This window comes from Trachemys scripta, chromosome 1 (genome assembly GCF_013100865.1).
Source record: "Trachemys scripta elegans isolate TJP31775 chromosome 1, CAS_Tse_1.0, whole genome shotgun sequence".
Lineage (NCBI taxonomy): Eukaryota > Metazoa > Chordata > Testudines > Emydidae > Trachemys > Trachemys scripta.
In genome coordinates, this window is record NC_048298.1 from 9,798,154 (window position 1) to 10,086,511 (window position 288,358).

The 288,358-nt window shown below is 46.6% G+C and overlaps 2 protein-coding genes, 1 long non-coding RNA gene and 1 pseudogene across 9 annotated transcripts; 3 read left to right on the forward strand and 1 right to left on the reverse strand.

The window, feature by feature from the left end:
- Window positions 1-6,600: 6,600 nt before the first annotated feature.
- RBM17 (RNA binding motif protein 17) lies at window positions 6,601-27,380 on the forward strand. Of its 2 annotated transcripts, none has more exons than XM_034764359.1 (12): window positions 6,601-6,775; window positions 9,716-9,857; window positions 12,562-12,678; window positions 14,064-14,230; window positions 16,573-16,670; window positions 17,795-17,851; window positions 21,348-21,489; window positions 23,696-23,847; window positions 25,683-25,759; window positions 26,321-26,419; window positions 26,782-26,854; window positions 27,002-27,380. In XM_034764359.1, exons 2-12 carry the CDS (start codon window positions 9,735-9,737, stop codon window positions 27,103-27,105), a joined length of 1,209 nt encoding a protein of 402 aa, XP_034620250.1. In that variant the 5' UTR covers window positions 6,601-6,775; window positions 9,716-9,734; the 3' UTR covers window positions 27,106-27,380. The 2 variants fall into 2 exon arrangements, with proteins under 2 accessions (XP_034620250.1, XP_034620239.1); XM_034764348.1 differs by lacking the exon at window positions 6,601-6,775 and adding an exon at window positions 8,274-8,509.
- Window positions 8,459-8,612, forward strand: LOC117871419 (annotated as a pseudogene).
- Window positions 27,381-36,567: 9,187 nt separating the features above from the next.
- Window positions 36,568-41,317, reverse strand: LOC117874373. The gene is made up of 3 exons (XR_004644962.1): window positions 41,205-41,317; window positions 39,067-39,163; window positions 36,568-38,009 (listed from the first exon to the last, which is right to left on the reverse strand). It is a non-coding gene; the product is annotated as an uncharacterized LOC117874373 (long non-coding RNA).
- Window positions 41,318-41,358: 41 nt separating this feature from the next.
- Window positions 41,359-158,211, forward strand: PFKFB3 (6-phosphofructo-2-kinase/fructose-2,6-biphosphatase 3). Of its 6 annotated transcripts, XM_034764392.1 has the most exons (17): window positions 83,307-83,849; window positions 91,297-91,422; window positions 92,276-92,372; window positions 93,218-93,284; window positions 93,904-93,978; window positions 94,522-94,578; window positions 98,333-98,457; window positions 99,474-99,681; window positions 99,938-100,084; window positions 100,679-100,783; window positions 102,380-102,509; window positions 103,201-103,263; window positions 103,504-103,568; window positions 105,000-105,173; window positions 106,533-106,555; window positions 110,394-110,444; window positions 111,598-114,513. In XM_034764392.1, the coding sequence occupies exons 1-17, from the start codon at window positions 83,771-83,773 to the stop codon at window positions 111,602-111,604; spliced, it is 1,599 nt and encodes a 532-aa protein (XP_034620283.1). In that variant the 5' UTR covers window positions 83,307-83,770; the 3' UTR covers window positions 111,605-114,513. The 6 variants fall into 6 exon arrangements, with proteins under 6 accessions (XP_034620274.1, XP_034620264.1, XP_034620283.1 ...); XM_034764373.1 differs by lacking the exons at window positions 106,533-106,555; window positions 110,394-110,444; window positions 111,598-114,513 and adding exons at window positions 41,416-41,526; window positions 157,705-158,211 and having other exon boundaries at window positions 83,735-83,849; XM_034764408.1 differs by lacking the exon at window positions 110,394-110,444 and having other exon boundaries at window positions 83,308-83,849.
- Window positions 158,212-288,358: the final 130,147 nt, after the last annotated feature.

A 288,358-nucleotide genomic window follows, 5' to 3' on the forward strand; every position in this document is an offset into this window, starting at 1 on the left:
AAAGAAGTCTCACTCAGGATCCATTGTATTAGGTACAAACATATACTCAGAGACATCCCTGCCCCAAAGAGCTTACAATGTAATTAGACAAGACTAGGTTTGCTTCTACACTGCAAAGTTGTCAAGTTAGCAACTCAAGTGTTGCTATTCTCTGGATGGGACAGCTAGTTCAGGTGCAAACCACCATCACACTCAAGCAAGAGTTAGACTCATAGACTCATAGACTTTAAGGTCAGAAGGGACCATTATGATCATCTGGTCTGACCTCCCGCATGACGCAGGCCACAAAGCCGTCCCAACCCTTTCCCTTGACTCTGCTGTTGAAGTCCCCAAATCCTGTGGTTTACAGACTTCAATTAGCAGAGAACCCTCCTGCTAGCGATCCCTGCCCCATGCTGCGGAGGAAGGCGAAAAACCTCCAGGGCCTCTGCCAATCTACCCTGGAGAAAAATTCCTTCCCGACCCCAAATATGGCGATCAGTAGAACCCCGAGCATGTAGGCAAGATTCTCCAGCCAGACTCTCATTGGCCATTATACTATTTACCAGCGATGGCACGCTGTTCCTTTGACTAAAATCATGTTCCCATTAAACCATCCCCTCCAAGAACTTATCTAGCTTAATCTTAAAACCAGACAGGTCCTTTGCCCCCACCGTTTCCCTCGGAAGGCTGTTCCAATATTTCACCCCTCTGACGGTCAGAAACCTTCGTCTAATTTCAAGCCTAAACTTCCCCACGGCCAGTTTATATCCATTCGTTCTCGTGTCCACATTAGTACTGAGCTGGAATAATTCCTCTCCCTCCCTGGTATTTATCCCTCTGATATATTTAAAGAGAGCAATCATATCCCCCCTCAGCCTTCGTTTGGTCAGGCTAAACAACCCGAGCTCCTCGAGTCTCCTTTCATACGACAGGTTTTCCATGCCTCTGATCATCCTAGTGGCCCTTCTCTGTACCCGTTCCAGTTTGAGTTCATCTTTTTTAAACATGGGAGACCAGAACTGCACACAGTACTCCAAATGAGGTCTCACCAGTGCCTTGTACAACGGAAGCAGCACCTCCTTATCCCTACTAGATATACCTCGCCTAATGCATCCCAAGACCGCATTGGCTTTTTTCACCGCCACGTCACATTGTCGACTCATAGTCATCCTGAGTTGTTTGTGTATGGCCGGGACTTGGGTTAGGGGCAACACTTGAGATAGAATCCAAGTTAACCTCGCAGTGAAGACAAGCCCACAAAACAGCCAGCATACAAGAAAAGCCTCCAAAGGGTATGTATGTCTTTGTAGTTACGTTGTTTTTATCTAACTGCCTCCTCACTTCCCCCATACCTTCCTACTCTTCTGCACAGTTTGCAATAAATGTGGAGGCAATCAGGACACAACGCAATGATGCCTGGTACAAGGGGTGTGGTATCATGTTTGAAATAAAAAGCATCATCTGGCAGCAGAGAGTCACTCTTACCACAAACTGCAAAGAAACACAGAAGCAAAATACACTGATGAACAATGATCCAGCCAGAGGGTGAAGCAAGGTTCAAAACAAGATTGATTTGTGACACTGGTGATAAATGGACAAAAAATGAATGTAGCTCCCTCCCTGATGTTTGGCTTAAGTTTCCTCCCCTTTCTCTCCCAGGTGCTTGTTATTGCCAGTATTTGGAGTAGCTTCTCCTCTCTCCTTGCATGGTCCTTTCTTAGTATCTGGTGCCTTGACTCAGAGTGACTCCTCACTGGGTCAGATACACAGGGGAGCTATGCCTTGAGAAATCCATGATCATACTACAAACTGGAAAAGAGCATGATACCCAGGACAGAGGGGACTATAAGGTTAATAAAATACACAACAGTAAAGGAATGCTACACCCAAACTAGCAGCATAACAAAGGAGGTGACTTTACTGGGAACAGGAAAATAAAATCTGAGGAAGGAGTGGGTTAAGGTTAACGAATAATTAATAAACATTCATAATTATGCAATTTATGCTGATTCCCCACCTCCTAACACTGCACCAACTCTCCAAACCCCAGCTCCCTCCCTGCACTGTCCCAAAGGAAAGGGTACAGTAGAGGTTGCATCTCCTGAGATGGAGTGTTGCTGGGTCATTGGCTGGCTTAAACAAAAGTCACCTTATTTTTTCTCCACCTCTGAGTGGGGCAGGTTCCTCTCCTGACTCCAACCAAGCTCACTGGTTCCCTGGTCGGAGATTCTTCAGGTATCTCGGATGGTTCTTAGTAGCCAGTACGGGATTGGATCTCTCTCTCTCTGCCACATACTTACTGGTCACTGCAGTGCTGGAGCTGCGTGGTCCCTGCAGCTAGAGGCTCAGAGCAGTGCAAATTCTCTTTGTGGGGAAGGGAATTAGCAGGAACTCTCTGAGCCATGCTGTGTCTCTCCCAGCTTCCAAACTGAAGCTGTCTTCTTCAACAATCTGTTGTCACGCCTTCCCCAGTTAACTTGCTGGGCTGTTCATCCAACTGCTCACCCCATGCAGAAGTTTCCCTTAGTTGCTCCAGAAGGGGGTTTCTAGTCTCTTCTGGCCCCAGCCCTTCCTCCAAGTATGCTGGGAAGGGAGCCAGGGGGCTTGGGTACCCCTCTTAGCTCTACTTTTATTGGTCAGGCCATCTAGAGCACCAGTCCCCAAACTTTTGAGGGTCACCCCCCCCATCCCTGTCTGTGCCATTCCCAGAGCTGGGTCAGGAGCAGGACTGCAGTTTCAATGGAGGGAGGGGTGCAGACAGAGGTAAGGGGGCTGATGCTGGGAGCAGGGTCATGGCCAGGGGCCGTGGCTGGGGGCAGGAGCAGAGCCGCAGCTGGGCTGTGGTGGGGGCTCGCACCCAGGACCATGGCCAGGTGCAGCTCTGCTAGGGTAACCAGACAGCAAATGTGAAAATCGAGATGGGGGTGGCGGGTAATCGGAGGCTATATAAGAAAAAGACCCCCAAATCGGGACTGTCCCTATAAAATCGGGACATCTGGTCACCCTAGGCTCTAATTCTGGCCTCACCCTCAGCCTTGGCCCTGGGCCAGGAACAGAGCCATGGCTAGCAGCCGAGGCTGGGGGTAGGAGCAGGACTGGAGCAGAGCTTGGGGCAGGGAGGGGCTGGGAGGCGCTTGATCCCCACCCCCATGGCAGCACCCCTGTCTTTGTAACAGAACACATGAAACCACCCATATTTGATTGTGCTTTCACCACCCCCATGGGGGCTGGCCCAGGCCCCGCCACATCCCCCTGGATGTTCCTCCATTTCCCCCCTAGGCGGGTGCACCCCTGATCTAGAGGCTCAAACCAGAGCTCTAGAATCTTGAAAAACCCAAGTGGGTGTTACATGAATTTCAGAATAGATACTGTAACTGTAGGATCGCTAGTGTTAATATCCAGGGTTGGTATTATAATTTGATACTGTTTCATATAACACACACCTAGGGCATGATCCGGTGCTCATCTGAGTTAGTGGGAAGATTCCAATTGAGTCCAGTGGGTTTGAGATCAGGCCCAAAATAAGGCCATGTGGCAAAGTTACACAAGTATGTCGGTATAAGGACAAAATCCATTCAATATAGTTTAAAATAGTGACTATTTCACTATTACTGTATTGCAACAGGTGTTCCTATGTGTACTTGGGCTCAAAAGTAGGCTGAAGAACTAGATGTTGTTTAATAGAAGTATAAACCTGGTGAAAGCACAATCAAATATGGGTGGTTTCATGTGTTCTATATTACAAAGACAGGGGTGCTGCCAGGGAGCAGGGGCTTCCAACTACAGGTGGAAGGGGTGGGGCAGGGCTCTCACTTGCTCTGGCACAGGGCCCCACAAACCCTTAATCCGCCTCTGTACAAGATATTCTGGGCTCAGTTTCTCTCTCTCAGGACCCAGAGAATTCTTCTTAAATGAGTTTGAAGAAGCTGCGTCATTTAGCGTGTCATTTCATTTTTCAAGCATCCCTGAGCTGAGCTGGCGGATATTGTATTACAATCAAATATTATTTAAAAAAAAAACAAGAGAAACCAAGAAACAGAATTTATTTTGTTTTTATTCATTCCGGTGATTAAAAAAAACTGTTTTTGTTCCTGTCTCAAAGATCGAAGCTATTTTCCCCTCACTGTCTGGCTGAAGGAGTCAAAGGCTAGGTCTATACTACCCGCCTGAATCGGCGGGTAGAAATCGACCTCTCGGGGATCGATTCGATCCCCGAATCGGCACTCTTACTCCACCAGCGGAGGTGGTAGTAAGCGCCGCTGACAGAAAGCCGCAGAAGTCGATTTTGCCGCCGTCCTCACAACAGGGTAAGTCGGCTGCAATACGTCGAATTCAGCTACGCTATTCACGTAGCTGAATTTGCGTATCTTAAATCGACTTCCCCCTGTAGTGTAGATGTACACTGCTGGAGGCAGACACTGTACAAGAGTGCCCCCTCTCTGTCATCTCTTTCCGACACCCTCTTCCTCCCAGGCGGTTAATGGGGTAATATTATGCAAGGTGTATCTGTGATCTCCAAGAGTTGTGCAATATGCATCTATTAAAGAAACTGGATGGAAGCTTGTAACTAATTCACCTGTAGCAAGAACCACCACACCAGTACAAGACAACTTACACACACCGGTGGAGCTGGATAAAGTCCAAGGTCATTCTCCAAAGATAGATGCCTCTCTACTCAAGGACATCTCCCCTTGCTAGCTGTCCTTTGTCCTACCTGTGGGCCAGCCATTAGTGGGTGACATAACACTCGTGCTTTACACGCACAAAGGGCTTGATTTCCCCCACACACAGTGCAGGTGCAGAATGTTGCACAAGGTAAAAAAGGAGGAGCAGGATAGGAGCACAGGGAAACACGGTCCTATATCGTTGTGTTGCTGCTGAGGTCCCCAAGCTACTCCTGCCTCCCAGAGTTGCAAAGTGAAAACCAGGACATCTGCCATGGGGCATGAATGAGGGGGTGGTTTTGGTCAGTCTCAAGGAGGTGTGCATCAGAGGGTGAAAAGCGGGAGCCCACTCCTCCTTCACAGCCAGGCAGCCCCCACCCTTTGCTAGTGTCCTGTGGGACTAGCTATGTGTGTGGGATAGGGATGGTTCAAGCAGTTGATTGCAGAGCATTGGGGGTTTGGAAGTGGAGCTGGTAGGATGTCCACACATGAGAAGCCTAGTGGAAGGGCTCTTATGCAACTCTCGCTAGCCCAGCTGCTAACTTCAGGTGGCCAGTTCGCCAGGGGGTGGTTACAAAAATCAGGACAAAACAACCAACAGGGCCTGGGGGGAAAAAAGGAATGTTTGCAGTATTGTCAACATCAAGGAATCAAAAATCATGATCTGTCCAGGACTCAGCAGCACTTCCGCAGCCCCCCTCTCACTGTCCTGAGACTTCTCTGCCCCCTTCTTTCCTTCTGCTGTCCTGGGACTTGGCAATACTTCCCTGACTCTCCCCTTCCTCCTGCTGCTCCAGGACTTCTCTGTTACCGGACCCCCAGCAGTGCTGTCCTGGGAAGTGTGACCAAAGTGGGTCCTGGGCAGAGGACAATCCCCAGGCAGCAGGAGGCAGGAGAGAGGAGTCAGAGAAAAGCCGCTGTTGCTGCTGTGTGGGGGCAGCCCTGATCGTTGCGGGATCAGAGGAGCTTCTTGCATCATTGCGACAGTGGAGTCCCAAGATTCGCGAGCCAGTCATGAGAGTTGGCAATGCTGCCTTTGTGATTTCCTGGGACCCAGGGTTATGGTGGCAAGGCCTGTATGGCAGCGCTGGGTGATGTGATCCCTGTGTTTAGTGTAGGTAAGGTTTGGGAAGCCTGTTCCCTTTCGCTCTCACATGGGCTTCTCTTGCAGGGACATTAGCGAGACAAGGTGGGTGAGGTAATATCTTTTATTGCAGGGGTTCTCAACTTTTTTTTTCTGAGCCCCCTTCTCCCCCATGCTATAAAAACCCTACAGGGAGGGATAGCTCAGGGTTTGAGCATTGGTCTGTTAAACCCAGGGTTGTGAGTTCCATCCTCAAGAGGGCTACTTAGGGATCTAGGGCAAAATCAGTACTTGGTCCTGCTAATGAAGGCAGGGGGCTGGACTCAGTGACCTTTCAAGGTCCCTTCTAGTTCTAGGAGATAGGCTATCTCCATTATATATATATTACCACAAAAGTCAGGGCCAGTGTTAAGGGGTAGCAAGCAGGGAAATTGCCCGGCGCCCCACGGGGCACCGTGAAGCTGAGTTGCTCAGGCTTCAGCGCCAGCTCCAGGTGGTGGGGTTCAGGGCCCAGGCTGCAGTCCTGCGCAGCTGGGCTTCAGCTTTCTGCTCTGGGCCCTAGCGAGTCTAATGCCGGCTATGCTTGGCGGCCCCCCTAAAACCTGCTCGCGGCCCCCCAGGGGACCCGAGACCCCTGGTTGAGAACCACTGTGTCATTGGATCAACTTCTCGCTGCAGGTGTGGGTTCCCCTCTGCATGCAATATCAGGTTGCTGACTCTAGGGGTCAGCAGTGGGCCGGGGCCTTAGGCTGCGCTCTCTATGGCCATGCTACGTCATTTGTAGAACCCCGCCCCTAAGATACGAAGTTTGCGCAGGACTCTCCTCCTGCCCGGTTCTCGCAGAGTTGTCCGGCCGCCAGCTTTCCCCTTACGGAGTTTGCGTAACTCTTCCCTCGCTCCCCTGATGTCCGGCCGTACTGAGTTTACGCAGCTTGCGTACAGGGTGCGCGCAGTGGCCGAGTACGGTGCGGCCCGGGGCGCCGCACACTGCCAGCGCCTTTCCCTGCCTCCGCGGCGGCGCTTCGCGGGCGGGGCTCTGCCTGGGGTGAGCGATCCCCGCGGCCCGGCGCGACGCGAGGCCCGGGCGTTAGGCCGCGCCGGGAGGCCCCATTTCCGGGGGTGGGGGGCAGGGCGTGAGCCCGGCCGGCGGGAGTCCGGGAGGGGCGCGGGGGTGGGGGGGAGGTTCGGGGCTTCGTGGCGGGGGCATGGGGTAATTCCGGGGTTGCTGAGGGGTAGATTGGGGGGCTCATGGGGGGGCTGGGCCAGCCATGGGGCTGTCGGGGGTTGGGGGGAGGTTCATGGGGGGGTAATTCGGGGGTTATGGGGTAGTTTAGGGGGCTCATGGGGCAGATTGGGCGGTGCATGGGGGGCTGGGGCTGGCCAGCCATGGGGCTGTCGGGGATAGGGTGGGAGGTTCATGGGGGGGATGGGATAATTCAGGGGTTATGGGGTAGCTTAGGGGGCTCATGGGGGGGCGGGCCAGCATGTGGGTTGTTGGGGGTAGATCGGGGGGGTTGGGCTATATATGGGGGGAGCACTGGGCCCAGCCAGCTGGGGGGCTACATAGGAGGCTTGGAAGGGGGCTCTGCCAGCAGCTCCCAGGGCCAGGCTGTTCTAGGACCAGGGGGCTGGCCAGATCCAGGCGGGGGGGGGGGGGGGTTGGCTGTGGGGGGGTGATGATTTGGGTGATGGCTGGGGTGGAACTGAATGGCAGAGTCACTGTAAGCTCATGCCACAGACTCAGGCATCGACCCAGGCCTCACCCCTCATGCATCTTACGCTATGAGGGCCCTTTATATAAGACTTCAGGGACTGGGACATTCTCAGCTCTGTTCAGGGGCTAGTGCCTATGGCCCTTTCCATCTAGGGTGACCAGATAGCAAGTATGAAAAAATCAGGACAGAGTGTGGGGAATAATAGGCACCTATATAAGAAAAATCCCCAAATATCAGGACTGTCCCTATAAAATCAGGACATCTGGTCACCCTATTCCCATCAGAACTGGGGTTTGTCACTCTCACTACTGGTGTTAAGTGTTATAGACTCCTCAGGCAGGGGTCACCCCTGGTTGTGTGTTTACATGTGGCCAAGTGATCCTGATAGTGGCTTTGGGGGGGGAGGGAGGAGGCTACTGCAATATAAACAATAACAATAGCCCCAGCAAAATTCACATCTGTTTCTATGCAGTGTGCTCTACCCCAGTTGACCATCTTATTTCTGTCCCAATGCAAGATTAAATCAGTTTTCTACATGCAGTGAACTTTGTTACATGATCTTCGATTTACTGTATAATCACTGGTTTATTTGTTAAGTATCAGAGGGGTAGCCGTGTTAGTCTGAATCTGTAAAAAGCAACAGAGGGTCCTGTGGCACCTTTGAGACTAACAGAAGTACTGGGAGCATAAGCTTTCATCTGAAGAAGTGAGGTTCTTACCCACGAAAGCTTATGCTCCCAGTACTTCTGTTAGTCTCAAAGGTGCCACAGGACCCTCTGTTGGTTTATTTGTTATATATTTCAAAGTGTTCATGCATCGCCTCTAAGAGCACAGCGTTAAACATAAATTATGCTAATTATGCTTACAGTGAGTTGTATAACAATACCATCCCAATGTATTTGAATGATCAGATTGCTAGGAACAATGCATCAAAATTAACATGATGCTGAATAATGTTGGATGATGGTCAGTCCTGACCATCATTCAGTGAAGTTAATAAAGTTTTTGCACACATACTTACCTGGCAGAGGAGATACCATGGTCATGAAGGTGGTTTTCTCAGGGTGAGGCTCATTCATTGAACTGCGGGTCTGCTGACCTCTGTGATTTCCCCAAATATAATTTATAATTTGTAGTAGTGGGGGACTGCATTCACACTTTCCGCTGGCTTTTTTGGGGACTTCGATAGGTGTAACATGTCTTGAGGCAATATCTTGTTTTCCTTTCCTTTACAGTACTGCTCTGGGCCCTCCTCCTACCGTCAGTCATCACATGGCATAAATGTCACTTTGGTTTCAATCCTGCAGTTGGTTCCACATTGGAAAATCCTTGCTCCTGTGTCATTAGGGGTCCACTGCGTGGATCTGATTGCAGGATCAAGGCCTTAATAGTGAGAGGCCCATGACCAGAAGGTGTTACTGATGACAGTAGGCTGAGATCTCTTAATGCAGCGGGGGGTGATTGGCTGCAGGCCTGGGGGTGATGACTTTTGCCTGAATCCTTTTCAAATTCAGGTGTAATGTCACATGGAGAGTGTTTTTTTCCTACGCTGTTAATGTTATGCAGTTTTATTGTCTATAATTTAAAAGCATTTGGGGGGCCTTTGTGTGCTACGGAAATATCAGGTGATATTTTGGCAAACATAATTAGTGTAGAAGGATGATGCAAAAAAGTTCTCAGGTGTAGCAGGAAGAGTTAAATTTAAAAATCTACATATATGCATAGATTTTAAGACATTATGATCATCTAGTGTGACCTGCATGATGCCCCGGGAACTCACCCAGTAGTTTCAGCATTAACCCCAGAGCTTCGCTTTCAACTGTGGTGAACATTTTAAAAATACAGCTAGTCTTAATTTAAAAGTTTTATGTGATGGTGAATCCACCGCATCTGACACCACATACGTAATATTAGAAAATATCTAATATCACTTGATGCCTGGGTGACGTTTATGGAAGCACTACACAGCTTTTTGAATGGTAGCTTGTTTTATTGCCCTATGGTCTTTATGAGAAAGACAGACAGACACAAGTACCACTGTCTGAGAAAAAAAATTAGGGACTAATATGTTGCTATTTCTTCAGAATTTGCTCTTGTTTTGGAAAGGAAATTGTAGGTCTGTTGATGATCTTTGATATTTCTTTAAAAAAAAAAAACTCCTCCCCCAACACCTTGGAGTCCAAATGTGTCCAAAATAATATTTAGTTAATTTTATAAATATTAGACATAAATAGTTATTAATTCAGCCTAACTTTTCTTTTGTCTTTTAGTTTTAAACAGAAGGGGAAAATGTCACTTTATGATGACCTGGGAGTGGAAACCAGCGATTCGAAAACAGAAGGCTGGTCCAAAAATTTCAAACTACTGCAGTCTCAGTTGCAGGTGAAGAAGGCGGCTCTCACTCAAGCAAAGGTACAGATATTGCTGCTCCTGATGGCTCAAGGTTGCTGGCCATTGGGAATGCTGTCTTTTTCAATTTTTCACCTGAAATGCTGGTCTCAGTAGGGTTTTGTTTGTACTGAGCACACTGCGGAGTGTACATTTCCCTAGCTGTACAGACTTTTGGATGCATTGTCAGGCTTTGTCCTTCTGTTGGTAGTGGGCGGCACTAATAGAATACTCTTGGGGGAATTCTGCGCCAAAAAATTAAAAATTCTGCGCACAATATTTTAAAACTCTGCATATTTTTTGTCAAAATACCGCAACATAATCAATCTGGCTTCAATATTTTGGTAACTTATTTAAACTGCAATACAGTGGGTGGAGAATGGGAGTGGGGAGCATTGGAGGAAATCACCAAACCCCTTCTGTCTAATAGTAATGTAGCTAGTATTGACCCTTTGCTTTTAGTTATTAGTCAACAAATATATGCAGCCATATGCTCAGTGTTACATCATAGGCAACTGAAGTGCAAGTGAGGACCGAGGACTCAAACTCACAATTTATACTGGCTACTGACCATCTCCAAAAAGGTCAGTAGCAAATAGTTCATGGAGCACATTTTGATAGGAAATTTTTTCAGTCCAAAAATTTAGACCAGTTCTAACCACTAAAGCACCATAAGTATTTATAAGGTCATACTGTCCTTTACAGTCAGACTCCTTTACATCACTCTGGCAATGTATAGGAGCCTTAAAATTTTTATACTCCTGGGGAAATTTACTAAGAACAATGGGAACAATTCACTAAGCAGACAGGCTGCTATGTTCTGCTCTGCCTGAGGGAACAGAGCCTGCCTCGCACCTGCCTCTTCGAAAATACCCCAAAGCCCTGCCCCTCCACGCCGAGCATGCCGCAATAGTGAGTGAGAGGGACAGTGTCTCTCTCTCTCTCTCTCTTTCAGGCACAGCTGCCCACTCCTCCCCCCATGGTGATTTACATCTCTACCTGCTGCTATGGGTGCCCAAACTGACCTGCCTGCACTGCATGACTGCTCTTGTGGCTTCCCTTTCCTTCCCCGTCAGAAGTCATTTTTCTGCAGGGAAGCAAAGAAATCTGCGGGGGCCATGAATTCTGCGCACATGCAGTGACATGGAATTCCCCCAGGAGTACACCGTAGAAGCAAGAACAAAGAGGTATAAGTTCTCTGAGACCCTTCGTGTAGAGTATAGCATAATCAGTATATGCACAGCATTTTCTGTGGGAGCTGCTCTAATTTCTTAAATAAATAATGGAGTTAAAGTGTTGACATGGAGCCCAAATTTAACCCTGAAGACATTAAATTAGGCACTTAAGAATTTTAAAAATAAGTGAATAGGCAAGACTGCTTCAGCCTGTGATGGGAAATTGGAGATGTTCAATATTTTGTGCTTCTTGGTATTTGGTAACTGTTGCTGTTGATCAACTTGCATCATTTCTTGCTTATCATTTTAAAAGCCTCCAGAGGCTGTGGTGTGATTCCCGGTATTGCCAGTCAGGTCAGAAATTGCTGCTGAGAATATTTCCAGTCACTTAGAAGGTTGAAAGGGAGGCAGAGAAGGTATAAACTAATTCCTTCAGGGAAAACTAAGAAGCAAGTTTGTACCGAGCTGTCTTCTCTCTTAATATATTGCAACATGACATCATCATTGTCCTATTTCTTTTGTTGATGATGAATGAATGTATTTTTCATGTGCTTCAATCACAGGCTGCTGCTGCTGTCAAAGTCTCCATAGTTTCTGGTGCAAAGAAGATCAATTAGAAGAAGGAAAATTATAGTTAAACTTTTAAATAGTAAAATCCTTTGTTGGGGCTAAATCCTGTTTTCAGTTATCCTCGTGGAAATCAGTGCAATTACTGCAGATTTATGCAGCTGTAATTGAGAGCAGAATTTAGTCCTTAATTTACAATGAGTTCTGTACAAATGAAACCTTAAATAAGTCTACAACTGATAGATGTGTTCTTTTAAAGCACCCCCCTTCTGTGTGGTTCTGAATCATGATGCAGCAATCTCAGTCTGTCTTTCCTTGGATTCCCATCCTGCTATATATATCTATAATAATGTATTAATCCTGTTTTTAGAAAGTTCTATTTTTCTCATGGTGAAATGTGAAAAGCAACAGGACTTTCGTGTAAGAAAAAAACCTATTCTGCTGGTCTTATTCAGACAAAACTCTTCACTAAGGAGATCTTCTCAATTTGAAAGATATATTTTCAGTTCTAGACTTAGAAAACCAAACTCACTTCCGGTCTGATCCTGTTCCCATTGAAGTTAATGGCAGAACTCCCATTGACTTCAGCGGGGTAGGATCAAGCCCTTTAAGAATAGTCATGGTTTATGCAGGATCTGTGTTCCTGTATAAGCTTTGCAGCGGTAGTCAACAAACTCTAGCCATAGAGCTGTATTGTTACCCGTGGTGCTGGTGCATAAATAACATATGAAATGAACAATCACAACATCAAGAACTGTTAGAAATGCTGAGGAAGAACTATATGTTGGTAAAATGAAAATGGAAGTGGTATGGTGAGTTTTGCATGGGGCAGAGAGGCAGGATTGAGGCCTGAGACAATATTCATCCGTTTTTAAGCTTTCTTGAAATCAAGAAACATCTAGTTTAGGAATATGAAGTGAATACCCCTTTTTTAAAAAATGAACGTGTTGTCTTCTCCTGCTTTTTTTGTATTTTGATGCTTTCAGAGTCAGAGGACAAAACAAACGACAGTCCTTGCTCCAGTGATTGACCTGAAGCGAGGGAGCTCTTCTGATGACAGACAGATTGTAGACACACCACCTCATGTAGCTGCTGGCTTAAAGGTAAGGCTAGATCAGCTTGAAAACACAGCAGATTACATCTGATTCTGAATTCTCGTTTTCTTTCCCTGCCTTCTGTAGTAGTCTGCATTTTACTTATTAATTTACTTGTCCTACTGCTCTAAGCTGTTCTCCTTGCTTTTAGCCTCTCTTCTGTTCAGACTTATTTTCACTCATGAACATTCCAAATGTATGCAAACTTCTCCTGGTGCTACAGTCTGTAAATCTATAGATCACTGAGGGCTGGTCTACATGGGGGGGCTGGGGGAGGTTATGTGCTCTATAGGGGTGTGATTTCTAAAGTTCACTGATATGTTGCACAACAACTGGCCCATGTAAACCCTGTTGGTGCGCTTTAACATAGTACTGTTTGAAACAGTATAATGTTAAACCACAGTAAGGAACCTTTAGTGTGCACCAGGAGAGTATACACAGGCCAATTAATGTGTAACTCATCAGTGCGCTTTAGAAATCATAGAGCGCATTACCTCACTGTGTAGACAAGCTCTTTGTGTTCTTAATTGAACTAAAAAGTATGTGTTTACGTAGCACCTTTCTTCTGAGGAGCTCAGGGCACTTTGCAAGCAACCCTGTGAGATAGGTAGGTTGAAAAAAAAATTTAAATTGTGACCCTACCATGCTTGGAAGTGGTCTTTTATAACAAACAGAAGAAATCTAATGTTTGACCATTAAGTAAGAAAAACTATTAAGTGCTTGGTAATGGGTCAAGACAAACTTTCTTAATGAAGCTTTTTTGAAAGTTACCTGCTGCAAAGCAGATATTCCTTCCAGATGGAATAAGAATGGTTGAGGATGTCAGTCCATAATATACATCTCTACCCTGATATAACGCTGTCCTCGGGAGCCAAAAAACCTTACCGTGTTATACGTGAAACCGCATTATATTGAACTTGCTTTGATCCGCCAGAGTGCGCAGCCCCGCCCCCCCGGAGCACTGCTTTACCGTGTTATATCCGAATTCGTGTTCTATCAGGTCACGTTATATCGAGGTAGAGGTGTAGTAGCAGACAGATGAAAGAAACCTGTGAGCTTGTATCCAAGCATCCCTCACAGCCCTACGCATGCAGGTTATAGTTTCGGATAGAGAACTTATTGGGTATTAATGTGACCTTAGCTATGCTTGTTTGGCATCTCTTTGTGTTTGGAAGGGAGGGGGTGGGTTAGTTGTTGTCTGCATACAAAAACTTGAGAGGAAAATGACATAGGGTAAAATCTGGGCCCCATTGAAGTCAATGGCAAAACTCCCATTGACTTCAATCGTACTAGGATTTCACCTTCTTGTTGGTAGTGGTAAAAACAGCTGGCTGATTCCAACTGCTGCTCTCAGGTGGCTGATCACATTGATATTTATGCTTTCTCTGTGTAAGGATCCCGTACCTAGTGGGTTTTCTGCAGGAGATGTGCTGATTCCTTTGGCTGATGAATATGATCCTGTGTTTCCCAATGATTATGAGAAAGTAGTAAAACGCCAGAGGGAGGAACGACAAAGACAGCGTGAGCTGGAGAGGCAAAAAGAGATTGAAGAAAGAGAAAAGTAAGACTTGAGTTTGGGTTTCTGCGATGGGACACTTTTTTATTCAGCCTTCAGTTAAAAGAAGTGAATTGCATATTGTTATTCATGGCTTCTCAAAGCATGAGAGAAAACATTCCTCAAGCCGGGTAAAAGCATTGGTGTCATTAAAAAAAGCATTTACTCTACAGCTCTTTGGTTCCTGTAGGATAGTGTATTTTAAATTAGTAACTGATTAATCTTATTGGATAGCTGGCAGATGTTTCCCTTGCTATTTCAATACAAATTGAAAACATGTCCAGCTTTATTAGTAGGATTAATGGGCCAAATTCCTCCATGATGTGTGTCCTCTGTCATCCATGAAGTTACAAGAGGGATAACCTAGGTCCTACTTCTGCCAATTCCCTCCGCCTTTCTGGTCAAGTAGACCGCTTCCTTTTCTTTTAGTCGTGATCACCACCCTGCCAGTAAAAGAGGACTACCTGGGACTCTCTCTGAGGCCCTTTCATGCTGTTCCTTATTTGGCACAAAGGGTCACTGAAATCTGAATGAACCCTAAGGTAACTCTACACTCAGGCTGGAGGGGTAGTTTCCAGCTTGGTTAGATGTGCGCACACTAGCTTGGAGTGAGCTAGCATGCTAAAGGCAGGTGTGGCTGGACAGGTTAGCTGTCGGAGTAAGTACTGAGGGTCCTGGGCAGGTTTGTACTCAGGGTAACTGGCTGCCCCTGCCTGTGCTGCCACGGCGATACTGTTATTTTTAGATACTATCTTGATCAAAGCTAGCACATGTTCATCTACCCAAGCTGGAAATTATACCTCCAGCTGCAGCGTTAGATGTACCCTTACCTACAGCTTCGCCATGGATTGCCAGGGCTCCTTTTTATTTTTCTGTAAACCCAACAAAAGAGAGGGAAAAAATACATAATCAATGTTGATGGCTCTACAACAGTGGTGGGCAACCTGCGGGCCACATGCAGCCTGTCAGGGTAATCCGCTGGCGGACCGTGAGACAGTGTTTACATTGGCTGCCTGCAGCTCCCAGTGGCCGCGGTTCGCCATTCCCGGCCAGTGGGAGCTGCGGGAAGCGGCGCAGGCCCCAGGGACGTGCTGGCCGCCGCTTCCCGCAGTTCCCATTGGCCAGGAACGGTGAACCATGGCCACTGGGCACTGCAGGCGGCCATGCCTGCAGACGGTCAATGTAAACACCGTCTCGGGAGCCGCACGTGGCCTATCAGGTTAATCTGCTGGCGGGCCGTGCGCAGCTGGCGGGCCATGTGCGGCTGGCTGGCTGCAGGTTGCCCACCACAGCTCTACAACCTCAGGAAACAAACCATCTTCAAAAAATGATTTGATGTCATGAGATTTGAACATGAGATTACTCCTATAATGTGTTTCAATAACCAAATCTGCACTAAGCATGTATGCATTGTTGCGGCAACACAAATATTTGTATGGTGCAGTCTCTAGAAAATATATTTGGGGATATTTGCTTTTTAATACAGTGAGTCTCTTGAGAGTATTGTTTGTCAGGTGCCTCAATGATACCTAACTGTGGGACCTCTATTCTTAACTAATCCTCTGTTAGCACAACTTTCATGGCTAGTGCTGGGGATGGGGCTTTTTTCCCCTTTGTATTTGAGGCTTGTCATGTCTTACAAATACCTACTTTTTTCTTTCTTAAAAGAACACAATCAGGGCTGTCATGATCCCCATTTTAAGATTGTATTAAAGTACATGCAGATATTACATGACTTAAAACATGACCCTAAGGTCAAAACAAATATTTTTATTTTACTAATCTACGTTTTCACCAATTTGAGATTTATACATGGTGAATGTTTTGGTTCATTGAACCATTTTAATCTTCTTAATCTTTGACGTTCTTAATCTTTGTAGCAGAAAGCCAGTAATGCTGTAGGCATACTGTTCAAAACCAGACAATCAGCTATGGTCTTCTGTTACCTTCCTGGTAATTACATCCTGCATTTCTTCCATTGCAACCATCTAAATTTGAGGTTTGGTCTGCAAACAGATCCACCTGTGCGGATCTTCATTTCTGTGCATTCTCAATGACTAGAGTTCAGTGTGAAAGTAAGTGTGAATATCTATCTGTTGGAGGATTGGACCACATCTAATGTTTAAAAAATGATTTTTCTATAAAGGATGAAAGCAGAAAATGTGAAAACCGGAAAGAATCAATCAAAACAGGCAGTGTGCTTACAAGAGACATCTTAGCTGATAAAGCATCATATGAAATGCAGATTAGGAGCTAGTAATGTAATTCACACTGCAAATGTTTCTCTGAAACATTAGTTCTTTTTTCACTTGATAGTTTCTTACCATAATTCCTATTCTAATTATTAGGAGACGTAAAGACCGGCATGAAGCCAGCGGGTTTTCAAGAAGACCAGATCCAGATTCTGATGAAGATGAAGATTATGAGAGAGAGAGGAGGAAAAGAAGTAAGAGGAGAATTGTCTAACTTTATGTCCTTGGGCAAATCAAATATTCTGCAGTCAGGTTCTTTCTGTTTTGCTGTAAACTATTCCTCCCTTCTCACCCAAAGAATCTAGTGACCATTGGCCTCCTATAATACATTTATTACGGAGTAGCTGTTGTAGAGTAGGCAACCACATTATTTTTTAGGGGTAAAAGAGACCTTTTTTGCATGTGAAATTCCCTTTTAACATTAGTTTTTAGATACATGCATTAGAGATTTCTGAATGATGTAGGCTCCAGTGAACAGAGAAGCTTAAGCTCATTCTTGTAGTTTGATTTTAAAAGATTGAGCTTTGGCTGCTCTTAATGTGTGCAATCACTGCACCTCTCCTTATTTGAAAGCCCTTGGAGCCAAATAATAAAATGTGGCTCTGTGTGGATGGATATCTCTCTCAGTTCAGAGAAACCAAAAATCTGCTCTGAATTTCAGTAGCAGATTCACCGTTGGTAATACAGACCCACTTCTTTAGACCTTCATTTTTGAAACAGGGTTATGTTTAATAAAATGCTTTATGTTCTGTAATGTATGTTTAGAACTACTTTGCCATTCACACTTCCCTGACTGGAAAAGGCCCTCTGTTTCTCACTCTTGTATTAATGTAATTGTCCTTGAGTACAGTATAATTTTTTAGTTGGCTTGATGAGCAAACAATCTTTGAGTTGAAGCTCCATTTTCATGCAGTCTTCCCTGCTACATTCTTCTGAAATCACGAGTATTGATTTTAAGGCAATTGTATTGCATAATGTGTATTGTTCACATCCCCGTAGCACATCGGCTTGGTACGATATGGTACCCTTTGATATATTAGAAATCTTAAGTTTGCAACAGTTTAACTATCATCACTAAGATTTCCAGAGTCAGACACGTTTTCCACCCCTTTGATGCTTGTTATTGGCAGCAAGCTATATAAAAATGTGGATGCAAAGGCCTTCAGTGAGCACCATGATTTCTTGTAGGAGTCCTGGGGATGAATGTTTGCACTTGGATTAATGTGTCCGGAAGAGTTTTGTTATCTCAAATGACAAAACACTTCATCTGCATGAATGTCTTACATTTCAATTATGTGACTTATAATTTCATTCACAGGCATGGGAGGTGCTGCCATCGCACCACCGACGTCTCTTGTTGAGAAGGACAAAGAACGTATGTATACCAAAATCAGTGTTTTGACCTTTACATTCTCTAAGCTTGGCAAAACAGTTTAAGTCCCTACTTCAACTTTCTGCTCAGCGAGGGACAGATCCTGCACAGGCCTGGCGGTCCCTGGCTGCAGTGGAACTGCTGCAGAGGTTAGGGGGACAGGATGCTAGGAACTTGAGCAGGGGATTTGCACCACCTGCATGCTTCAGAGCTGCAGTTCACAGGGGTTTCTTCTGTGAGGAGTGGGATAACTCTCTGATCCATGATGGCATGGATTGTGACAGCCATTCACATGCTAGATAAAGGAGGAAGTGCAGCAGGTAGACCAGCCATGCAGCTGCAGAGCTGTTTTGCTCCATACTGGTGGGCAGGGGAGGATTTCTCCACCCTCTCCACACCCCTGAGTACTCTTGTACTTGTTCTGTTTCAAGGGTCTGTGTGTGGGGATGGGAGTTTATCCCTTGGGAGGTGAGGACTGGGTAGTTCTCAGTGAGATTCGTTTTAAAGAAAAGATTGTAATGTGTGTATCAGGACACTTAAATCAAGACGATTTAAATCACTAAGTGGAAAGCCTCAGTTTAAATCATCAATTTAAATCAACTTTTCCATTTTTATTTCAATTATTTTCTAAAGAGAGGTGCATTTTCGTTGGCTGATATAACCAGTAAAGCCTGTTGCTTTTCAATTAAATGGAGCCTTTGCATTACTTTTTGCTACCTGGGAAGATGCATTATAACGATATATCTTTATTTAAGCAATTATATAGCTTAATATTTTCTGATTCTTATTGTGTTAGAAAATAGGGAATGATACATTTCTTGTTTACTAGATAATTAACTCTTTGCTCCTGATTTACATCAAGCTGCATTAGGATGGTAACTAGAATTTAATTAAACGCACAAAATAGCGCATAAAATTTACTTTTATTAAACCGTACAAGTCCTAAATATGGTACGTGACCTTTTGTGCCATATTTATAAAGCTTGACCTCACAGGTTAGAATCAATGGAAAAACGTTTTTCTTTCTATAGAAAAGCAGCCTTTAACTCAGAATTTTTTATAGAAGCTTATGGATTCAGCCTATTCATTTTTATTTAAATGTTTTAAGAGATTCTGATAAGTTTAGGCCTTAACATATTTTGTACTAAATTCAGATTTCATTTCAAACAGGTTAATTTTTAAAAAGAAAAACTTATCATTTAAATAAAACAAAAAGCACACTCAAACTTTTTGACATTTGTTTTGTAGTTTTAGCTTTTAATTTAAAATCATTAACATCTCATTATGCATGTACAAGTATAAATATGTTTATTTGTGAATATTTTATACATAAAGAACTCTTTCCCTTGGGAGTCCTGAAATGATTTATCAGAATAAGGTGATGGCGGAGGGGAGGGAATTGAGATGTGTAAAGGTTGACAAAACTGAGGGCTTGTCTACACTACCTGCCGGATCGGCGGGCAGCGATCGATCCAGCAGGGGTTGATTTATCGCATCTAGTATAGACACGATAAATCGACTGCTGAGCGCGCTCCTGTTGACTCCAGTACTCCACCAGAACGAGAAGTGCAAACAGAGTTGACGGGAGAGTGTCAGCTGTCAACTTACCGCAGTGAAGACAACGCTGTAAATAGATCTAAGTATGTCGACTTCAGCTATGCTATTCACGTAGCCGAAGTTGTGTATCTTAGATCGACCCCACGCGGTAGTGTAGACAAGCCCTAAGACTAAGTGGGGACATAACTGTCTGCAAATATTTTAAGGTTGTAAACACCAAAAACAAAGAGGAATTGTTTAGTTAAGAATTGTATAGTTAAGAGCAATTGGAGGCAGTCCAGGAAAGTTAAATATAGGCTGGAACTCAGAAAAAATAACCTAAGAGTGTGATCTCTTAAAGTGTGAAATGATCTCATAAGGGAATCAATGTAAGCCTTATTTCCTTATATCTAGACAGGACAAACGGTAAAAAAAAATTACTACAGGGAACGGTCTTGCATTTGGACAGTAGCTGGACTGGATTATCTGAGTGAGGTCTCTTCTGTCTCAGCTTCTATGATTTCCCCGAACTGAAGTCTAACTTTTTGTTTGGGTACAATTAGTAATTAACAGAAGTAATCACTCTGAAATGAAATCGTAGTATTAAATATGCAAACAAACTCTCAAATTCACACTTGTCTGCCACTTTCCTTAGCACCACCCCAGTGTGACTTGATTTGTGAGACGGATCTGCTCATCTCACTTGGGAATCTGTTATTCCAAAGCTATCAACAGAAAAAGAGCCTTTCAACACACAGTTTTAAAGTTGCATCAGTTCTGTCTTAAGGAGTCATTCTTCCTATGCATAAGAGTACAGAGCACTCCTTTTAAGCCTCTTGTTACCAAATTGTGCATAACCCAGTCGTTCCATAATTCAGTTTGTGATTAAAGAACATTTAAGTTTGGGATCCCTCTTTCCAGAGAATTTACTGTTGAGGAGACAAATCGCCTTAAGATGCAGTGGAGAATTGAAACAAACTAACAAAGGGCAGCTAAGTAGAGATAATAGAGCCCTTATTACCTGTAGAAACAAAGGGTACGTCCAGACTACCCGCCGTATCGGCGGGTAGCGATTGATTTATCGGGGATCGCTATATCGCGTCTCATCGTGACGCGATATAGCGATCCCCGAACGCGCTCCCTGTCGACTCCAGAACTCCACCGGAGCGAGCGGCGGTAGCGGAGTCGACGGGGGAGCCGTGGCCGTCGATCCCGTGCCATGAGGACGGGAGGTAAGTCGGAATAAGATACGTCGACTTCAGCTACAGTATTCCTGTAGCTGAAGTTGCGTATCTTACATCGACACCCCCCACAGTGTAGACCAGGCCAAAAAATCAGTGTAAGATGCCATACAAATATATCCCCAAACACTTCAGAGGTTAAACCTAGTTACAGAGAAAATTAATAGTGGAGAGGAGACATAGTAAGTTGTATGAGGCCTTGGCTACGCTTACCCGGTAGTTCGGCGGCGATCGATCAAACTTCTGGGTTCGACTTATCGCGTCTAGTCTGGACGCGATAAGTCGAACCCGGAAGTGCTCGCCGTCGACTGCGGTACTTCAGCTCGGCGAGAGGAGTACCGCGGAGTCGACGGGGGAGCCTGCCTGCCGAGTGTGGACCAAGGTAAGTTCGAACTAAGGTACTTCGAACTTCAGCTACGTTATTCACGTAGCTGAAGTTGCGTACCTTAGTTCGAATTAGGGTGGTAGTGTAGACCTGGCCTGAGCAAGGAAAACAAAGGGCCTGATTCTCCTTTACGCTAAGACTGCGTTGTCTTACTCTGGCAGTATAAAGGACCTTAGAGGTAGTGTAAATATAATTTGCCTGTTAAGAGGCCTCAGTGTACATGAGAGAGAGGCCCATGATGCTATTAGATGAGATTTGAAAATGGTGGAAGGTGGTGACATATATAGTTCATCAAATGTATTTTGACCAACCAGTAAATGTTTCATGTTTCTTCCAGCTGTACCATCTTTTCCATTTGAAGAGGAGTCAAGACCTCGTGCACCATCTGCCAAAGCAGCTATTCCTCCCCCGGTATATGATGAGCCAGAAAGACCGCGGTCCCCAACCGGGCCTAGTAATTCTTTCCTTGCTAACATGGGGTAAATATCATTCACAAGTTAACATTTCATGAGAAGTGCCTCGCGGGGGGAGAGGATGAAAGTTAAAAATGTTGTGTCGGTATGGAGAAGAACACACAGTCTTTGCATGTATATTCTTCACTGTAATAACTTAATCTGAATGCCTACATGCCCACCCAGCAGGAAGTGGAGTACACAATGGTTTTGTGTGAATTGGGCCAATGAGTTTGAGGAGGAATGGCCAGTTTTTAGTGAGTTCTGGAGCCCTCTCCCGTATAAAGGTGTATGGTTTGTCCATGCCATGCTGGTGTGGCCAATTTGTAAGTACGTATGGCTAGTTCAAGACCCCGAATGCTTTTTCCTGCTTTTGTCAGAGGTGTGTTGTGTGTAACCTTGAGCAAATCACTGACTTGTTTTCAGAGGCATTGAGCATCTCAACTCTGTTTAAAGTTAGTGGCAGCTGTGGGTGCCACACCCTTACCCACTCTGTGTTTCCCTTTACTCTTCTGTAAAAATGCTTATAATTCCACCTAGGGGAATATAGCAAGGCTTAATTAATGTTTATAAAGTGCTTGGAGACCTCAGCTGAAAGGTGTAATATTTATTTGTGATAACTATGGTTATATTAAACTCTACACACATTAATTTTTATGTAACTGCAGGATAATTACAGTACTAGCACTCACAAGAGTCACAGCCAAGAAAGTGTACAAGTATTTTATAGGTTTCAGAGTGTTAGTCTATATCAGCAAAAACAAAGAGGAGTCCTTATGGCACCTTAGAGACTAACAAATTTATTTGGGCATAAGCTTTCGTGGGCTAAAACCCCTTGGGCTTATGCCCAGATAAATTTGTTAGTCTCTAAGGTGTCACAGGTATTTTATAGAATACTAATAGATCACTTTTTCTATATTTATATACTTTGTTTCTTATGCAGTTTTTCCTAATAAGGTTTTTTCATACCATCTGAAAAAGGATTTCCCCAATCTATTGAGTCAGACCTACTTATTTTATCTGGTTAGGATTGTCTGGAGACCTTATCTTGAATCAGTGATCCGGAGCTACCAAGTACTTTTAATGTACTATATTGGTATTTGACTGTATTGTGTATTTGAGAAATAGCTAAATGGTCACTGATCTTTCATTTCTCTTTATAATCTTTCATTCCTATCAAGAAGTAAAAAAAAAAAAAATCTTTTCAGAGAGTGGGATCTTTATACTACGGTACAGTATAAACTTCTGTAGTCTTGTAAGGCCTGTCACATCTTGACCCATCCATTCATGATCTGCAAATGAAATGTTTTAAAGACATAACACAAGTTGTGTTTTGAAAAGGCCCATACTTGTTTGGTTGTGTAGCGAACTGTTGACTCACAATTTCTTTCATGGAAAATTAAAAGGTGGGAAAAATCAAGACCAAATACAAGGAAATACTTTTTCATACAACATGTAATTAAACAGTGGAACTCATTGCCACAGGATGTCATTAAGACAAAGAACAAGATTCAGAAAGGGGTTGGACATTAATGGGTATTGAGAATATCCTGAGTTGTCCTTATGATAATAGTTTTGTGAAAAGGATATTGAGCTTCAGGACCTAAGCCTATCTGTGACCTAATATGGGGGACAGATTGCCCCACATCTGCTACTGTGGAGTTCTTATGTTTTCCTCTGAAGCGTCTCATGGTGGGCACTGTCAGAGACAAGATACTGGAGTAGCTAGTCCTTGAGTCTGATCCATGCTGGCAGTTCTTGTGGTCCTATGGAATCTGTGACACTGATGTTCGTTGCTAATGAAAATCATGCTATACCTAACAAACGTGAGCAGCTTTATTCAGTGATTGAAGTGTCTGTGTCCCTATCTGTAATACGGGGATGATAATAATTAGTCAGCTTTGTAAAGTGCTGTCAATTTGTAGGTGTTATAAGCTCCTATATAAGTTCTTATAGTCGATCTGCATGTAATAAGATTTTAGGGGTTAGACTATTTTCTATGTTCCCTTAAATATTATGGCAACACTAAACTAAGACATGGGTTGTAAGCTCCTTGGCAGAGCAGCTGTAGATACCATCTGCACACAACAGTTGGTATTGCGTGGCGGTTTCTGGAACTTGCTTATCGCAAGGGCCTATGCTGAGTTCCTTGAGCACTAAGATGAAATGTGTTGACAGTGCTGCTTAAGAAATGAAATGAGTGGTTGACAACCAGTCCTTTCTCTCTCAACAGAGGCACCGTCGCTCATAAAATCATGCAGAAGTATGGTTTCCGAGAGGGCCAAGGGCTGGGGAAGCACGAACAAGGGCTAAGCACAGCACTGTCAGTAGAGAAAACAAGCAAGAGAGGTGGAAAGATCATTGTTGGTGATGCTGCAGATAAAGGTAACTGGATTCCATTCCGTTGGAAGTGGGAAGCTGTTCACCTTGACGGTTTCTGAGAAGGGAACAGGAGTGGAATTAGGGGTCGGTCTCAGTGGTGGCTTTTCTTGTTTTGTTTACCCTGTATCTTTGTACACAACGTCGACGAGTTGTGGAACATTGACGACTGGTGACAGTTTTCTTTGTGGACTTTGAAGAATTTAAGTGTTAACAATTGCGCTGGGCCCTACTGCTTTAAATGTTCAGCTCTTCGTCGTCTTCCCCACCACCCTCTCCAGCTCCATCCTGTGCCTTTCCTCGGTGTAGTCAGGCACCTCCCCTTCCCCCATTTCATCTCCCTGTTAAAATGTGCTCCCTGCACAAGCAGGTTTCCTTCTCAGCAGGCACCTTTGATGCAGCCCTCTTTTTCGCTGCTGCTTTCCAGCCCAAAGCTCAGGTCAAGAGGGGAGCTCCCTGTGAGCACAGCCCAAGCATGGAGGAGGGGTGCCAGGGGTGGAGTGAGTTGGGACACAATCCATGTAAAAGTCATCCTCCTCTCTACTGTAATACCCTCACTTAATGGCCCTTCAAACCAGCCATCTTCCAGGTTATCACCACTGGGAAATTAAGAGGTAAATGTAATGTGCAAAAGCTACTGCACATTTGTAAATGCTGATTTTTGTTCTGATTTCCTTCTCCTTCAGTTGTTTCCTGGTAACACTTTATAGCAGGGGTGGGCAAACTTTTTGGCCTGAGTGCCACATCGGGGTTCTGAAACTGTAGGGAGGGATGGGTAGGGAAGGCTGTGCCTCCCCAAACAGCCTGGCCCCTGCCCCCTATCCGCCCCCTCCCACTTCCTGCCCCCCTCAGAATCCCTGACCCATCCAACTCCCCCTCCTTGTCCCCTGACTGACGCCTCCTGGAACCCCTGCCTCCAACTGCCCCCCGGGACCCTACCCCCTTTTCAAGCCCCCCGCCCCTGATCCCTGTCCCCTCCCGGGATCCCCCGCATCTAACTGCCCCCCCGGACTCCACCCCCTATCCATCCCCCCCCTGTTCCTTGTTCCCTGACAGCCCCCTCCAGGGACCCCATGCCCTGCCCCCCCCCGGACCCCACCCTCTATCCAACCCCCCGTGCTCCGTGTCCCCTGATGCCCCAACCCCTATCCACACCCCCGCCCCCTGGGACTCCCATGCCTATCCAACCCCCACTGTTCCCCATCCCCTGACTGCCCCCTGGAACCTCCTGCCCCTTACCCAACCCCCCACTCCCTGCCCCTTTACCATGCCACTCAGAGCAGCAAGACTGGCAGCCACACTGCCCGGCCGGAGCCGGCCATGCTGCCGCGCTGCTCAGCAGGAACTTGCAGCCCCACTGCCCAGAGTGCTGGTGGCACGACGAGCTGAGGCTGCGGGGGACAGGCTGGGGGCGAGCCTCCCCGGCCAGGAGCTCAAGGGCCGGGCAGGACGGTCCCGCGAGTATGCCCACCTCTGCTTTATAGTCATGGTTGAAATCATGTTTTTCGAGCAGAGTCCCCTGATCTGAAGTCTGGTGAACCTTAGAAAATCTGGTATCTGTTAAAATTGACTGAGGATTATTGGCAAATATATTGCCTGTATTTCAGCTTGGTATTCGTGCTGTCATAGTGATCATAGTGATAGCCTGTAAAAACAGAGCCAATTGTTCTAGTAATTCCAAGTAGCCATGAAGTGACTTGGTTCAGTGAAAGGCTGTTACTCCGAGACTACATTTAGTGGTTTGTAACTGAATGCGGCTATTGGAACAGTTCAATGTAGGCCCCCCACTGAACATGTTGTAAATTTTTTTTAACATGTACCATGACTTACTCTCTTTATAGTCGATGCATCCAAGAAATCCGATTCGAATCCATTAACAGAGATACTAAAGTGCCCAACGAAAGTGGTCTTACTAAGGGTGAGTCAGGAGGACATTTAACTTCACATCTTGTAATATATACTGTGTGTTTCAATTTTAGTGCTCAAACCCCTTTCTCCTGTTATAAAAGCTCCATGAGATGCAAACTTCTTCCCCCTCCCCCCCCCATGGTGCACTCTGGTATCATTCTTGTCCTGTTGTGTTGTTGGAAAACACCTGACAGTTGCCATAATACCTGTGATTATTAGTCTTGATGTGTCTAGCGTGGGGACTGAAGAGAAGTTTTGATTTTTTGCCGTTTCAGAGTACATTGAAAGTACAAAGTTTTGTTCAATAACTTGTGATAACGCAGTTGATCTGTGCTGTATTAACTAGTTAACGTGACTTTGGGCCATACAAAGGAAACAGTAACTCAAGGATAGCGTATTAGTGCCAGGGAGTTGACTGGCACCATATGATGCTAGAATGGGTGGCCTATGATTTGATGAACTGACACTTAAAACTCATTCATAGTTTCACTATAATGCTCCCCCTGGTGGCAGGATGCACCCTTTGTGTAGCATCCATCTGTTGAATTGGTTTTCCTCCGTTTACTTGCAGAACATGGTAGGTGCTGGAGAGGTTGATGAAGATCTAGAAGGTGAAACTAAAGAAGAATGTGAAAAATATGGCAAGGTTGGGAAATGTGTCATCTTTGAGGTAGGAATTAATTTACCTCTTTCTCCACCACATCTATAAAGGCGTAACTTTTCAGATCAGGGAGTAGGCAAAAACTCTGAGCTGGGAGTGCTCGGGGCTGTTTGGTTCTTGCTGCGATAGCCACGCCTTGTACATCAAGTTATTGTAAAGTTTGGCATCTAGCAGTGTATGGCTATAGACCTGTTCCAGTGAACAGCCTTTCCCCATAGAGAAGTGGGACTCAGCCTTGGTAGCTCTGAGCACCACACTCGATGGGACCACACCTGGTGGCTGTATGTTTTTAATCCTATCTGCTTTTCCTATAAAGCCCAACAGTTCATAGCTGTATTTTGACCATTCTGATCAACTGTCTCTTTTGTCAGATTCCTGGTGCCCCTGATGATGAAGCAGTGAGAATATTTTTAGAGTTTGAGAGGGTCGAATCAGCAATTAAAGGTCAGAGATTGCACTATAATTCCCTGTTAATTTCCAAAAGTTGATTTTTAAAAATAGTTGTATATTTTTTTAAGCAGAACTGTGTTTAGCTTGAGAATTGCTTACCTTACTCGGTGTTTCATGACCTGTTTTTGGCTTGGATTCCAGCTGTGGTGGATCTGAATGGAAGATACTTTGGTGGACGAGTGGTGAAGGCTTGTTTCTACAACCTGGATAAGTTCAGAGTACTGGACCTGGCAGAGCTAGTCTGATTTAAGGACCTAGGTCAGGTTGTCACCGTGCCAGCGATTGTGTTTTCAGCTGGAGGCTGGGAGTAGAGAGAACACGGCAGCATTCCTAGCAAACTGGAAACAAGCCCCCTCGAATGGATTTTTTACATTCATTGTGACTGACGCTTATTTTGTTCTGTTTTTTAAGTATAAATCCTTTGAAAGATTCACATCTGTGTGTTTTGATTGCACAAGTTCTGTTTACTGGGCTGGAATCCTGTGTTTTGTAGCTTTCAATGAATCGCACTCTCTTGAAACCCACCGCTGCGAAGCTGTTTTCTTTTTCTGGTTTCCTTGTTCTAGTGCTGCAGTATGGAGCGCATCATGTGACATCTGCTATGAGCAGCAGGCTTTGGAAAAGAACTGTGGGCTGGGATATTTTTCTTTTCTGGTGCTTCATGGCAGAATCTCTACTCAGCTCATAAACCTCTAGTTTCCCCAATCCAAAGTAATTTGGGGACTCCGGACAGGCAGCAGCTTCTCTGTTCTCTTCTGACTCATTAAGGATTTGTTTTAGGGGAAATCTTTTGCATACCAGAATGCAGAGAAAAGTACCAAGAAAAGAATTGAAATTCTTATTCCTCCCCCGAACCTAGACAAAACACATAAATTAAACCCATGAGAACCGGGAGAGAGAACTTTATGCAACTAGCCATCCAGAGCTGGAGACCTATGTATGAACCCCAGTTTACATTTGGTTTGAAGGTCTCCAAGTGGACACTTCATCAAATCGCCATGCTATCAGGTATTGTTGGCTGTCTTTGCTTGACAGGTCCAGGACTGATATATTAGGAGAGTTACAGGTCAGTAGTGAGGGGCGTGTAAAGCTAGGGGGAGCTGTCGTCTTCATGCTTGGTTCTAGCCAGAGTCATCTGTGTTTTCACTTCCGCTGAACACCAAATCTGTCCACTAATTGTCTTTTTTAAAGTGGCATGGTTATGGCACTTGTAGCTCTGTTTAAGTCTCAGTAGATCTATTCAACATTTTTTAAGGGCCGAGCATTTGAACTCCTCTTGAAATATTGCGTGAGCTGTACTAGTATGTTGAAAAAAATCCATGTATAAGAATCCAAAAGACTGTGAAGAGTTGGATACAAAGAACCCTAAAACTGTTCTGTCTCACATTGACTTGTACATAACAGCTTACTCCAGTGTTTTGTGAAATAACTAATGCCTTGGGCTTGGGGCACTGTGTGTGAGTGTGAGTGGGGGGGGGAAGAGGGCGCCTTGGTTCACAGTAAAAGTGCCACAGGAATCATACAAAGATTTAAAATGGATACCAGCCTCAAGAGCCTTTTAGCTTGCTGGATGGTGAGATACTTGGATATCTTTTCCCCCATATATAAATGTATTTTTATGGGTGTAGGCCAGTAGTTGATCAGTGCAGTGAATATCTTATGTCACTGCATTTTTATCAGCTGATCCCTTAAAAACCAAACACCTTGATCTTGCTGGGTTTTGCTTATGATATTTTTGTCTATTTACTTTCCAGCAATTTCTGTATGACCCTTTGTGTCCTGATTTACAAGCTTTAAAAAAAAAAAAAAAACAACTTGTAGTCTACCTAGTGTGTCTGCTTCTTCGCTGTTTTAAATGCAGCTTTTTCTGTCCTTCACGACCTAACCTCCAAATCAGTTACCTGCACATTGTGTTTTGGACTGTTAAGCACACCGTCTCTTGGTGGCGATGGTTGGGATCTGCTCTTACAAAACCTTGACTACAGACATTAAGGAATTATTCCTGAATGAGCAGCAGCATGGCCTATGGATAAAGCACAGGATTGGGGGCACGGGATCCAGGTTCTATTTTCAGCTCTGCGATCGATTTGCTTTGTGACCTAGAACAACCTCTTTGGGTTTTAGGTTTCCCATGTTTAAGATGAGGAAATGCCTGTAATTAGGATGAGGCTTAACTTGTTTGTAAAAGTCAGATCATTCGAACGAAGGCACTGTTGAAATACCCTGCTCTGAGCATCCCAATCTACTGAAGCCTGCCCTAAAATGTCCTTTAAGCTGTGTCACTTATTAATGGCACTTGCTTCATCAAATATGGATGCCCTAATTTACTGCCTTTAAACATTTCCTGAGTGAAGGGGTGCGGCCGGTGTTTGTGACCAAGAAACAAAACTTTAAAATTACTCTTCCCGTGAGTGTCAGAATGACCATCCACTGGTCAGGGCACCCACCTGGGAAATGGAAGACCCCAGCTGCGGTCCCCCCTGCTCCAGTCACTCATTATTGATCCACAGTGGAACAGGTTCAACAGGAGAAAGCGAGAGAGCGCCACATCAGACTATCCCACAGCTCAGTGGTTAGAGCACAGTCCTGAGAGGTGGGTGGTCTCTGTCCAAATCCTTTAGGGGAATTGAACCTGGGTCTCCCACATCCCAGGTGAGTGCGCTAACCACTGGGCTAAAAGTTATAAGGTGGACACTGACACCTCGTTCTCCTGTTTTGTGTGGAGTGAGACAGGTGATTAATTCATTCCTTGGGTGCTGGAGCCAGCTGGCTCCAGGTAGCAGGTGCCCATTCATGGATTGCTTAACAGAGACAGGCACCTCCCTGCAGCCTGGACCTAGACCCTTATTTCTGAGAGAGGCCTGGGTTAGTGCACACACCACTCCTGAGCATCTCCCACTGGCTAGCTTAGGTGGCTCTCCGCCTAGGGTCGTGGCTTTTGTGGATCGCATTCTGAAGCACCTCTCTCGCCCCATTCATTGTACAGGAAGCCTGGGCACCTAACTTTGTGGATTCCAGTGTTCCTAGATTTTCTAGGTGTCTAAAGTTAGGTGCTTCAATGCTCAGTGTTGCAATGCCTAAGTCCCGTGGTGGATCTCGCCCCCCCGAGTAATTTGTGCAACCACCTCACTTTAATTATCTGCATTTTTTTCCCCTTACAACATTATTGCGAGTGCCTGCTTATGTTCCCATTAACTCCTGAAATTCCTTTCCACACCTACACCTTAAACCGCTACTCTCTCAAATCTATCATTTCTTATTCTCTCAGCTGTTCATCACCTTCTGCAAATGCACATGGCCCACAGGATCCAATCCTCCCTCGCTCTTTTTTAAAAGTTTTACTTATCTTCAAGTAAACAGTGACAAGTGAGTGACACATTCCACACACACACACACACACACACACACACACACACACACACACACATCTCTCTGTGTGTCTTAAATAATCTGATTAGTGTGGGGCTTGAATGTGTTACTTTGTTTCTTTAACACTCCTGATACCTTAAATGGGCAACTGTTAAAACCAGAGAGGAAAGTAGCATTAATTAAGAAGAAAATGAACATGTTTATATTATGTATCCACTTGCCAAGGAAGAGTTTAGGTTTTATAGCATGAAGTGTTAAGGCCTGCATTTTCAATCTTGGCTGCCCAAAGTTAGGCATTTAACTCTGTATTTAAGGGGCCTGATTTTCAGAGGTGCTGGACAGTTTTAGCTCCCGTCAGTCCGTAGAAGCTTCGGCTGTTTGGTACCTCTGGGAATGGGGCTTTGATGCTTAACTTTAGCAAGACATGGTTGGAGATAGTTTAAAGCCAGGCTAAGATATGCATGGCTGTGATGTGGTAGCCAGGCCGGAAAAGAAAAATACTCCAGGCTCAATATCAATCTTGCAAACCAACATCCAGACCAAACAGGCAAGCAAAAATGTTTTGCATTATTTGTATTGATAGCACCCAGAGGTCCAAACTGCTTAGGCCACCATTGTGCAAATAGGAAGAAACAGTCCCCATCTCAAAGAACTAAATCTAAATAGGCATAACAGACAAAGAGAAAGAGAGGTACAGAGACAGGAAGTAAATTGCCTAAGGTCTCCAAACAGACCAGTGGCAGAGCTGGGATTGTAACCTAGTGCCCTGGGGTAAAAATGTTGAAATTCAATAGAAACAAAAGAACCCACTGCTGGGAGAGGTTTTGTTTTTTAATAACTGCCAAAAATGTCAGATTCTCTGCATAATCTTCTAAAATAAGAAAGAGGTGGGTGCGATTTTTGTGCTGCGCGCTGCATGAACGTTAGTCGTGCCTGACTCACTTATAACTTAAAATCAAACTCCTATGTTTGCTCTGGGTGTGAGTGTTTCCATAAGGCTAATGTGCACCTTCACGAAGGCTTCCATGTTCTCTTTCTTTCAAAAGCTTTATGGAAATGAAATCAATGCTTTAGTGTTCAATGTGGTTCTGGAATCGAATGAATTCTCCCAAGCAAGAGAACCACAAGGGGTTTCTTTCTTTCTTTTTTTCTGTTTGTTTGTTCAGCAGCTAGCTCATTTGAAATCTTGGTCCTACTTGAGGCCTCTGGATGCTGCCAGATGGTAAATTAGGAGCAGTAAAACAAGATGATGCTGCAACTCTAAAACCCACTGAGAGGGAAATAAAAAAAAAGTCCAATTTTTAATTAATCCCTTTTTTATTTCCTTTTTTTAGTTCATCAAAGTAACACTTCGTACTGCTGTAGAGCCTTCCTCCTTTACTCAGGGGGGGTATGTAGGAGCTGATTTTACAGTGGGGACAACAGGCAGAGAAGTTAAGTGACGTGCCCATAGACTCTTGGCAGTTAGGACTGGAATCTGTATCTTAGGGCTCCCTGGGGTCTAGCCCCTGGCTTCCACCTTGAGACAAAGTTCATGCCATTAATAATGCTCCTGCGGCTGTACGAATGCTCAGAGTTCATGCTATTTTGATCATCTGGTTCAGCGATCTGTGGGAATGGATGAGTGGCTCTTTACGCCAAGTACACCTCTACCCGATATAACGCTGTCCTCGGGAGCCAAAAAATCTTACCGCGTTACAGGTGAAACCGCGTTATATCAAACTTGCTTTGATCCGCCGGAGTGCGCAGCCCCGCCCCCCCGGAGCACTGTTTTACCGCGTTATATCCGAATTCGTGTTCTATTGGGTCATGTTATAGCGGGGTAGAGGTGTATATGTAGAAGGTGGGGGAGGGGGAATAGTTTTGCTGCCTCTTTCCCCATTTGTACAGTGGACCTAAAGGCCCACTGTTGCCAGTGAAGATCTACTAATATATTGGGCTGACATTCATAATCCACATCACTTAAAATGGCCTCACAATTGGCTCCCTTATTGGAAGGCTGAGGGTTGAGTGGACCACGGAGGCCAAACTGGCTTCTTCACCCTAGAGAGTCAGCTTCCTCCAGGTCAGGGTTGTGGGGCAATGTGGGGAAGTATACACAGTCCATGCTCTACCTAATAGAGGACTTGCTGTCAAACCAGCACTTTTCTCGTACACTTAATTCACATAAACATTACAAACAAATGAATGAGGTTTGATAATATATTGGAAGAAAGTGAAATATAAATATTAATAAATGTCAGAGCAGATGCTTATCAGAGTGCATTAGTGGATTGGACTCTTACGAGAAAGTCTGTTTCTCGCGTGATGCCGTGCCTTTGGCTTTTTCTACATGAGCCTTGCAGACTGACACGAGTAGAGTATATACTCATGACATTAATTTGACATTGTCCAAGGCCTGTACCTACAGCCTATTTCTGTCTGAGGGTTTTATTGATGTACTATTTTTGCTTTGAAAATTCCTGCAGTTTGTCATGCAATGTTTAGATTTATAAACCATCTGTCTGCAATTTCACATAAAATTGCAGTCTTCTGCAGGCCAGGCAGGCAGTGCCACAGATTAGCTGAGTGACCGGGGTTCTCTACTGATACAGTCAATCTCCGTTTTCCTGCTTGGCAGCTGTCAGCATCAAAATTAGGGGTTTTCCACTGTGCCAAAGCAAATGCCTTCTATTTTCTAAACACTTTAATTACCCATGTTACAGCTTCTGGAAAGGGGACTTGGTTTTGCCTGATGCTGGCAGGACATTAGATGAGCCTGTGTAAGATGGATTCCCCACAGCTGGGATGGAGAATAGTAATCCCCTCTTTTTGCTGATTCATGTAGCCAAGAGCTGGTGATAAAATTACTCCTTGTTTAGAAACCGCTTTGGTGGTTGTGGCTGTGATAGAACAATCCTGAAAATAACACTAGCCACCGTGTTGATCAGTGATGCTAAAGATATGATTCTAGTCACCTACTCATGAATGGTTCAAAACCAGAGTCAGAAATGGTATGTTCAGAACCCTTTACCGTCTGATCAGCTTTGTGGCTTATGTGAAATGACATTGGTTTCAGTTCAGTACTTTGGTCGCTGAATCTGTGTCACGGAAACTACACCTCCATTGACACCCTGGCTAGAAATCTCAGCCGAGAGGCCCAGGACAGGAAGAATATGGAGAATCCACTTCATCATTATGCCTAGAGGTGGTCACTCCAGATCAGTTTGGTGGCAGTAACAGGGAAGCTTGTACTAAGGCCTTGGCTATATTTGCAAGTTACAGCGCAATAAAGCCTCCCAGAGCACAGTACCTCACTCCCCGTCCACACTGGCAAGGCACGTACAGCGCTGTGTCTCCGCGGCTACAGCGCTGCTGGTACTCCACCTCCCCGAGAGAAATAACAGCTGTTGCGTATTGGCTGAGACGCTGCTGCTCCGGTGTAAACGCACTGATTGACCTCCGGAAACCCCATAATCCTTTTAACTGAAGCATGCTCTCTTGTTTTGTTGTGAACTCCGGACGAGGAAGTGCCCTTTCAAAGCTCCGTTTTGGGAGCTGCTTATCAAAAAAAAACAAACACAGCTACTGTTTGCTTTGAATGAGTGAGAGGCAGGCAGGGGAGCTCCGTTTGGAGGGCCGACAGCTAAAGTTTGCTTGAAAAGGGAGGCGGTGCAGGGTTGGGGTCTGTTTCGGCAAGCGGCTGCTTGTCTGGTCAATGAGAAAAAAAGAAACAGCTGCTGTTTGCTTTCAGTGAGCAACTTACAAGACAGCATGCTGAGACACTCCCAGCACTCCAAAAACCCACTCTTTCTCCTCCCACGCTCCCTGTCACACTCCACCCCACCCCATTTGAAAAGCACGTTGCAGCCACTTGAATGCTGGGATAGCTGCCCATAATGCACTACTCCCAATGCAGCTGCAAATGCTGCAGATGTGGCCACGACAGTGCGCTGGCAGCTGTCAGTGTGGACAGACTGCAGCACTTTCCCTACTCACCTGTACGAAGGCTGGTTTAACTCTCAGCACTCTACATCTGCAAGTGTAGCCAAGACCTACGCTTCCTGAGCTGTAGCTGGTCTGTGGAGAGAAGATTTAACCTGCTAGGCTGGCACCAGTACTGAATTCACTGTGAACATTCTGTAACTACAGTATTATGGGAAGTTAGTGCACTAAACCCATGCTCCGTTTGGCCCACAAATCTTGGCTCATTGCTTTCCAGTGTAAATATTTATTATTTGTATGCAGTAGCATCTAGGAGTCATGGACCAGTCCCCCATTGTACTAGGTGCTGTACAAACACACAACACAAAGACAGTCTCTGCCCCAAAGTGCTCACACACCAACAGAGACTTTGGTAATCAATTTACTTTGAAAGACAATATGGCCGTTGAATTAAAGAGAATCCAGCATTAAACCAACTTAAGTCAGGTTGTAGTTTCTATCAAAAGGTTGCACAGATACTGGAGGAAATCCACCTCTATTCTCCCCCTCAGCAGAAGAGTGAATTTCACCTTTGGAATATTGAATGTCTTCAAGGGGTGGTTGTTTCCTGTTCCTCTCACTTGCAAAGCAATTTATTTGATAAATACATTTGCTTTCCCAGTTTTCTGATGTTGGCCTGGGAAGAACTGGTGCATTATTTTGCAAGGGACAACTGGATGGCTGGGGGGTATCTCCTAACATGGGGAGGGAGTGTGGGGTTCAGTGCTTAGAGCTGTGGGTAGGGAGGCAGGACTCCTGGGTTCTATTCCTGGCTCTGTTACTGACCTGCTGTGAGCACATAATCTCTGGGAAATCTTTTTACTTCGCTGAAGCTCCATTTATGCATCTGTAAAATGAGCTTAAACATTGACCTCAAAGGAGTTTGTGCTTCTTAGATGAACGATGTTAGAGATGGGCAAATTGTGTGTAATTATAATAGTTTGTTATAACAATCTACTGCCATGGTGCTGAAAATTTTAGCCCTTTTGGGGACTTTTGTACACACACACACGCACATCTATTTATTTATCAGGTAGTCAGGAAAATATTTTTATCCTAAAGATTAATTCTACCTCCCCTCTTTTTTCCCCCCACCAAAGTCTCCATGAACTCTGAAATTCTCTCTAATCAAAAACTAACTCTTGTAAGGTCACCTTCCTCTTTCTCTTTCCACAGTCCCCCCTTCCTGCTGGACTAGATAAAATGTTTTTGCCTTTATTATTCATTTTAATGAGATGATTTTATACACCATTTATCGAGTCTTTGAGTCACTATAATCACAGCTCTGGGAGCAAGATAATGTGAGGGAAATTCATGAAAGTTGGGCAGGGCTTTTTGCTCTATTGAAAAATGTGGGTGAATCTGACAGCGCTTAGCTCTCCACAGATATACCTGATTGCAGCCTTCGCTCTCCATAGAAACAGCCTTTATGGATTCTCCCAGCTCACAGTGGCAAGCGCTTATAACAAACTTGATCGTGCCAGTCAGTGCTGCAGACAGCTTACTGCGGTGAGTCATGTGCATTAGCATACCTAAGCTAATCCTGATCTTACTTTCTTACCGACTCCACATCAGGTCGGAGTATCTCGCAATTAGAATGTGGGCGATGCTCAGAGGAGTTCAAGTCTTGCATCTTTTAGCATGCAGGAGCTAAAATGCTAACAGCCCTTCTAAACCAGTGAGCAAGGTTTTACGTGGATAAGGAGAACAAAGAATGGGTACAAAGACTGGACGACTGAAATAGAAACTTAGAGAGGGTGAACACCAAAGGAACCAAAGAACACTGTTAATTGGAGGGTGTGATACCAGGATAAATTAATGGAGGATAGGTGTATCAATGGCTATTAGCTAAGAGGATTAGGGTTGCAATCCCATGCTCTCGGAGTTCCTAAACCTCTGACTGCCGGAAGCTGGGCCTGGATGATGGGATGGATCGCTTGATAATTGCCCTCTTCTGTTCATTCCCTCTGAAACATCTGGCACCAGTCGTGGTCAGAAGGCAGGATACTGGGCTAGAAGGGCTATTGGTCTGACCCAGCATGGCCATTCTTTTACTCATGGTGCAGTATAGCCTAGTGTCAAGTATCAGGGGGTAGCCGTGTTAGTCTGTATCTACAAAAACAACAAGGAGTCTGGTGGCACCTTAAAGACTAACAGATTTATTTGGGCATAAGCTTTCGTGAGTAAAAACCTCACTTCTTCGGATGCATAGAGTGAAAGTGCACTTTCACTCTATGCATCCGAAGAAGTGAGGTTTTTACTCACGAAAGCTTATGCCCAAATAAATCTGTTAGTCTTTAAGGTGCCACCAGACTCCTTGTTGTTTTTATAGCCTAGTGGACAGCACACTGGGCTGAGATTCAGGAGCTGTGCGTTCTAATCCTGGCTCTACTATGGCCTTCTGGGTGGGCTTGGTCAAGTCATTTCCCTTCCCCTGTTCCTCATTTTCCTCTATCTGTAAAATGGGGCTAATGATTCTGACCTCCGTTGTAGAGCTTGACTGATGAACAGTATTATTTTCTTCAGTACAAACACATCTGCTTTCTCTGCTCCTCAGTGTTGTAGCTTTACTGTGGGTGAGATTTTCAAAGCACAATGATCAAGAAATCCAAAGCTATGGGTCAGCTCTCCCCAACTCCTTTATTTACCTCTTTAAACTTTTTAGTACTCATCTTGCACCCTAGGTTCTTTCCATGGATTAAAATAACAGTATTCAATATATAAAAAATGAAGATGTGTCTATTCCCCAAGCCAGCGAAGTGATCAGAATGTAATGAGACTGCTCCAGCACATCAACCTGCTCAATGCCTGGGGGAAAGGTGGGTTTTACAGTCTCCTGGAAGATTAACAAATCTGGGCTCTGGTGGGCTAAGGAGGGAAGTGAGTTTCAGACTTTGATTTACAATTGCACCTTAGATCTCACACAAAGGCAATGCTTATAGCCAAGCCTACAATCAAGTATCTAAAGATTTATTAAATAGGAAAAGGAAATGAGAGTTATTTACCGAGTTAAAGCAGATAAACATATACACACAAATGAGGTACAATCTTAGTTTTCAAAAGGTAATAGAAACTTCTATAATAAGGAAGTTCATATGCCCTTTCGGGCTAACCCAGGCTAAGCAGCTGGGAATCTCATGCTTATGCCTAGTAAACCTTGTCCCCCTCCCCAGAGTGCAAGCAGCATAAAGATCCTGTTTCTTCTATTTGGTGTTTTTATCCCCCTCCTGCCATGTGCTCTGAGCTGCAAATTCAACTGATGGGAGGAATCCGCTTTGCATGACTCATCTTTATGGGGGCGGAGGGCAGAACAACCAACATCTTTTGTCCTCTTTAACATCCCACAATAGTCCAGTGTGTGACAATGGACCTTTCCTGGTGTGTGTCAATGGACCTTTCCTGGTGTGATCAGCACTTCATGCTGGTTAATGCCACTCTCCTGTCCGGTGATTTACACAGTCCCTGAGGCTGAAATACAACCACTCAAACATTATCTTGCAATACGGATACAGATGTTATAAGTGAGATTAATGCATCCAGCAACTCACAAGCATTCAATAAAGTCTAAACACATTCTTATAATTCTAATATCATTGTAACAATACTAACACAGAGATAAACCAGACTTATTCCAGGTACGTATTTGTCAGTGTTCAATAGACACATGGGAACTTTGGCATAAGCTGGCACTTGTCTGCTGGCATCACAGAGAGTACAATTATAACATTTGCAGAAGACAGCAAACTGGGAGGGGTTGCAAGCACTTTGGAGGAAAGGATTGGAATTCAAAATGATCTTGAAAAACAGGAAAAATGATCTGAAAGAAATAGAATGAAATTCAGTAAAGACAAATGCAAAGTACTCCACTTGGGAAGGAATAATCAATTGCACAAATACAAAATGGGAAATGAAATGACTGCCTAGGAAGGAGTACTGCAGAAAAGGATCTAGGGATTATAGTGGATCACAAACTAAATACATCAACGCTGCAATAGCGTTGCAAAAAACCCCAAACATCATTCTGGGATGTATTAGCCAGTGTTGTAAGCAAGACACGAGAAATAATTCTTCCATTCTACTCAACGCTTACAAGGCCTCAACTAGAGTATTGTGGTTGGTTCTGGGAAGACATGGACAAATTGCAGAAGGTTCAGAGGAGAGGAACAAAAACGATCGAAGATCTAGAAAATATGACCTGTGAGGAAAGATTGAAAACACTGGGTTTGTTTAGTCTGGAGAAGAGAAGACTGAGGTGGGACATAAGTCTTCAAGTACATAAAAGGTTGTTAAAAAGAGGAGGTGTTTTCCTTATCCACTGAGGATAGGACAAGAAATAATGGGCTTAAATTGCAGCAAGGGAGATTTAGCTAAAACATTGGGGAAAACTTCCTTTCGGGGTAATCAAGCAGTTAAACAAATTACCTAGGAAGGTTGTGGAATCACCATCACGGGAGGTTTTTAAGAGCAGACTAGACAAACATCTGTCAGGGATGGTCTAGATAATACTTATTCCCACTTCAGTGCAAGGGACTGGACTATGTGACCTATCAAGGTCCCTTCCAATCCTAGACTTATAATTCTCGACCTCTGTGGTGATAGAGAATCTAAGGAAGTATTTTCAATATAGATAAATAACTCCTTATATTTTCAAGTATCAGAGGGGTAGCCGTGTTAGTCTGAATCTGTAAAAAGCAACAGAGGGTCCTGTGGCACATTTAAGACTAAGGGTTAGTCTTAAAGATGCCACAGGACTCTCTGTTGCTCCTTATATTTTATCTGTATGTACATTTCACAATGATATTAATGACCAGTGTGACCCTGACTTTCATTTAAGACCTCACATGACGTTCTTTGGTGAGCCAGAATGTACATACCTGCATCAGGGTATTCTTGTATCCCCCGTGCCAGTTGGCCTGGAGAGGTCCATGGGTAACGGTTTCTCTTTACATGCCCCTATTAAGTTCTGTTGGCCTATGATGAGGATATGGTGTGAGAAATTAATTGCTCATATTCACCCTTCCTGGTGCATGCACCTGTTTCGATGTATACACAGAGAGCTGGATTTAGATACCCTTCATCCCACTGAGTAGCATCTTATTTCATGAGTGGCCTCCCTGATGGAAACTGGGCTAATTGTGGAATAAGGTGCTACTCAGAATCTGGCCCAGAGTGAATTAAACACGTGAAGATATTGGGGCCGGGGGGAGAATGAACAATAACACTACTCCTAATCTTTCAATGGATGGTGTATGATGAAAATCCCTGCTAAAGGGAATTTAAAATAGAGATGCAGGTCTATAGCCATGAATAACATCCTTTCCCCTCTGGGTCCAGTTATGGAGAAAGTGGTCTCAGGCTCCTAGCTCATGGAAAGCCCTAGATTAGGTCAAATAAATAATCTTTATCCCAAAGCATCCCCAAATGCTTTGCAACTCTTCCTCTTTGAGTTGGGCTGGGGTTGCTGTCTTCACAGCCTGCAGAAAGGTTGCAAGGTTTAGGGCCGGAAGGTAAGCAGCATGTAACCAACTGAACCCACAGAGGAAATTTCGGCAGGATGTAAGCATTCAGATAGGGAATTTGAGCACTGGGGTTGACACACCCTCTCCAAAACTGCCGTGACACTTGTAACAACATATTGCTTCCTAGCACCATGCTCAGTTATTGGCTCATTACTGACTTGGGCCCTGATCTTGTAATGAGTGCCATCCAGGCGGACCCACCCTGGCATCTGTGCTGAGACCCATCCACTGCAGTGCCCACAGCAAGTCAGGATTAGAATCTGGAGTTCCTGGCTCCTATTATGTGTTATGTATATGAGTGGTTTTCAAACTTTTTTTCTGGCAACCCAGTTGAAGAAAATTGTTGATGAGGGGTTTGGGGTGTGGGAGGGGCTCAGGGCTGGGGCAGAGGGTTAGGGTGCGGGGGTGAGGGCTGCAGGGTGGGGCTGGGAATGAGGGGTGCAGGGTGTGGGAGGGGGCTCTGGGCTGCGGGTTGGGGTGTGGGAGGGGGTCAGAGCTCTGGGCTGGGGGTGCAGGCTCTGGGGTGGGGCCGGGGATGAAGAGTTTGGGGTTCAGAAAGGGGCTCCAGGTTTGGGGGGGCTCGGGGCAGGGGATTGGGGCATGGGCTTACCTCCGGTGGCTCCTGGTCAGCAGCACACCGCGGACTGCGCTGCACCCTGGAAGTGGCCAGCAGCAGGTCCGGCTCCTAGGCAGAGGCATGCAAGTGGCTCCACAGGGCTCTCCCCACAGCTCCTGGCCAATGGGATTGCGGAGACAGTGCTAGGGGTACAGGCAGCGCGCGGAGCCCGTACCCCCCCACCCCACCTAGGAGCTGGACCTGCTGGCCACTTCCAGGGTGCAGCGCAGTGTCGGAACAGGAAGGGACTAACCTGCCTTAGCTCTACAGCCCCTGGACCGTGTCCCCTTCCCCCAGGGCACATCACCAGGGCAGGTGGCGTGTCGGGGCTCCCACAGGGACCAGGCTGGGTGGCTCTTACTGCGGCCTGGCTCCAGCTTCCGGCCTGGCCAGCGGGTGGGGCCTTGGGGGGAAGAGGTCGAGGAGAAGCAGGTAGTGGGGCCCTGTGGTGAGAGGGAGGGGCTAAGGCCCCCACTGGGAAGAGGCTGGCGCCCCTAGCAGGGGCTTTGTGCCTGCCTAAGGCTACGACGCCCATGTTAAAAAGTGGGCAGCAGGCATGGCCCTCCCTCGTTTAAAAGTGGGGAGCATGGCTCCTGACTCCCCCAGTTCTTGGGCCCCTGGGGAGCAGGGGGCCCAACTGTTCTCCGTGCCCGGGGTAAATCGATCAATCTAAACCCACCTCTGCCTCGGTGCTGAAGCCAGGCAAATATTAAATAATAAGGAGACTGTGTCCCCTCTCTCGTGGATCTTCCACAGCCTCCGTTTGTGCTCCCCCGCCTGTTTCACGGTAAATATCGCCTGCCCCAGCACCGCCGTGGGAAGATGCCCGCCCTGCACCCCCGTGCAATTGTCCCCACCGCTGCAGCGAGCTCAGCACCTGCCAACACCCCTCCCTGCCCTCCGGATCTCCGCAGCCCGAGCTCCCGCGGCCCCGTGCAGCTGCGAGCTCCGCCGGGCGGCTCAGGGCTGCGGGGAGAGACGGGTTAAGGCTCCCAGTCCCGAAAGTGCCGCCAGCTCTTAACTTCCTCCTTTGTACAGTTCCTGCCTCGCTCGAGTGACGCCGATGTGCGCCGGGAATTGACCAAGTATGTCACTTTCCTTCTGAGACAGACAGACAGACAGGGGGAGGCTGCGGAACCCAGGCGTCCGGCTCCAAGCGAGCCCTGCTGCCGCGCGGCTCATCATGCCCTTCCGAAAAGGTAAGGGGCGCTCCTGCCCCCCTGCGGGCACGCTGCTGCCCCCGGGGTGGGTTGGCAGGCGAGGCGTGGCTGCCCCTGTCCCGAGCCAGCACCGGGCCCGGGGGCAGCGGCTGGGCTGCAGGGGGGTTGAATGGCAAAGAGGAGGACGGTGGGTTTGGGGCTGACCCCACTCCCCTTCCCATTCCCCTTCCCAGCTCAAGGCCGGGGCTGCGGGAACAGTGGGTGCCTGGTGGGTGGTTTCCGCGTTGTGCTTGGAGGATGGTTTATTATCATTGGGGCGTTTGAAAAGCTGATTGGCTTCCTGTTTGCTTGGGCTCGGATTTGACTGCCTGCCTTGCCCTGGGCTCTGCTGCGTGTAGGTGCGGTGTGTGTTACTCACACACACCCCGTCCGCTAATAATAGGTACCTAAACCGATCAAGGTTTTAATGGAGTTAGAACAAGGACGTGGGATTTTTGTTTCGCTTCTTTGAAAGGCACATGTTTTACTGCATTGGTGGCCTTGATTAACGTAACTGCGGTTGTACGGGTGAAGTACCTCTCCCACTGAAATGGGTGAGGGAGTCATTTGAAAATGGTACAGACTGGACAAAGCACTGGAAAAATATACAGTAGGGACCAGTCCTGCGTTGTTGTGGGATGGACTTCGGCCACTGAGGCTGAGAGGACCTGGCTAATGTGTGTGTGGTCGTTGCTCTCTGCTGGATAGAATCGGAAGGGCTCAACTGTGTGTCATAGGACCTAGACTGCTAACAGAGATTCTCCTCTAGCTGCAGATGTAGGGGACTGGGCTTTTGGAGCCGGAGGAGCTGAGTTCTATCCCAGAAGCCCCAGTGAAATTGTCATAATGCGGCAGCCTGGAATTCCTAGGTAGTCATGGATTTATTACAGGGTTGAATCCATCTCTCATTTCTGTGAGGTTCCACTTCAGTGATTGACTGAGGTCAGTCCCGTCCGCTTGGCCAGCATGGGGTGAAAGTGCTACAGGGCAACGCACACAGCTTACAGGGGACAAAGGCACCTACTAGCTGTCTTGTGAGCTACCCGCAGATAAGTGTAGGAGTGGTGAGTGCTGCCCAGGGAGTAGATTCTCATCCTCCTCGGGCTGCTGCGATGCAGTGCCTTTACTTTAAGGGAAGCAGACTGGGACTCTGGAGACCTGCATTCAGTTTCTGGCTCCGCCAATGGCCTGCTAAGTGACCTTGGGCAAGTCACGTCACTGCCCTGTGCCTCAGTTTCCCCACCATAAAACGAGAAAAATGACTACTGACCTCCTTTGCAAAGTGCTTTGAGATCTAGCAATGAAGAGGGTTATATAAAAGCTAGATATTATTGTTAGTAAATTCCCTTCCCATGTACACACATGTTGGTTCCGTGTGCCTGCAAGGCTCTGTGACAGCTGTGACATCTCAGCATGGTGCGTGCCGGGATGCAGAATGGGAATCGGACAGGACATCTGTGGGAAACCAAAAGGAAGAAAACCCCTGTACATTTCAAATGAACATTGTGTACTGCCCCTCTCTGAGCAGACTCAGCGTGGCATATAACCCCACAATGGCTTCATCTTTCCAGTTACCGTCCTTTTAAAAATAAAGGGCCACGTTCTCCTTTCACTTAAACTGGTGTACATCAGTGAAGTGAGTGGTGTGAAACTGGTGTGAGAGGAGAACTGGTTTCACTGTTTCAAGGAAGTAGGATTAGCCTGTGGCTATGAATAATGCACATGCTCATTTAAAGGATTAGTACATCAAAACACTTATGGCATAAGCTTCTCTGGGAGGAGAGGGCTCTTTTCTGGTATCCCTGCTGGGACAAAACAGCGTGCTGGTTACATCGGCATGCAGAGTTCACCCAAAACGATCGAGGGGGCTGCAGGGGTTGACTGATAAAGAAAGGTTGAGTTGAATACATGAAGTTTGGTTGAGTGATAGCCACGGGGGAAATAGTCCCTTCAAGCATGTGTATGTTATTCCCTGATAACCAGAAACTTCTATGCTCAAACTCTGTTCACTATTTTTTTTTTTAACATCATCTTAATAACATTTTTAAATCTAACCCTGCAGCTTTGCTCAGAGAAGGGACTGTTTAAGGTGATGTAAGTAGGAATTAAGGGATGAAATTGAGAGAGGAGAGTTTCAGGCTGAATGGTGTGGGGGGAGAGTGGGGGGGAGATGGGACTTCCTGAAAGTGAGACAGATCTGTTCAAATGTGAAACAGCCTCTCACAACTTTGGACATTTAAAACTAGGTTGGACAAAGCACCATAAAATGGACTGTGTGGAACAAACTGTTTGAGTGGAAGGATAGACTGGATGATCTCGTAGGTCTTCCCCCCCCCCCTCTAGATTCTGCGGTGAACAATATGCCAGCTCCAGCTCCAGGAATGACGTGTGGGGAGGGCATGTGGGGTCATGTGCCCCCCCAGATTTGCTGTGTGGCTTGTACTGAGCATGTTCAGTAACACTGCTGAAGCCGGCTGCCCTCACTCTGCCCCCCGCTATCAGCAGGCATGGGTCGTCCAAATCTTATCAAGAAAGCGGATGGAGTAAAGGTCTGCCCCAGCTGAGAAGCTCTCTGTAGTTCTCCTTCTCTTGTCCGGGAATGTGGGCATGAGAATCCTGCCGCTTTGCTGGCTTGCACACTTCCTTTAAATCCAGTAGGTGATCTAGGGTGTGAAAAGACAGCAGGGCTGGGGTATAGGATTTAAAGTTTATGAGCCTCCATCCTATTCTGCTGTGATCTCTCTCCTCCCCAACCTTCTAAGCAGCTGGTCTCTTTCTCACTCCACCAGCTCAGCACAGCTGGGCTGTTTGACAGGAGGCGCATTGAACAGAGATGATGACGTAGTGTGGTAAGAGTGAGACAAGGCAGGACAACTACTGGCGGCAGAGGAGAGGCGTGGAAAACTGCAGTAAAATACTGAGATCAAACATGTGTGGGGAAGACCAGGGGAGGCCTGAGGAAAGATGAGGGTGATCCAGCAGGAATGGGAAACGTTGGGAGAAGAGAATGGTTCTAAGTGTCAGGGTGATCAGGGTGTGTACAGGCTTGTCTGCAGGCTCGTTTATATAGAACGCGATCCCAGCCTAGGAACGTACTTCTGTTCCTTTCTGAGACTCGGAGCAGCCTGTCCTGGTTTATATCTTTGCGGCTGGATTGGGCAGCCAATTTCAGATTTGTATCTGTATTGTCAGGTGAAGGACGGAACCATTTGTAACAGACTGAGAAACACATGAGCGTGCGGGGAGGAAAGACCAATGGGTCAGAGACTGGAGGCCGGACTTTCAAAAGTGCTCAGCACCCAGCGGCTCCCATGGAGAATGACGGGGCTTGAGCACTTGTGTTAATCTGGGCTTTTCGGTCAGGTGCCTAAATGGGGGCTGAACTCTATGACAATCAGGGTGCTGGTGGGGGTGGGGGTGGGGGCTTTGATCAGAGAGAGGCTGCTGTACAAAGGGACCTTGGCCCAAGGATCAGCCAGTCTTGCAATCTCCTGTATTGGAACTGGGAACGAGTACAAACCTTGATTGTGTTTTATAAGAAACCTACTTCCACGCCCATATTTAAGCCTGGCATGCACAGTCCTCGACAAACCCAACCCTGTGAGGGAGGAACTGCTGCAGGTTAGTTGCCTCGCTGCAGAAAAACAACCAAAACTCCTCCCAACCAACCCCTTCTTCCTCTTAGCATACGTGCAACATAAGTGTCAATACCTGACACTCAGCATGTGCCTCAGGTGGCATGTGACCAGGATTCATCACCGAATTTGGTCCACTGGTTGGATCATTAGCTTCCCTGGCCCGGGGAGCAGGACATGAATGCTGATCCGTGCCCTCCACCACCCTATGAAGTTGCACAGCTTTGCCAGAGTACAGTCAAAAGAAAGCATGCCACAACATTGCTGACTTTTTGTCTCTCACCTTGACTGGGTTTAATTGGACTTTTTGCAAATGTTATGTGCCAGGCCAAGCTTGTGTGTCACAGCAGTGGAATATCAACACTGTCTCCTGCGGGAAGCGGGGGATTATATTCTGGTTTTGCAGGATAATGATGATTGGTGGCACAGGGCTCCGTGATCATCTCTGCAGTGTTTAGGGCCCAATAGGAGCCTTCCTGCCTTTTTTTCTTTTTGTTGCAGAGGGAGATGGGAGGAAAGTCACAGCCACTCTCTTAAGAAGAGGGCTAGAGCTTTGTAACATGGCCTCCTAGCTGCCAGGATGTATCTCTAAGGTAGATCAACTTTTAAGAGTCAGGACATAAGCCAGCTGCTAAGTGCCCTGGGTTGGTACGATGTTTCCCCTGTGGCCATGTTATTGCACAATCCTCCATTACGAAGGCATTAGTCACTGCGGGATGCAGGATGCATGTCTGCTCCAGTAAGGAAGTTCCAACAAGAGGAAGACGGTGAAACCTGCAAGCTTGGAACAGAGCAATAAGCCCTTTCTTCCTTCAGCGACAGGGCAGGGAAGCTGGCTCCAGTATCCTCCCCTGGCAGCAGAGTGCCTGCCCAGCCTTTTTAGACAGGGGTTTTCTGGCAAGATGTTGATGTAGTTTTCAGCATGGGTGCAGAGAGCTGCCTGCGAGGGATATGGATCAGTCAGAGGTCTTCCCCCAAGTTTCCTTTTGCCATCAGAGAAAAATACTGGCATCCAATAAAATGCGTACAAAAATAATGTCATTTCCCCCCTTCCCCCACAGACACACCCCTAGACAGTAGTGAGGTTCAAGTTGTCTGCTTTGTAGCAGGTGTGGTCCCTCCCTCCTCCTCCCCACAGCCCAGCCTGTCTATCTATGGTGGTGATACCTGTCCATGCTTATGTGCCATATCCATATGAGATCAGATATACCTACAGCACCCACAGCTCTGGCATCACAAAAATCGGGAGATTTTTGAGGCAGCTCTGGAAGCTTATGAAATTTCTTCCTTCCACCCATGTCTGAGGCTACGGGAGTATGAGTCTTGGGTCATAATTGGGATTACGCCTCCCTTCTCAGCTTCTGGCATTGAGCAAAAGGGGTTTTGGGTGAGCTGTGGAAATGGAAAAAGGGATAAAAGGAATTTGAATGCAGACCTTCTTAGTTTTGTGGATTAGAACAAGAGTCAGGCTAACTCTAATAACGCGAGACTTTAAGGCAAGGCCTGGGTGAGTGGGAAGCGAATGGGAAAAACTGTAAGAGATGTTGTTTTGACCTTGTGTAGATAAGAATGGAATGCAGACTGTAGCAGGAACTGCGGAGAAAAGTAAGATATCACGAAGGAATATGTATAAACAAGACGTGGTTGTTGATCATTACTGTATGCAACAAAAGGTATAAATGCTTGCCCTAATTGTTTATCTGGTGGAGACCTGCCTAGGAAGGGGGAACCCCTGTCCGTGTGCACTCTCCCCCTTGCAACTGCTTGAGAATAAACTGTCTCTGAATTGTTGCAAACAACCTAAGAGTGAAGTCTGTGTTTTCTTCCACAGAGCCAATGCAGGGGATCCAGTTGGCTGCATGCTTTTTAAGACCCCTAGCCAATTCCCATTGTGGTCAATGGAAAGTCTCCTGTTGAACTCAGTAGGAGTTGGATCAGGTCCTACAGAAGGGAAACCTGTACCAGTCAATGTCCGGAATGTGAGCTCTCCAGGTTCTTCAACACGCAGGCCTTCTGGCTGCCAGAGGAATAGACTGTGAATGAGCTCCCTTTCTACTTACATGTTAGGGATTGTCCCTAAACTTCTCCTGATCTCAGTAAGTCCAGACTGACTTCAGTGGAGCTACTCCAGAATTACATGTGGGTGACAGGTCCGAACCTGGCCCTTTAAAAACACTGAATTGGAACCGATCTGGCCCATCCAGGCCTGAGCTCTGTGCGCTTGTTGAGTTAACATTCTAGTGACCTCTGTGGAATGGAAGCTGCTGAAGTATTTCAATAGGACCTCACTTTGCTTTGGGCTCTGATCCGGCAGCTGAAGCAGGGTTGGGCATGAATATTGTTCAGGTCTACAAGGAAAACCCAAAGCACTCCCAAAAATGTTATGCTGTTTGGATCTCTTCTCTGAGTTACTTCTGATCCAGCACCCCAGCACAGTGCTTGGGGACGCTGTACTACCGAAGGTAACATCATTTCCATGAAAAGCGACAAAGTGTCCTGTGGCACCTTATAGGCTAACAGATGTATTCAAGCATAAGCTTTCGTGGGTGAATACCCACTTTGTCAGACGCACGTAGTGGAAATTTCCAGAGGCAGGTATAAATATGCAGGCAAGAATCAGTCTAGAGATAACGAGGTTAGTTCAATCAGGGAGGATGAGGCCCTCTTCTAGCAGCTGAGGTGTGAACACCAAAGGAGAAGAAACTGCTTTTGTAGTTGGCTAGCCATTCGCAGTCTTTGTTTAATCCTGAGCTGATGGTATCAAATTTGCAAATGAACTGAAGCTCAGCAGTTTCTCTTTGAAGTCTGGTCCTGAAGTTTTTTTTGCTGCAGGATGGCTACCTTTAAATCTGCTATTGTGTGTCCAGGGAGGTTGAAGTGTTCTCCTACAGGTTTTTGTATATTGCCATTCCTGATATCTGACTTGTGTCCATTTATCCTTTTACATAGGGATTGTCCAGTTTGGCTGATGTACATCATTTCCACGGGATGGAAAGACCTGAACAGTTGAAAACAAAATACAAGCAAACAAAACCGGAGAGTAGTGAGGGGGGATAGAGTGTAGCCAGGATACTAAGGTATCAGGCTTTATATTGGCTGTGCTCACCACCATACTATCTGAGAGCCCCTAATTACTCATTTGAGCTGATCTAAGCTTTGTCCATCCCTTGAAGTCTTTCAAGACTGGCTGGGTGTCTAACAGAGAAGTTATGGGCTTGATGCAGGAGTCCCTGTGTGAGGTTTTTCTGGCCTGTGTTGTGCAGAAGGTCACACTAGTTGATTGCAATGATCCCTTCCGGCCTTGAAGCCTAGGATAATTCCCCTTGCAGTTTAAACTGGAGAAGTTATATTTAGCCCCTCTTCTGTGTAATGTGGCAGGTGCAAAACTGGTGCCATGTTTTCACTGTTGAGATGGCTCCTTTTTAGTGCTGGGCAAGGTGATGCCTTTAGCTATTGCTCAAGCATGTAGGGGTCTGTCTCATCCGATGAAAGATGCTAAATGCACATACAATATCATAGTTGCTTGTACGTTTTCTGGGATGCCCACAAGTCGGTGCATGCTGTGCTACACCGAACGACCACTGTATGTCATCACAGTTCCGCACAGGGAGCCAAGCAAGCTTATACCGAGCAGCAAAGTGTGTTTCCTTAGGAAGACAAATGGAATGGTTTCAATTTCTGTGGCATTTCTTTACTGTGTAGTGGCTAAAGCACAGGACAGGGAATCAGGAGGGCTGGGTTCTGTTCCCAGCTCTGCTAGTGAGTTGATGTGTATCCTCGGATAAGTCACTTAGGGTGGTATTTTCAGGAGCCTAAAGAAGCCGGGTATCCAACTCCGACTGAAAGACAAGGGGTTCCTAACTCCCTTAAGGCCACTGAAAGTCCCAGACTCGGTTTTCTCATGTCAAAGGCAGTGATAATATCTACCTTCTGGGGGGTGCTGTAAAGGTTGATTCATTAGTTTGCAAATCGTTTTGAGATCTTTGCACAGAAGGTGTAATAGGGGCTCAGGTACTACAGAGATGAGCAGAAAAGAAAATCCTAGATAGAGGCACACACAACTATTAGAGCTCTACACAATGAGCGGATAAGCCACTTTGCAAACCAAAATTTCCCTGGCTCCCTCCCTCCGCTCTGCCTCAGGTGCTGTTACTTTGCTCCCAGAGGGTTGCCCTCAGGGAAGCATCTCCCAAAAAGCTGCCTGTGTATTAACAAAAAGTTGCTTCTGCTAAATTGGACCAAACCCTTGTTCTCTTAGAGGTTCTCCCCTTCCCTGCCCCCCACAGCTACCCTCCCAAAATGTCTAGGGAATAGTGCGTAATGTTGCAGGGGTGATTTCTGGGATGGTTCAGGCCCCGATTTAAAGGTGTTTGCGGGGAAGGGCAGGAAGATGGATTCGCCTTTACAACAATGCTCCTGTTGCTAGAACGTCTTGTCCTGTGGTGTCAGAGAGCCGAATGCTCGTTAGCCCAAATTCTGCTCTCCGAAATGCACGTGTACCCCCGGCTGCGGGAACGTGCCGGGTGCTGTGGGTGAGCGTGAAGCAGCGTGGCCAATGGGGCTGGAACGTGAGATGACCCAGGCCCTTAGTGATTTGGAGCCCTCTGATTGGCTGCCCACCCCCTTTGCCCACCTCCTGGGGCAGAACAACCAATCAGAGCTGCCGCTGGCAGAGCGGGTTCTCGCTCACCCTCACCCCATGGCAACCTGAAGCCGTCCTCACAGGAGGGGAGCAGGGAGCTAAAGAGCCCACCAGAGCAGGGTGGCTCTGGCCCTCGTCCCCCCTCCTGTGAGCAGCAGGGAGAGGACAGTGCCTCTGCTCCCCCTCCCCCTAGGAAGGGTGGGGGGAGGGGTGAAGAGTCTTTGGAGCTGCCCCCCAGCTTAGAAGGCGGGGAGGGGGCCCCACTGCAGCCCCCCCAGGCCTGGAGAGTGGGGTGAAGAGCCCCTGGAGGAGCAGAGGTGAGACTAGGGGGGATGAATTGTGAGGGTGTGGGCTGAGGGGGGGCAAAACCAGCTGGTGGGATTTGAACTGGTGGGGGCAGAATTAATAGCTGGAGAGGGGAGAGACGGATGTTGGGGTGAGAGCTCCTGCAGCGGGGGCCAATTTCCCCTTGCCCCATACAAGTGAGAGGGTGGGCGGCACCCACCGTGGTGATAGGCCCAAATCAACTGACAGACCAAAGAAACACGGTATTAGCTTTGTAAAAAAAAAAAAAAAAAAAAAAAAAAGATCTCATGATTTTGGAGGCCTGACTCCGGGCTTTTGATCTCTTCATAGAGTCCAAGGCCAGAAGGAGCCACTGTAGTCATCGAGTCTCACCTCCTGTGTAACTCGGGCCAGAGAACTGCCCCAAATTCCTAGAGCAGGTTTTGGTAGGAAAACATCCCGTCTTGAGCCAATGTGTTGAGGTTGGCAATGCTGATAAAGGGACAGGGCCAACCAGTGCAACACTCAGGTCCTTCCTCCACCTACGCTGTCCTCTCTCATCAAGCCACTTACTCTCCAAGGTCTTAGACAGAATTGTGCTATAGCACCCCTGTTGGGAAACTGTGTATTGTAGCAAGGTGATGAAGTCTGAGGGTAGAATTTGCCCTTCTTTAGATCTTCATTACTACAATGGCCAGATGTGTCTTTGGCTATATTCCAGTTTGATGTTTTGTTTGGTTGTAAAGCTCCGCGGGACACAACCCTGTGCAGATTCTTATGCCATTGTGTTAAATATCCTTTGCTTCGGATGTCATAATAATATTTTTTTAATAATATTTTGCATTTTCCATCGAGGGAGCTCAAAGGGGTGTATGAAAGCCAATGAATTAAGCTCCTAACACCCCTGGGAGGCCAGTGTCTTACAGATGGGGAAACTGAGTCCCATAAGGGCAGAATCCTGGGAGGTGACCATGCCATGAGTGGCACCCTCCCAGGAGTGGGATGGGCGGTGCCTGCTGAGCATCCCACAGGATGCAGGAAACCCATGGCAAAGCCAGACATGGCTCCCAGCTCTCCTAAGTCACCCCAGCATCATCTTGCCTTCAATCAATACGTATCCTGAAAGATTATCCACCGAACTCAGTGATTGCAGGCTGGAAAGTCCCCTTTCCTCCCACCGCGATTGTGCCACTTACTTCCTTGCAGCTGTTTGCTTGGTGACAGGGAGCGAGTAACACCCTGCCTATCCTCACCCCTTTCAGGGGAGGCCTTATCTTTCCCAGTGTGGAAGCATGACTAAGTGGGCAGTCCAGGGAGGAGGGGTAGGGCACCAGTTATTCAGGGCCTGACCTCAATATGCTGAGCGCTGCTAACTTCCATAGGCTTCCTGCCTTGCTGTAGTAAGAGGGGACTCAGCCTACGCTGGTTACATTCATCAGTGTCATGAGCCATGAGATGTTAAGGAAACATGGGGAAGGGGCTGGATAACTCAGGGTCTTGGTAGCACGACACAGGTCCGTTAGGTCGCTTGTCCAAAGGCAGTACCATGCAGTGGCCGTTAGCAGGCCCTTGCAGATTGTTGTGCGGTGCTACTGTGTTCCATCACAGACGTGGCTGCATTTCAGTAACTGCTGAAGCGATGGCTGTGTGTATACGTACCCCTAGAAGGGCGTTGGGAAGACACCATGAGCTAAAGGGACACCATCCAATGGAAAGCAAGTCCGTTAAAAAAAAAAAAAGAGTTAAAAGTAGCAGTCACCCTTTATATCAAGGGTGGCTATAAAGGGTAAATGAATTATTAGGATGTTTTAATAGACTCTCACAGAGCAATAGGTTGCTTCTATCCATCTTCTATAGCACCTTCCATAACCATGTATTACACGTATAATATTTCTAACTATTAATGAACCGCTTAGAAGCTATTCACAAATTAACCTTTAACGTAAAGTGTGGCCAAAGCAGTTTTATGTCCCATGCCTGCCCCTGCCCTCCCTACCCTCTGCTGAACTTTATGGACCATTAAAAATCTGATGTTTCTTGGCTGTGCCTTGTGCTGTCTTGGAATCTGGTCATCACTGAAGGGAAAGGTGAGCTGAGCGTTTACAAGACATGCTTGTTTTTTCCTAGCCTGGCCCCTGTGGGGGAGTCCTGTGCAGTTGTGAGCAGCCTGTCTGAAGGAGTCCCCCAGTAAACAGCTCAGTAGCTACTGTCCCCAAGGTAGCTTTCCTCTCGCTAGCTCTGGTAAGGAGCAGTGACGGGGGCAGCACAGGTTAGCCCTATGAGTAATTATCCCAGGTTCTGGGCGGGTTTGTACAGCTCGTGCTGAAGCGCATGCTGTCATGGCTTCACCGCTCCACAACCAGAGCCAGTGTGATGAAAGCAAGCTGAGGGATGCCTACCCGAGCTGCAATTACCCTGTGATTCCAGGGTAGACGTAGGCTTTGTGGCTTGATAGCTGGATTGTGATTTACTTCCATGAATTCATGTGGAAGATGAAATATCATGTTGAAATATATCTGGTTTTCAACCTATATCAAACCACACCGCAGGTCCAGAGATAAGAGGCTTCTCCCTTAGCATTTGCTGCTGCCGCAGAGAGGGGGCTGGAAATCGGGCACAAGTCCCTAAAGGCAGATGGTTGTCATGTAAACATTTGGGCTCTGATTCATCCTTGCCTCATGAGCAGATATGCAGATATGCAGCGAGCCTTTAAAGGAGCCTGACAAAGGGAAAGCTCCCACGCCTCTTCACCTGCAGCATGCCTCCAGAGGTGGATTAGCATAAGAGAAAAGGAGCACATGACTTTAGAGGGAGTATGGGGGAGGATTTCAAAGATAGCAGCTGTCAGTGCTTGATCATGTCGCTGGTGCCCCTGCTGTATCACATTCGGGTGACGCACGCTCCCTTGGCATTCAGATCCTCCTTCATGCCTTGGAGGTTCTCAGACAGGCCACATTTTGCTCCCTCGTTTGGGGTTTATTTGGGGGGTTCTATGTAAGGTCTTTGCAACTGGGCTTCATTGAGATATTTGGGGTAAAACTCTGGCCTACCTGGCTCAGGTGAGCTACAGGAAGAAGGCGACTCAGGGAGCTGCTTCCTCCCCATCCCACCAAAGCAGGAAGAGGGCTGGAGAGTCTGGGGGAATCCCTGGAGTGCTAGGATTCAGGTCCAGCACCACTCTGCCCTCCCAGAGTGAGGGAGGCCAGATCTCAGCTGCTGTTGGCAGCAGTCACTAGGGGGCAGCACAGACTGGAACAGTGGTGATGAGGAGTGCATTGAGCCAGCCTGCTGTGTGGGTCAAGCACCTTTCCTGGGCTGGTCCTGCTCTGCTGGCCTCCCCCTTCCAGCCCCAGCATGCCTCACAAGAGGGAGGTCAGAAAGCCTCTGGCTGAATCTCGCTCATTTAAACAGTGCCATCTTGAGAGCCCTGAGCTTGACCCACCCCACTGAATCTCAGTCACTAACGCCTCTCAGAATAGTTTGTTGCCTTGTCTAATCCCATGCTAGCCTTACTGAATGTGCTGTTGGCCATGGGACACTTGTGGGTGGCTTACTTAGAAAGGCAGTGTGGTGTAGTGGGTAGAGCACTGGATTGGGACCCAGAGACCCTGGATTCTGTTCATGGCTGTGCCATGTAACCTTGGGCATGTTCCTTTCCCCTCCAGGCCTCACTTTCTCCTCCCACCCTTTGGTTGTTTGCCTTGTCTGTCTAGACTGTAAGCTTGCCAGGCCAGGACTGTCACTAACAATGTGTGTGTACAGCCCCTAGCACAATGGGACCCCAATCCTGGCTGGAGCGTCTAGCTGCCATAGCTGTACTACTAATAATCAGTAAAGGTGACACTGATTCCAGTGTGCGCTGTCGAACAGGGAACATTACTGAAGTTACAGAATCTGGGCGCCTCAGTTCTTTGTGCTACAAACACTGGGAACATCTGCAGGGTTGTACCTGCTGCTTCGTCATAGCCGTCTTTGTTTTTCCAGCAAAGCTATTGGATGTGAAGTTCAGGACAAGCCAAGATGAGTAGGGGACATGTTTGATTCTGAGCAGATAGTTATTTACAGGGATGTCAAATCCCATTCAGCACCCCTAAGAGGTACGATTTGAATTGCTTGAGGCCTCAGTGAGCTTATTCATTTATGGAATGAATGATCAGAATATACAGGAAAGATGGTGATTGCACCAAGGAGTGCATAATCTACCTAGACAGACAATACAGCTCTATTTTAGCTATCTATGGTATTTCTATCACTATGGCATCTGTCCGACATGCACCAGCTGACCAGACTGTGGGTTTATCACAAAACAGTGGGTAGTTTTGGTCGTTCCCCCCGTTTTGTCTTTTTCCTTCTCTCCCTCCCCACTCAGGAGTGCTAGGCACTCAGTCTAGCAGATCAGCATTGGTAGATTTCATAGATGGTATGTTTGAGTTGCTAAGTCCCTGGACAGTAATTTTTAATATGTAATAGTACTTTGCATTTCTCATCTTCACATTTTTTACAAACATTAGTTCAATTAGTCTTATAAATCCCCTGTGAGGAAGGGAAGGATTATTAGCCTGAGTTTACAGATGAGGGAAACCTGAGGCACAGAGAGCTTAAGTGACTTGCCCAAGGCCACAGAAGTCAGTAACATCCAGGATCAGGACTCGGGAGTTCCTGGCTCCCAGTCCCCTATTCTAACCACTAGACCATAGTTACTAAATTCTGTTGCCTTTTTTTCTCTGTCTATCCCGTTATGTTCGGTGTGTGCAATCTGATAGGTCTGGCGTCTGTATTTCAGAAATTGCTGGCACTGAAGAGCTGGATCTTAACTATTGGGCTGTTTTTTTTTCAGTGTTGTTGGGTCTAAGATGGATGATGAAGATGCAAATGCTATTCTGGCCTTCCCAGTGCTGCTCACTTGGGAGCAATAAACCTCTTCTCCTTTCTGACCCTGAAGGGTTTTTTAAATTATCTTCTTTTCTCACTTTCCTTTGGTTTTCCCCATGAGAATTTAGATGTGACACTCTAGACTCTAAAACTTCTGTTTATGCTCAGATGGGGCAGCGCAGATAAACTCCCCCCACTACTCCCTGCAGCCCAATTATTGGGCCCCATTGTCCTTGGTCCATTCCATCCTAAACTTCTCTGAGACTGCCGAGAAGGGGGCCGAGGTGGTATGTTTCTGTGGCAGAGAGATGGATGGATGTGTCTCCCTGTGGAACTGCATTGGGGCTCCCTCTAGTGATTGTCTCCCTTTAGTGGTGGTTTCCCTTTCTCCCTTCACCACATCTTTGAGTTCTTTTCCTCCTCCTTTCCTTTGTCACCCTCTCTACCGCCTTTAGATTTCTTCTTTCTCAGGGCAGTTCATGTCCATTCCCTCTCCCTCTCTTGGCTTCCTTTCCTTTGTGTCCCTCTGTGGATTTACCACTCTTCTCCTGAATCTCCAGCTGCTGCTTCTGAAGCCAAGGGTGGAAATTTAGCCTGGCAGTTCCTACCAATGGGTGTGTCGGACCCACAGTCCATCTTGTCCAGTGTCTCTGACAGTGGCCAATCCCAGCTGCTTCAGAAGAAGGTGCAAGCAACCCCACAGTTGGAGATGTGGGATAATCTGCCCTCCACGAAGGTCTCATCCTAATCTCTAACAGAGTTTGGTTTGAACCCGAAAGCATGAGATTTTCTCTTCCTCTCTTTGTTAGCAATAGCTATTATAACGCTGGATATTCTGGCTATCCATGTAAACATCCAGTCCCTCTTTTCACCTTCACAATTGTCCCTTGTTTTCTGCAGCTTCTCCCTCCCTGCTACCCGTCAGCAACAAGTGCTGCTGGTTGTTGCTCTGTTTATTTCCCGCTGCTGCTGTTGGTGCCTCTTGCTGGTTGGGTTTCCTGCTGCTGACAGGAATGGAGTGAGCCGCTGATGGATGAGATTGCTCTGTCACGCCTCTGATCCAGGCTTCCCGCAGACCCACACACATTCCAGACCTGGTGAACACACTCCCATGTGCAGACAGGGCACAAACAGGGGGATTTGATACTGCATGTCAATACGTCGCTGTCCCGTCAGACTCACTTTACCTTGCTGATTGCTGTCCTTTTGTAGCAGACGTACAGTACCTCTGCACATGCCGTCCAGGTCGGCTCCGGAGTCCCCTCCTTGCCTTACTTCAGCTGGGAAGTGGGAGCCAGTTGGAAGATGCTGTTGTTCAGTGTGGCCGCTGGGTGTCTTAATCTGGCAGAAAATAACCACACAGGTGGCATGGAAATTCACAGCGACCTTGGCTGGGAGAAACCAGCTACTCACACAGTGGCTGCTTCCCCAGTGCTGGCTGAGGTGGTGGGTGAATTGCCTGCAGGGGGTGCCAGTTCACTTCAGTCCCCTGGTTTTCCATCACCATTCAGTCCCTCCCCTCCCGGATAACTCCATGAGGCTCCAGCCTCACACTCCCCCTTCTGCTCACGCCCACTGGGGAAGCTCCATCTTGCTCCCCAGCTCCAGCATCTCCCATTGCCTTGTCTCACCTCCCCTCGCCATAAGGCCCCGGCTGCCTAACTCCCCATGACAGGTCTGTGGCGCTGGACAGTGGAGTTCACGGTTGCCTGCCTGAGTCAGGGAGCAGGGCTGCTTTCTGGGCGTCATCTCCTTTGCACCATGCGTTGCACTGACTGGCCATGTGGTGGTGACGCCATGTGCGCTGAGCTGCCATATCCCTATAATAATTAATACTTAGCTCTTCCATCATGCTTTTCATTAGCAGAGCTCAAAACACATTATAAAGGAGGCTGGTATCAAGATCCCCTCCCCCCCATCTGTAAAATGGGGAAACTGAGGGACAGAGAAGGGACGTGACGTGATCAAGGTCACCCAGCAGGCCAGAGCTGCAAATAGCACCCAGGTCACCTGAGTCCCTGCCCAGTGCTAGGCCACACTGCCTCTACATGGTTCTGGTCTCGTCTGCACAACCTTTCGGCTGGTTATTTTGAGAAGCAGATGGGCTTTGGGAAGCGGGAGGGAGGGGAGCATAAAACCCAGCTTGTGGTAGATTGGCCATAACTGGGGCAGAGTTCATGATAACGCCGTGAGTCCCATCATCAATGTTAACTTCCTCTCCATCCCCCATTACTTTGTCTCACTCTGAGCCATCGATTCTTTAGGAGGCACAAACGCAGAAACTGGCTCTAAACCTGAGAGACTGGAGCTGCCGAGTTACTCAGCAAGTGCATTTGAGGTTTTGCTGTTGAAAGCGGCCTGCTGAGGGGCACGTGAGGAGGTGCTTATAAGGTCTTTTACGTTGTATAAAGAAGGCCTGACTGTGAGGTGGGTTTTATTACTGGTATGACGGTAGCTCGTAGAGGCCCCACCTGAGATTAGGATGACATTGTGCTGGGTGCTGTACGGACATGTAGTGAGACACAGCGCTGGCTTCAATGAGCTTCCAGTCTGAATAGCCAAGGCAGGCAACAGGTGGGTGGGGAAACGGAGAGACACAGAGAGGAAGTGACTTGCCCACGGTCGCACAGCAGGTCAGTGGCACAGCCAGGACCAGAAGCCAGGGCCCCCTTTGGCATCCCTGGCCATTAGACTCTGCTCCCCCTTGCTGCTTGTTTCTTCACTGAAACCTCAAATGCCAAGTCTTCGTTTTTTGTGTGTGGCATCTTGCTTTTCAGAGGCCTTTGTGGCTGATGCGGGGATGAGCGCTGTTAACTCTCTCCCACCTTCGTTCAGAGGCTCTACTGACTTTTTCACAAGGAGAGCTTTGCGTCGGGGTGATAGTGGAACTGGTGAAAACAAGCAAATGGAATCCAAGCACTTCAAGCAGTTTGACTCCAAATCTCCTCCCCCGCACTGAATGCCGTTTCACTTCCATGGCATATGTCAGGGATCGGCAACCTTTGGCACGCGGCCCGTCAGCGAAATCCGCTGGCGGGCCAGGCCGGTTTCTTTACCTGCCACATCCGCAGGTTTGGCTGATCACAGCTCCCACTGCCCACGGTTCCCCGTCCCGGGCCAATGGGGGCTGCGGGAAGCGGCGTGGGCTGAGGGATGTGCTGGCCACCGCTTCCCGCAGCCCCCATTGGCTTGGGACGGTGAACTGTGGCCAGTGGGAGCTGCGATCAGCTGAACCTGTGGATGCAGCAGGTAAACAAACCGGCCTGGCCCGCCAGGGGCTTTCCCTGGCGGGCCACATGCCAAAGGCTGCCCATCCCTGACATATGTACTGGTAGTTTCCTCATTCTACTGCTCTTACATGAGATCCTTCCAGGGATGGGCAACTCTGAACTTCTAGGGTATGTCTCCACTGCACTGTAAACCTGGCCTCAGACTCAGGTTTGAGCCCCCAAACCCCTTCTGTCCACCCAGAAATCAGTCTGATTCGGGCCAGGAACCCCTCTGGACTCAGGCCTGTGGACCCTACTGGGGTGGGGGGGGGGGTGAGAGCCCAAGTCATGCTTAGATCTAGTCCAAGCGGTGTCACTTTGCAGTGTGGACACAGGTCATGCCGCAGACCTGTGTCAGAAGATCTGCTTACTACAGGATGGACGTTAGCACAGTTGTGAGGGCCGGGTCCAGCAATTGTAAACCTGGGTTTACAATGCAGTGTGGCCGACCGAGCATGGGCTTGGAAATGCCTGAGACCACAAGCCCGTCCCACAGACCCATCTTTACAATGCAGTGGAGACATACCCCTAATGTCAAGACAAGAGGGGGAAAAAAAAACACTTTCTTGTTCGTGTGAGATGGGAAATGTACAGACCAAGCACCCTACTGAAGTTCCCACAGCACTTCAGCCATGTGGAGAGCCCAGACCTGGGGCTTGCAGTCCCCTGCCCAAACCACAACCCCATACAGCCTGTCGATACTAATGAATACTGCAATGCAGAGCTTCAAAAATCAAACCTCTGCTAGAAACCAGGGCCAGGTATGGTTTGCTCAGGTGAACTCTGACCCTTGGCATAACCAGGCCTTTTAAAGGTGAGCGTGGGGCAGGCTCCCTGGGTACAGGGCCCTATCTGGGCTGCAGCATGCCCTGGAGGCAGCACTGAAGGGGTTAAGAGGTTCCTATATACCACTGGAAGGCCATTCAGCAGCAGAAATGTGAAACCCACTCTTTAGTCAACACTTTTCTCAGTGCCGCCCCATGCCCTGGGTAGCTTGTTGTAAATTTGTTTATCAAACTGGAACCGGAGTGAACCCTTAACAGGGGATTTTTGCAGCAGCGAGGCAGGTGAATGCCTCACAGTTCTGGGAAAGTTCCTCTGCTTGGCACCTGGCAGGACCCTGCATCTGCATCCCGAGAAACACAATCGCTGGAGTATGTAGGTAAACAGCCGAGGCTGTTTGGGGAGCTCGCCTCCCCCTCGGCCATGTGAGCGCTCCAACCGCAGCACTGGCTGTGCATGCCCTCTTCACATGTGCAACGCTGGAGGAAGTGCTGTTGGGCTCATCTCCCTCCCACCCCCGGCTCTGTTAATAGCTATTCTCCTCCCTGGACATGTGAAAGGGGCATGAACAGTTACTGTTGCTGCTTCCCTGCCTCTTCTGCTTGAAAACGGATTTCCAAGAAACCTTGGGAACAGCTGAGGATGGTAAACAAGAGGAGAATGAACTCCCTGGTGCATTAATGTTTTGCTGAGCACTGGAGGGAGAAAACATACATATATTTTTCAAGCTTCCAGGCTTCGGCAGCGATTTTCTAAACTCTTGCTGTCCTTCGAGTGTTGCACAGTACATCCAAAAATGGCATTTTCAGGGCTTGGAAATAGGCCCCATTCAGCAATGTGAAGATTTGCCTTGACTGAGCTCATCAGGGCTTTACCTCTGTTCGAAGCAGGGGTAAGGCCTGATTCGTTCAGCTGGTGCAAACTCTGGCTTGCCATTTTCTGTGCTTCAAGGAAGGATTGCCAAGGGGTTAGAGCACTAACTTGCAACTCGGGAGAGCTGGGTTTAATTCCCTTCTCCGTGGGCAAGTCACTTCGCTTCTCTGGGCCCCAGTTGCCCATCTGGGCAATGGGGGTAACAGCTTTGAATTGCCTTTCAGGGGTGTTGTGAGGACAAATTCATTGAAGATGGTGAGACAGGGGCCATATAAGTACAGTATCTAAAATAAGCTGTCAGCATGGGTGTAGCTGCACCAATAGCTGACCGCTGATTGCTGAATTGGAGCTATTGCCGGGCACACACAAAACCTTGGAGAGTAAAGACTATATCAGCCCTGGTTTTTTCTTGCTGATCCTGCATAGCCGCGGCTGCTGTGGCTGTCTTAACTTCCTGGATCTTGTATAAGCAACAGTTATAACTAATAGTTTCAATCTCTTGGTTGCCAGTTTGAATCCAGCCCTGGTGCTGGTAGTGACAGATGGTCATTCTGCATCACAGAGGCCTATGTGAAATGAGTTGCCGGTCAGTCCAGTTCCTCAGATGAAGCATGACACGAGTTGGCAGCCTTGTCTAGGGTTACCATACGTCCGGATGTCCCCGGACATGTCCGGCTTTTTGGTTGTTAAATGGCCGTCCAGGAGGAATTTTTAAATATCTAAAAAACGTCCGGGTTTTCCGATATTTAAAAATCCCTTCCGGCCAGCCGGCACATGGACGTATGGTAACCCTGCTGGAGAAGCCCCTGAGCGCCCGTCCAAGGGACTGCAGGGCTCGGAGAGGTTCTTCGCCGAGGAGCCGCTAGGGGTTCTGTTGAGCTCGGCGCCACGTTCACAGCTGGGCGCTCCTTGAGCCCGGACCCATCCAGGGCCCCCCGGCCCCAGCCCCAGGTGGTGAGTGCCAACGCCCTGACGCGCTGCCCTGCCCGAGCTGCGGCCACACTGGGGGGAGCATCCGAGGGCTGCAGGCAGCGCTGGAGCCGACGGGGCTGCTGGAGGATGAGTTGGAGCCGGCCCCGCACCAGCGGGCTGAGCGGGGAGTTGTCCTGGGAGAAGTTTCCCTGGGCACCCAAGTCTGTAACCTCCCTCCGTGTGGCGCCCAAGCCCGTAACCTCCCTCCCTGCGGCACCGCCAGCACAGGTGCCCTCGGGCTGCCGGCTGGAGCGGAGCCTGCAGGGAAACTTCTCCCGGGACAACTCCCCGCTCAGCCTGCTGGTGCAGGGCCGGCTCCAACTCATCCTCCGGCAGCTCCAGCGCTGCCTGCAGCCTTCGGACGCTCTCCAGCGCGGCTGCAGCGCGGGCAGGGCAGCGCGTCAGGGCTGAGCCCTCACAAAGGAGGCTGCCTGGTGAGGGTGGGGGAATGGGGGGTTTCCTCCCCTCCCCTCTGGCTGCCGCATCGCGCCCGCCAAGGCTGCGAGTGGGCCACGGCAGGAGGGAGGGAGATTCCGGGAGTGGCGGACCCTGCAGCCCCTAGGGCCAGGTGCAGCTCCCCAGCTGGAGTGGGAGGGGTTGCACCAGTGACTTCAGGCGGGGTCGGGGCTTCCACTCCCTGGTACCCCACACAAGTCAAGAGCAAGTCTCCCCTCCCCCCTTCAGTGAAGCAAGGGCAGGGGGTAAATTTAAAACTGGATCCTGCCACATCTTGTGTGGTGTGGGACCAACCCTCTGCCCCTCTGCTGTCTGGACAGAGAACATGGTGGGGACAGTTAGGGTGGGGGGGTCTCAGGAGGGGGCAGTCAGGGGGCAAGGAGCAGGGAGACTTAGATAGGGGGTGGGATCCTGGGGGGCAATTAGGGGCAGGGGTCCCAGGAGGGGGCAGTCAGGGGACCAGGAGCGGGGGGGTGGGGTTGGGAGTTCTGAGGGGGGCAGTCCGGGGGCGGGAAGTGGGAGGGAGTGGATGGGGGGTGGGGCTAGGACAGGGCTCCCCCCCGTCCTCTTTTTTGATTGTTGAAATATGGTAACCCTAGCTTGTCAAAAGAGTCAAGGACTGGTTTGGGCTGTGGACGCTGATTATCCTCTCCCCTCTGGAGGTGCTCCCACTGGAGCAGGGGTCAGACATGCATCAGGAGGAGATAGGCCAGATTCTGTTGCCGCCGGCTGGGTCTAATTCTGGAGCTGAGTTGAGGATGTCAGGTCAGCACTTTGCACCAGCGCAAAATTCATTTCAGAAAAGACTGCCATACCATTGGCGGTAAAGTGTTCCTTCAAGGTGCCCCTCCTTTCCGTCTTGGGTTTGATGCTAGTGAAAATCTTCCATGATCTTGGCTGTGCTTTAGAGGATGCAGTAGAGAGATTTTTGATTCTTACAACTACTACTGTTTACTCAGTGCTCCTTAGCACAAGTGTTCGATATATTGAAATGGAAATCTGTTTCAGTCACACGATTCCCTGAATCCTAGGCTGATTTGTTGTTGCAGGGTCCTCATGAGGGCTGGATGGACAATGCTGCGGGGCACCCGCCCAGACACCAGCATCCCCCTCCCCACAGAGCCCAACCACTGGGCAGCCCCCGGCCCAGACACCAGCCCTCCTCTCCTCCCCCAAGCCTTTACTCTCCCCAACTCTTTTACTGTCCCACCGGGGGACATGATGTGGTGTGGCCCTGCCCGCCTTCATCCTTTGCCAGAGCTCCGTCTCCCAGGCCCTGTCCCGTCTCCGGGAGAATGAGGATCAAAGACTGTGCAGCCTCCAGCCCTGCCAGGCTGGACGCCCTGCTCACTGCAAGCTGGGCTCTGCAGAGTCCAGTGGCCCCTACTGATAGCCAGAAATTCTGCAAGGGAAACAGGGAATTCTGCAAAATTCTGCATTGCGCAGTGGCGTAGAATTCCCCCAGGAGTTGCACATGAGCCTTTATAACGTGTGAGTCCTGGCAAATGAGACCTCAGGCTCTGCTAGCCTTACCCCATTTCTTTTGCAAACGCTGTGGCATGTGTGTGACTCAGATGCATGTATGACAGCCCCTGCAAGAGTCCGGCTACACCATTTGTGAGCTTCTCCTTCTCACATATGAAGACAAATGTCCTTGCTGAGATCAGCTTTCACACAGGGGCTAGGGGAAGAGAATGGGGTCTGGCTGTAGTCATTAAGTTCAATGAACCCACCCTGAGCTGCATTGCTAGTAGCATGACGCATGCCCATGTTCCAGGAGTCCACCCCCAGAGTCCTGGCGGCAAGAGCAGGGGGAAAGCTGCCATCTCTACCCTGCCACCCAGACTCTGGGCATGGGCCCTCGGGGGTAATGTTGGAACAGTGGTATTGGGATGACATCACAGCGCCACGTCTGCTGAAGCTGAATTCATAGAACATCCAATGTGGCTCAGGTGTCAATCTGAACAACACCCTCCACCCCGCTGCCGTGTAGCGTGCAGCTCTGCCTAGAAACTCTGAGCTCAGGCAAAGTCCTAACTCTGTGTTAGCAGGAAATGCTCCATGCTTTGCTCAGTAAAATCGCTATGGAATAGAGTCTGGCGGAGATTTTCCAAGGTACCTAAAGGAGATAGGCGGCAACCCCCACTGGCTCTCAGTGGAAATTAAATGCCCAACTCCCGTCCCTGAGGTGCCTTGGAAAATCTTTGCCCTAGAACGGATCGCCACACTGATCAAGCTAAGGAATGTCCTGCCCTGGGTCTGACCCTGGGAATTGTTTATTAGGGAATTGCCGGCAGACACTGAGTGGGGCACTGTGTAAGGCTCTTCAGATCTCCTGTTGACTCAGACGGTTCTGTAACAGTTGTTTTGATCAGCAAGTGTTCCAGGCAAATCGCAGGGCTCTGAAATGTGAAACAGTTGCTCTTGCGATGGAATCCATGGGAGCAAAGCCATGAGACCAAAACTAGTAAACGGCAACTGTGACATCAGTGTTCATGGAAATGAAGGTGCAGACTGTGCTGTACCCTCTGAAATCTAAAGTTTTGTTTTGAGGGATGGGGAAGAGAAACTTTCAGCCTTCCTGGGTGCAATCAGTATATCAATGCATGATATAGCAATGCAAGTGCTTTGGAAGATAGGATTAAAATTCGAAACGAACTGGAGAAATGGTCTGAAATAAATAGGGTGAAATTCAATAAGGACAAATGCAAAGTACTCCACTTAGGAAGGAACAATCAGTTGCAGACATACAACATGGGAAATGACTGCCTAGGAAGGAGTACTGCGGAAAGGGATCTGGGGGTCAGAGTGGATCACAAGCTGAATATGAGGCAACAATGTAAAGCTGTTGCAAAAAAAGCAAACATCATTCTGGGATGTATTAGCAGGAGTATTGTAAGCAAGACATGACAAGTAATTCTTCTGCTCTACTCCGCGCTGATTAGGCCTCAACTGGAGCATTGCGTCCCATTCTGGGCGCCACATTTCAGGAAAGATGTGGACAAATTGGAGAAAGTCCAGAGAAGAGCAACAAAAATATGTAAACGTCTAGAAAACATGATCTATGAGGGAAGATTGAAAAAATTGGGTTTTTTAGTCTGGAGAAGAGAAGACTGAGAGGGGACATGATAACAGTTTTCAAGTACATAAAAGATTGTTACAAGGAGGAGGGAGAAAAATTGCTCTTCTTAATCTCTGAGGCTAGGACAAGAAGCAATGGACTTAAATTGCAGCAAGGGCGGTTTAGGTTGGACATTAGGAAAAACTTCCTAACTGTCAGAGTGGTTAAGCATTGAATAAATTGTCTAGGGGAGTGGTGGAATCTCCATCATTGGGGATTTTTAACAGCAGGTTGGACAAACACCTGTCAGGGATGGTCTAGAAAATACTTAGTCCTGCCTTGAGTGCAAGGGACTGGACTAGATGACCTCTCGAGGTCCCTTCCAGTTCTATGATTTACTTGGTCAGTTTTATAGTCAGCAAGGCTGGAACCATAGCAATAAAAATGGTGTGAATTTTCCCAGTCCATCTTAACAGGATATCAGTAAATATTGTAATGAACTGAGCAGCATGTGAATGCACCACGGCCATATATGTTATGGAATCTGCTCTGCTCAACTACATGTTATAGACCCAACACTGCTAATCTTTTAAAAAGGACGCGTCTTTAGCTCAAATGACAGGGGCCTTTGCTTTTGGAGCAAGGGAACGGGAGTTCTATCCCCTCTATTGCTCTGAAATGCCACGTAATATAATGTGCAGCATACTGACAACAACTGAAGTTTCAAAGTAGGGTACTCAAGGTTCTGACTCACTGTTACATAATAAACCCCAGAACGTAGTTGGTAAACATCCAAATGAATTTTTTTCCCAAATAGCTATTAAGTATGTCATTGTGGGATGGGCAATGTAAATGCCTTTGGAAAAATATGTTAACACAAAGCACTAAATATTGTTTATCTTGTCTCATAATTTCAGAGAAATTTTCCTGTTAACGTTAATTAGGGCGGGTTGGAAAATGTGAAAGTGGAAATAAAATTGTATGAATATTTTTGTACAGTTTTCTCCCCATTTTCCAGCCAGCTCTCCCCTTAGTGAATGGAGTAAATTCATTAAATGAAATATACAAATTAAAAACAGCTGGTTCAGTTGGAGTTTAAATTAGATTACTTTAAATCCTTGCCCTATATTAAGGAAAATTCAAGCAGCCACTGGTGGGGGAAACAGACTTCATAGCTATGTTAACATCCAATGGCATTTTATCTAGATTCAATCCCATCTTCACTTCTAAAAGAGGTTGGTTGGGATTTCAATTGCATGAGAGATACTGGCATATGGACCTTTTCATTTCTAGCTTATTGATACATCTAGCCCTAGACAGTAGTATCCAAAAGTCATTGCCATCTGATAAGGAGAGCGGGAGTATGATCAAGCGGTAATGACAGTCAGGACTCTTGGATTTTATGCCCAGCTCTGATATTCACTTGCTCTTTGGACTTGGGCAGGTTGGTTCACTTCTCTGTACAGGGGCAGCATAAATTCCTTAAAAGTGGGGAGGGACCCCACAGGTGCTTGGACTGTGGCCCTGCCCCCTGCTCGACCCCTTCACCCTGAGGCCCTGCCTCTTCCGCAAGGTCCCTCTCTCGCATCACCTCTTCCCCCAAACTTCTGCCCCCTGCTCGCTCCTCTCCCCGCTATCATTGGCCTGGCAAAAAGTGTGTGTGGTGGGGTGGGCCTGGCCTCATACCTGCCCATCTGAAAAAAGGGAATAGTAACTCTAAGCTGTTGTGAGGCGTAATTAATGAATGTTACCTGCTTGGAGAACATGGCATGACAGGGGCCCTTGGGGAGACTAGGAAGGTTGAGGGCTGTTAGGAATCCTTGTAAAACGAGCTCTCTGTCTCAGTCCAGTTCCCGGTGAACACAGCTCACAAAAGAGAGGCCAAGGATTGAATTGGACGGTGGAAATGGACTTCCCCTTTCGTGTCTGGAAGTGGTGCCCCCAGGTCAGGGCTGAGGCACATTGGACTGGGGTGGGGGAAGCCAACCCTGCTGCTGCCTGGGCTGTACCTGTTCTGGGGGGTAAGCTCAGGAGATGAGGCTCTGGCATTATTAATGTGGTACCAGGGCTTTTCCTCTGTGAATACAAGGGGCTGGGGAGTAACTGGTTGCCAGGAGATCAGCGATCTCTTGACAGCACCTACTTTGTTTTGAAATGCAAATGGTGAGAAATGATTAACTTTGCCTCCCTAAATGCACCTGCATTTTGGAGAATGAAATGGCACAGGATGGTTAGAGCCAATTCAGAGACACAAGGTGCTGTGTATGATCTCTGATTATTTGGACTTGTGTTTCCAGGCCCGGTGCTACCATTAAGGCAAACTAGGCGGTTGCCTAGGGCACCATGGTTTGGGGGCGCCAAAAAGCGGTGCCCCCAATTATTATTTTTTTACAGCGTTCCTATGCCCCCTCCCTGAGCGCGCGGTCCTCCCAGGCTTGCAGCGCCAATCAGCTGTTTGGCACCGCAAGCCTGGGAGGGGAGGAGAATTAGAGCAGGGGTGGTGTGCTTGGGGATGAGGCGGAGCAGAGGTGAACTGGGGTGGGGAGCTGCCTCATGGCTCCCCGGAGGGGGGGAGCTGCTGTGGGGGGGGCACCTCAGGGCAGGGGTGGGGGAGCTATCACGGGGGGGGCGCCTCACCGGGGGAGGGAGGGGCGGGGAGCTGCCGCAGGGCGGCGGGGGGTGCGCAGGTTGGAAGTTTCGCCTAGGGCGTGAAATTTCCTTGCACCAGCCCTGTGTGTTCCCCTCTGACAGTCTGCTCTTAAGAACACTCTGCCATTCCGGAAGAGTCTGTCATTTCTAGCAGACGTCACCATTACAGAGTTAGGGACTATTGCTTGGAGAGAGCCAATCAGACTTCAATCAGAAGTGATGGGCTCCAGGCAGGAATCACTGGGTGAGATCTATGGCTTGCATTATGCAAGTCAGAACCGTTGATCAAAACAGTCCCTTCTGGCCTTAAAGTCTAGGAATAAAGAGTTTAGTCTGATCCTTCAAAGTGATAGGAGTTTTCAGTGCAAAGGTATATTGTAGAATTACACACTGTTCTAAGGTCCCATCAGCACAGCAGCTTTGTAATCACTAGCACTTATGTAGTGCTTTGTATTTCAAGTTTCAGAGTAGCAGCCGTGTTACTCTGTATCCGCAAAAAGACCAGGAGTACTTGTGGCACCTTAGAGACTAACAAATGCTCTAATAAATTTGTTAGTCTCTAAGGTGCCACAAGTACTCCTGTTCTTTTTTGTATTTCAAAGCGTTGTGCAAACACTGATTTTAACTGAGTGATTCCATTAGCTAAGTATTACACCCATTTTATGAATAGGGAAACTGAGGCACACATCTGCTTCGCCAGTATGTTGCACCCTCGGGTGTAATCTCACCATTCCAGTTCAATGGAAAATCAGGCCCAGAGAGTTTAAGTAACTTGCCCAAGGTTATGCATACACAGCCAGAGGTGATGCTGGAGTTAGAACTTGGGAATTCCTGGTTTCTAGACTTACGATTGGTTTGAGGTACTGTGCTGCCTAAAAGCCGAGCATCACCACTCAGTAATAATAAACAAACACCACTTTGTCTTCCTCTTTTGTTTGCTTCATTGCTTAAACCAGCTGCTTGCAGGCAAACTTTAAACCACAGCTGATTTTACTAAAAATATCTATTTCCTTTTGCATCTTTGTTGATTATTGAAGTGGTTTCAGTCTAAAGAGAAGCTCCTGCCTCTGTAACTTTGCTACTCTATGAAGTCCCCAAGTTGTGTTCATGTATGGGGATCAATATTAGTTCCCATGGTAGCAGTGGGGCTGTCACTGCCATTGGCTTGTGACATCACTGGATACATTAGGCCCAAGAAGGTGGCTGGGTTGCAAAAGACAGCCTCAGCTTTCCCACATGGCAGAGATGGGATTACCCGGGCAATGGCACCTGAGCTAAATGAAAGGTAAATGTAAATGAGAGAGCAGAAATGCTTCCTACCAGTGAGGACCATTGGATAATAGAGTAACTTGCTTTCTAAGGGTACGTCTATATTTACCTCCGGGTCTGGCGGTAAGCAATCGATCTTCTGGGATCGATTTATCGTGTCTTGTCTAGACACGATAAATCAATCCCGGAAGTGCTCGCCGTCGATGCCGGTACTCCTGCTCCGCGAGAGGAGTACGTGCAGTCAACGGGGGAGCCTGCCTGCCGCGTGTGGACCCGCAGTAAGTTCGAACTAAGATACTTCGACTTCAGCTACGTGAATAGTTGCGTATCTTAGTTCGAAGTTGGGGGTTAGTGTGGACCAGCCCTAAGGGTAAGATTCTGCCACTCTTTCTAAGGCTGAGTAGCACAATTAGCCGCATTAAAATGAATGGGACTAATAACAGCGTGAGGTAGTCCACTAACAATAACAATACCCTGCTCTTAAAGGGCCAGGTTCTTAGCTGATGTAAATCTGAGTAGCACCCTTGACTTGAGTGGTCATTTTCACCAGCTGTGAATCTGGATCATCACATCTGAGATCTCAGATTGCGTTACAAACTCTAATTCTCCAAATGTACCCGTGTGAGGTAAAGGATTATTGTTCCCATTGTTCCAGTGAAGAAGATGCAAATCTAATAGTGATTAAGTGACCTGGCTACGGTCACAGTGAGTGAATGGCAGACCTGAGAATAGAATCTAGTTACAAAATCTTGAAGGCTCAATCCATGCTGGTACAGATACAGGAGTCGGAGAACCGCAGGTGTAAGACCGTGTCTATCAGAGATTGAGATGAATGCCTCCTGAATATTGATGTTTGGATCCAGACTTGAACTTTGCATCCAGCTTCTATTTCTATAAAGGACTGGATCAAATTCCCCAGCTTGAAACATGCTGAGGCCCCATCGTTACCTTCTACGCATGTGAGACTGAAGAACTATGCTTGCGGGTTAGAAAGCCACAGTCAGTTACTTCATGACGTAGCAGTTTGTTATATGGCCTCCCATGCTTTGGTTTTGCCCAGTGTTAGATTTGAGCATGCAGGAACTTTGAGAGTACGTTGCATAAGCCTCTTGCATATACTTCCTAGCGGCCTTTTGGTGTTGAGAAATGTTCCTGTTCTAATACTCTAAATGCTGGCTTCAGATGGATGCGTGCAGCTGACCCTGCATCATTTAAGACCTTATCCACAGAAATTGAGGCAAGACTCAGTGTGTACCTTTAAACGACTTAACTGGTGCCAGGGGCTCACTCTATCCAGGGAAACACATTTGTCAGATGGCCAAATGGGCCAGTGATGTCCCAGCATTCCACTGATTTCTATGGAATTATGGCAGCTTGGAGGACCAGTAGTCAATGGGTTAAATCTGTGGTTCATAAGCCTGCTATCTGGAAGGCTTCCATAGAGCAGCGGTGGAGTACCTCAGACTGAGTCATTTCTTTTAAAAACAATGACAAATGCATATTCTCTTCACAACTGTCGACAATCATGTTTCTTAAATGGAAAGATGCCTCTAAAATTCTCTAGTGGGTTTAGCAAAGTGCTGAGACCCAACAACTCCTGAGTTCTTCGCCTGGTGCTGGTTTGCTTTGTGGCCTTGGACAACTCACTGAGCCCTTCATTTTCAAATAGAGGTGCCTCAAGTTAAGCACATAAATAAACGGCCTGACTTTGAGCCCTACAGCTCCCATGGACATCTGGCCAGCAGCATGATATCACTGGGACCTCTGCAAATTGGGCCTTGTAGTTTGGTGCCTAAAATATGGACGAAGATGCCCGTTTTAGGCTCTCCATCTTGAAAATGTTGGCTTCTACTGCAGGCCACCAGGTAAGCTTGTATTACTAAACAAACCCTCAGGCTGGAAAAGATACTCCGATATTTAGTCCCCAGTGTTAAATATTTTACCCAGACATAGATTTTAATCCTGTGTACAGTAGGTTTAGACTTCTGCCGTGTAGGCTGCTTCGGTTACTATTTGACTGGGTTCTTAAATAATCAAATCTCCTATCTTTGTTCAGGTGCCTTATTGATTGTTTGTGATAGTTTTTCTGCACTGTTCATACATACCTCCCTTCCCCCATATTTGTAAAAAAATTTCTACTTCCTTTTCTGACTGGCCTTTAATTATATCTCTTGGTTAAGTGCGTTAATTGGAACCAAATACATTTAGTTAAGTCACAGATCAGAAAGGACGCAATAGCTTATTTTAAAAAGCGTCTTTGTACTATTTGTTTGACTCTCCGTTAGTAACCGTCCCGTAGAAGCTCATAAATGATGTTCTCCACACCCTGGATGTTGATCTTTCCTTTGTCCCAAACACCACTTTGCCCTTCCATGCTGTATGTCTTTTCATGGCGCTGAAGTCACCATGCCTCTTTGTCTGCCTTGGTTATTCCTCAGTACCGTTGGTGTCCCAGTATTACCAACTCCCGCCAGTTTCTCTCAAGTAACGGGATTTCAGAGGATGCTGGAGCTCAGCTGGTGAGGATGCGAGAAGCTCCAGTCCCCTTGTGAAGTTCAGCTTTGCCGCAAGCCGGCAGTATCCCTCCCCTTCACTCGCTGTCCTTACAAGAGGGGAGCGGGAGGGGAAGGGGGGGCAGGGGGGAAGCAGCAAAGAGCCCTGCAGCTCAGCTGGGCTCTGTTCCCTCCTCGGCCCTCCCCTCCTGTGAGCAATGGGACAGAATGGTGCATCTGTTCCTCCCCCTGCAGCACACGGCCTGGAAGGGGCCCCGCTGCAGCCCCCCCACCCAGGTGTGAGAGAGGAAGATAAAGAACCCCAGGAGGAGCAGAAGTGAGTGTGTGGGGGGCGCTGAGAGTTGATGGGGAGCTGAACTGGCAGGACAGGGGACAGAACAGATGGGACGACTGGAAGACAGGATAATTTCTGGGGAGGGGATGGGCAGATATCGGGGTGAGAGTGTCTGTAGTGAGAGTCTGGCCTTAAAATCTGTGAAGGATGGTGACTGGGCAACACTGACTGTCACACACACTGGGGTTGGGCAGAGGGAGTTCAAAAATCAAAAGAGAGACTGAAAAAACACAAGATAATCTTTTTTTGTTAAAAAAAAAAATTTTTTTGTTAAAAAAAAGGGTTTTTGGGGGGGTCTGACTCGTGATTTTTGATTTCTTGAGGCTGGCAGCACTGGCGTTGGTGTAGCTCTGGGGACTACCATGATCTTCATCTAGCCCCTTTCATCCCAAGGGATCCCGAAGTGCTTAACAAAGTACTTTGTAATAAATCGACGGCCAGCTAACAATTCAAACCCAAATCCTCCTGCTTCAGGAGCCCTTGAGCTAAAGGAAATTTGCTCTTAGTGAGTATAAAGTTGATGCCATAGAGTTGAATAGCACTGACTCCATCCAGTAGTCCTCAGTGGTACACATAGCAGCAGTTACTTTCAGTACACAGCCAGTGCCACTGAAATACAGCTGCTCTTAGCAGTGGCGGATTAGCCACTGGGCCAATGGGGCCCATGCCCAGGTGCCCTGGCCAACTGGGGGGCCCCTGGAAAAATGGGCGCCCCTGCGCCCCGACCTGCTCCTCCCATCCGCCCAGCATTCCTGCTGGGGAGCGGGGTCTGGGCACAAGTGCTTGCCCTTCTCCCCCAGCGCTCCTGCTGGAGAGCAGGGGAAGCCCCCGCGCCCTGACCCCACTCCATGGCAGGAGGGTGGGGGGAGGAGGGAGAGGGACTGCAGGCAGAAGTGGTGGGGAGGGACCCTCACTTGCTCTGGCCCAGGGCCCCACAAACCCCTAATCTGCCTCTGGCTCTTAGTATGGAGGACAGTGGCTAGCTACACGCTATTCATCAGTGCAGGGAGTAGGGACGGTGGAAGTTTTGGTTAAAGACACTGGTGCGAACTCCCGTGCTTACAAAATAGACCATGGGATTTAATGTACAGGCAGGGCCCCTGTTTTTGAGCATCTCATCTGAAAACTACACCCAGAATAAACTGCAGGGAGCTCAACTTCTCGATCACTGAATGATGTAGGGCTGAGCTGCTCTTGCCAGGAACAGAACCTGCAGTTCCAGATGAGATTAGATACTCCAGGCCTGATTCTCAGGCCCCCAAGCTATCCCCTGGAGAGAGGCAGCGATTAGCTGCTGCTTACAGAGTTGGTAGGAAAAATTCATACCCCAGTTTTTGTGGGTCCTGTGCAGTTAGTGACTTTTCCCTGTTTCTCAGCAGTGAAGTGGCAGATTTGGACTATTTAAAAATTGGAGGAGGCAGTGTTTGAACCGAGCTGCTTGTACTGTTATGACAACCACTAGTGCACAGGGACTTCCCTTAGCAGCAGAAGTTACTCTGCCTCTGAGCCCAATAAATCGGACTCCATCAAACTGCTCCACCGGTAGCAGTTTTAAGGAAGGCTAAAGGTTGACTCCGAATGTATTGCTCAGCAGTGGGCCAACTTCTCGGCTGCTATTTTAGTGTCTCATCGTTTCTCATAACGGGTAGAATTTTTTTTTTTTAATGGGGAAGGAAGGAGTTTCACTTGGTCAGATTTGTCATTCAATCTGATGTGCACTCCAAAACTGGAACAGCGAGTGCTTTGGTGCTGCAATCGTGTGTTTCAGCAGGGTGTCCTTCTTTGCCTCTCTCAGGGCCCCAAATCGGTCACCCTTTGAGTATAGCACCTTCATCCTCAAGCAGTCCCACTGAAATCCATAGAACCCCTCCCAGAGTCCAGCACAGCCTGGCCTAGGGAAGATCACACCAGTGCAAGGGCATAGATCCAAACCAGAGGCTTGTATGTCTTCGCTCATCCAGCGCAGAGTGGAGGAAGGAGGCACTGCTGTGAAGGGGGAAGCGTGGTTTTCAGGCCCATGTGGCAGTTAAAGGCCAGTCCATCCCTTGAGCTCCTGTATCACAGTACACAGGGGATGACATGCACAGAGCACCAGGGTCAGGACCACGGGGAGGTTTAGGCTAGCTTTTGCACAACACCCACTGTGTGCATTTTGGCCATAACCAAGGATCTGGCTTGTGATCTTTGTTTGCAGTTTGCTTTCACCTATACACACTCATACTTGGTAAGATTGCAATGGTTGGACTGCAGCACCATGAAAACAGACCCTAAGTATTGTAGAGTTGGAAATATTCCTTGTATATTAAGTATCAATCTATTTCCTGACTTTAAACATCAGGGGTAGTGTAATGGCAGTGCTTATTTAGAGTGACCTATCAAGTGACAGCACTCATCTGCATAGACCCCTGGCAGGAGGACATAATTTGACTCTGATTTTGTGGCTGGGCTCCGTCAGGCTCAACTGTATGCTCTTATTTAGTATTTATTTTAAAATAGTTTGTATTCGGTCTGGGGAAATTCTGCCAGATGTGGGGTCAGGAAGGAATTTTCCTATAAGCCAGATTGACAGAGATCTTGGGGGGGGTTTCACCTTCTTCTATTGCATGGGGAGCAGGTGGTTTGCTAGAATCGTCTGAGCATATCTGACCTAAGCAATTTCCCTGCCCCTGCAGGGGCCTCTGGCATTGGTGGAAACTCAGAAGACCAGCCATACTGGATCAGACCAATGGTCCATCTAGCCCAGTAGCCTGTCTTCCAACAGCAGCCAGTGCCAGATGGAAATGAACAGAACGGGGCAATTATCAAGATCCATCCCTTGTTATCCAGTCTCAGCTTCTGACAGTCAGAGGTTTAGGGACACCCAGAGCATTGGGTTACAGCCCTAATCATCCTGGCTAATAGCCATTGATGGACCTATCCTCCATGAACTTACCTAATTCTCTTTTAACCCAGTTATACTGTTGGCCTTCACAACATCCTCTGGCAATGAGTTCCACGCATTGACTGTGCGTTGTGTGAGGAAGTACTTTCTTATATTTGTTTTAAACCTGCTGCCTATTCATTTCATTGGGTGACCCCCTGGTTCTTGTGTTATGAGAAAAGGTAAATAACACTTCCTTATTCACTTTCTCCACACCAGTCATGATTTTATCGACCTCTATCATATTCCCCCTTAGTCCTCTCTTTTCTAAGATGAACAGTCCCAGTCTTTTTAATCTCATGGTACAGAGGCTGATTTAAGCGATAAGTTACATACCACAGTTAGTTTTGCAATTTCGTATTTGAGTTTCTGCAGAACTCTTGGTGAACACCATCTGGTCCTGGTGATTTTACGGTTTCATTTATCAATTTATTTCAAAACCTCCTCTACTGACACCTTAGATTTGTCACCTAAAAAGAATAGCTCAGGTGTGGGAATCTCCCTCACATCCTCTGCAGTGAAGATTGATACAAAGAATTAATTGATTTAGCTTCTCTTCAATAGTCTTGCCTTCCTTGAGCGTTCCTTTAGCACCTCAATCGTCTAGCGGCCCCACTGACTGCCTGGCAGTCTTCCTGCTTCTGATGTACTTTAAAAAAAAAAAAAAAAAGCTGTTAGTTTTTGTGTCTTTTAATAGTTGCTCTTCAGGGGTTTTTTTTGGCCTGGTTAATTAGAATTTTGTCATCCCTTTTAAATAACTGACACTATTGGTCTCTGTGTTCTGTGTGTGTGGCACACAACAATTCAGTCTCCTGCGGACTGAAATGCTTTAGTCTAACCCCAGTTATTGGGCTCAACACAGAGGTAATTAGGTAAGTTGAGTGGCCTGTGATATGCAGGAGGTCAGACTGGATGATCTATAGTCCCTTCTGGCCTTAAACTCCATGAAATCTATGAGAAATCATTTTTGTCTGATTTTGTTTGTGCCAACTTAAGCTTGGTGGGTTTGACTGCAGTTCAAAAATTAATGGGTTCAACATCTATTTAATAGAGCCTGGGCTAAAAAGAGCAAAGGCTGAGAGGGGGAAGGTGAGGAGAGAGAGAAATCCAGTCGAAATAATAGGGTTAAAAATGGAGAAGAGGACAGAACAATTACCTCCACTGTAGGAATCATTGGGTGAATTTCTCTGGCCAGTGTGATGGATGAGGTCAGACTGGATGATCTAACAGTCCCTTCTGGCCTTAAAATCTGTGAAGGATGGAGAGACAAACAAGACAGAGAAACATGAAGGTGTGGCAGGGAAAGAGAAGGAATCTAAGAGGAGACCATTTATATCTCCTATACATGCCATCCACTTATGCCAGCCTGGCTTGTGGGATGGGGTATGATTCGCTAATGCAGAGTGCTGGTTTCCTGGTGGATTTCCACTACTTTTTCAAACCCTAATGCAAATATTTCCCAATGTTCGCAAAACCTCCCACTCCACCAACTTTTCCCTTCAGTGATTTTTCACATGTTTTTCCAAAGTCTAGCAAGAGAGAATTGGCAGTTGGCAGTGAAAATAGCTTCATAGCCAGGTCCCAAGAGATTGAAATGGCCATAGTCTCTCATTGTGCTTTTGAAAGTCCCAGGTTCTCCCAGGAAGTGGCAGACAAGTTCTGGGTTTCCAAAGGGTCTGGCTTTTTATTTTTTTAAAGAAACCGAGCCATGCATACATGTAAGTAAGTACTGGAAACACTGGTCCATTTGTTATAAAAATGGAACAAAAGACACCTTTATTACTTATTGTGATATAAAACATTTAGCACCTCGATGGTTATTTATGAACTTTAGCTGATAGGGAAACTGAGGCACACTCAACCCACATCCTCTTCCCATTGCGATCAGTGGCAAAACTCCCATTGACGTCAGTGGACTCAGGCCCTACAGAGGATAGGTGACTCTCCAAAGCCACACAGTGAGTTGTTATTGGAGCTCAGGAATTTGGGGCCAGATCTTCAAAAATATTTAAGTACCTAAATAGCTTTGAGGAGCTGGGCCTTGGACACCAATTCAGCCAAGCGCCTAAGCAGCTGCTTAAGACTTCAGTAGTACATAAGTGTGTGCTTAAAATTAAGCACACGCTTAAGTACTTTGTTGAATCTAGACCTCAGGTCCTGGCTCCGTGGCCTGTATTCAGATCATGCCTTTGTCATCAACTTTAAAAAACTGAAACCCTGCCTTCTTTTCCTGCAACCTCATTACATTGCTTTCAGTCATTTCCCGTGTGTCCCCGGGGGAAAGTACAGTGGTTTTAGGTACAGTATTTTGTAACAGCCTCTGACATAATTCCCAATAAGAACAACGTAAGAACGGCCATACTGGGTCAGACCAAAGGTCCATCTGGCCCAGTATCCTGTCTGCTGACAGTGGCCAATGCCAGGTGCTTCAGCGGGAATGAACAGAACAGGTAACCATCAAATGATCCGTGTACTGAATCTGTAGTTATATCCCAGCGTCGCTACCAGTGAATGCCCACTATTTTTCTTGTAACTCTCCTCATTGGCCTGGAAGTAGTTCTCTTTGGAGTGTGATATGGGCCATTCGAGCCAAAGCTTTGGGCAACTTTTGCATAATAATCTCAGTACACACTGACATCATCTGGCATGCATGCTAAGTCCAGAGACATTGTAATGATAAATATATAAAGTCCCGCTCTGAGTCAGTGAGATTTTGCATATTATCATCAGTTTGCTCTGACAGACCCAGTCTGTTCCTTTGCAGTCTACGCTGCACTTTTTGTGCCACATCATGGAGAAGTGAATCTGGTTTCCTCTCCAAACTTCAGACCATGAAACATGGAAGTGACATAAACTTTCCACTTAAGCTTCCTTGGGAATAAGAATAGGAATCATGTCCTTTGGGAGTCAGCATTCTCAAAAATAAATCTCTGTTAATCTTTATTTCTGTACAGTGGATATTAATAGGAGAGATTTTACTGAAGATGCACCCAAGCTGCCAAATTCAGGTCCAGGTTCTTCCAAAAGGCCGGAGCATTTAGCTCTGGGGTTTTGGGTTGACCCATCAGAGACAAAAGGCCCAGCAGTTGCTATGTTTAGAGCCTGACTCAAGCCTCCAGAAGGCTTGGGGCACACACACATGTGGGGATAGGTGTCAGACGCTCATGTTTCTAACAGCAGAGAAACAAACAAACAAACAAAAAATTAAACACATAGACCAAGACTTTGAAATCACAAGCCTCAGTTTTTAAAGGAGCCCAGGGGACTGAAATTCAGTGGGAGTTTGGCACCTAAATCAAAGCCATCTAAAACCATATTTAGGCACCTAAATAAGTGGCTTGATTATCAAAAGTGCTGAGCAGTCAAGTTGCTCTTACCGATTTTGTTGAGATCTTCAAAATGGCCAAAAGGGCATTTGACATTCAGTTCCCATTAATTTTAACGTGAATTGTTGTCCAGAGCTGCCATAGGGATTGAAAAAATCTCAAGCCCAGAGCATTTTACTGTGTGTTATTTAAGGACAATAAATAAAAATAAAAAAGAGATAAATAAAAAGAGAAAGAAGGAGAGAGATTATTACTGAGGAGATCAGAACTGAAAGGTTACTGGCCCAGAGCTATTTAAAGGCATTTCCAATTCCCTCTCTCTCCAACAGGGCTAGAAGCCCTGGTTTATCCAGGGTCTAATTCTGCCATGCTTAACTGTGCCAATTTCATTGGGGCTATTTGAAGGAGATGGTATTACTCAATGTGAGTAGAATCTGATAGTAACTAAAAAGCATCTGAAATCCACCAAAATATCATGCACAGAATTCCCCCCCCCTTAAGTGAAAATGGACCAAAATGACCCCTCCCCCTCCCCAATAACACCGGAAGTTCTCCCATGTAGACTTTGCAGCCAAAAAGCCAATTTCAAATGCTGACTTTTAAATTCCTGAAGCCAGCAAAGGGAGGCGTATAATGGAAATGGTAGTGTACTGTATTTCCAGGTCCTGCTGTCTATGGTTGACAAGAGGTCCTTGTTTTTCTCTTAAATTCCACACATTTTCTTCCTTTTGATTCTTGCCTTGTTTAGGCTACTTTTTAAATGCAAATGTGCTTGTTTAATTTTAAAAGTAGGTACATTTGGTTCTCCTGATGGCAAGCAAGGAACTAGCATACACTAGACTAGAGCGAGTTGTGCTATATAAGTATCTATCTCATAGAGCTGGAAGGAACCCTGAAAGGTCATTGAGTCTAGCCCCCCTGCCTTTACTGACAGGACCAAGTACTGATTTTTCCCCCAGATCCCTAAGTGGCCCCCTCAAGGATTGAACTCACAACCCTGGCTTTAGTAGGTCAATGCTCAAACCACTGAGCTATCCCTCCCCCATCCACACCCCAAACTCTGCCAATGCACATACATCCTCACCTGCAACACCCCCTGCTACTCCAATTTTGGACCACAGCTCTGCCCATGTACCTCTAGTCCTGATCTTGGAAGCACTCAGTGCTTTCGTGATGAAGGCTATGTAAACCCCTGGATGGCTAAATGGAATTTCCAAGCTACAGGGCCTTAGCTGCTGCAGTACAAAAGGGGCTGTAGTGTTGTAGATGAACGGAAGAAGAATAAGAACCCTGTGCAGGGTAAGTTTATTTCTGCAGCAGCAGCATGGCAAATCCTAAAGGGACGTAGCCTCCTTGCAGATAATGCACCACCTAGATCAATCTCTAGCTAGATCCTTTAGTAGCACCATTTTTTAAATGGTGGGATGTGGCTGACCAATGGACAGGAAGCCTTTTGGGTCCAAATCACAGGATTCTTTCTTTCCTGAATATTCCATAATGACTTTTGTTATTTGTATTCCTTCCTCTGCATCTTTCTTCACAGCCAGATCCTGTCCATTCCCTCTGGCTCTGCGGTCCACAGAGAACTGGCTTTTTTCCTTTTTGTTTGATGGAGGCGTCCCTCACCTTGGGTGACATGCAGGGAACGCTGCGTGATGGGCCGCCTGACACGCAGTCCTGAGTAATACACAGATGGCCACTGCTAAGTGACTTCCAGTCTCGCGCCCTCATAAAGGGGAATTAACTAAACAACTCATGGCCCCGGAATTGAGGAAGCAGCGTGTGAAGTTTACTTACAAGTGTGATAAGCATGTTGGTGTATGAGAAGCTGTGCTTTTTACCACTGCACTTTAGACGGAAGCTGTTTTACAGCACCTAGTGCTTTTCTTGATGTTCTGTTTACTTGGATGACCCCACCATCGTAGCATCTGAATGCTGCACGAACACCAATGAACATATCCTCAATTTGACTCAGCGGGTGTAGCTGGGTGCTCACACCTTTGAAAATCAGGTCACGTAGGTGCCTAAGGATTAACCTAACTTTAGCTCCCGTTTTGGGGAATCTTGGCCAATAATTATTATGTAGCCTAATTGAAAGAGGATCTGATTTTAATTCAATCAGGTTTCACTTCCTTGGTACTTGTGATGTCACTACCCTACCAGTTCTCCAGTCATCCACAAGTCTCCCAGGATAAACAGGATATACAAGTGTCACAGTGTTCTCTGCTCACCACTGGGGTGCCTGCTTGTAATGTGGCTACATCTGGGAAATAGCTTTGCCTGGTCTGAGACCCCTTTTCCATCTCTCGTGGGCTGCGGCCCTGTTCACGCTCCAGGAGTTGTGATACTTCCTCTATGTGACTCAGCCCTGCAGCCAGGTCACTATATGGTTTCTCCCTTCCGAAGTCTCTCAGGATTGGCTGACTGGGTATTATTCCCAGTAGTCCTCCAGTTCAAGCTTATGCCACTTCCCTAGTGGCAGGTAGGGAACCTGGGCCCATCCACTACTCCAGGTTTCTGTCTAGGGACCCTACAATCAGCAGCCAAGGTCAGCTCCATCCCAAAATCCTGCTGTTGTTTACCTGGACTGCTTCCTATTCCATCTCTGTCAGACTTCCTCCTCCATCACCCCTCTGCATGGGCCCTTCCCCTCAGGCCCAGGAGTCCAAAACTTCTACTCCCTCCCTGAGTTTCCTCCTTTTCCCTCTCTAAGCCCAGAGAGTGACTGCAGGCTTCCACACTGCAGCCTCCTTCTGCCCTCTCTTCCTGGCCTTATACCAGTCCTTCTCCTGCCCAGCTGGACTCCCATCTTCAGTAGGTGCTTGCCTATCAAGCTTAACTATCCTTTAGGTGTGGACAGTCAGGTTACTTAACACCTCCCTCTCTCCAGCATCCACCTTAATCCTTTTCCAGGGTAGTGTGGCATCACAAGATCTGAATTTTTCATGCAAAGAAACAAGCAGGAGGAAAAAGTTTATACATCATCGGATAAGGACATGACAACATTTTCCTGCCTTCTCAGGTCACCTTTAAATCAGGAGCGAAATTACAGACTTTAGTGGACCTGGTGTTGCTGTACGTTAGCAGCAGCATCTCAGCCCATTGCAATTCAGACACAACTAAACTCTTCCTTGAAACTCATTGTGACTCCTTGGAGAAAGTTGACATGAGAAATTCTTTCACTGATGGAATGGGGAAAACGGAATGCCTTTGCCTCTATGGATACAACCAAATCAGAGGCTGTACAACGGTACTGTATCTTGGAAGGGGGGGTAGACTGACCCTTGTGGTCCCTTCTAAACCTATGATTCTATAATTCTACCTGTATCCTGTGGCTATAGCAAGGATGGTTGGTACGTAAATTGTATATTGTAGTGTCTAACTGTTTGATCTACGGGGTCCCCCACTTCCTGATTTTGTAACAACTCTCTCTGCTCTTGACATACACTTTTGTTTTTTACCCTTGTGGATTTTTCCCCCAACTCCCTTACTAGATTCCCTCCCGCCATCCCCACCGAGTGTTTTTTGGGACCTTGCATTTTAATCTCCTCAATCAAGGCTACATTTACATGGGTGATTGTATATTTATTGCAAAGTAAAATTGTGGCCAATTATACGTTCTCACTATATATTTGTAACAAAAATATATAGATTTACTTCCAGAAATCAACAGTGCACTATACGGTCTAAATGTTGTTGTGCCAGTTTGTTGGAATGGCTTAGTTTTCCCGCATGATAGGTATGTTAAAAATGATTAAAGCAGACTCATGACTCCCAATATTGCATAAGGGCCTATAATGTAGCATCTAACACCTGTGGTGTGTTCGCCTGTCGCTGTGTTTACATCATGCTCATCACCGCTTCTAAACTTTCTACATAAATGAAGTAGCTGCCTGGGGGCAGACCCTCACCTGGTGTAAGTTGTCATAGCTCCATTGAAGTTAATAGAGTTATGACACTTTACTTCAGCTAAGGATCTGCCCCATCATATTTAAACGAAGCAGCTTTGGGAATGCTGGGGACATGACCTGTACAAGCTTGGGGTATATTTTTCTGGCTCTTCCATAATTTGATCTTCACATCTTTATTTGCTATGCTAATTTATTTCAGCCACCCTGGGATTGATTTCATTAAGGCAGTTCCGCTAGCCTGCAAGCATTGTTTTAAACTGAAAAGGTAGCTGGCCATCAGATAAAAATCTGGTCAATTTAAAAATTCAACCTTAACCAGTCTGGTGCATTGCCTTTCCTGTGAAATAATGACCGGGCAGCACCAAGCTAATGGGCCCTATAGGTCATTCCCTGGAATCTAACCATAATCAGTCATTAATCCTGCAGGGAATTAACTTTGCCAAGGACAATATTAAGCATTTATCCTTCCCCTTCCCTCCTCAACCTCATGATTTATTCTTGTGCACAAGAGCTCTCTCTTGCCTTTGTCATTCTGGGCCTGATCCAATGTCCATAGAAGGACCCCCTTCCATAGGCTTTGGAGTAAGCCATTTGGAGAGAGACCCCAAACTTCTGCTGACTTCAGTGAGTATGAAGGGTGCTGAGCACTTCACAGGGCACTAATACCTGGATATTAGAGATTAGTGACTTCCCCCCATTAATCTTACTATTGGATTGTGTAAATTACTATGCTTGGTAATAAAAGCATCAGGTCAGTAGGTTATGCTGTTAATACAGGGCTGCTGGACCAGCAGGAGTACGTGCCTAGCATCCGCGCTGCTCCTCCTGTAATAACCCAGCTGAACTAAATCTTGGGTGCTGGAGTTTCCTAGCCGCCTGCCAGGCAGCAAGCCCCTCTCTGAAGAACTGCAGGAGAAGGGAGCGATCAGCGCCCACGGGAGGGCTGGAGAGCGAACCGGTCGCAGCGCCAGGCGCCGGCTCCTTCCAAGGGCTGCATCTCCCTGCCGCAGCAAGTGCATCCAGCTGCGATGAAAGGAGCGTCTGTAGCAAGGGCTGAGGCTTCCCCGCAGAGTCATGCGGAACGTGCGGGACGTGCCTGCCCCCGGCAGCCCACACCCCTGTCTGCGTTTTGCCTTTTGTGTCGCGTGCGTGTGTGTGTGTGTGCGCGCGCGCTGAAATGCAGCATAGCTTTCAATGAGGAGGTGGATATTAAATCTAAAATATAATTGGACTATCAAAATAAACCCCTGATCTCCGCTCGGTTGCATAAAGGTGACAGGAGCCTGAGTGGGGGCAGACAGCAAAAGGATAGAGCCAGGGATTTTTCTTTGTTGGTTTACATACAAAAACTTTGCATTTATATTTCACCCCTTTAATGGGGAGGAGATCATCCCCGTGCATTGTGTAAACACAATATACCGGGAAATAATCCATTGATATTTGCTGTATATCTCAGGGAAATAATCCATTTGGAGTTTAGTGTATTCACAATAGAGTTCAGTGAAAATACTTATGTGTCTATATTTTAGAGCTACTCTACAGTACATAATTTCCCCTTATGCATATGAGGACTATACCCTTATAGTTTCAAGATTTTGATATCTGACTGTGCAATAAATGTGTGTATAGATTATACACTTAGTGTGTGTATAAAATATGCATGCACCGGTATTTACCAGCGGGTGTTGCACCCAGACTAGTATATAATGCTAGATAGAGAATGTATACCACATGCATACATGGGAGCGATACTTTGCGCTCTTAAAATTAGTCTAGAGTCGCGTAGGTTATCCATGGATGTGTTGCAAGCTTGTCTCGCTAATGTGAGTCCTTTGTTTAAAAAAAAAGTGGATCGCCAAGCCCCCAGGGTGGCTGCAAACCCGGCTAGCCGCCACGCGGGGGCAGCACGGGTGGCTTCTCCTGATGCCGGCTGCTCCCTGCACAGAATTTCCCCCGCCCTTGCCTGCTAGGGGCGGGCTGTGGGTGACGCAGGGTTTGCCGGCCGGTCTTTTGCTGCAGAAATAGCTGCGGCGAGGTGGGAGTCGGGGCATTCACACACGAGCGAGGCAGGAGGTGGAGGAAGACTCCCGGGAACCCGTGGCACTAGCATTCCCCGACCGGCTCCTGCAGAGGGAAGCCCCCGGGGGAATTCCGCCCGCGGAGCAGCGTTGCAGGGGCGTGAGGCTGACGGGTCGGTGAGAATCGAGCCCCCTTGTCCCGGGGAACACGTGCAGCTGGTTTTGACTCGGTCGCTGCTGGGCTCCCCTCCCCTCAGGGCAGTGTCCCGGCCTTACTTTGCAATCACTGCGTGAGCAGAAGCCTTAAGACTAGCGTGTAAAGACATCAGGTGCTGCCGCGTCCGGGCCCGCTTGTAAAAAGAAAAAAAAAAAAAAAAAAGCCCCATTTTTATTCTCTTTCCCGTGCATCTCTCCACCAAGCCGGACACGGAGCGCAAACCGACCTGGGTTGTAAAAATGCCCATGGAGCTGACGCAAAGCCGGATCCAGAAGATTTGGCTCCCCCATGATAACCACCCTGCGCTGCCCCGCAGATGTGAGTATAGTACAGCGGGGGCGGGGGGCGGAGGGAGGACAGATGTGTGGGAATAGGGCGGGGGGGGATAATAAGCCTCAGCGGTGCCCGCACCTACGCAGAGCAGTGCCAGTCTCTATGCGCGCTAATGCTCCGGCAGGGGGGACCATGGTCTATTTCACTTGCGGTGCATTTACGGGAACTGCCGGTCCTGGCGCTTGATGGGCGTGGGGTGCTGCGAGTGGGGGGGGAGCTGTGTGTCCCTACAAGATGTGAGTGGGATGCTGGGGTGGGTGGGGGGCTACCCCTCCCTTGTTCCAAGGCGCCGCCCCTTGTGTCATGGATTTATCCCTTCGGGTGAGCATCGCCCCGTATTATCGCTGCCCGGTCGTTATTTCGCAGGCAAGGCAAGGCGCCAGACTGGTTAAGGTTTAATTTTTCAATACATTTCACTAAAACGGATCATGGGCGCTGTTGGCCACATAACCTGGACACGTAGGACGATTGCACCGGAGAGCAGTGGGAATGTACCCCGGAGAGGAGGATACCGGGCAGGCTCGGGGAAATGGTGTTTCCCTAGAAATCAAGCGTTGTCCCGTGTGTCCCTCCAGCGGAGTCGGTGGGAGGAAGATGCTCCCACGTCTACCTTGAGCAGAGCTTCCGTGTGAGGCGGAGCGGGGAGGTGCAGCTGCCGGGCCGGCGGGGGAGGGAAGGGGGGAGGGTTGCTGCAAGCGGTGGGCCGATGCCCCTGGCGAGCTGTGCGCCCAAATGGCCGTATAACCGGCCCGTAGCTCCGCGTCTGCGTGCCCTTACTGCTGCCGGCCGGCATGGGCGGGCGAGTGACCTGAAATGCTCCCTAGCCGCGGTCTAGCCGCAGCACGCCCCCTCCGGCTGCACGCATGGCTGGAGGCAGGGACTGCTGCTGGCGCGTGTGACTCCTCCGTGCGGGTGGGAAGGCGGGGGGGTGGCCATAGGCTGGAAATGGCGATGGCTTTGCCGCATCCGACAGTGTGCCTTGCTCCTCGGCTGGGCGGGCAGGGTCCAGACCCGCCGCCTTCCCGTTCTTTGACCCTGGGGCTGCTGGAGGGACGGGACCAGGGATCTGTCGTGCTGGGAGATGGCTGGTGTGGCTTCCCCACGTGTAGCGTTGCTGGATTGGGTGGGAGAGGGGAGGGGGAAAGCATGGATGCTGCATTTTCCCTGCTGCATGGTTCCCAGGGCCCCTTTCTTCCCCCGTAAGGGAGATCTGAGCTCGGGGCAGTCCCACCTCCCTCCAAAAGAAATCCCTGCACCTAATTCTCCTCTTTGCTAAGGAGCTGCAGAAGATGCAGTGCCACACCGCATCTCTATAGCCTCTTGCACCCAGGGATCTCCACTTTCAGAACCATGGCCTGGCAAACGCGTCCTAATTTTGTAAAGTTACATCACTCACGTTTTATGCTGGGATTGTCAAAAGCCTGATTCTGCTTGGGGTTTTACCATTGACTTCGCGTTGGGAAGTCCCTCACCCTTTGCTTCCATGTGCAAAATGAGTTGCATAAGTGACTTGATTTTGGTTGTGATCCCGTAGGAGGGAGGTGAAAGGGGTAAGCGGTGTGAATAATAAAGCAGAAACAGTAGCTTCATAATTGGATTTTTTTTTAAACTGGCATGAATAGAAAGCCTCATAGTCAAAAAGTGGAACCATTCAATGAAAACAAAAACGCAAACACCGGGATCCTATAGGTGCTACTGCAGTACAAAGCATCACAACGGGAGTCGGTCAATTTATATGTAAGCAAAGCTGTAAAGATGCAAGTCACATAACTTTGACCGCTCCTAAATAAGCAGTCTAGAAACCTTTGCACAAACACTGCTGTTGTGAGGTGAGGATTGCTTGTACTCTGCACGCAGGGAATATACAGAAGTAATTGGGCAGTCAGCGATACTAGTCTTGTCTTTTAGCTAAGCTTTATTCTTTTAAAGTAGCTTGTATATTTGTGTCCCGCGACCAGAAACACTGCCCCTTTAAACAGCTGAGGTTAAAATATTGTGCTGGGGTGTGTGTGTGTGTTTTGAATGCCATCTGGTCCTATAGAGAAAACTATACGATATTTTCCTAATGGATTTGCCAGTCAAATTAAATGAGTTTTTATTGGCTGGAGAAACTATACAAGTGTTGTCAAAGCGTAAGAAGAAGACCGACCCCTGGGGTTTCTGTCCGAGATAGCCCTGTTCTGGGCAGATTGTGCTACATGTGGGATTTGATACCCCCTGCGTTCCTTTGTCAGTCAGCTGGGTAGAGTAACTGAGTCGGAAATAGCTTTATGGAGAAGGCTGCATATCTGTGTGGCAGCAGGACCTTGATTTCTACAGGATAACAGGTCTCCTGTCTGGGGAAATTAGCTATATAGTTAGCAGATAGAGGACTTTTACAGGGTACTCCACGTAGGTGTTTGGCTTTTTAAAGAAATCCTTATACAACCGATATGGCCCTATCCTCGGTACTCCACAGTCATCAACGTAAATCGCTGAGGGGGAGAGAGCTTGTGACGTATTTTTGGTTTATCAAGACTTCTGTGGAAGTGCTAGTTGATGTGATAATGGAGCTTGTAATTACTCTCTCCCTTAACACGGAATGGGACCCCTCGGGGGTGAGTCCTAATAATCTGTTGGATATATTTCTTTAATGTTATTCATTTGGGCATCAAGGACACCCCCTCCACCCCCCGCCGCCCGCAGCCGCTCCATCCAAATAAAACAAGGAGCACAAACATCACTCCAGACTGCAGAGCAAATACTGAGCTACAATAGAGATTCGTATCTAATGCACTTAGCGTGAAATCCCAGGGAAAGCAGGGAGCGATAGTGTCTCTTTTAAGCATCATCAAAAAGCTTCCCGGGCCAACAGCATGAATTTTTCTGCGTGTGTGCATGTGAAATAATTAGTCTGATGGGCTGACTTCTTGTTAGGGGAGACTGAATGGATGTGAAACGATGCCTCCCTCCCGCCTTTGGATGGTGATCCATTAAATTTCTGTCAAGTTGCACGTCTCTCACGTAGTCTGTGAAGCCAAGTTATTGCAGACGGCTTAATGGGCAGAGCCACTCACTTTACAAGAGGGAGGGTGTGTGTGTGCATGGAATATTTGAGGATGCATAGCTGGTACTTTTCTCTTCCTTCATCCTTGCTCAACTTGCATGTGTACCATTTTGTGTGTATACAATTATATACCTCATTTATATGTATCCTGTGTGTGTTGTGTGCACGCAAGCAAGTCTGTGGAGTCAACTACCAGAGTGCATACCCACACACAAGAGCACCATAGAAATGCTTTATGCACTAATTTACCAAAGTGTTTTTATCTCTCTATACAAATGTGTATGTGCACATGTGCATGTATATTTTTATAAAGTATATATGCATTGTAGAAAAGTCTAGACAGGTATATTACACACATCTGTTTTGCAGCCCCTCCTAACCCAGTGTCATTCTGTTGTTTGTTGTGATCTTGCAGCTTTGTATTCTTGCTGTCTGTTTGGCATAAACTAACAGTCTTTATTTAGATAGTAAAAATGGATTGGGAGGCTTTTCTATTTTAAACTCAGGTTGGTAGGAGCAGGAAATCCCCCTCACACACGCTTTGATGAATATCGTGGCACATGGGGAAATGTTTGCACTGATTTTTGTGCTTCTAAAGATCCTAGCTGAATCCTCTTTTCAGTTGGAACTTGTTTTGGTTACACTGAAATCTGTATTATGTTTAGTGGAGGCTAGAAAGGATTAACCGAATCTTTGGTTCATTTTATGTGCTCCGCGCTTTGCACCTTTCCAAGTTTTTCATTTAGTTCCTGTAAACAAGACGCCCACTGACTTTGGTGGGCTTTAGGTCAGGTTCTTAACAAGGAAGTGCACATACAATCCCCACCTGCTACTTCTCTTTAGGAGGTACTTTTATTCCAATGACTCTCCCCAACCCCAAGTGTATGGACCTTCCTTAAAATGCATCTGATGGAAAAATTTCCAAATGAAGATGCTCAACTCCTGCAACTCCCATTAAAGTCAGTGGGAGCAGTGTGTGTGCTCGGCACCTCTGAGGATCAGACCCTACGTTTTGCAGATTTGCCTGTGTGTATGTGCATGCTCATCCTTGCAGGGTCAGATTTAATTAACTGGAGCACAAGAATAATGAAATATTCAGTGGCGCGAACAGTCCAATTCCCTTCTCTGTTCAAGTATCTATTTATTTTTAATGTCGAGCACATTTGGCAAAATTCCTCTTGGCTCAGTGTTGTGGATCTTTTTTCTGCTGTGGGGGAAGGGAGCAAATTAAGTTTCTTCTTTCATCTCTCACCCTCCCTGGCCAATGGTGAGACTTCAGCAGTGCTGGTGTGAGTGTAGAGATGGGGAAACACCTGCAATGCTGCCCTGAGGTCTGGGATTGGGGATCTCTTGTGGTAGCTGCAGCTCAGCTCTGATTTGGTGAGCTCAAGTGGGAAAGTTGGAGGAACTCTCCTTTAATCCTGCCCTGCAGAGCCGGGAGGCGAGATGGTAATTCAGGAGAGCAAGGCTGAACAGACCCGCCAATTAATTTTTTTTTTTTTAGATTTGCTTTGGTCTTTTACTGGACTGTTTCAAGACCGGCTTCATTTTTTTTTCTTAGTGCAAGAAAAACTTGTGTGCATTTTTTTTTAAGTTAACCATTCTATCATTCTTTGATTTTTTCAGTGTTGATCCCCCCCCCATATTGGCTAAGATCCAATACTCTGTTAGTCAGCTTTATCAGGCACTGGCAAGAGGAATGACTCGAGGATCTAATCAGTTTTTTTCTCTGTTGCTATAATTTTGTACCAGGCTGTCCTTTTTCCAATAGCTTTAGGGGTTCTCTTTGGATGCAAGGCGGTAGAAATCTGTCCTGATCTAGATGCACAGGAATTTACATAGACATTGAAAGGAATCTACACCCCTTAAATTTGACTGCAACTCCCAAATCTAGTTTGAGAAAAGTCCCATCCCCTTCCCCTTCCAGCAATCTGTCTCTTGCTTGCACCATTCAAAAATATTGGCGGAGCTCAGCAAGTCACATGATCCAGATTGATCTGATGGAGCCAAATGAGATTGGAGTCCTGTTTATTGTGTGCACAAAACTCAGCTTCATTCTGTGTGGTTATTATGTTTATTTTTCTTGCTATAATAACAAAAGACATTCGTTCCTTGCATGCCATTCTGATGAGGCTGACAAACTAGACAGAACTATCTGTGTGTAAGGAATGGAGGGAAAATGCCCTTGAAAGGCTTGTGGGTAAAAATGAGGACTGCAGATAACTTCACTCTGAGTTGTCCATAGGTGACTCTTATTTAAGGCTCTTTTTATGCTTAGCATGAAGGCCAGGAGGTTTTGCATATGGGATGCCAAGTAGCATTAAGGAACTCAACTATAATCCAGATTCTGTTATGCCATCAATGACAGCTGTCATCCTTTCTTGCATTTTTCTATACTTGGAGTAAGTGCCAGTCCTTTCCCTTGAGGTTCAGGAGCATGTCCTATGGCTTTTTCTTCCCTTGTGCAGCAGTGGGACTCTTCCTAGAGACCTTGTTGGGGGTGGAGATGTCTAAATACAAGAGAAATTTGGCTCAGAAATCTTGCTACTTTTTGGTCATGTAATTAGGTTAAATGAGGAGGGATCTTTATTTTAACAAATATTTTAACTGCCGCCATGTTAGATAGTGCTTTTTCTACTATCCTCTCTGAACTGAATTTCAATCCATTGACACAGATCGGGCTTTAAATTTTAAAAAGTACCTGCATCAAAGTAGCTTTATATACATGTGGTAAGTGGTGGAGGCTGTAATGGACCATTTCACTCTTAAATGTCACTTCCGGAATGGCCACAGCTCTGCAGCTAATGTGTATTATACTATTTCTGTCCTTTTTCAAGCTCAAGGGGATGGTCAGTTGCATGTTTCTGTTTACTTAAAAGCTGTTACTCATTCTAAGAAAGCTGGTTGGAAGGGACAGTCCTGTGAGTTTATAGCCGTCTCTTTCAGGGCTTTAGAGGCCTGCAGTCGTGTCTGCAAGTTTAAGTGCAGCGCTCACATCTTAGTCTTTCATGGATTTTTTTCCCCCGCATCATAAATCCAGTACCTAATTTGAATCTCTTCCTGGGCACAGACAGACAGGACTAGAATGGGCAGGGCCGTTCTGCAGGACCCAGTGGAGGTGTATTTCCTGAGTGGGGAAAGAAGTCTGAACAAGGCCTGCCCTATGCCTAGGTCTGGCTAGCGTTGCTGTGGCTTGCGGTTGTGAGCCCCAGTTTTGCACTTTGTGACAGGAGCGAAGTAACTAAAGGCCGTTTCAGTGAGAAGTCACTTGCAGTGATGCACTTCCCGTGCCCCTGGGATGTTCAGGACACTGTGCTCTCAAGCACCTTGTTGCGAAAGGACTTCAAGAACACTTGAGTCTTCCGGGAGTGGTGTAAGAGGATGCAAAGTCACAAAGTGGGGACTGGGCGTGGTTTAACTTGACCTCATCTGCCTGCAAGTTGATGCTGTAATGATCCAACTCCAGAATGCCCTCGCCGGTGCACAATGCTATCTCGGCAGTGGCAGCAGCAGAGAGCATTAGCCAGGAGCCAGTTCTGCGGGGCATGTGTGATCCGTGAACGCCTGGCTGCTAAGGCAGGCCTAGAAACGAAGCTGGCACCAGTTGGAGCTTCAGTCAGTGCCTTTTGAATCCCAGTGAACTACCCACTTGTATGGAAGAAGGTCTAGGTCGCTGGGAAGTCATATGCAGGAGGCGGCCCGTTAAAGTTCCAAAGAGCTTGGATACTGAGTAACTCTTCTGGGAACCAAGTTCTGAGGAGAAGTATCTTGTGTTTCAAACCAGCAAACCAAACATAATGAATCATACCATTGTCGCCTGCATTACACTAGCTCTTTATTGAAGCAGTCCACCGGTTTCCCGGTGAGGTGGGGACGGTATTATTGTCCTCATTTTATAAATGGGGAAACCGAGGCACAGAGGGGTGATGTGACTTGCCCAAGGTCATGCAGGAAGTCTGTGGTAGAGTTGGATGTAGAACCATGTCTCCTAATTCTGAGCTTCAGCTGTAAGACTGTCTGCCTTCCCTCCTGGTACATCAGTGCTTAGGAGAAGAGGTATTGCTTGGTTTCGTCAGGCATTGCATGGGGCTTTGTTACCCGGCAACCCCAGAGCTGTCTGCTGCCCGTCTCTGCTCAGTCTGACACGGGATCATTCAGCAGATCCTGTTGCAAAAATGAGTCAGCAGATTTGCAGACTAGAGGCTTCAGTGCCTGGCGCCAGTTGTTTGATGGGGAGAGGGAAGTCTAAAGAGGGAGATATTAGATTTCCTCTTGCTGTCGATGCACTGAGGGGATAAGCGCCCTGATGCCTGCTTTGTCAAACCTCGCAGGGATGATGCTGAGGGATTATAATGGCTGCTTGTGTGTTTTCTCTCTTCATTGTAGCCTGCGGGCCGCAGCTTACCAATTCCCCCACTGTGATCGTTATGGTTGGCCTTCCAGCTCGGGGGAAGACTTACATCTCCAAGAAGCTGACTCGCTACCTCAATTGGATTGGTGTCCCAACAAAAGGTGAGGCCCCAGCCAGCCGTTCCTGCTAGAAGTGCCTGGTCCACTGGGGAGGCGCCTGTGGAGTTAAACACTCCAATGGATCGAGCTTGGCAGGATCTCCCTCTTCCGCATCCAGGGCCGGCTCCAGGCACCAGCCGACCAAGCACGTGCTTGGGGCAGCACCTTGTAAGGGGCGGCCAATCTTGGGGTGGCAGAGCGGCGCTCGGGGTTTTTGTTTGTTTGTTTGTTTTGTTTTGTTTCGGCGGGCCGGCGCTGGGGGGGGTGTTACGGCGGGGCGGTTTTTTTGTTTTGTTTTTTTTTTTTTGCTTGGGGCGGCAAAAAAGTTAGAGCCGGCCCTGTCCGCATCCATCGGGGAGAGAGATCCTTGAGAGAGGATCCTGACTACTTGGTGGCTTCTGCCTGCCCCCTGACCCTTCCATTGATGTTCCTTTTTCGCCGAGGGGGCCAAGCCCATTTGGTTCGTTTATCGAAAGGGCTTCTTGCAGCGGAGTTCAGTGTATGAGAGATTTCCCAAAGCCTTTTGCTCCACCTCCTCCCAGGGTGAATCTGGCTCTCGGATCTGTCCAGAGCGTGTGGGCACTTGCCAGAAACTCCTTGCAGTGGAGCAGTGGGTTGCTGAGCCCAGTCGTGTTTGACACCCTTGCAGCTGGGATCCCTGGAGAATATCTGCTGGAGATGCTAGTTTCGTAGTGGGGGTGTTGCGAGAGAGAGAGAGGGTTAACCCTTTTCCTGCCAATCTCTGGATGGGTTTCCGTACATACTGTCGTGCTCCTGGAGCCTGCTGAGCTGTGTATGGGACATACTAGCTGGCCCCTTTCCAATGCTGTACTCACTGCCTGCCTTCACCTTGCAGTTTTCAACGTGGGAGAGTATCGCCGGGAGGCGGTGAAGCATTACAGCTCCTATGACTTCTTCCGCCCTGACAATGAGGAGGGCATGAATGTCCGGAAGTAAGTTTGCTGTTGCCTTGTTCTGTTAACCCGCCCGCTCTCTTTGAGCCAAAATCTCTGTAAATTGGAGGTAACCCTTCCCCCTGATTTCAAGGGAATTACTCTGGAGTTAGAACAGTGTAACTGGAAACATGGTCCTACCCGGTCTCTTAAGATTTCCCCTGCTGCCTGAATGCCATTCAGGGCTTAGGCCCAGATCCTGAAAGGGATTTAGGCACCAATTCCCTTTGAGGATCTAAGCCTTAGGGCCTGATTTTTCAGAAATGTTGAGCACCTGCAGCTCCCATTGACGTTAGCTGAACTTTTGAGGGGTCTCAGCATTTCTGAAAAGCGAGCCCTAAGAATATCGTCCCTGGAGCCCAGGGACTCCCCAGGTCCAGGCCAGGCTATTGACATTCCTGGTTTGGGGTTCTGTGGTGAGAAAGTGGAGTGCAGCTCCCTTTTAGCTTGTCAGAGCCACCAGAAGATGCAAGGCCGGCCGCTGTCCGTTGAGGTGTTGAATAACATTTAGCCTGCAGAGTGGCTTCACGTTCACAGAGCGTTATAGCTGTTATCTAATCAGTCGCGCACAGGAAGTCAGGATTGGGATTCCCATCTGCAAAGCGGGCAAACCTCATGGATGCGAAGCCAGTGGCCTCGCGGTAAATGCTAGAACGGGGGCTTTTGGCCGCACAGCTCCGGACCGTCGATCAGGGATATCAGTCCTTGCATGTACCAGGAATCGTGGGTTGTGGGAAGGTTAGGAGGAGTTGGAACTTTAAGGCTGCTTCATCAGGGAACAAGCCACTGGCTCTTATATGCATCTCTAGTTACTTAAGAAACATCTGTTTCTTCCTCTGCTGCAGACAATGTGCCTTAGCTGCCTTGAGAGACGTCAAATTGTACCTGTCGGCGGAAGGTGGCCAGATCGCGGTAAGTTCAGATGGGGGGCTGCTAGTTGAAACAAGAGGCCTCTTTCCATCCTCAAAATACTGTCAGTGTGTGCTGAGACAGTCCCCCAGTGAAACTGCATCCTGCAGCCTGTGTTCTACACACTGGAACAGCGCCTTGGGGAAGAGGCCGTTCCCATCATTATAGGACTTCAGATTGGTCCCATCACCACAGTACCTCACAAACATGAACGAAGCCTTCCTCACAGCCTCCCTATGAGTATTCTACCTGCTGCTTGCAGGGCTGAAAAGAGGCTGAAGAATTAAGTGACTTCCCCAAGGCTACAAAGGAAGCTTGTGGTGGGAGAGCCAGGAACTGAACCCACAACTTCAGTGCCTTAAGACCATCCTTCCTTGCACATGCCATTAAATCCACGGGATCCCTTTTGCTCCCTTACTTGCCTTCTGGAGGTTTTTACTGCCAGGTTTTTGTTCTAAGAATCAAAGGCTTATAACTGAAAACTGCCTTAAGTGATGAATTTATTACTTCCTTTTTCTGATTCTAAACCTCAGCAAATATATTGTCAAACAATTCTCCCCCTCCCCTGAGAGCTATTTAAATGTCCCCTGAAGGTGACCTCCCTGGCATTTTTATTGTATAGGTTTTTGATGCTACCAATACAACAAGGGAGAGAAGAGGAATGGTCTTAAACTTTGCCAAAGAAAATGGGTTCAAGGTCAGTATACACCAGACTTTTATCTATCTAAGGTACTTATATGGCCTGCGTTACCATAGTCTCTGAGTATCTCTCAGGCCTCACAACACCCCTTTTGAGGTGGGGAAGTGCTGTTTTAGAGATGGGAAAACAGAGGCACAGAGAGACTTAGGCCCAGGTCCTCAAAGGTATTTAGTTGCCTAACTTGGGAGTGAGGAGTCTCAATACCTTTGAGGATCTGGGCCTACGTGACATGCCCAAGGTCACACAGGAAGTCTGTGGCGAAGCAGGGAATTGACCTTGGGTTTCCAAAGCCCAGGTTAGTGGGAACCAAACATAAAGAACATTTCCACCCAACTCCCCACTAAGATCTCCAAGCCAAGGAGAATAAAATAGATGAGCTGGTGAGAGGGGAAACTTTCTGCCATAGGGTGGATTAGGAAATAGTTTTGAAACATTCTACTCAGAATTGCATGGAGTGGTTAGAGTAGACATCAGGCTGGATGTAATAAACTCCCTATGTTTCACTGCCAGTCTTCAACCGGTGTTTGCTTTGTCTTCCAGGTGTTCTTCATTGAATCTGTTTGCAATGACCCATCCGTGGTTGCCACCAATGTTATGGTGAGAATGGAAAGCTATTATCTATTTCTAAATCCTGCATTTGCACAGATTGTTTCTGACCCTAGCTGGTGATCAGCTTATTGTACTTCAGCGGCAGCTGAGGATTTTTAGTTTTTACCTCTCTCCGGGCAGAAAGTGTGTAAAGACTGTCTGGCACCAGCCCCTTCAGGACTAGGCCAAAGCATTTGAATACAGCCATCACTTGCAATCTTTTCTGAGCTCCCTAGTCCCCGTTCATTTAATATGTAACTGCCATGGATCCACAGGATCTGTGCCACACCCCAGCTTTTGAACAGTCTCTTGGAGGAAGCCCTGCAGTGTGCCAGGACACCTCCCTCCCCACCATGGGGGTCTCACTCTTCCTTCAGGGTAGGCCACGCTGCTTCACGGCCTCCTAGACTGAGCTGCTGGGCTCCAGCAGCCCTGCGCTGCTCAGCAAGTCCAACTGAGGTAGACTCCTGGTAGAGACGTGTGTTCTCTTCAAGGACTACCGCACCCCAACCGGTATTTGCAGTGTCACACCCAAACAGCATTTTCAAAACAGAGTAGAGTTTATTGGTCAAGTGGAACACAGCATTGGAAGTCCTCAGGTTAGCACAGAGAAACGAAGGTTAAAGCGTAGTCCATTCTGGTCAAGACACAATTCACCAGCCAAGCTGTGGGGAACTCCATTTTCAAGCTCTGTCTCTCCCTGACTTCCTTCCTTAGTCCATTCCAAGGTGAGAGAGCCCCGAGCCTCTTCCAGAAGCCATCTCTTATTCCCTGTTGGTCATGTCTGTCCTTTGTTCTCCAGGCAGGACCATCCTGAGTTCACAACCCCCTGGCTGGAGCTTCCTGCTGGTGAGACTCAAGTTATGAGTCACTGGAGCTTGCATTATGTCTCTGGACCCCTTGTTGATCTGAGCTAGTTTCAGCCAGTTTCTTAATGACGCTAATTGTTCCACCCAGACAGGGGTGACATACATCTGTATTTTGTAGTCTGCCCTGAGAGCAAACGTAAAATCTTTTTCCCACCACTTGGTAGCAATCCAAAGTATGGGGGAAACCGAGGCTCACATGACTCATACAAAATATTACAAAATATTCCCACTTTGTCACAATATAACTTCATAATGAGGGGCAATTTTTTCAAAAGGGCTTAAGTGGCTGGAGTATAAATCCCGTTTTCAAAAATGACCTTGAAGCCTAAATCTCAGTGCAAGTCTATGGGACTTAGGCTCCTAAGTCACTTCTGTGCTTTTTGAAAACTTTACTCAAGGTCTGCTATTAAACAGATGCACAAGAAAAGACAGTAACCGGGCCTCACTACACACTTTTTTCCCTGCTAAATGAAGCCTTAGCTAGGGAAGAAACATTAATGGCATGCAACTTCCTACTTGAGAAGCTGTCTTTTTGGTGCCCTGCCCTGCCTGTGCATGTGTCAGAAGAGGTAACCCCCTGCCTTAGGGTTGGCCAGAGCAGAGAGGGGCTTTTTTTATTTCTTTAATGAAAATTCACTTTCCCTGCTAACCTGTTACCAGACACTCTTCCAACCGCCAATCTTATCTCCAGTTCTACATCACAACATTCCAAGTCATTTTACAGCACCTCAAACTCCATTGGCTCGATGCCCAGAGTTCAAATGATGCTTGTCCCTAGGTGACAAGGTTTTATGGCACGGGTTTGTCTTGTATTGCTGTCTGGTGTTATCACATAGGAAGCTGACTCATTCTTCCCCTTTCCATAGAATTCCCTTAATGATACTAGCAACTACACAGCTTTGAGTTACATTCAGACAGATAAGGGTGCACCTGGGAACATCCTACACTTGAATGGGGTCCATCTTGTCACCCTTATACAAGCACAGTTCCTGTGAAGTTAAATGGGAGTTTGGCCTCCATGGGCAGGCCCCCAAAAGAACTGAAAGAAAAACCTTGGCGCTGACCAGATTTCTCTCTGTCTAGCCTTGATTTGGTTCTTTCCCTTCTTATCTCTGTGGATAGCTCACACCTTATTTTACACAAATCAATAACTTCCCTTCAAGTTAGTTAATGCCTAAGTACGTGCTTGGAGATAAAATTGTGTGTAAGTTTCTGCTTCACCGGACGTTACAGATTAACAGTGTGTTAGTGCTCAGATGCAATATAAGGCCTGGTCCCCACTAAGCCCCCACTTCGGACTAAGGTACGCAAATTCAGCTACGTTAAGAACGTAGCTGAATTCGAAGTATCTTAGTCCGAATTTACCGCGGGTCCAGACGCGGCAGGAAGACTCCCCCGTCGATGCCGCGTACTCCTCTCGGTGAGCTGGAGTACCGGCGTCGACGGCGAGCACTTCCGGGATCGATCTGGGATCGATTTATTGCGTCTTAACCAGACGCGATAAATCGATCCCAGAACATCGATTACTTACCGCCGGACCCTCCGGTAAGTGAAGACGTACCCTAAGAAAATAAACTATAATAATAATATCAATGACAAAAGGCCCTGATTCTGCAAACAGTTCTGCTCACACTTGACTCGCATGAGTTGTTGCATTGGTGTCCATATTACTGACATGTGTAAGCCATTGTAGGGTCAGCGTGTTGAGGTAATTGCAACACCAACACTGTTAGCTGCAATGCCTAAGCTTGGTGCTGCAGTATCAGAAACTTAGAGTAAATGTTGGATGATAACATTGTGGCCTTACAGCATGTGTCATCTAGGGATCCTAAAGCAATTCACAGATGCTAATTAATGATGCCAGTGGGCAGAAGTAAAGTACTATTACCTCCATTACACAGATGGGGAAACCGAGGCACAAAACATTTAAATTACACCTCTACCCCGATATAACGTGGTCCTCAGGAGCCGAAAAATCTCACCGCCTTATAGGTGAGACTGTGTTATATCGGGTACGGTCTGGTACGGCCTACTGGCAAGAGCCAGTACACCGTGCCGGACTGGACCGGCTTCCCCGGCGGTGATTTAAAGGGCCCAGTGCTCTAGCCGCTGCGGGGAGCCCCGGTCCCTTTAAATCACTGCCAGAGCTCCAGCAGCCGGGCTCGGGTGGGGATTTAAAGGGCCTGGGGCTCCACACGAATTCGGCTATAACGTGGTAAAGCAGCAGGGCTTGGGTGGCGCTTAAAAGGGCCGGGGCTCCCTGCTACTTTCCCGCGTTATATCCGAATTCGTGTTATACTGGGTCGCGTTCTATCGGGGTAGAGGTGTATTTCTAATGCAGTAGGTATTCATGGACAAGATCCCCATTCTGCTACGTGCTGTACAACTATCTTGCCTAAGGTCACTTGCTTCCCATGTTCCACTCTAACCACGTAGACATCACTGGTTCTCTTTACAAGTAGTTGGATGGTGTATTTTTTTTCCCATGTTGTGGGTGTGCTCAGCTGACTCGTTAGGGAGCTGAGACTGTCACTGGACTAACTTCTCTTTTCTTGGCAACCAAATGTTGAGGCTAAATCCCTGAGAAACCCTTGAGCTAGGTAACCTTTGATTCGGAGAGGAAATGGTAACCCAAGCTACGCGTTGCAGCCATGTGTTTACCCATCTTACACTTACCATTCGTTCTTACTTTACTTCTTTTATAACTTCAGAATTCCACCTGTAGGTGGACTCTTTGTACCTGACTCTTGGAAGAGCTTTGACACCTGATATTAGACCAGCCTGACTGTTCCAAGACACATCGTGTTTGCACTGTCATTGACTTGACGCGCTAGCTTTTGTCTGCCCAGAAAGCTTTCTGATGATGTATTGATTTGCTTTCTGTGTTGCTGCAGGAAGTTAAATTGTCCAGCCCGGATTATAGGGACTGCAACTCAACCGATGCCATGGAAGACTTTATGAAGAGAATCAATTGTTACCAGGCCAGCTACCAGCCGCTTGACCCAGATAACTATGACAGGTAAGGGGTTTTGCTTTGAAATAGCTTGGCGTGAAGGTGTTTTGTCTTGGAAGAAAAGGGTAATAAAATATAGATCTGTATTTCAGTTTCTGTTTGAAAAAGTGAATTTATTAGAATAAAATAAGAGTGAGTCCCAAACTCTCATTAAACTCAAGCATCTATTGGAGGGCCAAAAAGATCTGGCTTTTTCACCGTCCTTTATGCCTTGTGGCTCCAGCCTGGAGCCAGAGTACCGGAGCATCCTGCGGTAACTTTTACATGTGATTTCTGGGCCGACCAGAAGCAGCGTGCGCTGATTTCTTGAGGCTTTCAGGCTGGTTTCCAGACCCAAGAACTTTGGAGGGGCAGCTGAGATTTGGGGTGCTTCTCTGAACCTTTTGACATCATCCCATCAAAGCTCTGTAACGTTGCGAGCCCTGGGAGGGAGCCGGCCCCTACCGTAATCAACTCTCCAGCCAGAGCAGACACCCAGGAGGCCCTGGCCACCCTAAGTAACTCTGGATAGAGCCAGTTTTAGTCTGCAGTGCTGCATATTTATCTCCTCTGCTTCTCCATTTGGGAACACTTTTTTACCATGAGTAACTCCTCCATCATCCCGTGACTTTCTGCACCTGGCATGGGTGTGGGGCAGCAGGTGGCTTTCTCTGGGCCTTCAGGGTTTCAGTGTAGTCAGTCATTCAATGAGTGGTGTCAATCCCAACTGTCCTGAGGTGTGAAAGCCACATGGGGGACGCTGCCTCATCCCAGATCTCTCCTACAATGGAGGCTTGTGCTAGCTACCAGCCGTGGGCCTGGAGTCAGAAGAATATTATTTAATCTTTTTTTAACGGAACAAGGAAAATGGAGATTATCTGGCCAGTCTCAATGTAGCAGTGATTTCAAAGAAAAGCCTTAAAGCTACCATGAAATACCCCTGCAGAAAATCCTTTTAACATGGGGATTATATCCCTTGACATTTATTCTCGACAGTTGCCTTTGCTTCATGTTTCCACTGCTCCTTGCCATGGTTTCCACAGGGACGTGTCTCTGATCAAAGTGATCGATGTTGGCCGGAGGTTCCTGGTGAACAGGGTCCAGGATCACATCCAGAGCAGGATTGTCTATTACCTAATGAACATCCATGTCCAGCCCCGCACCATTTATCTGTGTCGACACGGCGAGAGCGAATTCAACCTCAAAGGGAAGATTGGAGGCGACTCTGGTCTCTCCAATAGGGGCAAGAAGGTAGGGGAACAATATCCCTCTTGTATTTGGGCAGGGGGGAGCAAGTCCCTGGTTGTGTAATATGCCGTGTATGAGACAAGGTGGCATCAGATATATATACTTGGTGTTGGCCTGAATGTGTCTTCTGAATTGGCAACATTTCAGTGCACTACTGGCACCTAAATGAGCACCTCTGAAATCCGGGGTAAGCAGGACCATCTGGAAGCCCTGGGTAGCGGAGGTTCAATAACCACACTCTTTGTTTTATCTCCTTTAGTTTGCCATTGCATTGAACAAATTTGTTGAGGAGCAGAACCTGAAGGACCTCAAAATCTGGACCAGCCAACTCAAGAGGACAATCCAAACGGCAGAAGCCCTCAAGCTGCCCTATGAACAGTGGAAGGCGCTCAACGAAATCGATGCCGTAAGCATCTTAACTGGGTTACTAATTGCTGACTCTCACTGTCTGGGTGAGCAGAGCGGTGAGGGCACTGGCCTTCCACCTCTGCCCAAATGTCACAGTGGAAGCAAGGTTTGCCCACTCCAACACACTGTGACCTGGTCAGCGCGGCTGTGTTTTGTCCAGGAGAGGCCTGGCGCTGTAATAGCGAGCATGGGAAGGGGAGGGCCAGGACTGAGGTGCTGTGGAAGTGTTGAGTGGGTGTGGGGAAGCTGACTCAGTGCCTTGCTCTGACGGCCAGTGCTGACGTTTCCCAAGCAGTGACGTCAAACCTCTCCAGAGACGTAAAGAGGCAATATTGTTTGCCGGCCTGTTTTTGGTAGCACATGCGGTGCTGCCAAATTGCTTGTTAGCTTTTGTCTCTAACCGACTGGTTTAAAATTGCAGCCACGTAGGGCCACTGCACAGCTGAATTCTGAGGGGCTCAAGTGCAGGTTATTCTCTATGTGCAGGAAAAGGGTTTGCTGTAAGGCTTCCTGGTACCTGCATTGGTTGGCACCTGCAGCTCTGTTGTCTGGAGCCCAGTAAATAACCTCGAGGGATGTCTTGTTCCCGCAGGGTGTATGCGAAGAGATGACTTACGAAGAGATCAAGGAGAAGCACCCGGAGGAGTTTGCTTTACGCGATCAGGACAAATACTATTACCGCTACCCTTCTGGAGAGGTATGTCTGCAGAGAAACCCTCTGGGACGTGACTGGTCTAAAACGCCACATACTTTCCTATCATCCCCATATACCCTTCTGCTCTGCATCCAGCCTAGAGGGCAGAAAAGAAATGGGTCAGTCTAGGATCTCTGAGTACTTTGAGTCAAAGTGGTAACTAGATGTGAGTGCTGACCCCTTTTGGGCACTTGTCAAATTATTACGGGCTGGTTCTGATACCTTAGTCAAATTGATGGATGGTCCCATTGATTTCATGAAGACCGCTCGAGGCATAAGATGCTACTTAACCTGAGTAAAGGTATCTGAATCTGGCCCTATATTTAATGTAAAATAGCATCTTTCATCCCAAAGGAGTTCTCTTTACTCCCCTGCCCTCAGGCACCCTCCTGAGGCTGATGGTAGCATCTCTCCAGCGCTCTCTGCTGGCTGGGGGAGTGAGCTGATGGTGCATTTTTAGGGGGTGATGAAGTGATGTGTGTCCATTGACATGGGAGTTTAGTTCAGTGCTATGGAATAAACACAAAGATGTCTGAGGAATATCCACCAGCTCCTGGAAAAATACAGGCTTGTGGATTTCAAAGTTATGGAATAGTGATGTGCGTAATATTGACCGTAGGGGCTAAAATTCCCACCAGCTACCACTCTTGTTTCTGTACATTGGTGTTTCTGTAGGCCAGTCCTCCAGAGTTTATGGCTCTTCTAGAAAAACGAGCTTCTGAAACAGATATTATTATCCTCAAAAACTCCATGTAGCTTAATAAACCCTGAGGTTCTTTCTCCTCCCAGTACCAGAGCAGAGAAGTGACTTTGTGTTTAGTGTTCTATCATGAGTTGTGGTGTGTTCATTTTAGAGAACTGCTGAAATTACTTGGAAGGGTTGGCTAATGGGCCATAGAGCCTTTTGCCACAAGTTCAAATCCCATGTTACTTGTGACTTAGTCAATTCCTAGGGGGTAGATGGCCACCATGGTTGGCACCCTTGCTGGCAGTCTCTGCGGAGAAGCCAAGGGCCAGATGTTCCCCTGAGCCAAAAGTACCTCCTGATTTGTAGAGGGTGGTCCCTATCATTCAGAGTTAAAAACAGGTTGGCGGTGTGGGAGATCTCGCATTGCCTCTGCCTCCTGTACTCTGACTAGATGGAAGACCTCAGTCTGTAAGGCTGATTGATTTAGAACCTTTCACCAACGCTAAATTCATTTTTGAGCTGAGAGATGTGCATGGTTCAGAACAGATCTGCTTCAGCAGAAGGGCACACCCTCCAGGCAAAGTCTCGCTGGCATTGTGGAAAGGTTGGGTGGATCTCAAATGGTGGCGGTGATTCTTCTGTGTAGTAGGAGAGGGGGTTTGTGAATATATGTCCAGTTTAAAGGAATCCAGTAGGAGAAGGAAACTCCTCTTGTTACCGACCCCACGTAAAGCATCACTTCAACAGTGTTCCAGCTTGTCCTGTAAGTCATGGATACAGTTCCAAACTCCAGGAGTTTTGTGGGTTTCACTTGGTTTAAAGATGGACCAAAACGGTGGCTCTGCTTTTTGACTCCCTGTAACTCCTTACTGTGCTCTGTGAATTTATCTCTCGCTCTGTTTATTTTGCAGTCGTACCAAGATCTGGTGCAGCGCCTGGAGCCAGTCATCATGGAGCTGGAGAGGCAGGAGAACGTCCTTGTGATCTGTCACCAGGCTGCGATGCGGTGCCTTCTGGCTTATTTCCTAGACAAGAGCGCGGGTATGTGACGCCCACTCCGGCAGACTTAGCGGGAGGCAGTTGCGGCCCATGTTGTTTCCGGCTGTTCTACATTGGGTTGCAAGGGGAAGGCGGATGGGGGTATTTTACAGAAGCTCAGAGAGAAAGGGACTCCTTGCACACTCATCCAAGGAGTTCTCAAAGTTGGCTGGTGTTGGGGGTGCTGCTGTGTCTGCATAGTTCTGTGTCTGCAAAGAGTGGGCCAGTATTATGACGCTCGCAGTATTTTAAGTGGAATTGCACCAGCCTGAGCCGCTGCTGTATCATGAGGTGGGCTAGTCACTGAGAGTGTAGGTCCTCTCCTATGCTTCTGGGCTGCTGCAGTGTCATTCCTCTGAACACCTGTTGGAACGCTGGCACCACCAAGTGAGCTCCAGGGTTGGCCTGAGGAGTTACCGAGGAGGGGGCATTTAGTCTCCCAGTCCGATCCTGCTGCTGAAGTGGGAGATTGGAACTAGCCAGGGGTGTTGGGCCAGCTGTAGAGTGGAGCCCTGGGTGGACACTTGTTTTGCCTGTGCTTTGGGTGACCTCGGCAGTGTGCTAAGTTATACACGGGGAGGGGAGCTCCCGCCGGCCTCTACAGAAGGGTAGAGTCAGTCCATACATATGCAAATGGATTCTGCCACCTGTGCTGTCACTAACCTCCCTCCCCCCTTGTTTGCTGTTCTTCCAGCTGAAATGCCCTACCTGAAATGCCCCCTTCACACGGTGCTGAAGCTGACACCTGTGGCCTATGGTAAGTGGAACGTTTTTCCTTGACGTGCTGGCTCGCGCGGTTGGGTGAAGTGTTTGCTGATGGTTACACCTCGGTTCAGGATAGATTTTAGGCTCTTGTGGGCAGGACTGGGGCTCTCTTCCTGTGTGTCTGTGCACTGCCTAGCACAGTGGGTCCCTGAGCCTGACTGAAGCCTTTGGGCTCTACCCTAAAGTAATGAGGAACCATAAATTGCTGACAGTCTCTCGCTCCTCACTGCAGGTTGCCGAGTGGAGTCCATCTGTCTGAACGTCGAAGCGGTGAACACTCACAGAGACCAGACAGAGGTGAGTTGTGCTTTGCTTTAGATCTTTCAGTCACTCTCTCTCCTTCCTCCTAATGTTAGCCGGCAACAAGGACTTCAAGATCGGGTGGGGGGTCGCTTGGCTGGGCACCATGAGCAGCCATTTTAGAACCAGCTCCAGGTATTGCAGGCAGATGAGGAGGCTTCAGAAATTAAAGACCCTGACCCCCTCCCCCCCACCTGCCTTCAGGTGCTTCCCCTACAGGCTAGGGGCTTGATCCCAAGCCCACCGAAGTCAATGGACAGACTTTCATCGGGGTTTGGATCAGCCCCTCTGACAGCCAATGAGCCTAGACTGATAAATGCCTGAGGAGGAGGCAGTTAGGGACAGAGCCATCAGGCCACATTCCTTGTTAAGCAGAAGGGGTGAGTGCGCTCTATGCTTGTGGAGAGGAAGGGAAAATGTTGGCAGTCTCCTTTGGGGAGTGAGATGAATGTGCTGTCGTGTAACAGCTGGTGCTGTGGGCTTGTAAGCTAAGCAGAGTTAAGCCTGGTCAGTACATGGATAGGAACACGTAGGTGCTACGAGCAGTGGTGCTGCTGATTTAGGAGATGGCATACTTCCACGGTGTGGGCACTGAAGCTATGCTCCAGCACAGTGTTCGGGGGTGCTGTGCTCATAGATCCAATTTAAACTGTCCCCCTTTCAGGTGGCTATTTCTTTCTTCTTCACTTCCTGTCCTAAACTGCATCGTAGTGTTGCCAGAAGTCAGGCTTTCCCGCCTAGAGGTGGCTGCTTGATCGGCGATGGGTGAAGCAATTCCTGGCTGGGTAGCGTAGATCAAGAGCTTTTGAATCCTTTGACAGCTGCTGTATTGTAGCAATGGGTTCTGCAGCAATAACAAGAGCTAGGCTGTGGTGAGAAAATAAAGCTAGACAAGCACAAATTGCTCTGGTTGTTCTCCTAATATGCTGCATGGGTAACTGTCACTCCCTTTCACCCGGGAATTGTGGGCAGTTCCAGGAAGCAGGTGAGCATAAGCCCTTTGCAGTGGAACTTCCCTGGCTGCTCTGTCCAATTGCCGAATCAGTCGCTCTCATCGGCTAGCTAGACTAGCTCCCTCCTGTGCTTCTTGCTTTTGTGCTCTCCTCTTGCCTATCTGTTTGGGTCTGCGGGAAAGATCTTGAGAAGGAGACTGAAGAACCTTCCTGTTCTAGTTAGCTATCACTGCAAGTCGTGGCCTTTTCTGTGTGCGTAGAACCAGAACGGTTCAGAACGTAGGGTTTTTTCCCTTGGAACGGCTCTCCTGACCTTTGTGTTGCACTTGGTGATCAGGGACATTAATGCATCAAACACACACCATATATGTAGATGGGGTTTTTTTGGGGTGGGGAAATAGAGGAGAATTTAAAATTGCTTTTTTTTCATAACTTTCGCCTTCTTCCTTTTTGTCTTTGTCTCGCTCTAATTTAGGAAGCAAAGAAGGGACCTAACCCGCTCATGAGACGTAATAGTGTTACCCCTCTAGCAAGCCCAGAGCCCACCAAAAAACCTCGCATCAACAGCTTTGACGAGCATGTGGCTTCTTCTTCTGCTGTCCTGCCAGTCTGTATGCCCCAAGAGGTGCCCACGCAGCTGCCTGGACAAGTTAGTCGAATTCTTCTTCTTCTCTTTATTGTTGTTCGCTTCTTGTCGCTTATTAATCCAGGGAGCAACCTTTGATTATTTTAATTATGCTGCTGTCTTTGAGCTAAACTTAGTTACAGTTTACTACCAGCGCCCTCCCTTCTATTAAAAGCACCTAAAATTAACTCGCTGTTCAGTCTCTTGCTTCTTGGGACCCTTGGAAGCCCAGGAAAATCCCAAATCCAGACTGAACTAAGCAACTGTGTTGTTGAAATTTAATATTTCTCTCTGGCCCCATTCGAGTGCCTCTGAACTCCTCTACTGTGCAAGCTTCTAAATGGGTGCATGGTGCTGGTTTGCCCTCTCTCATTCCAGATCATTCATTGGCATCTCCACTCCTTCCTCCTTTGGGATCTAGCTGTCCTTTACTAGACTGGAGTTTAGTTCTAGGTGCTGCAATAAGGGAATCATTCTTGACATGATCTTAATAATGACCTCTGGGAACCTATGCCCTGGCCGCACCTGCTTCCCTTCCCATCACTCTCCCAAGAACTCCAACCTAGCCAGACGTGGGGCAGGAGAACAGCCTATGTTGCCTTTTTGAACGGCAACCCTAATGACCAGCTGTCACGGAGCTGATAAACTGGCTTTGACTCTATTGGCCGTGACTTGATTCGCAGCCTGGCAGGAACCATCTGCTGTGTATGGTTGCACAAATCCCAGGGGGACGCATGGGCTTTCTTGTTCTGTCCATTATAGAGGAAGGAGCTCCTCCAGGAGCACTGTTTCGTGCTTACTTCTCCCCATGATTGCTTGTCTGATATTTAATAGAGTAGTATAGTAAAACTCCTTCCTCCCAGTCAGTTCCCCCCACAATCAAAGATCTGGGGTGCTGGCTACACAAGCACCCATAAAAGTGGGTCTCTTCAGGCCTTAGAAGCAACCTTGGTTATAGAGGAACTCCGTGCCCCCATTAGGGGGTAATAAGAGCATGCTGCCTGGTCTGTCCGCTCTTCCTGTGCCCTGTGGTCCATGTTAATTCCCTGTTGCCCTCTCCACTGTCTTGTAGGCCAGTCCCAAAAAGTAAGGTGGCAAGTTCAAACACTGCCGGGCTGGGATGAATTGCTGGAGGTTCTGGTTGGTGGCTGCTTTGCACTGACATCTGGTTCCCAATTAGCACTAAAGGGGATGGTTAAGGAGGCCTCCAGTTTTGGTGTCCTTCATGCTAGCGCTCCTCCCAATTAACCCTCTGCCCAGATTCGACCTGGAATTGCTCTTTGGTTGGTTGCCTCTTGCTGATTTCAAATGACTCCCTTCCTACGTGCCCTCTGTTACTGACGCCTCTCTTTCCATTTTCTCTATCTCTTTGTCTCTTTGCAGCCTTTGCTAGGGAAGGCGTGTCTGTAAGTATCTTCTTGTGAGTTTTTCCTTTGCGTGTCTCTTACCTTCCAGCTGGCTGTGTTGTTATCTTCTTTGTTGTTGCTGCTGTGAAACTAGATTGAGTTCCGGATTTTAATTCTGTGGCTCCCAAGTCTTCCTTCATTAGGGGGGAATTCATGCATCTTTATGGGGGGGGAAGAGGGGCCATCAGTGGTATTCAAACACTCAAGGGTCTTGGCTCTGCTACTGCTAAACCCCAATCTCTCTTCTTCTAGTCCCCCTCCTGCTCCCTTTCCAACCATTTGGTCAAGGACATTGGAATCTGTTAAGGATACTCATCTGTGCTTGTACCCTCTAATCTGGTTTGTCGTTCTGGTTTGTCCTTCCTTCCTGCCTGGGTGCTGGCTTAATTTCCTGTTAGCTGTGACACTCCTACTTCAGCAGATGTGGTTTAGCAGTGTCTGATTAGAAGGTGGAGAGAGGGACTGCTTTGCCTCTGGTGCAATCAGCCTCCGCCCTCCCCAACCCATGTCTAGTTCGTGCTATTCCCTTCTGGCCAGGGATGGCTTGCATCTCTGGCTCACGGAGAGACTTCCACACAACAATTTTTCCACCTCCTTAGAATGCAACAAGTGGGAGCAACGTTCCCTCTAATTTTTTCCTTCCATGTGCGGAATGAATTTTGGTTTGTGCAACACCAATATCGAGGTGATGTGCGGTTGCGTGCCACCAGTGCGAACAAAAAACCTGAATTGCTGATAAGACATAAGCAGCTTTCTGTACCCTTCTACTAAAGGGTTGCTGAAGCTTCATCTGCAGTTGACCTTGCTATGTATTCATTTTCATAAGCTATATATTATGTATTACTTTTTGCTAAAAAGTAATGCAAGGCCTTGTATCGTTTTCTGTTACAAGAGCTATGTAGATAACTGCCATTTAGCATTTGAATGGTCAGTTTTCTAATTTGAAAGATTATATTATAACACTTTCTGGCTAGGGAATCAGATCATGGCTTTGTCAGGAATTGAATAGGACAACATTGAATCTTTTCCTATGCATCTAGATATAGTGAAGATGTCAAGGCACCAAATCCTGCTACCCTTCTGTATAACCCAGCCAAACGGGGGTGGGCCTATTGCAGAAAGAGTGGGCAGGCAGCAGTGGAGAGAGGCGTCTCTCCCTGCCCTAGCCCTGCATGCCCCATGCTCCCCACCTCACCCATTTACCCCCCACCTCACCTTACACATCCTCTTTGGGGTCCAGGCCCACCTCTGGTTGCGTGGTTCCACTAAGTAATTGCACGGCCCTTGATGCCCTCTTGTGCGCAGCTGCACACCTTAGAGGGAACACAGAGTGGGAGGTTGCACCAAACGAGCTTCCTGGGGAGGATCCTGCTTCAAGTTGCTCCCCTCACCCTAGAAGGATTTTATCTCCTGTCTCAAGGGAGACTGTTTAAACTTGGGCTGAGAGCTGTCGAGTCATGGTATCCATCTACCTGCAAAACTGTGACAAGCCAATCAGGATTTGAGGCTTCTTGGGAGTAGTGTATCCATGTTGGCTTGGTGATGGTAGACAGTAAAGGAGACACCTCCAGCTATGGCCAAGATTATAATTCTTTTATATAGATAGATATAGAGAGAGATTGATCTATCTCATAGAGCTGGAAGGGACCTTGAAAGGTCATTGAGTCCAGTCCCCTGCCTTCATTAGTATGACCAAGTACTGTCCCTGACAGTTTTTTTTTTTATTTTTTTTGCCCCAGGTCCCTAAATGGCCCTCCCTCAAGGATTGAACTCACAACCCTGGATTTAGTAGGCCAGTGCTCACACCACTGAGCTAGCCCTCCCCCCTTCTTGCCACTGTTGTATCTGAGCTTTGAATGAATGGCCCTAACCCCTGCTGCTTTTGTACTCCATACTGTGTGGCTTTCTACGGATCAGTTGCAGAATAACAGAATGTTAGTTCGAGGGAGCCTAATTGGCACATACTGGTGCTCTGTAGTCTGCCAGGGGACAGGTACAGCGTAATGGTGAGAAGGCATCAGTTCATCTTACGCACTATCTGAACAGCCTGAGTCATAGTTAATGTTGCATCTCTGTCCTTGTTTGTTTCAAGATGCTGGGATTTGCTGTTAACTAAAATGAGCAGTATTCGGTAAAATCAGGCAGAATTCAGTTGTGCTTGAACGCAGCAGCTGGAACACAGTGATGAACCTCATTAATTCTTATCATCTCCCTCTCATCTTGTGCTAGTCTAGCTGCAATATCCAATCTAACAGCCTCTGTGTTGTTGGGAAATGGAATGGGTCATGTTAGCAAACCTGGGCACGACATTTTGAAAGATTTTCGTTTGTGGGGAGCTCAGCTCTTGTATGTTGAAGGACAAATGCAGGCTTGTCTTGATTTATGTTTTTGATTTGTCTAGCATGGCATGCACGGCTTCTTTTTCCTTTCCTTACTGCTTGTGAGGGCGCTTCTTAATATTGTCCACGTTGTAATCAAAAGGCACTGAACAGCTTGATGCTGATTGTGCCACTGAAAATGCCCCTTCTGAAGCAGAGGTTCAAAACCTTTTTGGGAGAGTTATCTCAGTTTGCCAGGCCAAGAACTCTGCTGAACCAGCCGGTGCTCTCCAAGTTCTGACAGTAGTTGCAAGAGTAAAGCTTAGGGCAGGCCAGACTCCATTATGGCTTGGAGCTTGCCTTGCTGACTGATTGGTGGCACCTTCATGCTTAGCTCCTTTAAGGTAGGGAAGAGGAACCTAAGGCATTAGGGCCAAATTCAGAGGTGATGTGTAACTGGCATGTTCTTCCAACCCCCTGACTGTATGTTATCTCACCTTAGGCTGACTTAGACACATGTTTATCATCGTACACCCTCCTCCCTGATCCAAATCTCTATCAGCATCTAAGTGACCTCCTTAGCAGCTAGAAGAGAGAGCAACTTGCACCAATCGTAGTCAACCCTGACTTTTACCCCTATTTGGGGATAGATGTTACACTAATGTACACTCCCTGACTCATTTTGTTCATGGGTGTAAATAGGTCTACGGTGGGGCTAATGGCAGGTGCTCAGCTGTTGTCAGTTTGTCGTAGCGCCATTGAAGTCAATGGAACTCTGACCACTTACAACAGCTGAGGATCTTGGAGTGCCTAATGTCCCGTCCTTCTAATTCTAGCTCCCAGAGCCTGAAGCATCAGTGGCTGGGAACCACCATCCTAGTATGGATTGGATTCTTTGTTGTTAATAGGATTGTATACAATATAGCGGGTAATCTAGAAAGCAGGCAAGAAATAAGATCACAGACCAGCAGCCTAGCACCTTTGCTGGGAAGAGACTATAGTAAGTGTTCATCACTGTAGGATCTAGGCCAGGGGTAGGCAACCTATGGCACGTGTGCCGAAGCTGGCATGTGAGCTGGTCTTCAGTGGCACTCTCACACGCCACTGGTCCGGGGGGCTCTGCATTTTAATTAAATTTTAAATGAAACTTCTAAAAACATTTTAAAAACCTTATTTACTTTACATACAACAATAGTTTAGTTATATATTATAGACTTATAGAAAGAGACCTTCTAAAAACGTTAAAATGTATTACTGGCACGCGAAACCTTAAATCAGAGTGAATAAATGAAGACTCGGCACACCACTTCTGAAAGGTTGCCGACTCCTGATCTAGGCACTGGGGAGCAAGTGGGGAGGACAGCTGTTGCCTTTTGACTATAATGTTGCGTGTGTGTGTGTGTGTGTGTGTGTGTGTGTGTGTGGTCTTTTTATTTGTTTTGATCCTGAATGAACTTTTATTAAATCAAATTTAAAGTCTCTCCCCTTCTTTCTTTCCCCTTCACTCTTCACGCTTAAAGACGAACTGTGTATCACTTCCTTAAAGTTTTCTCTTTACTAATATTTCCAAGGTAAATGGCTCAATGCATGCTCTGGCTTCCCTAACCTGACCCTGTCTCTTTGGATAGCAGTGAGAGCATCTCAACCCACTTCTGTATCTTGGTCCATGTTATAAACCCAGCCAGGACCAAGATTTCTGTTGAGAAACTGGTCTCTTTCCCCTTTTCCCTTCCCTGGGATGTTGTGATGTGGAAAACTTGCCAATCACAACAAACCTTCATAGCCCATAACTAGTGGGAGCTGCTCAGTGTTGTGACCACTGCAGAGGGTGTCAGTCTTGCATTGTGACTAGTGTGTGTTTAGCTGTTGAGACTTGCATCCTTTTCACCTCTTTGGCATGGATTAGAAAATGCTTTTCTAGTTGACATTGGGTGTTTACTGGATGTCTTTGCAACAGCAATTCTGAAGAGCTGCAGTTGAGGTCCATAGCTGGATGGTGTCTAGACTTGAGCAGCAATGGAAAACCCTAGTGCTTTTTAGAGACCGTATTGGGGCAAGTGAAAAGTCTGGAGAACTTAATCTATAGTTCACGGTGAGGCAGACTACGGGAAGCCGAGCTCCCTTGCTCCGTTGGAGCAGCCAGTGTGTGCATGTCTCATTCAGCCATCGTGCAGGATAGCACTTCGCATAGGGTTGCTGAAATGAGAACTGGTGGTTCAACTTTACTAGTGCAAATTACTTGGGGTTCAAATATGTGCCAGGAGGTCTGCAGAAACAAAGGAAGACCCAGATCCCGAGTCTCCACCTTCTTGGGCCTTGTGTACCTGTGCAAAATGGGTAGCATTTCACATCCACGCTGCACTGGTGTTGATTACTGTGCTGTATAGAATCTGGCAAGGAACTTACTGTCTAAATACAGACATGACACAAGCGAGGGCCACGAACACAAACAGTAGAGAGCAGAGGGTGAGAGGCAGGCGGCATGCTGATGAAAATCTCCTCTGTTGCTTTTTTGTTTTTTAATCATGGCTGTTCCCTCAGTGGGCACTGTCTGACCTGCCTCCCTAGTAAATGCTTTTTGCAGTGATCCCTACGGTGGCTGTATGTTAGCCTTCCCTTCCCCATGTCCCATCTGCATGTACAGGATGCTGGTGTGTTTCTTGCTGTTTGGTTTCCGAGTTACAGGGCAAATCCAACCCTTGCTTTGCTTTCTTTCTTTGCAAGAACATGAACAGCTCCCAGAAGCAATCATGATTTCTTCAGGGCCGTTGGAAGCCTACAGATGACGCCGATTCCATTTCATCGTCATTTCTGATGTTTGCTTGTATCGTACTCCTCCATTCGACTCGAGGTCGACCCTTGGCTGCTTCTACCATAGCTGTTTGTCTGCCGACTGGACTGTATTGAGTTGGGGGGAGAGAGAGAGAGAGAAGAGCTCATCAACCTGGAAAAAGTGGATTCAACAACCAATCCATAGGCCATCTCTTTTTGTGTCTCCTTGGGTGTTCGATATATCCTAGCAAGCTGTAAAGTGCTTTTAGTGCACTGAGTTGCTGGACTTTATTTTTGTGTGTAAGCGACATGACCTTGTAGAGATGGCTGGTACTGCCCGTCTCCTCCCGTTCGTGTGTATATATGTGGAGGAGACCGGGTGTGCAGAGAAGTCCAAAAGTGGAAGGGTGTCTTTAATTCCTCCGTGCACTGGGCACTCCTTATTGGTACCGGCGATGTCCTGTGACACGCACGCAGCCAGTCTCTTCGCGGCACGTGACCTGACGGCAGAGGCAGTTGGGTGACAGCTTTGGCTGTTCAAGCAGAACTCTACAGCTGCGTTTAACAAAACAACCATTCTATAGCTCTGTAAATATCAAAGGGATCTGCCGGGTGTGTACATCTGCTTCTGAGACAAATGGAATCTGCTTTTAGCCTCGACCTGAGATGCCCTGGCTGAGGGGAGATGGTTTGAGCTACTTGCTGACTTGACGTGGCAGGAAGGCTTGGATTGGGGGGAAGCCCCACCTTCCTGTTGTTTGGATGAGGGTGGGGGAGGGGAGGAGCACAGGCCTATGTGCTCCAAGAGGCGTTTCCTTGTAATTAATCTCCGCACCCTCCACTTCCCAGAGGTTTTTACCCTGCACTTGAGCAGGATTTACTGTTCTAAAGTAGGTGTCTGTGCTAGGCCAGGTGGGTTTGGCAGACACACAACTCTCTTGGGGATGCATGGAGGTCTGACTGTCCGTGAAGAGCAAGTTCTTTTGTGTGTGTGGAAAAATCCACATTCAGAGGCATTTAAACAATAGTTTCTTTTTATAAACTGCTTGTTTTTGCACTTTACATGTGGCAGGGGTGTGACTTCCCCCTTCCCCCCCTCCAATCCTGCCTCTTACAGAAGAAGCCTAGATACTTGGATTCTGTACTGCGTGAGCTGAAAGATTAAGACTGCAAAGCAGTGGGTAGTTACAGTATTAGCGGTGGGGAGGGGAAGAGGGTGGGTGTGAGGTACTAATTTATGGACTAGTCGTAGGGACTGGCCAACTTCCAGTTGTTCTGTATGTGAGTCTCTTCTTGACCGTCCGTTCTGTGTTTGAAGTTAAGGGGTTTAAGCCCAAGAATAACCACTACTGTGTCATTTGTGCAGAAGTTTGTGTGCGCTTGTGTTATCCTTGTACAGGATTTTCTCCCACCCGGCCTCACTCCAGAAGTGGGGAGAGGAGGAGAAGAATATTGAAGTAGTGTCTCGTTTTTCCTTGGCCTGCCAAGCCCTAAATCTTGGCTAGTACCCGTGCTCTCTTTTGACCCCGCCGCATGGTCTCTCCGGTGCGCAAGCGCTGAGCCAAAAAGCAGAGTGGAGCTCAAGCAATACATTATTGTCTTAACGGTTTAAAGTGCAGCTGAATCGTATGCTGAAAGGATGTACCCTCTACAGTCCATTAGCAAAGCGGGCGGGGGTCCGGAGCTGTCAGCGTTGTGCTGGGAGTTCTCCACTCTTGTTCGTTTTATTTCTTCGTATTCGCTCTTGCTTCAGGTAACGGTTAGCAGGTGAGGTTCCTGCAGAGGGGAGCAGAAAGCTCTGGTGAAATGTGGTTACTTCTTTGGAAAGGTGAACCGCAGTGCCTAGTGCTTTAGTCTTGCACAGTGAAAATGCTTTGTACATTTGTACGTTTTAAAGCAGCACCAGGGAAGGGCCGGTAGCGGCTCTCTCAGCCCATATCTGACCATTGAAGATATTTTTCTTGGTGACCTGCCAACGTGAGGTTTGTTTATATACCGCTATTCTTGTAAAGATGAAGTGGAAGAATTTTTTTGTTTTTTGAATAGCTGTGATAAATGCAGAGTTCCCTTTTTGCCTGTGTGTTTTATGTCTGCCATTTAGTTCCTTCGTTTTAGAGAGACTAATTTGTAGAGAGTGAGTGACCTATCTTTTGGACTGCTTCCTGAGGAGTTCAAGTTTCTCCCCCTGCTACGGAAAGATAACGCAGCAAATGCAAACATTTAGGGCCCGTGATCCATTTGACACACACCCAAACTTCAAAACAAACTTTATCTCCCGTTCCGAAAATAACTTCATATTGGTGGGGCCTACAAAAAATGTGAATCTGTCCGAAAAGGAGTGTGTTTAGTTGAAAGGGAAAGTGGTGGAATATCGCTTCAAACCAATCCCCCGAGGCAAAGAGGTGGTGGCTTGGAGGAGGAGTTAGGCAAGCAAAGGGGCTTGCTGGGATTGGTTCTGTCCATCGTGTTCCCCTGGAAACTTGACACCCATTCTCCTATTTCTATAAACAGCAAATACTGGGCATGGACCGTGCCATTATAACACAGGGTGGGTGGGCAGAAGGGGCTAACTGAACCACACCAATGACTTTTTGTTTGTTTGTTTTTGTGATACTTGAATTTATTTTTTTATAATTTTATAGCGAAGTGCTGTTTATTTATTTAATGTATGCTGCAGAGCTTGGAGAGAAGGGTAGGTCTTTTGGGGTTTATTTGATTTTGACTTACGATATGTTACTTGTATTCTGTATATATGTCTGGAATAATTGCCTGAGATGAAAGCTGTGCCAGTTTAAGAACAGGGTATGCCTTTCAGAAATTTGTATATTTTGCAGCTGCTGGACCAATAAAATACCTTGTTGAAATAGACACTGGGCGTGATCCTTCATTTGGCAACGGTATTCTTCTCATTCATGGTTTCCCTGCTGTGCCTAATGCACCGACAAGCACCCCTTGAATACAAATAAAGTTTGACTTACTGTACACGGGCAGATCAACTCCGTGCCTTATGACGTGTGAGCTGCACAGGGGCGACCCGTACAGCGCCCCCTTGTGGTTAGCGAGGTTGTACACCGGCACAAGGGTGTTGTCCATACAAGCTCTGGTGGCGATTGTCACTGAGGGGTATGTCTACACAACAAAGAAAAACCCGTGGCTGGCCCATGCCAGCCAACTCGGGCTGTGAGGCTGTTTCATTGCTGTGTAGTTGTGGGACCCTATGAGGTGGAAGAGTCTCCCAAGCCCAGAAGTCTACACAGAAATGAAACAGCCCTGCAGTCCAAGCCCCGCAAGCCTGAGTCGGCTGTCAAGGGCCACGTGCAGCTTTTTCTTTGCTGTGTAGACGTGCCCTGAGTCACAGTCACTTGGAGAGTGGCAGGCAACCAGCATACTGCAGAATGGTGGGGGCAGTGGACACAGCCAGGGGGCAAATCCAGCCCAGGTGGAAAGCTACTGTGGAATCCTTAGCACCCACGCTGCTCAGAACTTTCAAAGGTGGGCGTCTAAAGTTAGACAGATCCAGACAGATCTTAAAAATCAGACCACTTCTATTTCGGAGTCTAAGGCCTTTTTAAACAGTGGCAACTTCCAGTGGAGTTGACGGAAGCTACTGATGCACAGCACCTTTGTAAATCAGCCCACTTTTATTCAGCTTAAAGTGCAATAGAAACTCCCTGTAAAACAAACAGGAGTGGTCTTGCTATTAGGGTGTGCTTGGTGCTGTATGAGATAAAAATACACAGCCTTCCCCTAAAAATATCACAGTCTGGATGGACATCCCTATGCACTGGGAGAGCAGGAAGAAAGTTCAGTCATGCAGCTTTCCTAGTGGGGTATAGTACATGCTGACTCTGGGTTTAAGAGACTGTCAGACCTATTGGGTTTATTTCTCAGTTGAATAACTAGGACTCACGGCTTAATGGCCCCAGCCTCTTTAAAGAGGTGTCACTAAGACCAATCGCACCCCATGCGCTGCAGGTTTGAATGTGAAATGGATGAATAGTTGCCATCGAGCATGTGTTCAAAGGTGGCTGACGTTTTTGAACTCAAGCCCTCTTTTCTCTTTCTGCGCTAAAAGAAGACAGAGGACGGTCACGCAGTTTTCTTTGGAGACCATCGGCCAAAACAAAAGATAACAGGAACACCGCGGGAGAGAGTTGTTGGTTAACTCCCCTGCAAGGGCTTTTCCTGGTTCAGCAGAACAGTAACCAAAGAATACTTTGTTTCACTTAGGGTGACCAGACAGCAAGTGTGAAAAATCAGGACAGGGGGTGGGGGAGCAATAGGAGCCTATATAAGAAAAAGACCCAAAAATCGGGACATCTGGTCACCCTAGTTTCACTGAGGAGATCCCTCCCCATCTGGGGCTTCGTTCTGTTTCCTTTGACGTGGGTTGGCAAACCTCCTGTTACTTTGAACAGGAGAGGTTCAAGTCCTTAGCTGTGCTGTTACAGAGAGGCCTGAGCAGCCAAGTTCTGGTTCCAGCTTCCCCACAATGTGGGGGCATCGGGTTGGGCCTTTGGGCAGACGGGAGCCAGTTGCAAAGGTTGGATGTGGCTATGAATGTCTCCACAGTCCAGAAGGGTTTAAACCCAGTTGGTTCGGGCTCATCTCTGTTAATTAACCCTTTGGCTGACGCAGCACAGGCCCCTGCTATACCTACGAGCTGCTGCACCCCATAAATAGGCTTTGCAGAATGGGTCAGTCCAAGTCAGGCTTCAGCCTCCGCCCCTCCTAACTGGGCTGGTTTAGAGCAGCTCTAACCTCGCTTTTTGAGACGGGCCAAACGGCAGCATGTTAATGCTTTGGTTGTAGTCTAAATCTCTGAACTTTTGGAGGGTTCTGCATTTTATAAACCCCCACTCCAGAACACACCACATCCACACTCCTGGATTAAAGCAATCCAGGGTCCTAGGCATACTGCAACACAGATCCGCCTGGGGCTTCACTCCTGCATTGCGGCCTTCCCCCCCACTTGGAGTGGTGGTGGTGGTAGGGCCAGTAGCATGGGAGGGAGGGATCCTCCCTGTGGGGTAGCAGGAAGGTCCCCACTCAGAAGCAGAGGAAGCAGCAACCTGTCTGCTTGGCTGGGGTGGGCTGGGTCTCCTGCAAAACATCCCAGCAGAAGATTGTGCATGGTGGTTTGTGTCATGTTTTCTAAGATCCTTGGTGTCCTACTAGCCTGCTCCTGTGAGTGGGGGAAGCAAATGGGTGATTGCTTCTCTTTCCCACTTTCTGTTGGCAGGTGGGGTGGGTTGGCAGGGACTAGTTCCCAAAATTCCCCTTCAAAAGAGGGTTAACGAGCTGTTCTCCGTGAATTTTTGTTTGCTTGTTGAGGAGCCAGTTGACAGGCCTACTTCCTACTCCAACTCTCCTGGCAGGCAGGTGACTTGTCCAGCCCCTGATCCCAACCTTACGACTGTAGCAACAGCGTCCAGAAACTCACTGGACAAGACTTCCGAGAGTGCACTGCCGCAGGACAAAACCCTTAAAATCAGAGCCCCACAGGGCACTGGGCCATTCAAAGATCCTCAACCGGGATAAACTGAAGGCAATAGAGTTGTGTCAGTGGAGCTACGTGGATTCACACGAGCTGAGGATCTGGGACCCAGTTTCTGCTGAAGAACTCTGGGTCACTAGGTCTCGTAGCCAGCCCCCAAACCAATGCAAGGAGGGAGCAGGCCAGTCAGTCACCTTTGGAAGAAGCCAGAAGGAGGAGGTCTAGAGGGGGTCTGCTCCTGAAGCTGAGGAGGGAATGGGGGAGGAGATGGTGAGTCAGCCAAGTAAAAACCCAGAAGTCGTGAAAAAGAGGAAATCCCAGTGTTCCCGCTCCATGAGGGTCCACAGCCCGGTAGGGGATGCCCGGGTGGCTCTGGGCCATGGGAAAGGGGGTTCCTCCTGGTTGGATAAGTATCCAAACTTTGGACTGTTCCTACAAAGCTAACCCTGAACCTTGCTCATTTATTCATGGTCCCGGGCCACAGCATTCCAGGTGGAGTTTACAATCCAGGCATAGTTTCCTTGTTTTCTTTAATCAATGCAGTTTTCATCCAGAGGTTGTGGACCCCCTTGGGGAGGGAACATCGGGGCACTGCAGAAACCACCATCCCAAGGGCTAAACTGTGCTCTGTTACCTCCATTAAACTCAGGGGAGCTGCTGTGGATTTACTCTGAGGTAATGGAGGGCAAAATCTGCCCTCAAGTGATAAACTCCTTGGGCCAGATTGTCAGCTGGTGTAAATCAGTGTAGCACCATTGAAGTTAATGAAGCTAAGCCAGTTTTCACCAGCTGAGGAGCTGGCCTCTTGCATAGAAGCTTAAACGGGCCCAGAGACCAAACTCCCCAATAGACACCAACTCTCCATGCACGTTTGAAGCACCCTGGCAGAAGGTGATGTGGGGATGGCAGGGAACTTGCCCCTGTTACCTGTTCTGTGCCTAAATAGGACCATGGTCTCCAGCTTGGGACACCAGTGGAGGGAGGGAGGGAGGGAGGGAGGGAGCTGTCCTGAAAAAAAAAAATTTTCGCTCGTATGTGTTACCTAAAGCTAATAATAGCCATTAGCCATAACATATGAACACGCTGCCTCCCCTGTTTACCAGACAAGCAGGAGCTGTGCAGAAAGTCCAGATAGCATTGGCCTTGCTCTGCTTACCCAGATAAGAAGCTTGCTTGCATAAGCATAACTTGGATCAGGGTATTTTCAAGGCTATCAGGAAATTTCTGCTGCAGTGAAGTCTCTGGTACATCGGTCTCCGTGTTATACCGGTCACTGCCTGTCATGCATGTTAAGGTTCATGAGACATGTGTGACAGCATCGACAACCAATTTCTGCCTTTGCCAATGGGCTTACTCCAACAGTGCCCAACTCATGAGGAAGCCACCATAGAAAGGTCTATGTGTTAACCCCATGGTGGCTGGAGATTCCAGTGCCAGCCAGGGATCTAGTTTTGCTACTGGAGGATACATGCCCTGTTGGCTCTAAAGCAAGTCATCTACTCGGGAAGGAGAAGAGGCCACCGGAGCTTCTCATCTCAAAAGAGACCTCTTACCAAGGTGCTTTGGTCTGGCCTGAGAGCCCTCAGCTCCTGCACATGTGCAGCACACGGGTGTGTTACGAAGCATCCACCCCCCCACCCCCCCGACTCAGTTCTTTGTGCGGTACATTTTGTACCTTTGCAAAGAGGAGATGTTCCTCCAGGCAGGGCAGGTTTAAAGGTTACTCCTGACAGGAGGCTCTTTTCTCTGCTCTTACCATCTAATCCTCGCCCGTTCACCAGTCTCTGCAAGCTACTCCAGGAGTAGCAAAGCCACGGAACTTGTGGGTGCGGCTACAACAGAGATCCCAGCTGAGCCAGTTCTGCAAGGCGTCACAGCAAGTAGAGCTACGTTTGTATAACAAGGAAAGGATGAAATCAAAGGAGTGAACCTTTATGGTGCAACAAGCGAGCCCTCCAGAAGTACGTATTGCTTAGACTGAACACAGGCACTCAAACCCCTCACACTTTAAGAAATTGGAGAGAGGCCCAAGGAGAGCAACACAAATGAGAAAAGGTTTGGAAAACGGGGCATGTTTAGTCTTGAGAAAAGAAGAATGATGGAAAACCTGGTGGGAGGGATAGCTCAGTGGTTTGGCCATTGGCCTGCTAAACCCAGGGTTGTGAGTTTAATCCTTGAGCAGGCCATTTAGGGAACTGGGGCAAAAATCTGTCTGGGGATTGGTCCTGTTTTGAGCAGGGGGTTAGATTAGATGACCTCCTGAGGGCCCTTCCAACCCTGATAATCTATGATTCTATAACAGTCTTCACATATGTTAAGGGCTGTTATAAAGAGGATGCTGACCAATTGTTCTCCATGTTCACTGCGGGTAGGACAAGATATAATAGGCTGAATCTGTAGCAAGGGAGGTTTAGGTTAGATCTTTAAAAAAAAACTTTTTAACTATGAGGGTCGTTAAGCTCTGGAACAGGCTTCCAAGGGAGGTTGTGGAATCCCTGGCACTAGTGAGTTTAAAGAACGGGATAGATAAACAGCTGTCAGGGATACTTAGTCCTGTCTCAATGCAGGGGGCTGGACTAGATGACCTCTTGTGGTCCCATCCAGCCCCACGGTTCTAGATTCTATGCACCTCTCGGCTGAGGGCGTGGAACAAGTTTTTGGGGTTTGACTTCTATGGCAAGGAAAAAAGGTAAACTTGGCTAAATTTTTTGGCTAGTAAAGGAGCAAAAAAATTAGCCATCAACATGGACATTACCATCAGGTGGTTCCTGCAACCTAGTGCAGGGAGGAGCTAGTCCCTCTCTGCTATGCAGCTCTGGTGAGACTGTGCTTGGAATCTGGCTTTCAGTTCTGGCCACCCAAATACCAGCAAGATGTAGACAAACAGGAGGAGGGAGTGACAAGAGCTCCAGTCAGCGTTGCTGAGGGCCCGAAGGGATTGATTTCTGAGGGAAGAGCAAAAACGTTCCAGGAGATGGCTAGAGCTTAGCTAAGCATCGCACTAAGATAGGCTGTGATTAAACAAGCTGCAGTTTCCAGTCACACCTGGTGTTTTAACCACCCAAAGTTCAGGACTGATTTGATCTTAGATCTTAGAGCTTGGAGACACCAGCCACACAATCCGGATCCAAGTTTGGATCCCAGATGAAACCCCCTTCAGCAACGTCAGGGCCATGGTGTTGAGATCCAGTGTGTGTGTGTGGGGGGGGGCGGTGAGAGAGAGAGAGAGCGCAGCAAGGAGTTATTTAGTGTGCACCGAGGGGATATAATTGGAAATTAAGGAAAGGAAAAATGTATTATTTGAATTGTGATTGGCCCTAGCAACCATAGTTATGGCCTGGGACCCCATAGTCCAAGATGCTGAACAGAAAGACTGTCCCTGCCCCAAGGAGTTTGCAATCTAAGTGTAAGACAAGTGACAACGGATGGCTACAGACAGACAGACTGGAGAGCACAGGGAAAGCCTGAATAGCAGGAAAACGCTCTCCTGGCATGAGATGTCTTAGCCTGTAAAACAGCCTCTCAAGGGAGTGGTTGAAGACCCATGAGTTTTGGACATTTAAAACTAGGTTGGACAAAGCCCTGGGGAATTAACTGTTGGACACAATGTTGCATTGGCCCAGTGGGATGGATGAGAAGAGCCAGTCTCTAATTTCTATGCTGTTTTGCAAAGGAATGATCCCTGGAAGAGCCTTGTAAACACAATCAGCTGTTTCCTGAAGCCCGGCACTGATGCAGCAAGTTGTCGGTGACTGAACTTGCGGGCAATAAACTATATCAGCCACTTGGCTGCTTTCCCTTTGTGCCTCTGAAATATTGTATGGCGCAGGGGCTGGCCTGCTCTCTGTTGAAAGCAATTAGCCATGAGGTAAGGGATGATGGCTTATGTCAGCTATGGAGACGCATTTCATGGCAAATCCCTAGCCGTGCTCTGTCTGACTTATACTGTAAGCTCCTGGGGGCAGGGGATCTACCCATTTCTTTCGCTGTTAATCAGTGAACGCTATTGGCACTGTGAGAAAATCACTGCCAGTACAATAAATGCAACTGCTTTGCTGGTGGTATCCTGCTGTTGTTATGATGCCTTCTCCCTCCATGCAGCGTGGGACGATTTATCGAACATATAGGAGCGGATCCTGAGCTGGTGTAAATCAGTATAGCTCATAAGACCATCGGAACGGCCATACTGGGTCAGACCAAAGGTCCATCTAGCCCAGTATCCTGTCTTCCGACAGTGGCCAGTGCCAGGTGTCACAGAGGGAATGAACAAAACAGGTAATCATTAAGTGATCAGTCCCCTGTTGCCCATTCCAAGCTTCTAGCAAACAGAGCCTAGAGACACCATCCCGGTCCATAGGCGCTGACTTTGTGGGTGCTCTGGGGCTCTGCACCCACTGGCAGCCAAGCTCCCCGCCCTGCCCCGCCTCACCTCCTCCGCCTCCTTCCCTGAGTGTGCCACGTTCCTGCTCCTCCATCTACCTTCCAGCACTTGCCGCGCCAAACAGCTGTTGCAAGCTCCAGGAGGGAGAGGGGAGGAGTGGGAATGTGGTGCGCTCAGGGAGGAGGTGGGGAAGAGGTAGGGCCGAGACGGGGATTTGGGGAAGGGGGTTGGAATGGGGATGGGAGGGGGTGGGATAGAGGTGGAGTCAGGGCGGGGCCGGGGGCGAAGTGGGGTTGAGCACTCACCAGTGCCAGAAGAAGTCGGCGCCTATGACCCGGCCCATTGTGGCTAATAACCATTGATGGACTTATCCTCCATGAATGTATCTAGTTCTTTTTAAAACTCTGTTATAGTCTTGGCCTTCACAACATCCTTTGGCAAGGAGTTCCACAGGTTGACTGTGCGTTGTATGAAGAAATACTTCCTTTTGTTTGTTTTAAACCTGCTGCCTTTGGTGACCCTAGTTCTATTGTTATGAGAAGGAGTAAATAACACTTCCTTATTTACTTTCTCCACAGCAGTCATGATTTTATAGACATCTATCCTATCCCCCCTTAGTCATCTCTTTTCCAAGCTGAAAAGTCCTATCTTATTAATCTCTCCTCGTATGGAAACCGTCCCATAGCCCTAATCATTTTTGTGGCTCTTTTCTGAACCTTTTCCAATTCCAATATATCTTTTTTGAGATGGGGCGATCACATCTACATGCAGTATTCAAGATGTGGGCGTACCATGGATTTATATAGAGGCAATGTGATATTTTTGTCTGATTATCTATCCCTTTCTTAATGATTCCCAACATTCTGTTCGCTTTTTTGACTGCCACTGCCCATTGAGTGGATGTTTTCGGAGAACTCTCCACAGTGACTCCAAGGTTTCTTTCTTGAGTGGTAACAGCTAATTCAGACCCCATCATTTTATATGTATAGTTGGGGTTATGTTTTCCAACGTGCATTACTTTGCATTTATCAACATTCAGCTCCACTAAAGGAAAGGGTGCTGCATTAGTTACCTAGCTCAGGATCTGGTCCGTAATAGTGCAACAAATCAGTGGCCACCTAGGGGTTCACAATTGTTCCTATGCTACATGTTTGGCCATTCAAAACTTCATGGCAGCAGGACTAGCACTCGAGTCCTTCTGCTCCGGAAGCACAGACATCTAGCACTTAGCTGTCATTGTGGCAGGTGCCATACAAACCTGGCATTTAGAGAGAGTTAAAGGAGAATCTCCATCAGCTGTTAGTGCTAGGTGGCCTATGACACACAGTTGAGCAGTGCCGCTGCTGGCCAGCAGAGGGGACTGCTACAAATGCACAATAGTAATAATGATAAATCGGGGCCTGATTCTGCAGTCTTGCGCCATGTACCACTGACTCCCATCCACTCCGTGTGAGTGAGAAATGCCTGAGTTGGGAGGGAGAGAGCCTATAGCTAGCTGGATCCGAGTCAGCTTACAGACTGGAGGAAATTTGTCCCTTGTGTGGTTACACCGCTGATTCTGAATGCCCTTCCCCAAGGCCCTAAAATAAACAAGATGGCCGACAAGAGAAGCAAAACAAACCAGCAAGTCCTGGGCTGTAAGCGCCCCTTCCCCCGACTCCTGTGTTTGCAAGGCACAGGCAGGCGGCCCTGTAATATTACGATCAGCAGCTTTGAACGTGACCTTTGGTAACCTATGCTGTGGGCCAGTGGAGCTGAAATAGGATGAAGTCAGACAGAGGGGTTAGAACAGAACAGCCAGACAAAATCTAACTGCTGCTCCCCGGCGCATCCCAGCCTCTCCCAGAAGGGTCCAGCGAGCCTGGAGAAGTGGAATAACTGTTGCTGAATGCCCCCACCCCCCCGATCCTACTCCACAAATCGTTGGGATTCTGATCCCGACTTGGCCGCTCCCAAGACCCAGCCAGGAAGAGTTGAGCCAACGCAACAGGCAGTGAGCGCCCCACACGTCTTGTCCTGGCAGATGCCATCACGCTTCCCACAAGCTGCCCATGTGTAGCAGCACACGGAGGCGTACGGCGCTGGTGTTTCATAACATGTCTGCCTCTGAGGTGTCGCTTGGAGGAGTACAAACAGTGGCCCTGCGATAGATAGTTTGGACAGGTTAACTTTTTTTTGGCGGGGGCAGAAAGTAAAGGTGTAGCCACGGGTGGGCTGCGGGCCACCCACTTAGCATATGGGCCCACCCAAACATAGCTCCTTCTCCCCATGTTGGGCTGGCTCCTTGGGGCTCGGGGACCAGAGCCCAGCTCCTTCTGCCCTCTGGCTCTGTGGAAAAATTGTTGATTTTTTTTTTTTAATTTTCAGGGGTCTCCCCTGTCACATTTTTACTTTCCCTTAACCCCCCCACCTCCCATTGGAAAAAAAGGAAAGGGAAGAGAATACACTAGAAAGAAAGTGGGAATTTTCCCACTAGTGCAAACAAATTATAAACATTTTGAAGAATGTTAAAGCTTTTTCCCCCAAATATTTTCATTTCCAAAAATTAATGATTTGGAGACAGGAAATTTCATTTTTCAATTAGAAGTCAAAAAACCCCTTGCCATCCAAAAAAATTCCCACCAGCCCTACTTGTGAGAGCAGAATTAGGCCCATTATTTCATCCGAAGACGTGAGGTTTTTACTCACGAAAGCTTATGCCCAAATAAATCTGTTAGTCTTTAAGGTGCCACCAGACTCCTTGTTTTTATTTCAATACTGGTTTCCCTACCTCATAACAGAAAGGAGTTCAGAGACTGGCAGTGAAAATGATCAGAGCCAGGGGAAGATTGCTGGAGGGAGGGAGAGATTGACAAGATTGGTACCATTTAATTTAGGGAAGAGATTGATGTAGCGGTGTAGAGGAAGTGATTCAGGCACGCCTAGCTGTGGTTTCATTCAACCCATCCTGGCTTTCAAGGGCCAGGCAGTGAAACAAAAGGCAACACATTTCAAACTGCTAACAGCTGCTAACTGGGCTGTGAAAGTCATTTTCACAAGATAACACTCAGGCCTGGAGCTTAGTTGGATTAACAAAAGGTTCAACTAAGGAGCACATCCACAATTAGAAAAGGGATAGAAACCTTCAAGCTTCAGGGCATGAGCCAACTGATAGCCTGAGATAAAGGAAAAGTTTCCTCTGGGCATCTCATTCATTACAGGGTTCCTTGCATGTCCTCTTATGCTGGCTGCTGTGGGAAATGGGACACTGGACTAAGCAGAGTGTTGCTCTGGTGTGGCAATTCCTCTGTTCTTATTCCTGGAGAAGAGACAGAACCAAAGCCTTGAATTCCAGCCCCCCAACTTGGAAATCCACATCCAACGGTGCTGGAACAATGTGTATAGTGCTGAGAGCCTTGAACCAAACTGTAAACCCTGTATGTGATGGAAACCACTTCAAGCCAGGGGGTGCGGCAGCACCCGCAGCACACACCCCCCCCCCCCCCCCGCACCTTTCGTTCCAGCACCTCGGTCAGGGGTTCTCGCAACAAATTTTTTGTTCCAACTCTCACCGGTGGCCGCACTGACTTTTTTTTTTTCTTCATAAAATACTTAATTAACTTTAGGAAAAACAATTAAATATGCAGATTCACATCCAAATCATTAACAACAACAAGGAGTCCTTGTGGCACCTTAGAGACTAACACATGTATTTGGGCAAATCATTGTAATGTATACGTGTAGGGTTTTTTTGGCAGACTGTAATAGGTCCTAGCCGGGGCTCGACCCTTCCAGGCAGGAGGGGAGCCACACCAACTCGCTACTGTGGGAACAAGCAGTCAGTTAGTCCCGAAGCTCCGGCTCTTTGGTGCAGGACCGGAGCGACCACAGTTAAAGCTCAGGCCCTTGACTGCAGGGAGCTGAGCAAGCAAGCAGTTCAGAAGCCCAGGCCCTGGATCAGGGCGGGGCAAACACAGTTAAGCTCAGGCCCTTGTTTGCAGGGGCTGAGCGAGCAAGCAGTTCAGAAGCCCAGGTCCTGGATCAGGGCGGGGCAAACACAGTTAAGCTCAGGCCCTTGTTTGCAGGGAGCTGAGCGAGCAAATAGTTCAGAGCCCCGGCCCTGGATCAGGGCGGGGCAAACACAGTTAAGCTCAGGCCCTTGTTTGCAGGGGCTGAGTGAGCAAATAGTTCAGAGCCCAGGCAAGGCACGCCTAGGCTTTCTGTAGCCGAGTGTTGGATGAGGGGGAAGCCTGCCACCCGTGAGCGGGGGTGGCAGGGGGGAACGCAGGCCCACCCACTCCACTGCGTTCCATCCCAGGGCCCTAGCAGCGGTTACTGCCGCTGCTGGTCAGTGTGGTATCCAGACCGCAACACACTGACATAGGCTCACACTCGGTTGCAGCCGGACCGGGGTCGGCTACCCCCGGGCTACTTCCACGATCCCCCTCAAAGCCTACCTCGTTCGTCGCGCCGGGCTCGGGCCAGTCCAACTACATGGGCTCTTCTCTGCCAGGGCTCGGTGGCAGGTCCGGTAGCTCTGCCGGGAAGTCCGGCCAACGGTCCTCAGGCGGCTCCTCTGGGTAGCAGCAGGGGCGAAGGGGTTCGGGTACAGTCTCACCCTCAGGGTTGGTGGGGTGGGGTTCCCAGGGATTCTCCCAGTGACGGGAGCAGGCGGGCTCCAGTGGCTCCTCCTCGTAGCGGGCCCGGGGTAGCTCGGGCCAGGTAGGGTCCAGGCCTCGGTCTCCGGCGGCCTCCTGGCCAGGAGCTCCCGGCCGCACGTCTGCTCCCTGCGGTGGCTGGCCGCCAACTGAGCTCTGGCGGCCGGCCTTTATACTTCCTGTCCCGCCCCTTGACTTCCAGGGGGCGGGGACAGGCGGTGGTGGTCCCACCCACTCTGGTGCCTGCACGTGGGCTCCCTCTTCTGGGCAGGAGGGGAGCCACACCGACTCGCTACACAGACTCAATAACAAAAATAATGCTGCCTGTAGACCAGACAGTAAATGTGAAAAATCGGGACGGGGTGGGGGGTAATAGGAGATTATATAAGAAAAAGACCCAAAAATTGGGACTGTCCCTATAAAATTCTGACATCTGGTCACCCTAGCTGCCTCCCGCTTTGGCCCCCGCATCCAGGGCTTAGTGAGTCCTGGGGCTTGCTGTGAAAAGGGATAGTTGTATATTTGTTAATATCACAGCACACTTAGTAGCTACCTGGGAGGCTCTGGAAAGTGATCAGTGATATTAACAGACATACAACTATCCCTTTTCACAGATAGCTAGTAGGTCTGCTGAGAAAAGTGATACTTGCATGTTTGTTAATATCACTTTTCTCAGCAAGCCCCAAGAACCCTTTAAGCCCTGGATAGGGGGGTCAAGCGGGGAGGTAGCAGGGGCCAGAGGCGATAGTGGGATGGATGCAGGGCCGGGGGAGGCAGCGGGGGTGATGGGGATGAGGCCAGGAAGGCAGCAGGATCCTGGGGGTTGGGGGGGGGGGGATGGATACAGGGCTGTGGGAGGCAGCGGGGTCCAGAGGCGATGGGGATGAGTCCCACTGTCGCGTGGCCAGAGCCATGGCCTGATGTCTGCCAGGACCGGGCCTCAGTGCCCGCAGCCACAGCCAGCGCTCGATGCTGTGCGGCCAGGGTCAGGGGTCAACACCCAGGGCCAGCTCCCACCACTCCGTGGCCAGAGCTCGGGCACACAGCTGGGGTCAGCGCCTGATGCCATGCAGCTGGGGCAGGGGATCAGTGCCAGGGGCTGGGGCTGCGTGGCTGGAGCTGTGGGTCGGCACCTGCTGCTGCTGTGCAACTGGAACCAGGGGCAGGAGGCCGAATCATAGAATTATAGAATCTCAGGGTTGGAAGGGACCTCAGGAGGTCATCTAGTCCAACCCCCTGCTCAAAGCAGGACCAATTCCCAACTACAACATCCCAGCCAGGGCTTTTCAAGCCTGACCTTAAAAACCTCGAAGGATGGAGATTCCACCACCTCCCTAGGTAACCCATTCCAGTGCTTCACCCTCCTAGTGAAAAAGTTTTTCCTAATATCCAACGTAAACCTCCCCCACTGCAACTTGAGACCATTGCTACCATTGAGAAGCCCCGTAGCTGGAGGCCAGGGCCACCTGGCCAGAGCCGGAGGGGGGAGGGGGGCGGTCAGTACCCGCTGTCCCACGGTTGGAGCCCAGGCCCAGATGGCCAGGTTCCTGAAGTCCCACTGCTGGAGCCTGCTGCCCAAACCCCCTCCCGCCAAGGTGGGTCAAGAACCCACCTTGCTCCTGCAGCGTTGTGCCCCACCTCTCTCCAGAAGTGGCACATCCAGGAGCAACAAGGAGGGAGGGGAAAGAGGAGGGGGAGGGGAGGATGCTTTGTGCCCTCCCCACCCCGCCAATCACTGCACAGGAGGCTGTCACGGCTGCACCAAAAGTGTCTGTGGCAGCCACGGTGGCTGCATTTGAGAAACATTGACCGAGGTCCCCATCTGAGTTTTGTGATTCAGATTCCTCTCTGCTTAATACAAAACCTGAATTACAGGGCTAGCGGTGCTCAAACACACACAGGCTGTATCGTGAAGGAGGGCCAGTGCTCAGGGCGCTGTGCAGGCACTTAGGAGACCTGAGTTCTGCTGCAGACTTCCTGGGTGATGTTGAGCAAGTCTGTGGCATGAGGCTGCTAGAAATGCCCTATTTCAGGGGGGTGTTGTGAAGCGAACACCGTTAAAGGATGTAAGGTGCCCAGATACTGTGGTCCTAGGAGGCTCTAAGTACCTTAGATAGATACATGTGCCTTTAGTCAGTCACTCAGACATACCACCGCTAATAATGCAACGGTTTCCCCTCTGCCATGGGATAGGGTGACCAGATGTCCCGATTTTATACGACAGTCCTGATTTTTGGGTCTTTTTCTTATATAGGCTCCTATTACCCCCCACCCCCTGTCCTGATTTTTCACACTTGCTGTCTGGTCACCCTGCGTAGTTACCTTAGGCCTTACCCACCGCATTGAGTGGTGTTTATTAATGCTGTGATCTCTTGGGACTTAAAAAAAAAAATCACGCTTGAGACCGCTGAAGGCAAAGGGAAGATTGTTCCATTTGCACAGAGAGGGGGCCCTATTGCATGGGCTTGAATCTATATCGACTGTACAGAGAGGGAAAGAAAAGGAAACTACCAGGAAATTCCAAATGTGGGGAAAACAGGGAGGGCGTTAGCGAGCCTGTGGGCTCTACATGATGAGTTACGAGGGGGAAGTGAAGTCCTTGGTATCTTTTCACACACCCCTTAACCGCTCTGGCAGAGACAGAGGTTGGAATGTATCAAGAGAACATCAGCATCCCCCGCCCACCTAATGTGCAGCCATGAAAGGGTTAATGGATGCTGAACCATCCTTCAGGGAGCTGGCCCGAATAGCTGGGCCCGCTTGTTTCGCTGCTGCGTTACCTTGGCGACTGGCTGGAGCAAGGGCGAGGAGGACAACTCCTGCCTTCACAAAGGGGGCGTGGGGCGGAAGGGCCTGGATTCTAATTGGATCTTGGGGGAGATCAGGCGATGCCTCGCTGCAAGATGCTACGCGAGGTGGAGAAGAGAAACCACGGACACAGGGGATTTGCATGCAGGAAAGAAACAGGCTGAAGAATGGAGCTCTGCCCTAGTTAACTAAGGGGTGTGTTTTAAATCACACCACTTACTCCCTGTTACACTGTCAATGGCCTACGGGGAGGGCAGTGGGGGAAGGGAGGGCATAACTCCACACCATCTCGGTTCTCAACCCGGAAGTCTTAAAGGGCCATCTTAGTCTTGATGAATGGCATTAACTCTCCAGAGCCCTCACGGGGGGGCTTGTCGTGTGTGCCCACAGAATTGTGCTTGCTGGGTCCTAAGGAAGTGGCACCTTCCGCCTGCAGGCATTGAAAGAGTTAAAAAAAATCCCTCTGATCGTATACAGGGGCACTGGAACAATGTGTATAGTGCGGGGTCTGAGAGCCATTGAATCAAATTGTAAACCCTGTATACGATGGGAACCACTTCAAGCCAGGGGCTGCAGCTGCACCCCCCAGCACTCCTTGTTCCAGCCCCTCTGATCGTACAGAGCAGTTTCTTCAACATGCCTGAAGTTCAGCTTGCTACAAAGTATTTCCAATCCGCTCTGGTTCTTTACCTGGCTACAGCTAGAACTATTTCTAGCGTTTCCCAAAATAAAATTCCCTTCCTAACAGGAGGTCTCGCTTTCCAGCAGGACTAATTATAGAGCAGGTCAGTCCCGGTCGTGGTCCTGTAGAGCATGGGTTCCCCGGCTTTTTCCTAGGGCAGGCCCTGGCTCAACAACGATGCCACACTTCCCCGCCGATTTGCAATCGCTCCGACCTCCTTCCTTCCCACGCCTAGGTGCTGGAACGAGGGGTGCTGCTGCACCCCCTGGCTTGAAGTGGTTCCCATCATATACAGGGTTTACAGTTTGGTTCAATGGCTCTCAGCTCCCACACTATACAAATTGTTCCAGCACCTCTGCTCCCACGGGCAGTTGGCTAGTGTCCCTGGACAGACACAGCAATTGCCCGCATGGAACCGTAACATTTGGCCGGAATGGAATGTATTGTTATCTTGCTCTTAATGCAATAAAAACAAAGCAGCATCGCCCAGGACCGTGGGACAAACCAGCTCTCTGCAGACCACCAGCAAGTGCTCCGCAGTTCTGTTCTGAAGGGTAGCGTCCCCACTACGCTTTTCGACACCCACACAAACAAAACGCATCCCGCCCCTGCAAAGACGTCCCCCTGCCTGTTCTGAGGCAGAATATGAGTACAGAAACCCGGCGTGGCTTCGCTACAGCAGGTAGCTCCAGTGAGCGCTCCAGCCCCGCTAAACGGGGGGGCAAGAACATTTCAGAACAACCATTGCGTTACACAGCGGGATTGGATTAGCAGCACAGAGTGATTGGATTAGCCGCTGCTGAATTGTTGCATGACTGCCTCAAGCATCAACATCCCTTGGGTCAGCTAGTTAGAGTTTAGCTGGAGTTGAGTTAGGGCTAAAGTGAAGATGTATCCTCGGCGGCCACACGCTAGAGGTGGATTTTGGGAGGCATAGAGCACAGCCTAACCCTAGAGACGAGTGACTATGCAGCCAGTGGGACAAAGGAGAGATTGAACCAGAGAGATCCTTTCTATGCCATGATCTCCAAGGAAGTGTGACAAAGATTCCCATACACGATCAGGAATCATAAAGGATGTCTCAAAGAGTGAGGATGAAAGACGGTGCTGGACTGTAGGAGAACGGAGAGTGATGGCAGAGGTGGCCTGTTGCAGGAATGTCACAGCAGATCAATCCCCAAACACAATGTGTGTAATGCTCTCCTGGGTGTATCATACCCACTGACAGATGCTCCACAGGCCTGTCTTTTCACTACACTTTGGGAACACTTGGCGAGCTTGTCCCGCCAATCAAACGCCTAGTGAATTTGACCAAAATCGATGGAACTAAAATGTATGCCAATTAAACTATTTTATGTTTCTAAAGTTCACCCAAAGGCCTTGAGTCAAAGCCCAGGGTAACTCATGCCATTCATTTCCATTGCCTTTGGATCAGGTCCTCTGAGACCATTTCATAACTTGCCCCTTTTCCTTGGGGACAACCAGACCCAAGGCCAAGCACACAACTAGAGATGGGCTAGTACGTCTTTTCTAATTCTAGCTTCTGTGAGTCTGTAGGCAAGATAGTTGATTACACAGAAAAACTAGCCTAGGTCAAACGAGTTGGTGATCCCAGCTCAGTTCCTAGCAAACACGTAGCTATGAGACAGAACCTACCAACCCATTTGAGTCCCTAGTTAAAGGGTTTTAGAAGATCATTTGTTGGCAGTCTTAGAAGACTCAGTACAAGCTTCCCTACTCATCATTATTGTCCAAGGTCCAAAAATTGCATGGACCTTGTTGAATGGTTGGGCTACAGATCAGCATAGATCCTGATGGGAGAAGCTTGCATTGTGGCAGCCAGTTCTGCTTTTGGATAAATAGAAGATCTCAGTTTAATGGATTTTTAATGCCAGTCCTGGTACCAGTGTTAAATTCATGTTCAAATCCACAGCAATGGAGCGTGTCACAGGCGGAGCATCTGGCCCAGACAAATGGCTGTGACCAAAAAGTATCACTGAAGTTTAGACACCAGCAGAAATGATAATCATGATCGAGTGAAGAAACACCACCCTGGATGAAAGTGCTAGAACATGTGCAACCAAAAATCCAGATGTTCCCAGAAGCAGTTTAAATCCCAGAGGTAAGGCTGTGATTTTGGTCAATAGAGGGACTATTTCCAGATATGGGCGTTGCCTTTTCACTGCTCTGTCTACCAAAAGAACTAAGTCAACAGCAAGGAACCTCCCTCCCCCCGACATCATAAATGTGATCCAAACTAGACTTCATGCACACACTACACCCTCCAAAGTTGGAGGCTGACATGCAAGCAAAACCACCTTCTTCAGATGGGTTTTGGCTAACAAGGAACATTATTTTCTCCAGGAGGTTTAAAAATATTTAGTCCTCCCCGATCAAAGGGTGTTTAGAACAGAGCAAGATGGAATTAACCATTTGCATCTTGTTGCATCTCACCCCCCACCCCCCATCATCTGTGCCCTTATGTGAAGTTCTACAGGATTTAATAGCGAATTACATTGCTGCAGTGGAGTGGGACAATGGTATAAAAAGACCCAGAGGAAGGATTTCATGCACTATTGAATGCTATGGGGCAGATCCTCAGCTGGTGTAAATTGTCGTGGTTCCATCCATGGGGCACTGGCAGCGTGCACCAGCTGGCAATCAGCTCCTATGACACTGAAGAGTCATTTCTGTAGAACCCTAATAAATGGCTGTACAACCTTATTGATTTCATCTTGATTAAATTCGGTCAGGGTTTCCCATAAAGGGATGCCACTATTTAGGGCTCTTACATTACGTAGTACTTTACTCTGAGAGTAATATGCAATGGATGTGAGTAAAGCGATCAGAATCTAGGCCTTATATTGTTAGCTCCTCAGATAAGGGACTTTATTGTCTCATTTGTCTGTAAGGTGTCTCGCACACTTTGGTAGCTACTTAAATATGTAATAAAATAATAAGACAATAATTATAATCAAACATCGTTGTTAATTTGTAATAACAGGGGCATCTTTCCAGGTTTATTTAACCAGCACACGGGTTTATTGCAAGCACCTATGAGCATGGACACGACAAAGACAACAAATACTACGTCTTGGCAGGGGGGTAGACTAGAATCACTAGATGACCCTTGCGGACCCATCTAACCTTATGGTTCTATGACAGAGACCAGTCTCAGATCTTCCATTAGGCAGCTTTCTTTTCTCCAGGGCTGAGCTGTCATGCAGAGGCCTGTACTCTAAGTTGTCCAGGATAACAAAAGTCTGATTCAGTCTATCACATAAAATGGTCTGTAAAAAAAGCCAGCCGCAGTCGGCGACAAATGGACCAGGACAAGTTAAAAGTACTGTAAGAAGGAGTCTTCCAGTTTCCTCCTAAAGTCATGGGCTAGTGAGACGTAAGTAATGGGGAGCAAGGCAGAAATCATTTACTCCCTACTAAAGCGGGGTGGGGCCCACACAAAAGTCACTATTTACTATTGTAATCGTAAACAAAGGTTTCATTAAGATCTTCATCTATTTGGTGCCCTTATCCACACAACAGGTCACAGCCCGAAGCTTTTACTTTGAATGCAGCTATAATTCATTGTAGATCGCTTGACACTACACTAGCCCTCTTGCAGGAGATAGGTGCTTTCGAAATGCCATGCACCACCAGCTAGGTGATAAAGGGCTGTCTGTCTGTCTATGGCAGCGGGTCTCAAACTTTTTTACTGGCGATCCCTTTCACATTTCAGAGTAGCAGCCGTGTTAGTCTGTATCCGCAAAAAGAACAGGAGTACTTGTGGCACCTTAGAGACTAACAAATTTATTAGAGCATAAGCTTTCATGGACTACAGCCCACTTCTTCGGCTGCATATAGAGTGGAATAAATATTGAGGAGATATATATACACACATACAGAGAGCATGAACAGGTGGGAGTTGTCTTACCAACTCTGAGAGGCCAATTAAGTTGCAAACCTCTGAGTGCGACCCCCCCAATGAGTTAAACACACTGCTTAATATATTTAGCACCATTATAAATGCTGGAGACAAGCGGGGTTTGGGGTTGAGGCTGACAGCTTGCGACCCCCCATGTAATGACCTTGTGACCCCCGAGGGGTCCCGACCCCAGTTTGAGAACCCCTAGTTGGCCCTGTCAACACTGTTTCTCCACTTGCAAAGTAACTCCCTGCTCTCCATGTGTCAGTATATAATGCCTGCATCTGTAACTTTCACTCTATGTATCTGAAGTGAGGTTTTTACTCACGAAAGCTCATGCCCAAATAAATCTGTTAGTCTTTAAGGTGCCACCAGACTCCTTGTTGTTTTTTTCCTAGTCTATGGTAATCTCTAAGGCACCTATTACTGCTGCATCTAGACATCCTAGATAGATTGCTGGGGGGTGAGGGAAGGGGGCATATGTAAGTCTATAAAAAGAATCCATTTCAACATGTGAAGTTGTGGTGGAGGGAGGGCTAGAGAGGACAGGGAGAGTGTGTCTGCTGCATGACTTAACAATTTTGACAGCTCTTCACACTGTAAGGGAAATATGTGTGTGTGTGTTTTGGGAGCGGGTGTCAGTGCTGAGTAGCTGTGTCTGGAATTTAGGCCAATGCTATTCATCCTTTGGAATGCTGCACACAATTGCATGTCAGTGTCTGAATATTTGAAGCCCGGGGTGGCCGGGTCCTCATGAATGTGCAATGCAACACTGCAGCATGGCTCTGTAGAATGCTAATTGCTTCTTCCCAACTGCTGGAAAAGATGCCCCACTGTAAGATGTCAGCCCCTGCCAGGTATGCATACAACCCCGTTGCTGCTTTCTTTCCCTGACAGAGCCTGCTAGTGCAGTTTCTGCTACCTCGTAAGACCCATTGCACCATAGTCTGTCAGCTACCAGACCACAGCTGATGGCTGATAGGCAGAAGATTAAGAACTGCAAAGATGCCAGCCAGCTAGCCTCAGAGGAACCGGGTGTGACGGGTTGGATCACAGAAATCGCCTTGGGAGCTGCCACCTGATGTGTAAAGACTACCTCTGCTCCCGTTTTCCCTGCCAGCTCAGGACTCCAGCACCCTGTCTTGCTGAGCCAGACACTCCTGTCTGCCCTGACACAGACCCAGGGTCTAAATCACTTGCCCCAAAGCTGCAAGTTTACCTGAAAACAGTCCACAGAAGTTTGCTTGTCTTTAGCACTCAGATGCCCAACTCCCAATGGGGTCTAAACCCAAATAAATCTGTTTTACCCTATATAAATCTTATGCAGAGTAAACTCATAAATTGTTCGCCCTCTATAACACTGATAGAGAGATATGCACAGTTGTTTGCTCCCCCAGGTATTAATACATACTCTGAATAAGTTACTAAATAAAAAGTGATTTTATTAAATACAGAAAATAGGATGCAACAGAGGGTCCTGTGGCACCTTTGAGACTAACAGAAGTATTGGGAGCATAAGCGTTCGTGGGTAAGAACCTCACTTCTTCAGATGCAAGACAATAGGATTTAAGTGGTTCCAAGTAGTAACAGAACAAAGTAAGTCACCAAGCAAAATAAAATAAAATGCGCAAATCTATGTCTAATCAAACTGAATACAGATAATCTCACCCTCAGAGATGCTTCAGTAAGTTTTTCTCAGACTGGACACCTTCCAGGCCTGGGCACAATTCTTTCCCCTGGTACAGCTCTTGTTGCAGCTCAGGTGTTAGCTAGGGGATTCTTCATGATGGCTCCTCTCCCTCTCTGTTCTCTTCCACCCCTTTATATATCTTTTGCACAAGGCGGGAACACTTTGTCCCTCTGGGTTTCCACCCCCCACTCACTGGAAAAGCACCAGGTTAAAGATGGATTCCAGTTCAGGTGACATGATCACATGTCACTGCAAGACTTCATTACTCACGTGCCAGCACACACCTATACAGGAAGACTCACAGGTAAACACAGCCACCTGCAGACAATGGGAGTCATCAAGATTCCAAACCATCCTTAATGGCCCACACTTTACATAATTACAATAGGCCCTCAGAGTTATATTTTATATTTCTAGTTTTAGATACAAGCGTGGTACATTTATACAAATCAGATGATCACACTCAGTAGATTATAAGCTTTGTAACGATACCTTACAAGAGACCTTTTGCATGAAGCATATCCCAGTTACGTTATATTCACTTTTTACCATATTTTTCTAAAACGATCCCAGTTATATTATATTCACTTATTATCATGTTTTTATAAAACCATATAGACTGCACAACGTCACACCGGGCTCTTTGCCACAGCTGAAAAACTGGGCTGACTCTGAAGAGCTGATTTGGTGGTGGAAACCTGAGCGTGTGTATTCCAAGTTTACTTAGAGCAGTAATTTGTGTTTTTGATGATTTACCTTCTAAAAAAAAAATCGGACATGTCTTGCACCCCCAGAAAGGGCATCTTGAACCCCCAGGGGGTGCGTGCACCCCAGGGTAAGAACCACTGATTTAGAGTCACCTTTTCTTTTCAGGCAAAGGCTGCTGGCCTGACAGCTCTGGAGTCTGAAATCTTCTATTGATGCTTATCTGCAGCACAGGCCTTGGCTTCCTCCACACTGCTATGCCAATCTGCCTCCATGCTGATTTGAGGGGCAGTTCAGTCTCCATAGCCCAGTCTGTCCTAGGCACCTCTGCTGAGACTCCCAGTAAGAGGGCCAGTTAGTGCAAACGGTGCTGACACTTCCTGTGATGCGGATAGCTGTCTGCGATGAATAAACAGAGACCAACACATTCATTTTGAACAGGCCACTGAGCTGCCTTCAGATAATAACATGAGTCATCCTATCTGTGCATCACTTGTGGGTTTTGAACTGAGAAAGCAACACTAAGGGTGAGCGGCAAATAAACAGAATCCAGGAAAAGACATTGAAATGTTAATGTGCAACAGTGAAATGGACTTCCAAGTGAAATGCAATTTACAGTCACTTAACATTGGGCTCAGGACACCATTGTTAAAAATCCAGCAGCACCATACAAACAATTGCTTCTTTGAATGTGTTCTATTTGGAGACTTGTGGGACTCACTGCTGCAGGAGTCTGAGTTCAATGCTGCGGAAGGATTTTTAAAATGAAAGGATCATTTTATGACAAATAATAGAGCTGGTCAAAAATGTCTGTGGAACAGTTTTCTATCAAAAATGCAATTAATGATCTGGATGATGGGATGGATTGCACCCTCAGCAAGTTCGCAGATGACACGAAGCTGGGGGGAGAGGTAAATATGCTGGAGAGCAGGGATAGGGTCCAGAGTGACCTAGACAAATTGGAGGATTGGGCCAAAGGAAATCAGATGAGGTTCAACAAGGACAAGTGCAGAGTCCTTAGACGGAAGAATCCCATGCACTGCTACAGGCTGGGGACCGACTGGCTAAGCAGCAGTTCTGAAGAAAAGGACCTGGGGATTACAGTGGACGAGAAGCTGGATATGAGTCAGCAGTGTGCCCTTGTTGCCAAGAAGGCTAACGGCATATTCAGGTGCATTAGTAGGAGCATTGCTAGCAGATTGATGGACATGATTATTCCCCTCTATTTGGCACTGGTGAGGCCACATCTGGAGTATTGAGTCCAGATTTGGGCCCTTCACTACAGAAAGCATGTGTACAAATTGGAGAGAGTCCAGCGGAGGGCAACAAAAATGACTAGAGGGTTGGGGCACATGACTTATGAGGAGATGCTGAGGGAACTGGGATTGCTTAGTCTCCAAAAGAGAAGAATGAGGGGGGATTTGATAGCAGCCTTCAACTACCTGAAGGGGGGTTCCAAAGAGGATGGAGCTCGGCTGTTCTCAGTGGTGGCAGATGATAGAACAAGAAGCAATGGTCTCAAGTTGCAGTGGAGGAGGTCTAGGTTGGAGATTAGGAAACACTATTTCACTAGGACGGTGGTGAAGTACTGGAATGGGTTACCTAGGGAGGTGGTGGAATCTCCATCCTTAGAGGTTTTTAAGGTCAGGCTTGACAAAGCCCTGGCTGGGATGATTTAATTGGGGTTCGTCCTGCTTTGAGCAGGGGAGTGGACTAGATGATCACCTGAGGTCTCTTCCAACCCTAATCTTCTATGATTCTATGAACAATCAAAGTGCATTAGTAAGAGCATAAACTGATCGTTGCAGAGATTAAGACAGAATTTTGACCCTAATACAGAATTGCACTATTGGTAGAGCCCTTACTACTTTGTTTATTTTTGGATAATTATTTCTCTTTCCTCTGAGGCATCAGATAGTGATCAGTCCCAGCAACTGGACATTGTGAGCAATTGTATTGCCATTCAAGGATCTGTCACCAAATCCATTGACCTAAGGTAGGCTTGAGTCCTTTAAACTTAGGCCCAGAGCTGTAAAGGTATTTAGGTGCCTAACGTCCACTGAAATCAATGGGAGTTAGGCGCCTAAATACCTTTGAGGATCTGGGCCCTACTCCCAGGTGGAGTGCTTTACTACCGTGGGTAGCTCCTTTGAATAAACTGGGGTCCCTCACAGTTGTAAAGACTACAAAGTCCATGTCTTGCTTCTGGATGCAAAAACGTCTTTGTGCTGAGACAAAGTTCAGGACCTGTCCAACCTGTGTACTACCTGTATTGCTATCTGGGTCCGAAATCTGGACCCTCTTGCAGGCAGACTTGGAGTGGCTATCCATATGTGCTATCAGCACCAAATCCTTGGTGGTTTGACTTTGCGCGAAATGTCACAATCCCGCAGAGATCTGGCCTTCCTCCAATTGCTCATCATATTCAAAAGCAGCATGGCACACTTTTCAGCTGTGTCACCAAGATGGACCAAACCACCCCAGCGAAGCAGTGTACGCCCTGACCTTACCTGGAGCTGCTCGCAGGGCCACCCCAGAGATTTGTGGATTAGCAGGATTGAGCCAGATCTGGGAACTTCACTACACAATGCCTGGGGTGACGCCATCAACTGTGGTCACTCTGGCTGGTGCAACGGTCCTCCATTGACTACGCATGTTTTATGATGCAAAGCAGTAAAAAGACTAGGCCAGTAGCATGGTAAGGATCGGGCCCTTGATCATCTCCTTTGTGTTAGATACATTTTACTACTGAGTCCCTGTTAGCTGAAATTTAGGAGAATTTCCAGTAATTGCATGGTTCTACTCTCAACGATCATGATTACTGGTTAAGATGGATGAGGATATTACACCTCTATAGACACTGGGCTGCACAAAAGGCAGACATACTGACTCCCAATAAATCCATTCACCTTTTATTTAAACTGATTCTCTGAGAGGTCAATGAAAAATGTACAAAGGATCCAATAAAATTAACTTGGATTAGTCACAGTTACAGAATTCTTCCTGGCCCTAACACTACTACACATTTTATAGCTTTCAGTCTAAAGAGAAAGTAGCTAAGCCCGGGAGGGGAGTGGCACGCCAGTCACTGTAGCACAGGCTGCCCCATATAAGCCAATGACAAACCACCTTCTGCTTTAGATGGGAACGGGAGCAAGCTGTGAATTGGCATAGGAGGGTAGGGTCATTGATTTCAGTTTGCTAAGGTTCAGGGTGTCTGATTCACTTTCAGAACAAGCAGATTCACACACCCCCAAGCCCTGAGTTTCAGTTTCAGACCAATCCCAAAACTCAAAGTGAAACCAGGTCATAGCAGTCAAGACTCACTCAGCTTTGCCTGGAAAGTCTGAGGCCCAAGAAACTGCCAATTTCACATGGTTTTGATTCAAAATCATAAACCAGATTCACTCATAACTATCTGGTTTGCAATGGAAGCAGGCAAACTGCACGGTTACATGGTCGTCATTTTGCACAGAGCTTCTTGAAGGCCTGTTTTATAATGTCAGGGAAATAAAAGCTTCCTCCCAAAAGAAACCTGTTGTACTGCAAGCAAAAACAATGTGAGTTGTGCCTTCCCAAGGAGATGTCCTGCCCTGGGTAAGGATAAAAGGGTTAAAAAAAAAAACCCACAAGGATGATGCCATGGTAGAGATCTGCTATAGACTACTTAACCAGGAAGAATAGGTGGATGAGGGTTTTTTTATACAACTAACAAAATCATCCAAAGCACAGGACTTGGTGGGGAGGGGGAACTTCAACCACCCAGAAATCTGTTGGAAAAATTATAAAGCAGGGCACCGATTATCCAACAAGTTCTTGGAATGTATTGGAGACAGTTTTTAGTTTCAGAAGGTGAAGAAAGCAACTAGGGGAGAGGCTGTTCTCGATTGGATTTTGACAAATAGGGAGGAACTGGTTGAGAATTTAAAAGTGGAAGGCAGCTTGGCTGAAAGTGATCATGAGATGATGAGTTCATGATACTAAGGGAATGGTAGGAGGGAAAACAGCACAATAAAGATAATACATTTCAGGAAGGCAGACTTTAGCAAACTCAGGGAGTTGGTAGGTAAGATCTCCTGGGAAGGGTGGCTAAGGCCTTGTCTACACTACACAGTTTTGTCGACAAAACTAAAAGTCAGCTGTTGTTGACAAAACAGGGGAGGCGTAGATGCTGAAATGCTCCTCCCGCCGATGTAACTCCCCTGCTATGCCGACATAATAAAACCAGCTCCATGAGAGGCGTGGGGCTTATGTCAGTGTAGTTAGGGTGATGCAGTGTCAGTGGAGACAGCTGTTGGCTTTCATTCTTGTCAGTTTCATAGCTGCCCAGGAGCTGTGAAATTGACAAGAAAGCAACTGCTGCCCGGGATCCACTCCAAGCTAGGCTGCCATCCAGGCTCTTGGCTTGGGCTGTTGCCCAGATTCCCTGCTCCTCACGTGGAGCCCTGCTGCCTCTGGGGTCCCGGCTCCCTGCTTGCCACCGGGAGCATGGCAGCCAACCGGACTGCAGGCGTGGATTTCCCCGCCGGAGGTGAGAAGCCCTGGGCAGCTTCCCTCCTGCTCCTGGCTGGGATAGAGGAGGCGAGAAGCCCTGCGGAGCAGCTGGGCTCCTGGTGGGGAGCTGCATGGAGCTGAGAGCCCTGGCTCTCAATCCCCCACACTGCCCCTCTTCAGTCCTTGGAAGTGCTCCTGTTCATGATGTGCACCACCAACAGACAGAGGGTAGTGTGGACAACCGCCACTGTAGTAATTAATGCAGTGGCTGTAAGTCGACCTAACATAGCCTTAGGGGAAAAACAGTTTGAGAAAGTTGGCAGTTTTTCAAAGAGACATTAATAAGGGCACAAGAGCAAACTGTCCCACTGGGTAGGAAAGACAGGAGGTATGGCAAGAGGCCACTCTGGCTTAACCAGGAGATCTTCAATGGTCTGAAACTCAAAAATGAGTCCCACAAAAAGAGAAAACTAGGTCAAGTTACGAAGGATGAGTATATATATAAAAAAAAAAACCACACAAGCCTGTAGGGACAAAATTAACAAGGCCATGACACAAGATCAGATTAAACTAGCTAGAGACATAAAGGGTAACAAGAAAACATTCTACAAATTCATTAGAAGCAAGAGGAAGACCAAGGATAAGATAGGCCCATTACTCAATGAGGAGGGAAAGCCAATAATGGAAAATGTGGAAGTAGCAGAAGTGCTAAATGCCTTTTTTTGTTTCAGTTTTTACCAAAAGGTTAGTAGGGATCGGACATCTAACATAGTGAATGCCAGTGAACAAAAGGTAGGATCTGAGGCTAAAATAGGGAAAGAACAAGTTAAAAATTACTTAAACAAGTTAGATGTCTTCAAGTTGGCAGGCCTGATGAAATACATCCTGGAATACTCAAGGAGCAGACTGAGAAGATACCTGAGCCATTAGCGATTATCTTTGAAAAGTCATGGAAGACGGGAGAGGACTGGAACAGGGCAAATATAGTCCCAATATATAAAAAGGAAAATAAGGACAGCCCAGGGGAAGTACAGAACTGTCAGCTTAACTTCTGTACCCGGAAAGATAATGGAGCAAATAATCAATCAGTTTGCAAACACCTAGAAGATAATGAGGTGATAAATAACAGTCAGCATGGATTTGTCAAGAACAAATCTTGTAAAACCAACCTGATAGCTTTCTTTGACAGGGTAACAGGCCTTGTGGATGGGGGTGGGGTAGAGGTAAATGTGGTATATCTTCACTTTAGTAAGGCTTTTGATACTATATTGCATGATTGGGGAGGGCTAGCTCAGTGGTTTGAGCATTGGCCTGCTAAATCCAGGGTTGTGAGTTCAATCCTTGAGGGGCCATTTAGGGATCTGGGGCAAAAATCTGTCTGGGGATTGGTCCTGCTTTGAGCAGGGGGTTGGACTAGATGACCTCCTGAGGTCCCTTCCAACCCTGATATTTCATGACCATCTCATAAACGAACAAGGGACATATAACTTAGATGGAGCTACCTATAAGGTGGGTGCATAACTGTTTGGAAAACCATTCCCAGAGATCACTTATCAGTGGTTCACAGTCAAGCTGGAAGGGCATATTGAGTGGGGTCCTGCAGGGATTGGTTCTGTTCAATATCTTCATCAATGATTTAGATAATGGCAGAGAGAGTACACTTAAAAAGTTTGCAGATGATACCAAACTGGGAGGGTTGCAGATGATACCAAACTTGCAAGTGCTTTGGAGGATAGGATTAAAATTCAAAATGATCTGGACAAACTGGAGAAATGGTCTGAAGTAAATAGGATGAAATTCAATAAGGACAAATGCAAAGTACTGCACTTAGGAAGGAACAATCGGTTGCACACATACAAAATGGGAAATAACTGTGTAGGAAGAAGTACTGTGGAAAGGGATCTGGGATCATAGTGGATCAGAAGCTAAATGAGAGTCAACAGTGTAACACTGTTGCAAAAAAAAGCAAACCTTATTCTGGGCCGTATTAGCATGTGAGTGTTGTAAGCAAGTCGCGAGAAGTAATTCTTCCGCTCTACTCCGTCCTGATTAAGCCTCAACTGGACTTTTGTGTCCACTTCTGGGCAGCACATTTCAGGAAAGATATAGACAAATTGGGGAAAGTCCAGAGAAGAGCAACAAAAATGATTAAAGGGCTAGAAAATGTGACTTATGAGGGAAAATTGAAAAAAATTGGGTTTGTTTAGTCTGGAGAAGAGAGGACTGAGAGGGGACATGATAACAGTTTTCAAGTACATAATAGGTTGTTACGAGGACGGTGAAAAATTGTTTTCCTTAACCTCTGAGGATAGAACAAGCAGCAATGGGCTTAAATTGCAGCAAGGGAGACGTAGGTTGGACATTATGAAAAACTTGCTAACTGTCAGGATAGTTATGCACTGGAACAAATTACCTACGGAGGTTGTGGAATCTCCATCATTGGAGATTTTTAGAAAGAGATTAGACAAACACTTGTCAGGAATGGTCTAGTTATTATGTAGTCCTGCCATGAGTGCAGGGGACTGGGCTAGATGACTTATTGAGGTCCCTTCCAGTTCTACACTTCTGAGCCTTTCTGGCTCTAGACCACCTGAGGTTCCCCTAGGCTGGAGGAATCCTGCACCAGACAATTCAGATGCCGGGGCAGTGTAAAACAGCTGCAAACAGGGCCAGGATATGGCCCTGTTGCTTTTGTATGCGATCATGTCCTGAACAGTTTTGGTCATTAAAAACCTGATATAATTTTCTGCGAAAGTAGGAAGTTTATCAATCATGGACATTCTGGCCAGCCCTGAATATGTGCAATCTCATTTTGCCTACCTACGTCCCCCAGAGTTTCAATGGGCTAGGATATCTTTCTTTATTTGTTGTGCTTTGATCAACAGTGGTCTCATTCCACCCCAGACATGAATACATTTTAGTGGGGGGCAAAGGGATTCCTATCTGTCTGTCTTAGGTTTTTCTAAAGTGTCTGTAACCACGGTACGTGAACACAAATGTATATCTAAATTTCTATATTAGTCTGGTATCAGAGGGGTAGCCGTGTTAGTCTGAATCTGTAAAAAGCAACAGAGGGTCCTGTGGCACCTTTAAGACTAACAGAAGTATTGGGAGTATCTGTTAGTCTTAAAGGTGCCACAGGACCCTCTGTTGCTTTATATTAGTCTGGTTTCTTTTGATCTTTTATTTCAAAAGATGAAGACGACTTCCCATTATTCTTTTTTGCTAGGACGTTCGAGGACTGAATGTGTGTGCGCAGTCTGAATGCTAGCTGAAGTGTTCACACTCGAAGGCACCAGTAATCATTCCCTAAACTTAAATTTGAAGCAAGTCCTGCTTGAAAATCCCCCTTGGGTTGAATGACAAGTGTCAGTGAAACCCCACCGTACTCTGTAAGAGGGAGTCTGAGCTGCTGGTTACTGTGGTACCAAAGCAGACTGGAGGGGAACAAATACTCAGCCCTGGTCTACACTGGGGGGAGGGGGCGCGATCGATCTAAGTTACGCAACTTCAGCTACGTGAATAATGTAGCTGAAGTCGATGTACTTATATCAACTTACCATGGTGTCTTCACCGCGCTGAGTCGACTGCTGCTGCTCCCCCGTCGACTCTGCCTGCGCCTCTCACAGCACTGGAGTCCAGGAGTTGACGGGAGAGCGCTTGGGGGTTGATTTATGAAAGTTCTATGACTAGACGCGATAAATCGATCCCCGCTGGATCGATTGCTGCCCGCCGATCTGGCGGGTAGTGTAGACATACCCTCAGTAAGCATGAACTCCAGAAGGAGCTTATCACTGAGGCCTCCAAGCAGTGGCGTAGCCAGCTTCTAAGAGGAGGGGGGAGCAAACATAAAGAAGGCGCCCCCCCCTTGGCTCCTCCTCTGGCCACGCCCCCCATGGCTCCTCCTCCGGAAGCTCCGTGCCCCCCCCATTGGCTCCTCCTCTGACCCTGCCGTGCCACCCTCGTGGCTCCCCCCCTCTCCTCCGGCCGCGACTGCTGGCCGCCATGCTGCGCCCCCTCCCCCCCCCGCCCCTGCCCACCGCCCCCCCATGGCTGCCGGCCTCCCCCCCTCCCCCCCCGCTCCTCCGGCAGCGGCTGCCGGCCTCCAAGCAAAGTTAGGCCTGGTATATATTAGGAAACTAGGCTGGTATAACCATGTAGCTCAGGGAGGTGAAAAATCCACACCCCTGAGCGACACAGTTAAACTGATCTAACCCCTGGTGTAGAAAGTGCTAGGTGGATGGGAGAATTTTCCCACTGACCTAGCAACTGCCTCTTGGGGAGGTGGAGTGTCTATCCCGACAGGAGAACCCCTCCCCTCAGCATAGGCAGAGTCTTCACTGATGCACTGCAGCAGTGCCACTGTAGCATTTTAAGTGTAGACAAGCCCTTAAACCAGTTTGGTTTTGATTCCAAAACTTTCATAGAATATCAGGGTTGGAAGAGACCTCAGGAAGTCATCTAGTCCAACCCCCTGCTCAAAGGGGGGCTAATCCCCCACTTTTTTTGCCCCCGATCCTTAAATGGCCCCCTTAAGGATTGAACTCACAATTCTGGATTTAGCAGGCCAATGCTCAAACCACTAGAATTATCCCTCCCTTCCTGCTTTTCTTTCCACCAGTTCAGTTGATTACCTTGCTATGAGTGAGTTCCTGTAACTGAGACTAAACAGACAACTGCCTCCTTAAATTCCCGGGATTAGTATTTGTAAGAATTGACAATAGGCTGTATTAATTCCATGCTTTTGATTATGACTATATTAATCTGATGACTTGACAAATTGGTGATTCAACTGTTGCATCCGAAGAAGTGAGGTTTTTACTCATGAAAGCTTATGCCCAAATAAATCTGTTAGTCTTTAAGGTGCCACCAGACTCCTTGTTGTTTCAGTATCACTGCTAATCTATTGATTTACTGAGTCGATTCCAATTTGTGAGCTTGATTTGATAATTGTGTTTTCTTAATTAGTTCTGTAAAAATTCATAGTAGTTAGGCCTGGTGATAAATTTGTTTGATTGCAAGTTTGCTGGCTTATTATCTTTTAATAATTTCCATACAAAGTATACAGAGCTGATTCTACTTTCAAATAAGCAAGTTGGGTCAGAACAAGCCTCGAGAACGAAGGTAACTTAGCCAAAGTATCTCAGAGCCACTTGGCTTGTTCACTGAATGAAATCTTTGGTTTCTTACTCAGGGTGGGTAGAGTCATCAACTGAGCTTTGCATCCCTTCCTGCACTTGTCAGCAAAAGCAAAGAGAAGAGCTTGGCTTATGCATGAGGGACTGGTGAATGGGTTAGGGGAGGAGGGACTAATGGACCGGGTAAGGAGTGGAAGACGGGGGAGAACTGCTGGCTTTGGGAGAACAGGATTGCCTGCATTGCCCTCAACATGTTCAACACTTGCAGCTGTGGCCCAGGAAGGGAGGGAATGAACAGGGGGATTTATAGATTCCAAGGCCAAACGGGACCCCCACCAGCTCTCCTCCCACCACTCATGTTAACCATGCTTATTACGGTCCTATGGTCCAACCGGTATCAGGGCCCCATTATGTTAGGCATGGCACAAACAAGGAGAAGCAGACAGTCCCTGCCCCAATGAACTTACAGCCTCAGTTATTGTATGGATGTGCCCATTCACATTGCAATGGGCGTGTTTATAAATCACAGGGAAAGATCAATACAATAAAATGGGCCAACTCCGAAGTTCCTTCCGCGCGCTAGGCCAGTCGCACCAGCTATGCATCTGGGCCAATGCTCGTAAAACACTTCGAGGGAAGTGCCTATTAGCTATGCAAAGTTACACGATCAAATGGACCATCGATACCAGTTAACACAGTGTGTAAAGAGTTAAGTAAAAGGAGAAAGAACACTGCCCCCCTGTTTGACCAGATATGGGGAGACTCCCACTTTAGGAATCCCATAGAAGCCAGGCTGTCAGACACTGGACCGTCAGTCATCCCTTGTCCCTCCCTCCTGCTCCAGGGCTGTTTTGGCTTTGGGGAGAGGTAAGAAAAGGACTGCAGGTTTTGCTTCTGCTTATTCCCCTGCAGCCAGAAAGCGGAGTAAATATCAGCTTCTGTGACTGAGAGCACACCTGGAGCCTTTAGAGTAGCAGCCGTGTTAGTCTGTATCCGTAAAAAGAACAGGAGTACTTCTTCTCTAGTTCAGATCACCTGCCCCACCCCCTCTTCTTCCTCCTGCAGAGCTGAGCCTGACACATTCCATATTTGTAGAGCACTTTCCATTTGTCTCTTTCTCTCTCTCTCTGCATCACTCATTTATCTGTTCTGCTTTATTGTTCCCCAGCTGCCCTGGGAGGGCTGGAAGAGCAGCAGCCTTTGCTATTGCACAGACTGGATTTTGGATCCTAAATTCCTACAGATCTGTAATAAGCAACAAAGAGTCCTGTGGCACCTTATAGACTAGCAGACGTATTGGAGCATAAGCTTTCGTGGGTGAATACCCACTTCGTCAGACTACAGATCTGTAATGTTCAACCCCACATAAACCTGGAAGCTGATAAAGATCCGAAAACCCAGCAACAGCTAAGGAGACTCACATGATAAGGCTGCAGCCCTGAGTGTGAAGTAAATGCAGGAAATTACTTGTCCACTCAAATCCTACATTTTTCTCTTTGTCATCTCACACACACACACACACACACACACAGCATTAGGCACCAGCATTAGCGATGGATCTCTTTAGATCGGGGGGATTTTAGAAAGAGGATCTGCTACAATCTGAGGCCTTCCCTACACACCAAGGTTGTACTGCTTTAACTACAGAGGGCATGTCTACACTTAAAACACTGCATTGGCGCAGCTGGACTGCTGCAGCTGCACCGGTGTAGTGCTGTAATGAAGACGCTCTACACCGATGGGAGAGAGCTCGTACTTAGCCCACCTCCCCAAGAGACAGTAGCTTTGTCAGCTGGAGAAGCTCTCCGGCCGACACAGTGCTGTCTACATGCGGGGTTAAGGTCGGTATAACTGTCACTCAGGGGTGTGGATTTTTCACATCCGAGTGATGTAGTTATACTGCTATAGGTCTCTAGTGTAGACCAGGCCTCAGATGTTATGTTCTTTGGAGCAGGGACTGTCTTTTGTTGTGTGTTTGTACAGCACCTAGCACAACAGGGTCCTGGTCCATGAAGAAGGCTCCTAGGTGCTACAATAATGCAACAAATAGTAATAATAATAAACTTGTATAGTTAAAGTGGTAAAACTCCTGGTATGGGTGTAGTTATACCTGTATAACGCTGCCTTATACCAGTATACCTCATTCCCAAATGTGAAGGGAAATAAACGATACTGGGAAAGGCACCTTTACACTGGGATAACTGCATCCACACAACCGGTTGTGCTTGTACAGCTACTTGGTTAAAAAAAAAAAAATCACATGCTCAACCCTAATCATAGAATATTAGGGTGAAAGAGTCCTCAGGAGGTTATTTAGTCCAACCCCCTGCTCAAAGCAGGACCAACACCAACTAAATCATCCCAGCCAGGGCTTTGTCAAGCTGGGCCTTAAAAACCTCTAAGGATGGAGATTCCACCACCTCCCTAGGTAACCCATTCTAGTGCTTCACCACCCTCCTAGTGAAACAGTGTTTCCTAATATCCAACCTAGACCTCCCCCACTGCAACTTGAGACCATTGCTCCTTGTTCTGTCATCTGGCACCACTGAGAACGGCCGAGCTCCATCCTCTTTGGAACCTCCCTCCCTGCTATCAAATCCTCCCTCACTCTTCTTTTCTGCGGACTAAACAAGCCCAGTTCCCCCAACTTCTCCTTGTAAGCCATGTGCCCAAGGCCCCTGATCATTTTCGTTGCCCTCCGCTGGAGTCTCTCCAATTTTTCCGCATCCTTTCTGTAGTGGGAGGACCAAAACTGAACACAATACTCCAGATGTGGCCTCACCAATGCTGAACAGAGGGGAATAATCACTTCCCCCGATTTGCTGGCAATGCTCCTACTAATGCAGCCCAATATGCCATTAGCCTTCTTGGCAACAAGGGCGCACTTCTGACTCATATCCAGCTTCTCATCCACTGTCGTCCCCTAATGGTTATACATGTACAACATCTGTGCCAGGCCTAAACACTGATCCACCCATCTAACTGTAATCACTAAAGAGAGGAATTAAATGTCGTTGCTGGCTAATGATACAGCCATGGAACCAAAGGACATATCCAGGGCTGATAGGCCCTATAAATGCTAATAGACCTTACTCAAAAAGGCTGCAGTGGATGAGATACAGCGGTGTGAAACAGCACTTGGGAGAAAAGCTCTCTTGAATTGGGTACACACACAGATCCTTTGAGATAAGAACTGGTACCCTTTGATCCCTCCAGTGATTAGAAGAACACCCTTGTATTGAGGAAACTGAATTTAAAATGTTGAAAATGGTGATTAGATAAGCAAACTTCTTGAGAAGTCTGAGCTCTTGTCTAAACTGGTAATGATGGCCCTTGACATGTTGAATAACAAAGTGTTACCAGAGGGCCAAGGAAGGTCATAAACCATGCACAGGGGAAGGTGCTTTGCAGAGCCATGCAAGGCGGAGGAAGAGACCTCAGGAGGTCATTTAGTCCAATCCCCTGCTCAAAGCAGGACCAATTCCCAACTAAAATCATCCCAGCCAGGGCTTTGTCAAGCCTGACCTTAAAAACCTCTAAGGAAGGAGATTCCACCACCTCCCTAGGTAACCCATTCCAGTGCTTCACCACCCTCCTAGTGAAAAAGTTTTTCCTAATATCCAACCTAAACCTCCCCAACTGCAACTTGAGACCATTAATCCTTGTTCTGTCAATTCAGTGCTTCTAACCAGCCTCCAGCCCTGAGCTGCATCCATCACCCGGGTAGATAATACCAGACAATGTAGAAACCTCCTCCCTTTCTTCCCCAAACCATCAGAGCTGTAAGGCACCCTACTGAGCACAGGGTTGTTATTCTCCAGATGCAGCAGGAGCCCATGATAAGCTACAGCACGTTCTGCCAGATAATCAGGTGACTGACTGCTCACTCCTAAAACCTCAGGTAGTTGCAAATTCCCATCAATCTGAACCTACCTCCTGCACAGTCTCACGGGAACTGCTGGCTCTCAACCGTTCTAGAAGAACCAGACACACCTATGGTGCTATAGACATATTAATATACTGGGGAATAATTTAGCTAATTTTTTCCCTATATAGCTAGGAGACCACATTGAACACTTCCAGCAAAATGTCCTGAAATGATAGAGCGAGATACAGAAAATGACGGAGGGGGCAGTACATATGTCCTCCATATAGAAAACTAGGACATGGCTGTTCACTGATTGGTTATTATTTATATTACTGTAGTGCGCAGAGCATTAGTCAGGGACCAGGACCCCATTGTGCTGCAAACATAGAATACAAAAGTCAGTCCCTGTCCCAAAGAGCTAAGTACAATCTAAGTATAGGACAAGAGACAACAGATGGATACAGGCAGACAGGAAGGTACAAGGAGTCAGTCTGATAGGCGGTGATCTCACCACACCAACAGCCTAACCTTTGTCGGGGTCTTTGTAGGACTCATGGCAAAGGAGAATTTTGAGGAGGGCGTTGAAGGTGGATAGTAAGGTAGCTTTGCAGATGTTTATGGGGAATGTGCTGCAAGTGAGTGGGGCAGCATGGGAGAAAGCATGAAAGTGCTTGTTTGAAGATGTCACAAGTGGGTGATGGAGGCCGGCATCGTGAGCCAATCGGAGGTGAGCGTTGACAGCTCTACAAGGAATGAGAGATGATAGGGCAGGGTGGGGACTGACTGTGACGGGCCTTGAAAGTGAAGACAAGCAGTTGATGTTCTGTGGCTTATGGTTTGCTTGGCTCAGGCACTAGCTTAGGCAGGAATTACAAAGTATTACATCCTGCCTCTACCCTAGGGACAAGAGTTGAGTTTAGATTGGGTTTAGCTAAGTCCAACATAACTCAGCCACTCTTCCTAATCAAGATAAATCCAGAGAGGTCAAGGATTAAATGGGCCATGGAGAATGTACCCCGCCCCCCCGGTGGTCCCCCCTCTTAAGTGCTCATATAAAGAGCTGCACAGAGGAAGCCATTTGCAGGGCACAAGAAGTTTTATTGGTCCTACCCAGCCTGGGAATGTATTCTTGAGCGCCATCTACTGGCACCTCTGTTAACTAACTATTGACATCTACAAAAAGAACAGGAGTACTTGTGGCACCTTAGAGACTAACAAATTTATTAGAACATAAGCTTTCGTGGACTACAGCCCACTTTTTGACATAGGTTGACATCTATTTAGCCCTACAGTTCTCTCAACACTTCTAGGGCTAGGAAGCATTGCCAGGAAAATGTGTAGGACAACGTGTACTGACTGACTGTACTCTGGATAGAGGACCAGAGTCTCTGGGGATCTCAAGCTGGCACCTTTTGCCTTACGAAATTCACAGAAAATGAAAGGCGAGGCAAATGTAATTATCGGAAGAATGAAATACTGTTGTCTGGCAATGAATAAAAGCTGGACAAAAGAACATTGCTAGCCACCACACTTCCATTCTTCCTAATCTACTTTTGGCTACAGGCTAACCCCTTCAGTCAGCACAACGGTATTTCACGCAATTTAGTGAAGGTCAGAGTGAAATTGAGCCAGATGATACAGACCCAGAGCAGCGCTAATTTGTTTTTGAGTTGATTGGCTAATCTGTTATCTGATCCAAAAGGTTTCATGTGCTGAAAAGTCAAAGGAAAGTTTGAAAAAGAACAGTAAAAACGTGAGAGGTGTGGAGCAAATGGATTAGCCATTAGCTCTGGGTCAAATTCTACTTTCAGTTACAGTAGTGTAAATATGGATTAGCTCTTCCGAAGTCAGTGGAGTTACCCTGGATTTTCACCCACACAAGGGAGAGCTGAATTTCGCCCTCTATGTTCAAGTTAAACAGAACACGTGTAGGTCTAATTGGGTCCTACTCAATAGTTCATAAACCTACCCATGGAAGCTCTACTCTGAGAAAGGAAGAAACAAGTCATCCTTAATTGTGTCTCATAATTTTACCAATGAAAGGACTTTTCTAATGACCTACAATAGGGCGCGTCCATCCTCTTATTTGGAAGGTGGTGTCCTGCCTGGGGATTTTTCTGGATTAATTTCTGCCCCTGGACTCTCAGATAACAGTGGTGGCCAGAAATGCTTGTGTCCATTTCTAGCTGTGGTGATCTGGCCCTAGGCCAGGGGTCGGCAACCTTTCAGAAGTGGTGTGCCGAGTCTTCATTTATTCACTCTTATTTAAGGTCTCGCGTGCCAGTCATACATTTTAACGTTTTTAGAAGGTCTCTTTCTATAAGTCTATAATATAGAACTAAACTATTGTTGTATATAAAGTAAATAAGGTTTTTAAAATGTTTTTAGAAGCTTCATTTAAAATTAAATTAAAATGCAGAGCCCCCCAGACCAGTGGCCAGTGTGAGTGCCACTGAAAACCAGCCCACATGCCACCTTCGGCACACGTGCCATAGGTTGCCTACCCCTAGCCTAGATCCTACAGTGATGAGCACTTACTATAGTCTCTTTCCAGCAAAGGTGCTAGGCTGCTGATCTGTGATCTTATTTCTTGCCTGCTTTCTAGATTACCCGCTATATTGTATACAATCCTATTAACAACAAAGAATCCAATCCATACTAGGATGGTGGTTCCCAGCCACTGATGCTTCAGGCTCTGGGAGCTAGAATTAGAAGGACGGGACATTAGGCACTCCGAGATCCTCAGCTGTTGTAAGTGGTCAGAGTTCCATTGACTTCAATGGCGCTACGACAAACTGACAACAGCTGAGCACCTGCCATCAGCCCCACTGTAGACCTATTTACACCCATGAACAAAATGAGTCAAGGAGTGTACATTAGCGTAACACCTATCCCCAAAAAGGGGTAAAAGTCAGGGTTGACTACGATTGGTGCAAGTTGCTCTCTCTTCTAGCTGCTAAGGAGGTCATTTAGATGCTGTTAGAGATTTGGATCAGGGAGGAGGGTGTACGATGATAAACATCTGTCTAAGTCAGCCTAAGGTGAGATAACATACAGTCAGGGGGTTGGAAGAACATGCCAGTTACACATCACCTCTGAATTTGGCCCTAATGCCTTAGGTTCCTCTTCCCTACCTTAAATGAGCTAAGCATGAAGGTGCCACCAATCAGTCAGCAAGGCAAGCTCCAAGCCATAATGGAGTCTGGCCTGCCCTAAGCTTTACTCTTGCAACTACTGTCAGAACTTGGAGAGCACCGGCTGGGAGCATCGGCTGGTTCAGCAGAGTTCTTGGGCTGGCAAACTGAGATAACTCTCCCAAAAAGGTTTTGAACCTCTGCTTCAGAAGGGGCATTTTCAGTGGCACAATCAGCATCAAGCTGTTCAGTGCCTTTTGATTACAACGTGGACAATATTAAGAAGCGCCCTCACAAGCAGTAAGGAAAGGAAAAAGAAGCCGTGCATGCCATGCTAGACAAATCAAAAACATAAATCAAGACAAGCCTGCATTTGTCCTTCAACATACAAGAGCTGAGCTCCCCACAAACGAAAATCTTTCAAAATGTCGTGCCCAGGTTTGCTAACGTGACCCATTCCATTTCCCAACAACACAGAGGCTGTTAGATTGGATATTGCAGCTAGACTAGCACAAGATGAGAGGGAGATGATAAGAATTAATGAGGTTCGTCACTGTGTTCCAGCTGCTGCGTTCAAGCACAACTGAATTCTGCCTGATTTTACCGAATACTGCTCATTTTAGTTAACAGCAAATCCCAGCATGTTGAAACAAACAAGGACAGAGATGCAACATTAACTATGACTCAGGCTGTTCAGATAGTGCGTAAGATGAACTGATGCCTTCTCACCATTACGCTGTACCTGTCCCCTGGCAGACTACAGAGCACCAGTATGTGCCAATTAGGCAACCTTTCAGAAGTGGTGTGCCGAGTCTTCATTTATTCACTCTGATTTAAGGTTTCGCGTGCCATTAATATATTTTAACGTTTTTAGAAGGTCTCTTTCTATAAGTCTATAATATAGAACTAAACTAGGGTTGTATGTAAAGTAAATAAGATTTTTAAAATGCTTAAGAAGCTTCAGCTAAAATTAAATTACAATGCAGAACCCCCCAGAGCGGTGGCCAGGACCCGGGCAGTGTGAGTGCCGCTGAAAATCAGCTCGTGTGCCACCTTCAGCACGCGTGCCATAGGTTGCCAACCCCTGCCCTAGGCTATTGCCATTCACTGTACCTGAGGATGATCCTGAAGGCCAGGCAGATACACCAGTTGGTTCAGAATACTGGGGCACACATTCTAGGTAGAGCACACGGGTGAGAACATCACGCTGGTGCCTTGCTGTTTTCAATGGCTTCCAGTCCAACGCTAGGACAGATTTTTAAGGTCCTTAACTTTACAGTCCTGGGTGGACTCAGGTATTTTAGAGATCACCACCAGTATTAGTGAAAATATTTGTGAATCCCAGAAGTATCATTCATTATCCTCTTGTTTAAAAAGGACCAGTTACCTATTCAAGCACCGACCAGCACACACCAGCAAAAGGGACTCATGGATAGTTGAAGGGAAAATGGGTAATTTGCAAAGACCAATAGGCTGGAATATGTTCATATTCATTTAATACTTATGGTTAGTGAATATGGCAATAGGAATCAGGATCAGTTTGTGAACACAAAAAAAAAGGGTGGGGGAGACATTGTGGGGTGTGGCTCAGGCCTTGATTCTGCACATATGCATCTGCTTCGCTTTAAACACCTTCCTCATGACTTATGGTCAGGGTGAAATGGAGATGCCAATGCACGGATTGCACAGCTGCAAACTCTCTCTCAATGTCAATGCTGGGGGGCCATGAGCAGCCAAAGCGCTGGAGCAGCTCACAGGCCAGACTCCTGTCCTCTCAGAGGCTTGATATACATGTACACCATCAGATCTCATAGGCCCCGCAGACGTGAACAGGCTGCAGCTCACGGCAGAAGAGTTTCTAGAGAAAATGCTGAAGGGAAATATTGGGGGTCCAATATGATCCAAGCACTGGTATCTATTGCCTGGACTTGTGTGGTGCTAGGTGAGCCCAGTTCAGCATTGCTGACAAGGACTATGTCTACACTACCGCAGTAAGTTGACCTACGCTACGCAACTTCAGCTAGATGAATAATGTAGCTGGAGTCAACATACCTTAGATCGAGTTATCAAGGGGTCTACACTGCAGGGGGTCGACGGGAGAAACGTTGACTTACCTTACTCTTCCCATCGGGGGGTAGAGTACAGAGGTCGACTGGAGAGCGATCTGCTGTCGATCTGGAGGGTCTTCACTAGACTTGCTAAATCGACCGTCAGTGGATTGATCTCAGAGTGTCGATCCTGGCTGTAGTGTAGACCTGCCCAAGGTGACTGACCACATCTGGAGCCATTTATCCAACCCTTCCCACCCCATTGCACTTTGGGAGGTTGGCTAAATCAGGACTCCGCTCTGAACTACCATGGGGGTATGGTTCTGCAAATAAACAAATGAGGTTTTTTGGAGGCAAAACTAAAACCCAGCCTCTGGGCTTGCCCTGCTATAGAGTAATTGCTTTGCTTGCTGACCTAGAAACAGGAACGTGAGCAGTAAGCCCATCTCCCAAACAAACACCTCCCGTGCACTGCTAGCATTGCTAAGCCCATGAAAGAACCTCTGCCAACCAGTGGGATAATGTAATTACAGACATGTCAAACAACTTGAAAAGAACCCACACTACTTTAAAACAAACCTGAACCCCTGATCCTCATGGCCCAAGGCTCCTGAGGGCAATTTGATGCCTGGAGGTGTAGATTTGTCACCTGGGTAGTATTCCAATTTTGCAATCTGGATTTTTTGGGTGGCTGGTAGTTGTGTGATAACATCTGTACCCTCCCATCTCCAGTACTGCTACGGTGCCCTGACACTGGTGGGTATGTGCTCCAAATGGCTACCCATGCTAGCTTGATGAGAGCAAGGGCAAGTAGCGTGCATGAGAAGGGAAAACACATCTCTAGCTCATAGTGTGGACGTAGCCAATGTTGCAATGCAGGGGCGGTGCTAGTTCACTGGGGGCCTGTAACAGGGCACAGACTCACCCGGCCGCGCCTCCTGCTGGTTACTTCCGGGAATTAGCTCTCCAGCTTCCAGAGTGCCCTCTTCAGGCCCGTGTCTCGCCGCCACTGCTGGCCCCCGTGTCCTTCCGAGGACCCCAGTGCCCCTTTAACTGCGTGCTGCCCCCGGCAGTACCCCCACAATTCTGGGTCTCCCCCTCCCAGGGGAACCCCCACCCACTATCCCCACTTCGCCTCAGAATATGGCTATTGCCGGTCACCATCTAGCCCCCACTCACTGGGGCAGACTGCAGTGTACACGCCATTCATCACTGGCAAAGGGGGGTTTGGACCTGCTGCCTTTGCCTATACCAGGCTACCCCTCTGTAGCCCCAGTACCTGTCCTGGTCTTTATCCAGGCCTGCAGCTTGGGAGTTTTCCTGGTGACCACCCCACTACAGGGCCCTAAGCAGGAATATCCCCCATCCCACAAAACACAATAAAAAGCAAATAGGGGGCCCCCTTGAGCTGCTTGGGGCCCTAAGCATTTGCCTAGTCTGCTTATGCCTACTGCCGACTCTGTTGCAATGTGTAGAAAATCACCGGGATTCACAAACTGGGGGTAAGTTCCCAGGCTCCCTATAGAATGAACGGGGAGAGAGAGGGTCGGAAGAATGGACTTCACAATAACCAGCCCCTTGAGCAGGGCGTCACCTAAACTAGTCCATGGGAGATGTTGATTGAGAGGGTTGTCTCCTAAGCCCCTCCTCTCTTGGGGAATTCAGCACCTGAATTGAGGTTTCAGAAAACTTCCTATCTCTGCTTGTGAACTACAGCCTGGAGCCTGTCTCCTGGAATCAAGCGTCTAAGCTGGTTCTTGCAAGCCCCATCACTGTCCACCTTATAGCCCCATTGTTAGCGTACTCACCTAGGATGTAGGATACCTAGGTTCCATTTGCCCCTCTGCTTGATATAGAGAGAAAGTATTTGAACAGGTGTTTCCCCCCTCGCTCAGGAGCACCCCCTCACCACTGGACTATGTGATATGCTGCTGTGGGAGAGCCCCACATCCTAATAACCCATAGCTTAATGATTAGGGCACTCCCCTGAGAGGTAGCAGTTCCCTGGTCAAATCCTTTCTCCCTATCAAGCAGAGGCGGGAATTCAACCTGGAGTTCCTATATCCCAGGTGAATGTGCTAACCACTGGGTGGAAAGTTAGAAGGTGGGCAGCACCACCTCTGGCCAAATGGGACCTGAGCGGATAGGGCCAGCTCCACACTCGCCCACCAGATTGGGCTCCACAGGTGAGATAGGCAGCCGAATGCCTAGTTTCCTTTGCTTAGTGGAGCCAGCTGAGTTTTAGGTGTCTGGCTGCCTAGAGGGAGGCAGCAGGGAGGTGCCCACAGGCAGAAACTTAGGCATGGAGGGAACTTTTACTGCAAAAATGTTGGAGCTAAGTAAGTTTAGGTGCCTACCAGGTGGGGTGGCAGCTGAGCAGGGACTTTGTGAATGCCAGTGGCACCTAAATGTTGTACGTGTGCACTTAAACTTGTAGTTAGTTGCTTAAGTTCCTTTGTGAATCTGGCCCTTAACCTCTCTTCGGTTCAGTCCGCCCACTGATAACACCACTGATCTCACTAGGTGGTATTAGGGTTTAATTCGTTAATGTCTATAAAATGCTTTGAGATCCTTGGAGGCTAGAGACTTAGAAAAAGGGTCACTTCCTCTTCATTGCTAGGTGCTAATTAATACTGATCTTTAAAGTTCTACTTCTCTTCCTGCGAAACTGCCTCCTCCCCCATACCCTGCATGGCAGCTCAGGTCAGCTGATGTGCTCTCCCTAGAGGTCCCAGGGCTAGAATATGGGCACCGCTGATGGGCTCTTTCCAACGGATTTCTCAACATTGGAACTGCTTCCCGTCAGTCCAACAAAGCTGGAGTTTGTTAAACCTAAGGGCACAATATTCAGCTTGATTATTTGCACTGGCCCTCTAGAGACACTGCCAGTTTGAGATCTAGTCTTTTTTTCAAAAGATGAGTTAAAAGTGGAGCGGGCGGGGGGGGGGGGGGGGGGGGGGGGGGAAGAAGAGGGAAAAAAAATAAATTTTCACTGAAATTAGATATTTTTCTACCAATCCTAGTTCATAGCCCCATTTTCCTGTTTTCTTTTTAGATGTTTTTCTGTGCCCCATTCCTGTATGGCAGACCCACAGAAATACCAGGAAAGACTGACTATGGTGAAATTGACTGTGCCTTTTGGATGAAATTCACTCCGTGCAGAGGGCCAGCTAAAGGCATATGTGCTCCTTTTATCCTGGATACCCTAAGGCTCCAGTCCTGAAACACTTAAGCACATGCTTAATTTTACAGCTTGTAAATAGTCCCATTGAAGTAATGGGGAAGTGAATTTAATGCAAAGTGCAGTCAAATGCACAAAGTAAACAAACTGATAAAACAGAAAACCCTCCCCCCGCCCCCGATTTCTTATTAGAATAATTGTAGGTGTCATTTGTAACCGAGGAAGATAAAAACATTTCAGACAGAAGTGGGAGGTTTACTTGGGCCATATGCCTTTAATATTTGTAAAGCACTTTGAGCTCCTTGGATGTAAAGCAGAATATAAATGCAAAAATACAATTGGTATTATTTTTAAGCCGTGCTTTCCACTCACATGACGCAGAAAATGCCATCAGTCTGAGCAGAAGAAAGTTACCCACCACATGCGATAATGGAATTTAATCCAAATAAAGGTGAGCTGTTAATTACATTGTCTCCTTTGTACTACCTCTGTCGGCGTTTCCATTACAAGAGGTTCCTATTAGAGGGTTTAAAACATCGCTGTAACCAAGGCTGTTCACTTTTCAGTCCAAGAGCTGAAGTCAAGCGTTTTAACTAGAGCTAGTTAAAATAGAGACGAGCCCAAGCAACACCTGATTCTTGGCAAAACCATGAGCCGGGCTGGGCATAGGGACGTATCGGGGAATGATGGAATGTTGGAGCCTTTTATTCGCATCTTTCATGCATTAATAGATTTATTTATCCTTTTTTTACAGGCCACGTTGTTGTCTCTCTGGCCACACATTCAAATGAAAAACAAATTAATGTAACAACAAAAGACTCCACACCTGACAAACCAGAGTTTAAACATACCCTAGCTGAAGGCCCCAATTCAACAGAGATTTGGAGCAGGGGCTTAAGTTCATCCCTCTTCAGCAAAGCACTTAAGTATGTGCTCAAGTCCCATTTAAGGCCCTGATTCAATGAGATCCTTAACCACATGCCTGACTTTAAGCAGGTGAAATAAATTAAAGGCACACGCTTAAGGACCTCACTGAATCAGAGCCAGCGTCAATGGGACTTAAGCCTGTGCTTAAGTCATTTGCTGAAAAGGGATTCTGAATGGGGACCCTGCCCTTGGACAGGTATAACAGGGCAGAACGTGCCTCACTGTTGTTAATAACAACAGGGATTCCTTCCCCAGCGATGGATCACTAACCTGACCAGTGAGTCACTTCTACACACACTGTTTATAAGGCCTGGAGGCTATAAACACTGAGTACATTTTAGGCTTTAGTTACCTCCTGGAACAATATGCAGGCTCCACTTTGCATTAATGTGTGGTTCTCTGCTGCAAGCCAACGTTGTAAAGGGTGCATCATGGACCAGTGGGGGCTATGGGTGCTCATGGGATCTCAGGATCAGGACCAAAACTCAGTCCTCCGGCAATGGAGAGCTGGGAATGGGTGGGAGGTGGCGGAGGACTGCAAGTCCTGTCTCATTGAAATAATAGACATAACACGCAGGGAGAAGATAAATAGAGAGGAAAGGGAGTTATAGGTCCTGTCTGAGCCCTACGTCGCAAGACTGAGTGGTTAGCTCATTTCTTGAATCACCACACTCCTCAGGATGGAAACGTTCAGTCCTCTCTGAGACTGAAGATTTTAAATGATTGGCATTTATGTAGTGCCTTTCATCTGAAGTGCTCTACAAACTATGCATATGGGAATCACTTCAGGGCCTCTTCCCTCCACTGAAATGCAGCCACTTCTAGGGTGGAGCGTAACAGCTGCTGAACAGAGCCGAGCAACACTGTACAACACTTTATGTCAGGGAGGGTAGAAAAATACAGTAAACAGTTTAAACTGCAGGCAAATTTTAATTACCAAATTGAAATGTAGCCAGCACACTTATGAAAAGTGCCGAGGAATTTTTAATGACCACAAGTTATTTGATGTTAATTTGCATCTTAAAGGGAGGACGTTCTACAGCACATTGCCCGCTAACATCATCTTGGGCATTGGTTCAATGTACCGAGGGAAGAGTGCCCTCTGCTGAATCCCCAGTGCTAGTCCTACTGCACCGATTTACTCTTCTTGGCAGTCTCCCCATCCAAGTTCTCAGAAGGCCCAATGTGGCTTTGTTTGTGAAATCTTACAGTTCAAGCCCACATGGCTCCAGGCACAGAGATAAAGATTATCTGAGCATTAAGAGAAATAAAACATGAAAGGATGCTGCGTTTACCTGAACTTTGCACTGTATGCGACCCCTTGCAAAGAGAGGATATTTTCTAAAAGCTTTCAGTAGCTCCAAAGAGACAGTGTCTGACCTCAGGGAATGGACCACCACTGATAGTTTGTTCTAGTGAGAGGAGAGTTTGCAACTTAATATCCAGTGGGTAGGGTGTGTGTGTGTGTGTGTGTGTGTATGTGTGTGTGTGAAGTTTCTGTGGAACTAGTCAATGTTGGACTATCCACCTGGCTCATCATGAAGTTTCAATTATGCTTAGCCTCCAGACTTGAGTTAATGCCCATTACTCTCAAGACAACAAACCTCAAGGCCATAGCTTCAAAGCACAATGTCAAGTTTTTCTTAACTTTTGCAGTCACGTATTGATTTGCTCATAATTTAAAATAGATAATTCATAGATTCATAGATTATAGGACTGGAAGGGACCTCGAGAGGTCATCGAGTCCAGTCCCCTGCCCGCATGGCAGGACCAAATACTGTCTAGACCATCCCTGATAGACATTTATCTAACCTACTCTTAAATATCTCCAGAGATGGAGATTCCACAACCTCCCTAGGCAATTTGTTCCAGTGTTTAACCACCCTGACAGTTAGGAACTTTTTCCTAATGTCCAACCTAGACCTCCCTTGCTGCAGTTTAAACCCATTGTTTCTGGTTCTATCCTTAGAGGCTAAGGTGAACAAGTTCTCTCCCTCCTCCTTATGACACCCTTTTAGATACCTGAAAACTGCTATCATGTCCCCTCTCAGTCTTCTCTTTTCCAAACTAAACAAACCCAGTTCTTTCAGTCTTCCTTCATAGGTCATGTTCTCAAGACCTTTAATCATTCTTGTTGCTCTTCTTTGGACCCTTTCCAATTTCTCCACATCTTTTTTAAAATGCGGTGCTCAGAACTGTATAAGTCCACTATAACCCCTAGATCCCTTTCTGCCGTACTCCTTCCTAGACAGTCTTTTCCCATTCTGTATGTGTGAAATTGATTTTTCCTTCCTAAGTGGAGCACTTTGCATTTGTCTTTGTTAAACTTCATCCTGTTTAACTCAGACAAATTTCTCCAATTTGTCCAGATCATTTTGAATTAGGACCCTGTCCTCCAAAGTAGTTGCAATCCCTCCCAGTTTGGTATCATCCGCAAACTTAATAAGCGTACTTTCTATGCCAATATCTAAGTCGTTGATGAAGATATTGAACAGAGCCGGTCCCAAAACAGACCCCTGCGGTACCCCACTCGTTACGCCTTTCCAGCAGGATTGGGAACCATTAATAACAACTCTCTGAGTACGGTTATCCAGCCAGTTATGCACCCACCTTATAGTAGCCCCATCTAATTTGTATTTGCCTAGTTTATCGGTAAGAATATCATGCGAGACCGTATCAAATGCCTTACTAAAGTCTAGGTATACCACATCCACCGCTTCACCCTTATCCACAAGGCTCGTTATCCTATCAAAGAAAGCTATCAGATTGGTTTGACATGATTTGTTCTTCACAAATCCATGCTGGCTATTCCCTATCACCTTACCACCTTCCAAGTGTTGGCAGATGATTTCCTTAATTACTTGCTCCATTATCTTCCCTGGCACAGAAGTTAAACTAACTGGTCTGTAGTTACCTGGGTTGTTTTTATTTCCCTTTTTATAGATGGGCACTATATTTGCCCTTTTCCAGTCTTCTGGAATCTCTCCCGTCTCCCATGACTTTCCAAAGATAATAGCTAGAGGCTCAGATACCTCCTCTATTAGCTCCTTGAGTATTCTAGGATGCATTTCATCAGGCCCGGGTGACTTGCAGGCATCTAACTTTTCTAAGTGATTTTTAACTTGTTCTTTTTTTATTTTATCCGCTAAACCTACCCCCTTCCCATTAGTATTCACTATGTTAGGCATTCCTTCAGACTTCTCGGTGAAGACCGAAACAAAGAAGTCATTAAGCATCTCTGCCATTTCCAAGTTTCCTGTTACTGTTTCTCCCTCTTCACTAAGCAGTGGGCCTACCCTGTCTTTGGTCTTCCTCTTGCTTCTAATGTATTGATAAAAAGTCTTCTTGTTTCCCTTTATTCCCATAGCTAATTTGAGCTCATTTTGTGCCTTTGCCTTTCTAATCTTGCCCCTGCATTCCTGTGTTGTTTGCCTATATTCATCCTTTGTAATCTGTCCTAGTTTCCATTTTTTATATGACTCCTTTTTATTTTTTAGATCGTGCAAGATCTCGTGGTTTAGCCAAGGTGGTCTTTTGCCACATTTTCTATCTTTCCTAACCAGCGGAATAGCTTGCTTTTGGGCCCTTAATAGTGTCCCTTTGAAAAACTGCCAACTCTCCTCAGTTGTTTTTCCCCTCAGTCTTGATTCCCATGGGACCTTACCTATCAGCTCTCTGAGCTTCCCAAAATCTGCCTTCCTGAAATCCATTGTCTCTATTTTGCTGTTCTCCCTTCTACCCTTCCTTAGAATTGCAAACTCTATGATTTCATGATCACTTTCACCCAGGCTGCCTTCTACTTTCACATTCTCAACGAGTTCCTCCCTATTTGTTAAAATCAAGTCTAGAACAGCTTCCCCCCTAGTAGCTTTTTCAACCTTCTGAAATAAAAAGTTGTCTCCAATGCAGTCCAAGAATTTGTTGGATAGTCTGTTCCCCGCTGTGTTATTTTCCCAACATATATCCGGATAGTTGAAGTCCCCCATCACCACCAAATCTTGGGCTTTGGATGATTTTGTTAGTTGCTTGAAAAAAGCCTCATCCACCTCTTCCACCTGGTTAGGTGGCCTGTAGTAGACGCCTAGCATGACATCTCCCTTGTTTTTTGCCCCTTTAAGCCTAACCCAGAGACTCTCAACACTTCCGTCTCCTATGTCCATCTCTACCTCAGTCCAAGTGTGTACATTTTTAATATATAAGGCAACACCTCCTCCCTTTTTCCCCTGTCTATCCTTCCTGAGCAAGCTGTACCCATCCACACCAACATTCCAATCATGTGTATTATCCCACCAAGTTTCAGTGATGCCAACAATGTCATAGTTGTATTTATTTATTAGCACTTCCAGTTCTTCCTGCTTATTCCCCATACTTCTCGCATTTGTATATAGGCATCTAAGATACTGGTTTGATCTTTCCTCCCAGTTTTGTCCTGACTCTCCTTTCTCTCTGCCAATATAGCCCACACTCCCTCTTGTTTCCGACTCATTTCCCCGGTCTCCATGTTCCCCACTTACCTGTGGGCTTTGCTCACCTGTCCCCGTCGAACCTAGTTTAAAGCCCTCCTCACTAGGTTAGCCAGTCTGTGTCCGAACAGGGTCTTTCCTCTCCTCGAAAGGTGAACGCCATCTCTGCCTAGCAGTCCTTCCTCGAATAGCATCCCGTAGTCTAGGAAGCCAAAACCCTCCTGGCGACACCATCTTCGCAGCCAGGCATTCACCTCCATGATGCATCTGTCTCTGCCTGGGCCCCTACCTTTGACAGGAAGAATTGAAGAGAATACCACCTGCGCTCCAAACTCCTTCACCCGCACTCCCAGAGCCCTGTAGTCACTCTTGATCCGCTCAGTTGGGAGCTTGAAACAGAAATCTCTTTCCATAAGTCTAAAGAACAAAAGGTAAGGTTAAAATCACCTAAAGTCTCCACATTCTTTCATTGAGAGCACTCTGTCATATACCTACACAAGACATTGACTAGGAAGGTGATTACTAATGAGCTTAGATCTCTGGTTAAATATTTGATAACTTTATTGTTACCTTGTCCTTCCCTGTGTCCCCCTGTTGTCTGTTTGTTTATCTTGTCCAACTAGTGTATCTTCTCATAACCTATACTGTGAGTTCTTTGGGGGCAAGGACTGTCTTTTTTCTGGGTGTCTATTCAACACCTTGAAAAATGAGGCTCTGATCCTTGATTGGTGCGCCTAGGTGCTATTGTAATAGAGATAAATAAAGAAAGGTGTTAATGTTATTTTATGGCTCTAGTAAGCATTCAGCATCATTGATTAGGTGGCTTTAATACCAGCCTTCCTACTTAGTCCAGATTGCTACAATCATACAAAACAATCGATGTAATGTTGGTAACATGGATCAAAGCTAGTTTTCATAGGTCATCTCAAAAAACAGCACAGTGGAACTGAGTTGTAAATAAGTCCCTTGATCAGACTTATACATATGTAGAATAGACCTAGTGTGCAATACTAGACCTGGGAAACAATGGACAACAGCTTTGGTGAACAAGCCATAGCATGCAACCCAAGTGCTCTTCTTCCATGGCCCAAGGCAAAAAGCTCTATAAATCTGTGAATGAGTATTTATAGGCCTTTAAGTCCACTTGGTCGTAATCCAACATAACAACACCCCCTGAACACTATACCTCCCGAGAGCCATTAAATCAAGTGGTCTTACACGTTTCTGACAAACAGAATCCGTCACCAATGTCATGTACTGAGAAGCTGCAGTAAACCGATGGATCTAGTCTGGATTTACACACAGTGGCCTGAATTCTCAATCACACTACGGCCTTTCTACACCATTCTGGGGCCTTAAGGGTGGGTGCAAGTGCAATGTACTGCCAGAGTGATGTAAAGGGGCCGTAGTGTAGACGAGAACCAGGCCTTAAGTCCTTTCTACTCCCCTCACTGTTGTCCAAACAGCACGGTTAGATTCCCCTTTGCTGACAGATTTGAACTGATGTCTTATGCAAACTTGTTCATGCCTATGTCATAGATCTAGTCGAGCGCCCCCTCTTGGCTACTCACCAAACTGCGGTGGCGGGATCCAATCTCTGAATCTCCAGGTGCTTTAAGCCTCTGGAGTCTGAACAGAACCCAGGCACTGCCCATGTTTTAGGGTTCTTAGGCAAACTCTTGGGTTGCAGACCCTCTGTCTAGCACACCCTCCTGACGCTGAAGACCTGGCGATCCAGCTACCATAACCTAGCCCCTGTTACCAGTGCTGACCCCCTCAGACGCTCCCTTTGCTCTAACACACCCTTTCCCAGAGCGCCAGCCATGTGGGCCCACAGTTTATCTCATCCAGGGGCACATGGCAGATGTAGCAGATAACACACACTTTGCACAGGATTCTAAAACACCAGCACTCTTTACTTAAGCGCAAGAAATACACAGAAAGTCCAGATCATTTAAAAAAATAACACCCATCCTGAACACAATGGCCCTCATTTTAACTCACCCTTCCCTTGGGAGTCTTTGGGAGGGGGGGAACTGTCTGAGCTCAGGCTGTGCTTACCTTTCCGGGTTTCTTGTTGCAGTGGAGGAATTGAATTGGGATTTGTTTATCCCCCCCGCCCTCTTTTTTTATATTATATGGAGATATACCTATCTCTTAGAACTGGAAGGGACCTTGAAAGGTCATCGAGTCCAGCCCCCTGCCTTCACAGTAGGACCAAGTACCGTTCCTGACAGATCTTTGTCCCAGATCCCTAAATGGCCCCCTCAAGGATTGAGCTCACAACCCTGGGTTTAGCAGGCCAATGCTCAAACCACTGCTAGAGGATCATGACTTAGGGCCTCTACACTTTCTCACTTACATTGGTATAGTTTATGTCAGTCAGGGGTGTCATAGAAGACTCTAGAAATTCCTTGTGTGGTTCTCTAAGCTTTCTATTTTATATTTTTCCTTTTAAATGAATTACTGTGCTGAGCCTTGGAAAACGAATAAAGGGGTCAATTCAAAGGGTCAGAGTCTCTGGGCTGCTATGTCCGTTTTGTAATGCTTGAGCAGCACAAAGTGGATGGGAACTGTCCAGAAATGGTCATTAGAGAACTCCCCCTATGCAGTGCAACTTTCCATTAGCATAAAGCTGGTGGAGTTGGTGTAGCTACACCCTGTGCCAGCCACGCACTGACCTGTGGTGTAGGAGGCATCTCAGGATGCTTTGGGGGTGGACGGTGAGTGTGGCAGACCAGAGCTCCATTACACTGATCTCCCACTGGTGCCAAGTCACTAACGGTATGTCTATACTGTAGCTAGGAGCATGCTTCCTTGTGTGAGTAGACGGCTCTTCCTGAGTTAATGTACTAAGAACAGCAGTGTAGCCAAGGGTAGCACAGGCAGGGCTTGGGCTGGCAGGCTGAGTACAAACCACCCAGACCTAGATACATACTCGGGCAGCTAGCCCAATGCTGCTATCTGTGCTACTCCTGGCTATGCTACTAATTTTAGCATGGTAGCAAAAGCAGAGTTAGCATGTGTCTGTCTACCTGGGCTGGAAAGCACACTCCCAGCTGCAGCGTGGATGCACCTTAAGGGACCTGATGGCAGTGGGGTAAGTTAGAACTTCTCCGCAGCTCTAGTTGAGGCCAGGGCTGGGCGGTGGAGGATCAGGGAGATGCTACGGGCTCCACTGTGTCGGAATGGAGCTTGGACGCAGTGGAGAATGGATCCCCCAAAAATGCATCTCTAGTCTCTGCTTTTGTATTTGTGCCTCTCAACGTTATCACATAATATAGATATGCACTTCTGCACATTGCAGGTTTCCTTCTGCTGCAGAACATTGCCTAACTTTAGGCTCCCAGGTTTGGAAAAAAGAAAGTCACCTGAGAGTTTTTATCCATTATGATGGTCTGTCGGCATGTTTTGAGCGAACAGTGAACCCATTCATGACCGGGTGCCATGCATTTGGGGCATGATACTCGGATAAAATTCATAAATGCTTGAGATCCTCAGCCACAAGGTGCTACGTACAAGTTGAAATGAGTCTTGGTTGTGATTGAAGTAGGTGAATGTAAAACCAACCAAGTCTTTGTGAAATGCAGCCTAAATAATCCATATGTTTTGGGGACACACAGGAGAAAGACAGCATTTTGATGAGCTAAACGGTGACTAAACTGGAAGATCATCATGAATCTCACGAGGAGGGTGATGAAGATCACATCATTGCTATTCAGCCACCAATCCCCCGTCTGGCACTAGAGTGTACGTACCAGATGGAAACGTGATTCTCCTGACAGCACTGGCTACTGATTCACAAGGCAGCAACACCAGACAAACATTCGGATTTGGCTGAGAAAAGGAGACGCCTCTTCTTTATTTATCTGCTGAAGCTGCCTTTGGAGAATAACAGGAACTCAACGGGAAGAAGGTTCGACTCACAGTTTCTCAGCCCCTGGAAAGGGAAACTGACACGTTCCTTTTCCTGCTCTGCCAGCTGTTGCAGTCGCTTGGCAACAGAAGCAGCATTTTTATCACCCTCGTTAAGAGGGAACCAAAATTATTATTTTTTTGCATGTGTATTTAGTGTCTGTGAGACACGCCCAGCTGGCAATGGCAGCCACAGAGAAGTGACAGCACAGAGAGGAAGTAGATGCTTCAGCCGTTTCACCTTCCTGATGGACCTTCACCCTGCCCTGGAGAGACCTAACTAGGGCTAAAAAGGGAGTTTGTCTCCATGATCCATTTAGTCCATGGCTACTCTACCGCAGTGAATGACTCATGTAATAAAAAGGTTATTTTCCACCTATGCTACTCCCTACAACAAAGATGGCAGCTATGGCCGGGGGTGCAGTTTGTTATGGTGACATGTGGCCAGTTGGAAACACAGGAATCAGTAAATCTGGACTGAACATTGTTTAACTGCACCATATAATTTGTTCCTGAACCAAATCTTGACATTGGAACCCAGATTCTATGGGGATGGTCACTGGAAGGGTGACCATCTAAGGGCACCCCCATGTGCCCAGATGTGACCTCGCATGGGACATCAGCTCCAGCTGCTTGCCTGTCTCTCGCTGGGTCTTCTGTGACTCAGCCCTTCAGCCAAGTCACATCAAGTTTACAAAAATGATGAGGGGTATGGAACGGCTGCCATATGAGGAGAGATTCATAAGACTGGGACTTTTCAGCTTGGAAAAGAGATGACTAAGGGGGGATATGATAGGCGTCTATGGGTATGGAGAAAGTAAATTAGGAAGTGTTATTTACTCCTGATAACACAAGAACTAGGGGCCACCAAATGAAATTAACAGGCAGCAGGTTTAAAACAAACAAAAGGAAGTATTTTTTCACACAACGCATGGTCAACCTGTGGAACTCCTTGCCAGAAGATGTTGTGAAGGCCAAGACTATAACAGGGTTCAAAAAAGAACTAGATAAGTTCATGGAGGATAGGTCCATCAATGGCTATTAGCCAGGATGGGCAGGGATGGTGTCCCTAGCCTCTGTTTGCCAGAAACTGGGAATGGGCGACAGGGGATGGATCACTTGATGATTACCTGTTCTGTTCAAAGTGTTCATTCCCTCTGGGGCACCTAGCACTGGCTACTGTCAGAAGACAGGATACTGGGCTAGAAGGACCTTTGGTCTGACCCAGTATGGCCGTTCTTCTGTTCTTAAGTTCATCCTCCTTCTGGGATACCATGAACAAGTCCAAACAAAACCAAATAATTCTTCTGCCCCCTTGGGCTATTGTAGTCTTCTGTTTCTGCTTACAAACCCTGTCTCGGGCTCCATCCACAGGATCCTACTCTGTTCACTGTGGGTCTTTCTTTGTAGGACAATCCTGCCTTCTCTGCAGTCTCTCCCTGGATCTTGCCCCTCTTTCCAGGACCTGCCACTGGGATCAGTTCTGTACCCACAGCCTTCCTCAGTCTGCCTACCCCAGGCCCTTCCCAGGAGACAGAGAAGGAGGGAACTCCCTACCCCTTCTTTCTTGGGTCTGCGCTCCCCAAACTGAGCTCCTTTAGCTCTCTATAAGGCCTACCGCTGCCTCCTCCGGCCAGGAGGCAATGAGCTAACCTCCCTCCCAGGTGCGGAGCATGACTAATTGGGATTCTTTCCCTTGCCATATAGATGAAAGGGTTTAAGCTCCATCACAGTCACCAATATAAGAACCTAGTTAGAGAGTCAGACAGATATTAATATTTGCAGGAGAATGACTTGGACACATTCAAGTCATACATTTACATCTCTTCTCTAGGGTTGCCAACTTTCCAATTTTTCAAAACCGGAGACTACAGGCCCCCCTACCCCTGGCGCTCGCTCCCCCCTTTCCCCATCTCTACCCACTCTCCCAGGACTTGCTTGCTGCCTGCAGAGCCGGGCTGGGAGGAGCTGATGCGGAGCCAGCCTGCCCAATCAGGGCACGGAGGAGAGATGGGGGAGGAGGGGGTTGAATCCTCAGAGTGAGGGGCCGGAAAGAGCCAGGGCCCTGGGAGGCAGAGAAGCCCCGCTGGGCCATCACAGGTGGCGACCCTGGCTGCCAGCTCTGCTCCTTAAATGGTGCATGCAGTCAGGATCCCTCCCTCTGGCGTCAGCTGCTCATCCCGCCCTCCCAGTGGCAGAAGCGGGTTACTGTGGTAACCAGACTTTTGGTGACCGGTCAGTATTACTGACTGGACACTGCACAGGTCCCTTTTCAACCAGACTTTCCTGTCAAAAACTGGACACCTGGCAACCCTCCTCTCCCCACTTCTGGATGAATTTTTTGTTTGCTTATATAAACTCCCCAAAAAAGGTTTTGATTTGCTTCAAAAACTGGAATTGTGCAACAGTGGCATCCATGATATGGCCTAAACTGCTGGCATGTTTGAAAACAAAACCAAAATCATTAGCATGTTTTACAGGAAAAACTAGCTTCTACCCAGAAGTAGTTACTGTTCCTAGGAGATTCTATTCTGGAGACACAAATAGTTGTTTACACAATACAGCAGTGGGCCTGCTTCTGATCTTACGCTGGTTTTGCTTTAATGGAGTTATTCCAGATTTACGCAGGTGTAACTGAGATCAGAGTCAGGCCCAGTCTAAGCAGCTCTGTAAGTAACACTATAATGATTTGTCAGAGCCATGAAATTCCTAAATGCATCAGAACAAGTCACAAGGCAAATCCAGTTGATCTGACTCATACTCGGGGTCTCATTAATTGTCCATGTGAATGCGGCAAACTGGATTTGCCCATGGGAATGTAGTATTTTTAGTCTTTGAGTTTCCCACCTTTTCTCTATTTATGTCAGACCCAGGATAGTATTATACAAAAATAAACCCAACCCCTAAACCCACTGCTGTGATGCAGTGATGGCTGCAACACGCGTAACTGACTCAGACCCATAAAAGCAACGAAATGAAAACTTAAGCCACCCAACCACACATCCTCTTTTCAGCCATGTCATTTCCATTACTGCATAGACCGTACTCCACAGACTACCCACAGCAGCCTTTGCTCGTCAAGTCTCCTTTTCTCCATACCCCTTTGCAACTCTGCCAACCCCTCCAAAATCACTCTAGAATTTTGAGTGATGACACCTTGTCAGGGTCAAGTTCTCAATGTCTCCCTATGATAGGCAGCATCTCCAGCGGTGCACTGTCTCCAGGACCATGCTCAGGCATAGGCCAAGCGCTGATGCAGAGGGAGGAGCCCTACTTGATGAATGTCTGAGGCAGCAAGATGTTGACGAGGCTCCTCAGTTTCCATTGACTAGTAGGAACTGATTGCATTAGCACTTTATGGAATCAGCCCCTTAATTCTTGCATCACCCTGTGACTGCTTTTCTTGGAGGTCTCCCATTCTAGTTCTGACCAGGCCCAACCAACCCTGTTGAGGTCCTGATTCAACAAAGCATTGTAAGCACGTGCTTAAACCCATGCCTGTTCAGCATAAGGCCCACATGCTTAAGGGCTTTGATGAATAGGGATAGTCTGATGAGTCTGTGTTTTAGCTCATAGATTCACAGATTTTAAGGGACCATTTTGGTCATCTAGTCTGGTCTCCTATAATGGGGATCTGGTCCATGACTAGGCACTATGGTAAAATCAATCAATCAATCATCATAACACTATACAGAGATATCCCTATCTCATAGAGCTGGAAGGGGCCTTGAAAGCTTATCAAGTCCAGTCCCTTGCCTTCACTAGGCAGGACTAATTTTTTTGCCCCAGATCCCTAAATGGCCCCCTTAAGGATTGAACTCACAACCCAGAGTTTAGCAGGCCAATGCTCAAACCACTGAGCTATTCCTGCCTCTCCTTATTATAACACAGGCCAGAGACAAGCCCTAGACTTTCCTCAAGTCTAGTTTCCCACAATTTCTGGTTGAGTTAGAGTGCATCATGAAGACTGGTCAGCTCGCAGAATGAGGTGGTGCTGTTTTAGACTTGAGAAGCAGGAAGTTACAGAGACAGATAACTCTGAATGGCTTTAGATAACAAGCTCTTGTGCATACATTGATTCATGGTATGAAAGGGAAGGTTACCAAGTCTCTTCAGTGCACATTTATCAGAAGGTAAGACCAACTTCCCTGCTGTGGGTGTGTATTGTGTATCATGAATGAAATAAAGAGAAAGAAAAATTAAAGGAGTGATTAATTTTGTACAATTGTTAAAAGGATATTGTATGCTGTACATAAAATAGTTCTCTTGGGTCTGTCAGTGCATCATTGTGTTGTCTATTTGGATTATTAACACCATGGAGAACGGATTCTGTCTTCTTTTGTTTTGTACAATGAACCCACTATGACATTGTGGGGTGCTCTTTAGCAGGTAGTAACATCATCTCTGGATCTGTCACTAGCATGCTGTCTCTGTATTATAGAATGGAAAGAATATTTCAAACCAAGGGTCTGAATGGAAAAATGGAAGAAGGCCTTTTCCAGTAGTCCCCCAAGACCTTGCTCTTAAGGGTCGTTAAGAAATAATGCCAGAGCAGTAGCCTTAATGCAGGGCTTCCCAAACTTGCTGGCATGACCCCATTTTAATGAACTATTTCCTCCTGGGACCCCAGACAGCATGGAGGACGCCATTTTGCAGAGCAAAATAGTTTTCTCCACGTAGCATTATCTTGCACGCACCTTCCAGGTGAGGTCATGCTGTGATGAGTAAAATGGCGTCCTCAATACACTAGGGATCGCCTTGACCCCATCTGCTGATGCTGTGACCCCAAAGCCGCTGCCTTAATGGTCTAGCCTGCTGTCCTTGGGAAGCACTGAATCCACTTTGAACATGAGGGAACCAGACAGAAGCCATGTCTACACTAGGTGCACTTTATTGGGATAAGTATACTCGTATACTATACTAGCAAAGTGCTTCTAATTGGTATAGCTTATTTCACACCCCTCCTCCCCACCTATGAACAGAACAAGCTGTAGTAGTAAAAACGCTGGAATAGCCGCATCTACACTAGGGGTTTTGTCAGCACAGCTACGTTGGTCAGAGATCAGACCTCATCAATCCCCTGCCCACCAGAGCTGTTGCTGGCAGAAGTCTGTAACGTGGCCGTGGCCTGAGAGACCCAAAGACACATGGCAGGATCTGGGTTTGGCTAGGAGAATGTAAATCGGGTCTGTTCTGTTCAGTGGCGCTGGGACCCTTTTAATAGCGGGGGTGCTAAAAGCCAGCTCCGCTACCCCCGTCCGCGTCCCCCCTCAGCAGGGGCCAGGAGCAGTGTTGTGTCTCCAGGAGGGGGGGACCTGGACACGGGTAAGGGGGTAAAGGCAGGACGGGGCTATGAGCGGAACCAGGACCCACATGCAAGGCCAGTAGCAGAGCCCTGGTCGTGGGGCCAGTGGCCAGGAGCCCGGGAGCAGAGCACCGGGAGCAGGGGGCTGAGTGCGGGGCCGCTGGCATAGGGCCAGAGGCCAGGGGCTAGGGAGCGGGGCCATTGCCCAAAGAGCAGAGTCCTGGGCATGGGACCGAGACTGGGGCTCTGGGCGCGGGCCCCGGGCCCCAGGCATACGGCCAGTGGCTGGGAAGCGGGGCCGGCAGCTGGGATCTGAGCCCCGGGCGTGGGTTTGGGGAGCGGAGCCCCGGGCACAGGGCCAGCAGCTGGGGAGCAGGGCGTGGAGCCAGTGGCCCTGCGTAAAACCTGGGGGTGCTGCAGCACCCCCTGCACCCACTCATATACTGCTAGCAATATACACAGCGATTACTTAATATACTGATAGGAATATACAGAGCAGCCTACAATAGATCAAGTGCCTGATACAAAGCCAACGGAAGTCAGCGGGACAGACTTCCCAATCCGCAAAAGCATTAGTTAGGAGAACTTCTCAACTTAAAAAAGGTCCAGAAAAAAGTTTTGTAACGGTTGAAATGTTTCATGCCGACATTTCAAAAACAAAAAAATTCTGACTTGTCTGGTTTGAAATGATTTTTCATTTTGAAATTTAGCTAATTAAATTAAAAAAGCTAAAAAAAAAAAAAAGTCCAAACTGAAATGAAACGTTTCAAAATGATCAAAACTAAACATTTTCAGTTCTGAAATGGAAAATCATTTGGTTTGTGAATATTTTCAAGATTTTGACTCTTCATCCCATTTAAGATGGGAAAACATTTTTGAACTCTTGAAAATATTCATGGATGGGAAACCCATTTCCTGCTCATCTCTAATCCCTGCCCCTTCTAAGCCTGCTTCAGTTCTCTCGTCTGCTTGCCAAACCTGGACACACTGCATTTATATTTATAATACATTCCCTTGCATTCAGGCTGCTTAATTCTAGCTTTTGTGAGTTGTACGGTGTGTCCCATGAAGCACTGGGGACAGTCATTTAGATAAACCATGAAAACCCAGCTGAGAAAATAAATATCCAGGGGGCACTTCTGATAGCATCTTCTTTATGTTGCCAAGGCATATTTTTTAATATATGGGCAAGATTCCCAATGACTTTGCCCATAGATGTGTGATCCACTGAAAACACAGATTATAAGTCTCCTGCTGGTAGCCCTGCATAAACCTGTTACAGTCTGTAATCATGTTGGATCCCTAACTGACAGGAGAGATTTTGCATTTCTTGCTTGCTCTGTAGGTGGGCTCGTGCATTATTTTCATGATGGCTGCTGATTGCACCATATGTACTTTACCTGTGTGAGTCACTCAGCAGAACCCTGTGGTATGACAAAAAGGCCACCTAATGCAGGGATCTTTATTCAGTGACTCAGAGAGGAAACGCTGCTCATCTTGTGACTCCTGGAAACCGATGAGTCACCATCTCATGTGCTCCTAACCTGGCAGTGAGCCAACTAATCACCTTGTACAGGAGGGTTAAGTACTGAATGGTTAAAAGAACTCTGTTGGAATCTGGTCCAAAACTGAGATTTCACAATAATGACCACACTCCTGCAACAGCCAAGAGCAACAGAAACACTGTTTTTTTAAAAAGTAAATTCCAATGGAAGTAGTGTTCTTTAAACATGTAATTATTCCCTTGTGATGTTGGCAACACAAATATTACTGTGCTGGGAACCTGAAAGTGAAATTGACTATAAACCATAGCCAACGTGACCTCATTGACTGTCAGTTGTCCAGGCTGAGAGAAACTATTTTAAAAAAAAGAAAGTGATTGTAAAACCACAAATATTAGCAGAGAAATCAGTAGCAGATGTATGTAAACTAATTTTATTACATATTTCTGGGTAGAACTGTGTGAATAACCAACTTTTAGTTCAGAGACTGCACCAACAATTAAAAATAAAATTTCAGTTGACCTGAAATGAAATGTATTCAATTTTTTTTGACAAAGCAAAGTAAAAAAAAAAGTTCATTTTAGGTTGAACGAAACAGTCCATTTGACTTGAAATAAAATGTTTTGTTTCATTTAAGTTTTTTTTAATCTTTAAAAAAGAAAAAGAAAATGGAAGTAAAAGCAAAAGTCCTAAGTGAAAAACTCTACACTTGTCTTCGTGGAATGTCATCTTGCTGATTTCAGACCAAATTCTCCAATTTGTCACTGTCATTTTGAATTCTAATCCTGTCCGCCAGGGTGCTAGCCACCCGTCCTAACTTGGTGTCATTCAAAAATGTTATAAGCACATTGTCTACTCCATTATCCAAATTGTGAATGAAAATGTTGAATGGGCCTCGGACAGACCCCCTGCAGGACCCCACTTAATACATCCTCCTAATTTGACAGAAAACCATTGATAATGACTGTTTGAGGGTGGTCTTTCAACCCATTGTGCACCCACCTTATAGTAATTTCATCTAGACCACGTTTCCCTAGTTTGCTTATGAGAAAGTCATGTGGGATTTTAGCCTTACTAAAATGAAGATACAATACACTCCCCATTTGCCAAATAGCAGGGAGGACACGGATTTTAGGAGGGCAATCAGAAGATTGGATAGTCCAGAGGGCAGGAGCCAGTGAGCAGCAGAGTGGCCTCCTCCCCCCAGCTCCCCCGGGGGCTTGTTCTCTTCCTTCTCCTTGCAGGGCCTGGCTGCTCTGCACTGCTCATTCACTCCCATGGCAGCAGGACTGCGAGGGCTCCTGGCGCTGCCACAAGGCCGGTGACAGACGATGCAGGGAGGCGCAAGATGCGAGAGGGAAGGCTGCAGTCTGGGAGAGGCAGAGCAGAGACTCCCAGCCAGGAGTAAGGCAGACTCTCTGCCTGCCCTGGCCCCGCGCTGCTCCCAGAAGCAGCTGGCACATCCCTGCAGCACCTGGGAGAGGAGGGGGTCTACGCGCGCTGCCCCTGTCCTGAGTGCCGACTCCGCAGCTCCTATTGGTCAGGAACTGCAGCCAATGGAGTGGCACAGGCGGTGCCTGCAGACAGGGGCAGCGCACGGAGCCCCCTAGGCCTCCCGGCCAGGGGCCACAGCAACACGCTGGCCACTTCTGGGAGTGGCGCAGGGCCAGGATAGGCAGGGACCCTGCCTTAGCCCTGCTGTGCTGCTGACTGGGAGCTGCCCGAGGTAAGTGCCACCCAGCTGGAGCCCACACCCATCACTGCCTCCTGAACCCCAACCCTCTGCCCCAACCCTGATCCCCCTCCTGGAACCGCACCATGCACCCAGCCCCCCCCCTCCCCCCCAACCCCTGCCCCAGCCCTGAGCCCCCTCCTGCACCCCAAACTCCTGCCCCAGCCCAGAGTCCCCTCCTGCACCCAAACTCTCTCCCAGAGCCCGTACCCCAGACCCCTTCTGAACCCCAACCGCCTGCCCCAGGCTCAGCCCAGAGCCGGCGCCGCTCTAATTCTCCTCCCCTCCCAGGCTTGCGGCGCCGATTGGAGGAGAATTAGAGTGGGGGCTGTGTGCTCAGCGGAGGAGGGAGAGTGGAGGTGATCTGGGGTGGGGAGCGGTTCCCCTGTGCACCCCCCCCCGTTACTGCAGTCGATCCTCCCCGTGCTCCCCCGCCCCAGCTCATTTCCACTTCACCTCCTCGCCTGAGTGGGCTTTTAGGCACCCTCAACCACTAGGCGCCCTAGGCGGTCGCCTAGTTCGCCTAGTGGTTGCACCGGCCATGGGTTTGGATCATAGAGTTTCGGATAAACAGGAGTATACTGTATCTCTCATCCACTGTTTCCCCCATCCACTAGGCCAGCGTGAGACTCGTAACCCTGTCAAAGAAGGAAGTTAGGTTGGTTTGGCATGACTTGTTCCTGACAAAATAAACCCATACTGGCTATAACTTATTACCCTACTGTTAGGGCTGCAGGTTTGTCATGGTGGGAAAACCGTCACAGATAGCATGATTTTTCTGTTTGTCCATGACTCTTTTCTGTGTCCGTTACTCACCCCTGCATCTCCTGTCCCTCATGGCTGGGCCCGGCTCCCTGCTTTGGGCACTCTGGGTCGCCGTCTTATTAATGGTTTGACTCACCCAAGCCTCCATCATGACTGGAGAGGGGCATCGGGCCCAGTCCACAGGAGCCACGGGAATTGCTTCTGAGGAGTGAAGGTGGGTCGGGCTTGCTCCCCAATCCCCCTCTGTGCCTCCCCTCTGCCCCGGGTCGGGATTAGGGTTGTGGTACTGGGGTGTAGGGTGCCACTGCAGGTGGTCGGTGCCCCCTCAGCGGGGAGAGGGGAAGGGCATTTTTTATCAAAGATCAGGGCGCAGTCATAGAAAATGTAGTAACTCGTGACTTCTACTAAATTTACTGTGATGGCTCCATGATTTTTGATAAAAAATGCTGTGACAAATCTGCAGCCCTACCTATTATCCTCTAGGTGCTTACAAATTGAGTGTTTGATAGTTGGTTCCAGTATCTTTCCAGGTATCAAAGTTAGGCTGACCGGACTATAATTCCCTGGGTCCTCTGGTCCCCTTTTTAAAGATAGGTACATTTACCCTTCTCCAGTTCTCTGGGAGCTCACCCGTCCTCCATGAGGTCTTGAAGATAATCACTAATGGTTCCGGGATTGCTTCAGCTAGTTCCTTAAATACCCTAGGATGAATTTCATCAGGCCCTGCCAACTTGAATACATCTAAATTATCTAAATATTCTGTAAGCCGTTCTTTCCCCATTCTGGCTTGTGTCCCCTCTCCCCCTTGTTTATATTATTAGTTGTGTTGAGTATCTGGTCACAATTAACTTTTTTAAGTGAAGACTGAAGCAAAAGAGGCATTATGTAAGGAGAATAGTCCTGCTATTGTGGGGAACTTTCCTGGCTTATACACTATCCCGGTGAAATCGGCTAGCGAAAGGATCGGCGTCCTCGCTCCCACTCCATTTACCCAGACCCCTGCCTGACCTAGAGGAGTCCCCTTCCACTCTCCTGTGTGGCAGGGTCCTCGTAATCCCAACAAGTCTGGGCTGAGGATTCCTGGGGGGCTCGACCCCCCAGCCTTGTCGTGGTCACTTAGGGCAGGGGCTACGGTGTCCCCACTCCAGGGTGCTCTCTCTGTACTAGATGCTTCCCTGACCCACTGATCATCACATACAGTTCAAAGCAAATACAATTTATGAAACAGCAATCAATTAAAAAAAATAAGGAACAAATGGGACAGGAAAGGAAAACACGTCACCCCGCTCTGTGGCACGGGGACATCACAACCAGCGTCTCTGGAATGTAAGTGAAGTTCAGTCTGTTCCTCACACGGCCCAGGCCTCCTTCTCAGGCCTTGGCTGTGCTGCAGGGACGCTGTGGGTCGGATACTTGCTCTGGCAGTGGCCACATGCCCTCAGGCTCTAGGTGGCAGGACCCTTCTTCCCAGAGTTGCCCCCGCCCCGTTGGGGTTACAATCCCCCTCCAAGTCTGGCCTGCAAGGACTCTTGGCTGGAGGCATCTCCCTGCGCTGGGCCCGCTGCCTAGGGTCCCCCTCGCTCACCACACCTGGTCCCCTTACAATTACACACCTCAACCTTCTTGATGTCATCTGTTATTAGCTCTCCTGCCCTGCTAAGTAGAAGACCTATTCTTTCCTTTGTCTTTCTTTTGCTCCTAATGTATTTATAGAACCTCTTTTTGTTATCTTTTATGTCCCTTGCTAGGTATAACTCCTTTTATGTCTTAGCCCAGGGGTTCTCAAACTGGGGGTCAGGACCCCTCAGGGCGTCTCAAGGTTATTATATGGGGGGTCATGGGCTGTCAGCCTCCACCCCAAACCTCGCTTTGCCTCCAGCATTTATAATGGTGTTAAATATATTAAAAAGTATTTTTAATTTATAAGGGGGGGGGGGGGGTCACACTCAGCAGCTTGCTGTGTGAAAGGGGTCACCAGTACAAACGTTTGAGAACCACTGCCTTAGCCTTTCTGATTTTGTCCCTACATGGGTGCACTATTATTTTATATTCATCCGTAGCAATTTGTCCAACTTTCCACTTTTTGTAGACTTCCTTTTTGATTTTCAGGGTATGAAAGAGTTCCTAATGGAGCCATATTGGCCTCTTACTAGTCTACTGTTCTTCAAAATTGTTTTCTTCTTTTTTTTTTTTTTGGTCCAAATATTGTGAAATGTGACGCGCACTTGCTAAATGAGTCATTTGATGTGAATATACATTTTTTGTCAAAAAAGAGTTTTGGATGAAAAATGTCACCCTCCCCCTATTTCTAGTAGCAACCACAGTGTGCTAGGCACATTTTAAATACTTTTGTTGCATTTGTTGAAGCTGCATAGATTTCAAGTGGTCGAGGTCACTTTTAAGAGACTACCCGGGGGCTTGTCTTTAGAATTAGGTTTGCAACTCTGGGTCAAACAAAACTGGAGTTAATTTAAGGCAGGGTGTTGAGACAAAGGGGGGACCCATTACAGGGGGTCCTTAGCACAGTTCTCTTTGTACCTACTTTTTCTTTATTCAGATACCAGGGAAGTAATGTAAGGCAGAGTCTTAACATTCCCATATTTTGTCTCATTAGAGTCAAATAGATCCAGTTTCAGAAATGAATCCTGTAAATCCCTCCATTGACTTGAAATTAAATGGGCCGGCTATAATTTTTTTTTACCATTTGACATAATGACAGCGTAGGCGGCTATTATTTATTAATTTTATTATTCAGTGCCTGTGTGACTGAAGACACGTTCAGAATGGCTGACCTCACTGCAGAGCCAGGGTCCAGGAAATCCTTTGAATCACCCGGAGAATCAAGTGCCAGGAAATGCAACCGAAAATAGAAAAATCATTTGGAAACCGATAACTTTCTGAATCGAGCCATTAGGTTATAAAGCGCTAGAGCCGTAGCTGGTCAACATAGCCCCACTGACTTCCGTGGAATGACACTGATTTACCCTCACTGAGGACGTGGCCCCAAATCTCCACAGGAATAGAGGAAAAAATATAATGTGCTTAAATATGATAACCAGTGTCATTCAAAGGGAAACTCCAGTGTAATGTCTAATATCCGGGGTGGCCAACCTGAGCCTGAGAAGGAGCCAGAATTTACCAATGTACATTGCCAAAGAGCCACAGTAATACGTCAGCAGCCCCCCAGCAGCTCCCCGCCCCCTCACTCCCCGCCCCTCCAGATCAGCTGTTTCGTGGCGTGCAGGAGGCTCTGGGGGGGAGGGGGAGAGCGAGGGCACTGCAGGCTCAGGGGAGAGGCCGGGAAGGGGTGGAGTGGGGGCAGGGCCTGTGGCAGAGCCAGGGGTTGAGCAGAGAGCAGCCCCGGCACATTGGAAACTTCTGAAGAGTTTCTGGAGCCACAGGTTGGCCACCCCTGGTATAATATAGTCTTATAACTATAGCTGGTTAAAAAGCAGAGTCAGTCCCTTTGGAAGGTTTAGGTACAAGAAGCAAATGCTGCTAAGAGAATAGATCAGGGATTGGCAACCTATGTTCGGCCGATCGCAGCTGGCCGCGGTTCGCCGTCCCAGACCAATGGGGGCTGAGGGAAGCGCCGTGGGCTGAGGGATGTGCTGGCCACCGCTTCCCGCAGCCCCCATTGGCCTGGAATGGCGAACCGCGGCCAGTGGGAGCTGTGATCGGCCGAACCTGCGGACGCTGCAGGTGAACAAATTGTCCTAGGCCGCCAATGGATTTCCCTGACGGGTCGTGTGCCAAAGGTTGCTGATCCCTGGAATAGATCCATGTCAGACTACTGTTCACCTCCATGTTAGCCCCAATCCTGCAAGGTACTCAGTGGCTCTTGAGAAACGCTATCAGCCTATTGAAATCAATAGGAACTGAGGACTTCTCAGGTAATGTTCAATGGCTCACAGGATCAGACCCATAGACATTCCGTCCTCCCCCACATTAAATATCATGGCAATCAGAGATGCAAAAACGCCTATAGCTCTAGGTTGCCTACTCTGCATGCAGAAATCCCATTGATTTCAGGGCTGTAGCACTGCCGCGGGATTGGATCCCCCAATCAAGTCACCTGCTAAGCGCAACATTGGCCTCTCTTACATATTTTCACGCTCTTCTCTTGCTCAGTTTTAAATGACCCAAGGGTTGGAGTTTCTACCACCTCTAGAGAAGTTATTTCATAGTTTCACAAGTTTCACCATTAGGTACAAGGTTGGTTGATAATTTTCCACTGAAAATATTTTTGGTGGAAAATAGCATTTTTTCCTAATCAAAAATTTGGGTCTAAAGTGTTTCGGTTTTACATTTTCCCTCCACTTTTCTCACTCATTCCCCACTTTTTCCTAGTGGCAAATTTTGTCACTGGAAAAGAGGAGAAAAAGGAATGTATGTATGTGTGTGTAGAACAGACATGTGGGTGGAGAACAGAAATTAAAAATTTTTGCTTTCTGAAAACAAAAAAATGTTTTGGTTTCGGTTTCATTTCCGTGAAAAACAAACAAACAAACAAATGGAATGGGAAATAAAAAAAAAAAGTTTTCAATATTTCCTACAAAAAACATTTTAAAATCAGCTCTACTAAGATACTATGGTGATGGGCACTGTACAGACCCACAGACGGACTGACAGATTGACTGACCCCTTCTTTCACCCTTCAGGGAAGAGGAGAGGATCTCTGGTATCATTCACATGAAGCTGTCATGTTTTCACCAGATCTACGTAAAATATGGTGGTTTCACTTCCCCTGTGGTTTATGCAAACTTTGCCCTTGATTTTAGTTTCTTCTCACTTGTAAGCCCCCAAAGTTTCGCTTTGAGTTTTACGTTCAGCAAAACTCAAAATCCCTAAGTGAACTGCGTTCGGAACGGTCTGAGAAGTCGCATGGTTTCGATGCAAAGTCATAACTCAGCGCCAGGTTTTCTTAGAAGTTGCGTGAACCTTAGCGAGCCATAAATCAGATTGATCTCCATTTCATAATTATAACCCAGGTTATGGGGAAGTGAAAATCATATGGCATCTGGTTTCATTGTGAACAATTTGCACAGCCCTTGTTTTGACACAGTGATATAACACCCTCTGATTGTAACTGAAAGGAGATTCTGTTTTCTCTGTACTACACCTTTAAATGTAGATACTCCCTACCTGCTGCAGGGGGGAGCTGGGAGGCAGCTGCCATTTTGTGTTTCATTTCAGATGCAGAATGTTTCGGAGCGACTCTCTGTGTGCTCTCACTCACATGGAGATTTTATACTTCTCATTTACTTGATCTGAAGTAAAAGTTAGATAGGCTTGGAAACACCTAGTTTGCCCACTGTGCATATGGGAAACATAACATAGCCCGTGACATATAAAGGCACGTTGGGAAGTCAGGTAAACAGAGGATAAACATGTTCACGTAAAATAGTCTGATTGCTTCCCTGAGAAACTTAGTCCTTCTCTGCTACTTGCTGCTAAGTGCTTCGATGGGGGCGTTTCTCATAATCCTCTTGTGAGACTTATGTAAATCCTGAACCCAATGCGGTAACCCTGTAACTTGTTTGGTAAACATCACAATGCACTGGCTGAAATATCATCTTCATCTTTTGTTTCCACTTTAGCTGTCGCTTCTGATTAATTTCATCTTGACTGAACAGTCTGGTTGGTGGTAAAAGAATAAGCACATGTGAGGATGGGTGGTGTTTACTTATTGTTTTAGAGAGCTCGACGGTGCGCAAAGCCCTTCGCAGAGACACCTCTACCAGCTGCCCTACACCATAATGTGCCCCTTCCCTTGCAGAGTGGGGGTGGGGTTAGACCACAGAATGGGCGTAGGGTTAGAGGGACAGGTTGGCAGGGAGATGCTGAAGTTTACAACTAAACCACTTCCCTAAATGTTAAACATAACACAAGTGAGGGTAACAGTGCGGAAGGTTACTCAACTTAGCCATATATGCATCACTGGGGACATCAAATAGCCTTTATGTCTATTATTAATTATTATTATTATTATTATTTGTATAATGGTGTAGTTTAGAGCCAATCAAGATCAGGACCCCATTGTGCTAGGCACTGGGCAAACACTGAGCAAGAGACAGTCCCTGCCCCAAAGAGATTACAGTTTAAATAAGACACACAAAGGGAAAAAGAGAGAGAGAGAGAGGATGTGACTTGCCCAAGGTCATTGAGCAGGTAAGTGACAGAACCAGCATAAGAACTCAGATTTCCTGACACCAACACCCAGACCACACTGGCTCCTTTCTTAGCATTCCCTTGTATCATGGGTGGTACATTTTCTTTGTAACTCCTTCTTGGATTAGTTTTTGCTCTGTTAAGCTTTTCGTAAAACATGTTCTAATGCAGGCTTTGGGCTGAATGAATACAAGTGCATTTCACATTTAGTATTTTATTGTCACATTTTTCACTGTTCTGTGTTTTATCGCCCTTTAGATCTTTCTCTTACACTTTTTGGTTCTTTTACTCCCTGTCTGATAGGTGGTCATCTGTCTCGCTTCAACCCTGTATATATTCTGGCAAATCTGCGCCTCTGTAAAAGTCTGATCCTTGATAAGACAGTCGATGTCGATGTCTTAGTTTTTAATCATGTGTAAATTTCAAAATTGACTTTTTACAAGACAACTTTATACCAACAACTGGCTTGTTCCCAAGCCCATTGGAATCAATGGAAAGATTCCAATTCATTAGATTCCTCTTGGTATTAAGATTTTTAAAAATAACTCCCCAAAGTGATCAAAGCTCTTTCTAGAGCGAGTCCTCTGGAGCTCAGATTAATACTGCTAAGAAAATGGTTAATGATTAAAAGGCAAATTGTACATTAGGAGAACTGAGTAATGCCAGTGGCCTCAGACTGCACTACAAGCTCTCCTATGTTGAATTGCCTGCATGAGCTGTTATTTTTATTTTTATAATTCCAGTCAAACAAAGAACAATGGAAGGCATTGTAACAGAAAGGTGCCGAACATGTCCCCCTCTTGCAGAAATATATGCAGTAGCCTTTGTGCCTCTTATCTAGCTCTGGGAGAACGATTTGAAAACATCTCGCACAGAACTGGCTATTTGAGAGTTAGGAGTATTGATACATATGGGGGAAAGGCCTCAACTGTGTCTTTACTGAGCACAGCGGGCAGCTTGCCCTTCTGAAGGGAGTGAAACTGTCCTTATCAGCAATGAGCTTTAGAGTGGCTTTATTGAGTCCAGAAAGATGTGGCTCCATCTCACAGGGGCAACGCTTCACGCACCCTCAGAACCTCGGAATGGATGAAGTTCAAAGCTGTGCAGAGGGACGGAGCCTGGCACAGAGACTTTTGCTCGTCTTTAGCCCCTCAGGGCCTCACGTGGCACCTTGGCCTTGTGCTTGCCTTCTGCACCGCACTGAATCTCCTTCGACGTGAGAGTTTGGGGTAAAATGGACCCGCACGGATGACTGGATGCTCTTCTAAAAGATCTGCTGTAGGAACTATTTGGGGGAAGTTCTCTGGCCTGTGTTATGGAGGAGGTCAGACTAGATGATCACCATGGTCCCTTCTGACCTTGGAATCTATGAATCTATGATGCATTCGTTACGTCCCACTTGGGCACTGTTCCCATGGAAGCGGTGAAATTGGCTTGGTTCTGATCCGTGCATTGACTGTAGAATGAAGACCACTTCTTGTGATCTCCTTTACATATTGCACTGTGTCTCTGTTGTTCCATCCCTCCTGTCAGGGATCAGGGCCTGCAGCAGAGCCGGTCTCCAGGCTTCCCAATGAGCGCAACTGGCTTGTAATAGGTTGCCTGATTGGCTACACTGCCTCATTGGCAGACTGGCTCTTAAGCCCAGGAGAAGCAGCAGCCGCAGTTCAGCGGCTGCTCAAAGTGTTTGCTCCTGGCTGTGGTAGCTGCTGTGTCTGCTTGTTCCCTCACCATGCACAGGGCTGGATTAATGCAGGGGCTTTAGCCCAGGGCCCTGGGCTAAGGGGAGCCCTGCCACAGCATGTCGTGCCCCCACGCCACTCCCGGAAGTGGCCGGCTGCTGGCACATCTCTGCGGCCCCCTGGCTGGGGGGAGGGGGAGGTGGCTTTGCATACTGCCCCCACCCCCAGCACTGTCCCTGCAGCTCCCAACCAGCCAATGGGAGCTGCGGGGGCGGTGCTTGCAGGTATGGGCAGCGCACGGAGACACGCTGTCCCTCTCCCCCCAGGGACGTGCATAGAATCATAGAATATCAGGGTTGGAAGGGACCTCAGGAGGTCATCTAGTCCAACCCCCTGCTCAAAGCAGGACCAATCTCCACACACATTTTTGCCCCAGAGCCCAAAATGGCCCCCTCAAGGATTGAACTCACAATGCTGGGTTTAGCAGGCCAATGCTCAAACCACTGAGTTATCCCTAAAAGGCAAGTTTAGTATAGCGTTAATAGCCTCGATGCCATAATTGTGATTGTTTTGTTTTAAATTAGGAAAAAGACTTGTATACAGGGGCCCCCCAAAATGTAATAGCCCCGGGCCCACAGGAGAGTTAATCCGGCCCTGACCCTGCACCTGCCTTGCCTCACTCCAGGTAACCCGGTTCCGACCTTCAGTGTTCTGATGCCTGACTCCAGCAGTGACCCTTGGCTCTGGCACCTGGGTTCCGATTCCTGGGTACCAGTTCCTGCTCTGACCATAGGCCTGGCCACCCATGTCCAAATCACATGACATGCTGCCTCCCGCCAAAAATCCCCACCTATATTGAAAGAACATTCAGGCTGCAAAGTCAGGCACTCAAAAGGTAGGAAGGGCGAGAATTGAGGCTGGCCGTGCGTACACCCCCTTTGTGCACACACCCCTTTGAGCGCATGCATTATGATACAGTCTGTACTGACATCACCCCATACTACTTTTTCCATCCCCACTGCACCCCAGCACCCTCCCTGTCTGGTCCTCCTCAGCTGCTGTGGGGATAAGCATGGGATGGATGGATAGATAGAAAGAAGAGCTGGTTGGAAAATGGGTTTTTTTTTACGTATGGAAAATTTTGACTTTTCACTGTTCTTGCGCCTCCTCCTGGCTGGATGTGGTATGGCAGGTTCTCATCCTCTGCAATTCCCTGCCCACAGTCACTCCGGCCGTCTGCTTGCTATAACTCAGCCCTTCAGCCAGCTCCCATTTAGCCCCACCCCTTCTGGGGTGACAGGGGGTCCCACCAAACAAGAGTCCAGTGACCACGTGCCAGGTCTTCGGCCGAAGTGTGGGCTTAATAGTCCTTGCAAGCCTTCTATCAGGGGGCTTTCGCGCAGGGCCAGTTCTGAGGGCGGTGGATCAGGGCAGTTGCCCTGGGGGCCAATATCCATACTGCTGTGCTGCTCGGCCTCTCCTTTTTTCTTTTTTTTGCTCAGGGAGAGGCGGGGGAATGTTTTTTCCCCTAGATGGCAAAATGCCTACGGTCCTTCCTGCTTCCATGCCACTTTCCTCACGGGCCAGTAGGGGAACTCAGCCGTCCACCCACACTCTGGGCTCCAGTCCAGGGTCCCTACAGCAAGCAGTTAAGGTCTGTTTCTTCAGAGTCCTTGCTGCATCCCTGGACCACTTCCTACCTCAACCTGTGTCTGGACCCTTTTCCCCACTCGGTCCCTTCTCCTCCGCAGACTCTTTGCCCCTTCCCTGGCGCTGCAGAGTTCTTTCTGGCACTTATACCGAGTGATGCCTCCCAGAGCCTTCTCCCTTGAGGCCCGACTCCTTGCCTTCTCTCCCCAGGCTCTTTCTCTGTGTGTGTGCATGTCTCTTTCCTCCAGAAACCTGAACCCTGGGCTGCCTCTCTGTTGTCTGCCCTCTTGTCCAGGCTCACCACAGGAGCTTGTTCCACTCTGGACTTTTCCCAGTGTCTCTCCTGGCCAGCTGCCAAGGCTCCCTTCTCTGGACAGGAGTCCAGAGCCTAGCCTGGCCTGCTGCCTCCCATCTACTGTCCTGGAGTCCTCTCCTTAATTAGTCACCCTGCTCCTCTCAGTTGGGACTCGTCCTTCATTCAGGCACCCAGCTCCTCCCCTGCTAGGCCTAATCCTAAATCGGGCCTGGCCCCCACCTCCACTCATTGCTCTCTGGCTCCAGTTACCTCTTTCTCTGCCAGTGTGGGATGTATACCACATCATGCCTCGAGAAAAACGGAAAATATTTTGGGTTTCGGCGGAAAATGTTTCCGTTTTCCATGGAAAAGTTTTGAGGAAAGTGAACACTTTCCATGACAATCGTTGTTGAATTGAAAACCCAATTTTCCATCTGGAGAAATTTCAATGAAAAATGTGTGACCAGCCCTGATAGACAGATAGATCGATGCGGCAGCATAGAGTATCATTTTGATTGGACCTGTTTGCTCATTTTGGTTTAATGAAAGGGTGGTGAGAGTAGGTTTGCTGACACGGGTTAGTGTCTGTGCATCTCTAAGCGGTACTGACTTTTAAGGAGGGATATGAATGAAGACAAGTTGGGTGCGTGGTGTGCTCGGGTGGGGGATGCTAGCTTTGGGGGTATCATGGGCGAAGGCATGAAGATGGCGGGGGTGAGAGGAGATTATGAAGCGCCACCAGGGGTGGGAAGTGGTAAGAAAGGAAAGCAGTGTTATAGCCAGGGAGGAGTCATGCATTGGCTTCAAGGACAGGACGAGAAGCTTGAACTTGATACAGAAAGCAAGGGGAAGCCAAGACAGTGCTGTGCTCAGAAGAAAATGGATTTTAGCGGCCATGTTATGGCTAGAGAGGAGCGAGATGGGATTTGAGGGGGCAAAGAGGCGGTGATTGAGGTATGGGTACTAAAAACCTGGGGAAGGGGCAAATACATTAACCACGGAGATGGAGAGGAAGGTGTGGATTTTTCTATCTGTTTTGAAGAAAGAAAGAGCAGGATCCGGATGTGTGAGGACTCGGAGTGGGAGATAGGGGACAAAGATGACACCAAGGATGTGAGCCAGGGGGAGGATACAGGTGTTGGCAAGAGCGGTGGAGTAAGGAGGGAGAAGAACTGGTTTGGGAGGAAAGATGCAGAGCTTCTCAATGCTTCTCTCTGGTCCTCTCAACACCTTCCTCTATCTTGTAGTCATCACTATTGCCTGTGGCACTGCGGACCTATTGAAGAGGGAACCATGTTGTTTGGGCACAGTTCAGAGAACATCTCTTCTATTAAGCAGACACTTTTACTATCTGGTGTAGAGTCATCATTTTTATGTAATGGCTCTATAAAGCCCCAGGGGATGGAATTGAGATCTAAGTCATAAACATGATACTTTGAGATTGGCATCTGATGTCATCATTATGGTTAAAGATCATGAGATAAGACTTGCCAGACTGCAGAGTTTAAATCCTTGTGTCAAGGGAAGCAGGCGTGTATAGACGAGGTATGTGAGGCTTCTTAACCATTGTAAAACAAGTCTGGAAAACACTCACAAATACACTGTTGGGGACAATCCTGCACTAGCTGGGAAATGGGTTGGGTGAACTAATAATTCTTTCCTTTCTCTGATTTCCCTTCACTTAACTATCCAGAGAGCCACAATTTGATAAATCCACTGCACGTCTGTAAATATGTGAGAATCCCAGCTCCTGGAGCTGCGCTTTGTGCACTGTTCAGACGTTGTTTTTGCATCCTAAATTTTAGGGTAATGGCCCATAGGCCTTAAATCTCTTCCAGTTTATCCCTGTAGGTAGATCATTGTCATGGCTACAGCTGGTTGGAAAAATTCTGATGAAACGCTTTGTTATTGGAATTCGCCGATTCATCTACATTGAAACGGTTTTGTGGAAAGAGTTCAATGTCAATGATGTTCAGAGGGAAGCCAGGCAGGCTTCAGACCCTGCCTCGCACTAGCTCACCTGCCAAGCTCCTCAGCCACCTGCCAGGCAGACTGACAGACAACCAAGAACCTGGAAGTCCAGGGAGCCCCAGCTCCCAGTCTTGCAGCTCTGGCCTGCAGGGCTTCCGCGGTTTGCAAGTCCAAGGCAACGTGCCACACAGACTGCCTTGGAATCAGAGACCCCCCAGGCTTCCATGAGGGCTGCCCCAGCGCTGGGGCACTACTCCCGTTCATGGAGATTTTAGGAATATTTAGGTTTTGTTCTGAATTGGTATGAAATCAAATTTTGAAATATCAAAATCCTCCATGAGACGGAATGACCTTTCTCTGCCCACCTATAGTCATGACAGTGGCTCCTTTTTTTGGCTAGTTCACAAGAGGTGTAATGACTGCTGCCTCTGTAAATATGTTTAATCTACTTAACAGATGTCTAAGTATCTGTCCCACTGACTGGAGTGGCTCATGACTGTGAGTGCCTACCTCAGATTGGCAGACACCCCAAACTGCTGGTAAGTTCTGTAATTAGATTTCACCAACCCAGTAACAGAAGTGAACTCTGATCACTATATCAGTCTGACCCTGGAGTCACAGACGGTCCCTCTAGACTCTCCTATCTTGTCACCCAGGCAAGCTGGACTTAGTGATAAATGGTCACTTACAGCAAAAATCACAAAATATTCAGGTTGCTTCCTGTTCCATGAGACCAGTCACTTACCCCAGATCAATTTGTATCTTAGATCTCACGCAAACAACAATACCTGTAGCCAATTCTGTAATAAACTAACAAAAGGTTTACTAACTAGGAAAAATGAGAGTTATTTACAGGTTCAAGCAAGCAAGCATATAACACAAATGAGCCGCAGTCTAAATCCTCAGAGCGACAGAGTTGCAGTGATAGGTCAATTCAAAAGGTCTTTCAGGGCAAATCTAAGGATAACCCCTGGCTTCAATTGAGAGTCTCTAGTCCTGTGAGAGTTCAAACTGCAAAGAGATGATCATTTTTCCTTGTGAGACATTTTAATATTGTCTTCCCTCAGAAATCAAGCCGAGAGCAACAGTTCCCATGCAAGTCCCTTCTTCGTGAAGGAGGGTAGGAATGCACTTAACAAAGTCTTTGATCCTTGATCTCACGCAATGGCTCATTTGGATTTAATGAACAGGATTTAACATCTTTTTGATAGAGGCCATCATTTGCATTACAAAAGGCTTTTCCCCTGTTTGATGAGTTACGTAGTCACAGAGGTTTACAGCGCAGATGCTTGTTGTCACTTTATAATATGGGGTAGAGTTGAGTGAGAACAACACATGCAGCATCCTACAAGCATTTTATAACACTAAACACATGCTTATGAACTTAACAGCCAATGGCTGTTTTGATACTGCTAACCCACAGGTAAGCAAGACTGGTTTCCAGCTATGCATTTATAAGTGTTCAGTGAGGCATGGGGCCTTGGCATGAGCAGGCATCTGATCTGCCAGCGTCACAGTATCTTTTACCAATTCACTCTCTTTTTTATACCCAAGAGTGACTTTCTGACAAAAAAAAATCCAGCAATGGATTATCATAAAGCCATAATGGGGCACTGGTTTGCTCAAGGCCTAGACAGCCTTAACTGCTAGGTTACAGGTTCGACTTTCCCCGGATCATTGAAGACCGCAGAATCACAATATGTAGCTGCTTAGTGACAGAGTCAATGGATGTATGGGTGATAGAATCTGGCGCTAAGGCCCAGATCCTCAAAGGTAGTTAGGCACTCCACGATAAATGAGTCTGCCCAGCCATGCAATGGTGATTCTGCAGGTTGAGGGAGGCTGGCAGAGCACTGCAGGACGGTTTGAACTGCTCCTGCTATATTGCACCTGTTCTATGACTAGAGGCTTCCAGTTCTGAGGGCTGTTGATCCGGCACCTTTCACAAACATTACTTTACTTTACAAATAAGAAAACCCAGTAGAATAATAAGGAAAACAAACTAACCGGTTTTCACTCCCAGCTCAACTGCTTTCCTGAGTCATCTCAGCTTGCCTGGATGGTTCAAGGTAGAAGGGGGAGGAGCGCTGTCATTTGCTTATTGACCTATTTCTGCCAACAGTACCTTGATTCCAACAAAAGCACAGTACATTCCCTTTGTCTCTGTGCCCACTTACAGACAATCAAACCGATAAGCTGCATTTACATGGTCACTGCCCTTCAATGGTGTGTGGCTTCTAATAGATTATACCCTCGGGTGTGCTCATTTAAATTCGATGCACAAAGCCACGTCAGTGCAACGTTATGGCTAAGAATGTCAATGCACAGGAGTCAGGAGATTGAAAGATTTGGTTCCCACAGCAACCGTGACTGAGGCGTCCATGCGCACATGTGCAGCGCAGTGGCCATATAGGAAAAACGTGTCTGTTGCCTGAGATACCCAAATAATATTAATTCAGTATTTGCCTATCCCCAGCACAAAGAAAGGCACGTGCTTAGGAAATACTGCAAACACAGGGGTGAGTTCGCTGAAGGTAAATCTCTATGGCTTCAGTTTAACAGTGTGATGCTTTATTGTCTGTGAAATGAGGACAGCTTCCAGCCAATGTGGTAAACTCAACTTTGTACTGCAGGAACAGGACCTGATCCAAGGCCCGTTGAAGTCAATGGAAAAACTCCCCTTGACGTCAATGCATTTTGGATCAGCCTCTTGAACTTTCAACCCCAGCATCCCATTCAGGTGGGTTTTGAAAATACATAAATTTCCCTCTAAAATAAAATGAAATCAATGAAGTTGTGCTGGCATAAAATAAGAGTAATGCAGTAGAGTTCTATTAATAGGGAGGTAGTTGGGTCTACAGGCTGCAACACCTGACTGGGAGGTAGGAGACTTGCATTTTATTCCTGACTTTGCGACTGGCCTGCTGGGGAAACTTGGGCAAGTCACTTCCCCTTTCCATGCCTCAGTTTCCCCATCAGTAAAATGGGCATAATGATACTGCCCTCCTTTGTGACATGCTTTGAGATCTATTGATGAAAAGTGCTATATAAAAGCTACGTACTATTTTTAATAGAAGACTTCGTATACAGTAAATGCAAAATATTGTATTATTAAGCGTGAGTTCCTTATCCGCTCCAAATAAAACAAAACCTGTTTTTTTATTAGACCGCCACTCATTAAAGTTTGTAAAGTGCTTTAAATCCAGAGATGAAAGACACAATAGGTGTATTTATTATTACTTGTGTGGTATTCCTCTACATTTTAATGACACTCCCTCATTTCTGGGGAAATTCAAAGTTCCAAGTGGATAAAGAAATACGTATATAAAAATAACAGAGAGTCCCGTGGCACCTTTAAGACTAACAGACGTATTGGAGCATAAGCTTTTGTGGGTGAATACCCACTTCGTCAGATGTATATAAAAATGAATTTACTAGATATTGGTCAGGGTTCCCAGAAAATCAGTTTGAGGTCCTTTTTTTCTAAGCCACATAAATTGGTCTATGGGTAAGGCACTGGGCTGGGAATCAGGAGATCTGGGTACAGTGATCTGCTCTGTCACATATCAGAGGGGTAGCCGTGTTAGTCTGAATCTGTAAAAAGCAACAGAGGGTCCTGTGGCACCTTTGAGACTAACAGAAGTATTGGGAGCATAAGTTTTCGTGGGTAAGAACCTCACTTCTTGTCTTGCATCTGAAGAAGTGAGGTTCTTACCCACGAAAGCTTATGCTCCCAATACTTCTGTTAGTCTCAAAGGTGCCACAGGACCCTCTGTTGCTCTGTCACAGGCACTCTTTGTGCTGTTGGGCAAGTCACTTGTCTTCAACGGGTCAAGGCCTTTCACTTGCTGTGCCTCCATTTTTCATCTGTAAAATGTGCATAAACAGCACTTCCTTTTTCATAACCTTAACAGTCTCGTCTATTTTGCTCTTTGGGGCAGGGAATGCCTCTTGCTATGTGTGTACAGCACTTAACACAGTCTGGATCTCAGGCACAGCCTGTAGCCATGACTGCAATAATATAAATAATTGATCGATACACCGTATGACACTCCGATAAAGCCTGCTGTCCTGCTCGAATCATTAGTAACATGACTGTTATTCTTTAGATACTTTCCGATCTGATCCCTGGCGCCTGGCAATCAGAACAGCTTACAACTCCGTTTGTCTGGCAGCTATTCTTTCTAGCACATTGTGCAGGAAACTGCAATGCTGCACTTTGTCCCCTCAAGGCAGAGACTGAGCGTGTGACTCATTCCACTCATATGACTCTGAAAGAATAATGCAACACTGGCGCTGGCTGTAGTGGAGCTAATGTTTCCATCACCCCTTTCCCTACCTATGGAAAAACCCCTTTACGTCTATTTCCCTCATCCCATCTCTCCTGGCTGTGGAGAACGTTCAGAGGTCTATTAAAAGGGTATATTTTCATTAGGTTGTTGCATTCATTCTCTTAGGAATGGTGCCTTTTACCTCAGATGGAAAGTTGAAAGATGTTAGCAAAAATGAAATTTTTTCCATAGAGAATTTCAATTATACGGAAATTGCATTTGCTGGCAAAAAAATCATTTTGACGGAACATTCCCAACCAGCTCCAGTTGGCAATATATGTGCTTGCTTATGTATGTACACATCTTCCTGGCAAAGACGAGTTCAAGGGAATGACCCTGGTACTGAGCAGGGAGAGTTGCTCCAAGGTAGCAAGGTGAATAAGGAAGTCATTGAGAAGACGCAAGTGTCAGCAGAATCAGTCACCATAGAGATTGAAGCCCCCAAGGATAAGAGTGTAGGACCGAATCAAAGTCGAAGAGATGAGGGAGGACCTGGGAGAGTGATGGCATGAAGGTAACAATGCTGTTCCAGTCTTAGACAACTCTGCTAGATCAGTGGGTCTCAACCAGGCGTCCAGGGCCCTCTAGGGGACTGCAAGCAGGTTTCAGGAGGTCCACCAAAATAAGCCAGAGAGCAGGGCCGACATTAGACTCGCTGGGGCCCAGGGAAGAAAGCTGAAGCCCAAGCCCATTCGCCCAGGGTTGAAGCTAAAGCCTGAGCGACTTAGCTTCACGGAGCTGCCTGTGGAGTCGTGCCCTGAGCCATTGCCCTCCTTGCTACCCCAGCCCTGGCCTTTAATCTACTGAATATGGAGAAAAACAGTTGTTGTGGCACAGGTGGGCTGGGGAATTTTAAGGCATGTTGGGTGGAGGGGCTCAGAAAGAAAAAGGCTGAGCACCCCTGGGTTAGATGATCATTGTGCAGCGCTTTAATACATTTGGGTGGGATTTTAAACAGCACCTGCCTGATCCTACCAGTTGTGCACATTAACGAAGATTTTCAAAACAGACTCCTCCGTTCACCTTTAGCCACCTAAAACACGAGCCCAGTCAAGTGGAATGGCTGGATGCTCAGCACTGCTGCGGCTCCGTCTGTTTATTTCAGTGCCGTAATAAGGATTTGGGAGACTAAGTATAGGCACCTGGGGCCTGATTCTCATTTAGGCCTGGCTCAGATAGAGTTTTTGTACCAATGTAAGTCGTTAGTTTAGGGGTGTGATTTGTTTTTACTGAAATAGTGATACTGGTACAACCCACAGGGGGGATGCAGTTCTATCGTCATAAAATTGCTTTAGAGCAGGTCTACACTACAGACTTTTGCTGGCATAGCTGGGTTGGTCAGGAGTATGATGGGGTGTGATTAGTGACTGACAACGCTGTATTGGCAAAAGCTGCTGGGATGGACACAGCTTAGTTTTGCCAGTATAGTTATTTCCTTGTTGTTTTTGGAGGAGAGGGGCTGGAATAGGCCATCCCATTAAAAGCACAGATTTGCCCATATAAGCTATGTCCTCACTAGGAGTGCTTTGCCAGCATAGTATACCAGTATAACTATAAAAACAACAAGGAGTCTGGTGGCACCTTAAAGGCTAACAAGGTGCCACCAGACTCCTTGTTGTTTTTGTAGATACAGACTAACACGGCTACCCTCTGATTCTTGACAGTATAACTATATTCCCTGAATCTCTCATATGTAAACCTGGCCTCATATCAATGTAATTATCCCCCTGTGATAAAGCTCTGTCCTTGTCTCCGTGGGTCCCACACTTCCTGGCAGATTTCGCTAGCCTTAGAGGCTCACTGTGACCCTCCATGTAGCCCTTCTCTCTCTAGAGGCAAGGGTCACAACCTACTGAGCCATTTTCATCATAAGCCAGCAAGGGGGGTGAGGAGAAGCAACCGTCCCTTGCACAGTCTGTTGTCTCCCAGTCTCAGTGATTAATCGGGGAGGGGAGGGGGGAGCCCAGGCCTGCCCTCTACTCCGGGCTCCAGCCCAGGGATCCTAATAGTAGTAGCTATGGTAGCTGACTTTTTGGAAATAGGATGCATACAGTTCCCTGGGCCACTTCCCCACAGCAGTCCCTACTTCCTCAATATCTACTTCCCCCTTACCTCAGGGCCTCCTTCCTTGATTTGAAGCTGGGAATGGGCAACAGGGGATGGATCACTTGGTGATTACCTGTTCTGTTCATTCCCTCTGAGGAACCTGTCATTGGCCACTGTCGGAAGACAGGATACTGGGCTAGGACCTTGGTCTGACCCAGGAGGGCCATTCTGATGTTCTTACGTTGTAACATTTTTTGACTCCAAATAAAGAGTCACCAGCCTGAAAAGGTTGAGAAACCCTGAACTCTACCATACACCGTCTTATGACATCTCACATCTCAGTCAGCGCCCTTTCAATGTTTCTATTACTCCTTTCTTAATAGTTTACCAGTTTGTCTGCAGCATTACTAAATATTATAGTAACACGGTTAGATTTGGTAATCCTGACCCTGTCTGCATCCTCTCTTCCTTCTGTCCTACTTTCCTGCAATACCTCGGCCTCCTCCGACAATGCAGAAAACATTATTAACAAACCATGTGTAACAAATGGTGCTGCTGTTGTCTAGTCAACTTTTGGCTCCTGTCCCACCCATTGCATAATGGCACAACTTTTTGGATCAGCTACTTGGATACCATCACGTTGCTAGGGAAGGAAAGGTTCCTTTTTCATTCCATTTGCTTTTCCAAAGTAACTTCTATAATCCCTGGTTTCAGAGTGGTAGATGTGTTAGTCTGTATCAGCAAAAACAACGAGGAGTCCTTGTGGCACCTTAGAGACTAACAAATTTATTTGGGCATAAGCTTTGTGGGCTAAAACCCACTTCATCAGATGCATGGAGTGAAAAATACAGTAAGCAGTATATATATTACAGTACATGAAAAGAAGGGAATTGTCTTACCAAGTGGGGGGTCAGTGCTAACGAGGCCAATTCAATTAAGGTGGAAGTGGCCTATTCTCAACAGTTGACAAGAAGGGGTGAATATCAAGAGAGGGAAAATTACTTTTGTAGTGCTTACTTTTGTAGTACTAATGAGACCAATGCAATCAAGGTGGAGGTTGCCCATTTCCAGCAGAGGGAAAATTACTTTTTGTAGTGACCCATCCACTCCCAGTCTTTATTCAGGCCTAATTTGATGGTGTCCAGTTTGCAAATTAATTTCAGTTCTGCAGTTTCTTGTTGAAGTCTGTTTTTGAAGTTTTGTTGTTGAAGAATTGCCACTTTTAAGCCTGTTATTGAGTGTCCAGGGAGATTGAAGTGCTCTCCTACTGGTTTTTGAATGTTACTATTCTTGATGTCTGATTTGTGTCCATTTATTCTTTTGCATGGAGACTGTCTGGTTTGGCCAACCTACATGGCAGAGGGGCAGTGCTGGCACATGATGGTGTATATCACTTTGGTAGATGTGCAGGTGAATGAGCCCCTGATGGTGTGGCTGATGTGGTTAGGTCCTATGATGGTGTCCCGGGAATAGATATGTGGACAGAGTTGGCAACAGGGTTTGTTGCAGGGATTGGTTCCTGGGTTAGTGTTTTTGTTGTGTGGTGTGTAGTTGCTGGTGAGTATTTGTTTCAGGTTGGGGGGCTGTCTGTAAACGGGGACTGGGGAGTCTCCCAAGGTCTGTAAGAGTGAGGGATTGTCCTTCAGGATACTGTAGCCTAGGGAAAAGTACACTGGGCTAGGAGCCAGGAAGCCATAAATTCAAGTCTCTTCTTTGAGCCCTTGATGTCTTAGGAGCACTGGAAAGGAAAGGAAGACCCTTTCACTTCTAGGGCACCTCTTCAAATCCAGCCCATGTCAGTAGTGTCCAAAAGGACTTCTAACATTAGTGAGTTAAATGCAGGAATCGCATAATGGAGTTCTTCGTCCTGTAATATGTGAGAGCCCAGACTAGATTTTCATAATGCTCCTTTCTGGTCTTAACATCTATGAACAATAATACAAGAATATCATTTAATGAAGGGACAATGAACCTGGGGATTGCACAATTAGTTATATTGTTTGGCTTTCCTATCTTTGGATGCAGGAAATAGTGATGCAGAACACCACTCCTAGTGCTAGCAGCCTTAACTGTCACCTAGTGAATTAACAAAAAGATTTCTGCATTTCCTTACCATAAGTAGTAGTATGTGAGGTGAGTCTTGTGATAAAAGTACAACTCATGACCTGCCCTCACCTACTGGTATTACCCATTGAGAAACACCCAGATTGATAATGTGGAACTACAGAAAAGGAAACAGCAATAAATCCTGCTAGTCACAAGTATAAAGTATACCAGACATGGCTCATGAGATACTGAACTTTCCCAACTCTGTTGCTTCACCACAGTTTTCCTGGTGAAGTTCAAGGTGCTATTTCATATTAAGGTCAATACCTACGTCAAAAAGCAGGAATTAAAATGATGAACCTAAGAAGGGGAACTGTATAGGATGCAAAAAAAAAACAAAAAACACTTTTAGGGCCAGACTCTCAGATGGCTTAAATCAACCCAGCTCCACTGAAGTCAAAGGTCCTGGTGATCATTTACATTAATTTTAATTAGGCCACTTAGCACTGTCAGATTGGTGTAAAGGACCCAAATGTCTGCCTTGTCTATATAAAAAATTTGTACTGCTTTAACTTCTCTAGTGTGGGCATGGTTATGCTGGTATAAAATTCCTATAGTGGTATAGCTTATATGGGGGTGTGACGGGACAAGGCCAGATGGCTATAGTAAAGTAGTGGGAGACAGACATATTAGCCCCAGGCTAAACAAATCCCAGTTACCAGGATAAGCAAATGGCAGCTGCTCCAGGTCAATTAAAACACCTGGGGCCAATCAAGATATTTCCAGAAGGCAGGGAAGACAGCTAGGTTGATTGGGACACCTGAAGCCAATCAGGCTGGCTGAAACTAGTTAAAAGCCTCCCAGTTAGTCAGGTGGGGGCGCATGTCAGGAGCTGTAGAAGGAAGCCACGCTGTTGGAGAAACTGAGCAGTACAAACCTGCAGGGTTGTGACCCACCAGCTGAGAAACACTGCTCTATAGCTGAGAAGATTTGGAGTCAGACTTGACCTCTGCTCCCAGTAAAGATGAACCTGAATGAACACCCTGGGTCTGAACAGCTGCAAACTTTGGAGACGTTTGGACTGGAGCTGGATGTAAACTTTGTAGTTCAGGCACATCTCAAATTCCCAGCCCTGCCCTGCTAATGACTCGTCCAGTGACCCTGAGCAAGCCATTTAGGCAAAAACATCCCAACTTGGGTGCCTACTGTCAGGCACTTTTTCAGTCCATTTTTAGGCATCTAAATAATTGGACTGGTTTTCAAAGTCACAATGCCTACTGAAGTCAATGGGAGTTTTGCATGAGTAGTCACTGAAGGCCAGATTCTGAACATTTATTCTCACTGATGAGCAAGTTCCTCATGAGTATTCTCACTGGAGGCAATAGAACAACTGGTGTGAGTACTGATTGGCCTAGAGAAAGGACTTGAGTCCTCAAAGGTATTTCAGTGAGATGTCAATTGGAGTTAGGCACCTAAATACCTTTGAGGATCTGGGCCTTGGGGATTTGACCCAATATTATCATTTGTTCATTATTACAAGAACTAAACATGTATATAATAGGTATAATTAAAAACTCAACTTCTACTGCCCTAGGTACTTAGAGTAACTGTGATATGTTCCTATACTTAGAACTGGAGATATTGCAGTCTCCAGCAGCTAGGGAAGTTCAGGCTTGAAACAAGGTACACATTTTTAACAGTGAGGGTAATTTACCATTGGGACTGCTCACCTAGGGATGAGATGGATTCTCCATCACACAAAGTCTTTAAATCAGGATTGGTTGCCTTTCTAAAAAATGATCTAGCTCTTTGAAAACTCATGGCAATTGGGGGAGGTCCCGGATGATTGGAAAAAGGCAAATATAGTGCCCATCTTTAAAAAAGGGAAGAAGGAGAAACTACAGACTGGTCAGCCTCACCTCATTCCCCAGAAAAATCATGGAGCAGGTCCTCAAGGAATCCATTTTGAAGCACTTGGAGGAGAGGAAGGTGATCTGGAACAATCAACATGGATTCACCAAGGGCAAGTAATGCCTGACGAACCTGATTGCCTTCTATGATGAGATAACTGGCTCTGTGGATATGGGGAAAGCGGTGGATGTGATATACCTTGACTTTAGCAAAGCTTTTGATACCGTCTTCCACAGTATTCTTGCCAGCAAGTTAAAGAAGTATGTATTGGATGAATGGACTATAAGGTGGATAGAAAGCTGGCTAGATCATCAGGCTCAATGGGTAATGATCAATGGCTTGATGTCTAGTTGGCAGCCGGTATCAAGAGGAGTGCCCCAGGGGTTGGTCCTGGGGCCGGTTTTGTTCAACATCTTCATTAATGATCTGGATGATGGGATGGATTGCAACCTCAGCAATTTTGCAGATGACACTAAGCTGTGGGGGAGATAGATATGCTGGAGGGTAGAGATAGGGTCCAGAGTAACCTAGACAAATTGGAGGATTGGGCCAAAAGAAATCTGATGAGGTTCAACAAGGACAAGTGCAGAGTCCTACACTTAGGATGGAAGAATCCCATGCACTGCTACAGGCTGGGGACTGACTGGCTAAGCAGCAGTTTTGCAGAAAACGATCTGGGGATTACAGTGGATGAGAAGCTGGATATGAGTCAACAGTGTGCCCTTGTTGCCAAGAAGACTAACTGAATATTGGGCTGCATTAGTAGGAGCATTGCCAGCAGATCGAGGGAAGTGATTATTCCCCTCTATTTGGCACTGGTGAGACCACATCTGGAGTATTGCATCCAGCTTTGGGCCCCCCACTACAAAAAGGATGTGGACAAATTGGAGAGAGGGCAACTCAAATGATCAGGGGGCTGGGGCACATGACTTATGAAGAGTGGCTGAGGGAACTGGGCTTATTTAGTCTGCAGAAGAGAAGAGCGATGGGGGATTTGATAGCAGCCTTCAACTACCTGAAGGAGGGATCCAAGGAGGACGGAGCTAGGCTGTTCTCAGTGGTGGCAGATGACAGAACAAGGAGAAATGGTCTCAAGTTGCAGTGGGGGAGGTCTAGATTGGATATTAGGAAACACTTTTTGACTAGGAGGGTGGTGAAGCACTGGAATGGGTTACCTAGGGAGGTGGTGGAATCTCCTTCCTTAGAGGTTTTTAAGGTCCAGCTTGACAAAGCCCTGGCTGGGATGATTTAGTTGGTGTTGGTCCTGCTTTGAGCAGGGGGTTAGACTAGATGACTTTCTGAGGTCTCTTCCAACCCTAATCTTCTGTGATTCTATGAACAGGATGCATTCAGCCTTGATGCAGCAGTTACTGGGTGAGATGCCAATGTCCATGTTATTTTGGTGGTCAGACTAGATCAGGGGTGGCCAACCTGTGGCTCCAGAGCCACATGCGGCTCTTCAGAAGTTAATTTGTGGCTCCTTGTTTAGGCACAAACTCCGGGGCTGGAGCTACAGGCACCAACTTTCCAATGTGCCAGGGGGTGCTCACTGCTCAACCCCTGGCTCTGCCACAGGCCCTGCTCCTACTCCACCCCTTTCACACCCCCTCCCCTGAGCCTGTCATGCCCTCACTCTTCCCCCTCCCCTTCCGAGCCTCCTGCACCCCACAAAACAGCTGATCCGGAGGTGCAAGAAGGGAGGGGGCGGGGGAGGCGCTGATCGGTGGGGCTGCCGATGGGTGGGAGGCGCTGGGAGTGTGTGTGTGGGGGGGAGCTGATGAGGGGCTGCTGACGTATTACTGTGGCTCTTTGGCAATGTACATTGGTAAATTCTGGCTCCTTCTCAGGCTCAGGTTGGCCACCCCTGGACTAGATGATTACAGCAGCTCCTTTTGGCCTTAAAATATTTGAATCTAGGAACCATCTCTACAGAATAGTAAAAGCAGAGGTCTTGATGGGCCTCATGGTGGCTCGTCTGTCTCATATCTTGTTTAGCTGAAATGCCAGTTGTCTCAGTGCTTTGCAAATACCTTGCTTTAATGTTACACTCTAGTTACAAAACATGGCAACGTATAGAGCCCTGCAAATCTGTGGATATCCGCGGAGCATTTTTGCGAATCGCGGATCGGATGCGGAAACAAATTTTGTATCCGCGCAGAGCTCTAGCAATATAGTTAACATCAGCAGCAACCTATTCTTACTCCTCCCCACCCCATAGGTGCCACGCTCACAAAAGTCACTGGCTGCCAAAGAATAATTGGACATTTTTACATGGGAACGAAAGCTCAGACTTTGTGCTTCGTTCTTCCTTTAAACATTTTTTTTTTTACTCCCATAATCAGATTTTCTACCTTGGGGGCTTTTCTTTAAAGCTTGTGCTCTCTTGGGCCCGTGCTCGTTGCAGTGGTGGTCTGGGCTGATAAAAGGCTTCTGACACTGTCTGTTAGGGTATGTCTATACTTACCCGTTGGTTCGGCGGCAAGCAATCGATCTTCTGGGATCGATTTATCGCGTCTTGTCTAGACGCGATAAATCAATCCCAGAAGTGCTCGCCGTCGACGCCGGTACTCCTGCTCCGCGAGAGGAGAAGGCGGAGTCGACGGGGGAACCTGCCTGCCGCGTGTGGACCCCGCGGTAAGTACCTTTAAGTTCGAACTAAGATACTTCGACTTCAGCTACGTTATTCACGTAGCTGAAGTTGTGTATCTTAGTTCGAACTGGGGGCTTAGTGTGGACCAGCCCTTAGTGTCCAAAGCCATGATGTGTTTTTGAAGTTAAGAAGGTCGGATTTGTCTTATTGGATCTGACCTTGTCTGTCTAGTCCAGTCTCTTGTTTCTGAGTGTGCCCAATGCAAGCGGAGGATGAAAGAAACCCAATCCCTTTAATAATATACCCAGCCAGTGCTGGGCAGTGCTGGGGTATGTGGAGAGAGTAGGAAAATTCCTTCTTGATCCCTGCCGGTGGTAGACTGTGCCCTGAAGCATGGCATGGGAGGACTCTTATTATCTTAGTTTCCCTAGTTACAAATATTATTAATGGCCACAGATTATCCTGCCCTTTTGAAAAATGCAGTCACAGTATTTGTCAATGGATCCCCCCCTGTGAGTTGGGGGAAACTGTGGGATGACCCCACAGACTTTCATGTAGATCATAGAGTCGGCACATGCTCTGTTCTCTAGTAAAGGGCAGTTCACCTCATCCCAGCAACCAATCTCTGAGCTGCTATAGCTACTGCCTACGGGAGAGATAAGGTCCTGGATTTGACTTGCTGTGTGACCCTAAGCACGTAACGGTGTGTATTAACCAATCCATCTGTAAGCTGGAGACAGTACCCCCTGCCCAAGACAAGGGGGAACTGGGAAATCTGCTTGTGTTTCCTATGTTCCCTCATAGGAGCTGTCACAACTGGATTCTTCTGCTCTGTCTCTGGTAGAGCAGGGAATTTTCTTGCCTGGCACCCTGCTGCTCCTGTCTGGAGCACCAGCTGACAGGGCTCCAGACAGACCCACTAATTGCCACATGGATGAGTCACCTCCCCACCCATTATTTCAGATTCATAGCGGTCAGTGATTCTTTAAACCAACTTGGCCATTCATCCTTATTTTTAGAGTGGGCACATGCTTTTCTGGCGTGATTGAGGGATGGTCTTGGTATTAATGTGCTGGCCTGAGACTCAGGAAATACAGGTTCAATTCCTGGCTCTGCCACAGACTGTCTGTGTGATATTTGGCAAGTCACTTAATCTCTCTGTGTCTCAGTTTTCCATCTATAAAATGGGTCTAGTAAGATTACCCTACATCACAGGGGTGTTGTGAGGGTAAGTTTACCAGTGTATGTGATACCTATCTGGGCCCCATTACCACAGGATCTGTGCCCCCCACAACACTCCTGTGAGGTAGGGAGATAGTAACCCTACAGATGGGGACTGAGGCTCATAGAGAGATTGGGTGACTTGCCTAAGGCCACATAGGAAGTCTATGATAGAGCCAGGAATTGAACCTAGCTGTCCCAGGTTCCAGCCAAGTCCCTTTTTCCACAGACCATCCTCCTCTCAGATAAGAAGCTGGTGGAAGACATAGGCAGGGAGGTCACTGAAAAACTTCCTTTTTTTTTTTTTAAGAGAGAAGTTGATTTTTCTTTTCCAGGTTTCCCTGGCACTGTTTGTAATGAATTCACACCTTTTTATTTCCAGAGAGGTTGAGGAAATAAATTCAGCACTAAAAAATGCAGCAAACTCTCTCGAGACAGACTTCCCATCTAGGCCTGCCAAATCCTGATGCTGCTTTTTGCAGTGTCCTCATTTAACCTTTACCAGAGCCAAAAAATATGCAAAGAGCTGACCCTTTCAGGCACTGGCTATTAACCTTGCTACTAACAATCAGTCACATTAATGCTGGTGGACTGAAAGTGCGGTTGATAGCTTTGGCAAGGAAGTCCTACCTTTTGTTGTTAAAGATAAAGCCGTCAGACACAATTTACCCAGCTAGTTAAATCTTTTGGCTGAGATGTAAAAGGAATTGGAAAAGGCAAATGAATTAAATAACTCTAAATATGCAGCGGGATTCAACCACCTCTCTGTTTCTGACTTGTTTTTAGGTGGTTTGGAGTGGGCCCACACCTGCCCTGGGCCATGTCTCCAGCTAGTGTAAAAATCTGGCCCCTGGGAGCTGAGTTTACAAACTGAGCTTAGTTAGTTTTGTGCTCATTGCATAATAAATGCCAGCGATTGCTGAGATTTCAACACCACAGTCCTTGGCACGAGGGAAGCACTTTTAGAAGCTTTCCTGCTGAGTTTAAATGTTAGGACTCAGTCCCGTACCCCTTCGACAGTGCCCAGGTTGACTGACGCTGGGGAGCTCTGCAGACAGAGGGAAATGAGGAATTGTCCCCTCATCGGACAACACTCAGCAGCAGCGTGGCCCTGGTATTGGGGGAAGGACCAGAGGATTTGTGTAGTGGTGAAGCCATCAGATTCTCCCCATCCAGGCCCGCCCATCACCAAATCTCCCCTAGGAAACAGCATGCAGAGAACTTCCTTCCATGCCCCCTAGCCCCGAGTGGTGGCCCTACAGCACTTTTACAAGAAGAGGGCGGAATACACTCTGGGCCTGATGCAAATCACATTGAAGTCAATGGGGATCTTTCCACTCATTTCAGTAGGCTTTGAATCAGTCCCCCTCTGAGCAGGAAGCCAGATTTTCCTGTTTACATTGTGGCCGTTATTTTTGAGTCATTGAGGGCCTGCATCTGTGCTTCCGACTCTGATAAAAGTCCCACTGGGGGCCAGCTCCTGGTGTTCTCGTCTGAGTGACTCACAACAGAGAATGCAAATCTCAGGTCAGATGGTCAGAAAATAGGACAGACATCTCAAATTGGTGGTATATTCTATGATTAGATTTCACCAAGCCAGTAACACATGTGCACTCCCGGATTACTATATTAGTATCACCATGGAGTCACAGACAGTCCCCTCAGGATCTCCAGTGCATCTCGTCACCCAGACAAACTAGACTTTGTGATGAAAGGTTATTAAACCCCCCAAATCATCTCACATTAGGTTACTCCCAATTCCAAAGGATCCGTCAGTGGATATTCTTGATCTTACACCAAAAACAATGCTGGAAACTAACTAAACTAACTAACTAACTAAAGGTTTATTAGCTAAGAAACTAAATGAGTTATTGAGAAGTTAAAGCAGGTAAAATACATTAACAGATGAGTCAAAGCTTGTAAATCCAAAATGTTAACAGAGTTTAAGGAATCTGATAGATTTCCAAAAGTTCCTCAGGGTTACTCAGAGAAATTCTGGGGATCTCTGTCCACTTGTTTATTATTCACCCTGTTAAAATCCAAAACAGTTCAGAAATGCAGGATCATTCCCTTAAACCAGCATGTATAGATCCTGCTCACAGAAGACAATCTGAGCAGTGTCTTCACCCACATGGGTCCTTCCTTTGATGAGGAATAAGCAATGCAGACAGTCTGTGAATTCCCAGTGTTGCTTAATGTCCATTGCTCTGAAATTAGCCTCTTCTTCTTTTATATCCCCCAAGGCTTCATCTGCATTTAATGGGTTATTTAGTTACAAGAATATACATAATACAATTGCCTGCCATTACATTAGGATAGGGATAGATAAGTGAAAACAATACAAGTAACACTTTATTAGTTTTCATGCAGTTTACGTAACAAGTAAATTCTTATCTTAATACTAACTCACATTCTAATTAAGTACAGGGTTATATATAATGTAATGCAATAGAATTCAACAGGTTACAGATAAGTGAAGACAATAACATTAGCATTTCACTAGTTTTCATGAATTTAGAGCAAATATAATTACCGGGGCATATGCCATGTAAATGTAATGTAATAACATCCTCCTTTGTCCTATTCTAATAAGCGAATATACAAGTGAATTGGTCTATGGCTCTGATTTGAGCTGGCAACCTGCGAGATGGCATCACAGGCATAAACTGGTGAAAACAATGGAGCTATGACAATTTATACTAGCCAAGGATGTGGCCTCTATAGACTAGAATGGCAACTTGTCCTGAATAAGGAGGGCACTATTGGATTTCAAATGGGGAAAGAAACATTGGTTGTATGGTTTTTGGGAGCTTTTATGAGAAATCTGGCAGACTTTGTGGACCTATTTATTGACCATACAAATCAAAGATTCTTTTCCTTCCTACTCCTAGAAGGGAAAGGTGGATTTCCAGACCAGAGCGACACAATACATACGTGGTCATTTCAGCATGTGTTTTTTGGCTAGTGTTTTTCCTGTATGGGGGCTCTTTTCTTGCAGCATAGAATGAGCTGATATTGCTGTAAAAACATTTCCCCGGTATCCACACATTACACAATTAGTGTGAAGATAGTTTGATCGTAAATAGTGGAATCCCCTAGACCGACCTGGAAAGTTCATAGTCTTGCAAGAGCTAGTGAGAAATTTAATTTGCACGAAACTACCTGAGAGTGGGAAAGTGTGAAACATGTTGAACTCAGCAGTTACCCGTTGGTCTAATTTAATATATAGAGCCTTCTGAAAAACACATCCCTGTAAAATTAAATACACGTATCTGTGTATCTATTTACAGAGTCAGATTCATCCCTGGCGTAATTCCATTGATTCATCCTGGGTATGAGTAAATCCCAACCCAGTGCAATGCATTCCTGGTAAAAATAATTCCTTGTGTAACTCCACTGACACAGGCCTGTGTCAATTCATGCCTGATGTAACTTCTTGTAATTCCAATGGATATTGGCCAGAAAGTGTCCCCACCAAGGCAACTGGGGCACTTCATTAAAAATGCATTGGGCCAAACATGAATGACACATTATACATTACATACTGCAGGGACGAAGGCCATATGATGGATGGATGGGTAGATGGCAAGGTATGTGCTACAGCTGGTGTTGGCAGAAATCATGATATAAACAACAAAACTGCTTCTGAAAGAGAAGCATTTTAGGCATTTTAAAATGGGGAGGGATGGGCTAAAGCAGATATTTCCACACTGGTGGGACTGCTGTAACAGAGTCTCATCTCCCACACGAGATCTGGCCTGACATCCCCTACAAGGGTCTAGACTGAGCTGCCATTAGACCAGTGGGGTTGGCCCTGCCTAGAAGATCACTACAGCTGAGGATAGTTGGGCCTCGTTTGCCATGTTGTATGGTTGTTGCACTGTGTTTTGGGCTCCAGCACCTGAACTCAGGTTGTGATTTAACTTCTCCGCCTTACTTCCTGAGTTCCCCCCTCCATGGGCTTTGTCTAGTTTGCAGGCTCTCATAAATTACAATCTGCCTTGGGGCCTTCCAGGAGGAGAGATGTCCCCTGCTGTGTAGGGTTGGTTGCCCATCTCACCAGTATCCATTAATGAAACCAGCCTGCTGCTGGTCTGGTCTGTCACGGCTGTTAACTGGGGCCCGGCACAGCTCCACTCCTGCCTACATCTCTGCTCTGATTTCACCCTACATCCCTTTAAGCTCCCCATGCTCTCCACAGCCCTTTGCCTCACTACAACTTCCCTCCCCTTCTCTCACCATCAGTTTTGCCCTTTCCTTCAGGATGCCCCCTGTACTTGAATAACTTCCCACAAATGTCCCTCCAATGAACCTTCAAGCCCCCCATGAAAATCTTCTCAAAGCCTTGAAGCTAGAGTGGGCTCAAACCCAGCCCACAGGCCTGAACAGCCCTTAACCTTCCCTGGGAGGAGAGAGTTCTCAACTGGAGCTGCCATTTGCAAATGGCCCCTACTCTTAATAATGGGCTGAACCAAAACCCTGGATCTGAACAACCCAACATAGAATCATAGGACTGTAAGGGACCTTGAGAGGTCATCTAGTCCAGTCCCCTGCACTCATGGCAGGACTAAGTATTATCTAGGCTATCTCTGACAGGTGGATCCAGACCTGTATTTTGCAGCGTGAGCCCATCCCTAATGAAGAACCTGATCCTGTGAGGTCCAGACTGGCTCCTTAGAGGTGCAGATCACCCTCTCTGCTCACTGGAATCCTCAGCTCATAGGATCAGGCCAATTTTTTAAAACTTGGGTGCCTGAAATGCCGGGGGCCTGATTTTTCAGAGATGCTAAACACCTGCAGCTTCTGGTGAAGCCGATGGGAGCTGGGAAGGTTCTTGCTGGGGTGCCCTGCACCTGGAATATCGGCCCCTAACCATGCTGTGAAAGCGATGCCTCGTGGTATTGATCATTATTGTGTGGGGAGCAGTAGGATTGGATTGAGGAGTGCTTGATTTATTAAAGACCTGATTGGATTGAAAAAAAAGTTCCATATGCTTTTAATGGAGTGATGTGTCTCTCAACTGGCACAACCCTACCCCAGGGCTGCCTGTTCCACTCAACACTGTTAGTCCATTCCATGGACCAATGCAGGGTTTGGAGGAGATGCAATGGCAGACCCTATTCTCCACTCACTTTGAGGTGCTGTGTGCCCTGGGGTTGCACGAAAAGGAGCAGTCTCTGCAAATGAGACTCCTTGAGCGCCCCCCCATGCATAAGGACCGGTCACAATCCAGGCTCTATATTGCTTTAATCAGGCCACAGACAGGCTTAGTTTGTAAGTCAGTGGCATAGCAGGAAACCCCGAATCTTAAGAATGCTGGGTCAATGCTGTAACATGCATGGTTAATACACCCCACTGAGGTGGGGAATTGCTGGGTCCCCTGCATCCATTCACCAGCTGCTTTCACACGCATTACATTGCTGCATCCAGTCTGCCCTGTTCCCAGCTGTCTGCAATAAAGTCAACATTCCCAGCCACTCTGATGTGAGTGTCTGTGCTTAGCCAGTGAAAGGGATTTGACTTTTCATCCCCTGTCCTGGGAATCTCTGGCTATTAGGTGCATAAAAACCTTAAGTGCCTGCTTCTTATTTACTCTAAGACCACTTTATTCCTGTCTGGCAGGGCAAAGGGAACTTAAAGTGGGTGTACGCTTCTTGTCATGTCCTCACACTGCTTCCCACCAGCTCCGTGCACATGCGATTGCCCGATCATTGCACACCGCCCGGAAGAGCATTCGCGCTCAAGCAGCTGGCATTGAATCATAGAATCATAGAATGTCAGGGTTGGAAGGGACCTCAAGAGATCATCTAGTCCAACCCCTTGCTCACAGCAGGACCAATCCCCAACTAAATTGCAGGAGGTGCTTCATATTTTGAGGCTTTCTGCCGCAGTCACAGGTATTGGGGCCAATGATTTAGCCCCACTTGATCGTCACATCTCTAAACCAGGCAACTCCAGGGTGGAGTTGATTGAGGCAATGCCACACAGTCCAAGGCTGACCTGCACCAGGTGATAGGTGATCGACTGATTGGAGCCAGAGCACAGAGGCTACAGGATCGTTCTCCACTCATTTGCCCTAACTGACCCCTTGTCTGTTTGGGTGACAATGTGAAGGGTTTAATGGTGGCAAGAAATCTTGGCTGAGACATCAGTGGCCTCAGCGTCGGTGTTAGATCATAGAGCGGATGTCTTGGCTCTGTGCATTGCCTTGTGCGCTCAATTCTACTAGCAACTTCCAGCGTATCTTTACACAGGCGGGGGGCATAAAGGGACTTAACGGTAAATGAGAATCAGGACGTCTATTTATTAAGGAATCAGAGTGTAATAATACATCATGATTTTATGTACTTTTGAAGTGTGAATGAACTCCTCCATCTCTATGTGATCCTTAATAAGAACAGCTAAAAATAATACCACACAACCAGGGCAAAGGGAATACTCCCCTCCCCCCCCCGCCACCTTCTAGTAGATGGCAGACGGCAATAATGATTGTAAATAGTTAACGCCGTCTGACTTATGAATTAGGTTGGCAAGAATTCAAATGGCCATAAACCTGCTTCTCAGAAGTTGACGTGAACCACGCAGGGCATTGCATTTCCTTCTGCTCTCCCCATTGCTTAGTCTGTGTTTGAATATGGTTGTTTAATATTTACATTTGTTTCAGCTTGGGGCTGATTTCCCCCCCCCCCACTCAGATTAAATTTTAGCTTTGAAACTCACAGAGCTGCTCCTGTTTATCTTAAAACTGAAAGAAAAAAAAAAGGGCATATTCTGCTAGGCCGTACTGTGGATGAATCAACATTGAAATATAAAACATGAAGGGCCAGAACTTTGCCAGATGTAACTTGCACAGCTCCGCTGACTTTAACAGAGTTTGGGACATATCCTCAGCTGGTATAGATCAGATAGCTCCATTGAAACCCTGGAGCTGTTCTGATTTATGCCATCTGGGAAGCTAGCCCAATTTTATTAATCGGAGAATGCTCAGCCTTACCACTGTCCATGAAGCACAAGGGACTGTGCCGGTTTAGAGTATAAAGCGCTTGTTTGGCTAAATTTACCTTTTCCTATTTTATAATCGGAAGTGCGTCCCCCATGGCATTGAATACGATAAATAAGAGAAGACAGATGCACTGTTAGTTTTAATCATGTCATTTGCATGCAGAAATCTGGAATCAGAGCTCAGTCATCTGAGGACACGGGAAGAACTGGGGGCAAAATGAGTTTGTGTGTGCACATGAAGCCTGTAATGCAGAGGACTGCCTTACATAACAGAAAGGCTCTACACAAACGGGGAAAAATGCCATGTGCATAGAAGGCATATTTAGCCACCGCTGCAAAGATAGCTGATAAAACCATAGATGATGTTTCACTGCCCAGCATGTTAAGGCATTTTTGGATTGGAACCTTTAATTTACTCAGGCTTTTTCACTGGATACCGTATTAACTTTTAAATAAAATACATAACATTCAGCAACTATAATCTCCCCATGTAGTAATATGAATAAAGCAGTGTAATTCCTTATGTATTTTCCTAAATCTGAAGTAAAATTAAAGAGAGACTGTCAATTTTAAAAAGCATGTCTGTCTGAATTCTTTTTTGTGTGTGCCTATTTATATTACAAGAAATGCACACGATTATTGTAATTAACAGAGATTAGAGGAAAAAACTCCTGTGTTTTGCAATTTGCTTCTTTTGTGCATTTGGCAGCACTTTTGTATACAGTTTGTTTCCGAATAGCCAGTTAGTTAAGCACATGTGTAATCTTTGCATGATCTGGGCCTTATCCAGCTTCCCCTGTTTGTGTAGGCATTTTGCAGCTCTATGAGTAATAATAACTCCTGGCTGTTATCTAGCACTTTTCATCAGGAGATCTCAAAGCACTTTACAAAGGAAGGCAGGATCATTATCCTCATTTACAGATGGGGAAACTGAGGTACAGAGAGATGGAGTGACTTTCCCAAGGTCACCCAGCAGGCTAGTGACAGACATATACTTGAAACCAGGTCTCCTGAGTCCTAGCCCATTGTACTATCTGGTAGGCAATAGCATTTCTTAATGAGGATGGGATTTTGAAAGGAGCCAAGGGTGTTAGGTACCCAACTCCTACTGTTTTAGTCGGATTCCTAACTCTTTTAGGCTCCTTTCAAAATTTCAGCCTAAATATCTGAATTTACTTTGGGGCAAAATAAATGTGTTTGCTGAGGGTGGAATATTTAAAAGCACCTTGGAGAATGAGTCCCACTGAAAGTCAAAGGACATGTGCTCCTAAGTCACAGAGGGCTCTTTTGAAAAATCTCACCCTGGAACCTGAAATCAGGTAACGTTACAGACATTCTAGACGTTTTTATCAGAAATATGCGGTAATCTTTCCATTATATGAGGAATTTCAAAAGTTTATTTAAACAAACACTGTTATGTATTACCCTATACACAAGGAACTGCATGTGTATTTGTCAGTTTATATGGTTTTTTTTTTCAGACTAAGGAAAACAACGAGAGAGCACACAGTGGTTCACGCTGAAACATTCTACATTGGAGCTGGCACACAAAATGGCAGCAGACAGAGCTACTCCTCAACAGTTGCAGGTTCAGTACATAGAAAAAAGAACAACAGAATCTCTTTCAGTTACAAACTACATACATTACACATTCTAACAGGGAATAATAGCAGAGGTCCAGAAAAAAACATTAATCCGGCTATCTCTGCCTAGTTATATTGCTCTCATCATCATGGTATCGAAGACCTTGCTGACCACTGATGATGTTGTCTATTATTTCTATTACAATAGCACTTAGAGGCCCCATTGTAGCAGATACGTACATACAACACAATAAGGGACAGTCCTTGCCCTGAAAAATGTACTGTCTAAATATTAATCCCAGCAGACAAGGTATCCTGGGACAGATGCTCATTTTAACTCTCTATAGACTACTTACGGGAAGCAGTTGTGTAGCAGTTCACTCACCACAGTTGTGTACAGGCAACACTCACTGCTAGGGGCACCCCCCTGTGGCTGGGTTTGGGGATCAGCTCTTATCCATTGCAGTGCCGCCTTCCATCACTCGCTCACCTGCAGCTCCCTTGACTCTCCAGGACTTGGGATACTCTCTCCTTGTGATTCAGCCCTTTGGGCAGCTCACTATATAACTTTTCCCTTGCAGGGTATCTATGTCTTGCCGGACAAACTGTCTAGATGCCACCTTCACCACTCCCGTGCCACTTCCCAGTGGCTGGTAGGGGAACCCAGGCCCACCTGCAACTCTATTATCATCAACCAAGATCTATGCCATCTCAACCCTCACTGCTCCTTCCCTGGGCTTCTTCCTACTCTGCCTTCCACAGGCTTTCTTCCCTGCAACTCCTCTGGGTGAACCTTTCCTGGAGGGCTAGGATCCCAGGGCTTTTGCCCCCCAGGTTTCCTTCTACCAACCTCTCTGTGCCCAGAGAATAACTGCAGACTATCTCTCTGTAGCCCTCTTTTGATCTCAACTTCCTGGCTTTATATAAGCCCAGTCTGCCGCTGCCCAGCTAGGCTTCATCTTCAAATAGTGCTTATCCATCAAGACTGACTCTCCTGCAAGTGTGGCCTAGTAGGTCAATTGGCCCCGTCTGAGCCATCGTAACCCCTTCAGGGCTGGTGTGGGGAGAACTTGTTCACACAACGCACAGTCAACCTGTGGAACTTATTGCCAGGGGTAGTTGTGAAGGCCAAAACTATAATGGGATTCAAAGAAGAACAAGATGTGTTCATGGAGGATAGGTCCATCGATGACTATTAGCCAAGATGATCAGAGAAGCAACCCCATGATCTGGCTGTTTCTAGTCTCAGACTGCCAGAAGCAGGGAGTGGATGACAGGGGATGGAGCACTCAATGAGTGCCTGTTCTGTTCATTCACTCTGAAGCACCTGGCATTGGCCATTGTCGGAAGACAGGATACTGGGTTAGATGGACGATTGGTCTGACACAGTATGGCCATTCTTATGTTCTTAATACCGCATCACAAGTTCCCATCTACCTCTGTCTTTACTTAGCTGTGTTACATTTTAGTCAACATTTCTGGAGACAATATTAGATTAGTTTGAGTTTATTTTTATACCCAGACTAAAATCTCCTTTAGAGATCTGAAACAGGAAGCATCTATAAGAGGACAAATCTAATTTTTATGAAGTATCCAATAGATGTGATTTACTCCAGTTAACTTGGCTGCCTGAGTTCATCAAACACATTTATTTATTAGGTTCAGAAAAGGAGAAACTGAAGAAAGAGTTTTAACTAATCATATATTTAAAAAATTGCCTACATATCTTTGCATACATTATGTATTCTTCTTCCTTGTTGATAATTTGACAGTCACTCTATTGTATGTTGAATCAACATGTTATGCCAAGTGTCATGACCTGTCTCTTCCCGGACGCACACCTTGTTCAACACTGTTGTTTCTGGGTCGCCGGTACAGCCCTCTTGCCCCTCTAAGCTTCCTCACAGGACACTTGCCTGTAAATACTGGGCAGTCTTGGATGATTTTCCTAACTCTATTTTGAGAGCCCCGCAGATCTCTTCAAACCCCACTGGATGACTATCCCTCCAACTTCTAGGTTTGAAAAGCCAATCAACTTTTATTTAATCAGATTAAACATTACAGTTGCATTCAGTATCCCTTTTGCTCCTTATTACTTAGGGAAAGCCTAACCATATAAGTGCCTGACAGTGCTTCCCTTCCTGATCACAGTCTAGCTCTCCAATCCCCCTGTGATTGTGTTCCCTCTCTCCTTAGGAGTCAACTGATGACCCTTCAAAATTAACCCCCCAAATTCTGGTTCCATCCAGGACTCCAAGCCTCTCTCTCTCTCTCTCTCTCTCTCAAAGAAACCACTGGCCCCACAACATAGCCCATCATACAATTCCACTTAACAACAGTTATCATATAACAACATATTACATCATACGATTTCAAATTAGCATAGTTCGTGCTCCACATTGGGATGTAAGGGAGAAATTAAAAGTCAAGAGATTGTGGTCAGATAAGTCCATTCAACTCTATCAGAAGCCTTTTCTGTCTCCAAAGTCAAGAGTGTGCCATGAACCTCTGACCCTGGCACTCATTGCATTAGGTGGAAAGCCTTTATTATGTAATCTGAAGCCAAACTCCCCTTCACAAAGCCCATTTGGTCCTCATGGATAGCCCAGCTGTTGGTATAACATTTTTCAAAGCTACAGTTGATACCTCAGTGATAATTCTGAATTCTATATTCAGAGGGTAGTCTGCAGCCAGAGTCTCCACTGTTGTGACCATCTTCCTCTTTCTTTAATATTTAGATGTAAGCAGAGTCAGGATGAGCTCTACCCTGACATCTGGTGGTGAATTGTGGCGAGTTGTGGAAAAGAACTTCAGGGGCTGATCTTGTTTGCATAGGCACACCCACCCTGCCTAGCATGAACCCAAATTGTCACTTTGGCTGCTGGGGGATCCCCGGTTTCTCTGTTATTGGGGCAGGAAGAATAAAGTATTGTTACCCTGATTATGTGAATCAAGGACAATGAAAGTGTTTTATGACAGAGGGACTCACCATCAACTAAGTAGCACTCGCTAGACAAGGGACAGGGGACTGGGAAGTAAAACTCTGCAGATAAACTTTTTGAACTCTGGGGTCTGCACTGACCAGGGACAGAGACTTTTGGGTGATTTTTGCATTGCTGGACTCAAGAGACTTTGGGTGATTTTTTGGGTTGCTGGACTTAAGACCCTGAGGGGAAAAGGATATTGCCAAATTTACTTGGGGGTGGGGTGGGTCTTTTGCTCATGGTTTGTGTTATGAATCTTGTTTGTGGTGTCATAATGCCACATTGTTTCCCTCCTTTATTAAAAGGATTTCGCTGCACTCAGACTCTGTGCTTGCAAGAGGGGAAGTATTGCCTCTTAGAGGCGCCCAGGGAGTGGTATGTAATTGTCTCAGGTCACTGGGTGGGGGCTCGAGCCGGTTTTGCATTATGTTATTGAAACGGAACCCCTAGGTACTGAACCCAGCCCTTGTTGCTGCCAACTCAGACAGGCAGAAGGGTTACATATATAAGAAGAGTGCCTCGCATCTCAAGATATTAGAGAGCAAAATGGGTAAAGAAATTGGCATGTCTATGCAAGCAAATAAAAGAACTCTGAGGCAAAGCACTGGAGATGTCACATTCCTTTTAACTGAGATCTTCCCAGAACAAAATACTTCCAGTTTCACTGTATTTGTACTTGGAGCACTATAGATGCTGGAAGTACAGGGAGCAAAGGGCTGGACCTTTCACATATTTTATACTGTAATTAACTAGTTAGAGTGTTGTGCAATGCGCACCATTGTTCTTTACTGGATGAAGACAGAGCTGCCCATCTGTGTTCCTTTATGCTGCTACCAGCTCATGGAGATTCTCCTTCTGATCAAGTGGTAGTGGCCTGGACTAATGTTATTCAATAGTGATAAAAATGATTAACTCTTTCTATTCCAGTAGCCCAAATTATCAGACTTAGAGGAGGTAGATAAGGATCTCTCCCCAGCTCTGGCTGTGCGAATTTCTCTCCTGACCTCTCATGGAAAAAGCAACATTTTTGGAAAAGTATGGCAAAATTTGAGCACACATGAAGGAACATTATTCTCCAGTCATGAGGTCGTATTTGCCCTACCAATTCCTATTTTTCAAATGTGGGCAAATGTACCCCAGGTGTAACTCTATGGACTTCAGTGGATTTAGACCAAGGAAGTATAGGAACCTGTGTTTTGTCTTAGAAGCCTTTCCATATCTAAGTTACCAGGGCTGTACATAACCCAAGGTTTGATCATTCTGAAAATATTTGCCTTTGTATAATTCCTCTAATTTGTACTGTCTGATTGCATGTCATTATCTGAATCTAATTTGGGCCTTTTGATGTCCATGTGAAACCAATAAAACTAATATTACGCACAGAGATGCACGCATGCAAAGAGGAGAAAAAATGCAAAATCTCATCTTATGGCAATTTAGCATAGCAAATTCAATTTGTTATTCAGGGCCAGAAGGTATCATTGTGACCATCTCATTTGACCTCCTGCATACCACAGGCCACAGAATTTTCCCAAAATAATTCCCAGAGAAGATCTTTTAGAAAACATCCAATCTTGATTTAATAATTGTCAGTGATGGAGAATCCACCACAGCCCATGTTGAAATGTTCCAATGGTTAATTAATCTCACTGTAAAAAATTTACTCCTCATTTCCAGTCTGAATTTGTCGAGCTTAAGCTTCCAGCCATTGTATCATGTTCTCTGATAGATTAAAGAGCCTGTTATTGACTATTTGTTCCCCATGTAGATACCTACACACTGTGATCAAGTCACCCCTTAACCTTCTCTTTGTTAAACGAATTAGATTGATCTTCTGAGGTCTATCTCTATAAGGCAGGTTTTCTAATTCTTTAATCATTCTCATGACTCTTCTCTGAACCTTTCCAATTCATAAATACTTCTTCTTGAATTGTGGACACCAGAACTGGACACATTATTCCAGCAGTGGTCGCACCAGTGCCAAATACACAGGTAAAATAACCTCTCTGATCCTACTCGAGATTTCGCTGTGTATGCATCCAAAGACTACACTTGACCTTTTAACCAGAGCATTGCACTGAGAGCTCATGTTCAGCTGATTATCCTCCACGACCCTCAAATCTTTTTCAGTGTCACTGCTTCCTAGGATAGAGTCCCTCATCCTGTAAGTCTGGCCAACATTCTTTGTTCATAGATGAATACATTTACATTTAGCCATGTTTAAAATGCATATTGTTTGCTTGTGCCCAGTTTACCAAATAGTCCAGATTGCTTTGTATCAGTGACCGTCCTCTTCATTATTTACTACTCCCCCAATTTTTGTGTGATCTGCAAACTTTATCAGTGATGATTTTATATTTTCTTCCAGGTCATTAATAAAACTGTTAAAAAGCATAGGGCCACGAACCTGTTGGACCCCACTAGGAACATACCCATTCAATGATGACTCCACATTTCCAATTACATTTTGAGTCCTATCAGTTAGCCACCTTTTAATCCATTTAATGTGTGCCGGGTTCATTTTATACCTTTCTAATTTTTTAATCAAAATATCATGTGATACTAAGTCAAATGCCTTACACAAGTGTAAGTATATTACATTAACACTATTACCTTTATCAACCAAACTTGTAAGCTCATACAAATATAACAAGTTAGTTTGACAGGATCTATTTCCCATAAACTCATGTTGATGGGCATTAATGATATTACCTTCTTTTAATTCTTTATTAATCAAAACCCGTATCCGCCACTCCATTATCTTGCCCAGGATTAATGTCAGACTGACAGGCCTATAATTATCCAGGCTGTCCCATTTGTCCTTTTAAAATATTGGCACAACTTTAGCTTTCTTTGAGTCTTCTGGAACTTCCCCGGTGTTTCAAGAGTTCTTAAAAATCAACATAAATGGTCCAGTGATTTCCTCAGCTGGCTCTTTTAGAACTCTTCGATGCAATTTATCTGAATCTGATGATATTAAAATGGCTAATTTTAGTAGCTGCTATTTAACATCTTCCTGTGATACTAGTGGAATGGAAAGAGTGTTATCGTATGTTATGACTACATCATCTGTTTCTTTCCCAAATACAGAACAGAAATACTTATGGAACACTTCTGCCTTTGATAAGTCTATCATTTCCATCTAGTAATGGATCAGTGCCATTGTTAGGATTCTTTTTGTTCCTAATACACCTCAAAAACTCTGTTTTAGTGTCCTTAACTCTTCTGGCCATAGCGTTCTCCTTGTGTTCCTTTGGTTCCCTTATCAGATACTAGGCACTGTAGAAAATTGATATCAGTAATCTGGACTTTATTCTGTTTGCACATTATAAATGTGATCAAAGTCATGATCACTTGTACTTAAGGCACTAGTTATTAAGATCCAAAGTGTTTTACCATTAATGCACTTGGCAACTCTTTTAACTTGCTACTCCTATGTTTTAAAGAAATCTTTAAGTGTATATGAGTTTTCCCACAGTCTACTTGTTTGCAGCTTATGATAAATAATGTTACATTCAGTCCGAAGGAATTTAAAGTAGATCGTATAGAGAGACTGGCTCTGCAGGCAACCTGACATGCTATACCCTCATTGGACTGTCTCAAGCAGTGGTTTAACAGAGAACAAGTCAAATTAAAGGGCAACTGTCATCCACTTATGTCCAAAAATGTACCCTGGTAATTAGAGCTGAGCAAATACTGACTTGTTCAGTTTAGTGGCCACTGAGAAAATTAAAAAAAAGAAGTTTCAAATTGAAACTGAACTTTTTTCATTTTTTCTCACCATGTCCTAGTGTGCTATCCACTAGGTCACATTGCCTCCTGTGTGTGAACGGGAACTTACTTTCCGTCAGTGGACAATTGCCAGAGAGGAAAAAGGGTGACATTTGCTCACTAAATTGTTCATGGGGAATTGTTTGCCCAGCACCAGCCAGAACAGGCGGAATACTTCTCACACGAGGGGCTTTTTTTTCTTATAGGATGAAATTCAACCTCGGCCAAAGCCTGTGCAGCACCACTGTCTCTTAAACCCTCTGGGAGACTTAAGTGGCACATGGACTTTGTGCTGCGTCCCTGCCCAGGGGTGAATTTAGAGCTGGTGAAAGCTGCCTGATTGACTAAGCCTCTGAGGGGGAGGGGCTATCTCGTGGTCTATGCCTGTCCAGTCCCGAGTGCCTCCAAGCAAACATGAATTGTAAAGGCAGTTTTGTGGTTGGGACTCCTGTCTACTTAGAAACCAGCCTAAGACCCACACAAGATAGCCATCACATAGAAAGAACATACAGTCACTATCCACCTGGGCTAACTTCAAACCACCTATCCCCGTAACTACCCCATTTCTAAGCTCTTACTCCATCCATTTTGATTGAGGCCAGTTTTGTGAACTGATTTAGCTTCCCCCTAGCACTCCCAGATCTCCTACTAAACAAGCAATGTACGATGTCTTATTTTATTACTCAGTTAATCCAAAGAATGCGGTAGGAGCTGTAATTCAGTAGAAGGGATTTAATAATTGGAAGACTTATAGCTTCAGCTGAGTTTTGTGCTGGTATTTGTCTAATAATGTTCCCAAGGAAATAAAACACCAACTGGAACAAGGAAGCTACTGAGAGGAGCTGGACCAGAGTACAAAGGGCCTTGTTGCTTCTCATAAAGATGCCCACTGAACCTTCTTATACAAGAGCTGGTTGAATATTGTTCAGCACATACCTGCTGGAAAATGATGATTCGTTTAAATAGAAACTATTGCCAGGAGAGAGTCAGTTACAACAAATTTTGCACCTAAAAAAACGTTACTTTTTTTTTTTTTTAAATAGTTGAAATGTCCCATCCCGTCATTTTCAAAATGAAGAATTCTGGTTTCCCTGTTGGAAATAACTTTTTGTTTCAAAACTTGAACTAAGTCTAGTGAAAACATATTTTTTTAAATGGTTGAAATCAAAAAGGAAGGTTTCAAAATTGATGAAAATTCACCGTGATGGAGGGCCTCTGATGGGGAATGGAAGGGGGGACTGCAATGGAGGGCCGTCCTGAAATTCCTCTCCAACGCAAGGCTGTGTGTGACTAACGGCCCAATTCAAAATGGCTGTTAAGTTACTTTGTAGAATCGCGGAACTAGGCCGTTCCTTGAGCAGGAAAGGTGCTGTGTAACGGCCAGCTCTGTCCTTCTGCATGTAATGATCATGCTCAGGTGAGAATCATGCTTCAGAATTTACAAGGAACTGCTCACACAAGCAAAAATACCAACATACCGCTTTAAATTGGCCCACAATGCAATACAACCTGTACTTTTTTCTGATAACCCACTGTGACAAACTTGGCTATAATTCTAACTGGTCGGGGGCTGTGTCACCCCTGCCCTGCAACCTTGGGTGCCTTACCATGCCTTGCTGAAGGAGCTGCCACCTGGGCCGCCCACAACAGCCTTCCAGCATGCAAGCCACACCGTGAGTGTCTGTGTGTAACTGCAGCCTGCCAGTTACAGCCTGGCTCTCATCAGCCTTGGTTATACTGCAGGGTGACCTCAACACACCTCCAGTCCTGGATTTCCCCCCAGAAATGTATACCCTGTACTGCCCAGCCCTCTCCTGGATAGTGCAAATATTTTAAATCTGTTATTCCTTTAAGGGAATAATATACCACCTTATTATCTTAAATAGAGTTACCAAAACACTTCATCTTAAACACATTGGATTAGATAAAACAATAAAACAAGTTTATTAATGACAAAGAGATTTTAAGTGAGTACAAGTAATGAGGCATAAAAGTCAGGAATGTTTAACAAACTATATTAGATTCAAGAACATTTTTTCAATACATGCTTCCAGTAAGGTTACTGACCAAACTCATCAGGTCAGGACCCCTACCCCCAAAGTCCAACGGCTGTTTTCCTTTGTCTTCTTAGGTGCAATGGCAGAGAGAGACGGGGGAGAGAGAGAGGGGTATCTTGGTATACGCCCCTGCTTTGTATAGTTTCAGTCCCCCTCTTGAAAAACATTTCTAGCTGAGAACCGGGAGAGAGTCTTTGTGGAAGGATGTTCCCTGCTTTTTCCCCCACTTCTTGGAGTTTCCTTTGTTTTCCCTTCCTATCTGATTACTCTGTTTTCTGCTTAAATGCAAATTAGTGCAAGCACACATTCCTTTGTATAGGACAGACCTGTTTACCAACTTCTGCCTGGGCAGGGTTGTGGGGTTTGGAACATATGTTAATAACATCATACAATCTTATAACTTCACATTACAGGGTTGCCACATATGTTTTATCAGGACAGTACTGACCAGCAAATTTTGAATTTTCAAATGATATCTTCCAAGGCATACCATGTACAAAGATTATTACAATAGCGTGTAGAATGTGAATACAGGCGTATATTCCATTACACCCTCCTAAGTCATTCTGCCTCAGACAAAGCCTTTCCATCATAAGACTGTTACTTTTCACTGACATGCTCTATTATCCCAGAACCCCAACCAAGCAGACAACCCCTCCTCCCAAAAAAATCCAACAACAAAAACCATAAAACCCTATGCCACGCAGCGTCTTGATCCCCCAAAAGGATCAGTGCAAGGCTCTTCATGAAGTCCACCAAGGATTTCGCTATTGCTGTTACTTTTACATGGAAGGCATTCAGATACTATGGTGATGGACGGCATTATAACACCCTAAGGGTACGTCTACACTACCCGCCGGATCGGTGGGTAGCGATCGATCTATCGGGGATTGATGTATCACGTGTAGTGTAGACGCGATAAATTGATCCCCGATTGCTCTCCTGTCGACTGCTGAACTTTAGCAGTGCGAGAGGCGGAAGCAAAGTCGACGGAGGAGCTGCGGCCATCGATCCAGCACCGCGAGGATGCGAAGTCAGTAATTTTAATTCGATCTAAGATACGTCGACTTCAGCTACGCTATTCTCGTAGCTGAAGTTGCGTATCTTAGATCGATCCCCCCCTCCCCAGTGTAGACCAGGCCTAAGAGAGAAAAAGAGTCACAGATAAGTCCAGAAGGGATCATTGTGATCATCTAGTCTGACCTCCTGCGTGACACAAGCTATAGGACTTCCCTGAATTGAGGTCCATTTGAACTATCGGAAAAAAAAATCCAATCTTAATTTTAAAATAGACAGTGACGGAGAATCCACCACAACCATCGGTAAGTTGTTACAAAACCTGTTCAATATTTCTAGCCTGAATAGATAAACTGGCACGGATACAAAACTGTGAGAAAGCAGGAGCTGATAAGAAACCCCAGGCTTATTTGTAGCTATGGCGGTTAGTTCACACAGCTGTTCTGGATCTAGGTCAGTGCATCCTGCAGGCTGCCAAGTTAACCTCCCCACCCTGGTTTGTGTCAGATCCAGCATGAGGTTTCTTGGATTATGTGAAGGGGCTCTACCATTAAAAGTCTGATTTATTTACCTGTTCCCAAGATGTTCCCACGTTAACTTGATGCAAATGATATGTGGTGTTTACATAGCACTTTTCATTGGTCAGTCTCAAAGCACTTTAAACAAACACCGTGGGTAAGGATTATTATTTCCATTGAAAAGACTCGGGAACTGAGAGGTTAAGTGATCAGACCAAGGTGGCAGAGCCAAGAATAAAACCCAGGTCTCCTGACTCCAAACCCCCATGCTCAGTCCACTACATTAGATGTCTGACCTTAGCCATGTTCCTGATAGCTGAGGCCCTGCTACTAAGGTGCCACAGAACTAAAAAAAGCATTGAATATGATGAATAGATAATGAACCTGTATTAGTTGCACCTCTGAAATTCCCATCTATCTCCCCAGCGATGTGTGTTTTTTCCAAACTGCTACTGTTTGCCTTTTCCAAGCAAGTGGATGGTTTGAAATTACTATTATGATCCCTGAGGATTGTTCCTAGGAAGTTTGCTTCTTTCTCTGTGTGAGAGCTGGCTCCACTCATCAACTAGCGCCTATGAGCGGGTCTCCACTGCAATGAAAGACCCGTAGCACAGCTGCAGTCAACTGACTTGGGCCTGTGGGGATCGGGCTGCAGGGCTAAAAATTACAGTGTAGATGTTCGGGCTCAGGCTGGAGCCAAGGCTCTGAAACCCTACAAGGGGGATAGGTCTCAGATCCTGGGCCAAAACATCTACACTGCTATTTTTAACTCCGCAGCCTGAGCCCCACGAGCCTGACATGGGCTCTGAGACTTGGTGCTGTGGGTGTTTCACGGCGTTGTAGATGTGTCAAGATTGCTAGTCAGACAGACTTGGCACAAGGTGGCCTAGGAGAGGGTTGGCTGCGAGTGCTTTGGATTAAGTGACTCTAGGCACTCGTTTGCTTTAAAAATACAGCCAGTCTCTCCATAGGCGTGGGCTTCCCCTCTACCCGGGGGGTGCTCGACCCCGCTCCCCAACCCCTGCCCCGCCTCTTCCAACCCCTGCTCTGCCTCTGCCCCGCCTCTTTCCGCCCCCTCCCGCGAGGGGACGAGACTAATATTCCCTCTCTCCCCTTTCCTCTCTGCTGTCCCTCTCCCATGCAGGCATATTATTTGGGTGTTTATGGATTCAAAGGGGTGGAGGCTATTGGGTCAGAAATCTGGGGTAGACCTGTTAGTGTAGCATTAATTCTATTGCAGTGCATATTACAGAGCTTACTTGAAAGTAAAGTATATGTGAAGAACTCATCCACCCGATTATAGTAACAAACTCTCCAAGAGAATATTTTGATACTCCCAAATCATAAATGTGAGGGCTGAAGAAATCAACAATAGACATAGGCTTCAGCACATAAGCTGCCCTTGAACTGTGTTTCTAAAAATGTGCAGCGTTATGTAACAATGGGGGAAAGGATGGAAAAATACCATCTGACGCAACCGCTTCACTCACTGGCTGTGACTCATTCAGAAGAGAGCTATCTGAAGGGAAGATGTTTCTCAGGAAAAACATAAATGGGATCCCAGAACAAGAGCACGTGGCATACGACTTTTTGGAAACCTGGCTTCTCATCTCTTCTTCATAGGATTCCTGCCTGTTTCATCCCAAGAGTGTTATTTAGTACTTTCCATTTTCAGAACACTTTACAGAGAGTGGGTCAGATTCTAACTGCTTTGGCGCCAATCCTGCAAGCAGATGCACCCAGGCAAAGTCCCATTGGAGCCAATGGGACCCCAGAAGGTGTATATTGGCACATCTGCTTGGAGAATGAGGTCTGAAAGTGGAGTAACTCTTGTAGATTTATGCTGATGTAACTGCCATCCGAGTCTGGCCCAAATGCATCCTTGGTATAACTTCACTGACCTGAGATACACCCAGGATGATTTTAGTTTATTAACTAATAAACCCTCACAACAACCCCATGTTGTGTATAAGTATTATTAATGCCATTTTACACATAGGAAAATTGAGACTCAAGTGACTAATGCAGCCATAGGATGCATGAGGCGAGGTATTTCCAGTAGAGATAGGAAAATGTTAGAACCTTTATACAAGGCATTTGGTGAGACTTCATCAGGAATACTGTGTGCAGCTCTGGTCTCCCATGTTTAAGAAAGATGAATTCATACTGGAACAGGTGCAGAGAAGGGCTACTAGGATGATCCAAGGAATGGAAAACCTGTCTTAGGAGAGGAGACTGAAAGACCTTGGCTTGTTTAACCTAACCAAAAGATGGCTGAGGGGAGATATGATTGCTCTCTATAAATACATCAGAGGGATAAGTACCAGGGAGGGAGCGGAGTTATTTAAGTTAAAGGCCAATGCTGGCACAAAAGCGAATGGCTATAAACTGGCCATTAGCAAGTTTAGGCTTGAAATTAGGCAAAGCATCAGAGGAGTGAAGTTCTAAAACAGCCTTCCAAGGGGAGCAGTGGGGGTAAAAAGCCTAACTGGCTTCAAGACTGAGCTTGGTAAGTTTATGGAGGTGATGGCATGATGAGACTGCCTACAATGGCATGGAGCTGATCTGTGATTGCTAGCAGCAATATCTCCAATGGCCAGAGATGGGACACTGGATGGGATCTGAGTTACTACAGAGAATTCTTTGCCAGGCATCTAGCTGGTGGGTCTTGCGCACATGCTGAGGGTCACACCTTCTTGTCAACTGTTGGAAATGGGCCATCCTGATTATCACTACAAAAGGTTTTTTTTTCTCCTGCTGATAATAGCTCATCTTAACTGATCACTCTCGTTATAGTGTGTATGGCAACACCCATTTTTTCATGTTCTCTGTGTGTATATATATATATCTTCCTACTGTATTTTCCACTGCATGCATCTGATGAAGTGGGTTTTAGACCACAAAAGCTTACGCTCAGATAAATTGGTTAGTCTCTAAGGTGCCACAAGGACTCCTCGTTCCTTTTGCTGATACAGACTAACCCGGCTACCACTCTGAAACCTTTCAAAAATATGGTAACCTCCCATGTTGACATTTTCAGATCAAAATGTTTCAGTTTTTCATTTTGAAATTTATTTTATTTAACATTAAAAAATTTGAAAATAAAATGGATTGAAATTTAAATGAAATGTGTCAATTGACCCCAAATAATTTTTTTCTAGAATTTCATCTCATGATACAATTTGAAATTTTGGCTTTTCATCCTGATTTCAAAATCTTTAAATTTTTCATGGGACGGAAAATCCATTTGCCAGACAGGTCTAATAACAATCCCATTTAGTGCAATAGTGGGATTTGAATCTGGGACCTTCAGTACTAACTTGACCCTTTACCACTTTACCTATAAACCTAACTCCTCCAGCTGGCAGGTGCAGTTGACTCATATACTCTTATATAGACCAGCCATTAGAGGAAGCACTCAATAAGCACGGAGACTTAAATATGCTTCTTCCATTCTCCAGGCGGTTCCTCCAAGCCAACATTGAGTGCCTTAAAGATAACAACTGACACTGATGTGGTGATGAAAATGTTGGTGGCTGTCTCCAGAAGGGCTTCTGTTGCCACCACCAGAGCTCAAATAATGGTGCCATCAAAGAGAAATTTTCAGAAAAACAGTCTAGTGTAGACAAGGCATCTGTGTAGAACCTGAAGTAGCCAGCATGCATATGTTTAACATAATAGATCAGCTAATATTTAACATGAAAAAGAGACGAAAGCTCATACTCATAGTGGGAATTACACTGCAAGCCCCATGACTTGTTCAGCAATAAGTGCAGTGCCAGTTCTTGATTTCAAGACAATCTATCACTTGACAAGGAAGTCCGGAGTTTTCTGTTTCAAAGTGCGGTGCGTTAGTACAAATGTTTATTTGCATGGACATTCCTAGGTTGCATAACCACTCCTCCAAGATAGTTGGCTGAATTACAAGCCAGCTAGAGACCTTCTATGTCTTTGTTTTTCTTGTCAAATGTATGGACCTAAAATTAATAAACTATGTCTCAGGTTTTTGAGAACCTTGAGTTAGTCTGCTGAGATGAAGTGGAACAATTCTTGAAGTTCTTAACTTAGGCAAAATTCCCAGTGACTTCAGGAAAAGTTTAGCCTCGGTAAATAATGCAGGATCTGACTGAATATTAAGGTAAAGATTGTGAGAGGAGAACTTGTTTTGCCAAATTTAAAATCCACTCAGAATCTGTGGGCTCCAGATATAGATTTGGGGTATTGAGCTTTGGCGAGCTGGGTTGTTCTGAGCTGCCTCACATTCCCATAATACTCTCCGGAGTAGGTTACAAAATTGTTTCCAACAAAGAATCATTATGGTTTGCACAGCACAGCCTTGCCTTCAGTTAAAAATACAAATCAATCCATCAGTACGACATTTGAAAAAACACTCCTGGGAAGGAAGGTTTCATGAAACTCCAACGATCACACAACACAAAACTTTTAAAAATAGTTCTAAAGGTCTAGAGAGTTCATAGAACCTAACCCACCTCTACTCCCTCCCACCTCTATAAAGAACTAGGACTGAACATATCCCTCATGCTGAATGCATATGTAGAACTAACTACTGAGGTGAAAACGTTAGTGACATGTGTGTGCATTGAGCCTTCTGTAGAATCTTGCGTGCATAAGTCACTTCATCTCAGCGTGCCCCTTTCCCCCCACGATTTATCTGCCTCTTCTAATTAGATTGTAATCTTCTGGGGGCAGGGACTGTCCTTAGCACAATGGTCCCCAATCTTGGCTGGGCCTCCAGGCATTATAGTTATGCACATAATAAACAATAAGCAATCCCCTGGTGGTTTCTACTTCCATTCAACTCATTACATAATACAACTCAGCTGGCATAAGTTGGTCTAGACATGTTTTGAAAACATAACCAGGGTCCCAGTATTACTATTTTTGGCGGTGTTTCTGGTGCAAGTGTCTAGAGAACTGGATGAACTACATAGATTTGTGGAGTAACCCCACCTGCTGCAACAGATACTTGTTGGCCGTGTGGGGCTCTGTATTATGATGCTGTTATCAAGGCAACAGGTATATGAAATATGCCAATAAATTCTCCTGTGGTGGGTGGGTGGGAGTTACTCTAAGAACCGGCTCCAAAAGCATAAACCGACTGGTTTTCCATATTTGGCTTGATCAGAGTGCTGCACTGTCGGTCTGTTGTTTGGCGTTGCTGACTTTATAAGCCATTCATGTCTGAGATTGTGGGACGTTGGCCTGTCTCCCCAGTCCAGGGAGAACTCTCCGCCATGCCCATGTCTTATTCAGGGGCACAGTTTTATTCCACATAAAACAGGCAAAAACCTAAGAACAAAAAGCAGCTCCACTGCCCACGTGGGCTACAGCTCCCAGAGACGTTTACCATTGTCTTCCAGAGTGCTGAAAGGGCACACCTTCCCTTCAGTCCCTGCTTCTGGGGCTACTGCAGGAGCCCATCTCCCACCTGCAGCTCCCCAGCTGAGATACTGGCTGGCTTTTATAATCGCTTGACCCCTTCCCAGCTGGAGCTGTTAAATGAACAGGGCTGGCTGCTCCAGGCCCGTTAGCCTTTAAAAGGGCAGGCCACTTTCTGTTACAGTCTCATCTCTAATTGTAAAGGTTATGAGATGTGAACTGAATTTCTAGCCAAGCCAATTAGATCCTGACCTTCAGCAAAGCAAAGGATTGCAGCTAAGCAAACAAGGGCAATAAACACAGAGCCATGGATAAGTCACAGGCAGTGGCTCTTCATACACGTGATATGTAGTGATGCAGAAGATCTGAAGTCAGTTTCCCCAGCTCTCCAAGTTCCGGGGTTCCCAATCCAGGAGGACCGGACCTTGCTTCATCTTCCTGCTTATTCTCTGACCAGTCATATGTCTGGATCCAAAACTGCCATTTCTGGATAACTGAAGAGCCCCAGTGGAGTCAGAAATATGTTAACTTCCCATATAGTCACAGTGTCGGAGTCCAAGGAAGGACGAAAACATTTCCCAGCTGTTGACACTGTGTCTTGATTTCAAGGAAGGACAGAGTTCCCGTAATGTCAGAATCCCGTAATGGTGACCTCCCATCAGCACTTTCGTGTCAGGTTTGGATAGCTGACCTGTAAAGCTCATTCACTGGATATGCTCATGTGAACTGATGTCCATGTCAAATGTACCCCAGAAGTTTAGAGCTATGTGAGGTCTTAAACAGGAAAAGAGTAAATGTGGCGTACGTATAAGAGACCAAATGGAAAGGTTGCAGAGCCAAGATGCTGCAGGAGGGTTACAAAATCAAAACTCAGGGAGTTATGTCTCAAAACAGTCTTGGAGTTATTCTGGATGAAATCACGCAGAGGCATGTGATAGAGATTGTCAGAAGGTCGGACCAATGGCTGAGCATTAAACTATGTTGGGAAAAGGTAACTATCCATGTAGTAAGTGGGTGTGCACCGAAGTTAAAGGAGGATCAAAAGGTAAAAGAGGAGTTTTTTGATGGGTTGTTGTGCCTTGTTGGAAACATGCCATCCAATAGGAAGATAATTATCGGAGCAGATCTAAACGCACATGTTGGAACTGGGAAGACTGGGTATGAAACAGTCCATGGAGGCCACAGCATTGGAACCAGAAACTCCTAGAGGGAAACAGTCCTACATTGGCATTGGCATTGGACTTGGGCTCACAAACACATAGATTATGAATGATCAGTTTTAAGGCAATACTTGGTGAGGGCATTGTGAGACAGCACAGACTTCTCCTTATGGACTTCAGCAAACAGAGATCTTGGAAGCATCTGAACTCCGGAGCACTGGAGGCCTAAGTGTTGGAAGCTTAAAGATGAGAATGAAAAAACCTTCAAACAAGGAGAAATGTGTAGACTTCCTAAATACACGCAGGGATATGTGGAGGACAGCTGGTTCAAACAAAAGTCAACTTTTCTGGAAATGGTACATGAAGTCCTAGGAGTGATGGAACAAGTGCTGAAAAGGATAAGCAGGGAGACGTGGTGTGGAATCGTCAAGTTAAATAATCTGTTGGGGGAAAGAAAAGGTAACCTTCAATAATGTCAGGCCAGTGGCTCGAGCAGTGATAAGATGACGTACATGGAAGCGAAAATGAGTCCAAAAGAAGTGTTGCTGAAGGCCTGGCTTGTAAGAAGCTATATAAGGCAAGAGAGAAAATGGTGAGGGATGTGAATACATTTGCTTACATTGGAAAAGAATATGGTATTTTGCAAATAGATGGTGAGTCAATCAACAAAGTTTGGAGTGATTACTTTGAAAGGGTGATAAACGAGGAGAACCCACGGGAGGTATTAAGAACATGTCAGCCAAACCAGGGCATGACAGATTGCACCCAGAAGGAAGAGTTTGCAGAGGCAATTCAGAAAAAGTAAAAAGAGAAAGCACCTGGGGCAGATAAAGTACCGGTGGATGCCGTAAAGTCATTGGGAAGGGAAGGCATCAAGTGTCTTACGAGTTTTGTCAATGATATTGTTGAAAGGGAAAATGCTGGATGAACGATGTAAAAGTTTTGTGGTGCCTATTTTTAAACATAAAGGAGATATTACTGTGCGTGCTAATTATCACCCAGTGAGGCTTATGTCACATGCTATGGAAATATGGGAGAAGATTATTAAAAAACATCTGACTGGAACGGTTGAAATTTGGAAGAGTCAGTATGATTCATGCTGGGAAGGAGTGATGCCATATTTGTGCTATGAAACCCCCTGGACAAGATTTGGATGACTTTGAAAACTGGAGTAATAGAAATGGGATGACATTTAATAGTGCAAAGTCAACACGTACGGACTAACAACAAGAATTTTTGCTATAAGCTGCAGACATACCAGTTGGAAGTGACTGAGGAGGAGAAAGATCTGGGTGTATTGGTCTATTACAGGATGACCATGTCCAGTTGGCAGCCGGTTTCAAGCGGAGTGCCCCAAGGGTCGGTCCTGGGGCCGGTTTTGTTCAATATCTTCATTAATGATCTGGAGGATGACGTGGACTGCACTCTCAGCAAGTTTGCAGATGACACTAAACTGGGAGGAGTGGTAGATACGCTGGAGGGTAGGGATAGGATACAGAGAGATATAGACAAATTAGATGATTGGGCCGAAAGAAATCTGATGAGGTTCAACAAGGACAAGTGCAGAGTCCTGCACTTAGGACGGAAGAATCCCATTCACTGTTACAGACTAGGGACCAAATGGCTAGGAAGCAGTTCTGCAGAAAAGGACCTAGGGGTTACAGTGGACGAGAAGCTGGATATGAGTCAACAGTGTGCCCTTGTTGCCAAGAAGGCTAACGGCATTTTGGGCTGTATAAGTAGGGGCATTGCCAGCAGATCGAGGGACATAATCATTCCCCTCTATTCGACATTGGTGAGGCCTCATCTAGAGTACTGTGTCCAGTTTTGGGCCCCACACTACAAGAAGGATGTGGAAAAATTGGAAGGAGTCCAGCGGAGGGCAACAAAAATGATTAGGGGGCTGGAGCACATGATTTATGAGGAGAGATTGAGGGAACTGGGATTGTTTAGTCTGCAGAAGAGAAGAATGAGGGGGGATTTGATAGCTGCTTTCAACTACCCTGAAAGGGGGTTCCAAAGAGGATGGATCTAAACTGTTCTCAATGGTAGCAGATGACAGAACAAGGAGTAATGGTCTCAAGTTGCAGTGGGGGAGGTTTAGTTTGGATATTAGGAAAAACTTTTTCACTAGAAGGGTGGTGAAGCACTGGAATGGGTTACCTAGGGAGGTGGTGGAATCTCCTTCCTTAGAGGTTTTTAAGGTCAGGCTTAACAAAGCCCTGGCTGGGATGATTTAGTTGGGAATTGGTCCTGCTTTGAGCAGGGGGTTGGACTAGATGACCTCCTGAGGCCCCTTCCAACCCTGATATTCTATGATTCTATGAGTACAGTGAATTCTTTCCCAGGTGACTGGCTGGTGGGTTTCACCCACATGCTGGGTCCAAGTGATCCTCATATTTGAGACTGGGAAGGAATTTCCTCCCAGGTCAGATGGGCAGAGACCCTGGGGGTTTTCGGTTTCCTCTGCTGCATGGGGCATGCGTAGGGTGACCAGATGTCCTGTTTTTAAAGGGACAGTCCTGTTTTTTGGGACTTTTTCTTATATAGGTGTCTATTCCCCCCACCCCCTGTCCAGTTTTTTCACAGTTGCTATCTGGTAACCCTAGGCATGCGTCACTTGCTGGTTTGAATTAGAGTAAATGGTGAATTCTCTGTAACTTGAAGTCTTTAAATCATGATTTGAGGACTTCAGTAACTCAGCCAGAGGTTAGGGGTCTATTACAGGAGTGGATGGGTGAGGTTCTGTGACCTGCAATGTGCAGGAGGTCAAACCAGATGATCATGATGGTCCCTTCTGGCCTTAAAGTCTATGAATCTATGAGTACAGAGAAAAGAGATGGCAACTGGGTATGGTCTTTGTGGACCTGGAGAAGGCGTACAATCATGTACAAAGAGAATTAGTTTGGTCGAGTTTGCGACAGAGAGGTGTGACAGAAGGCTATATCCATCTTATCCAGGATATGTCTGATGGAGAGAGTACTGTAGTTAAAACTAAATGGGGTTATAGAAGAGAATTTCTAGTAAATTATGGCCTCCATCAGGGGTCAGCTCCGAGCCCCTTTTTGTTTGTGGTTGTCGTGGATGTGATAAGTGAGAATTTGAATCTGCTGTTTGCTGATGACTTAGTGAAATGTGCAAAAGATTGTGAGACCCTGTAAGCCAACTTTGCACATGGGCAACATAGGCAGGCTGGGCTTAGTGTGAACATTGGTGAGACTGAAGCTACGATTCCTGAAGGATGAGGACTCAGCATAAAAGAGTTCACAGGCTGAGGGCTTTGAATAGTGAAATAACTTAAACACCAGGATCAGTGGTTGCTGATGATGGTGTTCACTTGAGTGTTGCCTGGCATCATATTAAAACTAAATGGTGGGAGCTGACCCTAGTTCTCTGTGTCAAAAAGTTGGCAATAAAGTTAAAAGGCAGATGTATAAAACTGTAATTCGACCAATCCTAATGTATCTAACTGAGAGTTGGTCATACACAAGACAGGAAATCAGTATGCTTTTCACCATGGAACTGAAGATGCAGAGATGGTCAAATGGTTGGACGTTCCATGCTAGAAAACGAAACGAGGTTGTAAGAGGCTTAACGTGAACTGCTCCAATTGAAGACAAATTAAGAGAGATTGGCGACATTGGTGTAGGCATATCCAGTGGAGACGTCAGTAGGATGGCTCTGCAATGATTGTGGATGGGAGATAACCAAGTGGGAGTGTGACGGGTTGGATCACAGAAACCCCCTTGGGAGCTGCCACCTGATGTGTAAAGACTACCTCTGCTCCTGTTTTCCCTGCCAGCTCAGGACTCCAGCACCCTGTCTTGCTGAGCCAGACACTTCCGTCTGCCCTGACACAGACCCAGGGTCTGAATCACTTGCCCCAAAGCTGCAAGTTTACCTGAAAACAGCTCACAGACGTGTGCTTGTCTTTAGCACTCAGATGCCCAACTCCCAATGGGGTCTAAACCCAAATAAATCCGTTTTACCCTGCATAAAGCTGATGCAGGGCAAACTCATAAATTGTTCGCCCTCTATAACACTGATAGAGAGATATGCACAGTTGTTTGCTCCCCCAGGTATTAATACATACTCTGAGTAAATTACTAAATAAAAAGTGATTTTATTAAATACAGAAAATAGGATTTAAGTGGTTCCAAGTAGTAACAGACAGAACAAAGTAAGTCACCAAGCAAAATAAAATAAAATGCGCAAATCTATGCCTAATCAAACTGAATACAGATAATCTCACCCTCAGAGATGCTTCAGTAAGTTTTTCTCAGACTGGACACCTTCCAGGCCTGGGCACAATTCTTTCCCCTGGTACAGCTCTTGTTCCATCTCAGGTGATAGCTAGGGGATTCTTCATGATGGCTCCTCTCCCCTCTTTGTTCTCTTCCACCCCTTTATATATCTTTTGCATAAGGCGGGACCCCTTTGTCCCTCTGGGTTTCCACCCCCCCCCCCACTGGAAAAGCACCAGGTTAAAGATGGATTCCAGTTCAGGTGACATGATCACATGTCACTGCAAGACTTCATTACTCACTTGCCAGCACACACACATATACAGGAAGACTCACAGGTAAACACAGCCATCTGCAGACAATGGGAGTCATCAAGATTCCAAACCATCATTAATGGCCCACACTTTACATAATTACAATAGGCCCTCAGAGTTATATTTTATATTTCTAGTTTTAGATACAAGAGTGGTACATTTATACAAATCGGATGATCACACTCAATAGATTATAAGCTTTGTAATGATACCTTACAAGAGACCTTTTGTATGAAGCATATCCCAGTTACGTTATATTCACTTTTTACCATATTTTTCTAAAACTATCCCAGTTACATTATATTCACTTATTATCATGTTTTTATAAAACCATATAGACTGCACAACGTCACAGGGAGACCAAAGACTAGGTACATAGACTGGATATCTTCAGACTTCAGAGAGATCAATCGGCATGACAGCCTGGCGCACGATTGTGAGTTTTGAAAGAGGGAAGTGCCCAGAAAGAAGAAGACAGAGTTCCTGTAATTTCAAACTCCCATAATGGTGACCTCCCATCAACCCCTTTAGGAGCCCTCTGTTTCAAGGCTAGTTTAACTTTGTGGTTCTGATAAACACCCTGAGGCACATGGACCAAGCAGTCTCTGGACACGCCCTAGTGCAAGAAATGTGATTGTCCCTGGCCCTTGCCCTTGTGTTGTGCAAAAACGGGGGAAAGCTCCTTGCATGCTTTTCCCCTCCCTTCTGTGGGCCTGCACAAGGGTCAGGGACCATCTGGGTCAATTCCATTCTAGGCCCTGCCTCCCAGGAAGCCAGTGAAGAACTAACCCTTACAAACACCACAGTATTCTGTTCCAAACACTACACCCTGCAGTAGGCACTACAGTCCTGTAATGCTACCTACCTGAGCCAACAATGCAACCTACCTGGCCATGAAGCCATCAGTCCCTGGGAAACTACAATTAGGTAGGGAACAGCAGTGCATCTCCTCAGTGACATGGGCAACTGAAAGTATCTCAAACCTTCCACCATGCTCTACACTGCCCTCTCATAGAATGTCATGTCAAATTCAAGATCTCGGTCCTTAACTTCAAGGTACTGATTGATTTGGGGCCAGGGGACCTAACAGATCACTATAGCTTCAGGGCAAGGCCTATCATTTACAGCTCCACCCCTCAGGTACAGTGGACCTGTCTACAGCAAGGATAAAGCTTGTCAGTGCTGTGGACAAGTGCTTTCTCAGGGTCCAGTTCAAGAAAGTGGAGCGAACTCGCACAGGTGTTAAGAACCACCTCAAACCTCACCCCCTTCTGCTCCAAGGGTAAGGTGCTCTTTCTCCAGCCTTGCCATTGCTGTTATAAACACAAAGAACAGTGTACATATAACATTGCATTCCTACACAATTCCCCCCAGGGGCAGTGAAGGGGAAAAGAATAAACCACGTATGACAGATGCTACATCACTTAATGAACTTCTGAAAGGTGTTTGGGCCCAGATCTTCAAAGGACATCCCATAGGAGTTAGGCACCTAAATATCTTTGAGGAGCTCGTCCATGGATGCTATGGTAATGAGGACTAAGAACCTGAACAGAAGAGAACAGAACATACTGTAGTGGGATATTGCTGTAGAACCCACTGTCTATTATATCTATCTATTGTCACCTGTTCTGGACTCGGGTGCCTGTCCCCTAAAATAAGAACACACAATATAACATAAATTATTGTTCATCAATAACTATCCACCCAATTCCCCACCTTTCCACCCAAAACATCCTTCAAAGCCTGGGAGAAAAGATGAATTCTGCACCGTCCACAGAAGATTGACAAATGTGGGCTATTTCGGACCAAGAGGGAAAGGAAGATTGAAAGCTGAGGGCCCTTCACAGGGGATGCTTTTGCTTTATTACAGTTTTGCTAAGTGTCCATTTTAGCACCTTTGTTATGCTTTAAAATATTAGATTTTGAGCTCTTCAAAGCAGGGGACTTGAATTTCATTTGCCTGTAAAAAGTCACGGGCAGCTACGACGCCAGACGTAGTAATAAAATAATCATTTTGCAAAACTGTGCAATCTACTGTCAAGTTTTACCAAACAATAGCATATTTCAAACACTAGCTAGTGAATGCTTTCATGGCCACTGTGGATTATCTCCATTTTAGAGATGGAGAGTCTGAGGCAGAGAGTTTCCCTGGCTTTCCCAAAGTCAGATAATAAATCAGTGTCAGTGCTAGGATTAGGGCACAGGAGATTCTGGCAACTTGTCCTATGATCAGGCCATTAACTCATGCCCATGGCCGGCTCCAGGCACCAGCGAAGGAAGTAGGTGCTTGGGGCGGCCAATGGAAAGGGGCGGCACGTCCGGGTCTTTGGCGGCAATTCAGCGGTCGGTCCCACGGTCCTTCTCGGAGGGAAGGACCCGCTGCCGAATTGCCGCCAAAGAATGAAGCAGCGCGGTAGAGCTGCCGCCAAAGTGCCGCCAATCGCAGCTTTATCTTTTTTTCCCCCCCACTTCGTCGCTTGGGGCAGCAAAAAAGCTGGAGCCGGCCTCCAGCCTTCAGTGATGAGTGGGGCGTTACCAGCAAAGGGCCTGAACCAAAGCCCATTGAAATCAATGGGAGTCTTTCCTTTGGCTTCACTGGGCTTTGGTTCTGACCCATAGAGCCCTGTGGGGGCATCACAATGAATAGACATCAGTGATCTGGAGTGGAGGAAATATGAAAATGGAAGGGAGGGGCTCTTTGAAATGCAATTCCCTTGGGAATACCCTGCCCTCCCTTTCCATTCTACCGGGGGCAACCTGTATATATTTCCCAAGTGGATGGATTTCTGGTAGCCAGGTTGGAAGGCCACCCTTAAAACCAACACAGGATAAGCATAGTCAATCCCAAGAAAAGATGCCCTACCAGAGAGCAGACACTTAGAAACAATAATCAGAGGGAGGGGGTGATTGAATGCCAAGTGTGTGTGTGTGTGTGTGTGTAAAGCCCCCAAGGGCAGGGAAAAATATCAGCTGCATGAGGGAAGAGCCACGAGGTTATTGCAGGACATGTTCCCATTCATCACAATCATTCTTTCCTCCCTTTGGAAGCCAATGGTTTTCCCCTGGACACATTTCACACAGTGTTGTTAATCCCAATACACATCGCACTGTAGGAAACTGCCCACTATGCAGTATTTCCCGCAGTCTGCAGTGATTCATTTCCCCCCCTCAACATTATTATCCCTGTTTTAATAACGGGGAAAACTGAGGCACACACAGAGAGGTGAAATGATTCGTGCAAAGTCACAGACAATTTCAGCAGGTGCGTTGGGATCAGTGTTTAGCTCCCAGCCCTTTGCTCTGTTTAACAACAAGCTGCCCTTGGGCAGAGACAGAAACTAGCCGGGTACATCGTGTTCTGCCTCCGATGAGTTACCCCAGCTATTTCAAAATCATTCTCAGCAGCTCACAATGAACAGGAACAAGACAAAACAGCCCCTCCTGCATAAGCCTTGAATTGTCATGTGGTACATACCTGAGACTAACAAGGTTCAGAGAGAATTACAGTGAGGTTAGTCAATAGCCTCTGTTGTGTCCTCCGGTGTTTGATCTTATCTGATGGGAGAAAGAGAACGGAAAGTTTCTCTTGTGAAGAACATTTGTGCTGTCAAGAAGTGGCCTCAAAATACTGCTCCACTCTCCAGAGGAGATTTCCACTTTGCATGGAATAAGAACAGGAGTACTTGTGGCACCTTAGAGACTAACAAATTTATTTCAGCATAAGCTTTTGTGGGCTACAGCTCACTTCTTCAGAAAGCTTATGCTGAAATAAATTTGTTAGTCTCTAAGGTGCCACAAGTACTCCAGTTCTTTTTGCGGATACAGACTAACACGGCTGCTACTTTGAAACTTTGCATGGAATGACTTTCAAACTCAAACTTTTCCTTCCCCCGTGAGGTGTCCCATCTGCATGGTCTTTTAAGCATCTGTGGCAAGAAGTGCTAGCGTCTACGAGGGACAATGGATATAGAGCCTTTTGAAGACTCCTTCAAAAATCATGTGTCTGGCCATACTCTGACCTTTGTTGTGTACTTGTATTGCCAACCTGAAAGGCCTATTTGGTGGCTTGTCCCTCAAATGGTTTTGAAGGTTTCTTATATACCGCCCTTTACATATAGACTGTCCGCTGTGAACTACCCCATAGAGCCTCTTTTGAATCTTTCCCAGATAAAGAACAGCCCAGTGATTAGGCAGGACTTAGGAGACCTAGGTTCAATTCCCTGCTCTGCCACAGACTTCCTGTGTGATCTTGGGCAAGTCACTTAGCCTCTCTGTGCCTCAGGTCCCCATCTGTAATATATAATACCTAGCACTTGTATGGCGCTTTCCAGCAGTAGATCTGAAAGCATTTTACAAAGGACAGTTGTGTCATTACCCTCATTTTATAGAAATGGAAATGGAGAAAGGAAGTAGCCAGTAGCGGAGCCAGGGACAGAGCTCAGATCTTTTAAGTGCCAGTGCAGGGCTTGATCCATACTGGGTATAATACCCTTCCCTTCCTTCACAGGGGTGTTGAGAGGACACATGCATTAATAATTGTGAGGTGCTCAGATGTGACATTAATGGGGGGGTCACATAGGTATCCTAGATAGACAAGTCCTCAGTACTCCCTTTTTGGGAGCAGCTGTCTACAAGTTATCAGCTAACTTACCTTGAACAGTATGCCAGGCATCTGGAGAAAGATGATGTTATTTATTTAGAGGTTAAAAACAACAACAACAAACTTTCCAAAGATTCAGCCACCATCAAATCGAGCAGATTGTTATGTTGTGTAACTAGATGGCCATACCCTCATCCTCCATCCAAGGGCCTGTCTTTTCATTGTCTCACTCAATGTTTGTTTCAGATTAGAGAGTAAACGCTTTGGGGGCAGGGCACCAGGTCTTTTTATATGGCTGCGGAGCGCCTAACACTGTGATTCTGTCTGGGATTTCTGGGTGCTGTGGTAATAGAATAATAGTGCATTAATTATTATTGATAATATAGTATCATTACTTAGATTGTAAGCTCTTAAGGCCTGGTCTGCACTGGGGATGGGGGGGGGACGAATCTAAGATACGCAACTTCAGCTACAAGAATAGTGTAGCTGAAGTCGATGTATCTTAGATCGAGTTAGATTGACTTACTTCACGTCCTCGCGGCGCGGGATCGACGGCTGCCGCTCCCCCATCGACTCCGCTTCTGCCTCTCGCAGCGGTGGAGTTCCGGAGTCGATGGGGAGCGTGTTTGGGGATTGATTTATCACGTCTAGACGAGACGCGATAAATCGATCCCCGATAGATCGATCACTACCCGCCAATCCGGTGGGTAGTGTAGATGTACCCTTTGGAACAGAGGTGGTCTTTTTATTATATGTTTGTACTGTGACTACTGTCACAGAGTCCTGATTCATGACTAGGGCTATGGCAGTACAATGATTATTTATTATTGTTATTATTAATAATGCATAGATATGTTCAGGATTTTTGGAGTTTGTGTAGGTTCCTACCAATCGAAAAATGATGAGGAATAGTACTCATGTAACATTTAATCTTCAAAGCACTTTAGAAAGATTGACTAATTAACAAACACTAAGGAATTAAAATGTGCATCACCCCGGTGAACTAGATAAATATTATCCTACTTTCCTAGAGACGGCTTGTAGAAGACCGCTGGAACAGGATGTCAAAGATGAGATGAAAATTCAGGAGTTCATGGATCCTATCTTGTTCTCTAACCATGATTTTCCCCAAAAACACTTTTTAAAAAGAGAGAAATAATTGAAATGCTCGCCAGGGCTTAGCGGGTGTGTACACAAAACTGCAAGCATTTTCCTGTGTAGCAATTTTATATGCAGCATCTTCAAACGCTCACATAAAGGGCAGTGACTTGATCCAGTTCTCCAGCTAGTGCCAGCCAGCTGTAAGTTATCATGAAAGCTGGAGGGAACATATCTGCATACCCAGTGTGTCTCCTGCTTGCTCCGCCTCTGTAATATCACAGACTCAAGAAGTTTGCCAGTATCCTTAAAAAAAATCCAGTCAAACAATCCCCCACATCTCCCCTTCAAAACAAACAAACAAACAAAAAATCTCTCCTTGGAATCTAATGAAGACCCTCTTCTTTCCCAGTGAATAGGGTACAAATATTTTGGAAAAAAGCAGCAATTCCTAAAGAGGGGATGTGATATACTGGCCAGACGGCTGGACTGAGGCTCAGTAGATTGGATATCTCTGCCACTGGCTTGCTAGACACTTAAGGCAAGTCACTTCTCCTCTCTGTGACTCAGTTTTCCCATCTGTAAAATGGCAACAATGACACTGATGTCCTTTGCAAAACCCTTTCAGAGCTACTGAAGAAAACAACTAGGTATAATAATGTCATAATCTTTTATACAGCAGGAGAGGCTTCTTTCCATCCTTTTGCTCCTCATCTCTCCCTTCCTGTCCTCACCTCCATAGAGCATCAGGGTTGGAAGGGACCTCAGGAGGTCATCTAGTCCAACCCCAGACAGATTTTTGCCCTAGATCCCTAAATGGCCCCCTCAAGGATTGAGCTCACAATCCTGAGCTTCTCAGGCCAATGCTTAAACCTCTAAACTACCTACCTCCTCCAAAGCTAAGTGCCTCCTTTTCCTTTTCCCCTCTAGTTTTCCCATTTCCCTCCTTATTTTAGATGCAGCTACAGAGAGGAGGTGAATGGAATCAGACCACCCTTCTGTTTGCTCTGCAATTGCGAGGCCACTAACAAAATCTCTCCCTCCCTCTGGTGTCTTAGATGCAGCTCTGCAGAAAATTATTATAAGGCAATGGAAACTGCACTGGCTTGTCCGTCTGTGCAGCACTACCCTCTGTTGGTTAGAATGTCACCTCTGCTCAAGGGTCTTCCATTGCTTTCCAGCCTCCATAGCTAGCAGATTCAACAAGTTGTATCTAGCACCCACAGGGGTTTGTTCAGCACAAATGTTAGGGCTGGTTAATGCATATCACCAACCATTCAGGAGTGAAATCTGCATATGGATCTCATCTCACCAAAGCTTGTACAGAAAGAATATCGAGTTGGAATAGAGGGTAATATTACCATTGTATATGGCAGTGTGGAATTACTGGAATACCTTGTCCCGTTCTGGTGGCCACATTTTAAAAAGGCTGTTGACAAACTGGAAAGGGTTCAGAAAGAGCTACCAGAATGAGTCAAGGTCTGAAAAACCCGCCTTACCGGGAGAGACAAACAAAACAATCTATTTGGCTTAAAGAGAAGGTTAAGAGAGAACTTGATTATAGTCTGTATCTACATGAGGAGAAGATTTCTGATAGTAGAAGGCCCTTTAATGTAGCAGTCAAAGACATAACAAGATTCAGCGGCTACATGCTGAAGCTAGACCAATTCAGACAAAAAATAAGACACTTTTTTTTTTTTTTTTTACAGTGAGGATAATTAACCTTTGGAACAACTTATGTAGAGCTGTAGTGGATTCTCCATTACTAAATGTCTTTCCACAACATATGCTCCAGTCCTTCCAGAAGGACTGGATGCAGGAACTGCTTGGTGAAATTGTCTGCCTTGTGTTAGGCAGGTGGTCAGACTAGATGATCAATGGTCCCTTCTTCTGGTCAGGCTATGAAGCAATGCTTATACGAATCCATGATAACATGGAATGCATGGGAAATCTCAATGCTGAAATAAGGGTGAGGAGAAAGCCGTGAAGAAATTGCAGGCCAAAATTCAGAGCAAACCTCTCTCGAGGTTCTAAAACGTCCGGTTAACGTTTTTAAAACAATAGGCCAGATCCCCAGCTGGTGCATATCAGCGAAGGATCCGGCCCACTGTTTTCCATTTGTTTTGAATGTCTCCACACTACTTAGTTCCATCTGGGAATGGAAGTGGAGTTAGCAAATACCATGAGGCTGTTTTCTCAGTACATTGGCAAGTACTCATGATGAATTCATCTGCACTGAAACTCCATGTAAACCATAGTGCTTTTAATAGTGAGCCTTTACCGATAGCAAGGGATTTCTGGGAGCAGAGGAATGAATGTCACTATATTTTAGGCGTGGCTGGAAGCAGGCGCTACTATAATCATGAGAAAAGATGGCCTGCTCCTGTACCCACTGAAATCAATGGGAGTTTTACCATTGACTTCCTGGGGAACAGGAACAGACTCCTAATGAAGACATGCTAAGGGCCCTAATTTGCTCCTATTGAAGTCAATGGCGAAACTTCCATTGATTTCAATGAAAGCAGAAGCAGGGTCTAACTTTGCAGAATCAAGGGCCCAATCCAATGCCCATGGGAGTCAATGACAGTCTTTCTACTGATGTTGCTGCATGCAGGCTCAAGCCCTAATAAACTTGCACCGTTCACACAAGCTTCCAAGCTAGAGACAAACTAAGACCCAGTGTTTGGAGGCTTTCATAAACTTTGGGGGATGTCTGATCCTGTTCATGTGTTTTCTCCTGATCCAAACAGGTATCCTATTCTTTTCTGTTCTCTATAGATTCTTATGCCATCCCTGTTGTCACTGTCTCTGACTGCTTTGCAGATGTACATTAAACAATGTGACTTCTGTCGCGTGTGGTTTGTTCTATCTTACCTTCTCCCCAGAGGTAGAATTGTGCGTGCAGTGGAGTGTCTTGTTTTGGAAGGGTTTTCTTTTGTTCTTTTTTGTTCTTTTAAGGTGTTTTCCCCCCTGAATATGTATGTACACACTGCTTTGTGTTTATGTCAGAGAAGGCCTTGAAGTTGAAGTGGAACGGAGTGAGGTTTGAGGTGGTACTTAGCTCCTGTGGGAATTGTGACAGAGTGGAAGTTTTCCGTAATATTTTTATTACTATTGTGCATGCCTCAGTTTCCCCTATGTGGTGCATGGTTAACTAGGTTGTGGGAAAAGGTTGTTTACTCTTTGCAAAGACCCAGAGATCCAGGTGTGACTGCCACCAAGATGCCTGGGGCCTGGGCCTTTATGCCCATGGAGAGTCTAAGGCCGTGGCTACACTCGAAACTCCAAAGCGCTCTTTCACATAACACAAGAACCCAGGGGTCACCCAATGAAATTAATAGGCAGCAGGTTTAAAATAAACATAAGGAAGAACTTCTTCACACACTCACAGTCTACCTGTGGAACTTGTTGCCAGGGGATGTTATTAAGGCCAAAACTATAGCTGGGTTCAAAAAAGAATTAGAGATAAGTTCATAGAGGACAGGTTCATCAATGGCTATTAGCCAAGATGGTCAGGGATGCAACCCCATGTTCTGGGAGTCCCTAAGCCTCTCACTGCCAGAAGTTGGGAGTGGACAACAGGGGATGGATCACTCAATAATTGCTCTGTTCTGTACATCCCCTCTGCAACATCTGGCACCAGCCACAGTCAGAAGACAGCGTACTGGGCTAGATGGACCTTGCTCTGACTGAGTATGGTCATTCTTATGTTCTTATGTAAAGATAATTTAAAAGATTAAAATTCATTAGGCTAAATCAGTCATTTTGTAAAATGCAAGAGACCAGAAGATTGGAGTATTTTCTAAACTTCTTGCTTTACTATTTATGATTATTGCAATTCTTTGTTTGGAACAAATCTTCTGCGAAAGAAAAAAAGATCTGCAATCAAAAGCAAGGGTCCCAAAAGAGGAAGCGTGGCTTCATATCAGCTGATAATCTGTCTATCCCAGAAGACTGGCAATGACAAATCTGACCTTTTTGATCAAGTCAGAGACACAGACATAGCAGTATAGGGATATAATGCAAATATAGTACCAGGTCTTGAGAAGCCAAGTTAGCAAGAGGGTATAAAAACTGGTCTTTTGTTTCAGACAAAGAGAAGGCTTTGGGACTGGATAGCTCAGTGAGTAAGTTGGCAAAGCTCCATTGATTTCAGTGGCGTTTCACCTATTTATACCAGGTGAGAATCTGGCCTTTGGTTTTCACGCTTGGAAGCCTAAGTGTGAAAGTGTTGTCCTAAGTGACTGGTTGCCATTTGAACACTGCTTCCTTCACCCATAAGCAAAGTAAATGACTTTGGGGTGCCATCAGCTACCCTTTGCCCATCCTCTCTGCGTTGACCGTCTCTGGCCTGACTTGGGCTAACCAATCACTACAGAAGTAGCTATTTAGACTTTTGTTTCAAATAAACAGTCTGTTTTTTTTAAAAAACACATATTTTGGCTATCGCAGGAAAGTCAAAACGGGTGCAGTTTGTTTTCACACAGTAGCTAGAGACATAACACAAGAGACAGGCAAGGTCAAGTTTGATAGGGCCACTGGTGTAAACCCACATGGCTCCATTGATGCCAATGGAGCTAAAGGGTTCCAGCTGTTAGGAACAGATAATTGATCAGCGCCTGCACTTCAGCCAGTGTAGCTAAAGAGACATTTTCACAGTGGACCAGATCCTCAGCTCCGGAGGTATGCTGATCTACACCATGTAGCCTTTCCAGCTCCATGGCTGAGCCCAGCCATGTAGCTAGCGTGTGCTCTCCTGATTTAATAGGAGCCATCTTTTCAGGGGGCGGAATCCTTTTAGCTTCCATAGATACGCCAATGTTACAATGTTAAGCAGACCTAGCACAATTTCACTTGCAGGCTGATAATCAAGTGCCACGGTGTAGGAGCTCCTCTTGCCATCTGGTGCGAGGTTTGTGTGTTAACTTAGATTGCACTCTAGTGGCTAAAGCTGTACAACAGATTTGAAACATTTTCCTTCATGGTATATTACTGGCTATAGGAGTCGGGCTGGATTCTGATCTCCTGTACATCAATATGACTCTGTTGACTTTAATGGAGTTGCTCCTCATTTGTACCAGTGTGGGAAGAGAATCAAGCCCATTTCCCCTCATTCCCAAAAACAAATCCTAGATCCCTCCAGTCAAGCTATTCTTTCTATTTACAGGTGGGTAATCTTATGGTAAGTACCTTTTGGAAGGTTAAGCAGCACTTTTCGGGCACAGCCAGGAATAGAATTCAGGAGTCCTGCTCCACATCCCAGCCCTAACAACCCAATCACCTTGCTTTCAAATCCAGCCGACGTCCTACCTTAAACTGGGAGTTTGGTCTGGATTTATTAAGCTTGTTACTAAAAACGCACTTAATACAATGATGATTTTAAAACAAATGATAAAACGACACCGCGCCACGTTCAACACAGTGAGAGGTGAAAGCTAGAAACCGACCGATTGAAAAACAAACCTGCAAAAGTGGCACGTTGTGGATAGGTTACTGATACCATGAGCTCAGCACTGATGTACAAAGATTGCAGGACATATTGGTCTCAAACACAAGGTTCTGCAATGATGTTCCCTTCTGTACACTGGGCTGCTTTGTGGCAACCAAAGTCCTTTTTCTCCTACTTACCTCTGGTGTGGATTACAGTGACCTTTCGCCATCTCAGGCGCTCCCAGTGTGATGCTGTGGCCAAAAGGCTAGTGGGATCCCTGGATGTATAAATAGGAGAATCTCAAGTAGCAGTAGGAAGGTTATATTCCTGCTGCATTTGTCACCGATGCGATTGCTGCTGGAATACTGTGTCCAGTTCTGGTGTTCACAGTTCAAGAAGGATGTTGATACATTTGAGAGGTCCCAGGGAAGAGCCATGAGAATGATTAAAGAATTGGAAAACATGCCTTATAGTGATTTAATAGATTGAGCTCCTTGAGTCTATTTAACAAGGAGCAGGTTAAGGGGTGACTTGATCTCAGTTTATACATATCTACACGGGGAACAAAAATCTGATAATGAGTGCTTCAATCTAGCAGACAAAAGGTATAACATGATCCAATGACTGGAGGCTAGGGACGCCATTGGCTGTCGGACACATCACGGATGATTGCTTAATTTATGCTTATCCTGGAGGTGTTGCAGCCAATCACATAGCTACCCCCTCTGCTCTGGACTGGCTAACAGACCTTAAGATTCAACTGCAGTCACGCCGTTGCTCTCACTGTTCTACTATTGCCAAACGAAAGAAGAAAAAGAGGCACTAAGGGTCTGATCCAAAACGCACTGAAGTCAATGGGAGTTTTTTCATTGACTTCAAAGGGATTGGGATCATGCCCCAACCACTTAAACTAAAGGGACACAACTCCACTGGCTGTCCATAAACAGCAGGTGCCGTCCCTTGCTGGGCTTAGCCACTAGAGGGAGACATGACAAATACACTAAGCTAAAAGTATTGCAGTAGCCCTTTTCTTTCCATTTTTTCCCTTCCATAACCCAATCACCTGCTTAACCAGTTTCCCCAAGTCCACTGTGTATATTTTTATCATCGTGAGCTATGTGGGTGTGCCCAAGAAAATGGCAACGAAGATTTTATACTACACCCTCACGTAGTACATATTTAGGTGGTAACCATAGTGTGCATTATAAAAATAGAAGATGGGAGGGTGTGGTATAATGTTGTAGAAGGATCAGATGACTGCATCACAGTCACTCTGAATTATCCAGATCTCCCCAAACAAGTGGCAGTGATACGAAATCAGCACATAGGCACAGATCCTCCGTTGCTATAAACTGATGTAACTTCATAGAGAACATGGCCTACTAAAAACAGAGCCAGTGCTAGAACCCCCTCCGAAAACTTTGGGGAAGTTTGGATTCACATGAGTCTGACTTCCTCAGGTCTTGTCAATCTCATAATAACATTTTAAATATAATCTTAGATTTATAAATTCTTCAGATCAGGAACTGTATTTAGCTATGTGTTGAGACAGCCCTTTGCACAATAGGACCCTGTAGGTCCTCCTACAATACAAATAATGAATAACAATAATCAGAGCTAGTTCAAAAAAGCCAATAATGTTTTGCAGGACATTTTTTCAGAGTTTTTTTTTTTTTTTTAACATTTCCTATAATTTGTTTCAGTGAAATCTGGAATCAAAACCAGATAATATTCCCTGAAAATGGGTTTGGTTTTCAGTTTGTTGTATTTTGCTGAAAAAATGGAAAGTGTCAATTGGAGCTAAACATTTTCCACGAAAAATGTTCATTTTGAGCAAAAAAATCCCCATTTTTTTTCTGGAAAAATCCCAGATGGAGGGGAGCCCAGGTCTAATTTCAGTGGTATTGTGACCACACAACAGCGACGCTCCAGATTGCTCTTGCAGTAGCCATACTGATTTCATATGGGACTGCTGCTTAAAAGGGTGTTGATGTCACCAGGCATTACCATCACCCTAGGTGACTCAGGAGGGTGGAAAATCACAAGTGTCAATGAAGCCTTCCTGCACTAGGCCTGAACCAAACTCCTTCCATGTTTAAACTCTAATCGACCTCAAAAGCCAGGTGCAAGTGGAATGTGTAAGCAGCCTGCTATCAGTGGTAACCCCCCTTACCAGTACCAAGCAGTAATAATGAGGCCTGCATACCACTGACCGAAGGAAAGATAGTAAATCAAAGGAAGGGGACAAGATAGTAATTCAAGGAGACTTACTAACGAGTTGAATTTATAGCTGCCAACCTAATCTAACTGCTTAAATGTAATTGCTATTTGCCTAGTAATTGTTACCAGGGATGGGAGGGGTAGAGAGAGAGGGGAATGGGGGGGGTAGAAGGGGTGGGGTAGTGGGGGGGGGGGGGGATGGGGCTTGACTGCAAAATGTATAAAAGAAGAAAAGCTGTTTCTGTTAACGTGCTTGATTTGAGACGTGCCAGTCTCCTTGCACCGCTTTGAGATCTCAAATAAACTTTGCTTGCTTCTCCACCTGGTGTGTTCATTGACGCGAAGCACACCGGGCAACGAATCCACTGTTGCTGTCCTCGAGCACACCTGTGCTGGCAACAGTGTTGGCGCCCAACGTGGGGCTCGAGGCTGAAATTTAGCCTTGCCCGGATCCCTCCTGGAGGCCGACGGATTACGACGACGACCGACGCCCAGAGCGCTCACCGGTGACTTCATCGGGGGGCCTCGGCGAAGACGTGGTTTGCTCGACCCCGGAGGGCACAACGGTGCAACGCACTCGAGTAGTGGAGAAGCAGCTGCGGGCGACGGTGGGGAACCGGTCCCGTGGATAGGGCAACGGTGCAGAACCGGACCCTTGGATAAGGTAGGAACAGTCCAGTGGGGACTTTATCTGTCTTGACCTGGGGACGCCCAGTGTCTACCTGTTTTGACCTGGGGACGCCCAGAGTCTCCCTAATATGGGGCAGGGGCAGAGTGTGGCAGGCAGGGCAAGGTGTACACCCTTGGAATGTATTCTGGTGAACTGGAAAGTGTTTGGATCGGATCCGTTGGTTAAAAGTAAACTGAAAAGATACTGTACAGTAGACTGGCCTCGATATCAGCTAGAGGACCAGGAAAGGTGGCCACCGGAGGGATCACTTAATTATAATACGATCCTTCAATTGCTTTTGTTTTGTCAGCGTACGGGTAAATGGAATGAACATATGTATGCACAGTTGTTTATGTTGTTAAGAGATAGGTCAGATCTGTTGCAAAGGTGTAATTTGACTCCGACAGGTTCGGTAGTAACTACTGTTAGTCCCCAGAACTCTCCCCCGGTTGTAATGGCAGAGTCGGTGTCCCCTTCGGCTCCAACACCCCCACCGTATAAAGACAGGGTCCCTCAGGTCCCAGAGATTGCCCCCTCGGTGGGAGTCTATCCATTAATTACTGAGACTCGGATAGCCCGTCCTGGATCAGAACATCGCCCAGCCACTACAATGCAGGTTTACTCTCATGTGCCCTTTAATCCAGTGGACCTGGCAGCTTTTAAGGCACAGGCAGGGGAATTCTCTACGAATCCAAGCAAGTTTATCTCGGTCTTTGAAGGGTGTTTGGCTAGCCATAAGCCTGATTGGGATGACTGTAATGTCCTTATGCGGACCCTGCTGTCTGAGGTGGAGCGTAATCAGGTTGTGTCTAAAGCAAGGGAGGAGGCACAGAAGAGACATGAACGAAATCCAGTTCACGTCCCTGCTGTTGCAGTTCAGGTCCCGACAGCAGACCCTCAGTGGAATCCCAACGTGCCGGCAGATCTCACCCGTCTCACTGTATACAAGGAGCTCCTATTACATGGTCTCCGACACTCAGCTGTCCGACATAACAATTGGGCTAAGCCGTATGAGCTAGTACAGGAGCCAAAAGAGAGTCCGGTTGCTTTTCTGCAGCGTATTCGGGATACCATCAGGCAAACTACTAATGCAGACCCTGATGAACTGGAAACTGAGGCAATTATAAAGGGTATCTTTACCAGCCGTGCTGCCCCTGATATTAAAAGGAAACTGCAGAAAAAGGAGGATTTGATGGGCATGACAATGGCACAGATCTTGGAAACTGCAAACAGGGCTTACAGCCTGAGGGAGGGAGAAAAGGAAAGGAGGCAAGTGAAACTTATGGTTGCAGCAGTACAGGCTGGTGGCAGGGGAAGATTTCAGGAAGGTGGAAGGGGCCGGGGAATGAGAGGACGTGGACGTGGGCGCCCTGGCACACAGGAAAGGCATCTGGGTCGTAACCAGTGTGCCAGATGCCGAAAGGAGGGACATTGGAAAAATGAGTGCCCCGAAAGGGGAGGTACCCCTATGATGGCAGCGGAGGATCAAGAATAGGGGTGTCAGGGGAGACGGACTATCCTGCCCCCGGAACCCCGAGTAAAAATGCGGGTGGGAGATTCAGACATAGACTTTTTAATAGACTCTGGAGCTGCACGAACTGCTGTAAACCAACCCCTGCAGCTGCCTGTGGCAGATTCCCTCACTGTGGTGGGTGCCACAGGGAAAGGAACCAAGTGCCCAGTATATGCTCCAGCGGAATGTGCTTTGGGAAACAGAACTCTATCTCACAAACTGGTTTATCTCCCCGATTGTCCAACGCCTCTATTAGGACGGGACCTGCTTTGTCGCTTAGGTGCCACCCTGCATTTCACCCAAGATGAAATAACCCTCACTTTACCTCCAGAGAATGCCTGGATAATGACTCTTGCAACTGAGCCCTCAGCCATGCAAGCCCCAGAGTGGAGCCAGTGGGAAAAGCAGGTTTTTCCTTTGGTATGGGCATCAGGGATTCCAGGGAAGGCAACCCGTCAGACCCCTGTTCATATTCAGCTTCTCCCAGGAAAAAGCCCAGTGCGAATCAAACAGTATCCAATTAAGAGGGAAGCCAGAGAGGGACTGCAAGAGACTATAGATCGGTTCCTAGAGTGCGGTGTACTACGAGAATGCCAGTCAGCTTGGAACACCCCCATTCTGCCCGTGCGAAAGCCCAATGGCACATACCGGCTAGTTCAGGACCTGAGGGCAGTTAATGAGCGGGTTAAAACTCTGCACCCCCTTGTTCCAAACCCGTATACACTGTTGGCCTCTATAGGGGGGCAGTACACCCATTTTTCTGTCCTGGATTTGAAGGATGCTTTCTTCACGATTCCGGTTGACACCCAGTCTCAGGAGATTTTCTCCTTCGAGTGGGAGGACAACAGAAGGGTTAAAAAGCAGCTCTGTTGGACAGTGCTGGCCCAGGGATTTAAAAATTCCCCCACTCTGTTCGGCCAGGCTTTGGCCAGAGACTTGGAGGAGTGGGACAATGAAGACAGGGTCCTCCTCCTGCAATATGTGGATGACTTGTTGATTGCTGCTGTGGGTCTAATCCCTTGCCTTAAAGCCACTGTGAGCCTCCTGAACTTTGTTGGACTCAGAGGATACAGGGTAGCTAAAAGCAAGGCTCAGATTGCTCTCTCAGAAGTACGGTATTTAGGATTTTACATCAGGCAGGGGGAACGTCAGCTTTCAAGTGAAAGAAAGGAAGCTATCTGTCAAATTCCTATTCCAAGCAATCGTAAACAACTCAGGGCGTTTCTGGGGATGGCAGGCTTCTGCAGAATATGGATTCCAGAGTTTGGACTGTGGGCTAAACCCTTGTATGAATGTGTTAAGGGAGTGGATCATGACCCCTTTCACTGGTCCCCAGAAGCGGACAGGGCATTTAAAATCTTAAAAAGGAAACTGATGGAAGCCCCAGCCCTGGGTCTGCCGGACCTAGCTAAGCCATTCCAACTGTATGTGCATGAACGGAGAGGGGTGGCTCTGGGAGTGCTTACTCAGTTACTAGGCACCTGGAAACGTCCCGTGGCATATTTCTCTAAACAACTGGATCAAGTTGCAAAGGGGTGGCCAGCATGCTTGCGGGCAGTCGCAGCAACTGCCCTAGTGCTTGGGGAAGCTGAAAAATTGACACTGGGAGGAGCTGTGCAAGTGTATACTCCCCATATGGTTCAAGCCCTGCTGGATACTAAGGGTGGTCTCTGGCTTACACAGGCTCGGGTTGCTCGGTATCAGGCAAAACTTGTAGAAAATCCTGAAGTTACCCTACAGACCTGTCCCTCCCTTAATCCAGCTACCCTGTTACCGGAGACAGAGGAGCAGGAACACGACTGTCTGGAAATCATAGATGTCCAATACTCCAGCCGCCCAGACTTAAAAGATCAACCCCTCCCTAATGCTGATTCTGAGTGGTATACTGACGGCAGTAGCACAGTTGTAAACGGACAAAGGAGGGCAGGCTATGCTATTGTATCGCTCCATGAAACCGTGGAAGCAGAGAGTTTACCTGCTGGGACATCAGCCCAGCTGGCTGAATTGGTAGCCTTAACCCGTGCACTTGAACTGTCAAAAGGAAAAAGAGTTAACATTTTTACTGATTCCAGATATGCCTTTGGAGTACTACACGCTCATGCCGGTCTGTGGAAGCAAAGAGGAATGCTGACAGCCCAAGGTTCTCCAGTCAAACATGGGCCTCAAATTCTCCGGCTCTTAGAAGCGGTGCAGCTCCCCTCAGAGGTAGCAGTGATACACTGCAAGGCTCATCAAAGAGAAGATCAAGATGTGGCTAAGGGTAATGCCAGGGCGGACAGAGAGGCCAAGCGAGCTGCTACCCTGGAACCCCAGGAAGCTGAAGATGCCCATATGCATGCCCTCATCCCATCAGTGGGGGAGCTCCCGACCCCTCAGTACTCTCACGAAGAAAGGAACCTGGCCAACACACTTGGGCTCCAGGAAAAGGAGGGATGGCTCCACTCCACGGAAGGAAAAATCCTCCTACCAAGGAATCTACTACGGCCAGTACTACAGAAACTACACCAGTCTACCCACGCAGGCAGGGAGGCTCTTTCCCAGCTTATGAATAAATATTTTCTAACCTCTGGACTTAGGCCTCTGGCCTCCCAGGTGCAGGCTGAATGTCTAGTCTGCCAAAAGAACAACCCTCGACCAGGAGTGTCAGTGCCACCAGCCACTCTGGAGCCTACCCCAGGCCCAGGACTAGTATGGCAAATAGACTTTACTGAGTTCCCCCGGACCCAAGGATACAGATACCTTCTCGTCTTAGTGGATCGATTCAGCGGATGGCCTGAAGCCTTCCCATGTCGTAACAACACTGCCAAAACGGTGGCTCTTAAGTTTGTTAAGGAGATCATTCCTCGCTTCGGACTTCCCAGGTGGATGGAATCTGACAATGGAACACACTTCACATCTCAAGTTGTTCAGAAAATATCAGATGCCCTGCAAATCCCCTGGAAGCTCCACACTCCATGGCGACCACAGGCCAGTGGGGTGGTGGAACGCACAAATCAGACACTTAAGCGGCACCTCTCAAAGGTCTGCCAAGAGGCTTCCCTTAAGTGGCCTGATGCTCTACCCCTTGTTTTGCTCCGTATTCGTGCTCTCCCAAAGGGCAGGGTAGGACTCAGTCCCTTCGAGATTATGTTTGGAAGGGCATGGCCTATGAATGGTACACCGGTTCTGGCAGGGGAGTGGGAGATAGGTTATGGTTTCTTATCTCAGTACATGTGCTCTCTGTCTGCTGTTCTTTGTTCTCTCCACAGGTACACCAAAGATTTGCAGCCTCTCCCGCTGGATGCCCCGATCCACTCCTTGCAGCCAGGTGACTCCGTACTCGTTCGGACCTGGAAGGACGAGCCTCTCCAAGAGAAGTGGAAGGGACCCCACACCGTCCTCCTGGTCTCCCATACAGCAGCAAAGGTCGAGGGACACAAGAACTGGATCCATCACTCTCGTCTAAAAGCAGTGCCCGCTCCTGAACGGTGGACTGTCCAGCCTGCAGAGAAGACTGCCAGCGGCGACCTGGGACTTAAACTGTTGTTCAAAAGACAATAAGGCCTGCTGGGGATGCCCTGTGATCTCTTTGGACAGTCACAGCGCACTCCCCGCGAGAACTCTGAGCGTTGGCTGTGTTTATTTTCACAGGGCCGGCCTAACCTGGTGGCCTGGTCCCTTTTGCTTTCAGTCTGTCTGCTATTGGTAATTGTTATTTTGTGGGTATTTGGGGAATTGTAATTATTAGGCCCTAGGATCACCTGCCCAGCATGGAAACAGGTCCAGGGTCTGCCACAGTGGTACTCTTTGCCATAGGGACACTCCTCTCGTTAGCTTCCATTTCCCCCCAACCACATGCGGGATGGAAAGGAATCCCTACTAACTTGGAAACAAACACATATGAGTCCTTGAAGGTTTGCTTTGCCCAAGAGTTCAACCTCTCTAACTGCTGGGTATGCTCCCAAATCCCGCACCACGCAGCAGGGTTACCCTGGAGGGCAGTTCCCCAGAATTGGTCAGATATCTGTTGGGGATGGTTCAGTAGGGGAAGAAACACCTCGGGTACCCCCTTGTCACAAAACTGTACCATTGAATCCCAGCATACCCTCTCATTGAAGACCCCAGCTTCATAGCACTTAATCATATCTTGTCCACAGAATATGAGAAAACTCAGCCAAAAGCTTGTTGAGTATTCTCAAAGGAGGGAGTTGTTGACGTCACCAGGCATTACCATCACCCTAGGTGACTCAGGAGGGTGGAAAATCACAAGTGTCAATGAAGCCTTCCTGCACTAGGCCTGAACCAAACTCCTTCCATGTTTAAACTCTAATCGACCTCAAAAGCCAGGTGCAAGTGGAATGTGTAAGCAGCCTGCTATCAGTGGTAACCCCCCTTACCAGTACCAAGCAGTAATAATGAGGCCTGCATACCACTGACCGAAGGAAAGATAGTAAATCAAAGGAAGGGGACAAGATAGTAATTCAAGGAGACTTACTAACGAGTTGAATTTATAGCTGCCAACCTAATCTAACTGCTTAAATGTAATTGCTATTTGCCTAGTAATTGTTACCAGGGATGGGAGGGGTAGAGAGAGAGGGGAATGGGGGGGGGTGAAAGGGGTGGGGTAGTGGGGGGGGGATGAGGCTTGACTGCAAAATGTATAAAAGAAGAAAAGCTGTTTCTGTTAACGTGCTTGATTTGAGACGTGCCAGTCTCCTTGCACCGCTTTGAGATCTCAAATAAACTTTGCTTGCTTCTCCACCTGGTGTGTTCATTGACGCGAAGCACACCGGGCAACGAATCCACTGTTGCTGTCCTCGAGCACACCTGTGCTGGCAACAAGGGTTAGGCCATGGGCCCTGCTCTGTGGCCTATGGACCATAAGAACAGCCCTACTGGATCATACCAAAGGTCCATCTAGCCCCGTATCCTGTCTTCCGACAGTGGCCAATGCCAGGTGCCCCAGAGGAAATGAACAGAACAGGCAATCATCAAGTGATCCATCCCCTGTTATCCACTCCCAACTTCTAAAGTAGATGACAGGGCACGTCTAGCAAGTGCAAAAACCTTGGGGGTTGGGTGTTCACCTCCCCACCGCCCTGAACTGGCACTACTAACTTCTTTCCAGAACAACTTGTACTCTTTTTAACATCTGTCATCCAAGCACTAACACACCTTAATACTGACTAGCTTATGAAATCAGAGGGCACAGCCTGAGCTGGTAGAACTGTGGGCTGGCAGAGAAAAAACAGTTACCTACTGTTGTTCTTCTGTGGTGCCGGTCAGCCTACTTACTCTTTGGCCGCCAGGCCCATTTTGGGCACAGATGACACTACTAGGGGCTGGGACCTCCTGCAGCCTCCCAGGAGTCAGGGGTGGGTCCGTGGCTGGACCAAGGGGTCCGATGGCAGTGTTACCCCCGAGCAACTCCAGGGTGGGCACGTGGCCTGACACAGGTCCTTTGCCTGAAACCCCCTTTTTCTTCTTCTCATCCTATTCAACTTATTCATAAATGATCTGGAGAAAGGGGTAAAAAGTGAGGTGGCAAAGTTTGCAGATGATATTGAACTGCTCAGGATAGTTAAGACCAAAGCAGACTGTGAAGAACTTCAAAAAGCTCTCACAAAACAAAATGACTGGGCAACAAAACAGCAAATGAAATTTAATGTGGATAAATGTAAAGTAATGCACATTGGGAAAAATAACCCCAACTATACATACAATATGATGAGGGCTAATTTAGCTACAACTAATCAGGAAAAAGATCTCGGAGTCATCGTGGATAGTTCTCTGAAGACGTCCACTCAGTGTGCAGTGGCAGTCAAAAAAGCAAACAGGATGTTAGGAATCATTAAAAAGGGGATAGAGAATAAGCCAGAGAATATCTTATTGCCCTTATATAAATACATGGTACACCCGCATCTTGAATACTGCATACAAATGTGGTCTCCTCATCTCAAAAAAGATATACTGGCATTAGAAAAGGTTCAGAGAAGGGCAACTAAAATTATTAGGGGTTTGGAACGGGTCCCATATGAGGAGAGATTAAAGAGGCTAGGACTTTTCAGCTTGGAAAAGAGGAGACTAAGGGGGGATATGATAGAGGTATATAAAATCATGAGTGATGTGGAGAAAGTGAATAAGGAAAAGTTATTTACTTGTTCCCATAATATAAGAACTAGGGGCCACCAAATGAAATTAATGGGCAGCAGGTTTAAAGCAAAGAAAGTTCTTCACACAGCGCACAGTCAACTTGTGGAACTCCTTGCCTGAGGAGGTTATGAAGGCTAGGACTATAACAGGGTTTAAAAGAGAACTGGATAAATTCATGGAGGTTAAGTCCATTAATGGCTATTAGCCAGGATGGGTAAGGAATGGTGTCCCTAGCCTCTGTTTGTCAGAGGGTGGAGATGGATGGCAGGAGAGAGATCACTTTATCACCACCTGTTAGGTTCACTCCGTCTGGGGCACCTGGCATTGGCCATTGTCGGTAGACAGGATACTGGGCTGGAAGGACCTTTGGTCTGACCCAGTACGGCCATTCTTATGTTCTTATGGGAGTCTACATTCATGGACAGGCTGGAATACTATTCCAGCAAATGACATTGTCATAAATTGAGTTGCTGTCCACACTGTTATTCGTGGGGCCTGGTGTACCCCCTTTTTTCTTGGCTTATGAAACCATAGCCTGATTTCAGAGGCCCTGGCCAAAAAAAAAAAAAAGGTTTAATTAGACTCTCAGCAGGTGTAGAACGGTTGTCGAAAAATGTGCTTTTGGCAGACTGCCTGGGGAGATTGTGGAAGCTCCTGCACTGGAGGTTTTCAAAAGGAGGCTGGAGCCATCTGTCCCGAATGGTTTAGACCCAACAAATCCTGCATTTTGGCAAGGGGTTAGACTAGATGTCCTTTGCTGTCCCTTTTAACCCTATGGTTTCTATGATTCTCTAGCAACGCCATGCAAATAAGTATTGCTATAGTGCCATCTAGTGTCCATGTTTGGAAACACCTGATTACAGTAATGTACGCTCTTTTTTGTCTATTGATTCTCAAATGATGGTGACCTCCTGTCCCCTGTGCATTAGAATACTGTAAGAGATGGGCAAGCAACACACAGACACACTATTAGCCCGACAAAGTCCTCGCCTGCTACACATACCCATTGCACACAACCTCCTTAGCAAGCTCATAGCCCTCTCAATTGGACAGCTGCATTCTCTGTTGATAAGGGGTAAGTTCTGCTCATATCACTTGAAATCCTTCAGTTTTTGTCATCAACCTACCAAAAACCTGCTCAAATGTGGGGCCCAAGGAGCTTTTCCAACTTCAAAGTTTACGTGCACTGAGTTTCACAGACCGGATGGGACCATTAGATCACCTAGTCTGATATTTTGTATATCACGGGCCATTAATTTTTACCCAGTAACCTCTGTACTGAGCCCAAGAACTTCCAAAGATCAAGCACTTTGCACAACTAGGGGCAATTCCAGCCCATTTGAAAAAGGATTTTATAATCCACTGTATTGCTACAAAACCATTTTGCAGAATAATCCTTATTTCACACTTGTGTATAGTGCCATGGAGCACCCCGGGTGTTTTACAGATAGATACCTAAAGACAAAGACCCTGCCTGGAGGAGATAGCAATCCAAAGTGAGAGTGACCAAGACAGGATGCTGAGACAGTCTACATCAGGGCCAACCTGTGGCTCCGGAGCCACATGCGGCTCTTCAGAAGTTAATATGTGGCTCCTTGTATAGGCACCGACTCTGGGGCTGGTGCTACAGGCGCCAACTTTCCAATGTGCCGGGACTGCTCACTGCTCAACCCCTGGCTCAGCCACAGGCCCTGGCCCCACTCCACCCCTTCCCGCCCCCTCCCCTGAGCCTGCAGTGCCCTCGCTCTTCCCCCTCCCCTCCCATCCACAGCCTCCTGCGTGCCACAAAACAGCTGATCAGGCGGTGCAGGAAGGGAGGGGGAGGTGCTGACTGGCGGGGCTGCCGGTGGGCGGGAGGCGCTGGGAGCGGGCGGGGGAGCTGATGGGGGGCTGCTGATGTATTACTGTGGCACTTTGGCAATGCACATTGGTAAATTCTGGCTCCTTCTCAGGCTCAGTATGGCCACCCCTGCCATAATGCATGTAACAGCTGATCAGAAACATCTGATGATAGGACCTTGCCGAATAATGTGCCCAGTTAACCCGTGTCTTACCATTAAGGTAGAAGTGAAAGTGTTCTTAAAATGAACATGTGCTGCGTCATCATCCGAGGCTGCTATAACATGAAATATATGGCAAAATGCTGGTAAAATAGAGCAGGGGACATACAATTCTCCCCCCCAAGGAGTTCAGTCACAAATTTAATTAACGTATTTTTTTTTAACAAGCATCATTAGCAGGAAAGCATGTCCTCTGGAATGGTGGCCGAAGCATGAAGGCGCATACGAATGGTTAGCGTATCTGGCACGTAAATACCTTGCAATGCCAACTACAAAAGTGCCATGCAAATGCCTGTTCTCACTTTCTGGTGACATTGTAATATGGAGAAGGCAGCCTTATCTCCTGTAAACAAACTTGTTTGGCTGGCTGAACAAGAAGTAGGACTGAGTGGGCTCGTAGGCTTCAAAGTTTTACATTGTTTTGTTTTTGTTATGTAACAAAAAAGATCTACATTTGTAAGTTGCACTTTCATGACAAAGAGATTGAACAACAGTACTTGTTTGAGGCGAATTGAAAAATACTATTTCTTTTGTTTATCATTTTTACAGTGCAAATATTGATAATAAAAAATAATATACACTTTGATTTCAATTACTACACAGAATACAATATATATGAAAATGTATAAAAACATCCATAATAGTTAATAAATTTCAATTGGCATTCTATTGTTTAACAGTGAGATTAAAACTGCGATTAATCGCAATTCATTTTTTTCATCACAGTTAATTTTTTTGAGTTAATTGCGCGAGTTAACTGTGATTAATCGACAGCCCTAATAATTTTGTCATCTGCAAATTTTGCCACCTCACTGTTTCCCTCTTTTTTCAGATCATTTATGAATATGTTGAACAGCACTGGTCCCAGTACAGACCCCTAGGAAACCACTATTTACCTCTCTCCAGTCTGAAAACTGACCTTTTATTCTTACCCTTTATTTCCTGTCTTTTAACCAGTTACTGATCCATGAGAGGACCTTCCCTTATCCCATGACTGATTACTTCGCTTACGAGCCTTTGGTGAGGGACGTTGCCAAAGGCTTTGACAAACTGCCACAGATTTGGGGTGATTTGGAGGAAAAGTTCTGATCACGGCCCACTTCTACTCATAACTAATTTGAGGCGGCTTGGTAATGCCATGCTTCTTGGGCCCAGTCCTCATGTGTGGAACACACAGGTTACAACCAACAGAGGGTCCTATGGCACCTTTAAGACTAACAGAAGCATTGGGAGCATAAGCTTTCGTGGGTAAGAACCTCACTTCTTCAGATGAAAGACAAGAAGTGAGGTTCTTACCCACGAAGGCTTATGGTCCCAATACTTCTGTTAGTCTTAAAGGTGCCACAGGACCCTCTGTTGCTTTTTACAGATTCAGACTAACACGGCTACCCCTCTGATATTTGACAGGTTACAACAATCATGTTTTAAAATCCATGCGGCACTAGAGGGCACCAGGACACAATACTTTCAGCCAAAGAACAGGTATGTCCCTGCAAGTGCCAAGACACGGTATCCATGATGTCTAGCTGAGAGAGGTCTTTACACTGAAAAAAATTAAAGGTTAACCAGACTGCGCCGGTGATACCAGAGTGGCACAACGCAGCTAGAGTGCACCAGGTAACCTGGCCTACTTAGCTTCCAATCTCTATCCTGTTGATTTAAGCTTTTACTTGAAATATTCCCTTTCAGTTTCATATATCTTGTTGGGTGACTACAGGGTTTTAAAATGATACTTCCTGTTTTGGTAGCAGATATTTTTCTTTGACTTGAGCCTTTCAAACCAACCTTTAAAAACCCACAACCAAATTCCTAGCACAGGGACAAGAGTCTTTACGGTAGTGTTATCACAGCGTGTTGGGCTATTTTTGTGGAATGTTTTAATGAGTGAATGTTGTGCAATTGGAAGGTACCATATAGACAACTCAGAGACTGATAGTCTGCCTATTTATCTGAGACAGTTTCAGTCAACTTTGAAGTGTGTGTTAATAGGCCCCTGGCCCTGGTTTAATTAGGAAGGGGCTGGATGGAAGGGCCCACAGCCCCTTGAAGAAGAATGGTCTTGTGATTAAAGCTGTGGACTAGGGCTAAGGAGATCTAGATCCATTTCCTGGTTCTGCTGCAGGTTTCCTCTGTCCCCTGGTGGAAATCACTTACTGTCCTAGTTTTCCATCTGTAATGTGGAGATACTAATACTTCCATTCTCCCACCCGTTGTCTGTCTGATCTATTACACTTGTCAGCTCTTTGGCGGCAGGGGGGACTGCCTCTACCAATATGCATGTACAGTGCTTACCACAATGGGGATTCCTGGGTTTATGGAAATAACAACTTTGGAAATTGCTTCATTCCTGAGTCCACCAGAACCCAAGTTTGCTGGGCAACTTTCAGGTCATGCTGCAAAGAGCTGCAGGCTTTTTCGGGACTGTACGTCACAAAGGGGTAGCCCTGGTTGCTCCCATCTGTATCCACCTGTTGTCTCTTGTCATATAGCTACATTGTAAACTCTTAGTGGCAGGGACCATCTTTTCGTTCACTCTTTGTACAGCGCCTAGCACAATAGGGTCATGTTCCGTCACTGGGGCTCCTAGGTGCTGTGATCCTACAAAGAATATTTATCTGCACCACAGTCCGGCACAGGCTGTTCCAACTTTCCCTGCATGCTCAAACATGACTTGGAAAGATATGTGCTTCTAGTGGTGAGGGAGAGATTGTTCCCCAGGCCAACGCAGTCCCTGGCCTCTCGGAGGGGAATTATAACAAAGACGCTAATCACTGCTGTGAGTTTTTGGCAGTTGAGATGTCTGTCCACTGGGCGATGAACTGAGATCCCCAACTCATTTTCCTTAGGTCAATGAACAAGCGTCGGGCGGTAATGGCTTTCTGCCACTTCCAACACAGACTAGAAGGGAATGACTTTCCATTCCAGTATCCGCTACTGTCATCGAGGTGGCAGGCAATATAAAGCAAGAAACAGATAAGATCATGGTGATGACTATAAAATACATCACATGGATATACACTGGAATTTTAAATAAATTCACAATCTCTGTTCTTTGCTGTTCATTTTGCATGCTTATTCCAGCAATGAGTTTGCTGACAGGATCCTCTATTGAATAAGCCAATTAAAACAATGCCCTAAGAAAGCGGATTTAAAATTCGGAGTCACAAGTATGCACACTGGAAATGTGAGTTGGGAGTAACAACTGTACTTCATGAAGTCAGGGGACAGAAACAATGCTGGGATCAAGATTAATTAGGCTCTCCACCACATAATGAAAACACAACTAGCGGCACTAAATAAGCATAGACAAGTAAATAAACTCGGCCAGCCAATCGAAGCGACAAAACAAGGCTCTTTAACCTCCCCCTCCTGCAACAACCTTGTCAAACAGCTTTCCTGGCAGGTCATCAAGTCTGAGCTATTTCACACCATATGATCTTTGCATCCAATCCAGAGAGCTCACGTTTTGAATGGCCGGTGCTCACAATGCGCGGCTTGTGAACAAAGTCAGAATGATTCACATAAATGAGTCAGTCTTTTACTCTGAACAGGGAGGGAAATATGATCTGTTGTAAGGTCACTGGCAAATAGAAAAAGAAGTGAAATTTGATGAATGAGAATGCTCATGCTTTGCTTTATCTAGTGCCACTCCCCATTTTATATTCATCTATTACAGACCCATTTTTCAAAAGAATTCTGCCTGCAACAGTTGCCATGTAGGTTTCTATGGCATCGAAACAACACTCTCTCTTTGCCTAACCAAACCCCGGAGTTTCACCGTTTTTACTGCTCTTGTATCTCATCAGTGCTGCTTGGAAAGGGCAGACGTCTACTAATAAGTGGAGACTGGGTTCTTTAATCCGCCTGGTTTTTTAAAGCGTTCGCCTTTTTGTTCTCAAATGGGTACTATCGGGTGCAAAACTCTTCTCGAAATCTGGCACCGTCATGGGCGTTGAATACTTTTGCATATCAGTTCTGTAGGGTCTTGTTTTAACAATGTCCTTAAGCATGAGTCTAAATTTTAAGAGCAATGGGATTACTCATGTGTCTAAAGTTAGGTATGTACCTTTTTGAACTGGAGCCTCGGTCCCTCTGGCTAATCCTCTGCCTCCGAATGTCTATTGCTGGGCCTAAGTCATGTCTGGGTGACAGTGGGAGTTCTCTTTTCCCCTTTACACCAGACAGGATTGTGTAGGCTGCATGAATGGAAGGAGATTCAAGCAATGATTAGTTGAGGTTTCATCACTGTGTTTGTACCAATGAAGAGGAAAAATAAATCACCAAGATAAATTAAAAAAAACAAAACACAAAAAACCCTCCTGTGTCAGAAAGCAGCCTCCTTGAGGGGAAACCAAGTGAGTCACTTCCTGGCAGAGGTGTGACAAGATAAATGAAAGCTGTCACAGCGCAAGGTGACAAATGAACTCTGTTGTGTCCTCAGCCAGGCTGTCTGTGACAGTAGGAAAGCTTTGCTAACCTTGTTCATTCATAGTATTAGTGTTGTCCAACGACTGCAATCCCGGCCCAGGTGTCAGGCGCTGTACGAACAGTAAAATGACAGTTCTTGTCCCAACAGGTGGACAAAGAGGCAGGGCCGGCTCTAGGCACCAGCAAACCAAGCACGTGCTTGCGGCGGCACAATTTCAGGGGCGGCATTCTGGACACTTTTTTTTTTTTTGCTTCGGCAGTTGCACTCCCGGAGGTTTTTTTTTCCTTTTTGCTTGGGGCGGCAAAAAACCTAGAGCCGGCCCTGCAAAGAGGGCCGTGGGGTGGGAGAGTTGAAGGATGGGGACTAACATAGAATAAGCCGATCTTGGCACAGCGAGCAATGATCATGTCTCACCACCTGCCTTGCCGTTGGCAGCGGGCCATGTCTTGCAGGCGTCCCAGCCCGGGAGAGTTTTAAGGCGGGATCTGGCGGTGACTAAGGTGATAGTTAGATGGATTTTGTCAGGAAGTTCTCCCCACTCATATGGCAGGCAGAGGAGAAAGCGCAAAGGGTTTGAGGGAGAACTCAGGAAGATAGGACATAGACTTGGAAAAAGCCTCCTGGATCATTGAGTCCAGTCCTCTGCTATTGCAGGCAACCTCATCATATCATCCTGTCAATAAATGTATCAAGCTCCAGCTAGAAGAGTTCGTTGGTGGGTAGGGAAAGCTGGCAACGTGTTGTCATTGCTGCCCTGTCTACACAAGGGCCCAGAGCCTCAAAGGTATTTAGACACCTAACTCCCATTGACTCTCCTCAAGGAGGTTCCAGTGGGAGTTAGGAGCCCATATACCATTGGGAATCTGGGCCTAGGAAGGAAACTGAACTGCTGCTGATAGTGGTTTTTAGTGATGGCTTCCCCTAAACATGTCCCTGGTCCACTGGGTCTCTGCGACCCTCCTTTTATATTGTGTTTTAGTTTTGATCTCTTGTTCTTTTCTCCTTTTGTATCTGACCCAGCTTTTCCTTTGCACATGGCCCTGGTCAAACCAACGTTCAGTAGGATACATGTGATTTTTAAAAGAAGAACCATGTCTGAGCTAAAGCAATAGTGGCCGAGGTCACTTCTGGGCAAGTAAGTGGTGGGTTAGTGCTGAGAGCAGGGAACAGTTCACTGTGCTAACAAGAAGCAGTGCTTTACAAAACTGTACTGATAAGGCTAGCTTCATGAGTCTATTTTGGGGGAACCTTCCCCAGTTTTTGGCCTCAGTCTGAAATCATGCAAACCTCAGCAGCTTCAGATGAGCTTTTCTTTAAGTTTTTGGGTTCATTCAAGCTCCAGACCAAAGGGGAATGAGAGTCCACGAGAAAAATATTTCACAACTCCCCGTGAAACAAAACTGCTGACTTGTGCACAGCAGCCCTGAAAAATGGATCAAATTGTGATCCCATTGAAGTGTATGGAAATGTTTGAAATTGACATAAAAGGGACTGGGATGTGACCCAGTGTCTTAATTAGGGTTGTAAACAAATGCATCAAGTATTAATGACTAAACAATGGAGATTAATATTTACTGGACTAACATGCAGGCTGTAGATGTGCCTGGATCTGAGTTGTTCCTTTTACACTTGAAACCTGTTGGTGCAAGCTACACGCCTCAGGGAGGTTCCAAAGAGAATGGAGCTTGGCTGTTCTCAGTGGTAGCAGATGACAGAACAAGGAGCTATGGTCTCAAGTTGCAGTGGGGGAGGTCCAGGTTGGATATTAGGAAACACTATTTCAGTAGGAGGGTGGTGAAGCACTGGAATGCGTTACCTAGGGAGGTGGTAGAGTCTCCTTCCTTTGAGATTTTTAAGGCCTGGCTTGACAAAGCCCTGGCTGGGATGATTTAGTTGGGAATTGGTCCTGCTTTGAGCAGGGGGTTGGACTAGATGACCTCTTGAGGTCCCTTCCAACTCTGATGTTCTATGATTCTATGAAATAGGGCTGCATAGGGACTGTACGTCACAAAGGGGAGCATTACAAGACTTATCCTTCACCCCCTCAGGACGCCATCATGAAGTTCTAATCCAGGGAAGACTAGAATCAGGTCCTTAATAAATCTTGGGCTTGTTCTGAGGTCACCTGGAAATTGGAACACACGAAGCAACTTAAATCCACTGTCATTTATCGTAACAAACCAGACTGGTCAAATGGTCAAATTGGAATTAGTACCTGATCCAAAGCTCTTTGAAATCAATGGAAGTCTTTCCACGGACATCAGTTTAGCCAACATTGAGCACGTTTGAAGATCCACACTCGGAGCACAAGTGCTCACAGATCTATCACAGGTTTGCAAAGTTCACGCGTTTGAGTTAGTGAACTTTGCTCCAGTAATTTATACCCCTGTTAGTTTCACATTTTTTTTTAAACTAACATTTCACTCGCTAAAGGGAAGCCTATTCTATGTACTTTAGAAGATAACTAAATAGTCCGTACTTGTCAACTCCTACTTCACCGTTTCCTCGAGAGCTGGACAAATGCTGCCAAAAAGTATTGGTGAATTTTGCTGAGCTCACAGCCATGAATTCGGTTCAACAGCATGAGTGACCCTTTTTAGTTGCAGAAAGGCTTGCAAATACTCATTCAAAAATGTATTCCCATGGAAATACCCGTGCAAATATATAACTGCATGAGTGTTTGTGCTGAAAGTGTTCACATGCCATATTGAAAGCTGGGTGTGTTTGGGAGTGACCCAATCAGTGAGCAGAAAGGAGAGCAAGTTTCTGTCTATACTGCAGTCGTTGGGTGTGATTGGAGCTTGGGGAGACATACCCAAGCTAGCCTTAATCTAGCTGGGTCAGGTACTGGAGCCGTGAAGATGCAGCCCCTCCCAAACCCTGGGTATTAATAATGCTGCCATGGCTTCACGTCTCTAGTACCTGAGCTAGCTAGATTAAAGCTAGCTGGGTACGTCTACACAAGCTGCAATTGTACCCTGTGACAGCAGGGTAGCCATACCCTCAGACAACCAATCATATGGCAAGAATAAGTGAATTACAAACAGGGAATAACAAAAGGACAGCTGTTGCAAAGAGTTTGCAAGGAAGCTAGAAGAGATGTTTTGTATAAACCATTCATTTCATGATGGGCCTTTCCTTTTGTCATTCTGTCCCTGCACATGTGTCTTGCTATTATTTGATTTTCTTTGTGTGTTTAGAGGTTATTTGTTTATAGGCATCACAATTTAACAAGATTACAAAAACACCGAATAAATACATTTAAATGAATCATTGACTGGAGTGACCTTGATGTCAATAACAATCCCCTTTGACTCTATGCAAACATTTTAGCCTTTGAAAATCTGGTAATTCATTGCATCTGTTGAGGTTACAAGTGAGTTTTTGTTTATTTTAAATGAGTGCCTAATAGCTGGAACCGACATTGTGTCTCTCCTGCTGACTCACTGGTTAGTAAAAGCACTATAATGAGCGTGACATCTTTAAACACTATTGAACATACTGTTTCCTTTCAACCAGATATAATTTGCAATCATTCAACTCTCATGTAAAAGAAGCATGTGATAAAGGGTGCAATTGAATATGCCCCTCCCTAGCCATTATAGGAGAGGGTGCAGAAAATGCTGAGAATTCCAATATTATTTACTATGATAATCCCCAGAGAATACATATTAGCTGATTGCCTTTGTTTAAAAAGGCATGTGGCTTTAGCTTCAGCAAAATCGTGTACATTCTTTAACAGGAGCAATCTTGACGCTCACTTCTATCATTAATAGACCATAATAAAAGTAGTAGTTTTATTTATATGCCACTCTTTGCCAAATTACTTGGAGCACTAAAAGCCAGAATAAAGCCATAGTTTAATATTCTAAAAGGATCATAAAACACAGCCCATTATAGTACATAAGCATTAGTGCTAACTGAAAGCAGAGAGACCTGTGCTGAATTCCTGGCTCTGTCACTGGCTCTCCGTGTGACCTTGGGCAAGTCACTTCATCTCTCTCGAGGTAGCTAGATTAATAGATTCCAAGGCCATAGGGATCACCGTGATCATCTAGTCTGACATCCCATATAACACAAGACATAGAACTTCCACGAAATAATTTCTATTTAATCTAGAGCAGCTCTTTTAGAAAAACACCCAATCTTGATTTTAAAATTGCCAGTGATGGAGAATCCACTACAACCCTTGGTAACTGTTGTTATCTCCATTCTATAGATGGGGAGTTGTGGCACAGAGAGACTAAGTGACATGCCTAAGGACGCATAGGAAGTCTGCAGCAGACGGATTCTGAATCCAGATCTACTAAGCCCCATTTCAGTGCCTTGCTCATAAGACCACCATCCCTGTCTAGACCACCCTACACCTACATTACCTTAGTTTCTTTCACTTTCACCAAGCTTCTCACCTATAATGATTAAAACGTTCTCAAATCCTATTAAACTCAGTGACATCTTGTAGCAATGAGTTCCACAGTCTAACTGTGGAGAGTGTTGAAAAGTATTTCTGCTCATCTGTTTTATTTTTACTGCTTTTCCATTTCCTTAAGTGTTCTTTTACTCTTGATTTATGAAAGTGGGTGAATAGACGTGTTCAGTTTACATTTTTCTTACTGTTCATATTCTTTTATCTTGTCTCATTTTCTTCTTCTCTTCTCTAAGGTAAACAGATAACCCCTCATGAGGTTTACGAGGACTATCCGTTGTTTTATGCCAATACTAAGGATTCTCTGGGCCAATGTATGGTCTCAAATACATGCACTACAGCTCTTGTTAAAGTTGAGAGGAAATGTGCTTGAAGATGAAGAGCCAGATTTTGGTCCACTGTCCAGCAGCCTGGAAAATGCCAATGCTCAAAGGGTTAATCTGGCTATGAGTCAGCGTGCTTGAGAATCTCCAAGCGTATGGAATGTATAACAAACTTCAACAGAAAGCAGCAGTATACAGCGAACCTGCGGCTCGGCCCCTTTGATATCAGTATTCAAAAGGGCCCCAAATGTTTTAGGAACAAAGAATGAAGTCTCCTTTCCACTCCTAAGCCAGAGAGCAAACAAGGGAGGCATTCGCCTGGTGGCACCCACATATGAAAACGGGATGCAAATGAGTGTCTGAGGCCAAAAGGCAGAGTGGGGCGTAGAATATTCTGTCATTAGGGGACCCCCAGGGAAATTTTGATACCGCACACATTGAATCCTTGTTATGTTCAGTCAATTAGCATGGGGGAGATAAAGTCCCAGTGATACATAGCCCTGTCAGGGGTGCAGGTACTGGACTAGATGACCTCTCAAGGTCCCTTCCAGGCCTACGGTTCTATGATCTCAGAATATTCTCCCTGCCACAGCAGAGATGAATAATTATGAGAATAAACAGTCCTGTGGAGGCGGCACCTTTCCCGTCAGCCTCAGAGATTTCACGGTGAGCACGTGTGCGCATTTGCAGGGACAGGTGTGTCTTCATGTGTTTGTGTCTGCAAACCTTACAGATCCAGCGCTTGTGGGATGGCCGCCATCTTGGCTGACACACAGGGGATTCAACTGATGACATTTAGAGCATGGGGGGTCACAGCTTGAGCTAAAACAAGTGAACATTTTGCAGCTGGGGGCTGTACCAACTCAGACTCTCCATGGATTGGCACAGAAGAGGATCTGCAACACACACACACACCACTTTCATTTTTATTTATTGAACTGCCCCTAAAATAGCTCAACATAAAATTGGAGAAAAAATAATGAAGGAAAAAAACAACCCCCTACAAATTACCCTGGATAATTTCAAAGAACGTCAAAGAGCCACTTTGTACAACTTTCTGTTTCAGAACACTTCACAATTGCCTGGTGCTTTTAAAACGGTCCCTGGACTTATTCCAATCTCTGGCTTATACTCTAGGCCCGATTCTGATCTGATTTACAGAGATGAAAATCAGGAGCTCAACACAGTCATACCAGTGAAAACCCATTGTGCTCCGGTAGTATGGTAATGCTAATGAGATAGAGAGATTCTGAACCCTGCCCTCACAGAGGTCCCAATTCAGCAGGGGACTTAAGCACATGCCTAATTTTAAGCATGTGAATAGTGCCATTGAAATCAATGAGGCCAAATTTTGTGCTTGGATTTGTACTTCAGAGCCTCTCTCTGGCCCATAATCTGAACACCTCCTGCTTCCAGAGCAAGTCTGAACTTGGATCCCAGTATGAATCCCATGCTTTGTGGTTTAGGCCCATCACTACACGTCCTACCAGAGCTTTCTCCTCTTCAGCTCCTGCCATCTTGCACCTCGCCGCCTCATCGAGTCTCCAGCTCCCTTCGCACATCAGTGGCAAACCTCTCATTTGGATGTGATGTGCCAGCACAGGCTCATCTCTAGCTGTTTCCAGACTGTTCATTCTATCAGCCCATATGTCAGCACTAACATAAGTAAAAAAGGCCATTGAGTTTCTTTGCCTTGCCAAAAAGCCACATAGATTTCTGACAGGATTATTGTTTGATTGGCTTCACTGGGTTTTATAAGGGTTTGTACATGGAGTTGAAAATATTATTTACTTTTAACAAGCTATTTATGTCCTAGCCAGCCTCAACCGCTAATCAATACTGTTCTCCCATCTGTTCTCAGATACTGAGATCAGCACATTTCTAATCTCCACTCTGAATGAAAGGAAAGAAAACATTTGGTCAGAGAGAGAGAGAGAGAGAGAGAGAGAGAGAGAGATGGATCTGAACCAAGGCTCCACATCCACACATCTCCAAACATTTGGGAACTTTGGATCCAAATCCCTGACCTTTGTAGGTTATGGACATCTTTAGAAGGAGATCCTTGTGTAACTTAGCCCTCAGTCTCTTGGGCTCTGATTAGTGTTATGTTCATGGCATACAAACAGAGAAATTATGTAAAATCATAAAATACTCTTTCTGGAAGGTTGCAACATAACACTTAAAATCCAGCACTCTAACACAGAAGAACCTAAAACAGAGAGAGACAAAGCAGGCTGCTCTGTAAAACAGAGACGCACAACTCATCCCACCTTACTATAAGATGACTCTGCAGACTGACTGCTGCTAGACCCAGATCGCACACTTCCCCACAAAGCCCCTTTGCCTGCAAGCAGGACCAGGAAAATCTCTGAAAATATATAGTGCTAGCTTACAATTTTAACACAGTTTTCAATACAGCACAATTAGAAGAATCATTTTCCTCCTTATCAGTCTCAGCAACCATCAAGACTGTTTACATCAGGTTCATTTAAATAGAAGCAGTGTATTGTGACAGCCAGCTGTTCTCTATGGAATTACAATGAAAGGTGAGATTCTGTTGATATTATTATTTATTTGTATTGAAGTAGTGCCTCGAGACCCTAATCGTAGACCATGACCCCATTGTGCTAGGGGCTGTACAAACACAGAACAAAAAGACAATTCCTATCCTGAAGAGCTTACAAGTTAAGTATATGACAGGAGACAACAGGTGGATACAGCAAACAGGCAAGGGAGCACTAGGAAACAATGAGATGAAACTGATCAACATAAAAAGCAGAGGTCACAGCAGACCTGCCACCTAACCACTGTTGAGTCTTCACGAGGCATCATGGCAGAGGATGAAGGAGATGAGGATGGGTGAGAGTAACACCAATGAAGTTGTCTTGCTTCAGTGTTGTGTTGATGGCTCTTTAATCAGATCCTGCTGGCTCAGGGAGCAAGGCATGGGGACCAGAACTGAAACCTTGATCTCCCACATGGAAGCAGAGAAGTCCCACTGGGCCATCTACCGCAATAAACCCTTTTTGGGTCAGCATCTGGCTAATAGTTGCTTACTTAAAAACATTAATGTAGCAGTTATGAGCAAGAGGCTCGGACTACCATCAAGACCTATATAGGCGTCCGATAGGCCTCTGGGTAAATCCTCATAACAAATGGGATCAATTAATACTAGCTGCAGCTTGCCTGATGTGGTTACGTCTCATCTCTAATCCTTACCATTAAAAGCCACCATCGCTGCTCTCATTCTCACAAACATGGAGGCTCTCATAGATATATTTCAAGCAGGGATGCTGCCGCCTCTCCACCCCCTTCTTCAATGTGGAGAGAAAGTAATCGGTAGCCCACACAACCAGAAACTGTGGTATCTGGCTGTGCTCTCACCTGGCAGGTTAAGGAGGACAGAGCTGATCACAACGAGGGTTTCTTTACTGCTGGCAATCTGGCACAACAAGCCATTTCTATTCATCTACCAAGGAAGAGAGTGGCACATGGGACTAAAATCTATGTATCTATCTTATAGCCTCATAGATTTTAAGGCCAGAAGGAACCATCATGATCCATGTAATCTGACCTCCTGCACATTTCAGGCCACAGAACCTTGCTCACCCACTCCTGTAATAGGCCCCTAACCTCTGGCTGAGTTACTGAAGTCCTCAAATCTTAATTTAAAGAATTCAAATGACAGAGAATTCACCAGTTAGTCTAATTCAAACCAGTAAGTGACCCATGCTTCAGAGGAAGGTGACCCCCCCCCCAGGGTCTCTGTCCATCTGACATGGGGGAAAATTCCTTCCTGACCCCAAATACAGTGATCACTCTTAGACCCTGAGCATGTTGGTGAGACCCACCAGCCAGAAATCCAAGAAAGAATTCTCTGTAATAACTCAGAGCCCTTTCCATCTAGTGTCCCATCTCGGGTCATTGGAGATATTAGCAAATAGCAGGCATGAATGGGCCATATGCCACTGTAGGCAACCTTCTCTTACCATCCCCTCCACAAATTTATCACCCTCTGTCTTAATACAAGTTAGATTTTTTGCTCCCACTGGTTCCTTGTGAAGGCTGTTCCAGAACATCACTCTTCTAATGGTTAGAAACCATCCTCTAATTTCAAGCCTAAACTTGCTGTTGGCCAGTTTATAGCCATTTGCTCTTATGTCAATATTGGCCCTTAACTTAAATAACTCCTCTCCTTCCCTGGTGTTTATCCCTCGGATGTATTTACAGAAAGCGATCATATCTCCCCTGGGCCTTCTTTTGTTAGGCTAAACAAGCCAAACTCTTTGAGTCTCCTCTCATTAGGTAGGTTTTCCGTTCCTCGGATCATCCTAGCAGCCCTTCTCTGCGCCTGTTCCAGGTTAAATTCATCTTTCTTAAACATGGGAGACAAGAATTGCACCCAATATTCCAGATGAGGTCTCACCAGTACCTTGTATAATGGTACTAACATTTCCCTCTCTGTACTGGAAATATGTTCCCTCAGGCATCCTAGGATTTCAGGGCTTAACTCCCTTTTTCAAAGCCAGTCCTGCCCTCCTCTCATGGACGGTTGCTCAGGGGCTCTCCTTCCCAGCCCCTATCTTTTGCTGTCTTGGCTAGGATCCCATCCCAGAATTATTCTCCCCCACCACCTGAACTACCTTCTTGCTATTCCCAGAGAGGGACAATAGAGTCTCTCCCTGCAGCCTCTTTCTGCTACAAACTTCCTCTCTTTATACTATCTGGCCTGCTCCTGGCCATCTGGGCTTCAGGATTCATTAAGTGTCTCCCCCCTCCAGGTGCAGCCTGGTATGTTAATTGGCCTCTTGAGCCCCCATTTATCCATTCAGGGGCTCTGTGGGGTATGCACCCCAGCACAGATGGCTTGGTGTGTTTATTTGATTATAACCAAGGGTGGACATTTATTTGCAAGTTATTGCAGCCTTCAGCCACCTGCTCCTTTGGTATTGCAAAGGTTGGGCACCCAGGTTTTAACATTCGTCACAAGCCTCCATATGCTAAAGCACAAGGCAGTTTCTAAACCAAGCCAGATAGATTCAGTGGCATCAGACAGGGTTTCTTTTCCCCCCTTATAAGTGCCATGCTATCTTTTGCAGAACATCAGAACAATCAAGCTTTTCAGAGAACTGATTTGCATTCTGTCTCGCTGCATTGCCAGGGTCACTCTGGGTATGTCTACACTGCAATTAAACAGCCTGGCAGTAATTAACTGTTGGCACGGGACAGCCCACGGGTGTCTAATTGCATAATAGCCATTGCCTCTGTGCTGGCTGCCTCAGTGAAAGGAGAAGCCTGGCTTTCATTGGGGGAGGAGGGCTCTTATTTAAGTCACATCAAAGGAAGAGCAAAATCTTTGGGTCCGACTCGCCTTTCAGTTATAAATCAGGAGTCACTCCTTGGAAGCCAACGGAGTTACCCCAGCAAGAAACTGGTCAGAGAGAATTAGATCCTTGGAGTGCACCGTCCTTTCTTCTGAAGGCGATAAGTGCTAGGTTATAGCTTTGCCACAAGCCGTGCTTGTGGGTCAGTGTTTGGTGCTGCACTGGGAAGAAATGTATCTCAGAGAGGTACAAAGAGGGGTAGAAATTGGCTAGTGATCCTTGCCAGAAGCAAGTGTTTATTATTCCTTCTGCAATGGCTCGTTGGAGTCTCACCAACTTCTGCACCCCCCTGCTTGGAGGACTGACCAATCACCTTACCTTGCATGTCTCAGGCCAAAATCTGAGTAGAATTTGCACCTGTGTAGGGCCGCAGCCTGCCTCACAGTCTAGTCCTATATACTTAGTTTCCAGCTGGTTAGATTAGTGATGACTAATGAATAAGAATTACACCCGAGGGCAATTATGCCTAACAAACTTGGAGGGAGCAGTGAGCCTTTGTGATCCATGCAGTTATATAGGCTCTGATCTATCACCACAGCCAGCCCCGGACAGTGTGATGTAGCTATCTGTTTTTTGTGCACTGCCCCTTTAAAGTTTCCAAGGAATCCACCTGCCTGTCTCCTTTGAAGACAGGGTCTGAAGAACCAAGCTAGTTCAAGATGGCAGCTGCTACAGAGTGATCAGCATAACCCACACTAGGGGAAGTGCGGGTCTTTGTCTTCCCCTGCTCGTCGGAGCATTTAGGCAGTTTGCGTCTGTTATGGCTTCCAGCCAAACAAGCATTTAAGCCTTTAGTTCAAATGATAACAGCTCATATTATTAGCTCTGCAGATTCAAACCCAGATTTGGGCCCAAGCAGCGTCAGTTACCATCACACCCATGGCGATCTCTCAGAGAGATTTTACATTTGTTCTTTCTTGTTTTGTCTGGCCAAAATAAGTCACTCGAGACCAAAAGCGTACAGTTGCATTTAGTGTACGAGGAAAATAAAGCACAGAGCAGCAGCTCATTTTCCTCCTCCTCCCAGTCTGAATCCTGGCGCCAGTGAGCTACTACAGAATTAAAATGCATTATTAAGTTTAAACATCTTTTCAGAAAGGTCATTTCCCAGTCTCTGCCGTTTCTTACTTGCTATCTCAGAAACTCCACGGGGCTGGGATTTATTATCCTGATGATAATGGTGTGCTTCATTTTCTCCATTCTGTCAATTTTTTACTCTTTTCATTATTCCTAGTATGGCTAGAAGTGACTCGAGATGATGAGTTGATTGTTATGCCTTTTGAATGAAAGTCACTATGTGGTCCCTTTTCTCAACTGGCTTCGCCCCATGACATTATTTTTGGGGGGGAGATGAGATGTTACGTCTCAAAGAATTTCACCCTGGTGGAAAATGCCAGCAATTTTAAATAAATACATTCTCTGAGATGTTACATTACCCTGCAGAGCTAGTGCACAGCAGAGATAAAATGGCTTTCCAGAACTGATTTTGCTTCCCCGCAAGCCAAATGGAATATCAAAGCCCACATTTAAAAGGAACCATTAGGAAAAAGGTTATACAGAACGTTATCAACAGAAAGGTGTTGTAAATGAAATGGAAATGATTGCCTGAGAAATCGTTTTCTTTGCTACCGAGAGGCCAACAACAATAAATAATAGAGCTGAAAACCGAGATTCCTGCTCTGATGTCAGAATATTGTCTGTTTACATTATTTTAAAATAAAAGATCAAAGTATAAATCAAATATAACCTCCCACCTAAGTAATATGTTTGCTGTTAAGTCAATCATTAAAACAGTGGGTCTCACCTAAGCCGGTGTACATTGGCGTTGTTCTCTTAAAGTCAATGAAGCTGCACATGTAACGCTAACAAACCCTGGTCATCGGCAGGCGGGATTGAACCTGGGACTTCTGGAGCTTAGTGCATGAGCCTCTACCACATGTGCTAAAAGCCAATGGGCTGTTAGCTAAGGCTAGAGAGCAAACTCATTAATTTCTCTCTCTAAGTGGTCTCGGTGCCACTAGATGGGACAGAACACCACACCCAGGAGGAGTGTGGGTTAATCACACATTTACACCGGCTGAAAACCTGGCCCCATACGCGTGTAAAGAGAAATACAGACCTATGCAAACGTCTAGAAACATAATAGAAACCTGCAATGATGATTACACTTTATTTGTATTACGGTAGTGCCTCGGATCCCCAGACAAGATCAGGACCTCATTGTGCTAGGTGCTGTATGGATACAGAGACAGCCCCTGCACTGAAGAGCTTATCTAGTCCTTTTGTAAATATTGGGGCTGCTCAGTGCTGGAGTACACCAAACCCCCAGGAGCCAGTAGCATGCCAGGGGCACCAAGCCTTGGAGGCAAGAACTGCAGGTGCTCCTGCATCTAGGCCTCGTCGCTGCTCGCCCGGGGAAGTCTCCATAACCACACCGACACACGGCTAAGGGAAAGGGTATTTTGCTAGGGCTGGCGGGAAAGGGGGAGGTTGCAGATCCCCTAGGTGCAGAGGCTTACGCAGTTACAGTTCAAGGTGAGCAATAGCAGTAAATGTTCGGGTCGCTGGGGAGTCCAATTGAGAGTCAGGGCTCTTCAGGGCTACCGCTTGGGTTGTCCTCTCCAGCCCAGTCACTATTAGATTGAGGGTTTCCCAGCCCGGCTTATAAGGGTCTCTCATTGGGGCCCCTCTGCACTGGCTCCCTGCCCAGCTGCTTCTGCTCCTCCATACGTCTCACTCAGAACTGGTCCCATCTGTAATAACCGGCAGCCGCAGCATGTTCCACACGCAGCTGTGCACACAGTACCTAGGGAGTCTTCCTCCATCCAGCTTCTTGCAGCTCCTGGCTAGCCATCAGACTGCTTCCTAACAGAGACCAGCCGCTTCCTGGTCCAGGACCTTTCCTCTGGCCTGGCCAGGGAAAGGAGAGGACAGTGGGGAAGGGACTGATGGCATTTGGGAGTCATAAGCCTCTGCTTAGCAAATCCATCCCACTTTTCATCTGAGGTTGGCAGATAACACTATAAATAGGCTTGGAAGAATTAGATTTTTATCAGTAAATATAGATAAACGTTGATTTCACCAGACACATTTTTTGTGTAGCAGGAGAGCCGGAAGCTCCCTAGAAGTGGGGGTCCACCGTTGCCTGGACCGTGGCCCCACCCCCAGAGGCCCCACCTGTGCTCTGCCCCTGCTACTGAGACCCTGCTGTCACTTGGCCTCTTCCCCCTGAGGCTCCTCCAACTGCTTGCTCCTCTCTGCCTCTCCCCTGCATTGCTCGCCCTTAAGGCAGGTAAAAAGTGATGTGCCCAGGGCCACCTGGCACCCCCGATGTGAGACTTTCTGGGGGTGTCCAGAACTATGGTTGTCCTTGTTAATCCTCTGCTTTAGCCAAAGAGATTTGTTGGTGTTAAACTGAGTGACAGCTCTCGGTCACCCCTGCTTACTAGCGCGTCAGACAAGCTCTTTAAGACTGCACCATTCCTTTGTGCCTTGCAGGTAGCACTAGATACACCCTGGTCCCCAATCTCCCTGGAAGAGTGTTCATCTGCAGCACCCATCCCTGGTCACAGAAATGCCCAAATTTGCTGTGCACACACCAGCCTGTCGGGCCTGCTGAGGTTTCACACATTTATTGGTCCTACAAAACCCAGTAACTCTTGGGCACCATCTACTGGCACGTTATCTATTACCTATTAATGGTTATACAGCCGTAGGGCACGCTCAGAACAGTCGGCTGCATCCCCAGCTATGGTTCTGAGCTATGCAGCGTAGGCTGTGAGCTGGCTGTTTCCTGGAACTTCTTGGGTTAACAGACTTTGTTATTCATACCACTAGACCAACCCAGGGCCGTTACTACTGAAAGGTTAAATGTTTTGACCGAGGTCACACAGTGATTCCATGACAGAGCTAGTGTAACCTTTGGGTGGGCTAGTGTTCACTAAATTGCCCTTCTCCGGTTCCCATAAAAACCCTCAACTCCCATAGAAAAGCAACTGGAGACCCAGAATTCAGTCTCTAAGGATTTTCAGCAAGGCTTGCACAGGGTCAACTTCCCCACATTCAAGTCCCAAAAGGAACGAAATTAATGAATTTACTTAAGTAACAACTTTATAAAATCTTATGATAAAGACTGCGTAGACTGTCAGTCCTTCATCAGTTAAGACTGAGCCGATCCCAACACGTCTTCCAATCTTCTCTCGCTCTGGCCATCCTTCGCCATGTTTGTCCATATCTCCTTGTTAAGAAATCATCCCACCTCTTTGGAGGCCGACCGCGTGGCCGTTTCAGTTCTCGCGGATACCATTCCGCTATAGCTGCAGTCCATCTGTTGTCACTGAGTCGGGCCACATGTCCCGCCCACCGCATTTTGCTGAGCCTGCTTTCAACAACAACATCTCACACTCCAGACTGCTGCCTAATTATTTCAGTGGGGATGTGATCGCGGAGCGAAATGCCCAAAAATGTTCGTTCCATCGCCCTCTGTGGGACAGACAGTTGATGTTCTTCAGTCTTCGTCAGCGACCATGTTTCGCTGCCATATAGCAGAGTCGCTACAGTTTGCCAACCTTTTGAAGGAACCTGGGATGACTTAAGAGTTTGCACAGTGTGTGCTTTTGCAAGGTTTGATGCAAGAGCCGGGTGGAAAACATTTGAGAATGAGTATAGCTTTGAATTGTTTTACTCCCTCAAACCCCAAAACTCAAAGTGAAACTCAGTATCTCTGGGTAGATCAAAACGAAAGGCAATGCTCAAAGGAAGCATAAAGGAAGAGTTTTGGACAACTTTAGTTAGTGTTATGGTAATACTGGTGGCTGGTAGATGAGCTGAGATGGGAATGAAGTGAAACTGAGTCTCTATAACTCTTTTGAGTATGTGCTAGAACAGGGGTGGCCAAACTACGGCCCGGGGGCCGCATCCAGCCCTTCAGACGTTCTAATCCAACCCTCAAACTCCCGCCAGGGAGTGGGGTCTGGGGCTCCCCCTAGTCTGGCGCTCCAGCCGGGGAGAAGTGTCGAGGGCTTGTCTCACTCTGTGCAGCTTCCAGACGCAGCGGCATGTCCCACCTCCGGCTCCTACATGTAGCGGCAGCCAGGGAGCTCCGCACGCTGCCCCTGCCCCAAGTGCTGCCCCTGCAGCTCCCATTGGCCAGAAACCGCAGCCAATGGGAGCTGCAGGGGCAGTGCCTGCGGATGGGGCAGTGCGCAGAGGTGACACGTCGCTGCTTCTGGGAGCTGCTTAAGTGCCACCTGGAGCCTGTACCCCTGACCCCCGCCTGTGCCCCAACCCTTGCCCCAGCCCTGATCCCCCTCCCTCCCTCCCTCCCTCCAAACCCCTTGGTCCCAGCCCAAAGCACCTTCCTGCATCCCCAACCCCTCCTTCCCAGCCCCACCCAGAGCCCACACCCCCAGCCGGAGCTCTCACCCCCCCACACCCCAACCCCCAATTTCATGAGCATTCATGGCCCGCCATACAATTTCCATACCCAGATGTGGTCCTCGGGCCAAAAAGTTTGCCCACCCCTGTGCTAGAAGGACTGGGAGTTGGATTCCAGAAACTTATCTGGGCCTGACTATAAACAAGTTGGAGCCATGTTGGTCCCAGGATATTAGAGAGACAAGATAGGTGAGGTAACGTCTTTTACTGGACCAACTTCTGTTGGTGAGAGAGACAAGCTTTTGAGCTACACAGAGCTTTTCTTCAGGTCTGGGAAACATATACAGAGTGTCACAGCTAAATACAAGGTGGACCAGATATACGCAGTTGGCTGATGTATCACTTGTTTAATATCTCTTGCTGCTAGGGACTAGACACAGTGAGATGTCCAAGTTTTAGGTCATGTGGTTTCCAGAAGGTCAGTGCTCAGCAACATTCCCACACCCAGAATGCTACACTTCTGGAAATGGCTGCCCCAGACATGTAAATCAATTCTGTCTGTCCCGGGGCCCATATTCATCATTGGCAGTGATGGATAGTGCAGCATTAGATTTCCTTTAAACAAGTGATTGATAACAAGCATAAATGTGAGAGCTCTCGTTTCTTGTGCCGCTCAGGAAATGAGTCATCACCACTCTGCCGCGCATTTGCCTCACTTTCAAGGAGTTGCTGTTTTAGCAATGGATGATATTGAAGGAAAATTTACATGTTGATTTGTGAGAGTCCTGCGATCACAGCTCCCTTTTAATCAACTTCCCCTTGTCATATCAACCTGTTGCATACCTGTCAATACTTTGGGGAGAAAATGAGTCTGCCAAAACTATCCTTAGCAGATCATGGCTGAGGACAAGTGATGTGTCAACCCTTCCCTGCCAAAGCTGGGAACATTTTCAGTTATTTATTATGGGAGCGGCTAGAGCACTCAACCAAGATCAAACACAGAGACAGTCCCTGCCTCTAAATACTTCCCAACTGAATACACAAAAAGTGTTACATCCAACACCGGGGAATTCTCTACACTTTCTACAGGACCTCGTCTTGACAAATAAAGAGGAACTGATCACAGAACTAAAAATTAATGGTAACTTAAGTGCAACATTTATAATGTGCAAACAGAATGAAGTCCAGACCAGTGATATATATACTTGGTGTTCTAAAAAGGGCTAATTTCACAAAGTGGAAAACAATATGAGACAAATCAGATCATTTGGAATTGTTTAAGAACATTTTACTAGATGCCCCAAAAGCCACAATCCCACAATTGAGGAAGAAGGCCATGTTGGTTAAAAAACTGACCTGGTTTAGAGGAGTCATGAAGGAAGCTATATAACAAACTAAAGAAAGGGAAAATTGATAGTAATGAATATAAAACAGAAGCTAGGAACTGTAGGAACTATAGAATATTGATAAGGGAAGCAAAGAGACACAAGGAAAAATCTATGGCCATTATAGTTAAGAACAATAAGAAGGAGTTTTTAAAGTATATTTGGAACAAAAGAAATCCTAGCAATGGTATTACTAGTGGAAATGGTAGAACTCATTCAACAAGTATTTCTGTTCAGTATTTGGGGAAAATATGATATAGTAATATAATATGATAATACTCTTTCCATTGCACTCATGTCTCAAGAGGATGTTAAGCAGCAGCTAGTAAAGTTAGATATTTTAAAATTGGCAGGTCCAGATAACTTGCATCCAAGAGTTTTAAAAGAGCTGGCTGAGACACTCAATGGACCATTAATGTTGATTTTCAGTAAGTTTTGGAACACCAGAGAAGTTTTAGAAGATCAGAAGAAAGCTAAAGTTTTGCCAATATTTAAAAAGGGAAAACAGGATGACCTGGTAATTATAGGCCAGTTAGTCTGATATCAATCTCTGGCAAGATAATGAAGCAGCTATTTAACCTTTTTTATTAATGACCTCGAAGGAGATCTAAAATCCTCACTGGGAGTTTTCATATGACATTATTCATCACATGTGGTAAATAATGGAGAGACCTGTCCTCTTCAGTATTCGATTTTTTTTCTAAAAGATACACTCTAGGAATGCTTTTGGGCACATTCTCTGGCCTGTGTTATGCAGGAGGTCGGACTAGATCAGGGGCAGGCAACCTATGGCATGCGTGCTAAAAGTGGCACACGAGCTGATTTTCAGTGGCACTCACACTGCCCAGGTCCTGGCCACCGGTCTGAGGGGCTCTGCATTTTAATTTAATTTTAAATGAAGCTTCTTAAACATTTTAAAAACCTTATTTACTTTACATACAACAATAGTTCAGTTATATATTATAGACTTACAGAAAGAGACCTTCTAAAAACGTTAAAATGTATTACTGGCACGCAAACCTTAAATCAGAGTGAATAAATGAAGACTCGGCACACCACTTCTGAAAGGTTGCCGACCCCTGGACTAGATGATCACCATGGTCCCTTCTAGCCTTGGAATCTATGAATCTCTGAAGTTGGAGAAAGGAAGATAGAAAACAGAGGCCCAGAGCTGTTAAATGATTTTCCCAAGGTCACACAGAAACTCTGCAGCAGAACTAGGAACTGAACTCACATCTCTTGAGGCCCCATCCTGTGTTTTAACCACAAGACTCTTTTTCCTCTCTAAAGATGCTGGTGACATCTAGGAACAACAATCAGACCATTGATTTAAAGTGTTGTATAAAGACACTGCTGTATAAAAATCATAACAACCTGCATTCCTTTCCTCTTGTCTTCTGTACCTGGTGCAGTTTTTCTTCAGTCTCTCTTTCCTACTATATTGTGGCCTTTTTCTGTGATGCCGGCAAAGCAGGTGCCAGCTCTTGCCAAAGCTTTAGCTCTCAACCGAGCACTGACAAATTCATTGCTGGAAATCAGTCCGTTTCACCTGGGTGTTAGTAGGGTTAAGATGGGTATTGAACTTATAACAATGTGTTTAGTATTTAGACTTTATGACATGCTTGTAAATTGCAGCAGGCATTAATCTCACTTATACTGTCTTTATCATGTGCTGTAAGGTAATATTTAAGTTCAGGAGGGATTATCTCCTGCTCCTCAAGAAGGCTATCAAAAGGAAATGGGCCATTGAGAGACATCCCAATACAAAGACTTTATTAACTGCTCCTTCACACCCCTGCAGAGGCTACAGTGCAAAAGGGATCATTCCACCAACTTGAATTCTGGAAGAAGGAAATAAAGATAGTGAAGAAGAAAATTTTTCATCTCTTTTGCTGTTTGGACTCTCATAGGGCTGAAGTCATGAAACAGCAGCAGAGATCCCCATGGTCAACCTGGGTTAGCCCTAAAAGATATGCAGTGCTCACAGATTGCTACAACTCTGTCACCTTTTGGAACCATAGACTGTAACTCATTTGTGTATGTATGTTTGCCAGCTTTAACCTGTGAGTAACTCTCTCATTTCTTTTTCCTAGTTAATAAACCCTTAGTTAGTTTACTATAAGATTGGCTACAAGCATTGTCTTTGGTGTGAGATCTGAGGTACAAGACACTAAGCCGGGGGGAGAGGTAGACACGCTGGAGGGTAAGGAAGGGTCCAGAGTGATCTAGACAAATTGGAGGATTGGGCCAAAAGAAATCTGATGAGATTCCACAAGGACAAGTGCAGAGTCCTGCACTTAGGAAGGAAGAATCCAATGCACTGCTACAGGCTGGGGACCGACTGGCTAAGCAGCAGTTTTGCAGAAAAGGACCTGGGGATTACAGTGGATGAGAAGCTGGATATGAGTCAGCAGTGTGCCCTTGTTGCCAAGAAGGCCAACCGCATACTGGACTGTATTAGTAGGAGCACTGCCAGCAGATCAAGAGAAGTGATTATTCTCCTCTATTTGGCACTGGTGAGGCCACACCTGGAGTATTGTGTCCAGTTTTGGTCTCCCCAGTACAGAAGGGATGTGGACAAATTGGAGAGAGTCCAGCGGAGGGCAACGAAAATGATTAGGGGGCTGGGGCACATGACTTACGAGGAGAGGCTGAGGGAACTGGGGTTATTTAGTCTGCAGAAGAGAAGAGTGAGGGGAGATTTGATAGCAGCCTTCAACTACCTGAAGGGGGTTCCAAAGAGGATGGAGCTTGGCTGTTCTCAGTGGTAGCAGATGACAGAACAAGAAGCAATGGTCTCAAGTTGCAGTGGGCGAGGTCTAGGCTGGATATTAGGAAACACTCTTTCACTAGGAGTGTGGTGAAGCACTGGAATGGGTTACCTAGGGAGGTGGTGGAATCTCCATCCTTAGAGGTTTTTAAGGCCTAGTTTGACAAAGCCCTGGCTGGGATGATTTAGTTGGGGTTGGTCCTGCTTTGAGCAGGGGATTGGACTAGATGACCTCCTGAGGTCTCTTCCAACCCTGATATTCTATGATTCTAAGTTGACCTAGGTAAGTGACTGATCTCTTGGGACTGGAAGCAACTGGAATCTTTTGTGATCTTTGGTGTATAGCAACCAACAAAGTCCAGCTTGCCCAGGTGGCAAAACAGAGGGGAATGCCCAAGGGGACTGTCTGTGACTCCGTGGTAAGACTGTTAGAGTGCTTCAGGAGTTGACACTTGTTACCAGGTTGGTGAAATCTAATTGTAGCACATACAACCAGTTTGAGGTCTCCACCCTGCTTCTTGACCCCCTGCCCTGAGACTGGCACTCACAGTCGTGGGCCACTCCAGACAGCGTGACAATTTCTATTTATAGTTTCTTCCTTATTTTGCCTTTATCCCCATCTAGATTTTGCTGTCAGCATTTCCCCTCTCTCCTCCTTTCCTCTGAGTAGCCCGATCTCTACCCACCATTCGGTCTCCTCCTCTGTTTTCTACCAACACTTAGTCCTCCTGCTCTCTCCCCACCCCCAAATACTATCTCCCACCCTTTAGTCCTCTCCCCTGTCTTCTCTCCTGTCCTTTCAGGCTTGGGACTGGAGAGCAGGATCTGCTCAGAAGGACGCAGGTGGGGAGAACATTTCAGAGGGCGAGTGGGTGAATATGCAGGCATGGGTGAGTTGACCCAGCTTGAATATCATGACCAAATCCCTTTGCTTTACAGCTTTACCTTCCAGTTGTAGCCAGAAAGTTTCCTTGGGTGGAGATTTCTAATTCACCCCACCCCCAAGCCAATCTGTACTTCATGAATATATAGATGGACACTCCCTGATCAATCAAACCATCCATCTATCAAGTGTCTGTCACCATAGTGTCTAAGGATCATTCAGGGTTTAAAACCAGTGGAGCACCATCCAAAGGGTGGTTCCATGGAGCAGGGGAGGTTTGAGTGAGGCATCTGGTTTTCTGTCCTACTCTAGGTGCCTCCGGGGGTCCTAATTTGAGTGCAATGTTAGCTCTCCATCCTGCTTGAAGGTATATTCCTAATTCCTTCTATTGTGCGTGGGCATCATTTTTTCTGCTTGATCCCCTCCCCTTAAAGTGAGCAGCCATCATCAGGGCCTAGATAGGACAACTTACATTAAATAGAGGCGTGCTGCTTTCAGTGGGGAGGGTGCAGCTTTCAGGGGGAAGGTGAACAGTGTTGGAGACCCTCAGATTTAGGCTGGATGACCTGGTCCTTTTCTCCCTACATTATTTACGGTGTTATTGCCTGCCAGGTTACTGCTACGGAACCACAAATAAACTGGTGGGGATGTTTTATATTGAACTCCCAGCATCCATTAGTCTGCAGTGATTTTACACACATGCCCATTGATCCTGCAAACCCCATCCTTGTGTGGTAAAGAAAACAGCCCCCGCACTAGCCGATCCCAGAGTGAGCTTTCAGCACATTCCTGAATCAAGCTACCCTGCTTTTCTTGTCCTTTCTGGCCTGGCCTGGCCTCTCCCCTCTTTGAATTTCCCCATCAGTCTGATTGAGGAGGAAATGTCCAGATTTAAAGGATCTCTGACCCCACCCCTCACAACCTCCACCAATCACAGTGCTTAGTCTGCTTCCTACAAGCTCCCGTTGGCCCTGGGAAAGTGATCAGGCCTTTCTCCAGGTGCCTAGGATCAGCGTCCCTGATACACATAATGAGCATGTAGGTTCATTACTGAAGTGATTTAAAGGACAAAGCGTGAAGATTCCTGTCCAGATTCTGTCTCAGGTATTTCTAAGGTGCCTATGCAACTTGGGACAGAAGTGCCTTGATATCTGCCTAGCCATATCACACCAGTGTGCACTTTGGCCTATCCACAGACTGACCCATGGCCTCCGTTCTGTGAATATCAGATTCAGAGTAGGATTCAAATTTTGCCCTTGCTGAAGGGAGAGAGGGCCACGTAGTGCAGTCTCTGTGGCCAGGATCCACAAAGGAACTTGGGTGCTGTGACCCTGAGCATTGCAATGCCTAACTTTTTAGGCACCTAGAAAATCACAGGAACAACACTGTGACCCACTAAGCCTGAGCTAGGTGCCCAGGCTCTCTATACAATGCATGGGGAGAGAGAGAGAGAGGTGCCTGAGAATGTGACCCACAAAAGACAGCACGATAGTGTCATAGAGATTTCTGTCCGTTCCAGCTGAGGAATAAGGAGAGACAGACACAGCTAATCAAGCAAGGAGCCCCGGGAGGGGCGATCCGTTTATTTCAATTGCAATTGGGTTCAAGCTCATAAGTCAGCAAGAACAAAGAAAACACTTACACCAAAACATTATATGCAGTTGCTTATGATAATCTATCGCTCTATGATTGGCCAAAATTTGCCATCATTACCATACATAATTAGCAAGCTACATGTATCTGCCCCTCTTATGACCCCTTATTGTTCCTCTATTTGCCCCCTCCTCCTTGCTTATTTTGCAAACTAAGCGGTTAGCTATCTACAGGACACAGGCACAGAAAGGTCCATTGTCTCCAGGTTTGGAGTTTGGCTACATTTCCTCTTGAAGGAACTTCCTGACTACCTATAGATGACCCTGCATTTTGTCCTTCTTCTTTCTCCCATGTGTACGTGACAAATTTGCCCCCTGAAAGTTAAGCAGAATAATTTTATATCAATAGGAAGGGAACTGCCTAAGCTAGCCAACTGGAGAAGCCAAAGAGAGGGGTTTGTCCTAAGCCCTGCCCCACTCTCAGATATAGGTGCTGAAGTCTGGGCTATGGGGATGTGCCTATCTCTGCTTATGATCCATGCATGGGAACCCCTCGTGCAGTCCGGTGGCTTAGGCACCTAGGCCGTGTCCATGAAAATGAATTAGGCACCTGCCTCACGCCCCACAGAACAGCTGGAGGGGGTCACCTTGCAGCCTTTAGCCCAGTGGTTAGCGCCATCACCGGGGAGGTGGGAGAGCTGGGTTTAATTCCTCCCTCTGCCTGAGCGGGGAGAAAGGATTCAGACCCGGGTCTGCCACTTTTCAGGAGCATGCTCTAACCATTGGGCTATGGGATCCCAGCCAGCAGCCGCTGCTCTCCACTCTGCCTTCAGAGCTGGGCTCCCGGCCAGCAGCCGCTGCTCTCCCCTCTGCCTTCAGAGCTGGGTGGCAGTATATGTACTTGTGGGTGTGGGTGTAAATGACTACAGACACAAAGAATTGGGTCCGATCAAATACGTTTGAGAATCACTGCCTTAGAAGCTCTGGGCCCAAGTACCTGGTCTCAGTGAACGGAACACCAGCTAAGGGCGCTATGAAAGTCACGCAGCCAGCAGCAGCTCTGCCTCAGACACATCTGCATGGCCGACCTCTTTAGGATTAGAAATGCTCTCGAGAGCTGCTCTAACCCCACCCCTGAGGCTGCCTGTCTTCTTGCTGCTGCTGCTGAGTGAGTCTGGCTCAAGAAAGCGGCAAAGCGACATTTTGTGTGCGTCTCCTGCCAGTGCAAGCAGCAAGAAAGAGCAGGGAGAGAGAGTGAGCGTAAAAGAGAGCTGTTTGAAAAGCTAATATACAGGCACTGCGCGAAGCAAAGGATTGTCTCTCTCGTTGACACTAGTCAGTGCAGAGAGTTTAGTTACATGAAAAGTGGCTTTTTGTCCAAATGGAGTTTTGGCCACAACATTTTCCATTTTTGTCAAAAGAAATCCAAACTCAGACGTCGGCTGACTTTCAGCTGCTGTTAATAAAACCAAAACCAACCAAACAAATGTGCTTTTTATGTTTGATTTTTTTTTGGCTGAAAAATGCCAGGAAAAACATAGGAAAAAATGTATTGTTTTCTCATATTATTATAGATTTTGAGGAATATAAAATACATTTTCCAACCAGCACTTGTGATCATGTAAAATCCCTGTGGCAACTAGCCCAATTGCTTCTATGGAATAGTAACATTAGTTAGGAGAAAGAACAGGAGTACTTGTGGCACCTTAGAGACTAACAAATTTATTAGAGCATAAGCTTTCATGGACTACAGCCCACTCCACGAAAGCTTATGCTCTAATAAATTTGTTAGTCTCTAAGGTGCCACAAGTACTCCTGTTCTTTTTGCGGATACAGACTAACACGGCTGCTACTGTGAAATTAGTTAGGAGAGTATTTAATGTCTTCTGACATGATGTAGTAGCTGAAAACCAAGAGGATCAGCCAGCACCATATGACCAGCAAGTCCTCCTCGGAACACCAGCAGATACGCTCCATGGCCCATAGCTGGGGACCACTGGTCCAGCATGATGTACACCACAAACTAATTTAGCCCACTCTGGATGTGCTGACGGGGAGTCAGGGCACCTGAACGCCAAAGCACCTGTGTAGAAGCTGTCCATGGTTTGGTTGTTAATACATCTGCAATTGATTTTGGTCCTGATTCTACCACCCTTACTCTCATTGAGCAGTACCTTAACTCAATGAGACAACTGACACAGGGCTAGGCTGTGAACCTCCTTCCTCCTCTTACTCACGCTGGTGAGCAATGACTCCCCTGAGTAGCTCCATTGACAAGAATGGGGCTGCTCAGGTGAGTAACTGAGTGGGGGAATCACATTTTGGCCCCACTCAGCACGGGTAAGATCAGTAGAATCTAGCTCCAAATCAATTGTGGGGGCAAATCTGGGTTCCTGCCCCTCTCACGACCTGAGCTGAGACCATAGTTGAATTGCGGGTGCAAAAATGTGGCTTACATTTAGACCTGATGCCTGGGAGGCCATCATTGTGGATATACACACGCCACTCCTTTCACCTGGAGCCAAAGGCAGGATTCGGCCCCCTAATGAAAGACCAACCAAGCCCTTGTAAGACCTGGATGAAACCGTTTGCAATAAAACATGCCCCTCTCCGAAGAAGATTTTGCACCTGCTTTGGAGGAGTTAGGTTTAGCTGAAAACATCAGCAAGGGGCTGAGTTTTTGTCCGCTTCCACACAGACGCTTCGCGTTCGCGTTCAGAAGTTGGCTCCTATCTCACAGCAGATTTCACCACAGGAAAGCGAGTGTCGCTTCCCACGTCACTCTCTGTGCACCACAGACACCTCCTCACAGGGAGAGACCAGCATTTCAGCCCATCGCTCTGGCGAGATGTGCAGCGTTCATGTTCTCGCAGCGTAGAGGCCCCCCCATGCTTCGGGCCTTTGGTTTTCAAAATGATGACGCTCGGGGCCAGACGCAGACCCCTCTTCTTGCAGTCAGAGTCAAAAGCACAGTGTGCAGTAAGTGAAATGGGGGGGGGGGGTGTTTCGGCAGTTATTCAAACGTGTTTCCCTTGCGAATCACCCACCTGCTCTGCAGCTTGGCTGTCTGGGATGATGTCTGGGAGCAGTTCTGGCCAGCGGGGTGTTAAAAGCTTGTGGTGCTCAGCCACCAAACCACAGAGGATGATTCAGCAACTCAAATTATCTCACTTCCTCAGGCTGCTCCCTTTGGCTATGCTTGCGTGAGGGTGACACATGAACCCTATGTCCTTGTATGGACGATAACCCAGCTGGATGTTACCAGATACTTAATTTAGCCTGCATTAATTATAGACAAATCCAGCCTGAGTAACTGGGCTGGACATTTGGGATCTCTCCCCGCAGGCCTTGGAATGGGAACAAAACCATTCGAGGGGCATTGCTGGAGTAACCCCCCGCAGGCCTTGTGCACACCGCTGGGTAAGAGTTGCACTGTCAGAGATGGCCTGGCTGGACGAGCTGTCAGAACTTTTCAATTTGTATCTGCTACACCGGGCTTGATTCTGATCTCACTTACGCCAGTGAAAACAGGGGGAATGCCACTGGAAACAAGGCAGTTACACTAGTGTAACTGGTTACGCTGGTGGAAGAACCAGGCTCTGTGATTTGTTGACTCTTTCCCTCAGATTAACGACAACTGAGCAGTGACCAGATCAGTCAGCAGGATGGGGGTAAATCTTCGGCCGTTTGCTCATTTCTCAGAACAAGTGGAAGGATATGTTTTTGGCCACTGGCACCCCTTACCACTGACCTGGTTCCATTAGTACCACTGTCTATTGTGGGCTAACGTCGTAACAAGAGCCTCCAAAACGTCAGTGGCCCCCTGAAGGAAACTGGTTTCATCTCATATGTTTTGACTTCCTGCATTTTCTTGGTGAGCTTCTCTAGGAGGCCACCATATTACAACTTACCTAGGTATGCAGGATCCCTGGGTCTTCCCTCCCTTTGTGGTTCAGGAATCAGAGCTGGTGCACATCTCTTAAATGTTTGGACATTTTCTCCTTTGTGAAAAATGTTTGCTATGTTTTGACCGGCTCTATCAGGGATTCCCGTTTGGCAAACAAAGGGCGGGCTCATGACATCAGTGCACAAAAGAGTGGAAAAGCTGGTTAGGCAGCGTCCATCCCATCCCAACTTTGGTTATAACCTCAGCCCCAGTGAACATGGCACTACTCTAGGGGCAAAGTGTCATCTGAATACCCAGCAACCCGGCTGGGGAAATCCATGCTTTGTGTTTGCCTCTCAGATCTCAACTCCAATATATTGCTCTTCTTCCCTACCTGGTTTCCCATGATGTCAGTCCAACTGTGCACGTAGGGAGAGCAGAACTAAAAATCTGAGCTGAACGGAGAAGAGTGATCACATTATAGCATGTCTAGCTATGTTTCTTACATAGGTGTCTGGCCCCTATTACTGTAGTATTTGAGCACCTCATAATCTTTCATATATTTATCCTTGCAACATCTCTGTGCAGTAGAGACATGCTCTAATCCCCATTTTACAGATGGGGAACTCAGGCATGGAGGCCCAGATTCATAAATGTATTTCAGGACCTAAAGATTCAGAGAGGCACCTAGAGGGATTTCGAGAAGTGCTTATGCAGGTGAGGCACCTAACTCCTCTGGGAGTTGGGCAACTGGGCCCCACATAGGCATAGGTCCTACATAGGCATAGCATTGACCATCCAGGGGAAAAAAATAGTGGGGGCTGAGGACCCACCAGCCACACCTGGGGCCCCGCTGATTAGCTCTTTGGCAGCTGGGGGAGGGCAAAGAGTGGGCAAGGGCCTCAGTGGTGGAGCTGAGTCAGTGGTGGAGCTGGGTCAAGAAGAGGCGGACTGAGGGCGGGGCCTCAGAGGAGGGGCCGGAGCGGGGGCAGGAAGGGGTGGAGTCAGCGCTTAAGCACCTATCTGCACTTTTAGGTGCCTGAATGTCTGTGAAACTCTGGCCTTAGGTACCTAAATCCTTTGTAAATCTGTCCCAGAGAGACTAGTCTAAGGTCATACAGGAAGCACATGGTGGAGCATGATCTTGAATCCAGGTCTCCCAAGTTCTAGGGAGGTGCCCAACAACTAGGCCATCTGTCTTCTGTATGTAGTAATTGTTTGTGTTTGATCAGAGCTTCTGCACCAAAAGCTAAGGAAATACAGTACTTCCTCTGGCGTTCTGCTGAACCAGCTTAAGAATGTCAGTAGATAGTGTTACAGATGGGGAGAGGGAGTTTCTATGTCTAGTGAGTGAAGATATTAGAGACACAAGGTGGGTGAGGTAATATCTTTTATTGGACCAGTTTCCGTTGGTGAGAGAGACAAGTGAGTCAGGATGGCTATTTGGGGATGGTTTGTGTGGGTTGGGGGAAGGAGAAATGGGAACCATTTAGGCAACAGTTCAGAACAATACCGTTCAGATTAGACTTTTCAAACCCAGCTCTGAATTTCTTGAAAGTCTTGGATCTCAAAGGTTTTGTTCATCCCATTGGAGATAGGGGCTGAGCACAAAGTTTAGATCCAAAGCGTCCTATAAGGTAGGCGTGTTGGTAAATAAGGTTTTGATTTGGGTTCATTTCTAATTTGGATGACAATGTTAATAATGAAACTTGTCTTAGTTCCTCAGTGTGGAACACCAGACAGGATTAGGTAATAGTAAGAAATCTCAGAGCCAAAA

What these genes read in the sequence shown, in the direction of transcription:
- RBM17 (XM_034764348.1), top strand. Translation starts at nt 8,406, where the DNA reads ATGATGGTCAGTCCTGACCATCATTCAGTGAAGTTAATAAAGTTTTTG. An exon ending in CGGCTCTCACTCAAGCAAAG is followed by an intron (nt 9,858 to 12,561) that starts GTACAGATATTG and finishes TGATGCTTTCAG; the next exon opens with AGTCAGAGGACAAAACAAAC. An exon ending in TGTTGAGAAGGACAAAGAAC is followed by an intron (nt 17,852 to 21,347) that starts GTATGTATACCA and finishes TGTTTCTTCCAG; the next exon opens with CTGTACCATCTTTTCCATTT.
- PFKFB3 (XM_034764373.1), top strand. Translation starts at nt 83,771, where the DNA reads ATGCCCATGGAGCTGACGCAAAGCCGGATCCAGAAGATTTGGCTCCCC. An exon ending in CCAAAGAAAATGGGTTCAAG is followed by an intron (nt 93,979 to 94,521) that starts GTCAGTATACAC and finishes TTTGTCTTCCAG; the next exon opens with GTGTTCTTCATTGAATCTGT. An exon ending in TGGTTGCCACCAATGTTATG is followed by an intron (nt 94,579 to 98,332) that starts GTGAGAATGGAA and finishes GTGTTGCTGCAG; the next exon opens with GAAGTTAAATTGTCCAGCCC.